At 42.4% G+C, this 248,940-nt stretch overlaps 3 protein-coding genes and 1 gene segment (V, D, J or C); 2 read left to right on the top strand and 2 right to left on the bottom strand.

The window, feature by feature from the left end:
- Positions 1–69,410: 69,410 nt before the first annotated feature.
- Positions 69,411–70,383, top strand: LOC136767283 (immunoglobulin heavy variable 5-51-like). The segment is given in 2 exon segments: positions 69,411–69,429; positions 70,064–70,383. Coding segments are annotated over 2 exon segments (339 nt in total).
- Positions 70,384–77,231: 6,848 nt separating this feature from the next.
- On the bottom strand, positions 77,232–227,597 carry LOC136767282 (zinc finger protein ZFP2-like). Its single transcript, XM_066721062.1, is given in 8 exon segments — positions 77,232–77,250; positions 77,341–77,814; positions 225,002–225,556; positions 225,641–225,740; positions 225,816–226,118; positions 226,218–226,724; positions 226,959–227,022; positions 227,514–227,597. Coding segments are annotated over 8 exon segments (2,106 nt in total).
- LOC136768035 (Fc receptor-like protein 2) lies at positions 129,303–149,163 on the top strand. The gene is made up of 11 exons (XM_066722090.1): positions 129,303–129,327; positions 129,749–129,772; positions 136,414–136,452; positions 138,952–139,239; positions 139,601–139,771; positions 141,250–141,534; positions 141,688–141,805; positions 144,143–144,336; positions 148,047–148,277; positions 148,451–148,729; positions 149,153–149,163. The coding sequence occupies exons 1-11, from the start codon at positions 129,303–129,305 to the stop codon at positions 149,161–149,163; spliced, it is 1,665 nt and encodes a 554-aa protein (XP_066578187.1).
- LOC136768034 (Fc receptor-like protein 5) lies at positions 186,800–194,586 on the bottom strand. The gene is made up of 7 exons (XM_066722089.1): positions 194,379–194,586; positions 191,693–191,989; positions 190,232–190,519; positions 189,341–189,613; positions 188,906–189,199; positions 187,217–187,495; positions 186,800–186,810 (listed from the first exon to the last, which is right to left on the bottom strand). The coding sequence occupies exons 1-7, from the start codon at positions 194,509–194,511 to the stop codon at positions 186,800–186,802; spliced, it is 1,575 nt and encodes a 524-aa protein (XP_066578186.1). The 5' UTR covers positions 194,512–194,586.
- Positions 227,598–248,940: the final 21,343 nt, after the last annotated feature.

Below are 248,940 nucleotides of genomic sequence, written 5' to 3'. Positions count from 1 at the left end.
TTAGCTTGAAACGCCTGAAAAATCATGTATCTGTGCGTATAATAATAAATGTACAAATTAAGCAATTTTACAATTTATTTTAAATACACAGCCTTGCACTGCGGTTAAACCGAAAACAAAAATGTACATACAAATCCTTGACAGCTAACATTTCTAAACATGAAGTTCATTAATATATATAATATACGATTAAACTATGCAGTTTATATATATATGACCTGCAAATGTAATAATAATTATGTGTTAATAACTTTGATTTGAATTTGGTTTGATTGCAACTGGCAGTAGGTTGTAAGCAGCGTTAATGGTGACTAACTGAATGATCAGTAGAGCTCGATGATCGATAGAAAGACACCTGGCTACCCCCCCCCCTCTCATTTGAGTCACCTGCCTGAGACCTGCCTGATAGTTTGGGCTGTTTACCGGTGTCTAGATTGATTCAATGAATGAATAGAATGAATGAGTGATTTATGTATAAAATGGTAAATGAGGTGGGAAGCTGCCTGTCTGAGACTGAGGGTTTTGGCTCCCGTGCTGTCATTGTGGCTGCTCTGCTGTTGAACGTGTTTCTCTGCTTCTTCTCCAGGAGTATACAGGGTTTTGCTGAACTCGTTATGACCAGGTCCTTCCGTGGACAGGACGAGTGACACCTCTAGAGGAAAAGTGCCAATTCAAATTGGACAGTCAGACAGGAACCCAACAAGTGTATATGGTAGACTTTTCTTTTAACCACATTTTGTTAGGTTATAAACTGCATCTTGTATTTTAGCCTGTGAATTACCAGTGTAGTATTTATTGTGAGATTCATAGCGTTTCCTAATTCTAGTGCTCTATAGCACCCCTGCCTGTAGCGGGGGGTACTGCACTGCACACTAACCTCTGTACTGCGAATGGATCATACAATTGGAAAATCTCGATGAGCTAAATGCGGTGTAATTGAGGCGCCTGTTTGCTTAAGGACTTCTAATAGTCTACAAGAAATACTCCCATTGTGATTGGTTTGATATTTGTATCCATTTTGATTTCCATTGCTCCCTTGCATCCCCCTGCATTTTAATTAAACGTCATTGCCGGTTCCTCTTGTACTATTCCAGTGCCAAATAAAGAACCTGATCTGAAGGTGGTGTTTTCAGTGGCGTAGTACTGCTACAAGAACTGAACATCTGTAAACCCCATGCCTTTGCTGCATATGTATTGTATTAATATTAATCTGCGCTTTGCATGGCTTTCGCGGCATGAGGATGTGGTGCTGAATGAACAGCTCCCAAGGTAAACTGTTTTGTTTATATGAAACGAAATGTTTTTGGTTTTTAAAAAAGTTATGTATTGAGGCATTTGAGTGTTTAACTTCTGATACTTTCAAGTGGACATCATATATTTAATGGGACCTGGGGGGGCACCGGGTTGACCGGCCACACTGCTGCCCCCAGTGCGGCACGAGTTTAAGCCAGAACAACCTGATGGTGCACCAGTGCATCCATACAGGTGAAAGACCCACCCTGCGCCAGTGCGGCAAGAGCTTCAAGCACGACTTCATACTCAGGAAGCACCAGCGGACCCACGGAAGGGAGTGGCCCTTTAAGTGGCCCTTTAAGTGCCCCCACTGTGAGAAGAGCTCAGTCCGAGACCATCAAGAGACACCAACAGATCCACATGTGAGAGAGACCCAGTGATCGGCCCGGAGAGATTCACACCGATATCTGATGGGTCCAGCTGGTGCTCAAGGGTCACAAAACATGTATATTTAAGTACCTGTGTGTATGATTAGTAAGAATATCCAAGTGCAATAACCTGTATGACACAGACAGAGGAATACCCTGAGGTTCAATTATGGTGGTTACTGTCCCACAGTACTATATGGCAATCAAGTAAGGATATCTGAAAACATTGGCGTTGGAGTTGTTCTAAGCACTATAGACAAACCCGTGGAGTGTGCTTGAATGAAGTGTCATTTATCTCTGTAACATGCAGCTTAGTACAGAAACAATTATTGAAACATTTTCTTCATATCAAATCTGTCCAATAAACATTGTATTCTAGTCTTTTGCATATTTGGCTGCGGGTTCGCTTCTGCTGTAGAAGGAAGACTCTTATGAGGTGACAGGTGACTTATGAGGTGACAGAGGCGTGGAAGCGATTATGAAAAAACCCTTTCAATTTCCATTTCAGCATGGCTCTGTTTTCTTAATTTTCTGAAATACAATAATTTACTACCACTTGTGTAAGACTGGGTGTTAGACAGTGTTCAACAGAACATGGTTCCTTTCACTGAACTCCATATTTCCAGAGTCATCATGCATACATCTGCATTATCCTGTTGTGAAGTGGGCATCTCCTGCCTTGATGATGTTTTAATGTTAATTTGTTCATGTTTAGAAGCTACCATCTACTGTAAACAAAGACATTACAAAATATAATAATAATAATAATAATAATAATAATATTTGTATCTGTTGTATCTGCCTACTGCATCTGCAATGTTATATACAATACAATAAGAAATCATCAACAAAAGATTACTAATTATCAGAATAATCTATACCTGAGAGCACACGGATTTAATGATTACTATTTTAGCTTCTATTAGAGAGTGAAAGGTGTGGGACAGAGATATATTGTCTCGACAATCATTTGAAACGGCTTCATTCAATATTATGAAATAGATGAGGGCTTTTCTTGTTATAAAAATATTTACAGTAACTTTACCTTCCCTATTTAATCTATAACTGAATAACTTTTATATAAGAATTCCATTACATTTATTTTTTACAGCAATGCTGTGATTAAAGGGGCAAGATTTACCACACTGAAAGATACTGCAGGCAACCACACATCATACATCAAACATAATAATGCACTGCATTATCCTTAGCATTAGTCTTTGCAACATAAATGGATCATATTAGAACTTATGAATGAGAAATTTCTTCATAAATCTGAGTGCTGTGGAAATCTCCTTCATGACCGAGACAGGCACGAGTCTGGGTGAAGTCAGGGCTGAATTCCTCAGCTTCTTGCGATGCCTGCAGCCTGTCTGCCCCTGTGTTGACAAGGAGAGGAAGGGAAGATAGTAGCTGAGACTGAAACCACATCAGTCAGGGACACAAAACACCTGTCATTGGGGGGCTGCAGGAGTCTTGGACTTTTGAATCATTAATTAATTACTTAGAAACTTAAAATAAAACAAACCAAATATCTGACTCCATCCCACACAGATTTTCAAATGCCCAATCAGCTGCAATGCACCAGTGGGGCATCTCAGAAATATAGTGGGCAAAGGGTAGACTTAAAATATAACCCAACACAAACGTATGTTTCTGCAGCTTAGTCTTATTTCCAGCAGTAATCAGAAAGACCAAAAACAGGGATTTGTGCTCTGGATGGGCAGAGAGGAGATTCACCATAGGAGCCCTGATGGCAGTGCCTCAAGGAAATACTGTAATAGGGAACAAGGAGCAACACACATAATTAACACTTGACAGGTGAAACCAAGAGAACAAACTATAACCGCACCACAGACTTGATTTCTCAGTTCGATGATTTCACTTGGATACTCCCTCTTTGCAGGATGACATTTTCCTTGAAAACAAAGATAAGATGATGAGATGTGGCATGAGTCAGAGGCTTTGCAACTAAAATCATAATCTTAAGAAAAAAACAATATGACTTACCTGTAATCTTAGCTCTTCTGCAGTGGAGAATCAAAATGACAGAGAGGGAGATCAGACACAGCGCTCCTCCACCAAATGTCCTGACCATTAACCAGCAAGACTCTGGGGGCAAAGCTAATAGTGTAACTCAGTTATTATTATAACTCCATCATTAGCACTTTGGAAGTATTTGATATTAATCCACACTGACCTGGCAGTGTGATGACAACACCAGTGCTGTTCTTCTGAAATCCATGGGGTGTCTCTGACGCACAGCTGTAGCTCCATGTGAGGATTTGGTTCACGGCGTCTATGGGGTAAAGTGCAGAGCCACTCCTCTCTGACAGGAGCTCTCCATCCATGAAGAAGGAGTAGAGGACCAAGGGACGGACATATCCAGATGTCTCAGCATCACAGGTCAGGTTCACAGGCTCTCCCTCCTGCACTGAGCCTCCAGGGGAGACTAGCATAGTCACACTGGAGAAGAAATCTTAGACCAGGAGAACACAGCAAGTCAAGCTCATAGCAAGCGGTCATTTGGATGGAAAGATCTCTACTACTGGAAAACACCTACTTATCAGCCTTGCTAATGAGAGACACTTTAAGACATGTAGACAATACACTATTCTGACTTTACTGATAACAAATGTGTTTCTCTTCACTGGTTCCTTCTAAGGGGCTTATTTCTTACAGATATCTGCACCTCCTCTGAGTCCAGTGAATGCTGACACCTGTACATCCCCTCTGCGTCCTTCCTGACTGGAGAAATCCTCAGTATGTTTTGGGTTGGGTCAGACTGCAGTTTTTTGTTGTCTTTATAAAATGAACTTGAAGTTGACTGATCTCGACACACCAGAGTCACATTGTCTCCTTCAGTGATGGGCAGTGGAGGGGTCTGCAGGATCACTTTGTGATCTGAAAAGATTCATTTGGAGGAAGTGATGAATTGGGCCGTCACTTCAGACGTGGTTGCTGAGAGTGTGTGCCCTTAAAGATCACTGGGCTCCCACCTCCAATGTTATCAGTATTACCATGACTTACCCACAACTCTGATGTGGACAGATGTGCTCCGTTCTTCCTATGGTTGGGCTTCACACCAGTACAGTCCATTGTGAGACTTGTCTTTAAAAGTAACTAAACAATTGTCACCATTAGTCTTCTGGCACTGCACTGGTTCAGTTGCCTTGCCCTCTGCAGCCCTGTACCAGTTATACTGTCCTGCACTGGAGTCTCCTGTCAGGCCACAGTGCAAGGTAACAGACTCCTTAGGAAACAACACTGTCCACTCCAGACTGAGAGAAAGCCTGACCCTGGGGGGTTCATCTGAGAGAAAGAGAAAGAAAGAAAGAAAGAAAGAAAGAAAGAAAGAAAGAAAGAAAGAAAGAAAGAAAGAAAGAGAGAAAGTGAAGTATAGTGAAAGCAGTTTAAAAATAATTTAAAATAGCTTTGTGACATAGAGGGAGACTTCTATTAAAACTTCTCCAATGGAAATGGTACCTTTTTTGTTTGTTTTATGTGAATATTGTTAAAGCTAATTTTGTTGAGTTTCTTTTCTTTTATAATTTTCTAGTGCAGCACTGTATTCTGTTACATTTTATGTGTTGGTTTATTTTAGGCCACCCAAGGATCTACATCAATGTATTTTATATTCAGCAATTGTGTGGATAGGAGAAACTATAACATTTAAGTGAACAATGTTTTCTAATGTTGATGGTTAGGTACTGGTAAAAGGAACAATATAATCCATCAACTATTCTCACCACTTTATGTTGAAAGCAGGATATAAAACCAGGGCTTTCAGACTACAGTGTGACAGAACAGGAACTCTGTCAATTTGAAAGTGCTGCTCATTCTGTGTGAGGAACTCAAGCAACCTCTGCTCACCTGAGATGTTTAGGAGCACAGGGTCACTGGGGTGTGTGGACTGTGGAGGCTGTCCTCTCTGGACCAGGCAACTGTACTGCCCCTGGTCAGAAAGCAGCACCGAGGAGATTCGGAATGCGTGTCTGTTAATGGTGTGGTCACTGGTGTTGGTCACTGGGCTTCCCAGGCTGTCCTTGAACTAGAGATACTCCAGTCTGGGGAAATTCGCACAAATCTGAGTCCACATCTCAGGGTCACTGGCTCCCCAAAGTACAGCCTCTTCTAGGCACGCTCCTGTGTCACTGCTGGTTTGGGACACTCTGTAGAGACAGGAAGGAAGATGGCGCCATATTTGTGAAGGTCTGTCAAGGCCGTTGAGTATTCCTTGTGGCCTCCTAGGCTGGTTTTTTCATCCCTGACCTGAATGATGGATCTCATTGACCCCTGAAGTGTGACTCACCTGTCACAGTGATCTCCACGTCATTGCTTGTGCTGTAAATCCCCTTCCCTGCAGCTTCTGCTTCACAGTGGTACTTCCCCCCGTCCCCCTGCTTCACTTTGATGGTGTATGTATCCATCCAACTGGACTGGACCACTTGTCCTTCCCTCACGTATCTGTATTGTAGTTTGTGAGCTGAGTTCTTTAACTGAGCAGCACAGTGCAGGGTGAGGGTCTCTCCTTCCCAGACTGTCTCTGATGGCTGGGCTATGATGTGGACTCCCAAGAAAAGCTTTGCAGATGTAGGAGCACAATGTGAATTGCTAAAAGACTGCTTAGATCAACGAATGGACAATGACAAAATTATTTGGCCATAGTTGTAGTTTTTTACTTTTAATTTAAACTGCTATTGTAAAGCAGAGACTGGTTCTCACCTCCCACTTTGACCTTTGTCCAGTTACTTGATCTCCTGATGCTCTTCTGCGGCACCTCCACCTCACACTGGTACTGTCCTGTGTGATTGAGCCTGATAATGGGGATCATCAGGGTTTCCTTTGATGTTACTGTTTTCCAGTCCCCCCTCTCCTCTGTGTAATGGTACTGCAGCTTCGTATCCTGGGCTTTGCTGTTTAACTGGGAATCGCAGTGCAGAGTGACTGAATCCCCCTCTGTGACTGAGTTCCCTTGCTGCACCAACAGCACTGGTTTGGTGAACAGCTCTGTATAAGACACACAGTGACAGTTACATTGCAGCCAGGATTTCAGAGGACACCTTATCCCACTGAGTCCAGAAGTCAACGGTGTACCAGGTGGGGCAACAGAAACAATGTCTATGCCCTCCGCTCTCCACAATAGCAGTGGACTCTCGCACCACTAGCAGCTAACTGAAGATTCACTGAAAAACATACACTCAGCAGTCTAGCCAGGTTCTCTCACTGGGGTAGCCTCTGCAAGAATATACAGAATAGCAATAGGAGACACTCATGTGGCTACCACACAGCACAGGAGTGGTGACCACTGCTCTACTAGCACAGCCAGGATCAAAACTGCAGTGAGCTCAACTGAGGCTGATATCAAAGGATCTATAGACATAGTGGGGTGGCAGAGATCATCTCACTCAACTTAAGTCATTAAAGAGCATACAGACTCTACTATACAATTTCTTTGTTTTTGTTTTGTAAAACAAACTGTATACACCATAAGGTGCAGGAGGCAGCTCATGGACCCTCCATGCAAAGTGGTGGCCACTTCCAGCTCCAAACTCTAACATGACTTCACAAACTAACTATATACACCGTGCGGTGCAGGAGGCAGTTCATGCACCCTCTGTGCAACACAGGAGCAGTGGCCGCTTGCTCTACAAGCACAGCTAGGAGTGAGGCAACACCAAGCTCTATGAACAAACTATATACACAGCGGGCAGCAAGAGCCAGCTTGCTAGACAGCTGGAGCATGGCCAGAGAACTATGTACACAGCGGGGAACAGACAACACACATGCACCCACACAACATAATGCAAGCAAAATATTTGCAACAGTAAGCAAACTATATAAAATGTGGCCTCATAAGGGAATGTAACTGAAGGATGTGTGATGTTCCCTGGGAACACATGGAAAATAAAGGTCAGGAGCTTGTGCCCATAGGCTACTGAGACTCACCTGAAGCCAACACCAGGTTCCCTATGGAGAGGACTTGTCAAATAACATTCAGCCTGTAGAGTTGAACAAAGGTGTATGGTGAGGCCCAGCTGGCAGCCGCACAAATGTCTACCAAGGGGACACCCACGATGTGGCAATGCCTCTAGTCGAGTGGGCCACCAGGCATTCAGGCACCATGGGGGAGGGGGGGCTCAGCATCAGGGCTCACCCTCTATCCGGACAAGACATGCAGAGATGGCCGCCAAATACACGTTGGGGACTTGTCCTGGTCCAACAGCTCTTGCAGAAATTGCAATATCATTCCAATAGGGCAGGTAAGGGGGAGTCAGTACCCAGTTTGGAACATCTACCAGGGGCAGGAATACTGTGAATTCATAGAGGGAGCTCTCGCCGACTGAATAGTGGCTACAACTGTGTCTGAAAGACCACAGGCAATCAAGCAATCCCGCTCAAGGGACAGGCCCAGAGCTGGAGCAGGCCCGGGTTGGGGTGCTAGAGTGTGCCCTGCACCTGGGACAACAAGTCTGCCTGGGCTCTCTGTCCAAGAGGGAAACTAAGTCCACGAACCAAAGTCTGTGAGGCCACCAGGGTGCTATCAACAGAACTGTCACTTCTTCTTGCCTGATTTTCTCCAGGACCACCGTGAGAAGGGGGCATGGTGGGAATGGATAGAGGAGACAGTGAGAGCATGTGTGAGCTAGTATCAATCTCCAATGGTTCCTGAGCAGTCTTGGATGGAGAACCATAGTGAGCAGTTTGTGGACTGTGCTGATGCAAAGAGATCCACATCTGCCATTGTAGGTGCCATTCTGAGACCGGGGGGCCTCCCCAAGAGAGGAGGTCCACCGCCGCATTGGACAGGCCAGGAAATTGAATGGTCTGATGGAGCGGGCCTGGGGCTGCTTCTACAGAAGCAGGCAATGCACTAGACATAGTTTTATTCATCAGTTTTTTATTTAGTCATAGTCTTAGTCAGGTTGACTGAAATGTCTATGAGATATAATTTAGGAATGTGAAATACAGATTCTATAATTTGCCTGTCACTCAACTGGTACTGTGTAATGGGCGAGAAAGGATGATTATAATTGTTATACCTTAATGTGTTCCCTATTTTTTTTTTTTTTTTAATTGGAATAAAAATCGAAATATATATGCTACATACATATACGGGCAACACTATAGGATCATGGGCGAGCCATGGGTTGGGGATCGCTGGTCGCTGATCGCTAGATGGGATAGTCAGTATGACCTGAGGCCACCCTGCCTATTAAAATAGGCAACCACCGCTGTTGGAACACTTGGAGAAAGTGTGTGGGGCTAGCGACAGGCCAAAGGGGCTTCGAAGGCGAAGCAGAGAAACTTCCTTTGCGCCAGCACAGTGGGGATGTGAAAGTAAGAATCTTTCAGATCCACCGTGGTGAACCAGTCGCCAGGCTTGATGGCCTGGGACAAGGTGCGCAGGGTGAGCATCTTGAAGTGCAAAACCTTGAGGTGGTGGTTCAGGCGTCTCGGATCCAAGATGGGGCAGAAACTGTATCTCATGTTTTGTAGGTTCCAATTTGAAGAGGCAAAGAAGAAGTTCCTGTGTGTGCATCACTTGAGTGATTGACACAGGGGACAATAGGCAGCTTTGATAGAAAGATGTTTTGATCAGGTTCCAACAGAAGTGTACTGTAACCCCTCCCCCTTGGGCAGTGCTTCTGTCTCAAAAGATAACTCATTAAACTCCAGCACTCACCAGACACTTGTATCTGAACAGCATTGCTGTACTGGGAGTGATAAACCTCATGTCCCCTCCCAGTCCTGCACCAATACAGTCCACTGTGAGACGGGGTCACCACAGAGAGGCTGAGAACTGAACCAGTCTGCCTGTTGTGCTCAGTCTGGTACCGCGGGGTTTCCTGGCTGTCCTGGTACCAGTAATAGGACCAGTCTGCTGCCCCACTCTCAGACTGGCAGAGCAGGGTCACTCTCTCCCCAGTACAAAACTGTCTCCATCTGGACCAGATGGTCAGCACAGGGCTCGGCCGACCCTCTGAAACAGATATCAAACAACAGTATTAGCATGTAGGGGACTAAACTAACAATGTTTGTACTATGCTTTGATCTGCAATTCTAGTCTGTATTGCACTTTTATAATGTTCTTATGTTTTGTATGTCGTCCTGGTCTGCTAAGAAATAAAACATATATTCAACTGTAGTATTTTATTTTTGTTCTTTTATCTCCTTATAAATTTTGTCTTCTTTTCAGCTGCTAAGTCTAGCTGTAAGACAAAGACACGTCACCAGATAACACAGTAAGAACAGCAGATATGCAGACCAGTACTGACAAAGCTCTCTCTGGGTTGAACTGGTCTAATACAGGACTATGTAAACAGCAGGCAGTAGCTCACCTGTCACTGTCAGCTGTAGTCCAGCGCTGATCTTCCTCACCCGTCCTGCTCTCACTTCACACTGATACACCCCCGAGTCTGCAGGCCTCACTGTCTGGATAGAGTGGTGCGCCAGTGACCCTGGAGGGGTTATTATCTCCTGTCCTTTCAGGAAACGGTACTGGAGAACTGTGTCTCACCTCTTTGTGTGTAACTGAGTCTGACAGGACAGAGTCACCGTCTCTCCCTCCCAGAGTGCCTGCCACAGCTGAATGGACAGGGAAGGGATCCCAAACAGCACTGTAGGAAACACACACTGAGTATTAGCAGAGAGATAAGAAAACAACATAGGAAATATAGTTTTTGAAAATAAAAAGTAATTCTAATCCCTTAAAAAAAGCCTCTTAGGATCAATGGCTACATTTAATAAGCAATTAAATGGGAACAAACCTTGCTGTGTAGTTTTATTTTCTGAATATAAAGGGGGATTACATGTTTGTTAAATAAGTATTTAATTAAAAGGTGGAACAGGTAAAACAGAAACCCACTACATTTTCTAGTTCAAAGTAAATGTATTTTACAGATAGAAGTGTATACCAGTTGTATTCCCAGAAAAGAGGGTCTTCATCAAACACACACTCCAATGTCACAGCATCTCCTTCATAAATTGTCCCATTTGAGGAGTGCAAGGTCAGCACAGGCTGTGTCTGATGGGCTGAAAGGAGACATAGGCAAATTATACTCTGTATTTTATGTTTGTTATCTTTATTTATTCTATAACGATTCAGCACAGTGGCAAGACTGCTGTACGCATCTTGTAAGAACTTCTAGTATTGATCAGCAACTATATTGGACTAATCCAAATCAATTCATTTTGGCTTATACAGGGCCTGTGTGCATCTGTCTGTGTCTTGAGAAGTCTGTAATAGACAGACACTCATTTCTCAAAACATTTGATTTCCTTGCCTTGACACTTCCAGAGAATGAGATAAACATGACTATATTGATAACAAATCTTCCTGTTGTTTCTGTTTTTCAGTTCTACACAAGTAAAGATTGTGCTATATTTTAACAAAGATTAAATAATAACAATTTAGAATATTATAAATGTTTACACATTATTAAATGTTTGTACACTAACCTGTAACACATTTTATCCAACAGGAAACACAGGTAAGAACTGTAAAATTAACAACAGATAAGTAAGTTAAACTTAAACATTTGCAGAGAGTATAGCACATGGTGAGATATAGCTGACATATGTATGTATGTATTTTTATTTAGTTTTACTTAAAGAAAAAATGGATTCCTAAAAATAATTATACACAATGCTGGTGCCATGCAGCAACCAACTATTTTCTTGGTATGGTAGCAGACCATTTAAATTTCGATTTTTGGATGTATGGTTAGTGAGCATTCATGGAATTTTGTTTGAAATCCTACATTTCAATATGGACAACATTTTTATATGAGTTTTCATTTAACGGGCTATGTTACTTTTAAATGTATAGTGAACTAATATTAATACGGGAACTAGCCATTTTAACTAAATTGAAAATAAATATTGAGTATGCATTCCACAATTATCTTCACCTTAAAAATAGTTAACTGTAAAAATATATAGTTCACAATGACATTTATACAATCATTTAGATTATACTAATGGACTGTGTTGAAAAACTGTCGAGAAAAACAAAACCAAGGAAACAAATCTTTAAGATGTTACCCCCAAAAAAGAAAACATTACTTAATTTTAAGATTCTACACTTTTCTTCGGCCCACAGAGAACATTTACCTTGTAATTGTAATATATTTCTTAAAGAAACAATAAAAAACAGTCATGACAGCCTTTCCCCATTCTCTCTGGCTTCAAGGAGACAAGACAGAAGCAGCTAGCATTGAACAGAGAAATCAGTCTGTAAATAATTGACATATCTAACCACCATAGTCATGATTCTATATGCATTTGAACTTTGAAATACATTTTATGTCAATTAATAATTTTACTCACTTTGACTTTCCAAACTATCAAACAGTTTATTGTATACAGTTACACAATTCGTATTGTACAGTTAGGACATTTAACTGTCCCACTATTTGCAAAATTGCCCGATAGCTTGAACAATATTTCCTTGTATACATGTCCTTATACATTATGATATTGATATATTATTATAATTATGAATGTCATTCAAAGTAGTGAGTGTATTCAAACTTTTCGTAAATGAAATACCACAAGAATCTACTGTAATCAATTTGACGATTTAGCCGGAGTGTAACATGGTTATTATATTTTGCTTTAATTTGTGTTATATTTTTAAGTTATTATGTTGATGTAAATGTCTTACAGATTGTGAGAGTCTTCTAGTTTTCTTGCTAAAATCAGTGTAAATAATATATATTGTAGTATTTCAGGGATCGTGGCCATGATGGGGAATCAAACCCCATTCTCTTGTGCCATAGTGCAGCGATCTTACTGCATCACTAAAAGGAACAGGCCCCTTAGCAAGGCTCAAGATCAATACATTACCCTCTGGCACGCTACAATATAATTTATAAATAAGTATGTTGTAATTAATAATACTTATTAAATTAAATTAATCACAGAATAACATGCAAAACAAACTTCATACATTATTGATACTAATTTAAAATAGTTTCTATGTACTTACTGATGGAGAGGAGGAATTGGTCACAAAGCATGTTGTCTTCAAAATGGAGAATGTCCTCAGCAGAGCTCTATATGTCTAATTACAGTTTGAACAGTTTTAGAGAAATATGCCCTAATTGCAGTGCCTGACAAAACGCTTATGATTTACAGTCCGGCTTGTGATCTGCTGTTGACCACAAATACCCCACTGATACAAGAATAACTTGTGTGTGAAAAGACGTGAAAGACTGTGCAGTAAATATACACAGTGTTTCAGAAATAACTCTTTGCAGAACAGTATTGTCCACTAACACGGTTTCTTTCTTTGACCTTTTGAATAATAAAATACATTTTCAGTTAGATAATCAAGCAGAACTGAAATGTGCTGCACATACTAGCACACACAGGTTTACAAATTCAATACAAATTCTAGGAAGTATGTCACTTAGTTGCAGTTTAGCCAGTTTTGCTAATCCTGTTTGAGTTTCTGTGGACTTCTTCATTAATTGACATTAACATTTCTAATTTAAACTGTTTCTGAAATGAAAACTAATTTTCTAAACTCCAGCTTTTATATTGTTTGTCTCAGTATAGCTTGACAATGCTTTTAATAAAACCATTTCTGTTTCATGTACTTAAGCATCTGTTGAGAAACAAAAAGTGAACAGAAGTGTTTAGAAGTTGCCAAAGTCAGACACAGGACAGGTGAGAGAGAAAGCTATTTTGTTGTGTTTCTTAGCATTCCTAATCTTGTTTTTAGTTTTGCCTTAATTGAAGTTTATCTTGTTTCTAGTTTTCCTAAATTGAAGTTAATTCAGTCCAGCTGCTGTGATGGTTATAGTCACTAGATTGAAGGGAAAGTGATCTTGTCAAGGAATTTGGAGGTGGAGTCAGCTAGGTGTCAATTGGTGGCAGGTAGCTAAACCAAAGGTACTTAAGCTGCGCTGTTTCTCAGTTTAAAGTCAAGCAGTTTAATTGGGGACAAAAACCAAGAGACAGTTTTTAGGGCACAAACTATTTAAATATAGAAGCATGTGGCCACTGCAGTGTCAGGTTTGTAGAATGATTGACTCCTGATTAACTCATCCAGGATGATTTAATCCATGAACGTTGTCAGCATGTTGAAGTCCTAGAGATCAAAGTCAGTGATTTTGAGGCTCAGCTTGCTGATCAGTGCTGTATTAGTTATATGGAAGAGCACGCCAGGTCTTAACTGCAGAAAACACATGCCTTAGAAAAGACAACCCAAAAGCTAGAAATGCCCAACAACTTCCAACTGCTGGACAGTGACAGTGATGGTGCGATCACAAAGCATGTTGTCTTCAAAATGGAGAATCTCTTCAGCAGAGCTTTACACGTCTAACTACAGTTAAAACAGTTTAGAGAAATATGCCCTAATTGCATTGCCTGTCAACACACTTACAGTTATCTTTCAGGTTTTGTTCTGGCTTGACTCTGGATTAAGGATGTGATCTGCTGTTGACCAAAAATACCCCACTGATCAAATTCAAGAATTAGTCTTGTGTTTCTTTATTTCCAGATATAGAACATGGAAGTGCAGTTACTATTCACAGTCTGTTTCAGAAATAACTCTTTGCAGCACAGTATCATCCACCTACACTCTCTTTCTTTGACCTTTTTAATAATAAAACATTATTATTTTAGATAATCATGCAGAACTGCAATGTGCTGCACATAGGAGTGCAGGCAAATTCAAAGGATTTGTAGGAAGTATGTATTTTCAATGCACTTTAGCCTATTTTGTTAATATTGCTTGAGTTTCTGTGGACTTCCTTATTAATTGACATTACACTTTTTAATTTACACTGTCTCTTGAATGAAAATGAATTTTATAACTCCAGGTTTTGTATTCTCTGTCTCAGTTTAATAACGCTTTTCATTAAAAAAGCATATACAGCATTTCTCTTTCCTATACTTAATCAGCCATCTTTTCACATTCTACCACAATTATGTAATATGAAAAACAATTAAAAGTTTCACTTGTCTCATTTTTTGATCATATCCACCTACACAGTAAGTCAGATGAAATCATTACTGCAAATGGATTTTGCCCTTCTGAACTCTCATGATTTTGAATCTAAAATGATCTGTGGGGCCAATCGAGTTTCTCGCAGGTGTTGTTTCACACATCAATGCTGTGAGAGCGGTCACAGTCTAGCTGGATTAAATAAAGAACATAGTTGCTCTCAACGCTCCTCTTGTTTTACATTGTGAACTTGTCTTTGAAGTTTAAGACTTTGAAGTTGTCTAAGGGTTTCTTGTGGTAAGCTAAAAATGTAAACAAGGCACGTTAGGCAAATATAATAGAGAACCAAGTGTTACATAGTGCTCCACCTGGGGAATAGCGTAGGGTAACAAAGTCTGATATGTCACTGAGTTTTCGATAGTAATTGCTGAAATGGAGGAGCCACCGGGCTGTTCCAGGTGCTGTGTGATTACTCCATGATTCCCAGGTCTAACACTTTTGGAGCCTGGGGTTGTGTGGATAGGATGGTGTGGTGGAAGAAAGTTTTGGAGTTGGGAGTTTTAATCAGAATTTATTACGTTCACGGGGAGAAACAACCAAACACAGTCCCCACAAATATTAAGCAAGTATAATACTGTTTCCCCAAGAGTTTTAAGGCAGAACGAAGCTTTTATATGGCTTCTGGGCATATTATGTTAAAAAAAACAGTGATCACTATAGCAGTGATTTAATTGGCGTTCTAAACTAAGCTTTCCCATCTCATCAAAATTATAATAAATACTCATGAATAGTAATCATTAACCTCTAAATTTGCCAGTTGCATTGGAAGATCATTTAGTTAATATGTTGCAAGAAAGGAATGTAAGCTGCTGATAATCAAGAGAGTAACAGCACACACAATACACAGGCAGGATAGGATTTCTATATTTTTCCCCCACAGAGGGATGTTAGATTTGTCTTTCTGGGCAGAAAGGAGAAGACATCCATGTTCTGGATGATTCGATGCCTGTTGTCAGAGAGAGAAGACAGGTCTGGAATCAGGAATCAGTTACAAATGAATAATGAAAATACTGAAATACATAGACAAATAGATAAGCAAATAAACATTTTATTTAGAAATGACCAGTATTTGTGGACAATGTGACACATGCATTGTAATTTATCAGAAACATTAGTTTGATGTTGTTTTCAATACAATATACATTCAAAGTGCAGTGATTTCCAGTGTGCCCCAGATTAGCCATTTAAGAAAAGCAGTAAAAATGCTGCCCTCTTCAGGCCAATAAATATTGTGCAGATAGTTCACAATTCAGAAACAATGAACTCAGTTTATGCAAATATTTATGTTATTATTATTTATTTGTGTTAATAGTTTATCAAGTCCCTTTTTCGTACATAGTTCACAAAGTCTACAAATAAAAGTTTACATTAATTTCAGCATTAATAAATCATTGATTTATTTGTATACAATTTAAAAGGAACTTGTATTAAGGAAACAACTTCTCATGTAAAACTATGTAAAAAGTAAAATATAAAAAGTTACTTCAATTAAATAACATCTTGGTTGGAGTAAAAACCAACAGGTAGGGGGTCCTCCATGACTAGGGTTGACTGCTCTAGTTCCTATACCGTGGCACAGAAATACATAGTTTAAAACATCTTTTCAGACTTGATTAAAGCAAAAACCTGGAAGCTGTAGCTGGCTACAAGAGTCCAGTGTACAGGATTACATTTTTGTTGAAGTACAATGTGCAATTTAGATCTGTGCTGAATGTAAGCAAAATGGAGAGAAGCAGAAATAGAAACAAATACATTTAATTATACATCTTCACACATTAACTCTCTGGCTCATACAATAGGTGCCAGCAACAACAACAACAACAACAACAGCAAAACATTTAATATCGTAACATACATACAAAAATATTGATCAAAGTTATTAGCATTTCAGAATTCTGATTGTCACAGTCTTTTAATGAAGAGGTACCCTCACAATTCAGGCCAGGAGTCATCCATCGTGACATTTTCGCCTGTGTTTTATTTTTACCAGTAGACCTCTGCAAACAAGAAACGTTGTGTGGCACGTTTCCTTTTCCATATCATGTACTTTAACCTGGCAGTAACTGTCACGGCTTCTCCCGATCCTACCTCAGTTCAACACCAGAGGTCTCTCTCTCCCGAATACTAAACCCTGTGTTTCACATTCCCCAGCACCAGGATCAATCAGCCACTTAACATTCCTTTCACCCATGTGCAGTTGTTCCATCTTTCTCCTCTTCCCATTGGTTCAGCACTCTCAGCCCAGTTATCCGCTCCCCTCCACACAGTATATATTCCCCTCTGTTCCTCAGTCAGTCACCTTGTGAAGTCTTGCATTCTCTTTAGAAGCATTTCTGAGCATTTATCCTGTTTCTGTAGCGTACCTGTGTTTTGACCATTGCCTTCTCGTTCTCGACTACCTCTCTTGGATCTCCTTGTCTAGCCTGTTTGCTCAATCGATTGACACTTGGACTGTTCCTGTTTTTGCCCTCTGGATTTCTCCTTGTCGGATTGTCTTCCATCTTATTAGTGAGCCTGCATATTGGATCCACTATCCTTGTCCCTGAGGTCGTTACAGTAACTATGGATAAGCAGTGTGGATTGGGGATGTCATATAACAATGGGACAACTAATTGAACCTTCAGCACATCTTTGATATCTTTGCAGAGTTAAAGGTATAAGCAATTCAAATTAGTGAGTATTATATTGTATTATATTTCTTTGACACAATAAAATATAACATAACTTAATTGAATAACATTATCATTTAATATTATTATTTATTTCTTAGCAGATGCCCTTGTCCAGGGCAACTTACAAAATATAAGGTGCAATACAAAGTGCAATTTACACAAGTGTATATGAGATGTACAGTAAACAATATATGAGGTCTTACATCCTAGAATAAAAAAGCTGATAAGTGCAGACAAGATGTTCAGTCAAAGTCAAAGAGCTAAGGGAGAGGGAGTGTAGGGGAAATCATTATAAAGAATACAGGTGCAAAGTAATGCAAAGGCAAGAATATAACAAAACACTGTATAAGTGCAATCTTACAGCAGAATAAATTACTAAATTTGAGTAGTTGGTGAGGAAGGGTCGGATTCAGCGTATGTTTCTCAGGAAGAATCTGCAGGTGTGTGTCAGCGTGGTGATGTGCTGGGTGTAGGAGAGCGCAGGATCGAGGGTGACTCCTGGATTTTTAGTGGAAGAAGAAGGAGAGAGTTAGGTGGATTCTAAGGGGATTGAGACGGAGAGGTCAGCAGAGGGTGAGGAAGAGTAGGGGAAAATCAGAAGATCCGATTTGGAGAGGTTGAGCTTGAGGTGGTGCGAGTGCATCCAGGTGGAAATAGCAGACAAGCAGGAAGAGATGCAAGAGGGGATGAGAGGGTCAGAAGAGGGAAGAGACAGGAAGATCTGGGGATCATCTGCGTAAAAATGGTAAGAGAAACCATGGGATGCGATGCGAGGGGGCCCAGGGAGCGAGTGTAGAGAGAGAACAGGAGGTGGCCCAGGACAGAGCCTTGGGGTACACCTGTGTAAGGACAGGGATTGCCGGGTGTGGCCCAGGTGCAGAGCACAACAGACAAGTCAGGGCAAAGCAAAACTCCATGTCAAGGGCACTAGTGGGTGGTCAAAAGATTGGGTGAACAGACCGGTCAGGAGAATCCAAGAATTGGGGATCGAAGGACAAAAGTAGGGGGGGGGGGACTGGTACATGAGAAAAACTATACAAGAGATAAGGCTCAGAAATGTGACTATGCAGACAACAAGACTGTGTTGAAGGCTGGGAACAAAGGGCTATATATACACAAGGGGATAATTAGTAAGGAACTAGGAGCAGGTGTGGTGAGAAACAAGAGACAAGGACTAATTCATCAATAATGAGGTGAGTGAAATGAAGATCATGAGAAAACACTTTGGCAAGGGCGGCCTCTGGCGGTAATCGTGGGAACTGTCAGGTAGCGGGTGAAACAGCCTGTGAGGAGAGGTTGGGAGGTGAATGAGAAACCTCACCATGTCATTTGGTAGGTCCAGTTGTTGAGGTAGGAGGAGAACCAGGTGAGAGCAGCCCCAGAGATCCCAAGGTCAGCGAGGCAGGCGAGGAGGATGGAGTGATTGACAGTGTCAAATGCTGCGGAGAGGTCAAGGAGGATGAGGACTGAGGAGAGGGAGGCTGCCCGAGCACAGCTGAGGGAGTCAGTGACTTCCAGGAGAGCCATCTCAGTGGAGTGAGCTGTGCGGAAGCCGGATTGCAGAGGATCAAGAAGTGAGTGATGGGACAGAATGGCATAGAGCTGATGGTGGACCGCCCACTCGAGGGTCTTTGAGAGGAAGGGGAGTAGGGAGACAGGGCGGTAGTTCTGAGGAGAGGTGGCATCAAGGGTTGGTTTCTTGAGGAGTGGGATGACATCAGCTTGTTTTAAAGCAGAGGGGAATCAACCAGAGAGGAGTGAAGAGTTGAGGAGGGAGGAGATGAAGGGGATAGATCAGGAGCAGTCTCCAGAGTGGGAAGAGGGTCCAGGGCACACGTTGTAGGAAGCTTGATCGGTGGGAGACTTGGGCGGGATGGGAGAGGAGGGGGGACTGTTGAAGAGCTTGCAGATGTCTGTGATCTTGGAGGAGAAGAAGGAGGCAAACTCATCAGCAGTGAAAGATGAGGGAGGAGGAGGTTTAGGTGGGCAAAGAGGGAGGAGAAGGTATAGTAGAGTTTGCGGGGGTTGTTGACTGGATTCAAAGAGTGATTAGAAGTAAGACTTCTTGGCTGAGGTGAGTGAGGAGGAGAATGTGGAAAGTAGAGAGCAAAAGAGTTCAAGGGCAGCTGGGAGTTTGGACCTCTTCCACTTCTGTTCAGTGGTGCGCAGACTGGATCGGGTTGAGCGGAGAACGGACGAGATCCAAGGCTGAGTAGGGGAGGGATGGGCAGGACGAGATGTGAGAGTACAGAGAGAGTCAAGGGAGGAGGTGAGGGAGGAGAACAAAGAGGAGGTAGCACAAAAACCGTCAATGGAAGGTAAGAGAGTGAGAGTAGTGGAAGCAAGGGTGGAGGAAGAGATGAAGCGGAGATTACGGCGGAAGGTGACAGAGGGAGTGGGTGAAGTGGGGAGGGAGGGGAGAGAAAGGGAGAAGGAAATTAAGTGGTGGTCTGAGATGTCCATGGGTGTCACGGAGAGCATTGAAGGGGAGCAGCCTCTAGAGAAGATGAGGTCTAGCTGGCGGCCTGCCCTGTGGGGGGGGGGGGGGGGAGAGAGAGAAATTAAAAGATTGGAGGAGGGGAAGAAATCCAGCAGAGTGGGAGGGGTTGAAGAGGTGAAGTCTCCCAGGAGGATAGTAGGTGAGGACAGTGTGGGGAGGGAGGAGAGAAGGAAGTCAAGTTCATCCAAAAAGGAGGCGAGTGGACCAGGAGAGCAGTAGAGAACTAGAAGGAAGAGGTGAGAGAGAGAGATGAGTTCCACTGTGTGGAATTCAAAGCTGTTAGTCATGATAGAGTAGGTCGAGGGGGGGACAGAGAAGAGGAGAGAAGGGGAGAGCAGGAGCCCTGATTCTCTTCCCCGTCCGTTAAGACGAGGGGATTGGGACAGGACAAACAGAGAGGATAGGGTGGCAGGGGTGATTGAGTTCTCAAGGGAGATCCAGGTCTCGGTGAGAGTGAGGAAATCCAGGGATTGGTGGGAGGCGAAGGCGATGATGAAGTCGGCCTTGTTGGAAGCTGAGTGGCAGGTCCACAGACCTCCAGAGAGGAATAGAGGGGAGGGAGGAGGAGGGGAGAGGCAGGGAGATGAGGGATTAGGGAAGCAATGGCATGCAGGTCCACGCCGAGAGGGAGGAGAGAGCAGAACAGGAATCGGAGCGATAGTCATGGCTGCCTGTTGTTGCTGTGTGGCATCTCCTTGCAAGTCATCTCCTCACTGGAGTCCCACAGCTAGAGTCCCTGCCATCTGGTTACAGAAAATGCGTCAATATATAGTTCGAATTGTAACTATCAGTAATTATCAACTATCACACAGTGGCTGCCCTTACAAAATAGGTGCAGTAAAAGCACAATTAAATAAAGTAAACAAAGTAAACAACCGGTACTTGGCAGAGCTTGTCGTTTTGTCCGCCTGCTGGGGAGAACAGATTCAACAACACAAGTGAAAAACAAGGAGATCAGGTGCTCAATTTAAATGCGACAATTAAAATACTGCAATTAATTAAAACATTGTCAGGGGCTGATAGGCTGGAACTGACAGGGGAATAGATGACCCAGGTGTGGGGCAGACCGAGCAAAGGGACCAGACAGGGATTTTGAGTCAGCAAACCAGGTAAAAAGTGGAATCCAAGAATCATAGTCCAAGAGGCAGAGAAAAGGGTCAATTGATCAGCGAACCAGGTACAGAAAGAAATCCAAAAGTTGGCAATGAAAGGAAGGCAAGGTGAGGTACACAGAAAATCACAGAAACATTAGAAATTGCTCAGAATTGTTGCATGGATCCAAACAAGACTTCATTTGCAGGGAAGAGCAGGACATAAATGCAGGGACTGATGAGGGGGTTAATGTGAGGCCGGTGGAACATTAATTTAATTCAAATTGAATGAAAAATTCACAAATAAAGGAACAATTTAATTATAGGGATACAGAAAAAAATAAAAAAATACATTCTGTAAAAGTAAATGACAAGTGTTCCAGCAACCTGCTATCAAATATTTTTCATTCAAACTCAAAAAATCTTTATACTAATTTAACAGTTACTATAGGCAGCTTATTCATTAAGGGCTGGAATGCAAACTGTCATCAAATCGTCATGTCAGTTAAAATAAGACTCAATTCATTTCATGATTCTTTAAACTATGTCCGCTGTATTCAACAGCATCTTGAATGGGTTCAATCTGTCACCTCCTCCAGCAGTGTGTGAGTCAGTTTTTAAGCGCTGAGCCACACTGCCCATCCCATGAGGAGGAGTCCATGCAAACTCAGAGGGCTTCCTGCTTAATTTATCTCACTGCACTGAAGGAGACACAGTGAATGTGCAGACTGCCTAGACTGAAGTCTCATTACTGCAACCTCAACCTCAAACAATGGCCAGTCTAACTGCAATTATTATAGCGGCCACATGTTTAACAGGTGAGTATTGTCAGCAGTGACTGATTCACTGTGAGAGATTGGACTGTGCTTGAGATTGTGAGTGTTGAACTTGTTTTCTTCCCACAGGTATTCAGTCCCAGATCGTGCTGACTGAGTCTGAGGCAGCAGTTAAAAAGCCTGGAGAATCCCACACACTATCCTGTACAGCCTCAGGATTCACATTCAGCAGCTACTGGATGCACTGGGTTAGACAGGCTCCTGGGAAGGGGCTGGAATGGGTTGGTATTATTAGGTATGATAGTGCAGAGATATATTATGCCCAGTCAGTTCAAGGCAGATTCACCATCTCCAGAGACAACTCCAAAAGCACACTGTATTTACAAATGAACAGACTGAAGACTGAAGACAGCGCTGTGTATTACTGTGCCAGAGAGACACAGTGAGAGAAGTGAAGGCTGAGCCCTGACAAAAACCCACAAGCACATCAAACAAAACAAGCCTCACTCACAACCTCAAGAGGATTCTGTCTCTGATAATTCACCACGTACAGAAAAATATCATCCTGTGTAATGTCACATACTCTGACACAATAAAGCAGAACAATAGCAGTTGAATTAGAAGTAACAGCACATTTTAACAGCCTCCTTGTGCCCCTTGTTTGAATCTGATTGTTAATTTTCCAGACAATGTGAAAGTTTCAGCACCACGTTCAGTCTCCAGTTAATGATTAAAAAATAATACATATCTATCTTACTGCCACCTGAAAAGTCAAAACACTTCACATTTTTTTTATTAAAATAGTACAAATACAATGATCAAATTTACTGCAGGTTTATTGAAAATAGTAATAATGAGTAAATGAAAACATACTATCAAACTGCTGTCAGCTTGTCCTCCTGTCAATGGATGCATTTTAAATCTCATAGATTTAGTGTATTCAAAAAACAATCTTAAATGTTAAATAAAAAAAAGATGCTGAAGTGATTCAATGAACCGTCTCTACAAAACTCTACAAAATTGTAAGCTGCCCTGAATCCAAATACAGCAGAAACTGTTTCAGTCAAGATGTGATTATGTGGACAGTTCACAATCCCATTAATAAATATAACCCAACCCTACAGCTATCTCTACAATATTATTATATGCATTATATGGATTTTTTTTCCTTTTTTTTACTCTTAACACAGCACTTTTACAAATAGAACAAATACAGAACAAACACAACAAGAAACAACTTTTTGTTACATAAATTCTTGTCAGAATGTTATATATGTTTTCCTCTTGCAGTCTAAGCACTTAATCTCTTGTTTCCACCAATTGCCACCAGCCTATTAGTACAGTATGTAAGTATGCAAAACAATAATAATAATAATAATAATAATAATAATAATAATAATAATAATAATAATGTACAGAGAAGTTTACAAGTCACAGCTCAATTTCATATATATATATATAGATATGGTTTATTTTAACATTTTTTTTACATTAAGGAAAATCAGTTTTGGAATAAGGGTATAGAGTTTTCAAGAATATATAGTATTTGCTCTTCTGTCACGTGAGTATTTTTTTAAGTATTATTATCACTACTACTACTAACACTAACACTACTACTACAAATCTATGTCGCTTTTTGGGAATGTAATTCTTCTTTTGTATTTTCCCCCTTTCAGGTGTCAGATCAGATATCGTGTTGACACAGTCTGGCCCAGAAGTGAAGAAGCCTGGTGAGGCCGTCACATTGTCTTATCATCTCTCAGGGTTTACCTTCAGTGCTAGTGGCTCTTACTATGTGAACTGGATTCGCCAGGCTCCTGGGAGAGGACTGGAATGGCTAGGAAATATGAGAGGAGTTTCTCATCATTTCTCATGAAATCAAGTGACTGATCACATATCTAACATTTGTGCAAACATTAAATAAAAACGCCCTCCTTGTAGGCTTTGTTTATAATAGCCTTGAGTGGTAGAACAAATTTAAACAAATGAAGACAATTGTTCTCCTTAAAGCAGTATTTCTGTGCTTGCGACACAAATCTCTTTTATGAAAATACCCAGGTGGATATTATGGATTTAGGATGGGTATTTTCAACTCTCCACACTGAGTAATGCAAGAGGAATTTGTTCAAGAAAAGTTTGAACATGTTTGAATTGTGTGAACATCCTGACCCTGTAAACTCATATCGATTCATGTAATTACATATTAAATATATATTTTTAAGATTAATAATAGGCATTTGCATGAAATTGACTTTGTTTGAGTTCCAACAATCCTGTATGTGCCTGCTGTTAATGTAGACATGACATTTTGTTACGTCTGGCACAAAACCTAAATGCACAGACAAATCCTTGGCGGCTTTTATCCATCCCCCCCAGAGCGAATATGCAAAGTACCTTGTAGCGGCTTCTTAAATTCTGACTGTGGACCACTGAGGTTTACTGGACTGTCAGTTATTGCCTATAATTGATTTTCTCAAAGTCCCTTCTTTGGCAGAGAAAATGTGTCTGGTGCATTTCTTGCTCTTATTTGTCTTGCTTCAGCGTGAGTACAGTTCATATTAAACTCAGATGTAGGAGTGAATCCTGTTTGCCGTACTGTGTGTTTAAATTGACTAAAACATCCATTTTGTCTAATTGCTTCACAGGTGTTCACTCTGATGTTGCTCTGACACAGTCTGAGGCAGTCGTGAAGAGAACAGGGGAGCCAGTCAAGCTGTCCTGTAAAATCTCTGGCTTTACAATGACTGAGCACTACATGCACTGGGTGCGTCAGGCTCCTGGGAAAGGCCTGGAGTGGATCGGGAGAGTTAACAGTGGTTCAAGCAGTGCACCGGATTACGCCGAGTCCATAAAGGGACAGATCGTCCTCACTGAAGATGTTCCCAGTGACGCACAGTATCTAGAAGTGAAAAGTCTGAAGGTGCAGGACACTGCGGTGTATTACTGTGCTCGACATCCACACTGAAGAGAGTCAGTGGAGCATCTGTACAAAAACCTGAAGCATTCAGACTGAATCGAAATAAAGCAAAAAACACTTAAATGAGAAAATGATTACATGTAACACAGCCCAGAAGCTATTGTATTATTATTATTATTATTATTATTATTATTATTATTATTATTATGTAACATCAAAAATGTTCTGCCTTTCAAGAATGGTATTTATTGACTGATTGACAGTTCATCTGATGGGTTCATTATGTATTGTTTATAACTTTAAGCAAATGTAAGAATAACATCAATAGATTAGTAGTCATTTATACCTACACATAATATTATTATTACTAGTATTATTATTATTATTATTATTATTAATAATAATAATAATAATAATAATAATAATAATAATTTAATATACACATTTATCAGTGCAGAACTAATTTGTTTTGCCATACATTTTATGAAATAAAGATTAAGATTTTATATTGTCATTTATACATAGATATAAGCTAGATTATGTGTTTGTCACAAGAAATTTGCTGTTAACTTTTATTTCCGCAGCGTATTCCCCACTTTGTGAGCCAAGAGGAATTGTCTCAGTCACTGCAGTGTGGATACACAGTACTCACCAGTCTGACAATAGTCCACTGTGTGTGTGAAAGACATCCACTCCACTTCTGTACCAATGCTCCCAGCAATACATCCATTATTATCAGTAGTAGGTAACCTCTTCTCCTACTGCAACCAACTATAATAATAATAGTAATAATAATAATAATAATAATGTAAAGAGCAGTTTCCAAGTCAAAGCTCAATTTAGTCCCTTGTGATCTGTGTTTCTGTTTGACAGCCGAACACTCGTTACACACAGAGGCTCCAGAGCCCCAGATGCTCAACTGCTTCTTTTTTTTATTATTGTTATTATTTCTTTAAATGTTTGAAACATCCTTTGAAACCACAATACAAGCTTAATATTTCCCCAAGAGAGCTTCCACACCTGACTTCACCATGTACAGAATAATAAGAACATAAGAAAGTTTACAAACGAGAGGAGGCCATTCAACCCATCATGCTTGTTTGGTGTCCATTAATAACTAAGTGATCCAAGGATCCTATCCAGTCTAAAGTGTTTCCTGTTTTATTATTATTATTATTATTATAATTTAGCTGACACTCTTATCCAGGGCAACTGACATTTGTACTACTGGGCATTATACTGGAGCAATTTAAGTGAAGTTCCTTGATCAAGGGTACAACAGCACTGCCCCACCCAGGATTAAAACCCACAACCTACCAGTCATGAGTCCACAGCCCTAATCACTACTCCACAGTGCTGCCTGTTTCCCATTTTGAATGCCTTCAAGCCCAATTTCTATTTGTGTCCCCGGGTGCGTGTGTCCCTGCTGATCTGGAAAAGCTCCTCTGGTTTGAGGTGGTCGATGCCTTTCATGATTTTGAAGACTTGGATCAAGTCCCCACGTAGTCTCCTCTGTTCCAGGGTGAAAAGGTTCAGTTCCCTCAATCTCTCAGTAGGACTTTCCCTTCAGACCTGGAATAAGTCAGGTTGCTCTCCTCTGAACTGCCTCTAGAGCAGCGATATCTTTCTTGAAGTGTGGAGCCCAGAACTGTCCACAGTATCCAGATGAGCTCTAACTAGTGCATTGTACAGTCTGAACAGCACTGCCCTTGTTCTCAATTCTACACTTTTAACAATATACCCTAACATTCTGTTTGCCTTTTTTATTGCTTCTGCACATTGATTAGATGGAGAAAGTGAGGAGTCCATGTAGACTCCTAGATCTCATACGTTACTTCATCTAGTTCTGCGGAGCCACCTATTTTAGTATTTTGCACTTATGTTGTAAGTCGCCCTGGATAAGGACGTCTGCCAAGAAATAATAATAATAATAATAATAATAATAATAATAATAATAATAATAATAATAGTATCATCTACAAATTTGACAAGATTGCTAACTATCCCAGAGTCCAGATCATTAAAATAGATTAGAAAAAGCAAAGGCCCTAGTACTGATCCCTACATCTTATAAGACAAGCTGGGTGAAAATTTGGTAATAGGAGTTATGATCATATATTAAAAAGAACAATCCTCGAACCCAAGTAAATTCCCCTCCCCCCCACTTTGCAATTCAATATCTCCTCGCAGCAACCTCACCTAATGATGAATGGTCTTGTTTGAAAGCAACTCATCTTTAGTCTCCAGGGATATATAAAACAATGTTTCTGGCTATAATTGTCACAAGGACTGCAGGGCACGGGAACAGGGAACCCAAGTGCAGTGCTCTTAGAGGAGGTGACAAAGGCAGTTAGGCAGTTAGGGATGGAGCAAGGAGCAAGGAGCCCAAGGCTTGGAGTTGCAGGCAGGGCTGACAACACTTCGCCCAGAGTGAGGGCAGAGAGGGGTTTAAGAAAGGGACAAGAAACATGGTTGGGGGGTGCAGGGCAAATGTGAACAGAGGGAGAGAACAAGAGTGCACATAGAGTAGAAGAATGTTAATTGGATGATTGGAAGATGAGAGCAGGGAGAGGAGAAAGAAAGGGCAGGGTAAAGGTGGCCTCTAGCGGGAATAAAGGGTAAGGCCAAGGGAACCCTATCAATAGTAAACCTCAACCTGCCAGCGGCTTGAAAACAATGGGGCTGAGTTTAAAGAGATATTGTTCATTCATAACCAGCAGCTGAATGCAAAGCTGCTCTAAATCTGCAGCTCAATCCATTTCAGGAACAGAAATGTGAAAATGAAATGCAAGTGAAGGTGAAATAGTACAGAAAGACAGACTCAGAAACTGAGCAGTAATAGTCTTTATCAGAAGAAGGCATTGAGAAGCATGGTCTTACACTTCCAAAGACACAGATTGGAATAGAACAACTCTAAACTATAGCATTCATCAGAACTATATATTTAATTATAGCTATAACTTTAACTAGAGCCACATCTACAAGTGTACCTTAAACTGTAATATTAATACAACATTGATCTTAATCTCCAGATTATTAAAAATAGCATTCTCAGAAGTCCTCAATATTGTCACTATTTAAAACCGCACATCTCCAACTCACCACCAGAGGTAATTTTTCAGTCCTTATGGAGCTGAAAATAAACCAAAGATATTTAACACTAACACCCCTCCTCCAGCCGTGTGTGAGTCAGTGTTTAAGCGCTGAGCCACACTGCCCATCCCATGAGGAGGAGTCCATGCAAACTCAGAGGGCTTCCTGCTTCATTTATCTCACTGCACTGAAGGAGACACAGTGAATGTGCAGACTGCCTAGACTGAAGTCTCATTACTGCAACCTCAACCTCAAACAATGGCCATTCTATTATTATTATTATTATTATTATTATTATTATTATTATTATTATTTATTTTTATTTCTTGGCAGACGCCCTTATCCAGGGCGACTTACAACATCAGTGCAAAACAAAGTGCAAAAACACAGTTAAGTAAAAGGCATCAATCATTACAAATTCAATTTACATAATACAAAGCAGTTCAAAATATAATACATTTTACAAGTTCCAATTTACACTTTACACAGGCAAGTACAATAAATGAGGTCCTACATCCTGGACGGTAAAAGCTAAGTGCTGTCAAGATGTAGGGTCACAGTCAAGGGCTACGGGAAAGGGAGCAAGGAGAAAAACAAATTGAAAACACTAGAAGCATAATAAAACTGTGTATAGGAAGGAGAGTGGAGAGGAGGCAGAGTCTTCTGGCACTGGAGGAGCGCAGTGGTCTGGAGGGGATGTATGGAGAGACGAATGACTGAAGGTAGCTTGGTGCAGTGTGGTCGAGACAGCGGTAGGTGAGGGTCAATGTCTTGAACTAAATGTGTGCCGCTATTGGGAGCCAGTGGAGGGAGCGGAGCAGTGGAGTAGCGTGTGAATCGGGGCAGAGAGAATACCAGACGAGCCGCAGAGTTCTGGATGAGCTGGAGCGGCGGGTAGTGGATGCAGGCAGGCCGGCCAGGAGGGAGTTGCAGTAGTCCAGGTGGGAGAGGACCAGTGACTGGACGAGCAGCTGAGTCGAGTAGTCTGTGAGGAAGGGACGGATCCGGCATATGTTGCTCAGGAAGAATCTACAGGTGCGTGTCAGCATGGTGATGTGCTGGGTGTAGGAGAGCGCAGGATCGAGGGTGACTACTAGATTTTTTGCAGAAGAAGAAGGAGAGAGTGTGGTGGATTCGAAGGGGATCGAGATGGGGAGGTCAGCAGAAGGTGAGGAAGAGTGGGGGAAAAACAGGAGATCCGATTTGGAGAGGTTGAGCTTGAGGTGGTATGAGTGCATATAGGCGGAAATAGCAGACAAGCAGGAAGAGATACGAGAGGGAATGAGAGGGTCAGAAGAGGGAAAAGTCAGGAAGATCTGAGCATCATCAGCGTAGAAGTGGTAGGAGAAACCATGGGAAGCGATGAGGGGGCCCAGGGAGCGAGTGTAGAGAGAGAACAGGAGCGGGCCCAGGACGGAGTCTTGGGGAACGCCTGTGAGGAGAGGTTGGGGGGTGGATGAGGAGCCTCGCCATGTCACTTGGTAGGACCGGTCACTGAGGTAGGAGGAGAACCAGGTGAGAGCAGTCCCAGAGATTCCAAGGTCAGTGAGTCAGGAGAGGAGGATGGAGTGATCAACGGAGTCAAATGCTGCGGAGAAGTCAAGGAGGATGAGGACTGAGGAGAGGGAGGCTATCTGAGCACAGCTGAGGGAGTCAGTGACAGCCAGGAGATCCGTCTCAGTGGAGTGAGCTGTGCGGAAGCCAGATTGTAGAGGATCAAGGAGTGAGTGTTGGGACAGAAAGTCCGAGAGCTGACGGTGGACCGCCTGCTCGAGAGTGTTGGAGAGGAAGAGGAGTAGGGAGACAGGGCGGTAGTTCTGAGGAGAGGTGGCATCGAGGGTTGGTTTCTTGAGCAGTGGTATGACAGCAGCTTGTTTAAATGCAGAGGGGAAACAGCCAGAGAGGAGTGAGGAGTTGAGGAGGGAGGAGATGAAGGGGAGAAGATCAGGAGCAGTTGCTTGGAAGAGACGAGAAGGGAGAGGGTCCAGGTCGCATGTTGTGGGTTTGTGAAGTAGGAGGAGAGCAGAAACTTCAGCATCTGAGAGAGGCGAGAATGAAGAAAAGGAAGCTTGGTCGGTGGGAGGTTTCGGTGTGATGGGAGATGAGGGTGAAGTATTGAAGAGCCTGCGGATGTCTGCAATCTTGGAGGAGAAGAAGGAGGCGAAATCAGTTCGAGGGCAGCTGGGAGTTTGGTCCTTTTCCACTTCTGTTCGGTGGCATGCAGACTAGTTCGAGTTGAGCGGAGAACACCAGAGAGCCAAGGCTGAGGAGGGGAGGGACGGGCAGGACGAGATGTGAGAGGACAGAGAGAGTCAAGGGAGGAGGTAAGGGAGGTGAACAAAGAGAAGGTAGCACAGTAAACAGTCAAATAAAAACCCTCAGAGCCCAAGAGAATTCTGTCATCTGTATGTTAACCTTACATTGTATGTACATTCACTTCTATATTGACAGGTCTAAAATACAATACATAAAGCATCAGAATAGTATTTAATTAAAAAAAATCACACTGATAAGTAATTTCCACTGTCTTCTTACAATCTGAATATTTATATTTCATAAGTCATAATTATATAATATGTAGTAGCATGCCTGAAACCCAGACATCCAGGGGTTGGAAGGGAATTTGTGATAAGATAGTGGATGGACATTGTGATTTAATCAGGGCCCAAAAAACGTTGATAAGGATTTTTGTGTCAGTTGTATTTGATCATATCTCTCTCTCAGGGAATTATAAGCTGTTTAATCATTCGTATCACACCATTTCAGATTCAGAGTTTTTCCATATCCCAGGAACATTTGAAAGCAGAAACTCTCTAGAATCACAATGGGAAAATATCAATCTAAAAATGTCCTGGATTCAAATAATTCCCCTGTCACACAATGGCTAGAAAATCACTATTAACATCGGAAGTCCAAAACTCATAAGGATGCTGCTCTGGGCTCCAGAAGGGGGAAGTCATTGAATTAAAGATGGCAGGAGGGCAGGAGCCCCAAGAAAAGCCACAACACAGCTGTGGAAGGAATAAGGAAGGAACTACATTAACTGTCAAACTGTAATTGCAAGAAACTGTCCCTGAGCCGCTTCTCTAGACACACATGTTGAGACTTCAGCCCAGATTAGAAAATGAAATGACAGACTATGGCGTGAAGCATTGCCTATTGGGATAGAAGTTTTAGAAAATGATAGACAAGACATAAAGTTATTGCTGCCAGAACCATTATTATACCTCAACATCAGCCAAGTCACTCTTTAAGTCTCAGACAAAAAAATATCTTGATTCTTGATCTTGAGAAGTAACTCAATTCATAACCAACACCAGGCCCTGAAGCTACATCTGCAACTCAATCTATTTCAGTCCATCCATTAAAAACACTCCCATTATATTTCTCAATGATGTTTGACCCTGAACTGAATTATGTTTAACACCAACAGGATGGTCAGAGGGCAAGCACAGATACACGACACATTTCCAAAGTATGAAGGTACCAAGAGGTTAATACAGTGAGGGAAAAAAGTATTTGATCTCCTGCTGATTTTGTACGTTTGCCCACTGACAAAGAAATGATCAGTCTATAATTTTAATGGTAGGTGTATTTTAACAGTGAGAGACAGAATAACAACAAAAAAATCCAGAAAAACGCATTTCAAAAAAGTTATACATTGATTTACATGTTAATGAGGGAAATAAGTATTTGATCCCCTATCAGTCAGCAAGATTTCTGGCTCCCAGGTGTCTTTTATACAGGTAACGAGCTGAGATTAGGAGCACTCTCTTAAAGGGAGTGCTCCTAATCTCAGCTCGTTACCTGTATAAAAGACACCTGTCCACAGAAGCAATCAATCAATCAGATTCCAAACTCTCCACCATGGCCAAGACCAAAGAGCTGTCCAAGGATGTCAGGGACAAGATTGTAGACCTACACAAGGCTGGAATGGGCTACAAGGCCATCGCCAAGCAGCTTGGTGAGAAGGTGACAACAGTTGGTGCGATTATTCGCAAATGGAAGAAACACAAAATAACTGTCAGTCTCCCTCGGTCTGGGGCTCCATGCAAGATCTCACCTCGTGGAGTTTCAATGATCAGGAGAACGGTGAGGAATCAGCCCAGAACTACACGGGAGGATCTTGTTAATGATCTCAAGGCAGCTGGGACCATAGTCACCAAGAAAACATCTACGCCATGAAGGACTGAAATCCTACAGCACCCGCAAGGTCCCCCTGCTCAAGAAAGCACATGTACAGGCCTGTCTGAAGTTTGCCAATGAACATCTGAATGATTCAGAGGAGAACTGGGTGAAAGTGTTGTGGTCAGATGAGACCAAAATCAAGCTCTTTGGCATCAACTCAACTCGCCGTGTTTGGAATAGGAGGAATGACCCCAAGAACACCATCCCCACCGTCAAACATGGAGGTGGAAACATTATGCTTTGGGGGTGTTTTTCTGCTAAGGGGACAGGACAACTGCACCGCATCAAAGGGACAATGGACGGTGCCATGTACCCTCAAATCTTGGGTGAGAACCTCCTTCCCTCAGCCAGGGCATTGAAATTGGGTCGTGGATGGTATTCCAGCATGACAATGACCCGTCAGCCTCGAAACCTTAATGACTGTCTCTCACTGCTAAAATACACCTACCATTAAAATTATAGACTGGTCATTTCTTTGTCAGTGGGCTAATGTACAAAATCAGCAGGGGATCAAATACTTTTTCCATCACTGTAACAGGACAGCCTACATCTAGAGCTCAATTCAATAGGCACTGACAGCAATTCCTGGAGACTTGTGGGCCATCCTGTAGAGCTGGCAACCATCTGCAAATATTCATCAGGGAGGCTCCATTTTAAATATGTAATGCTTTGCATTTTATGCAAATAAGAATGAACTGCTTCCTGTATATAACTGGCAGCGTCTTCACTCTCCATCAGTCAAGCTGAGGCTTCTCCAGAAGAGACAACATGAATCCCCTTGATGTTGTGCTTTTTCTTCTGCTGGGACTTGCAGGTAAAATGCCCTCAGTCCACTAACACTACTGGGATGACATTAATGTATTGTTCTGAGCTGACTGGGATGTGATTGTCTTTGTGTTCTTTCCACAGTTGTTCCAGTGCAGTCCAGCATCACACTTACCCAGCCTGATACAGCAGATATTAAGAAGCCAGGAGAGTCTCTGAAACTGTCCTGCCGGGTATCAGGGTTCACAATAGGCGACTATTACAAAGGCTGGATACGACAGGCTCCAGGAAAGGGCTTAGAATGGTTGGCCAGCTATGCTAATGAAGTCAATACTAAGTATTATGTAGATTCAATCAAAGGACGTTTTATTGCCTCCATTGACACCTCCTCCAGCACATTCTTCTTACAAATGAACGACCTGAGAGCTGAAGACACAGCTGTGTATTACTGTGCGAGAGACACAGTGAGAGGACTGAACCTCACAGCCTTACAAAAACCTCTTCTCAACTCTGAGCTTCCCACAGGAAACATCTGAGAAGCACTTCAATGACTGTGCAGTGTTGACAGGGCATCAGCACTGGCTCAGACTGAGGGTCTTCCTCCTGCACATCAGTGCCAGTCTCCCTGCTCAGGTTCATGGCTGCCGAGGGTTTACTGGGCTGATTGCTTGACCTGCGGATTTCAACAATGTGATCCAGTCAATTTACTTACTCTCCTCCTACACTGTGAAACAGACATAAAAATGGCCAACCAAAAAGTCTCACTAAAACGCTCCCTCTCCAGTTAATTACAGATTTGCCATATCTACCCAGCAGGGGTGATCTGTTTATTCTGCTTTTTTACAATCCTGTCAGATCATATATTTTTCTTGGATTAATTAATTTCCCTGCAAAATTGCACAGTCCCACCACTGACAAGTCATTTAAGAATGTGGTGTCACAAAGAAACAATTTCTGAAGCCATTGATGATGTGATTCATTGTAATGCTGTTTTTGTCTGACACTGGGGTAAAGGCTATTGCTGGTGACCCTGTTCCAGACTGTTTTTTCAGTATCTGGTCGGGGAACTCTGAGGCCCAGTTTTGAGTTCATATCTCATGAGAACAGTAAGAGGAAAATTATAATAATATGTTACAGCATTTCTTGATTAAATAATACAGTTTCTTGATATAATAATATATATCTGTGGTCTCGCTTCTCTTCATGTAGAAGTACAGAGTTGGAGAAGCAAAATGATACATTTTAACTGTATAGAATTCTCTTCATTTGTGCTGAATTTTTTAAAGAGAACCTGAATATGTAGATGCAGACTGAACTCTTACATTGAGTGCATTTAGAAATTGGAACATATATTATGTTTCTGTGATGTACCGCAGGGCACGGGAACAGGGGACCCAGTTGCAGTGCGGGGTAGAGGTGGTCAGACAGGCGTGGGTCAGATACCGGCGGAACAGGGCAAACAAGGGAAAGGCAAAGACGTGCAGGTATACTGAGTGATTGATTGATCAGGGAAGATTATTCTATTATTAGATGAGGTTTAGTCAGAAAGAGACGGTAAAATGAATGGAGCAAGAGTGGCCTCTGGGGGTGATCATGAGGAATTACTGGCAGTGAGCATCACATACATATTTTGACACAGTGCGGGGTGTCAACCGCTGACGTGCGGGTCTGGGTTGTAGGTCGCAGCAGGGAAGGAGGAGGGAGCCACTTCAGTTTCACAGATGCAAAAACACAAACAAGAAAAGGACAGACAGTCTCAGAGTCGATATAGCGAAGCAAGGGTCAAATACGGGAATCGTAGTTGTTAGCCGGTCCAAGTCGGGTTTCCTATTTGGGGTCTCACACAGGCAGTCAGAAGTCCAGTAATCAATTTGCTTCTCTCCTCATCTCTTCCATCACACACCAAACACCCTGCTTGTGTTTCCCCTCAGGTACACTGCATCTTCTGGAGGGAAGTGGGGTCCTTTTTGGAAATGGTTTTCTGACTGTGGACCGCCGAGGTTTACTGGACTGTCAGTTGGTCTCCATACTCTCTTTTCTCAAAGTCCCTTCATCGGCAGAGAAAATGTGGCTGGTGCATTTCCTGCTCTTATTCCTTCCTCTTCAGCGTCAGTACAGCATTGTTCATATTAAACTCAGATGTAGGAGTGAATCCTGTTTGCGTGTTGTGGGTTTAAATTGACCGAATCATGTATTTGTGTTGGTTTGCTTAACAGGTGTTCACTCTGATGTTGCTCTGACACAGTCTGAGGCAGTTGTGAAGAGATCAGGGGAGGCAGTCAAGCCGTCCTGTCATGTCTCTGGCTTTAAAATGACTGAGCGCAACATGCACTGGTTGCGTCAGGCTCCTGGGAAAGGCCTGCAGTGCAATAGCATATTCCGAGTCCATAAAGGGACAGATCGTCCTCACTGAAGATGTTCCCAGTAACACGCAGCATCTAGAAGTGAAAAGTCTGAAGGTGCAGGACACTGCGGTGTATTACTGTGCTCGTGCTTGGCAGGGGGAAGATGCTTTTGAATACTGGGGGAAAGGAACCCAAGTGACTGTGACAAGTGGTAAGAATTAGAACAGTATTACTTAGGGCTGGGCGATATGACTTAAAAATAATATCTCTATTTTTAGAAGTTTGGGTGATATATATCTCTATATCTTGTTTTTATCCAATCAATTTACAAAATAAGACCAAAGACATTCAAACTACAAGTATTTCATTAATCATTATGCAACACTAACAAATTCTACATGCAGGCTGTCATGATAAATATATGCAGAATGCAACACATTACAGTGTTGTGTGATTACTATTACGTGTATTATGTTGTTATGGGATATATACACTCACCTAAAGGATTATTAGGAACACCTGTTCAATTTCTCATTAATGCAATTATCTAATCAACCAATCACATGGCAGTTGCTTCAACGCATTTAGGGGTGTGGTCCTGGTCAAGACAATCTCCTGAACTCCAAACTGAATGTCTGAATGGGAAAGAAAGGTGATTTAAGCAATTTTGAGCGTGGCATGGTTGTTGGTGCCAGACGGGCCGGTCTGAGTATTTCACAATCTGCTAAGTTACTTGGATTTTCACGCACAACCATTTCTAGGGTTTACAAAGAATGGTGTGAAAAGGGAAAAACATCCAGTATGCGGCAGTCCTGTGGGCGAAAATGCCTTGTTGATGCTAGAGGTCAGAGGAGAATGGGCCGACTGATTCAAGCTGATAGAAGAGCAACTTTGACTGAAATAACCACTCGTTACAACCGAGGTATGCAGCAAAGCATTTGTGAAGCCACAGCACGTACAACCTTGAGGCGGATGGGCTACAACAACAGAAGACCCCACCGGGTACCACTCATCTCCACTACAAATAGGAAAAAGAGGCTACAATTTGCACAAGCTCACCAAAATTGGACAGTTGAAGACTGGAAAAATGTTGCCTGGTCTGATGAGTCTCGATTTCTGTTGAGACATTCAGATGGTAGAGTCAGAACTTGGCGTAAACAGAATGAGAACATGGATCCATCATGCCTTGTTACCACTGTGCAGGCTGCTGGTGGTGGTGTAATGGTGTGGGGGATGTTTTCTTTGCACACTTTAGGCCCCTTAGTGCCAACTGGGCATCGTTTAAATGCCACGGCCTACCTGAGCATTGTTTCTGACCATGTCCATCCCTTTATGACCACCATGTACCCATCCGCTGATGGCTACTTCCAGCAGGATAATGCACCATGTCACAAAGGTCGAATCATTTCAAATTGGTTTCTTGAACATGACAATGAGTTCACTGTACTAAACTGGCCCCCACAGTCACCAGATCTCAACCCAATAGAGCATCTTTGGGATGTGGTGGAACGGGAGCTTCGTGCCCTGGATGTGCATCCCACAAATCTCCATCAACTGCAAGATGCTATCCTATCAATATGGGCCAACATTTCTAAAGAATGCTTTCAGCACCTTGTTGAATCAATGCCATGTAGAATTAAGGCAGTTCTGAAGGCGAAAGGGGGTCAAACACAGTATTAGTATGGTGTTCCTAATAATCCTTTAGGTGAGTGTATACATACATATATACAGTATGATTTACTGTCACATAACAACAATGACACAAGTAATAGTGATCACGAAACACATGCGCTGTAAAATGGTACAGATTCAGGTAGATTTCCCACATCCGGGTTTATAATGGCACATTTAACATCTGCTAGACAGGGACATTTCTTCTCCCACTGTCGCGTTTCGATTCTAATTAGAACAGAATGTGTTAATACAAAATAGTTATTAATAATAATAATAATAATAATAATAATAATAATAATAATATTATTATTATTATTATTATTATTATTATTACAATAGGAACAGGGATAATGATGTTGGAACCCCTGCATAAAAGGGCAAGTGAACCCCATGCAGACAAGCCAAGTGTGTTAGTTTGGAAACAAAGTATTGAGCTGGGGGTGAGTAAATCATGGGTTACTTTTACTTTTAAAGCTCTCTTGTTTATGTCTTTTTAAATAGTGTGGGCTGATGAGTTAATTTTAATTTAGAAGGGTGAAGAGAGCTCTTCTAGACCCAGAGAGCCCAGAGAATAGGTAACGACTGCGCAGAGAGTCGGGGGAATGCTGCTTATGACTGGGGTAGGTTTTTTTTTAATTTGTTTTATGATTTTATATCTTTAAACATTTTAATATTTGTATGATTGTTTTAAGAATGTATTTTAAGATGTGGAGCAGTTTATAAATTGTTGCAATTTAGATTTGGTTGTTTCATGGTTTGTCTTTTTGTTTCCTTTTAGAATTAAGTGTCATGGTTTTCATTTACTGGCTTGTGTTTTGGTTGATTTTTGTTTAGTTTTATTTTCACTGTATTTACACCTTATATTTGTTATATATTCTGATTCACTTGAAAGTGGTTTTCTTGATTATGTTCTGGGTAATGGTTTGGTAAATGGCAACAACTGCATCCAAGCAACTGTTTACACCTTGATCTGAAAGCAAGAAAATAAATAACTGTCTCCAAATTGCTGCTTTTGTGATTTTAAATAAGATACCAAAGTGTACTGTTACTGTACCTATGCAACATCCATCTGTTTGCATTGCTTTCCAATTTATTAAAATGCAAACAAACTTTTTTATTCTTTAATTTTATACAAATTATAGGTGGGGGGTGCTTGCAGATCGAGTTTAGCCTGACGACAACAGCGGGGGTGGAACGTGTGCGCTTGCGCATGAAAGTATCTTCTTGTTATGTTGGTTATTCTGTGTCAGTTCATTCTCCTCCATGTCACTACCACAGCAGCGGTGCAGTCCAACTCAATACACGGAACAGACTCTTGGGAACAGGAATGCGCTACACTACAGGTCAGGAGCAGATCAAATTACACAAGATCTGCGGACCTGTTCTCTGTGCTGCTAGATTGTGTGCTTATTGTACTTCAGTCCCTTTATGCATCTCATATAATCTGGCACACATCACTTATCAAAACTGAGAAACTATATTTTCACCACAACAATGTAATATCCTACAGAGAGTACTTGTCATTTTAGTCCTTTTAATCCCCTTAAGATGGCACTTCACAGCATTTTATCATGCTTCTTATGTTACTAACTTATATTATTGATTGATTTCACTCTTGCCCCCTTTCCAGTAGCACTTGACTGTGACCCTACATCTTGACAGCACTTAGCTTTTACTTTCCAGGATGTATGAACTCACTTACTGTACTTACCTGTGTAAATTGGAAGTTGTAAAATGCACTATACTTTGACCTCCTTTGTATATTGTAAATTTGAATTTGTAATGTTTGATGCCTTGTACTTCCTGCACTTTGTATTGCACTTATGTTATAAGTCGCCCTGGATAAGTGCATCAGCCAAGAAATAAAAATAAAAATAATAATAAGGTCAAGTCAATGAGGCTACAATGAAAGAGAAATTAAATGCTAAATTATCCAGTACTGTCATTTTGTCATTTACTGTCATGTTTAAGCTAATTCCAGCATGCTAACCAATGGAGTCCATGAGGCCAATACAGTACTTCATTGTGAATGCTTTTCTAGTAACTTAATTGCATAATTAACTGGAAGCACTGGTTAATAAAAACAAACAATCATCAGATTTAGTATAGGGTTGCAAGGAGATGAAGATTTCAGGTCTCGAGGCATATATGCATATTCAAAACTCAGTGACTCACAGACTCCGTAGAGCTGGTTTACTCATATATTGTAAAGATATATTTAAAGATATAAAAATATCTTTCCTTTGGGTTTTGTTTGGAGTTTTGACTGTCTTTATTTTGATCATGGCACAGTGTATAATAAATCGCTACTTTGCACTGTAACCTTGCCTTTTGTGCTTCCTAAGCCCCGTCTGAGATCCCCGGTAAGGGGTTCAACCTACCACAATATATTTATATACATACATTTCCTTCTTAAACTTTTAGAATTTTTTTCCCCTCAACAATTAATTCAATTCTGTATCTGTTTTAACAAATATACGCTACCGGTCAAAAGTTTTAGAACAGCTACATTTTTCCAGTTGAACTTGAATGTGCCAGTTTTGTGGTTAAAAATATCGTTGGTTTTGCTGTGTATCTTTTACATTTTCAAAATGACATTGTGAGTGAGCTTTAAGGTCCAACGAAGAGAGGGCAGAATAAAACTTGTGCTGGACATTTTTAAGAAAGAACAAGGCAGTTTTAGGTGTCCTGGTACATAAATGGCTGGTAGCACCATGAACAAATTAAACTGCTAATCATGTTTGCGTGTCAATCAAAAAAATCAGTTTGGACGAGTGATGGTCACTGCGACTGGTAGCTCCACTTCGCACAGCTCATCACAGGAGCACAGAACTGAACAGTAACCAGTAATTTTAACTTCCCTACATATTCTGTAACTGAAGACCCCAGTAAGCCTGTTACATAAGAATTTCATTACATTTTGTTTTTACAGCAATGCAGAGATAAAAGGGGCAAGATACACCACACTGAGAGATACTTTAGGCAACCACACAAAACATCATAATGCACTGCATTTCCCTTAGCATTAGCCTTTGCAACATGAAGAGATCAGATTAGAAATTACAAATTTCTTCATAAATCTGAGTGCTGTTGGAATCTCCTTCATAACCGAGACAGGCACGAGTCTGTGTGAAGTCAGGGCTTAATTCCTTGGCTTCTTGCGATGCCTGCAGCCTGTCTGCCCCTGTGTTGACAAGGAGAGGAAGGGAAGATAGTAACTGAGACTGAAACTACATCAGTCAGGGACAAAAAACACCTGTCATTGGGGGGCTACAGGAGTCTTGGAGTTTTTCTCCATCAGTTTATGCAGCTCTTATTTCCAGCAGTAATCAGAGACAGGGATTTGTGCTCTGGCTGGGCAGAGAGGAGATTCACCATAGGAGCCCTGATGGCAGTGTCTCAGGGAAATACTGTAATAGGGAACAAGGAGCAACACACATAATTAACATTTGACAGGTGAAACCAAGAGAACAAACTATAACCGCACCACAGACTTGATTTCTCAGATGTTTTCACTTGAATAATCTCTCATTGCAGGATGACATTTTCCTTGAAATATAAGATGAGATGGGGCGTAAGTCGGAGGCTTTTGCTTCTCAAATCTTAATCTTAAGAAAAAAAACAATAATAATATGAGTTACCTGTAATCTTAGCTCTTCTGCAGTGGAGAATCAAAATGACAGAGAGGGAGATCATACACAGCGCTCCTCCGCCAAATGTCCTGACCATCAACCAGCAAGACTCTGGGGGCAAAGAGTGTAATTGAGTTGTTATTATAACTCTATCATTAGCACTTATGTCTTTGGAAGTATCTGATTTTCATCCAAACTGACCTTGCAGTGTGATGGTGACACCAGTGCTGTTCTTCTGAAATCCATGGGGTGTCTCTGCCGCACAGCTGTAGCTCCCTGTGAGGGTTTGGTTCAGGGCGTCTATGGAGTAAAGCGCAGAGCCACTCCTCTCTGACAGGAGCTCTCCGTCCCTGAAGAAGGAGTAGAGGACCAAGGGACGGACGTATCCGGACGTCTCGGCATCACAGGTCAGGTTCACAGGCTCTCCCTCCTGCACTGAGCCTCCAGGGGAGACTAGCAGAGTCACTCTGGAGAAGAGATCTTAGACCAGGAGAACACAGCAAGTCAAGCTCATAGCAAGCGGTCATTTGGATGGAAAGACCCTACCACTGGAAAACACCTACTTATCAGCCTTGCTAATGAGAGACACTTTAAGACATGTAGACAATATACCATTCTGACAATATACCATAGTTCTTTCTAAGGGGCTTACCTCTTACAGATATCTGCACCTCCTCTGAGTCCAGTGAATGCTGACACCTGTACATCCCCTCGGCGTCCTTCCTGACTGGAGAAATCCTCAGTATGTTTTGGGTTGTGTCAGACAGCAGTTTTTTGTTGTCTTTATAAAATGAACTTGAAGTTGACTTATCTCGACACACCAGAGTCACGTTGTCTCCTTCAGTGAGGGGCAGTGGAGGGGTCTGCAGGATCACCTTGTGATCTGAAAAGATTCATTTGGAGGAAGTGATGAATTGGCCGTCACTTCAGACGTGGTGGCTGAGAGTGTGTGCCCTTAAAGATCACTGGGCTCCCACCTCCAGTGCTACCAGTATTACCATGACTTACCCACTACTCTGATGTGGACAGATGCGCTCCGTTCTCCCTCTGGTTGGGCCTCACACCAGTACAGTCCATTGTGAGACTTGTCTTTAAAAGTAACTGAACAATTGTCACCATTAGTCTTCTGGCACTGCACTGGTTCAGTTGCCTTGCCCTCTGCAGCCCTGTACCAGTTATACTGTCCTGCACTGGAGTCTCCTGTCAGGCCACAGCGCAAGGTAACAGACTCCTTAGGAAACAGCACTGTCCACTCCGGACTGAGAGACAGCCAGACTCTGGGGGGTTCATCTGAGAGAGAGACAGAGGGAGGGAGGGAGAGGGAGATGTACTGTGTAGTTACATTTATATGTTCTCTTTCAAGTCGGAAGCACTGCCCAAGGGGGAGGGGTTTCTGCGCTCTGCCGTAGGAACCTGATCGAAACGTCACTCTATCAAAGCTGCCATTGGCCCCTGCGCTCATCACTCAGAACAGGTCCCTTCCACTTCCAGTTCTATAAAATGTGACGTCAGCGCAGGTTCGTCCTCTTTTGCCACTTCGCCTGGACCGAGAACGTGAGCTCTTTGTGTCTTGTCTGTGCATTAGACCTTATTATTATTGTTTTTACAATAATTATTATTACTATTCGGTTGGCTGGCTTCACGGCTGTGCTGTCACCACCGTTTATTTTCTGTGTCTATTTGTACTTTAGTTATTATTATTGATAGCTAATCTAATTCTGTTCTGGCCGTGCTCCGGGGCTCTGGTGCGCTTCGGTTTCAGTTTCGGCTACAAATAGCACACTTTAAAAATAGTAATCATGCTTATATAATGCCTTATACACCGATCAGCCATCACATTATGACCACCTGCCTAATATTTCCCAAAACAGCCCTGACCCGTCGAGGCATGGACTCCACTAGACCTCTGAAGGTGTGCTGTGGTATCTGGCACCAAGACGTTAGCAGCAGATCCTTTATGTCCTGTAAGTTGAGGTGGGGCCTCCATGGATCAGACTTGTTTGTCCAGCACATCCCACAGATGCTCGATTGGATTGAGATCTGGGAAATTTGGAGGCCAAATCAACACCTTGTACTCGTGATTCATCAGACCAAGACACCTTCTTCCATTGCTCCGTGGTCCAGTTCTGATGCTCACGTGCCCATTGTAGGCACTTTTGGCAGTGGACAGGGGTCAGCATGGGCACCCTGACTGGTCTGTGGCTACGCAGCCCCATACGCAACAAACTGCGATGCACTGTGTGTTCTGACACCTTTCTATCAGAACCAGCATTCACTTTTTCAGCAATTTGAGCTACAGTAGCTCGTCTGTTGGATCAGACCACACGGGCCAGCCTTCACTCCCCACGTGCATCAGTGAGCCTTGGCTGCCCATGACCATGTCGCAGGTTCACCGCTTTTCCTTCCTTGGACCACTTTTGATAGGTACTGACCACTGCAGACCGGGAACACCCCACAAGAGCTGCAGTTTTGGAGATGCTCTGACCTAGCCATCACAATGTGGCTCTTGTCAAAGTCGCTCAGATCCTTACTCTTGCCCATTTTTCCTGCTTGTAACACATCAATTTTGAGGACAAAATGTTCACTTGCTGCCTAATATATCCCACCCACTGACAGGTGCCATGATAACGAGATTGTCAGTGTTATTCACTTCACCTGTCAGTGGTCATAATGTTTATGGCTGATCAGTGTATATTCCGACTGCTTGCTGTGTTGGTTTTTTGTCCACAGGGCTTTTTTCTCCACTGCAGGAGCACTAGCATTGGCAGTAAAATCCTAGGCCTGGCTGCCCGGCCTCAGCCTGAGTGTGTTGTAAGAGATCTCACCCACGTGAGGTGCACTTCCGCCACGACTGCGGCTGTAGGAGATCTCGCTCTCTCAGTTCACTGAGAATGAGCACTGCTAGCCCTCCCGGTCCATGTGTGAAGGCCTCGTTTTTAGATCCCGCTACGGCTGGTGGTCTACTACCCTCGACCCCCTAGGACCCCGGACTCCACGTCACCCGGTGTCCCCGGAAACCCCGGCACACACGATGTGGTTAAGCCTACGGGCCTATATGGTGCATGTATCCAGCACCTGGTGTCCGCTTGCGTCTGTTCCAGCTTCCGCTGCTGCGCCGGCTGCTGCTACTGCCACGGTAGCTGCGTCTCTCCTGCTTGCAGTGCCCACGGTGCAAGCCGCTATGGCTGCCCGTGCCCCACTGCGTGTGCACGTGACCGACAAGGAAGAGCCCGGGCTCCCTCCCCCTCTTCAGCGTCGTCCCTCACCTCCTCCCCGCTGTGCCATCTGCAACGGTGGTTAGGCTCTGCAGACAGGGAGTGCGATGAGGCAATCCTGGCTTTGAATAGCATGATGCAACAGGTGCCGCCCCCCCACACCATGACACTCCACCATCAGTTCACACCCACACGTGCCTTCCTGCTGCTGCCTGACCTCCTTGAGTAGCTGAGGGCTACCTGGGACCATCTGGCAACAGCCCCCGCCCTAGCCAGGGGAGGCTTATGCCAGGACCCAGGGTGTGGCAGAAGCGGGCTTGGTGGAGTTCCTGTGTGTGAATTCCACAATAGCCGTGCTGTCCGCGGAGCCACACAACCTGACCTGCCCCAACAGGCAGTGTTGCGTCACGGAGACACTGCTCTGGAGGGCTTATGAGGCTGGGGCCCAAGCGGCTCGCCTCCAGAACACAGAGAGCTGTCTGGCCTTGTACTTGGCCCAGCTGGCGGAGCCCTCGGAGCAACATGGCACATCGCCAACCCCGCCCCCCTATCGGATAGCGGCAGCGGCGGACCAGCTCGTCTCCGTGATGCGCCAGGGGGCAAGGGCAACAGGGCAGCCATTGTGGCAGCGTACCGCCAGCTTTGGCTGTCCCAGGTATGGCGGGTCCCAAGACTCTTGGGTGCTCCAAATTATATCAGTTGGCTACTCCCTACAATTTCAGGCACGTCCACCTCCCTTCCAGGGCGTGGTGTGGACACGAGTGAGGGACCTGTTGCAGAGCACGGCGCTTTACGTCGAAATCGCAGCTCTCCTGGAGAAGTGAACAATCCGTGAAGTGCCCCCGCCAGAAAAAGGAAGCACTGCACAAGGGTTGCAAGGTCGTGTGGGAGTCCTGGCTCCCAGCAAAAGAGGACGCACCTGTGCTGACGTCACGTTTTATAGAACAGGAAGTGGAAGGGACCTGTTCTGAGTGACTAGCGCAGGGGCCAATGGCAGCTTTGATAGAGTGACGTTTCGATCAGGTTCCTACTGCAGTGCGCAGAAACCCTTCCCCCTTGGGCAGCGCTTCCTTTTTCAGATAACCGAGGTTGCATACGCAACCTATCGTTTTCAACAAGCACAAACTTTGTGTCATAGACTTTCAATACAACTTATCCAATGGTATCTTGTTGCTTGTTTTAATTAACTGGTTATTGTTCAACATAATTATGTTGAGTTACAATCTTTAATTATTTTCTTAGGCAATACAGCTGTGTGTGTGTGTGTGTGTGTGTGTGTGTGTGTGTGTGTGTGTGTGTGTGTGTGTATGTGTTTATTTTAGGCCACCTGAGGATTGGTATCAATGTAGTTTATTTTCATCAATTGGGTGGATAAGGGAAACGATAACCTTTAAGTGAACAATGTGATCTAATGTTGATGCTAGGTACTGGTTATGGGAACGACGTAATCCATCAACCATGCTCAGCTCACCTGAGATGTTTAAGAAGAAAGGGTTGCTGGGGTATGAGGACTGTGGAGGCTGTCCTCTCTGGACCAGGCACCTGTACTGCCCCCAGTCAGATCGGAGAACCGACGAGATTCGTAGTATGTTTCCATAAACACTGCGGTCGCTGGTGTTGGTCACTGGGCTTCCCAGTCTGTCCTTGAACCAGAGATACTCCAGTCTGGGGAAATCCGCACTGAGTCCACATCTCAGGGTCACTGGCTCCCCAAAGTACAGCCTCTCCCAGGCAGGCTCCTGTGTCACTGCTGGTTTGGGACGCTCTGCAGAGACAGGAAGGAAGATGATGCCAAGTTTGTGAGAATCAGTGTCACATCACACAGGTTCAATGTGGCTTCCAATTAAATTAATGCATTTTCGTTTCTCAGTCACGGCATGAATACCAGTTTGTGTGGAAATGTCTCGGCTGTGTGCATGAGCTTTATCCTGTTTGAAAATAAAAGCATAGAGAATTGCATTCATGCCGACTTTCAAGGGCTTTCTCGTATTAAACTCTGTCGAGGCCTATGAGCAGGGCTGGATTGGTGGGCCGGTGGGCCAACGCACTTTGGGGTCAATACAATTTTTTTTTTAAATTTTTTTGGGGGGGCTGGCCGATCATGTAGGGATGGTGGCCGATTGGTTTGTCTTCTGTGTTGACAGAGTATAAACCCAATCACAATGCGCGATAGAAGGAGCGATTACGTATCTTGCTCCGCCTTATATACATATCGCTCGGCTTCACCCCTCCCCCTTCTTCTCCATCATCTCTCAAAATGGACAGACCAAAGCACAAAGGTGGTGCTGAAAAACTCCAGGATAAGAGGGTTAAAAGTTTGGAGGCGGATGCCGCCTAATGTGCCAAGATAACATATATGTTTACTTTAGGGGCTGCTGCAGTAGCAGTGCTGAAGTGTGTGCAGCAGCAAGGAGAAGAGCAGGTGGCGAGCAATGAAGAGCAGGCTTGTCTGTCAGTGATGAGGCCAGAGGCACAGGCAGGAGGAGGAGGAGAAGAGGGTAGTTGAATCGGTAAGGAATAGCTTCATGATAACAGGGACTAGTAGGGAGGGAAGGAAGAGGGAGTAACCTGTCCTAATGTGTGCGCGAAGTGGTGGATCCTGGCACAGGCAGTCAGGGAGATGCCCAGGGCACCACGCTGAGGGGTGGCATGTAGGGGCACCGCCTGCCACGCAACTTTTACATACGACTGTCTTCTCTTCTTTATAGTTGATTTCAGGCAGTTTCTATCTATGATAGCACAGGGATTAAAGTTCTCTTTTGCTATGAAGGATTTCCATCAATTGCAGGGTTCCCGCGGGTCCTTAAAATGTCTTACATTCACTTTTCATAATTTTAAGGCCGTAAAAAGTCTTACATTTCTCAAATAGTGTAAAAAATGTCTTAATGTTTGTTTGTGGAGGTCTTAAATTTAGGAAGAGACAGGAGACGAGGTAGATTCACACTGCTGAGGGGGATCTGATCACAGTATGGAGTGGAGCGACAGCAGTTCCTCTCTCCACTCTAAGGGTTCTGTAATCACTCCACTCCAGCTCCAATCTGGGCTTTCCATTCCCGCTCACGGAGATAACCTGCTCCAAGTTCACTCCATTATACAACTCTAAAGTTATTTTAATCTTCATTTTTTATATCACTAACGTCTGAACACAAAATCTATAATACTATATATAATATACATAAAATACTTTGGGTAAAATATCATGCTTTATTGAAACAATGCAAACAAAAAAGGTTCACGTCATTAAGGAAAATATAGGACGTAAAAGAGAAGTAAGAATATATGAAAACGTATAGAGATATACTTTGACCTTAAGCTTCCTTTCTATGACAATTTTACTTTTACTTGGAGATTGGCCACCAGTGAGTACACTGGTCCACTTAAACACAGTAGGTATACACACACATACACATAAACATATAAACATACACAGTGTTTGTGTGTGCATTTGTGTGTGTGTGTGTGTGTATATTTTGAACGACAATGTATATGGTGGTGGTGTCCGACTGGACTGATTCTGGATTGTAGAGGTGGGCTGCCTGGACCAAAAATGCCAGGGCTGATTATATATCCCTGTCCAGCCCTGCCTATGAGTATTCCTTGTGGTCTCTTAGTGTGGTTTTATTCATCCCTGACCTGAATGATGGATCTCAGTGGCCCCTGTAGTGAGACTCACCTGTCACAGTGATCTCCACATCATTGCTTGTGCTGTAAATCCCCTTCCCTGCAGCTTCTGCTTCACAGTGGTATTTCCCCTCGTCCCCCTGTCTCACTTTGATGGTGTATGTATCCTCCCAACTGGACTTCACCACTCGTCCTTCCCTCACGTATCTGTATTGTAGTTTGTGAGCTGAGTTCTTTAACTGAGCAGCACAGTGCAGGGTGAGGGTCTCTCCTTCCCAGACTGTCTCTGATGGCTGGGCTGTGATGTGGACTCCCAGGAAAAGCTCTGCAGATGTAAGAGCACAATGCAAATTGCAAAAATACTTTTTTAATAAGTGAATGGATTGCAGCACATACAAAGTGTGTGTAATGGTACTGCAGCTTCATATCCTGGGCTTTGCTGTTTAACTGGGAATCGCAGTGCAGAGTGACAGAGTCCCCCTCTATGACCGAGTTCCCCGGCCGCACCCACAGCACTGGTTTGGTGAACAGCTCTGTATAAGACACACAGTGACGGTTACATTGCAGCCAGGATTTCAGAGCACAATGCAAACTGCAAAAATACTTTTATAAACGGTGAATGGACTGCAGCACATACACAGTGCCCTGTAGAGCTGGAATAATGTAAAGCAGAGACTGGTTCTCACCTCCCACTGTGACCTTTGTCCAGTTACTTGATCTCCTGATGCTCTTCTGCGGCACCTCCACCTCACACTGGTACTGTCCTGTGTGATTGAGCCTGATAATGGGGATCATCAGGGTTTCCTTTGATGTTACTGTTTTCCAGTCCCCCCTCTCCTCTGTGTAATGGTACTGCAGCTTCATATCCTGGGCTTTGTTGTTTACCTGGGAATCGCAGTGCAGAGTGACAGAGTCCCCCTCTATGACCGAGTTCCCCAGCCGCACCCACAGCACCGGTTTGGTGAACAGCTCTGTATAAGACACACAGTGACGGTTACATTGCAGCCAGGATTTCAGAGGACACCTTATCCCATTCCCTGGAATTCCTCACTGTAAAGCAAATGTTCAAGACTGAAGGCAAAGCATGGAAAAGCATCCAAGACTAATGCTGTTAATGTCACTTGGATTGATGGCAGGTAGTGTTTTTGGCCCAGTAGCACAGTCTCTCTCTCCCTCTCTCCTTCCCTCTCAGTTGAGTTTACAAACTTCATGCACACAATTACAGACATATTCAGAGGCCCGTATTCATTAGTACGCTGTGTGTTACGTACCAGACACCTGTATTCTGACAGCTCGGGTGTGATTTAAATGAAATGGTGGCTCTCCTCTCCCAGCCCGACACCAGTACCGGCCAGTGTGAGTGAGAGCAGCAGAGCTGATGGTGTAAGTGGCTCCAGACCTGCTGCTGTTGCTGCTCTGGTGCACTGTGTTGTCCAGACTGTCCTTGTACCAGTAATACAGCCAGGCAGAAGAGTGGTTTCCCATGTCCTCCACCACACAGGACAGAGTAACCCTGTCTCCCTCTAATATCTCTCCATGCAGAGGCTGCAGGGAGAGCACTGTGCTGGGCTGGTCGACTGGCAGAGAGGAAAACAATGTGGAAGAGTTTAAACAGTCTTGCTCCTGTCATTAACTGTTTTGTAATACCTTTAATGGTGAGATTGTATTCAAAGTAGGCTAGATCACAAGTCCAATCCACTACTCCATACTAAAGAAGGTGATTGCTGATTTGGGGTTCAAAGGTATTCTTTCTATTTGTTATATTCCCTGCACATCTGATCACTGTAGCCAGTACACAGGAATGGACAATCTCCTATTAAATACGAAAATACAGAGAATAAGAAGACACCAAGAATACACACCTAATACTTTGAGTCCAACTCGACTGCTTATTTTGGAGTAGGACGGATTATCTGTACTTGTACCCTGACAGGAATAATTCCCACTGTCCAATCTCTGAGCAGACTGGAGGGTGTAAATGTTCTGGCTGGACTCATGTACTGGACAGGGATTTCCATCTTTGTACCATTGGAAGCTGTGCATTGGATATTCCCCAGGGACTGTGCATCGGAGCTCTGCTGCTTCTCCAGTGTATAATGCTGTCCAGTCGTGCCCAAAGGTAAGCACTGCTTGAGGCCGTTCTGCAAATACACAGATATTTATAGTATAAAAAAGACTTGGAGTTATTCAGATAAACTATTTCCTGCAGTGCATGCTATGTTTCCACAGCAGCGCTTACACTTCCCTGTTCTATTCTGCCCATGAACAGCACAAATTAAAAGAGACTTTCTGAATAAAGGAATAAGGCTTTCAGTCTTTTTAAATACTTCCATCAACTTACCGTGTACTTCTAACACACTCGGCTGGCTGAAATTTAAAATGGGTTTCTCTCCCCGTTCAGCCCGGCACCAGTATCTCCAACTGTGGGAAGAATCTGCTGATTTGATGTTGTATTGGTTTCCAGTTACACTGCTACTGGAGATCTCATCCATTGTGTGGTTCAGACTGTCCTTGTACCAGTAAAACTGCCACCCAGTTGAGTCGTCCTCCAGCACACATTCCAGGGTCACTGTGTCTCCTTCAAAGATCATCCTGTCTGAAGGCTGCTGGGTCAGAGTCAGGATGGGCAGGTTCTCTGGAATATACATTTATAAAAATCAATTTATAACAACTTTGTATTTTCATAGTATTGGTTGCTTTTAAATGAGATGCACACTGCAGATGGAGATATACACGTATTATGAATTACTATAGACTTAATAAGCAATTCTACAAAGGATATCACTTCTTAGCAGCTGACGATTCCTAAGCAATGGTAGCAGTGAGAATTAAACTGACTTAACGTCAGCACAGAACGATGAACTTACCAGACACCCTCAAGGCCACACCGCTGCTCTGATTGGAGTAATAAGGGGGGGATGTCCGCTCTCCACGGCAGCTGTATTCTCCACTGTCAGGCACTTCAGCTGAGGCTACAGTATAGTTCGCACCATCGAGAGCACTGGAGCTCAGCTGAAACACCGGCCCGTCCTCTCCTTTCTTGTGCCACTGGTAACTCCATTCAGAATAACTGCCATGAACCCGGCAATTCAGGGTGAAGCTTTCACTGGCGTACATCTGTGTCCACCCCCGTACCAGGGTCAGCTCTGCCTGTGGCCGCTCTGTCGATACAGGACACAGTTGGGATAACATGGTTTGGGATGTGAGGAAAGTGTTACGTCCACATACATCCTCTGTAACCACTCCAGAATTCATTATTAGAGACTCACACCCTGCCTGGCCAGACAACTGGACCTCTGCTGCCCTGAATGGAAACTGAATGGAGGTCAAGTTAAGGTCTCTTTATTTTGACACTGGTTCTGATCCATCCTGCGATAACTCAGTCAAAGCTCCTTGTTCAGAGTTTGTTTAATGACAGATCCATTTAACTAAACTGTAAAACACCTCATCTGATTCCTGTTTCCTCCACTTGTCTGATTCAATCATTCCCCTGTTCTGATACTGGTCAGCTGAAGGAAAGCTCTCACCTGTCACCTGTAGAGACACAGGCTGGCTGTAGTTCAGGTGAAATGAAGCGTCCTCTCTCCCCACTCGACACCAGTACTGTCCACTGTGGGACAGGGCAGCGGAGTGGACAGTATATCTGGTTCCAGCTGTGTCTCCACCGTGCAGGGCTGGGCTCTGGGTGCTGTCTTTGTACCAGGAGTAGCGCCAGCCAGTGGAGTAATTCCCCACATCACAGATTAGGGTCACATTGTCTCCTGTAAACAGCTGGGTTCTTGGAGGAAGCAGAGTCACACGGGTCTCTGGTGGATCTGCGGACAGATTGGATATTGCAGTATATTGAGTGTGCATGTGCTGTGTGTATTTTTTGGTAACTTTCATACCTATGAAAATTCATATGGAAGAAACCTCTACAGCAGTGGTTCCCAAACCGGTCCTGGGGGACCCCCTACCCTGCTGGTTTTTGTTCCAACCGAGCTCTCAATTACATAATTGAACCCTTAATTGAACTAATAATTTCCTAAATCAGAGACTTTTCATTATTTTAAACAGTAGGGGTTTTAAGTTAAGTATAGAATTATATTAAAAAAGGTATTGAAGAAACAACTAAAATCTAAGCAGGTTGTTACTTCAATTAAGGTTCAATTAAGTAATTGAGAGCTCGGTTGGAACAAAAACCAGAAGGGTAGGGGGTCCCCCAGGACCGGTCTGGGAACCACTGTTCTACAGGGAAAGAGAAAAGTCTTTATAATTATAGACATACAGCAACAGACGCAGGGAATTTCATACCCAGAAACTGAAAAAAAACTGTGAATGAGATCAGAGGTTTAGGCCAAGTTTTGTATCTATATGAAATGAAAATGCTTAAATCTGAGCCAACGCTAGGTTGTATGCATGGATTTGAACATTTTTGGAGCAGTTTGGTCGACAAGGGGATTTATCACAGGAAGATGATACACACTAGCTTTTTAAATAATTAATGCATTCAATTATAAATCTCTTCAAAATAGTGTGCAGCAGGGATTTATATATTTCAAAGTCAGCATGAGAGGAACCTTTGTCAGCTGTATTGACTCTTCTGTATGGGTTCTTCTGAAGACAATTGCTTTGACTGCATTTCACTTTTAAAAGTCACTCTACCAGAAGAAACAATTGCAATTGACTCGGTGCTTGAATGGTTGTAAAGATGTAAAGATTACTCCAAGCCAAATTAAAATAATTAAAATAATTAAAAGTCTAAAATTATCTATTATGAGCCTGTTTCAGCTGATGCCAATGCAAGATGCTACATGAAACCACAAATATTTGCACAGAAGAGTCAATGTGACTCTTGAATAATGCATGAAACAAACTGTGAAGATGGCTTGATAACTTTTCATCTGCTCCATGAACATGTCTTGGCTCTATTTTAATCCACAATACATTTTTACTCCAAGAACCTGGTTAACCCATGTCTAACTATGTATGAAATAAATGAATAATAATAATGAAAATAATTTTTGTAAATACAAATGTCTAATTTCCATGTATCTGCTGTTTGTCTAGACCTCAGTAAGATAAAGCTTAAAAAAACAACTGAATATAACAAATGTATTCCTATTGTAACGCAATAAAACTCATTAAACTCCAGCACTCACCAGACACTTGTATTTGAATGGCATTGCTGTACTGGGAGTGATAAACCTCATGTCCCCTCCCAGTCCTGAACTTAAACTGTCCACTGTGAGACGGGGTCACCTCAGAGAGGCTGAGAACTGAACCAGTCTGCCTGTTGTGCTCAGTGTGGTACAGTGGGTTTTCCTGGCTGTCCTGGTTGCAGTAATAGGACCAGCCTGCTGCCCCACTCTCAAACGCCCAGGGGCCTCCGACCACCAGCTCCCCCCACATTGTTATAATGTATTAGTGCTGCGCCGAAGTAAATTATAATGAGAAACCCAAGCGTCCACTGTTTAGGCGCTCACTGGAATATCAACACAGTAGCCGTTATAAGAGAAAAAGCAATTCCAGCTCTGGTGTGTCTGCTAACGTTAGCAATGCGCTCATGGCAAGAATAAAAAATGAACTCAGAACACATGTGTCAGAAACACCTTAGTGCGCTTTCGTTGATTGCTGTTGAGTCTGAACTGGTCAGAGAGCTGGACTTGATGATGGATGATCTAAGGTAAGATGCACATGTATTTATTTTGACATGCTGTGCTCTCTACTGGTATTTAAATGGGTAAAGTATATCAATAGTTGATGAGATTGCTTGTGCTGCAATTTATGGTTTTACAGGCTATGCTGTGATTTAGTTGCAAGTGTGTTCTTGTGATCATCACTCTGCATCCTGGAGGTTGTTGTGTTGTTCTGGCGCATTATTGTTGCCGTGGTTGTTCAATAATAATGTAGCCTGCAATGCTGGTCATTGTCCATTGGCTGCTGTAGTCTACCAAGCAATCATTTGAATTTTGTATATCGTTTTATTTTTGTTCTTTTTTATTGAGCTCCTTATGCTTTTTGTCTTATTCTACTTCTTTTTAGATGGTAAGTTTAGTTGCCAGACAAGAGGACAAAGACACGTCACCAGATAACACAGTAAGAACAGCAGATATGGAGACCAGTACTGACAAAGCTCTCTCTGGGCTGAACTGGTCTAATACAGGACTATGTAAACAGCAGGCAGTAGCTCACCTGTCACTGTCAGCTGTAGTCCAGCGCTGATCTTCCTCACCCGTCCTACTGTCGCTTCACACTGATACACCCCCGAGTCTGCAGGCCTCACTGTATGGATAGAGTGGTGTGCCAGTGAACCTGGAGGGGTTATTATCTCCTGTCCTTTCAGGAAACGGTACTGGAGAACTGTGTCTCGCCTCTTTGTGTGTAACTGAGTCTGACAGGACAGAGTCACCGTCTCTCCCTCCCAGAGTGCCTGCCAGGGCTGAATGGACAGGGAAGGGATCCCAAACAGCACTGTAGGAAACACACACTGAGTATTAGTAGAGAGAGGAGAAAACAGTTTTACAGAATAAGAAGTTATTCCCCTCCCTTACAAAAACTCATAGAATCAAAGGGTATATTAATAAGCAATGAAACAGGAACAAACCTTGCTGTATAGTTTTATTGTCTGAATGTAAAGGGGGTTTAAAACTTTATATGGTGTAAATTTATAAATTACTGAAACCATAACATTTTTTTTTCTAGTTCAAAGCAAATGCTTTTTACAGATAGAAGTATATATTCAATGCATTGTTTCCTACCAAACTATAAACACAACAGGAAAATGTAGTAATTGGGGTTTGTTTAGTAGGTCAGCCAATAAGCTGGAGGACTCCTGTACCAATGTGTGTTCTGCCTGTTTAAAAATGTAAGTGTACTCTGGGTCACTGTTGGATCTATATTATAGTACAGGATATTTATTATGTCTTTATTTTAATTACTTACCAAACACTTGTAACTTAACAGAGTTGCTGTCAAATATATCGGATGGGTTAAGTCGTCTGGCAGCGCGACATCTGTAATCCCCACTGTGAGACACTGTAACTGGGTTGATGGTTAGGCTTGGATTGTTGTCAATTAACCAGTAAAGATGTTTGCCTCTATACCATCTGTACTGCCAGACAAGAGGGTCTCCATCAAACACACACTCCAATGTCACTGCATCTCCTTCATAAATTGTCCCATTTGAGGAGTGCAAGGTCAGCACAGGCTGTGTCTGATGGGCTGAAATGAGACATAGGCAAATTATACTGTATGTGTGTATTTTATATTTGTTATATTTCTTTATTCTATATGAATCAGCACATGGGCTAGACTGATGTGTGCACCTGCAGGCTGTTTTCTTTAATACATTAATTGTATTCACTATAATGTTAAGATGATTTTTCACAGTGACGTTAATAGCCTTGCAATATGTGTACAGATAGTTTTAATTGTAGATTGCATAGGGCAACAGTGTGTGCTAAATAGCTTTACAACAATAATGAGAAATAATGTTTCTTTCAGTAAGTATTTCTAAAGTATGTCAGTGTACAAATATTTATCATATTTATTTTCTTTGTTTTCAGTTCTACACATGTAAAAACATGACTATATTTTAACAAGGATTAAATAAGAATAAATTAGAATGTTAAACAGAAATTAAAGGCTTGTTCCCCCACCTGTGACACATTGAACCCAACAGGAAACACAGGTAAGAACTGTAAGACAGAGGAAATAGATAAACAAGTTAAACGTTTAAAGCTCATGGTTATTGGAAGAAAAACACTGACATACTGTATGTCTTATGATTATTTTATACAATGTTTTTTTATTTCTTATCTTAAACTGGATTCTTAAAAATAACCATACACAATGATGTCACGCAACAAGCAACTATTTTCTTTGGTATGGGAGCAGAGATTTGGATGTATGGTTACTGAGCATTCATGAAATTAGTTTTCATTTAACAGGCTATGTTACTTATAACTACTAATATTATAACTGGAAATGGTCATTTGAACTTAACTGAAACTCAATAAATAATGAGGATGTATTCCAGAATTATCTTCACTTTTATAAGAGTTCACTGTAATCATTCTTAGTTCACAGTGATATTTATACAATCGTTTAGATTATACTAACAGTCTGTGATGAAAAACTTTAGAGAAATGAAAACAAGAAAACATCTTTAATCAACAAACAAACATCATAATTTTAAGATTCTATACTTTTCCTCAGCCCACAGAGAACATCTACGTTGAAGAAACAAAGAAACATTTAAAAAACAGCAATGAAAATCCCTTTCCCATTGCTCTCTGGTGTCAAAGAGGGAAGACACAGGGCGGCTAGCACTAATGACCTTTACAGTAAATATACAAAGTAGTGAAATATACTCTTCAACTCTAACCACCATTGTCATGATTCTATATGCATTTGACCCCTTACATACATATTAAATATATTAATAATTTTGTTCACTATGACATTATAGCTGGTTCCACTGGTTGGACAATTGCCATACAGCTTGACGAATATTTCCTTGTATCCAGTTACATTATATTTCCTTATATATAATTATTAATATTATGATACTGATATTATATTATCATTATTATGAATGTCATTCAAAGTAGTGAGTGTATTCAACATTTTCTTGTATTCAATTTGAGTGCAACATGGTTATTATATTTTACTAGAATTTGTTATATTTTTAAGTTATTATTTTTAAATAAATATTGTAAAGATTGTGAGAGTCTTCTAGTTTTCTCTGGGTTGAATGGTGTTTTAAAAAGAAAATATATAATTAATAAATAAGTATGTTGTAATGAACAATACTTATTCAATTCAATTAATCACACAAAACAATTTAAATCAAGCTTCATAACAAATGTAATATTTTTCATTGCACTTACTGATGGAGAAGAGGAACTGGACACAAAGCATGTAGACTTGAAAGGGGATTATCTCTTCAGCAGAGCTGTACACATCTAACTACAGTTTTAGACAAATATGTCCCGATTGCATTACCTGACAACACACTTACAGTTATCTTCAACTTTTGTTCTGACTCAGTTTTATCTCTGGCTAAAGGATGTGATCTGCTATTGACCACAAATACCCCACTGACCAAATTCAAGAATAACTTGTTTGAAAACTCATTTTATTAAACTCCAACTCTTATATATTGTTTCAGTGCAGCTTGATAATGGTTTTCATAATACCATATATTTCTCTTCCCTATACTTAAAAATCTGTTCACATTCTACAATTATATGATTTGAAGGAAAAAAAATCTAAAATGATCTGTGGGGCCAAACGAGCTTCTCGCAGGTCTTGTTTCACACATCAGTGCTGTGGGAGTGGTCACTGTCTAGCTGGATTAAATAAAGAACATACTTGTGAGAAAACAACCTGCAACTGCTCTCACAGCTCTGCTTAATTTAGAGAATTTAGACTTTGAAGTTGTGTATGGGCCTCTGACGGCTATGCTAAAAATATAAACAGAGCACATTCAGCAAATCAAAAGTTACATAGGCGTAGCCACACACCCAGTGAACATAGAATGCTTACAGTAACTGCAGTAGAGGTTTACACTGGGCGTAATGGACAAAACTTATAATTCGTGCAGAGAGAAAATGAAGCCTCTTTCTTGTCATAGTCAAGAGGCTCCCGCACGACCTTGCAGACTTTGGATCGTATCCTCTTTGGGTAGCAGCCTGGCACAAGGAATCCTTTGGGGCGAGGAAAGCAGTTTCAGCTGCCTCCATCCACATTACCATGGATGGCTGTTTATTTCTGGTCATCTCAGTTGGGGGGCTATAGTGGCAAAATTGGCAATTAACTGGCGAGTATTGTGGCACAATCAAACCCCTGCCTATAGTGAATGTGTTATAGATATTTGGTCTCGTGAAACTCAGTTTGCATTTCTTTGGGTTAGTCATTAAGCCCACATCCCATAGTGAGTCTAGAACTGATTACACCTTCGGCAAATGTGTCTCCCAGTCCTGGATGACGATGTCGTCCAGGTCGGCAGCTGCATATTTCTGGTGAAGTCAGAGGACTTTGTTCATGAGCCTCTGGAACGTGGCAGGGGCACCGTGGAGACCAAAGCACAGCATTTAGTATTAATACCAAACCCCTTTAAGTGGAGAAGGCTTTTTTTTCTTGCGGTTGGGTGGAGGAGGACTTGCCAATAGCCTTTTGTCAGATCCATGGTGCTGCTCAACCAGGCTTTTCCTAACCTGTCGATTAATTCCTCAACCTGGGGCATAGGGTAGAGTATTAAAGTCTGATATGGCATTGAGTTCTCAGTAGTCATCGCAGAAATGGAGAAAGCCTCCCAGCTTGGGCACGAGCACTCAGGTTATTCCAGGTGGTTGTTGACTCCTCAATAATTCCCAGGTCCAACATTTCTGGACTTCTTGATTATTGACATTTTCGTGTTCCTCCAACACACGAAGGGCCAGGGATCCTGTGAAGAGGATGGGCAGACTGGAGAAGACATCCATTGTCTGAACATAGAGATCTCTTGCATGTTGTCATAGAGAGGAGACAGGTCTGGTCCACAGTGGATGGGTTCTCTTTCGTTTTTTATGGGGAGAAGACAGGTGAAGAGGTTCTCTGTCTTTATACACATTTTTAGGGGGTTGATGTGATACAACTGGGAGGGCTTCCTCTTATTTGGCAGCTGATTTAATGAAATAAATGTTTTCATTCAGAAATTAATCATCAGTTCAGTTTAATACCCACTAGGTGATATAGAAACTCCAATGAATCATGAAAAAGGAATAAGTCACAAATTAAAGATGAAAAACAGATGAAAAGATGAAAAGTGTTTCTGAAACACAGATAAGCAAACAAACATTCTTTTATTTACAAATGATCAGTATTTGTGGATAATGGGGCTCATTTAACACATCTTTTTCAGGAATAGATTATTTTGTTGAACAATGGTAAAGGGTTGTTTGTCCTTTGTTAATATCCCTATGGTTTGAATAGTAATTTATTATGATCAGGTACGATAAAGTCCGAGACCAAAGCAAATTGATAATAAATATGTGTTCAGTTCTGGATGGACAATTTAAATAACAAGAATGAATAAATATGAATTAATATACATTGCAAAATATAAGAGGAACATGAGCATGGTTTGAAAAAGAGAACAGTGAAACATGTATAGAATTATGAAGTTAACATCTTGCAAACTGAACCACATTACATTACCAGAAGCTTGTAATGACTTTTACAAGGAACTGAATAACGTGCTTAAGCACAATAAGTTAAAGCTTCCTTACAATGCAACACTAAATATCAGTACAGCAGATACACACCACATTTTGACGCTAATTCGGAAGTTGAAAAGTATATTTATCTCATTCCAGAACAGACAGAGTCTATGACTTCTCCTTTCCCTGAACAATCATCTATTAAACTATTCACAATGCAGATCTCTATGGCACTGATAACAGCTACAGCTTATTTTCCATGTGAGTCTTTTATTTCAGGTGGAATTAACAAATACAAAATATGTTACTTTACGATCTATATGTAATAAGATCATAATTTCTTTGTGTGACTTTAACATTAAAATTAGTGGCTTTGTGTTTTCTATTTACAGGAGTTAGGGCGGCCATCGTATTGACCGGGTCTGAACCAGCAGTTAAGAAGCCAGGAGAATCTCTCACAGTTTCTTGCAAAGCCTCAGGTTTTACATTTGGCAACTATGACATGAGCTGGGTTCCTAAGGCTCCTGTAAGGGGCTTGAATGGGTCGCTCGCATCAGCTAATGGGCAGGAACAAATATAAAACTATGCACCAGCTGTCCGGGGAAGATTCACCATCTCCAGATATAATGCCCAAAGCACACTGTATTTACAAATGAACAGCCTGAAGACTGAAGACAGTGCTGTGTATTACTGTGCCAGACACACACAGTGAGAGAAGTGAAGCCTGAGCCCTGACAGAAACCTACATGCCACAACTGGCACATGCATTGTAATTCATGAGAAAAATGTATTTGATATTGTTTTCAATGCAATATATATACAAGGTGTGGGGATTTCAAATGTGCCCCAGATTAGCCATTTGAGAAAAGCATTAATCTGCTGACCTCTTCAGGTCATTGAATATTGTCAAGCTAGTTCTTCAGAAACATAATTAACTCAGTTTATCCAAATCTCTATATGATTAATGATCACCTATTTTTCAGATAAGCTGCAAGGAACGAACAACAGGACAATTAACTGCCAAGTGCTTCCTACAGAGCTGCTCATAATGCAATCAAAAAATCACCGGGCCATTTTTCTAAATAAGAATACAATGCACGTAATTGATTAATTGATGTATTTGTTGCAATTAAACAATTTCAACCATTATGGATTTCTGTGATCCAAGGTGTTTTGCCACAGGTGTCTGACCTGATTGCTATGAGCAAAAAACATGCCCAACCCTGTTAAATGTTAAATACCTCGACAAAATCCCCTCTCCGCAAAGTCCCATATTCTGTATATGTAGGGATTTAACCCTGCTAAGTTAGCAACCCAAGAGAGTCATCCCCCTAACTGTTCTTCCAGGGGTGTTAAATATACAATTTTAACATCATCATTTAAAATAACCACATTACTTCAATTAAGTAACAGCCTGGTTGGAATAGAAAACAGCAGATATGGGTTCCTCCAGGACGAGGGTTGGCTGCTCTAGTTCTTATACTGTGACACAGAAGCCCAGGGTTTTGTTTAAAACACCTTTTCAGACACAGGCGGTCGGGTTGGGCAGGGTGTCAACACTGCGCCTCGCCGCTGCGGGGGTGTTTGCGCTGCCTTTCGAGAGGGACAGTCGGCTCTTGTCCTGGACCTGCACCTTGGGCTCCATCAGAGACGCCAGAGACCTCTGGACCTGAACGCACCTCAGGCGAAACTGCAGGCTTTTCTTTTCCACGGAAGCCACAAGCCGAGCGCGATTCAAAGCAGCCCTTTGCGGCTCGCCGGCTCCAGGGTGCTCGGCAGCGCCCAGTCTGGAGGCCACAGTGCGGCACTTGCGAGTGAAAGCGAGCAGGTCGGTCTGCGCCAGCGCGTCTCGGATTTCCATCTGCGCCTCTTTGAGCGACACGCGTTTCAACGAGGCTCTGCTGATGACCCCGCGGAGCTCGCTTTCCACCCGGCGCTGCTCCAACTCAATCACCCCGAGAACCTGTCCTTTGTAATCCTCGGCCTCACGGATAATATCGTCCAGCAGGCGCAGCGCTTTCTGCCGGAGCTCGCCACTCGACCGCTCCAGTGCGCTTTCGGCCTCTTTGCCCTCCTGCTGGATCCGCTCGCTGTCCTGCAGCTTCTTCTCCGCCTCTTTGAGCCTCTTGTCCAGGGCAGCGCTGAGCTCCGCCCGGGCGCTTAGGAAGCTCTTCACTATGGAATGCCGTTTGAGTCAATATTAAATAAACAAATGAGGCAATAAATATATAAATAAATGTATAAATGAGTCAAAATATAAATAAATAGTATTTTTTAATTATATTTTTCATAATGACACATTTCAGTATTTCATGGCACTATTTCATAATGGCACATTTCCATTTGGGATATTCAAATGAATGGGCGTGGTTTCTCACAGATTCAGACCAAAGCAGCAGCACATCGAGTCTGTATCGCTGCTGCTCTTAGCGCATCAAACTGGTAGCGTCGACAACACAGACGATATTCATTACAACATTATCTGTACCTAGAAATGAAAGGGCATCCTGCTGTAGTGCCGTGATAAATACGGGAGAGTCTAAAAGGCCTAACGCTGAAAAAAGTTTAATGTGCTTTACACATGACCATTACGTTTCTAACTGTGTATGTTTACATTTGGACACTTCCTAATGCCATCAATAAAGTATGGACATGTTTAAGTAACATTAACAATACGAGGATGACGTAACTGTACTTAAAAGCTAACCACGTGTTAATCCCTATTGTAACCAAGGTGAATTGTGCGTAATGTTAAATGTGGTGAATGTGGGAATAGCTTAACGTGGTTTACTCTACTAACCAATTGGATCCTAACTTTTCTTATGACAAGACCCACACCTGCCAGTCCTGTACAAAAGAGCAGGCGCTGAACACAATCAATATCAAACGCACGTTAAATACTATTTTATTGGATTTAGTATTTTCTTTTCATCAATAAAAACAATTCGATTTTTAATACTTATGATTAAAAACATTGACATATCAATCCTTAAAATCACTTAAAAATTTTAAAATCTTTGTGATTTTAACAAAACTAAAACAATTAACTTTAAAATAAACGTGCTCAAATCAAATAAACAAAACGTGATAAAAGCAAAAAATTGCACACCAACAAAAGAGTCAGATACATTGAAAATAACTGAAAATGCATTAGACAAAATAAAGAAACAATTAAAAAGGAAAAAATAAAAAACAAACAAAAAAAGTCTAATGCATTTTAAATTAAACCCAAAACGGTCAATGTATCTGACAACAAAATATAACAAAACTATACCAGAAACCCTAAACAATTGTGATTTAAAAACAACTAAGTCTTTAAAAACAATTAAGATTTGTTATTTAAAATCTTCTTTTAAAAACAATCATTCATAAAATCTTTAAAAGATCTTTAAAAGATCTTGGACTCGGGCTCCAGCAGGGGGAACTAACCGTCCCCGGAGGTGGGTCCCATCATGGGATCCTGAGCTCCCCCAGATCTTGTATACGCCAGTTCTTAAAGGCTTCCTCCTTGCCCCTCTGATGGACCTCCAGATTGACGTAGTCTTTTACAAACACCATGCCCCTCCGCGCGATGACGATCGGGTCCAGCTCCTGCTTATTAAACAAACAGATGTTCCGTCCCTCCCACAGTGCCTGCTTCACTGCGCAGACGACACGCCACCAGCACCTCAGGGTTGATGTTGAAATTCCCCTTGCCGGACCGTATAGGATCTGCTGGGCGGTCGCCCGCGCAGGAACGGCGAACCTGTGGAGGAACGGAGAAAACAGGAGCCAGACCCTGTGGGCGGAGGGGCACTCACTAAAAATGTGAGCCTCCGTCTCCTTCCCCAAGCAACCCTTATAGGGGCAGGTGTCATAAGGAGCTATGCCCCTTCTGTGCATGAACACTCGGGTGGGGAGACACCGACTCACAGCCATCCAGGAGACATCTTTCTGCGTGTTCGTGAGGCAAACGTGCGTAGCGTTAGCCCAGATAAACCGGCAGGTTTCGGGAGGGAAATCTTCTATCCGGCTGGTCTCCTGGGCAGATCTCATCTGGCTACAGATGGTCTTATAATCCCAGGAGGCCAGCACGACTTTATGGAGGCCTACTTCGAGCGCAAAGGCTCGGAGCGCCCTGTAGAACGGCGGGGGATCCCACGAGTGCGGCTTGGTGTTGTCCATGGCGCAGAGGCCGAATGGTCTCAGGCTGCTGGCAAAATAAAAGCGGTTCATGAAACTCACTTTCTTGCCAGCAGCCTGGATGTTCTTGACCACATAGGCCAGCCCCTGCGCCTTTATCAGCCGCACAACGTCCGGGACCCCCCTGCCTCCATCCAGGGTACCCTTCACCATCTGCACTCTTTTCAGCCTCTCCATTTTGCTCCCCCAGACAAACCGAAATATAATTCGGGTCACTAGTTTTGCGATAACCTTGTCTGGGGGGAAGATCATTCCTACGTAGAGGAGTATCGGGAAGAGGATGGCCTTTACGACCAGCACCTTACCAGCCATCGTCAAGGTCCTTGTGCTCCAGCCGTGGATCTTCCTTTGGACCTTTGCTATGGCCTCCTCCCAGCTCCGGGTGCCCGTTAAATACGCAGTACGAAGTGCGCAGGACCTCACAGCACCTCGCAAAATCTGGTTTAATTTTCAAACACATCAGCAGTTCATACCCAAGCTTTATGCCATTCACATCACCTGTGGTGTTTTTTTCCGATATCTGCAATATCAAAATCTGGTCAAACATTGATGAAAGGCATGAAAGTGGCTTTAGAAATTTCTCTCACAGTTATCTACTTATGTATGTGTGTTTATAGGTTTTTTGTATTTCAAATCATTTGAAAATTTAAATGTATTTAATTGATAAAAGTACCAAAATAAACTATAAAATGACTGGCTGCTCTCTCTCACAGCGCAGCTCTTGCCCGACTGAGGTCGTGGGGCTACACACTGGTGAGAGCGTTACTATAGGATGCTGTCCTCCAAATGTGTAGATGTATCAGTTTTTATGGAAAGAGATACCGATTTTTACAACAGGTAAAAAGAAATCAGTAGGATCATTCTCTCCGTTAAACGCAGGGTGATGAATCTTCTTGTTTAAAAAGTCTTAACCTTAAATCAGACCAAATCAGAATAACAGTAAGAAAGTAACCAAACAACTTCTCCAAAAGTCATGGACCATAATATGCATTCACTCCTTGAGCTATTCAATTTGGGTCTGTACATTGCATTTCACCCCCCATTTTCTGAGTTACAATCCTTATTTTTTTCTGGAATTGCACAAATACACCAGCCAGCAGTGAAAACTTGTATTTTCCCCTATATTTATATATTGCATATATAATGGAATAAAAATATAGCTAAACAGAATAAGTAGATATGTACAGAGCACCGCAAATTATGGTTAAAAAGCAACTTAATCCTTATACTTTTATTTGAATGCGCGTTCGCCGTCGTTCATCCCTCTTCGACTCCCAAAGCGCAGGTCGCGTTGTGTTGCCAGCAGCCGCTGCTCACGTCACACAGGGATCCCGCCCGCGCCTGCGCAGTGCCTCCACACCGTCAAGAGAATCAGCCCAAATCAAATCAAATCGCATCCCCCGCCCCACGCTAACCGGTGTTGTGAAACTACTGAAACATACATTATGAAAATAATAACTGAAGAAAACGTAATTAGATGGATGTTATCAAGAGAGTAGTATATACTATGTATCGTGGACTGATCAAGTTTATGTGTAAAGACTTTGACGTTTTAGCTACTTTAACTGTTGAAAAACTTTGCTACCCACCTGTCTCCTGTCGTATCGATTTTCTGGTGGAAAAGATACCACTTATGCTCCGTTTCTCCGATCTCTTTGTATATCCTATTGCTACACCAGATTGCATGAGTGTTTTATGTCAGTCATGTTAAATTGTGTTTACTGGCCCTCGCGTCTTAGGTGTTTACCTGTATTATACGTGTTTTTGCCACCAGAGCACTTATCCGCCCGAGTATTTTAAAAAAGCCTTCAATACGGGCCAAAATAGATTCCGCCGATAAACTCTGTTGCTCAGTTTGAAGCGCTAAGAACAGCAGGGCGTGTCGAGCCTCCGCACCGCAGCGATACAGACTCGATGTGCTGCTGCTTTGGTCTGAATCTGTGAGAAACCACGCCCATTCATTTGAATATCCCAAATGGAAATGTGCCATTATGAAATAGTGCCATGAAATACTGAAATGTGTCATTATGAAAAATATAATAACAAAAATATGATTTATTTATATATTGACACATTTATATATTTTTATATTTATTTATATATTTATAGCCTCATTTATTTATTTATTTATTTAATATAGACTCAAACGGCATTCCATAGTACTGTTCTGCACTGTTACATTGACACACAATATAGAAAGATGGTTGCAATGTTAATAGCAATTGCTGCTAATTGGTCGATTTAATTGCCACATGAGCCGCAAAACTATTCAATGTAATGTTTCCTAGGTTTTCGAATGGGAGATATGGCCAATTTCATAACATTTACGCAACAGCATAACGAAACCTGTAATAATGTAGCTTCAGTCAATCATTCATTACTAATCACAGAAAACACACACATGACGCAATTGGATTGAATGCGCACCATATCGCCATCTATACAAGAGAAAGTGGACTAGTATGACAATTAAAATTATAATGGCAGACATCGATGCCCGAAGGCGTGGAAGACGATGCCAGCCCTACACTTTCAGATCCATCGGAACTTTCTAGACCTTCCGATCACCTTTTAATAAGACGTTATCGGGTTGATAGACACATTATATCGTTACTGTGTCACCTGCTGAAGGATAAATTGAGATTTGCATGCAACCATCCACTCACTGTGGAGACAATGATGTGCTGCGTTAGCCTATAATGCTACAGACTCCTTTCAAACTACAGTAGAGGACGTTGTGGGAACGTCAAGCCACCATCAGCACCGCTATCACAGCTGGCACTGTGGAAAATCAATGATGTAGATGACATATATACAACTGACACATACACAATTATATTACATTGTCATATTACAGCGTGTACTGTAAAGAGTATTTATGTATGGATCAGTGGCGTAGCCAGAAAAATGAGGGCGAGGCATAATGAGGGATTCACGGCGGGGGTCTGGGGGTCCTCCACCAGAAAATGTAGAAAGTTAAATACCTGAAATGAGCGATTCTGAGTCATTTCGTAGTCGAACAACTTATATCAATGTGATTGGCTCCGGTGTCTTCAGTTTCAGACTCTGTGATTGGCTCCGGTGTCTCTTCAGTTTCAGACTCTGTGATTGGCTCCGCTGTCTCTCCAGTTTCAGACTCTGTGATTGGCTCTGGTGTCTCTCCAGTTTCAGACTCTGTGATTGGCTCTGGTGTCTCTTCAGTTTCAGACTCTGTGATTGGCTCCGCTGTCTCTCCAGTTTCAGACTCTGTGATTGGCTCTGGTGTCTCTTCAGTTTCAGACTCTGTGATTGGCTCGCATTTTGCGAACATTTTTGATTTAATCCTGCCCTTAGAGCCAAAACATATCACAATTCAGAGATACATCAGTAAAACTGATGTATAAATGGTACTTATAAGCTTACCTTATACGTAGAGCTATAACATATAGTTATAGTATATGTAACTAAATAGCATTATAAGATGTTTAATAGCAGCTAATAAATGGCATGGCAGATAATAATAATTGATTGATGTCGGTGTGAAAATGTCATGTTATAAGACCTTTTATTAAGTATGTTATTAAATATAACGTGTTATAGCAAAACAATTTAAATACAAATGTCTAATAATATATTTATAACATACAATAATAATCATATAACAATTAATAACATAATTAATAAAGTGTTAATAGATTGTTTATAATGGACACTTAAAATAAAGTGTTACCAACCAATCTTAATGTAGATAATCAAGCAGACCTACACGGTGCTGCACATACGAGTACACACCAGTTTACAAATTCATAGGGGGTCACTTATCTGCATTTTAGCCAATTTTGTTAATACTGTTTGAGTTTCTTTGGATTTCTTTAATTTATTCACATTTAATCTGAAATGAAAACTCATATTCTAAACTCCAACTTTTATATATTGTTTTAGTGCAGCTTGATAATGATTTCCATAATACCATATATTTCTCTTCCCTTCCCATCTTTTTACATTCTACAATTATGTAATTTGAAGAGAGTGCCCCTAATCTCAGCTCGTTACCTGTATAAAAGACACCTGGGAGCCAGAAATCTAGCTGATTGATAGGGGATCTTATTTAAATACATATTTCCCTCATTAACATGCAAATCAATGTATAACTTTTTTGAAATGCATTTTTCTGGATTTTGTTGTTGTTATTCTGTCTCTCACTGTTAAAATACACCTACCATTAAAATTATAGACTGATCATTTCTTTGTCAGTGGGCAAACGTACAAAATCAGCAGGGGATCAAATACTTTTTTCCCTCACTGTAACTTGGGGTCGAATACCAGCAGACAGGGCAATAGAGGAGATCCAGCAGTTATTGTCGAAGAAAGCAGGCAAAAGGTCAAAAACAAGGCAAACGGGGTACTGAAAGAAGTCCAGAAGTCAAGAAACAAGTGGACACACAAAGGTTTAAATCCACGATGGCAAACAATGAATAAAGGCTCAGACTGTTGCTAGGAGAGACAAAACAAGACTTGGCAAGAAGATACTGCAGCAAAGGGATATATACAGTACTGTGCAAAAGTTTTAGGCAGGTGTGAAAAAATGCTGTAAGTAAGAATTCTTTCAAAAATAGACATGTTAATAGATTATATGTATCAATTAGCTAAATGCAAGTGAGTGAACATCAAATCTATATTTTGCATTCAAAACAGCATCAATTCTAGGTACACTTGCACAGAGTCAGAGATTATAGTCAGGTGTATGATTAAACAATTGTGATAATGATCATCAATTCAATATGTAGGTTGAAACACAATCATTAACTGAAACAGAAACAGCTGTGTAGGAGGAATAAAACTGGGTGAGGAACAGCCAAACTCAGCTAACAAGGTGAGGTTGCTGAAGACAGTTAACTGTCAAAAGTCATACACCATGGCAAGACTGAGCACAGCAACAAGACACAAGGTAGTTATACTGCATCAGCAAAGTCTCTACCAGGCAGAAATTTCAAAGCAGACGGGGGTTTCCAGATGTGCTGTCCAAGCTCTTTTGAAGAAGCACAAAGAAATGGGCAACATTGAGGACCGTAGATGCACTGGTCGGCCAAGGAAACTTACCGTTGCAGATGAAAGACACATCATGCTTACTTCCCTTCCCAATTAGAAGATTTCCAGCAGTGCCATCAGCTCAGAATTGACAAAAAACAGTGGGACCCTGGTACGCCCATCTACTGTCCGGAGAAGTCTGGTCAGAAGTGGCCTTCATGGAAGCCATACCTCTGACGTTGAAACAAGGCCAAGCGACTCAACTATGCACGAAAACACAGGAACTGGGGTGCAGAAAATGGCAGCAGATGCTCTGGACTGATGAGTCAAGAAGGCAGTTTGTTCGCCAAAGGGCTGGAGAGCAGTACATGAATGAGTGTCTGCAGGCAACAGTGAAGCATGGTGGAGGTTCCTTGAAAGTTTGGGGCTGCATTTCTGCAAATGGCGTTGGGGATTTGGTCAGAATTAATGGTCTCCTCAGGCAGATACTTATCCATCATGCAATACCATCAGGGAGATATCTGATTGGCCCCACATTTATTCTGCAGCATGACAATGACCCCAAACATACAGCAAAAGACACCTATAACTATCTTCAGTGTGAAGAACAAGGAGTCCTGGAAGTGATGGTATGACCCCCACAGAGCCCTGATCTCAACATCAAGTCTGTCTGGAATTACATGGAGAGAGAATCAACTGAGGCTGCCAACTGTGGACCAACTTACCTGCTGAGTTCCTTAAAAAACTGTGTGCAAGTGTACCTAGAAGAATTGATGCTGTTTTGAAGGCAGAGGGTGGTCACACCAAATATGGATTACATTTTTCTTCAGTTCACTCACTTTGCATTTTGTTATTGATAAATATAATATATTAGCATGTCTATTTTTGAAAGCATTCTTACTTTACAGCATTTCACACCTGCCTAAAACTTTTGCAAAGTACTGTATGTATATATAGGTGGATCAGAGGAAGGCAGTGGTGAATGGATGGAAGGGCTGACCAATGAGAGACTGGGGATGCTGGAACATGTGCACATGGTGCTGAGGACTGGAGTGCTGGTCTGAATTCAGGAGATGATGACCTCAGCTGGCGAATTGGAGAAGTGTGGGGTGGATGCATGACAATACATTAGTATATGCCAATATAGTATATTAGTATACCATGCCAGGCAGGGCTGTGGGTCAGCGCTGAGAGCGCTGTACAGGAGCGGTGTTGGGCTGTGGTGTGGGAGGTTCTGGTATAAACTTCCACCTGTGCATCACACCAGTTATTTTCTTTTAATACGCTGGTCTGAATTATTTTAAATGTTTAGTCTAGATAATGTGTTTGGGTTTCATTTGGGGAAATAAAGCACAATGGGAAATTGTACCATAAATACGTCTTGAGTTTAAAATATATATATGAATTCACAAACAACAAAATACTTCTGAAGTAGTATTATAGATGATGCTACTAAAATAAACGTAGCATTATATCGTGTTGCTATATGGCATTTTAACACGATTAGCATTGCCAATGTGCAGCAGCTCTAACACGTCACTACAGGCATTCTGCTCAGGTTTGAGCCGAGGCCCAGCCTCTTCACTGACTTCACTTTCCACTTGGAAGCAGAACAATAAACTCAATCCTTAGTACCGGACTAAAGCTGGGGATCAGCTAGTCTCCAGCTCTGCTCCGCCGTTTTTATCATTGCAATGGGTACTAACTTCAGTCTGCAGCTGGGGATGATCCCGAGATAGTACCGTACTAGTACTCAACGTAGTACAGAGCTCTGCACTAAATGTAGACATTTGCACACACTGAGCTATAGACTGCTGCACCAACTGTCCACTAGAGAACATTGTGAGAGCGTGTAAGTGCTTATGCCATGGAGAAACTATTCACATGTAGGCTTTCCCCACTTCACTTACAATGTCTGTGACTAATTCTATAGATGTATGAATCGATACGCCAGAGCATTTATAGTTTCTACAGTACCACAATAATGTTATGATTATAATATTTAATTATATGTAATACTTTCTGCATTCCAAGCTATTTCCAATTACACTTTAGGTCATCATTAGATAGGAATGCATTATACAGACTATATAAATAAATACAGACATTTAAAGAAAAAGGGACCTTGAACAATGGTGATGAGAAATAGAAGCAGAACAGCAGAACCAGACTTATTTATAGTTCCCAGCTTGGTATATGTCTGCTCTGAACCATCAATTAAGTTCATGGAGCAGAGAAAAGAAAGGCAGGCTAGCTATTTGTTATGCAAATCATTCATGCAAAAAGCAATGCCACTGACTTCATAAGACAGCCAGCTGACTGAGCTGATTCACTCTAGTGGATGAAGCCACTTATATACTTTCCAGAGCAAAACCATGAGATCCCCAGCAGGATTAGTGTTTGTCTTCATCTGTCTGCAATGTAAAGCATTTCAGTTTTAAAGGCATCCTGCATTATTTAATACCATGTGAGTTCACAGACTGAACTATAATCCTGTTTGTTCTCTTTTCTCATTTCCAGACGCAAGCTGCGATGTGACGCTGACCCAGCCTGCCTCCGAGGTGAAGAAGCCAGGAGAGACTCTCAGGCTGTCCTGTGCAGTGTCTGGGTATTCCCTGAGTGACAGCAGCTATGCTACAGGCTGGATTCGGCAGCCCCCTGGGAAAGCACTGGAATGGCTGGGAACAATTTATTATGATTCAGACACATACTACAAACAGTCTGTCCAGGGACGAATCACAATCACCAAGTCTGATTCCAGCAGCACAGTGCAGCTGCAATTGAACAGCCTACAGCCTGGAGACACTGCGCTGTACTACTGTGCCCGAGAGACACAGTGAGGGAATTCATTGCACTGTTTGAATGTGTGTGGTTACTGTGAATACAACACTTGAGTAATTTTGATGTCTTGCAAAGAGTAACAGAAGAAAACTCTAACAGCATTGCCTATTTAGACACTACCAGCCTGAAGTCTGAAGACACAGCTGTGTACTATTATTATTTATTATTATTTTCTGATTTAGTCGGCACAATATCACAATGAATATCTGTAAAGAAAAGCAAGAATATTTAAGGGCTCACAGATAACCTTTTATGCCATGGCACCTCATGTCAATGCCATTTCTAACACTACAGCTCATGGGGTGAAATGTGGAAATTGACTTTTGAGGTTGTTTGCACTGCTGTCTCACACAACCGATTTAACACAATCTATTCTTGATCCAAGAAGACAGTTTTCTAACAACATTCATCACTTTACATTTTGCTGCTCTCCAATACTCACAATGTAGTTTCCCACAGTCTTCATATTTCTGTGGAATCTGCATGGTGTGTCCAGTGTAAGTATATATCGGTCATGCTTTAGATTCTCAGTGTAATTTGTATTTTCTGTTATGTGCAAGTAACACACTTGTCTTTTTTGAACACGGTCAGCATCAGACACTGGAAGCCCTAGGCAGTCACTACATTGTCCTGCAGTGTCTGGATACTCCCTGACTGACAGCAGCTTTAAACATACTGGATTCATCAACCAACTGGGAAAGCATTTGAATGGATATCAAAGTTTATTTGAGCATGCACTGTTAAGGGCTGATTTATCATCACTGTGGCAAAAGCCACAAGCACCTGGTGGACTATAAGTGGGGATGCACTGGGACAACCGGCCACTCTGCTGCCCCAGTGCATCTAGACCTTCACACATGGTGTCTCCCTCAGGAATCCCCAGCGCACCCACGGAGGGGAGCGGCGCTTTAATGCAGATATCTGACGGGAACAGCTGGTGATCAACTTGACAGAGCTTTTGCAATGAAGTACCTGAGTGTCTGATTAGTAACAATACCCAAGTGCATATAAGAAGTAAGGATATCCAAGTGAACTCTGCTACAGTAGTATATTGCAAACAAGTAAGGATATTTGGAAAACCCTGGCATGGGAATTGATTAAGATTAGACCTGCCTACTGCGTCTGGAATGCTATGTGCTATAAAATAACAAATCATCCACCAAAGATTACTGAGTGATCTATACCTGAGAACATGGATTTAATTATTATAATTTTAGCTTTCACCAGAGAGCAAATATAACCTCACCATCTCAGCCCACTGCACATTTTTCACCCTGATTACCTTAATGTAGTAATTTACAACACTGATTTGTGATTTGATGTGAGAGGCTGAAATGTAAAGAGGTTTGTCCAAACATGGGAAATAAGCCCATGTGCTGCTGCAGTGGTGGTGAGAGGGCAGGTGGTGGGATGTGAACTTTGTATTGCACTTAAGGGCATCTGCCAAGAAATAATAATAATAATAATAATAATAATAATAATAATAATGTGAAACGACGAGTGCTGGGGGTGTGTGATAAGGACAGGGTATTTATAGATTATTAGGAGGAAGTGAGAGAGCTGAATCAGTTGCCTCCTCTAGCCTGCACTGCTCGCTGGTTGTTTGTATGTGTCTGTGTCTTATTGTGATTTTATTATTAAAACTTTTAAATGGCCTATTGCTTTTAATAGCAATGATAATTAAAAAACATTAAATAAAATTGTATGAGGATTACCTGTAATCTTGGAGATTCAAAATGACCAGGAGGACACAGCGCTCCTCAGCCACATCTCCTGACCATCAACCACCAAGACTCTGGAGGCTTTCAGTCAAGGTCCAGATGCTCTTTTTGATGTGCAGAAAAATGTGGCTTTGTTTACTTGTTTACTTAAGCTGTTGCTAAGCTGTTTACTTGCAAACCTGTTAAAAGCACTTTTCATGGAGAGTTTTTGAAAAATGTTTGCTTTTCAAGGCAAAACTGAGTGAGTGCTTCTAAGAGCAAGTGAAGTTCTCAAAGCAATAGTCACGGTTAGTGTTGGCTACAGAGACAAAGCAATTTGAAGCCAGGAAGTTCTTTCATTGAGTAGACAGTAAGGAACTCAGTTTTACTGTACTAGCTTGGGGTTCTGACAAACAAGACAGCTGAGAACAGCTAGGTGCTCAAGAAAGCTTGGTATTTGCAATTACTTGTCAGCTCTCACTGATTCATTACTACATTGCAAAGAAGGTTCTACTTCAAGTCTGAGCAGAAGCCTTTTGCTTTTGCATTAGTTCTGCTCATTTAGTAAAAATACAATGTAAAACTAAATCAAATCCAGTTGTCATTCTTTGGATACTTAATCGACTCAAACTCAAACTCAATTTATTTCAAGCCTGAATAAATCCAGTGGATTATTTGGGAGACAGTTTTTTGATGACCAGCATTCTCAATTTAACAGAACCAGGCATTTCCACAAGAACAATTAAACTCAGTTAATTAAAACTAATTTAACTGGATTAGGTAACTATAATCTGGTTTTGTTTCTATGTATCTAACTTTCATGAACTGAACATAACCATATTAAGTTTGTTGACCATAAACGTAATGGGTAAACCTCAGTGAATCTGATTATTTTCCAGTTTTTCCAATTTATTGTTTTATAATGTATTTGAAAGCATTGGTCACACTTTACAATAAGGTATCATAATTCCACATGAATTAATACATGAATATCAGAGGATAAACACATGAATATGTCATGCACTTCATCTGAGTTCATGTTAATCATATGTAGAACAGCACATATCAAATTAAGCACCTTATAAGTTACTTAACACAGTTGCATGGAACAACTTGACATCAGTAAATGTGGTTAGAACAATCTGTTGCTCTAAATCTCAGGGTCGTGGATTCTAGTCACACCTCAATAATGTTTAAAGAAAGCAAATGTGGGGTCTTACTTTCTACTGAAATTAATTGACAGGAGTAATGGTCCTCTACTTCTGAAGGACTCCCACCCTGCTGGGTTTTGCTGCAATCTAGCTCTCCATTAGCCTAATTAAATTTTAAAGCTTAGGGGTTTAAAATATACAATTTCACAAGGAACGTGTATTAAGGAAACTCACTTACACAATGTAAAAAGTAAAATATAAAAATGTTACTTCAATTAAGTAACAGAGCTTTGTTGGAATATAGAACAGCAGGTAAAAGGTCCTCCAGGACTAGGGTTGACTGCTTTAGTTCCTATGCCGTGGCACAGAAATCCAGGCTTTAAAACACCTTTTCAGACTTGGTTAAAGCAAAAACCTAAGCTGTAGCTGGCTACATGAATCCAGCATACAGGATTACGTTTCTGTTGAAATACAGTGTGCAGAAACAGAAACAGATACAAAAATGTATGCATCTTCATACATAAATTCTCTGGCTCATACAATAGGTGCCAGCAACAACAACAACACATTAAATATAATATACATACAATATACATACAATATACATGATCAGATAATCCACCTGTCCCACAATCTCTAGAAAATCAATGTTCACATTATTAGTTTATAACTCTGCTGCTCTGGGCTTCAGAAGGGGGCAGTCATTGAATTAAAGAAAAGCCGCAACACAGCTGAGGAGGAATAAGGAAAGAACTTGAATAACTGTCAAACTGCCATTGCAAGTGTTAAGGTTCAACACTGCATTTGAAGCTACCCTTTGGATTCCCCAGTGAATCAGGCACCTGTCACCGTTTCAAGCAACAGTGGAGACTTTTAGCAGGAGACGAGCGCTGGGGAAGGAAAAATCACAGACACCAAAGTCCATTCATTTCTCTTCAGTTTATTGAACGTTTCACACAGACTTTTAAACATGTACAAGCAGTATTTCGGAGTTTCGGGGCCGTCCCGAACCAGGGTGATATTTTCCGGGGCAGTTCTGAGACATGGGAAGTAATAATTAGTAAGGTATTCTTTATAATTAGTTCAAGCATGGAGACGTTGATATCAAGGACACAGTACACAGCACGGGAAACAAAATTTCATAAGCTTTTCTTTGTAATTAGTTCAGACATGGAAGTGCTGGTACCAAGGACACAGTACACACTGTACTGATAAGAACATGTTATAGATCATTTTGGATCACTACTCGAGCAGAAATTGTTTCCACCTGCCGCGGAGATAAGTTTGAGCAGAGAAAACATAATTGCGAACAAGTTTTAACTAGTAACTTACTGGAACAGTTATATATTCATCATAAATAACAACCACAATTCAAATATTGTACAAATAAATGTAATGAGTTAGAATAAGGGAAAAATATAAAAACATGCATGTTCTATACATTAGACCAAGGTATATGAGCAATTTCACACACAAATAGAAACAGGTGCATGTTCTATACATTAGAGCAAATACTATGATAGTGTTAAGTGCTGCTTTGTCTTATATTAGTATTTCACACGCGTCAGGTTCTCTCAGGTCCACAAGTCCTGCTGGAGCTCTCGTCTGATTACCTTCAGCCTCCTGAGTCAGGAATTCCCTACGGTGAGCTGCTTCATTGACTAATAACTCTTGTGTGTTTGGTGACATTGGTGTTTCAAGGTGACCTATAAGATGAAGTGGACTGGGGCTGTCCAGGACCTGGTTAGAAACCCCTGCTCTACACTCATTACAGCATTCAGCATTCAGCAAGTACCATCAAGGAGTGTGTTGTACATGTATGTGTGTGTGTGTATGTGTGTATGCTAGTTGAACTAGTTGACTAGTCTGGATTGTAGCACAAAAATATATATAAAAAATGAAATGAATACCCAAACGCATTGCTGTTAAACTGTGGTCTTTAGAATTATGTAGCCTATGATGATCATTACTTATTAATTTTCATGTTACTACTTTACTTCATCATTTTTTCAAACAATACACTCATACCTTACTTTAAATAACTAATGTGCATGTGCAAAATAACTGAACAGATTAAACAATACCAGTGTCAGTTATTTGTACTTGGGTAACAAATAAAATCCTTCCACTAGAAATGCAATATTACATGTCTGGCATTGTCATGACCCACACACACACATCAATGCCGCAGTGTGCAGTTGCACTGTGTAGCACCGGGACCTGGGCGGGGCTGCAGGATGACAATGAGGGCAGGGCCCAGGCAGACTGCTTTCATGGAAATGGTTTATTGTCCTTTTTTCTTTTAATCGATTAAAACAAATATTTCAAAACGTTTTAAACACATAAAATCACAGACACAGACATACACAGAACCAGTGAGCAGTTTTTAGGAATTCTGGGATTGGGGGCTGGGGGTCATCCCCCAGAAGAGTTTGAAAATTAAGATCTGAAATGCGACATTCTAAGTCATTTGGACTCAAACATCTTTGCTTCAGAACCACATATCACTAGTGAAAAATCACACATCAACCCACATAATACATGCAAACTAAACATGGTTTCTGGTGCTTGTCAATCACAGATCTATGTCAGTGGGTCTCTGTGATTGAAACGGGTGAGGATGCACAATTTTATATTCGTGCACCTGCTAGAAATATGCGTCTTCATTGGAAATCAGCTGTTTACACCCCTGATGTAGGAGTTTCTAGGGGAATGGCACTGTGAGCCCCTCCACATCCCTGGTCATGCACTTTCATATTTTGGAGGCGAGGTTGAAATATGTCCACACGTCAAACGATCCGCAGTTTAGCTGTTTATTTATAGAAATCAGGAAAACAAAGCGAATATCTGTGTTTTTGGCGAGTACATAGTGCTGCTGTTGCCCCAGTCCAGAATGTGTCCAGAGACGCGAACAGGGAATCTGCGCGCCATCAACAGCTCACTGACGAACAGCAGCTCTACAGCACATCCGGTATGAATACGTCACATCCGATTGGGTCATAACCAGGAAGGGCTGCTACTAGGTTCCACACAATACAAGCACTGAGTGCATCAAACCTCCGCAACAATACATACAAAAATAAAATCATGATAATAAATTAATTTAAATGATTCTCGCGGTCCATTCAAAATTGTCTGGCGGTCCGGATTTGGCCCACGGTCCACCTATTGACTACCCCTGCACTAGACATTATATACACACACACTAGACATTATATACACACACATTAGACATTATAAACACACTCATTAGACATTATATACACACTCATTAGACATTATAAACACTCATTCAAGTTTCTCTTCATGCTGTTCAGCTCCAGTGTTTGTGTTGGATCTCAAACACACATCCGGGTACCTGAGCCTGCTGCCCACATCTCTCTCTCCCCGGCTCCTCGACTCTCCTCGGCGACTTGTCCGCTCCAGGGCCCGGCAGCACTCGACCCACCTCTCCGCCCTGAGCTCCCGCAGCCTCCGCCTCGGCACCTCAGCCTCTCTCTGCCTGCGGGTTATTTCCACTCGGGGCTCCACTCATCTCCTCCGCAGCCGTCCACCCCTCCCGAAGGGCGTGTTTCGTCAGGCCGCTGGGAGCCGAGGACAGCCGGGCTGGAGCCGCTCAGAAAGGCTTGACTGACCGCAGTGTCTCTGTGTCCCGCAGCTTCCACAGCAAACTGCCGCAGAGCCGAGAGGCAGAGACGGACCCGCCGCTGTGTCCCAGCCCCAGCCACGCATGCAGCTTGCAGTGCAGAGTTCCACTTGTGCAGTGCAGTCATGCCCAATTTGTGCATTTCTCACTTCCAGAGCGTTCTCTGTATCTCTCACAAGTATTAAGCATTTTGGGACTCTCAAAGTGCTTTACAGACATAAACATGATAAACGTTTCTGTGCACTATGAAACGACACTCAGTAAGTACCCAGCAGTTTCTGCAGAATGGATAAATTCTCACTGTGATGATGTCACACGTGTTATACAGTGTCTCTAGAAGACAATGCATGTTAGTGATAGTCAAACCATCTAAGAAGCCATGGATGATAAAAAATCTTTAATAATAACACCAATAACAATAACAACAATAATAATAATAACAATGTCAATAATGCCCACCCAAGACTGTGAGACTCCCGCTTCAGTGAATCTCTTCTCATACTGGACGTTATGGTCTCTGTGCTGTGTGAATGTCTGTTGAGATTAGATCCCCGAGAAAAGCACCTCCCACACAGGCCACAGAAGTATGGCTTCTCTCCAGTGTGAATGCGCTGGTGACTGACGAGACTAGCTGCCTGAGAAAAGCTCCTCCCACACTGAACACAGCAGAATGGTCTCTCTCCTGTGTAAATGCGCTGGTGTGTGTTGAGGTTAGCTGCCTGAGAGAAATTCTTCCCAAACTGGACACAGCTGAACGGTCTCTCTCCTATGAGAATGCGCTGGTGTGTGTTGAGGTTAGCTGCCTGGGAGAAACTTCTCCCACACTGGGCACAGAAGTACGGTTTCTCTCCTGTGTGAATGCGCTGGTGTGTGTTGAGGTCAGAAGTCTGAGAGAAACTCCTCCCACACTGGGCACAGCTGAATGGTCTCTCTCTGACAGTGCGGTGCTGCCTAATAACCTCTGATGCCCCTGTGAAGCTCTTCCTACTCTGGGGCTGGTGATGGGGACGCTGTTTTCCACACCGCAGTGGTGAGGAGGGGGAGCTGGAGGAGCGAGGTGGTCTAGGGAGTCTGCCACCCGTACCGCTGAGCCCTGTTCTCAAGGCAGCAGAATCTGGGTTACACTGTCCAGCTATGGGGAGCTCAGGCCACAGGTCACACTGTCCAGCTACAGAGAGCTCAGGCCACAGGTCCCAGGCGCTGTGTTTAATCTTGTCAATTGTGAGATGACTGAGTGCGACTCTGAAGGGAGTCTGTGTTCTCGGCTCCACTGTGTTAACACACTCCAGTGTGTCGTCCTCTGTTTTGATGTGATCACACAGCAGACTGGGTCCACACTGTGTTCTGGGAGACCCCGGCTCAGCACCAGCTGCACTGGGTCCACACTCAGACCCCAGAGACTTGGTCCTGCAGAGATCCGCAGTGTGGGTGGAGTCCAGCTCAGGGTGGATCTTCATGAGCTCTGGCCTCAGACTGGAGCCCCACTCCTGCTCCCAGTGCTGCTGCTCAGTGGGAGCCCTTTCCCCAGAGTCAGGGAGAGCGCTGGCCTCTACAGCTCCTGGGGGAGAGACGACACAGTGCTGTGAACGGCAGCTCTGAAAACTCACAGTTCATTCGATTCCTACACCAGTCATTATGTCACAACATCATCCACAAGTGCTAATAAAGTGTCCAGTCATCTTGGTACCGGTACCAAGCCATGAATTTTGATAATCGATACTTTTCGATACTTTTCCAAAAACGGGGAAACTCTGTCTAATGCCATTATTCTGCTTTATTTCAAACCTGGACATCGTTCAGCGCTGCTGCTGTCATCTCTAATCTCTGAACAAAAGAAAAAAACGAGTGGCTGAACAAGACGAATCCGTATTACAGTTTATATTTTATAAATTTGACTTGCCAATGAAGTTACAGCTTTATTGTGCATCATAGATTTGCATGCTATCTGTTAAAATATTAGTATTTGGACCTCAGTATTTTTAAAACCCTGCCAATGGCACAGCAACAACACAACACAACTTGCTTCTCCAACACAATGTCCGGGTCTGCATCTGCTGTGTATTTTTAATCTTGCCTGCAAACACATTATTAGCGATACTGGGCTACTGTGGAAATTCAGCGTGAACTTCAAAGATCAGCCATTCTACATCAGGTGTGTGAGCTCTGTGGTTGTGTGTGTGTGTGTGTGTGTGTGTGTGTGTGTGTGTGTGTGTTGCTCTGTGGTTGTGTGTGTGTTCGTGTGTGTGTGTTTTGCTCTGTGGTTGTGTGTGTGTGTGCGTGTGAGAGTGTTGCTCTGTGGCTGTTTGTGTGTGTGTGTGTGTGTGTGTGTGTGTGTGTGTGTGTGTGTTGCTCTGTGGTTGTGTGTGTGTGCATGTATGTGTTGTTGTGTGTGTGTGTGTGTGTGTGTGTGTGTGTGTGTGTGTGTTGCTCTGTGGTTGTGTGTGTGTGTGTGTGAGAGTGTTGCTCTGTGGCTGTTTGTGTGTGTGTGTGTGTGTGTGTGTGTGTGTGTGTGTGTGTGTGTGTGTGTGTGTGTTGCTCTGTGGTTGTGTGTGTGTGAGAGAGAGAGAGAGAGAGAGAGAGAGAGAGAGAGAGAGTTGCTCTGTGGTTCTGTAGTCACACTGCTCTCCTCTGTTTCCCTGTCTGACAGCGCCATCAGAGAGAAGTTCCCCCAACTGCTCAGGCTGGTAAGATATACATTCGCACACACTTCTCACACACTTTCTCTGACGCTCGCACACATACAACCACACGCACAGTAACTTCTCTGTCTCTCTGTCAGGATGGTCATGTCCTCCCCAGACTGATTACATTTGAGATTGAACCCCCAACCACACCCCCGGCCTGCAAGGTGAGTGACAGCCCCCCACCCCTCACAGTGCGGTGCGCAGGTCCGCTCGCTGTGGAAGCGCATCATGTCGCGACTGTGATCCTCGCAGTGCGCATCGCTGCTGTAATAACTGCGGGAAGAGAAGAGCCAGGACCCGCATCCCGCCCGAGAAAGCAAGGGAAACTCAGTGCAGCCTACATAGCTGTCCTGCAATGTGGCATCGATATTTGTCAAATGATGGTTAATAAGGGTTATATTTAATGTGTATCTAATTTAAATGAGGCAACAAATCAAGTTCAAGTCAGTTTATTGTAAATGACCTGAAACAATACAATTGTACAAAGAGGAGAGGCAGGTCCTGTCTTTTCACTGTTTGGACTAAGGGTACAAATCTGAAGAAAAAAGCAGAGCTCATAAATACAGAACATAAAACACTCCTTTCACTCAGTCTGCCCACGAAAAAGTGTACAAATCCACCAAAGAAACAAGAGAGCAAATATGATGGCATGGGTACATATTGTTATTGAAGGAAATCAGTACAAAACACAAAGTAAGCAAACCACTCTTGTTCTTTTTTAAAGATTTGAAACCAGCAAGTACAAGAACAAAATAACGAATATGTACATTGTAACCAGTTTCCTTTTGATCTTCCCTTTAGGTTCCCATCATGTCTGAACAGGCTGAGTGAGTGCATTTGTGTTACTATCTCATGTTCACAGATGTGACAGAGGCTCATTCATATAACGCATCCCTGTGTGGGTTGAATTGCTTGATGACACTCATGGTTGAGTGCAGTGCGTGTGACCGGTGTTATTATGATCAGTGCAGCTGTTATTGCTGCCCATAGTAAAGAGCCGCAGTGCTGAGAGCTCATAGGAAGCTTTATTGCGCTGCGTCTGTGTTTCAGCTCCTGCTGCGCCGCTGCCGTGTGACACACTGTGTCAGTCAAACACACAGACACCCAAGGCTGCTCCAGCAATTACAGCCGCTGTCCTGCTTTTCTTTTGCCCTGACTGGATCCCGGTCCCATCCGAGCCGCAGTGGCGCTTCCCTGAAGGGAGACCAGAGCCGAGACAGAGCCGTGTGTGCGGGGAGGACAGACCGACAGAGGAGACAGCGGGACTGCTGTCCATCCACTGGGTGTCAGAGACTGGGCTCAGGGCTTTGCTTTTCTCCTGCTGGTCTCTCTAACTGCTGGTCTGTGTTTAGTGAGGAGCTCTCTGAACACAGACACACTGCTAGTCTGTATTGCATTAGTTTAGGACACTATAGCCCTTGTTATTAGAGACGCTTGGAGAGAATACGTGCTCAACTGTTAAGGACTTTAGTGATATTCTGAGTGCCATGGAATAATAATTATGAATTGTTATAATTTATATGTTCACCTGTCCAATGTGCCAATTGGTATTTATATATACAAAGGCTTATAAAGTGCACATACAGCTACAGCACATACTACTCGACTTTTACTAGGATTCTGGACGTACAGTGAAGAGGAGTGTTGTATTGTTCCCGTCATGCAATGGCTAATTGTGTCAGTATTGGATCTTGAATATTGAATTGTACATGAAACATTACTGACAGTCGGGTTGCTGCTGAAAGTGGGAGCAGTTGACTGTGTGTGGTCGTCTTTCCTCTGGGTCCAAAAACTGCAACTCAATGTGCAGAATAATGACGAGAACAATGAACTGCTGAAGGCCAACACTTCCCTTTGATCAGCTCTACTTCATTACTTTTGATAAGATGTAGTCATAGAATAAAACAAAACAGAACAAATCCTTTCTTTCAGATGGACATGTCACGGTCTGACAGGACATTGCGTGTCATTCTCCTGCTGTGACTGTCTGTGGCCACTAGATGCCCACTGAGGACATGAGCAACAACACACCCTGAACTTTTCTAGTGGTTGAAGAAGAAATCAAATATTATAAGACCTACAACTTTCAAGTAAAGGCTGATTAAAACATCAGAAGTAACAAACACCTACTCATGTGAAGAACTACATTTCACATTTCTAGGTTTTAAAGCTGACTGTGTCTCTCCGTTACTCTCTGGTCCTGGCAAGGGCTGACACAGCCTCTCTCAACAGCACCGATTCTTCCTGTCATTTCAAATGTAGCTCTCTAAGGCTCTGCATTCTGTTGTCGCCTGCATCTTGTTGTTTAACAAAACGTGCTGTTCACATCCTTGACCAAGAGGTTATTCATTCATAAAGTCTATGTAGTAAGTCATCACAATGTCTCTTGTTAATTAGTTACAATGTGCTTGTTTGCTCCAATCAAGAAGGAAAGAACTGTCTTCTCTGTCTTGTACACAACCTATAAAATACCAAATGTAACTCAGAAATGTTGAGACTTCTCCTGTCAGGCTCCCCTGCAGCTGAATAACGAATCAACCTTGTACCACACAGCGAGTCTCGTGCTATTGTCTAACTCTTCATCATGAATCTGTATAATCAGCTGTAGTGTTCAGTGTGTTCTTGCTTCTGCAGTCCATTTCTTACATGTATCAATTGCACACAGTTTACCATGAGGGTCAGTGACAGACTGAAAAGCAAAGTATTATGCTGGTTAAAGACTCGTAGATTCTGCTGACATTCTACATTTATTGAAGTTCATGTTAGTTATTGCCGCTTTTGCCTTTCCCAATAGGCCACAGTTCACACATGAAAGTCATGTTGTGTTTCCTTCAGTAGACTACAGAAAACAACAATTCAAATTCATTTTGATCTCAGGATTTAAAATGGTGACAAGATACAGCTGAATGGGCTACTGATGTTCCTAAGTTGTTAATATCCATATGGTAGTTGTGTGCATGGCAGAGCTGTAGTACTGGAGACCGGTGTCGGTCCAGATTTGAATGGTGTTGGACTCGTATTGGACTCGCCACCTGAGGACTCGATGTCTCAGCCAAGACTGGGCTGAGACCGCAGAACAGGATCAGTCAATGTTTCACAGTTTAGTTTCCTGTACCTGCAGTAATGCAAAACTTCTCTAGCTGATATATTTAACACAATATACAACTAATAGCAAAGCAGGTTATTATTATAAAACTATAGTACAGTGAATTAAATAACACACACAATACATTCAGTGCCTCCAAGTTCCTGCTATGTAGCTAGCATAGGAATCCTGTGACCTGAAATGTGTGTAAAGTAGCCAAGATCCACCACAATGTTGTGTCCTATTTTATTGTCAGATGAATACAGACGACTCCAGCGCTGAGCTGCTGCTCTGTTTACTTGTCTTTCTGTTACAATGTAGATATAGCTTTGTACTATACAGACAATGCGATATGAAAACTCAACATCTGAGCATGAAAACAAACTGCTTTGAACTAGAAAATAAAGATAGACAGGTAACACTTGACAATAGCTCTCCCAAATTACAGTTTATTAACATATTAGGTATATTTGTCTGGTAAGGGTGTGGAGCTATACCGGGCTTCAGAGGCATAGGTTTAGAGAGGGACGAGGTAGAAACAACCCCCCAATGTTGAGGGAACCTTAAATTGTCCCCCCCAACATTGCATTCCCAGCTCCATAGGCATAGAGGACACATCCCCCTAATATTGACAGCGTCCCCCAGTTCTGAAATGAAACCTATACCCTGCCAGGCATAGCCCACTTCTTACACATTAAGAACATATTGTCGGTTCTATACGGCTAATTGTTTAAACCTCACAGACAGGCGCTGCTGGGGAGGCGGTGACATCACTGAGGGTCGAGCGATGTCTCAGGGGTGACGACTGGCACGGCTGACCCCTGCAGAGAACCCTGCAGCCCAGCCGCCATTTGGTCTACGTCCTAGTCACTCAGCCCCCCGAGGTGGAGGGCTGGGGCCAGGGGCACTGTGTGGAGGTGTACCAGCAGGACATCGGGCATTGCGTCTACAAGATGACCTTTCACCCCTCGCTGACCTTCACCCAGCTGTGCCTGATGGGCTCCGAAGCACGGTGGTCACTGCTGCTGCTGTCTGGTCAGTGAGACGCAAACTGAATTGACATTGAATTTCAGCCTCCGAAGGGTGGTGCTGTCGTCTCACTCATGTGTCTCTCTCTCTCTCTCTCCAGATGAAGGGAAGGTGTACAGTCTGCAGGTGGACGAGACGCAGCTGGAAGGGTCCCACAGCGACACGCTGTATCTGGCCGTGAGGAGGATCAGCAAACTGCTGCCCCGTCTGCCCATCCGCCTGATCCACAGCAACCGCAGCAGCGTTCTCTACATCACAGTTGACAGTGTGTCTCAGTGTGTGACTGTGTGTGACAGTGTTTCTCAGTGTGTGACAGTGTGTCAGTGTGTGACAGTGTCTCTCAGTGTGTGACAGTGTGTGTCAGTGTGTGACAGTGTTTCTCAGTGTGTGACAGTGTGTCAGTGTGTGACAGTGTCTCTCAGTGTGTGATTGTGTGTGACTGTGTGTGACAGTGTCTCTCAGTGTGTGACAGTGTGTGATAGTGTGTGTCAGTGTGTGACAGTGTCTCTCAGTGTGTGACAGTATTTCTCAGTGTGTGATTGTGTGTGACTGTGTGTGACTGTGTGACAGTGTGTTTCAGTGTGACTGTGTGTCTCAGTGTGTGACAGTGTGTCAGTGTGTGACAGTGTTTCTCAGTGTGTGTCAGTGTGTGACAGTGTTTCTCAGTGTGTGACTGTGTGTGACAGTGTCTCTCAGTGTGTGACTGTGTGTGACAGTATCTCTCAGTGTGTGACAGTGTGTGACAGTGTGTGACAGTGTGTGACAGTGTTTCTCAGTGTGTGTCAGTGTGTGACAGTGTTTCTCAGTGTGTGACTGTGTGTGACTGTGTTTCTCAGTGTGTGACAGTGTGTGACAGTGTGTGTGACAGTGTCTCTCAGTGTGTGACTGTGTGTGACTGTGTGTGACAGTATCTCTCAGTGTGTGACAGTGTGTGACAGTGTGTGACAGTGTGTCAGTGTGTGACAGTGTGTGTGACAGTGTGTGACAGTATTTCTCAGTGTGTGACTGTGTGTGACTGTGTGTGAGTGTGTTTCAGTGTGTGACTGTGTGTCCCATAGTGTGTCAGTGTGTGTCAGTGTGTGACAGTGTGTGTCAGTGTGTGACAGTGTTTCTCAGTGTGTGACTGTGTGTGAGTGTGTTTCAGTGTGTGACTGTGTGTCCCATAGTGTGACTGTGTGTCTCAGTGTGTGACTGTGTGTGTCAGTGTGTGACAGTGTGTCTCAGTGTGTGACAGTGTGTCAGTGTGTGACAGTGTTTCTCAGTGTGTGTCAGTGTGTGACAGTGTTTCTCAGTGTGTGACTGTGTGTGACTGTCTGTGACAGTGTCTCTCAGTGTGTGACTGTGTGTGACTGTGTGTGACAGTGTCTCTCAGTGTGTGACTGTGTGTGACAGTGTCTCTCAGTGTGTGACTGTGTGTGTCAGTATCTCTCAGTGTGTGACAGTGTGTGACAGTGTGTGTGACAGTGTGTGACAGTGTGTGACAGTATTTCTCAGTGTGTGACTGTGTGTGACAGTGTCTCTCAGTGTGTGACTGTGTGTGACTGTGTGTGACTGTGTGTGACAGTGTCTCTCAGTGTGTGACTGTGTGTGACAGTGTCTCTCAGTGTGTGACAGTGTGTGTGACAGTGTGTGACAGTGTGTGACAGTATTTCTCAGTGTGTGACTGTGTGTGACCATGCATTGCACACTCTAACAGCCAACCTTCCCATGTCTGTGTCTGTCTCTCTCTCTCTCTGTGTCCAGTCTCTTGCTCTCTCTGTTTCCAATTTCTCTCTCTCTCTCTCTCTCTCTCTCTGTGTGTGTCCAGTCTCTCTCTCTGTGTCCAGTCTCTCTTTTTCTCTGCGCCCAATCAGTCTCTCTGTCTGTGTTTCCAGGTGGTCAGTGTGTCTCTGGGCCAGACTCACCTCTGTCAGCTGGATGTGCTCGACCGCCTGTTCATACAGGGAAGCAACCACTATGGCCAGCTGGGCACCGGAGACAAGATCGACCGTGGAGAACCAGCACAGGTCCAATGCTGCCCACACGCTGTATACACCCCATATCGACACACTTACCCTATAGAAACACACGCTATAGACACTGCAATTATTGACCCTATAGCAGCACAGACTCACACACTGACCCTATAGACACACACCCTATATACACTGCAATTACTAACCCTATAGCAGCACAGACTCACACACTGACCCTATAGACAAACACCCTATATACACTGCAATCACTCACTGCAAAGCCTCTCTAGCTGATATATTTAACACAATATACAACTAATTGCAAAGCAGGTTATTATTATAAAACTATAGTACAGTGAATTAAATAATACACACAATACATCCAGTGCCTCCAAGTTCCTGCTACATAGCTTGTAGCTTGTATAATAAATACAGTTGAAGATGTTTTTATATTTATTCTATTTAGTCATACAAACAGATCCAAAATACACAAATTAAAGCAACGGAATTCAATAAAAGTAAGAGCATTTAAGCACTGCTACATTGATAGTATTTTTCATTATTCAATACCTTTACTCTGATCGTTACCCTCTGAGAGTCATAATTATAAAATATGATTGTGGTGACCCCATAAGGTTATTATATAATTAAGTGATCTACGCCACCCTTTGATTATACCAGGAGCAAAGCGAACTCTGAATCTAATTGCTTTACAATCCCTGTTTAGATCCCTTCCAAACTAAAAGGGAGAATAAATCAAACACGAGCGTGCATAGAAGATGTTCTGCCCTATCACAGGCAAGGGTCTTTATTATATAATACAGAATAAACAAAAAACATTTTCTGGTTATAAAAATAACAGAAATGTAATGTCTGCAAATCTGTGTTGAAATGAACTCCTCCACGATAGCACCCAGACAGCTACACAGTCAAAGGCGTCACAGCTCCTAAAGAAAATGTGCTCAAAACAAAATACAAATACATCTTTAGTTTCACACAAAATAAGTAAGGTGCAAGAACAATCTTTAACTTGATAATAAATATAATCAAAAATACTACACCAAAAACAGATGGGGCAGTGACACCAGAGAATATATTCTAACGCTTGGACTATAGGCCACATTACATTTGCATCGCAAAAGTACAAGACGTTATATGCAAACGCAGCGCAACGCAGCGCAACTGTCCGTACCCATAGTAGCAAAGAGACCAACACAAAAGGCAGTTCATTGTGTCAATGAAGGCTGCAAGGGTTGACTATATACAACACCCTTTGTTGCTTAAACAGATTAAATATATTAATTAGGCAGGGTTGGTCTCCTCTTCTACATTCAGAAGCATGCCTGAAACCCTGTGAAAACTAACAACATCCAGGGGTGTGAAAGGAACATGTAATCAGAGAGTTGGGTGGACATCTATATATATTGTTTTATATTATATTCTTTTGTGGAGGGGGACTTACATGGAGTGCGTTATTGAGGACTTGTTTTTCCTGCTACTGATCTCCTGTGCAAGAAGCAGCTGGTGAGCAGATAGACAAGAAAAGATCACTTTCGATAATGATGACAATGAGGACATGACTGAGGACAGAGACTGAAATCAAGAAAAACCAGAGATATTTAACACCAACAACAGAGTATGATTTGTCAAAAATCCAGGGTGGGGGTGATGCCGAATCGTAATCAGTCGGTGTGGGGGTTGTGGTTAAGATAGCTCTAATATAGTTTAGAGATCCTGAAACCTTGCTAAGGGGCCTGGGTCTTTCAGTGATATAGTAAGGTCACTGTACTGTGGTGTGGGAAGCCAGCGTTTGAATCTCGCATTGGCCAAGAGTTTTTTTTTTCTTTTTTTTTTAACATTTGTTTGGCCAGGTGGCAAATATACCAGCGGGAACCCATTAAATAATAATAATAATTAGTATTATTTTTATTTCTTGGCAGATGCCCTTATCCAGGGTGACTTACAACATAAGTGCAAATAAAGTGCAAAAATACAGTGAAGTACAAGGCATCAATCATTACAAATTCAATTTAGCTAAAACAGCAATTCAAAATAATACATTTTACAAATTCCAATTTACAATTTACACAAGTACAGTAAGTGACTTCCTACATATAATATACATGAATCACTGAAAAAAACACCATTTAGTCAACTAATTTTGACCTTTCATTTAGCCTTGTATCATTAACGTCCATCTAATTTAACGTCATAACTGGCTTGCATTGCCTAGGCTAATCCATGACAGGGCTCCAGACTGTGCCTAAAATGGTCACATTTGCGATCAAAAAAACTTATTTGCGACTGATATTTCTGCTCAATTTGCCACTGGCAACAATATAAATTTACACGTTATGTCCATCTAGGTCCATCTAGTTTAGGCAGGCTGCACCAAAACTTCATAACTGGATTGCTTTGCCTAGGCTACTTCATGAACAGTTCCTACTATACAATAATGAAGTAAATGAATAATGAAGCTCAGAATAAGTACAATTTCAAAAGAGAGAGAAATCATTGATCAGTTAACACTGTAATTGGCTTCATTAACAAAATAAATACAAAAATAAATAATTTGCTGTGTTTAGGCAGCATTAGGATCTCTGCATTTGAATGTGGTCTGAATTAAACATTTGTGTAAAACATACATTTAGAAATATAATCAATTTAATTATGTTTTTAATGGAAAACATGGCATGCCAACCAGGCTCAAAGTCAAGTGAAGACAGCAGTCTACTTGTGAGGCCAAGCGCATTTTCAGTAACTACTTGGCTGATCTTTAAAGGAAAATGTAATAGAAGCTAAAGCTATAGAGAGCCAGTAAAGAAATTAGGGAATGAGGACGTGATGTGATTGAGTGACAGGGGCGGGTCACAGCACAGCACCACAGCAAAAAAAAGGACAATCAGTGACAGGGACAGTTAAGAAGATCATTTATAGTTTACTGTACATCTAATGTAAGATTTGGGAAGTTACTTATTCAATTCTGAGACTGAATGTACAAAAGCAAATCAAAACTGAGGATATACCGTGTCTCCACTGGGGATAAAATATACCAACCAGAGGGGTGATACAAAAAATAGCAGAAGGGGGAAAATCCCCATCATCCCCGGTGGCAAATCATACCCAGACTAACACCCCTCCTCCAGCCGTGTGTGAGTCAGTATTTAAGCGCTGAGCCACACTGCCCATCCCATGAGGAGGAGTCCATGCAAACTCAGAGGGCTTCCTGCTTCATTTATCTCACTGCACTGAAGGAGACACAGTGAATGTGCAGACTGCCTAGACTGAAGTCTCATTACTGCAACTTCAACCTCAAACAATGGCCAGTCTAACTGCAATTGTTATAGCGGCCACATGTTTAACAGGTGAGTATTGTCAGCAGTGACTGATTCACTGTGAGAGATTGGACTGTGCTTGAGATTGTGAGTGTTGAACTTGTTTTCTTCCCACAGGTGTTCAGTCCCAGATCGTGCTGACTGAGTCTGAGGCAGCAGTTAAAAAGCCTGGAGAATCCCACACACTGTCCTGTACAGCCTCAGGATTCACTTTCAGCAGCTATTACATGCACTGGATCAGACAGACTCCTGGGAAGGGACTGGAATGGTTGTCTTATATTAGTGGTAGTGGTGGTAGCACATATTATGCCCAGTCAGTTCAAGGCAGATTCACCATCTCCAGAGACAACTCCAAAAGCACACTGTATTTACAAATGAACAGCCTGAAGACTGAAGACAGCGCTGTGTATTACTGTGCAAAGGACTCACAGTGAGAGAAGTGACGCCTGAGCCCTGACAAAAACCCACAAGCACATCAAACAAAACAAGCCTCACTCACAACCTCAAGAGGATTCTGTCTCTGATAATTCACAGAAAAAAAAAGTACAGAAAAATATCATCCTGTGTAATGTCACATACTCTGACACAATAAAGCAGAACAATAGCAGTTGAATTAGAAGTAACAGCACATTTTAAGCCCCTTGTTTGAATCTGATTGTTAATCTTCCAGACATGAATATGAAAGTTTCCCTGCCCATGTTCAGTCTCCAGTTAATGATTAATAATAATAAATATCTATCTTACTGCCACCTGAAAAGTCAACACACATCACTAAGCTACAGTTTATTAACACTGAACAAATTAAATGTAAATACAATTAATATGTACGAGGCAGTTTAGTGTTTTCTTTCTTCAAACATGTTTACAACCTTTACTCCAGCCCTCACAAATCAATTGCTGCTACTTAAATACCTCACCAGCCTGTTTTTAAATAACAGATAACCACTATCTTCAAAGACCAAATCAATAATATTCAAATAATTTCATTTCTTACAGTTTGTAACACAACATATGTTCATTTGTATATAATTATTCATATTTGTATATATTAACATTTCATGAAATAAAGAACAATTAACTGTCATTGCCATGGTGTATTTACCACTTTGTGAGCCAAGAGGTATTTAAATATCGCTCTGTTTAAAGAGCTGCATGCACAACTCACCAGCTCCTGTTTCCTATATTACCCCCAAAAAAACAACAGAGGTGGAGGGCGAGTGCTGGGTTCATTTGAGCTCATGTTCAGCATCACTGCCTACAAGAGTGCAGGTTTATACACAATTAGGCTTTTACTGAATGGATTATCAGGTACGTATTTCCAGCTTTCAATTTGGTTTTTGTTTTAAAAATTGGACATATACATATTTAAATATAGCCTCCCACACCCTCACAAACAGCCCCAATTTATTTAACTGTCTATTATCCATGTTGTTATTTTTGATTATAATTATAATTATATATCTATATATCTATATAATATATAATAATAATAATAATAATAATAATAATAATAATAATAATAATAATAATTATTATTATTATTATTATTATTATTATTATTATTATTATTATTATTATTATTATTATTATTTCTTGTCAGACTTACAACATAAGTGCAATACAAAGTGCAAAGGCATCAAACATTACAAACTCACTTTACATAAAACATAGCAATTCAAAGTATAATACATTTTACAATTTCCAATTTACACAGTTAAGTACAGTAAGTGAGGTACATCCTGGAAAGTAAAAGCTAAGTGCTGTCAAGATGTAGGGTCACAGTCAAGGGCTATGGGAAAGGGAGCAAGGAGGAAAACAATCAAAAAGGCAAGAAGCATAATAACAATCTGTGAAGTACTATCTAACAGGGATTAAAAGGACTAATATTACAAGTACATCTGAAAAGATGTGTCCATTAAAAATTATTTAATGGAAAAAATGTGGAGAAAAAAAATAATCGCATCAATATAAAGGACTTTCCCCTCATTCAGTCCCCTCAGTGTGGATACACAGTACTCACCACTCTGGCATTTGTCCACAGTTTGTTAAAGACATCCACTTCACTTTTGTACCAGTGCTCCCAGCAATACATCCAATATTTTGAGTAATAGAAATGTACGATGAATACTATGAATACTATTACTACCACCACCATTATCAAACAACAAAACAACAGCATCAACAACAACAACAACAACAATAATAATAATAATAATATTAATAATAAAATAATAATAATAATGTACAGAGCAATTTCCAAGTCACAGCTCAATTTCCTTAGTCTGTTGTGTTTCGTGTTTCTGTTTGACTGTGAAACAGTCAGTCGTTACACTCAGATGCTCCAGAGCCCCAGAGGCTCAACTGTATGTTTTTTATCATATATTGCTATGGTTTATTTTAACCTTTCAAACCCCAATGTCAGCTTAAAATTTCCCCAAGAGGACAACTGACTAAAATATATGTCTCCAAAGACATCTGAAACAGGAAATATAAAATTGTTATTTCCCATTTCCTCAACACTTGTGCAATTACAGATAATTTGTCGTTGCTGGTCTTTTGTGTTTTGCAAACCATGCCCAAGACTCACAGTGACACAGACTGATAGGGGAGCAATACAAAAAAAGCATGTCCTATGTATCTTCTAGAGTTAATACATTGCCTTGAGAGTAAGAGACTACTGAGGTAAAAATAAATGTGTTTTATAGAAATCAGTTTTCAGCAATATATTTTGATAATATTATAATAATATACAGATTTTCATTGCATTTGTGTTTTAAAGTGTTGAATTGACTGTTTACAATGGAACAAGAAAGGGAAGTAGTTTTTGTATTGCTCCTCTATCAGTCTGTGTCACTGTGAGTCTCGGGCACAGTAATACACAGCCGTGTCTTCAGCTCTCAGGCCGCTCAGCGTCAGTGTAGACTGGCTGTTAGAGGTGTCCCAGATAAGCGTCAGTCTTCCTTGGACACTCTGTGCACTGATTGTGCTGCAACGACCCAGATATTCGAGGCCCTTTCCAGGAGCCTGGCGAATCCAGCTAATACAGTAGCTGGAAAATGTGTAACCAGAGCCACGGCACACAATACTCAGAGTCTGTCCTGGCGTCTTCACTTCAGAAGATGTTGACTGAGTCAAGGTGACAGAGAGACACCCTACAAAAGAATCACGGTCATTAATAAGAGCATATTACTGTATACATATCAACACAATCACACAACCCATGACAGAGAGAAAGTAAATGTGCCCGTACCCCTGAAGCAACACAATAAAAGCCAGAAACACACAAAGACTTCCATGTCTGTGTCAGAGAGGCAGGTCTCATCCGCTGGCGTTGCTTGGGACTGAGTTTCTGCTTGTGGGGGCCGCTCCTTATACAGTGAAGGAGTCAGCCTGCTTTGCATAGAGCTGTATAAATCCCACTGGTCACAGGAGTGAGAGGATCCAGAGCGCAGTGACGTTTCTCAACATCTCTCTCTGTCTGCCTCTGAAAGACAGCTGGCCTTTACATCTGCTTCTGCACTGGTCAGCCACCTGGGACCAAGAACATGGTCATTGATTTGTAATCCTCTACTAAACATTAAATAAAACATGTTATTATTCCTAATTCCATGAGTGTGGGCATTCAGATATATATTTGTATTATTAGTATTAAAATTAACAGTGTTCTGGTGGGATGGATTGAACCCTTTCACACCCGTTCTCTGTGCTTTGTGGTTCAGGTCAGTTGATTGAAGACACTGATATTAGCCTCTTAATGAGGTTCTGAACACACACGTATTGTACAGTTGAATGCGGATCCGTGTAGGAGGTTGTACCCAAGTGCAGATAATAACAGAGGATGGGATGGGCAAGGCTATAATCATAGTAGACAGGACGAGCAAGAGGTCAGACGATCGAGTGAATGGATTTGGGCAGCAAATTCAAGAATCAAAGAGAAAGGTACTTACACATGAAAACACTAGAACAATAGGGACACAAGGCTTGCTGTTGACACTGGGGTGTAATCAATACTTAGGAAAGAAGTCTGGGAATAGAGGGGTATATATGGTGATGGAAGGGCAGAAATAACCAAGAACAGGAGCAGAAGATAATTGTATAAATCAATGGCAAGGTGATGAGGAATCCAGGATATCCAGACCAGCAGCAGTAACAGCAGTCTAATGGTCTATAAACAGCATTTTGTGCTTCTCCACAACAATCAGTGATTCTGCACTTTAATTTGAGAGCCATGTTTTCACACAGCAATTCCTCAATTCAAGCATATCGAACAATACAAGCCTCACTCACAACCCCAAATGGATGCTGTCTCTGCTAATTCCCCATGTAGAGAATAATAACATCCTGTTTACACATACTTTAGCACAATACAATTGAATACACATTTGTTGAATTACAGACACACAGCACCCTTTTCTACAATCTCTTTTTACTCTGGTTTGAATGTGATTGTTACTCCTGGAGAAACACGCACCACCCAGTGAAATAATACAGAGAATTAAACTAAACTGGTCCAAATTGGTTACTATTACTAGTGTTATTAATTTGGAAACAAGCACTCTTTATACTTTATACTAACTTAACAGTTATTATAGGCAGCTTATTCATTGCAAACTGTCATCAAATCTTCATATCAATTAAAATAAGACTCAATTCATTTTGTGATTCTTTAAACTATGTCAGCTGTATTCAACAGCATTTTGAATGGGTTCAATCTGTCACCTCCTCCAGCCGTGTGTGAGTCAGTGTTTAAGCGCTGAGCCACACTGCCCATCCCATGAGGAGGAGTCCATGCAAACTCAGAGGGCTTCCTGCTTCATTTATCTCACTGCACTGAAGGAGACACAGTGAATGTGCAGACTGCCTAGACTGAAGTCTCATTACTGCAACCTCAACCTCAAACAATGGCCAGTCTAACTGCAATTATTATAGCGGCCACATGTTTAACAGGTGAGTATTGTCAGCAGTGACTGATTCACTGTGAGAGATTGGACTGTGCTTGAGATTGTGAGTGTTGAACTTGTTTTCTTCCCACAGGTGTTCAGTCCCAGATCGTGCTGACTGAGTCTGAGGCAGCAGTTAAAAAGCCTGGAGAATCCCACACACTGTCCTGTACAGCCTCAGGATTCACTTTCAGCAGCTATTACATGGGCTGGGTTAGACAGGCTCCTGGGAAGGGGCTGGAATGGGTGGCTTCTACTGATTTTGGTGGTAGTACCAAATATTATGCCCAGTCAGTTCAAGGCAGATTCACCATCTCCAGAGACAACTCCAAAAGCACACTGTATTTACAAATTAACAGCCTGAAGACTGAAGACAGCGCTGTGTATTACTGTGCAAAGGACTCACAGTGAGAGAAGTGACGCCTGAGCCCTGACAAAAACCCACAAGCACATCAAACAAAACAAGCCTCACTCACAACCTCAAGAGGATTCTGTCTCTGATAATTCACCACGTACAGAAAAATATCATCCTGTGTAATGTCACATACTCTGACACAATAAAGCAGAACAATAGCAGTTGAATTAGAAGGAAAGGACACACAGTGAGAGAAGTGAAGCCTGAGCCCTGACAAAAACCCACAAGCATATGAAACCTCAGAGCCCAAGGGAATTCTGTCATCTGTATGTTAACCTTACATGTATGTACAATCACTTCTATCTTGACAGGTCTAAAATACAATACATAAAGTAAAAATAACACTGATAAGTTGATAGTAATTTCCATTGTCTTCTTACAATCTGAATATCTCCCGTTAAGAGTCATAATTATAAAATATGTAACAACATGCCTGAAACCCAGACATCCAGGTGTAAGAAGGGAATTTGTGATAAGATAGTGGATGGACATTGTGATTAAATCAAAAAATTGATAAGCCTTTTTGTGTCAACTGTATTCAATCACATTTCTCTGTATAATCATTGATATTAGATAATTTCAGATTCAGAGTTTTTCCTTGTGTCAGGTACATTTCAAAGCAGAAACTCTCTAGAATCACAATAGGAAAATATCAATCTAAAAACTACCTGAATGTCCACTGTTACACAATAGCTATAAAATCACCATTAACATAAACATAAACACTCCCATTATATTTTTCAATGATGTGAGATTCCTGGAAAGTGTAGCCATAACCCTAGTCAACCCCTTAGTTTGACCCTGGATTGAATTATGTTTAACACCAACAGGATGGTTAGAGGGCAGGCACAAATACACGACACGTTTCCAAAGTATGAAGGTACCAAGAGGTTAATAACAGGACAGCCTACATCTAGAGCTCAATTCAATAGACACTGACAGCAATTGCTGGAGACTCGTGGGCCATCCTGGAGAGCTGGCAACCATCTGCAAACACTCTGACCAACTGTAGCCATCAGGGAGGCTCCATTATAAATATGTCATGGTTTGCATTGTATGCAAATAGGAATGAACTGCTTCCTGTATATAACCGGCAGCGTCTTCACTCTCCATCAGTCAAGCTGAGGCTTCTCCAAAAGAGACAACATGAATCCCCTTGATGTTGTGCTTCTTCTGCTGGGACTTGCAGGTAAAATGCCCTCAGTCCACTAACACTACTGGGATGACATTAATGTATTGTTCTGAGCTGACTGGGATGTGATTGTCTTTGTGTTCTTTCCACAGTTGTTCCAGTGCAGTCCAGCATCACACTGACCCAGCCTGATACAGCAGATATTAAGAAGCCAGGAGAGTCTCTGAAACTGTCCTGCCGGGTTTCAGGGTTCACAATAGACAGCTATTGGAAAGGCTGGATACGACAGGCTCCAGGAAAGGGCTTAGAATGGTTGGCCAGCTATGCTAATGAAGTCAATACTAAGTATTATGCAGATTCAATCAAAGGACGTTTTATTGCCTCCATTGACACCTCCTCCAGCACATTCTTCTTACAAATGAACGACCTGAGAGCTGAAGACACAGCTGTGTATTACTGTGCGAGAGACACAGTGAGAGGACTGAACCACACAGCCTTACAAAAACCTCTTCTCAACTCTGAGCTTCCCACAGGAAACATCTGAGAAGCACTTCAATGACTGTGCAGTGTTGACAGGGCATCAGCACTGGCTCAGACTGAGGGTCTTCCTCCTGCACATCAGTGCCAGTCTCCCTGCTCAGGTTCATGGCTGTCTGCCGAGGGTTTAGTGGGCTGATTGCTTGACCTGGGGATTTCAACAAGGTGATCCAGTCAATTCACTTACTCTCTGCCTACACTGTGAAACAGACATAAAAATGGCCAACCAAAAACTCTCACTGCAACTCTCCCTCTCCAGTTAGTTACAGATTTGCCATATCTACCCAGCAGGGGTGATCTGTTTATTCTGCTTTTTTACAATCCTGTCAGATCATATATTTCTCTTAGATTGATTGATTTCCATGCAAAATTGCACAGTCCCACTGTAATGCTGTTTTTGTCTGACACTGGCTGACAAAGGCTGTGGCTGGAGACCCTGTTCCAGACTGTTTTTTCAGTATCTGGTCGGGGAACTCTGAGGCCCAGTTGTGGGTTAATATCTCATGAGGACAGTAAGAGGAAAATGTTGATTATTATGTTACAGCATTTCTTGATGAAATAATATAGATTCTTGATTGAAATATATATATATATATATATATATATATATATATATATATATATATATATCCCTGGTCTATCTTCTCTTCAGGTAGAATTACAGAGTTGGAGAAGCGTAATGATACATTTGAACTGTATAGAATACTCTTCATTTGTGCTGACTTTTTTCAAGAGAAGCTGAATATGAAGATACAGATTGAACCTGACAGAAACTCTTACATTGAGTGCATTTAGAAATTGGAACTTATATTATGTTACATTGTCAGGCTGGGCTGAACAGAGACAGTCAGAGTAGCTGTGGACCCAGGTGCAGTAGGTAAAAGGAGGTCAAGAAACAGGCATAGAGGTCAGGAAATTGACAACCAGTAGATCGTAGACAAGGCAAAAGGATGGTTGTGGTCACAGGCGTTAGGTCGGGCGATCCGGTGAAATCGGCAACAAAGGTAATCCAGAAGATGAGATGAGAAGGCAGGCAGGGGTCAAAAAACAAACCATCAAAAACAGAGAACTTGGTTACTATGATCAGCTTTGCAGAAGAATACCGACAAGACTTTGTGTCTTCTGTGGGGAACAAAGGGATATATATACATGGGTAGATGAATGGATAGATCACATGCACGTGTAATGAGTAATTGATTAATCAGGGAAGATTATTCTACTATTAGACGAGGTTTAGTCTGAAAGAGACAGTAAAATGAATGGAGCAAGAGTGGCCTCTGGGGGTGATCATGAGGAATGACTGGCAGTGAGCATCACATACATATTGTGACACAGTGCGAGGTGTCAAACATTGACGTGCGGGTCTGGGTTGTAGGTCGCAGCAGGGAAGGAGGAGGGAGCCACTTCAGTTTCACAGATGCAAAAATACAAACAAGAAAAGGAAGAGACAGTCTCGGAGTCAATATAGTGATGCAAGGGTCAAATACAGGAATAGTAGTTGTTAGCCAGTCCAAGTCGGGTTTCCTATTTGGGGTCTCACACAGGCAGTCAGAAGTCCAGTAATCAATTTGCTTCTCTCCTCATCTCTTCCATCACACACCAAAAACCCTGCTTGTGTTTCCCCTCAGGTACACTGCATCTTCTGGAGGGAAGTGTGTAATTCGCCCTGTGCTAAGAAAATGAATTTATTCATACATTATTAATCATGCGCAAACCAACCCGGGACACATGACCCGTAGAGGCATTGGATTCGGCGTCACACCGGACCAGTTAATGACCAGTTCATTAACAAACATTTCTGTTCAATGTATATCGTCGCATTAACTCTCCATCATCATAATAATTAATATCACTGTAACATGTCTTTCCTTTCACAAAAGGTGCGCTCAGTCGTCTCTCATTGCTGCCATTTGCCAATTCCTTTCTAGTTACTGACCTGGTGAGACATATTGTTACTGTAGTGTCTCTCTCTGTTTGCTGCTGATTTCGCAAATTTTTAATCAAAACTCTCCTCACTGCTTGCGTCTCTCTGGCATTTTAAACATGGCGGCTAAACTCCAGCAAATCACTTTTGGTGGTGACATCTTTACCTGCCCCGGCCCTGGCATCACTGGTTCTTTGGTTCCAGACCAGCAAGTTTTTGGTGCCAGAAAAAGTGGCTCCGGGCGGCTGGGAGACGGGTCTTCTGTGGTGGAAAAGCAAGGAGCGGATCCAAAATAGACACCGGCTCCGAACTGGCACTGGCTCCTTGTCGGTGGAAAAGCACTGTACAGTGAGGGAAAAAAAGTATTTGATCCCCTGCTGATTTTGTACGTTTGCCCACTGACAAAGAAATGATCAGTCTATAATTTTAATGGTAGGTGTATTTTAACAGTGAGAGACAGAATAACAACAAAAAAATCCAGAAAAACGCATTTCAAAAAAGTTATAAATTGATTTGCATGTTAATGAGGGAAATAAGTATTTGACCCCTTCAACGTAGTACTTGGTGGTAAAACCCTTGTTGGCAATCACAGAGGTCAGACGTTTCTTGTAGTTGGCCACCAGGTTTGCACACATCTCAGGAGGGATTTTGTTCCACTCCTCTTTGCAGATCCTCTCCAAGTCATTAAGGTTTCGAGGCTGACATTTGGCAACTCAAACCTTCAGCTCCCTCCACAGATTTTCTATGGAATTAAGGTCTGGAGGCTGGCTAGGCCACTCCAGGACCTTAATGTGCTTCTTCTTGAGCCACTCCTTTGTTGCCTTGGCTGTGTGTTTTGGGTCATTGTCATGCTGGAATACCCATCCACGACCCATTTTCAATGCCCTGGCTGAGGGAAGGAGGTTCTCACCCAAGATTTGACAGTACATGGCCCCGTCCATCGTCCCTTTGATAGAAAGACAACCCCAAAGCATAATGTTTCCTCCTCCATGTTTGACGGTGGGGATGGTGTTCTTGGGGTCATTCCTCCTCCTCCAAACACGGCGAGTTGAGTCGATGCCAAAGAGCTCGATTTTGGTCTCATCTGACCACAACACTTTCACCCAGTTCTCCTCTGAATCATTCAGATGTTCATTGGCAAACTTCAGACGGGCCTGTACATGTGCTCTCTTGAGCAGGGGAACCTTGTGGGCTCTGCAGGATTTCAGTCCTTCACGGCGTAGTGTGTTACTAATTGTTTTCTTGGTGACTATGGTCCCAGCTGCCTTGAGATCATTAACAAGATCCTCCCATGTAGTTCTGGGCTGATTCCTCACCATTCTCATGATCATTGAAACTCCACGAGGTGAGATCTTGCATGGAGCCCCAGACCAAGGGAGACTGACAGTTATTTTGTGTTTCTTCGATGGTCTTGTAGCCCATTCCAGCCTTGAGCGTAGAGCAGGGTATTCCAACCAGGTCCTGGACAGCCCCAGTCCACTTCATCTTATAGGTCACCTTGAAACACCAATGTCTAAATACTGGGCCACACAAGAGTTATTAGTCAATGAAGCAGCTCACTGGAGGGGATTCCTGACCCAGGAGGCTGAAGGTATTCAGACGAGAGCTCCAGTGGTTTCTATATGACTGAGTTGACCAGTCTGCTTAATTGTAAAGCACCTGCTTAATTGTTTCAAATGAAATACTTTCAGGTGTTTATAAATTGTTACACACTATCATAGTATTTGCTCTAATGTATAGAACATGCACCTGTTTCTATTTGTGTGTGAAATTGCTCATATACCTTGGTTGAATGTATAGAACATGCACGTTTTTATATGTTTCCCTTATTCTAACTCATTACATTTATTTGTACAATGTTTGATTTGTAGTTGTTATTTATGATGAATGTTAAGTTTATTACGTAAAATGTAAAAATGTAAAAATCCTGCTTTCAGTGCATATCTGACAGTTTCTCTCTGACAGGGAGAGGTTTGAGGGGTCCATGGTAGAAAATGTCTGTTACGCATGCTAACAAGAAAAGTAGTAAAATATCAGCAGGTATATATTGGTAACCGGGAAATGTAGCTTCCCAATTATGGGTATCGGACCCAAAAAACTATCGGTGGGGCTGTATTTGTTACCCCTTACTGATCACAGAGCGATTCACATTAGGATTTTTTTTCCACTTTTAATTTTCATACAACTTCATATTGGAAGCTTAATAACACACTTTTAAAGCATGAGGATGTCCAGACAGAAATTAAAAAAATGATTATGCATTTTTGGAATAAGGCACAGGGTAATATCAAAGAAAAACTTAAATACTATCTTATACTCAAATAATAAGAAAGCTCCTAAACTGTGAATTATTGCTTATGCTTTAAGATCTTTTCATAAAGATATCCCCCCTGGCCCTCTGTGGTTTTGTAATATGATATGTCTATATATATATATATATATATATATATATATATATATATATATATATATATATATATATACACATCGTGTTCTTGAAATGTTGTATTAATTCAAACCTTTTCTTAACCAGGTAAGGCCATTGAGAACAAGTTCTCATATTAAATGCCGACCTGGCCAAGAGGCAGCAGAAATACAGCAAACAACAGCACAGAGATAATGAAGAAGGTCACAGTAGTAAATGAGAATATAACAGGTTTATTAAACAAAGGACAGTTTATACACTTGATCACAGCCAGCACAGGGCACGAAGTCTGTAGCTGCCTACTGGCATTTCCAAAAGACGGCATGGATTGACATCAGGCATAAATCAAGCCCCCCTCCAATAGGAGACTGGGGGCTGAAACCGAAACCCAATCTCACAAACTCAAGAACCTGGCCTTGTGTTCTGAAGGCAGAAAAGGCAACGCACAGCAACTTTTTCTCTCTCTCTCTCTCACCCTCACACGAACCGGTAACTCGCTGCCACGACTCAAATTAGCTCTGTTGCCAGAACCAGAACCAAAAACGAACTAAGTCTTTGCCGGCAACAGAAGAGTTAAACTGGGAGAAGGAGATTGAGCCGTATGAAGAATTCTTTTAAAGGACTTTACAAACTGCGCATGCCCAAATGTACCCATCTGATCAGTGGAGTTTCACAGCTGGACAATTGACTTAAGTCGACTGTATACAAAAGTGTTCAGTCATTTAAATAGCTATTGAGTGTTAAGAAACTTGGCCCTTGGAACGAAGTTTCAAGTAACTACGGTGGAAACCCTGCTTGCCAAAAAGATTTTGTGCACAACCTTGGAGCCTTCAAACCAGTGGAAAATCTGTTTGGAAAAGACTCTACATTCGTGAAACCCCAACTTCCAGGTGCATCGACTGAGTGGAAGTTCGTGGACAAAGCCGAACCGGACTGCCTTTGTTCCAAACCACACGGACCTCGTGCCGTGTGCTGTTATCTGAGCCCGAAGACAGAGAGGCCTCTCTGCGACGAAGTTCAGATAAGTTTAACAGTTTGGAGTTTGTGATTCATGACATTTGAGAAATCAATTAGAAATGTTAATCTGTGATTCATAACTCTAGAATGTGTAATATCATTTAGTATTTTCTTAAATATAAATGTGTGTTGCATTAAACTGTTTTGTTGATAATTTTAGAAATAGAATCTGTCAACGCCGAGAAATATCTTCTCATTCCTGTTTAACTGTTTAGTCTGAAATTGACACACGTTAATAGACACTAGATTATAGGTGGCCCTGTCTATTCAGATGACGGATTAGGTGGTACCGCCTACAAATCGGGCACCTCTGTCAAAATATTTAATAACTTTTAAACGATTAAAGACAAATACATCTGGGCCTTTTACCTGCGTAGCTTACATTCCGCTGAAAACGCCCACATGCACTGTGTCGAGCTCTCGCACTTCCTGGTTTTAGAACTCCAGTACGCAGTGGCTAGAATAACTCTGGGGGTAATAGAAATTAATGTTCGCCTGGGTCAGTTTGCAAAAAAGGGGCATTATTTCAGTGTTATGTATATATTTTATTGAAAAACAATGCATATTTCAAAACCTAAGGCTTTGAAAAGCATGTTCTAACTGTCAAAACAATTCAGTTTTACAGTATGTGATATACAATCAATAATAAAAAAAAAATCACTTTTCGTTTCTGATTTGTTTTACCTTATTTCACATTTTCCACTCAATACTACATTATAAGTACATTATACAAGCATATAAGTGTAGCTGAGGTTGTCCTGAAAATATAGATATACAATTTGTGGTTTATAAGCTAATAAATATTGTTTATCAGCTAAAATGTAAAAGTGGTAAAATCGGACAAAATTGTCCCAGTCCTCTGAGAGTTAATCATTGAATAATAATAAATTAAGGGAAATTGTGGTAACAAGAAATGATAGGATCTTTCTCGGCACCCAAATGAGACTGATGTATATAACGAGAAGTTATTTGACATAAAAACTAACCTGCATTAGTTATTTGATGTCCGACTAACAAAACTAAAAAGAGACTCACCTTCATCTCACTAACCGGTATTGTAGTCAATGTGTTTGTAATTTTGTGTAACGTTTTGTGTGTCATCATATGTGATTCCATGGTCTTTGATTTGGTCATGGGAGTGATTTGTCTTTGATTTGCTGATCTTGAGTGAATTTTAATTAGTTTTTCCCTTTTTGTATAACTAGTGTGGTTCTACATTTTATCTTTGTTTTTAATACATTTGAGAATTTATATCTTTGGAATTGGTGTCTGTGTCCAATTATTGCAGAAATTGAGTTCTATAAGATTCTAGGATTCTTCATAAGGTGATACTTAAATTCACTTCTTTAACTGAAATGTATAAGTGTACCTATACTACAAGGGGCTATGGCTTAAAATATATACACACTAAAACAATGTTGTTCTCTACAGGTCTGTGCGGAGCTTCACTCGACCTCTGGAAGAGAGATGAGTTGATACATGAAAAGCTGTTGTTAAATAGCTGCCTATAGCTGCGTCCTGTAGCGCCCCCTCACCCCTCACAGGAAGCCGCTCTGTGCTGATCTCTGCTGCGCCAAGGATGACTCTCATTGAGGGCAACGATCCTTTCCCCGCTGGTGCTGCTGCGCTCCTGCTTCCCCCGGTTACAACAGGCTTTCATGCGGGCCGGGGGGCAGGTGCTCGGGATGAAGGGCACTTGCTGGGTCTTTGGGGGGAAAGGGCAGGAGCTGAAGCACCCCCTGTGGTCTATCTCAGACTGTGTCAGAGCTACATCAGAGTGAACACCTGTGAAGCAATTAGACAAAATACATGATTCAGTCAATTTAAACACACAGCATGGCAAACAAGATTTACTGAGTTTAATATGAACAATGCTGTACTCTGTACACTGAAGCGAAACGAATAATAGCAAGAAATGCACCAGACACATTTTCTCTGCCTATGAAGGGACTTTGGTAAAAGAAAATATGGGGAATAACTGACAGTCCAGTAAACCTCGGTGGTCCGCAGTCAGAATTTAAGAAGCCGCTACAAGGTACTTTGCATATTCGCTCAGGGGGGGATGGATAAAAGCTGCCAAGGATTGAATACACTAAAGGAGGTATACACTAAAACTCTAAAATTTAAAATGCATCCATTGACAGGAGGACAAGCTGAAAGCAGTTTGATAGTATGTTTTCATGTACTCATTATTACTATTTTCAATAAACCTGCAGTAAATTTGATCATTGTATTTGTACAATGTAAAGAAGTATACATAGAAGAAGCATACAAAACTGTAGCAGTAAAGTGTTTTGACTTTTCAGGTGGCAGTAAGATAGATATTTATAATTATAAATCATTAACTTGAGACTGAACATGGTGGTGAAACTTTCATATTCATGTCTGGAAGATTAGCAATCAGATTCAAACAAGGGGCACAAGGAGACTTAAAATGTGCTGTTACATCTAATTCAACTGCTATTGTTCTGCTTTATTGTGTCAGAGTATGTGACATTACACAGGATGATATTTTTCTGTACTTTTTTTTTTCTGTGAATTATCAGAGACAGAATCCTCTTGAGGTTGTGAGTGAGGCTTGTTGTGTTTCATATGCTTGTAGGTTTTTGTCAGGGCTCAGGCGTCACTTCTCTCACTGTGTGTCTCTGGCACAGTAATACACAGCGCTGTCATCAGTCTTCAGGCTGTTCATTTGTAAATACAGTTTGCTTTTGGAGTCGTCTCTGGAGATGGTGAATCTGCCTTGAACTGACTGGCCATATGATATAGTACTGGTACACATGTAAGCAACCCATTCCAGACCCTTCCCAGGAGCTTGTCTAACCCAGCTCATACAGTAGCTGCTGAAAGTGAATCCTGAGGCTGTACAGGACAGTGTGTGGGATTCTCCAGGCTTTTTAACTGCTGCCTCAGACTCAGTCAGCACGATCTGGGACTGAACACCTGTGGGAAGAAAACAAGTTCAACACTCACAATCTCAAGCACAGTCCAATCTCTCACAGTGAATCAGTCACTGCTGACAATACTCACCTGTTAAACATGTGGCCGCTATAATAATTGCAGTTAGAATGGCCATTGTTTGAGGTTGAGGTTGCAGTAATGAGACTTCAGTCTAGGCAGTCTGCACATTCACTGTGTCTCCTTCAGTGCAGTGAGATAAATGAAGCAGGAAGCCCTCTGAGTTTGCATGGACTCCTCCTCATGGGATGGGCAGTGTGGCTCAGCGCTTAAATACTGACTCACACACGGCTGGAGGAGGGGTGTTAGTCTGGGTATGATTTGCCACCGGTGATGATGGGGAATTTCCCCCTTCTGCTTTTTTTTTTTATCCCCCCCTCTGGTTGTTGTATTTTATCCCCAGTGGAGACACAGTATATCCCCACTTCTGATTTGCTTTTGTACATTCAGTCTCAGAATTTAATAAGTAACTTCCCAAATCTTACATTAGATGTACAGTAAAGTATAAATAATCTTAACTGTCCCTGTTACTGATTGTCCTTTTTTTGCTGTGGTGCTGTGCTGTGACCCGCCCCTGTCACTCAATCGCATCACGTCCTCATTCCGTTTTCTTTACTGGCTCTCTATAGCTTTAGCTTCTATACATTTTCCTTTAAAGATCAGCCAAGTAGTGTTACTGAAAATGCGCTTGGCCTCGCAAGTAGACTGCTGTCTTCACCTGACTTTGAGCCTGTTTGGCATGTCATGTTTTCCATTAAAAAAATAATTAAATTGATTATATTGCTAAATGTGTATTTTACACAAACGTTGAATACAGACCACATTCAAATGCAGAGATCCTAATGCTGCCTAAACACAGCAAATTATTTATTTTTGTATTTATTTTGTTAATGAAGCCAATTACAGTGTTAACTGATCAATGATTTCTCTCTCTTTTGAAATTGTACTTATTCTGAGCTTCATTATTGTCACGGTCTCTCAGGGGAGGACCGTAGAGCTTAGGGAGTTAGGACCCAGGTGCAGTTCACATAGAATGGGCAGACAAGACAAAGTGGCTGAGGAGAGACGAGGAGAGACGAGGAGAGACGAGGAGAGACGAGGAGAGACGAGGAGAGACGAGGAGAGACGAGGAGAGACGAGGAGAGACGAGGAGAGACGAGGAGAGACGAGGAGAGACGAGGAGACGAGGCTTGGAATCGTAGCCAATGCTGACGAGACTTCGCAGTGAGGGGTTTAAGACAGGGAGCAGGAACTGGGAAGAAAGGTGCAGAACCAATGGAAACAGAGGAAGAGTGAACAAGTGCACATGGGAGACCGGAATGTTAATAGGGTGATTGATAGGCGAGAAAAGAACAATGAGGGGAAAGGAAAGACAGGGAGACAGCGGCCTCTAGTGGAGAGAGAGGATGATGGCTTAAAACCATGACAATTATTCATTTATTTCATCATTGTATAGTAGGAACAGTTCATGGAGTAGCCTAGGCAAAGCAATCCAGTTATGAAGTTTTGGTGCAGCCTGTTTAAACTAGATGGATGTTAATGATACAAGGCTAAATAAAAGGTCAAAATTAGTTTTTTCAGTGATTCATATATATTATTTAATGGGTTCTCGCTGGTATATTTACTGCCTGGCCAAACAAATGCTAAAAAAAAAAAAAAAACTCTTGTTGCCCAATGCGAGATTCAAACCCTGGTTTCCTGCGTCACTGAAAGACCCAGGCCCCTTAGCAAGGTTTCAGGATCTCTACACTATATTAGACTCTCTCTGTCCTCTCACGTCTCATCCTGCCCGTCCCTCCTCTCCTCAGCCTTGGCTCTCTGCTGTTCTCCGCTCAACCCGAACTAGCCTGCGTGCCGCCGAACAGAAGTGGAAAATGACCAAACTCCCAGCTGCCCTTGAAGTCTACCGCTCTCTACTGTCTACATTCTCCTCCTCACTCACCTCAGCCAAGAAGTCTTACTTCCAATCACTCTTTGAATCCACTGTCAACAGCCCCTGCAAACTCTTCTCCACCTTCTCCTCCCTCCTTGCCCCCTTCCCACTCCTCCTCCCTCATCTCTCACTGCTGATGATTTCACCTCCATCTTCTCCTCCAAGATTGCATCCACAGGCTCTTCAACAGTCCCCCCTCCTCTCCCATCACACCCAAAACTCCCACCGATCAAGCTTCCTTTTCTTCATTCACACCTCTCTCAGACTCTGAAGTTTCCGCTCTCCTCCTACGTCACAAACCTACAACATGTGCCCTGGACCCTCATTACATTACATTATTTGTCATTTAGCAGACGCTCTGTCTCCCTACTCCCCTTCCTCTCAAAGACTCTCGAGCGGGCGGTCCACCGTCAGCTCTCTGACTTTCTGTCCCAACACTCACTCCTTGATAATCTACAATCCGGCTTCCGCACAGCTCACTCCACTGAGACGGCTCTCCTGGCTGTCACTGACTCCCTCAGCTGTGCTCAGACAGCCTCCCTCTCCTCAGTCCTCATCCTCCTTGATCTCTCCACAGCATTTGACACCGTTGATCACTCCATCCTCCTCTCCTGCCTCGCTGACCTTGGAATCCCTGGGACTGCTCTCACCTGGTTCTCCTCCTACCTCAGTGACTGGTCCTACCAAGTGACATGGCGAGGCTCCTCATCCACCCCCCAGCCACTCCTCACAGGTGTACCCCAAGGCTCCGTCCTGGGCCCGCTCCTGTTCTCTCTCTACACTCGCTCCCTGGGCCCCCTCATCGCATCCCATGGTTTCTCCTACCACTTATACGCTGGTGATGCCCAGATCTTCCTGTCTTTTCCCTCTTCTGACCCTCTCATCCCCTCTCGCATCTCTTCCTGCTTGTCTGCAGCAGGAGCTGAAACACAGACGCAGCGCAATAAAGCTTCCTATGAGCTCTCAGCACTGCGGCTCTTTACTATGGGCAGCAATAACAGCTGCACTGATCATAATAACACCGGCCACACGCACTGCACTCAACCATGAGTGTCATCAAGCAATTCAACCCACACAGGGATGCGTTATATGAATGAGCCTCTGTCACATCTGTGAACATGAGATAGTAACACAAATGCACTCACTCAGCCTGTTCAGACATGATGGGAACCTAAAGGGAAGATCAAAAGGAAACTGGTTAAAATGTACATATTCGTTATTTTGTTCTTGTACTTGCTGGTTTCAAATCTTTTAAAAAGAACAAGAGTGGTTTGCTTACTTTGTGTTTTGTACTGATTTCCTTCAATAACAATATGTACCCATGCCATCATATTTGCTCTCGTTTCTTTGGTGGATTTGTACACTTTTTCATGGGCAGACTGAGTGAAATAAGTGTTTTATGTTCTGTATTTATGAGCTCTGCTTTTTTCTTCAGATTTGTACCCTTAGTCCAAACAGTGAAAAGACAGGACCTGCCTCTCCTCTTTGTACAATTGTATTGTTTCAGGTCATTTACAATAAACTGACTTGAACTTGATTTGTTGCCTCATTTAAATTAAATACACATTTAATATAACCCTTATTAACCATCATTTGACAAATATCGATGCCAGATTGCAGGACAGCTATGTAGGCTGCACGGATGCGGGTCCTGGCGCTTCTCTTCCCGCAGTTATTACAGCAGCGATGCGCACTGCAAGGATCACAGTTGCGACATGATGCGCTTCCACAGCGAGCGGACCTGCGCACCGCACTGTGAGGGGCTGCGCACACCCCAAGATGGCGTTGCTCTTCAGCGCGACTGTGACGTCAGCGTGGAGCAAGTGCTCTATCTCCTGCTGTGCGGCGCAGAGTCCGGATGAGGGGCGGGGCTTGTGCCTCAGTTCAAAGCGCGGGAAACGGAGAGGAGTGTCAGCTGTGGATTCATTTCCTCAGTTCAGCCGCGGAGCTGAAGAGCCGCGCAGCCGCAGTGCGGCGTGTTCTTGCTGTGTGCGCATTGCGCTGATGTGCGCCTGTCCGGGGCTGAGCGGCCGCCTGTCCTCGGCGCTGGCCGAGCTGTTGAGAGCCGCCATTGAGGTCGGGGAGGCAGTGGGAGAGAGAAAGTAGAGTCTTTTCCAAATAGATTTTCCACTGGTTTGAAGACTCCAAGGTTGTGCACAAAATCTTCTTTGTAAGCAGGGTTTTCCACCGTAGTTACTTGAAGACAAAGTCTTTGAGGAAAGCAGGGCCCTGTTCGTTTCAGGGATTCCACTGTCACTTTGACGTAGAACAGTTAATGGGCCGATGAGCTCAGGAATTCTGGTAACTTTGGGGGAGAAATCTTCTTTATATCAGAGCTCCAGCTCAGGGCTAGAATGCTCTTATCACAATACACCCCCCCTTAACGCTACACCAGCATTTAGAATAAAAACTCTGAGAAGCTGCTGCAGGGCGCTTTAGCAGGTCAATGCCTTAACAAACAAACACATCAATTATTTTAACAGATATAATGCAAATCTGTGATGCACAATAAAGCTGTAACTTGATTGGCAAGTCAAATTTATAAAATATAAACTGTAATACGGATTTGTCTTGTTCAGCCACTCGTTTGGTTCTTTTGTTCAGAGATTAGAGATGACAGCAGCAGCGCTGAACGACATCCAGGTGTGAAATAGAGCACAATAATGGCATTAGACAGAGTTTCCCCTTTTTTAGGAAAAGTATTTTAAAGTATCGATTATTGAAATTCATGGCTTGGTACCGGTACCAAAATGACTGGACACTTTATTAGCACTTGAATGATGTTGTGATATAATGACTGGTGTAGGAATCGAATGAACTGTGAGTTTTCAGAGCTGCCGTTCACAGCACTGTGTCATCTCTCCCCCAGGAGCTGTAGAGGCCAGCGCTCTCCCTGACTCTGGGGAAAGGGCTCCCACTGAGCAGCAGCACTGGGAGCAGGAGTGGGGCTCCAGTCTGAGGCCAGAGCTCATGAAGATCCACCCTGAGCTGGACTGCACCCACACTGCGGATCTCTGCAGGACCCTGTCTCTGGGGTCTGAGTGTGGACCCAGTGCAGCTGGTGCTGAGCCGGGGTCTCCCTGAACACAGTGTGGACCCAGTCTGCTGTGTGATCACATCAAAACAGAGGACGACACACTGGAGTGTGTTAACACAGCGGAGCCGAGAACACAGACTCCCTTCAGAGACGCACTCAGTCATCTCACAATTGACAATATTACACACAGAGCCTGGGACCTGTGGCCTGAGCTCCCTGTAGCTGGACAGTGTGACCTGTGGCCTGAGCTCCCTGTAGCTGGACAGTGTGACCTGGGGTCTGAGCTCCCTGTAGCTGGACAGTGTGACCTGGGGTCTGAGCTACCTGTAGCTGGACAGTGTGACCTGGGGCCTGAGCTCCCTGTAGCTGGACAGTGTGACCTGGGGTCTGAGCTACCTGTAGCTGGACAGTGTGACCTGGGGCCTGCGCTCCCTGTAGCTGGACAGTGTGACCTGGGGCCTGCGCTCCCTGTAGCTGGACAGTGTGACCTGGGGTCTGAGCTCCCTGTAGCTGGACAGTGTGACCTGGGGCCTGAGCTCCCTGTAGCTGGACAGTGTGACCTGGGGTCTGAGCTCCCTGTAGCTGGACAGTGTGACCTGGGGCCTGAGCTCCCTGTAGCTGGACAGTGTGACCTGGGGTCTGAGCTACCTGTAGCTGGACAGTGTGACCTGGGGTCTGAGCTCCCTGTAGCTGGACAGTGTGACCTGGGGCCTGAGCTCCCTGTAGCTGGACAGTGTGACCTGGGGTCTGAGCTACCTGTAGCTGGACAGTGTGACCCAGATTCTGCTGCCTTGAGGACAGGGCTCAGTGGGGGGAGTGACAGTGCTGTGAGTGGGGAGAGGCCATCATCACAGCGCAGACAGCTGCATCCCAGACCCCCTAGACCACTCGCTCCTCCAGCTCCCCCTCCTCACCACTGTGGCGTGGAAAACAGCGTCCCCATCGCCAGCCCCAGAGTAGGAAGAGCTTCACAGGGGCATCAGAGGTTATTAGACAGCACTGCACTGTCAGAGAGAGACCGTCCAGCTGAGCTCAATGTGGGAGGAGTTTCTCTCAAACATCTGATCTCAAGACACACCAGCGCATTCACACAGGAGAGAAACCGTTCAGCTGTGTCCAGTGTGGGAAGAGTTTCTCTCAGGCAGCACACCTCAACACACACCAGCACATTCACACTGGAGAGAAGCCGTACTTCTGTGCCCAGTGTGGGAGATGCTTTTCTCCGGCATCTAACCTCATCAGACACCAGCGCACTCACACAGGACAGCAACCATAACATCCAATATGGGAAGAGCTTCACTGAAGCGGGAGTCTCACAGTTTTGTGTGGGCATTGTTGTTATTGTTATTATTATTGTTATTATTATTATTGTTATTATTGTTGTTATTAAAGTTTTTTTATCATCTATGGTTTCTTACATGTTTGACAATCACTAACATGCATTGTCTTCATTGGGGGGACACATATGTTCAAAATGTCCCCCCAATATATTGATATAAAATATAAATAAAATAAAAATGTGCTATGCTATGACAGACAACCACGCACCGCCTTCGAAATAATCATTAGCAAATGTAATCATAATAACTAAACTTAACAAATTGCCATTATTATTACTGCCGGTTCTAGTATGACGGTGTACTGCAGTTCTGCGTGTGGTTTGTCCAAGTGGTGTTGCCGAAGTCCAGCAGGGGTCGCTGCTTCACTGCTGTGAGTATAGAGGAGCAATCAATGTCAGACTCTGTACTGTCTCTGTTTCATTACTTTCAAATGTATTAAAAAGTGCAAAACTAGGCTGCGTCCCACAAAGAGTGTGCACTAGAGTGAGGAGGGTGCAGGTGAAGCTCAAAGCGCTCAATGGGACTGACTTCACACCTCAGCGTCCGCATTCAGCGCCTTTACCTTTGAACGAAAAAGTACCTGCAGTCTTTTCAAGTCATCTGTCTCTGTGTTTAATAACAATAATAATAATAATAATAATAATAATAATAATAATAATAATAATAATAATTAGGAGGTGATATTAACTAACAACTTATTTCCTAGTTTTATAGGCTACTGCTTCAGTAATTAATTAACTGATAGCTGCCAAAAGGTTTTTTGGCTGAACATTCTAATCATACATTTAAATTATGATTATATAATATTTTTATATTATCTATGTATTATAATTTCCTTGATACATAATTTATCAATATCTACTGTTATAGCTAGCATTACATTACATGTATTATATGCACTGCGCTGTTTTGTTCACTGCGCCGAAGGGACACTGAAGGACAAACAGCTGAGGGACAGACAGCGCTTATGGACACTGCGCTGCCGCCAACAAGGGAGGGACGAGGGAGCGAGTGTGCGGTTTGCGACGCAGCCCTGCAATGCAATATGAGTGTTACTGTTACATAGGCTGTGTCACTGTCGACTGTGATAGTTTTAACGCTGGAACTGTAATTGTGTAAATTAATACTATTTTGATAAAAAGTGTCAGTAATTGCATGGATTGGAAACGAACGTTTTTGGTAAAAACAGGCCGATTTGCGAGTGCTAATCAATCAACCACCACTAACGTTATCTCTCATAGCTCAGTTACCTGCACAGTTAATGAGCCACACATTCACCAGTGACCCATAATGGTGCTCACAGGCGGGTTCAACTAACTCAATGTCTTTATTACCTATATCTGTCAGAATGACCAGTGAAAGTAAAGTGTCCATCATTATATGTTGCGCTGCGTGTGTAATTGATGTAGACAGTAGTAGCTTTCACGTATTGCATATTATATAGTATACTGTATAGCTGTGCTTGCTTATAACATTATTAGTGTTTGATTAAAGTGCAACAGTTTCATTACAGTCCGCTTTCATTCACAGTGAATGTCATCGTGAGCAAGAGTAAGGTGACAGTGGCATTCCTCCGTTTTTGGGCAGCCTCAGAAAAGAAGAAAAGTAAGTTGAGAGCAGTGAGAAAATGAGTCCCAGTCAGATGATAGAAGTATACAGTAGCGCAAGAGATGTGTCAGTGTTTCTTGATATAATAATCATTGCCATTCAGATCAGAAATGGTTAGTAATCCATTCCTGAACATCATGGCAAGAAACACCACTTGTTCACTCTGGTGCGTTCAGAATAAAGAGAGAGAGAGAGAGAGAGAGAGAGAGAGAGAGAGAGAGAGAGAGAGAGAGAGAGAGAGAGAGAGCGCATAAGGATGCCCACGGGGGGGGGGGGGTCAAATCTGCTGGTGGGTCTGGGGGTCCCCCCCCCAAAAAAAAATAATTAAGTAATACATGGGATTAACTTTTTTATTAATTTTTTTACAATAATGTCTAATAGTGCAATGATGGTCCTGGAATCAACATTCATTATGATGTCGAAAACAACAACATGTCCATGTTGACTCCATGGCAACGGCCTTGTTCACAGGGATGGGCAACTCAGTGGAAATCTGGACAGCCTGACTGAGCTGCATCCTCCAGCAGACAGGAGGCAACACTCGCACTTCAATGCAATAATTGCTGGCTCAGTTAATCACTACAGTCAACCACTAGAGGGCATCGTTCATGAAGGATTTCAACTTAAGTCGCCATTACAACACCAGTCACACAGAAATATGATGAGTACACCAGAGCTGCTAGAGCCGCCATCATCACTGACTTGAAGGGCAAAATACAACGACAGCAATGTTTTTTTTTTACCAAAGCCGCAACTGTGCAAGAGTCCTCTCTAAAGCTAAAAAGTCACTCTGAGAGAGTGAAATTGTAAAAAGATGTGCAATAGAGATGGCGAAAACTTTTGGAAATGATACAATGGCGAAGGCCTTTGAATCAGTGTCTGTCTAATGGTGACATGCAGCATTTGTGACACTCAGAATCAGTTCAAGCAAAGCCAACAAGCTGAGTGACTGCAGGTGCTTTTCCCTGCACAGTGTGACGGGTCAGCCAGCTTCTCATTTACAGACAACCATTAACAGGCTGTCTTAAAGCCCTGCACGGGCCTCAAATCTAGCCCGGCCCTTGTCCGACAGCTGATCACAATCTCGGCCCGAGTCCGACTGGAGCCTGTGGGTTTTTTTTTTCCCCCATTACACAGCCTATACTACTGTTGCAGCCATTAAAATAATTCAGTGGCAAAGTAGTTATTTATTTTCGTTTCTTTAAGTTAATTTAGAAAAATATTTGGAGAATTTTTTGTTTGTTAAATTTAAGTTTTTGTTTTTTAAAGTGTCGACCAAGCAGCCAGCGGCCGACAGTGAGTTGATCACGTTTGATCAATTTAGCCTCTCAAATCAACACTTGCCTACAATAAAATCCATAGATATAAAACACTTCAAGCAAATCACACAATGCTAGTTTAAATGTTCATGATCACCACCACAGTAAAAAGGCATTTTTGACAAGCTGACCAGGCTGCTCTGCTGCTCGCAATGGCGTGCGGAAAAACAAGCGAACGGGCTGTACGATCTAATGAGCTGTCGGCTCTTGGTACTGATGGCTATGCTCATATCCACCATTGAGGACACAGAGGCCCGGACCTCTAACTCTTTGGTGCCGCAAAGATTGTACAACGCAAAGATAACCGACCTTCTCAAGTGTTCTTGCTTGAGTTGACCAATGAAATGGGCTGGGGGGCGGGCTTTGCACTCCACTGTGCTGGACTCAGAGCCATAGAGATTCTCTATATGACTATCGACTGTGTCAACACACCGGGCAGGGCAGCACCTTAAGCCGCTGAAGCGTTGTGAGGTAACTAGAGAATTGTAGTAGTAATCTGCTTGTAGTTCATTGCCATGATTCATCCCCACCCGGTCACACATCATCTGACAAATAGCTCCAGTGCGCAGTCACGCTTCGTTAAACAGCGGCCATCCATCATGAGTAAACTAGCTACCAGCTAACATTAACTCCATCCATCCAATGACGGACTGATATTAGGATGTGCGTTTCATTCATATCCATGAAAAATAATCCTTGAAACATTTATGATTTAAGGCAATTCTTATGTGATGGTGTATTGTAATCAATGAACATTCATACAGATTAGTCTCTGTGTATTTCCATACTGTTGTGTGGATCATTCATTGCAACATTACACCTGATTCTCATGTAGTACTGCTTGACAGATCATTTATGCTACTGCCCACTGACATGATTTAAAGCTATTATTATCCAACGTCAATTAGGGAAATCAATATTCTTCGTCTCCCAACCCTGCTAGCAAACTTAGTATTTGGACCTCAGTATTTTTAAAACCCTGCCAATGGCACAGCAACAACACAACACAACTTGCTTCTCCAACACAATGGTGCTGACTGTCCGGGTCTGCATCTGCTGCGTATTTTTAATCTTGCCTGCAAACACATTATTAGCAATACTGGGCTACTGTGGAAATTCAGCATGAATGTACAGTAGCCTGTGATTAATCAGACTCATTTTGTTTTCTGTAGGGAGAAGTATGACAAGTCCTTGCTGCTGACCACCCTGCGGGGCCTGTGCACCGTGCCCTTCATCCCAGTACAGGTGAGTCCTGCTTTCTCTGCCTGTGTTTATATCTGTGACCCAGGACAGCACAGCGAGTCACGTGACTGAAACTGATGTCTGCACCATGTGACAGAGGAGGAGGTGGCTTTAAAGAAATGTATACAGCTGTTCTACGATATATGTTATACGATGCAATATCACACTAGATGCGCGACTGCTCCTGACACAGGCCATCAGACAGCTGCCATTGTGCCGGGGTCGGCGGACTCTGAGAACTGACTCTGACTCTCTCTCTCTCTCTCCAGCAATGTTTGAGTAAGCGTTTTGATGCTTCCCAGCATGCTCTGGACCTCAGCAGCATTCGCACTGACCCAGGTAAGCACACGCTGTCACTGCCCACTCTCTCACTCTCTCACACTGTTTCTCTCACAGTCACCCTTCTAATCCGCCCCTGTCTCGCAGACATGGTGTCTCGGAATATCGAGGTGATCCTGAACAGGACGTGCGGCATGCAGGACATCAATGACATAATCGAGGAGAACATCCCTGAGGTAAGCCATAGCATCCAGCCTGCACTGGGGACACGGTGGTTTGTGGGGTGGGGTGGTTGTGTCCTCGAGAAGCAGGAGAGGAGAAACTGTAATCCTCAGCTGACAAGGATGGGGTCTTATTAATCTTCCTTACCTACACCCAGCTCCTCTCTCTGAACCTGCTGTCCATCCACTGCGCCCTCAGCTGGGTGTCAGAGACTGGGCTCAGGGCTTTTCTTTTCTCCTGCTGGTCTCTCTAACTGCTGGTCTGTGTTTAGTGAGGAGCTCTCTGAACACAGACACACTGCTAGTCTGTATTGCATTTGTTTAGGACACTATAGCCCTCGTTATTAGAGACGCTTGGAGAGAATATGTGCTCAACTGTTAAGGACTTTAGTGATATTCTGAGTGCCATGGAATAATAATTATGAATTGTTATAATTTATATGTTCACCTGTCCAATGTGCCAATTGGTATTTATATATACAAAGGCTTATAAAGTGCACATACAGCTACAGCACATACTACTCGACTTTTACTAGGACTCAGGACAGCCAGTGAAGAGGAGTGTTGTATTGTTCCCGTCATGCAATGGCTAATTGTTTCAGTATTGGATCTTGAATATTGAATTGTACATGAAACATTACTGACAGTCGGGTTGCTGCTGAAAGTGGGAGCAGTTGACTGTGTGTGGTCGTCTTTCCTCTGGGTCCAAAAACTGCAACTCAATGTGCAGAATAATGACGGGAACAATGAACTGCTGAAGGCCAACACTTCCCTTTGATCAGCTCTACTTCATTACTTTTGATAGGATGTAGTCATAGAATAAAACAAAACAGAACAAATCCTTTCTTTCAGATGGACATGTCACGGTCTGACAGGACATTGCGTGTCATTCTCCTGCTGTGACTGTCTGTGGCCACTAGATGCCCACTGAGGACATGAGCAACAACACACCCTGAACTTGTCTAGTGGTTGAAGAAGAAATCAAATATTATAAGAGCTACAACTTTCAAGTAAAGGCTGATTTAAAACATCAGAAGTAACAAACACCTACTCATGTGAAGAACTACATTTCACATTTCTAGGTTTTAAAGCTGACTGTGTCTCTCCGTTACTCTCTGGTCCTGGCAAGGGCTGACACAGCCTCTCTCAACAGCACCGATTCTTCCTGTCATTTCAAATGTAGCTCTCTAAGGCTCTGCATTCTGTTGTCGCCTGCATCTTGTTGTTTAACAAAACGTGCTGTTCGCATCCTTGACCAAGAGGTTATTCATTCATAAAGTCTATGTAGTAAGTCATCACAATGTCTCTTGTTAATTAGTTACAATGTGCTTGTTTGCTCCAATCAAGAAGGAAAGAACTGTCTTCTCTGTCTTGTACACAACCTATAAAATACCAAATGTAACTCAGAAATGTTGAGACTTCTCCTGTCAGGCTCCCCTGCAGCTGAATAACGAATCAACCTTGTACCACACAGCGAGTCTCGTGCTATTGTCTAACTCTTCATCATGAATCTGTATAATCAGCTGTAGTGTTCAGTGTGTTCTTGCTGCTGCAGTCCATTTCTTACGTGTATCAATTGCACACAGTTTACCATGAGGGTCAGTGACAGACTGAAAAGCACAGTATTATGCTGGTTAAAGACTCATAGATTCTGCTGACATTCTGCATTTATTGAAGTTCATGTTAGTTATTGCCGCTTTTGCCTTTCCCAATAGGCCACAGTTCACACATGAAAGTCATGTTGTGTTTCCTTCAGTAGACTACAGAAAACAGCAATTCAAATTCATTTTGATCTCAGGATTTAAAATGGTGACAAGAGACAGCTGAATGGGCTACTGATGTTCCTAAGTTGTTAATATCCATATGGTAGTTGTGTGCATGGCAGAGCTGTAGTACTGGAGACCGGTGTCAGTCCAGATTTGAATGGTGTTGGACTCGTATTGGACTCGCCACCTGAGGACTCGATGTCTCAGCCAAGACTGGGCCGAGACCGCAGAACAGGATCAGTCAATGTTTCACAGTTTAGTTTCCTGTACCTGCAGTAATGCAAAGCTTCTCTAGCTGATATATTTAACACAATATACAACTAATAGCAAAGCAGGTTATTATTATAAAACTATAGTACAGTGAATTAAATAACACACACAATACATTCAGTGCCTCCAAGTTCCTGCTATGTAGCTAGCATAGGAATCCTGTGACCTGAAATGTGTGTAAAGTAGCCAAGATCCACCACAATGTTGTGTCCTATTTTACTGTCAGATGAATACAGATGACTCCAGCGCTGAGCTGCTGCTCTGTTTACTTGTCTTTCTGTTACAATGTAGATATAGCTTTGTACTATACAGACAATGCGCTATGAAAACTCAACATCTGAGCATGAAAACAAACTGCTTTGAACTAGAAAATAAAGATAGACAGGTAACACTTGACAATAGCTCTCCCAAATTACAGTTTATTAACATATTAGGTATATTTGTCTGGTAAGGGTGTGGAGCTATACCGGGCTTCAGAGGCATAGGTTTAGAGAGGGACAGGGTAGAAACAACCCCCCAATGTGGAGAGAACCTTAAATTGTCCCCCCCAACATTGCATTCCCAGCTCCATAGGCGTAGAGGACACATCCCCCTAATATTGACAGCGTCCCCCAGTTCTGAAATGAAACCAATACCCTGCCAGGCATAGCCCACTTCTTACACATTAAGAACATATTGTCGGTTCTATACAGCTAATTGTTTAAACCTCACAGACAGGTGCTGCTGGGGAGGCGGTGACATCACTGAGGGTCGAGCGATGTCTCAGGGGTGACGACTGGCACGGCTGACCCCTGCAGCGAACCCTGCAGCCCAGCCGCCATTTGGTCTACGTCCTAGTCACTCAGCCCCCCGAGGTGGAGGGCTGGGGCCAGGGGCACTGTGTGGAGGTGTACCAGCAGGACATCGGGCATTGCGTCTACAAGATGACCTTTCACCCCTCGCTGACCTTCACCCAGCTGTGCCTGATGGGGTCCGAAGCACGGTGGTCACTGCTGCTGCTGTCTGGTCAGTGAGACGCAAACTGAATTGACATTGAATTTCAGCCCCCGAAGGCTGGCGCTGTCGTCTCACTCATGTGTCTCTCTCTCTCTCTCTCCAGATGAAGGGAAGGTGTACAGTCTGCAGGTGGACGAGACGCAGCTGGAAGGGTCCCACAGCGACACGCTGTATCTGGCCGTGAGGAGGATCAGCAAACTGCTGCCCCGTCTGCCCATCCGCCTGATCCACAGCAACCGCAGCAGCGTCCTCTACATCACAGGTGACAGTGTGTGTCAGTGTGTGACAGTGTTTCTCAGTGTGTGACAGTGTGTGTCAGTGTGTGACAGTGTTTCTCAGTGTGTGTCAGTGTGTGACAGTGTTTCTCAGTGTGTGACTGTGTGTGACTGTGTGTGATAGTGTCTCTCAGTGTGTGACTGTGTGTGTCTGTGTGTGACAGTGTCTCTCAGTGTGTGACAGTGTGTGACAGTGTGTTTCAGTGTGTGACAGTGTGTGACAGTGTGTTTCAGTGTGTGACAGTGTTTCTCAGTGTGTGTCAGTGTGTGACAGTGTTTCTCAGTGTGTGACTGTGTGTGACTGTGTGTTTCAGTGTGTGACAGTGTGTGACAGTGTGTTTCAGTGTGTGACTGTGTGTTTCAGTGTGTGACAGTGTGTTTCAGTGTGTGACAGTGTTTCTCAGTGTGTGTCAGTGTGTGACAGTGTTTCTCAGTGTGTGACTGTGTGTTTCAGTGTGTGACAGTGTGTTTTAGTGTGTGACAGTGTGTGTCAGTGTGTGTCAGTGTGTGACAGTGTTTCTCAGTGTGTGTCAGTGTGTGACAGTGTTTCTCAGTGTGTGACTGTGTGTTTCAGTGTGTGACAGTGTGTGACAGTGTGTGACAGTGTGTGTCAGTGTGTGACAGTGTGTTTCAGTGTGTGACTGTGTGTTTCAGTGTGTGACAGTGTGTTTCAGTGTGTGACAGTGTTTCTCAGTGTGTTTCAGTGTGTGACAGTGTTTCTCAGTGTGTGACTGTGTGTTTCAGTGTGTGACAGTGTGTTTTAGTGTGTGACAGTGTGTGTCAGTGTGTGTCAGTGTGTTACAGTGTTTCTCAGTGTGTGTCAGTGTGTGACAGTGTTTCTCAGTGTGTGACTGTGTGTTTCAGTGTGTGACAGTGTGTTTTAGTGTGTGACAGTGTGTGTCAGTGTGTGTCAGTGTGTGACAGTGTTTCTCAGTGTGTGTCAGTGTGTGACAGTGTTTCTCAGTGTGTGACTGTGTGTTTCAGTGTGTGACAGTGTGTTTTAGTGTGTGACAGTGTGTGTCAGTGTTTCTCAGTGTGTGACAGTGTGTTTCAGTGTGTGACAGTGTGTTTTAGTGTGTGACAGTGTGTGTCAGTGTGTGACAGTGTGTGACAGTGTGTTTCAGTGTGTGACTGTGTGTTTCAGTGTGTGACAGTGTGTCTCAGTGTGTGACTGTGTTTGTCAGTGTGTGGCAGTGTGTGACAGTGTTTCTCAGTGTGTGACAGTGTGTGACTGTGTGTGATAGTGTGTCTCAGTGTGTCTCAGTGTGTGACTGTGTTTGTCAGTGTGTGGCAGTGTGTGACAGTGTTTCTCAGTGTGTGACTGTGTGTGACAGTGTGTTTCAGTGTGTCTCAGTGTGTGACAGTGTGTCTCGGTGTGTCTCAGTGTGTCTCTCCTTTCAGAGGGGGGCTCAGTGTATCTGGAGCTGCACACATCAGAGGTCTGTAGTCAGCTATTCAGAACCGATTAGGTCTTCCACTTTAGGGACCCCCACGTCCCTCTGGGCCTGCCCCTGCCCAACAAGGTACCACCCCCCTGTGCCCACCATAGCACACACCGACCCAATCACACACACTAACAGCCAACCTTCCCATGTCTCTGTCTGTCTCTCTCTCTCTGTGTGTCCAGTCTCTTGCTCTCTCTGTGTCCAGTCTCTCTCTCTCTCTCTCTCTCTCTCTCTCTCTGTGTCCAGTCTCTCTTTTTCTTTGCGCCCAATCAGTCTCTCTGTCTGTGTGTCCAGGTGGTCAGTGTGTCTCTGGGCCAGACTCACCTCTGTCAGCTGGATGTGCTCGACCGCCTGTTCATACAGGGAAGCAACCACTATGGCCAGCTGGGCACCGGAGACAAGATCGACCGTGGAGAACCAGTGCAGGTCCAATGCTGCCCATACGCTGTATACACCCCATATTGACACACTGACCCTATAGAAACACACGCTATAGACACTGCAATTATTGACCCTATAGCAGCACAGACTCACACACTGACCCTATAGACACATACCCTATATACACTGCAATTACTGACCCTATAGCAGCACAGACTCACACACTGACCCTATAGACACACACCCTATATACACTGCAATTACTGACCCTATAGCAGCACAGACTCACACACAGACCCTATAGACAAACACCCTATAGACACTGCAATCACACACTGCAAAGCCTCTCTAGCTGATATATTTAACAAAATATACAACTAATAGCAAAGCAGGTTATTATTATAAAACTAAAGTACAGTGAATTAAATAACACACACAATACATCCAGTGCCTCCAAGTTCCTGCTACGTAGCTTGTAGCTTGTAGCTTGTATAATAAATACAGTTGAAGATGTTTTTATATTTATTCTATTTAGTCATACAAACAGATCCAAAATACACAAATTAAAGCAACGGAATTCAATAAAAGTAAGAGCATTTAAGCACTGCTACATTGATAGTAATTTTCATTATTCAATACCTTTACTCTGATCGTTACCCTCTGAGAGTCATAATTATAAAATATGATTGTGGTGACCCCATAAGGTTATTATATAATTAAGTGATCTACGCCACCCTTTGATTATACCAGGAGCAAAGCGAACTCTGAATCTAATTGCTTTACAATCCCTGTTCAGATCCCTTCCAAACTAAAAGGGAGAATAAATCAAACACGAGCGTGCATAGAAGATGTTCTGCCCTATCACAGGCAAGGGTCTTTATTATATAATACAGAATAAACAAAAAACATTTTCTGGTTATAAAAATAACAGAAATGTAATGTCTGCAAATCTGTGTTGAAATGAACTCCTCCACGATAGCACCCAGACAGCTACACAGTCAAAGGCGTCACAGCTCCTAAAGAAAATGTGCTCAAAACAAAATACAAATACATCTTTAGTTTCACACAAAATAAGTAAGGTGCAAGAACAATCTTTAACTTGATAATAAATATAATCAAAAATACTACACCAAAAACAGACGGGGCAGTGACACCAGAGAATATATTCTAACGCTTGGGCTATAGGCCACATTACATTTGCATCGCAAAAGTACAAGACGTTATATGCAAACGCAGCGCAACGCAGCGCAACTGTCCGTACCCATAGTAGCAAAGAGACCAACACAAAAGGCAGTTCATTGTGTCAATGAAGGCTGCAAGGGCTGACTATATACAACACCCATTGTTGCTTAAACAGATTAAATAAATTAATTAGGCAGGGTTGGTCTCCTCTTCTACATTCAGAAGCATGCCTGAAACCCTGTGAAAACTAACAACATCCAGGGGTGTGAAAGGAACATGTAATCAGAGAGTTGGGTTGACATCTATATATATTGTTTTATATTATATTCTTTTGTGGAGGGGGACTTACATGGAGTGCGTTATTGAGGACTTGTTTTCCGGCTACTGATCTCCTGTGCAAGAAGCAGCTGGTGAGCAGATAGACAAGAAAAGATCACTTTCGATAATGATGACAATGAGGACATGACTGAGGACAGAGACTGAAATCAAGAAAAACCAGAGATATTTAACACCAACAACAGAGTATGATTTGTCAAAAATCCAGGGTGGGGGTGATGCCGAATCATCATCAGTCGGTGTGGGGGTTGTGGTTAAGATAGCTCTAATATAGTGTAGAGATCCTGAAACCTTGCTAAGGGGCCTGGGTCTTTCAGTGATGTAGTAAGGTCACTGTACTGTGGTGTGGGAAGCCAGCGTTTGAATCTCGCATTGGCCAAGAGTTTTTTTTTCTTCTTTTTTTTTAACATTTTGTTTGGCCAGGTGGCAAATATACCAGCGGGAACCCATTAAATAATAATAATAATTATTATTATTTTATTTCTTGGCAGACGCCCTTATCCAGGGCAACTTACAACAGAAGTGCAAACAAAGTGCAAAAATACAGTGAAGTACAAGGCATCAATCATTACAAATTCAATTTAGCTAAAACAGCAATTCAAAATAATACATTTTACAGTACAGTAAGTGACTTCCTACATATAATATACATGAATCACTGAAAGAAACACCATTTAGTCAACTAATTTTGACCTTTCATTTAGTCTTGTATCATTAACGTCCATCTAGTTTAGGCAGGCTGCACCAAAACGTCATAACTGGCTGGCATTGCCTAGGCTACTCCATGACAGGGCTCCAGACTGTGCCTAAAACTGTCGCATTTGCGACCAAAAATACTTATTTGCGACTGATATTTCTGCTCAATTTGCCACTGGCAACAATATAAATTTACACGTTATGTCCATCTAGGTCCATCTAGTTTAGGCGGGCTGCACCAAAACTTCATAACTGGATTGCTTTGCCTAGGCTACTTCATGAACAGTTCCTACTATACAATAATGAAGTAAATGCATAATGAAGCTCAAAAGAAGGGCAATTTCAAAAGAGAGATAATTCATTGATCAGTTAACATTAACAAAACAATTACAAAAATAAAGAATTTGCTGTGTTTAGGAAGCATTAGGATCTCTGCATTTGAATGTGGTCTGAATTAAACATTTGTGTAAAACATACATTTAGCAATATAATCAAATTAATTATTTTTTAATGGAAAACATGGCATGCCAACCAGGCTCAAAGTCAAGTGAAGACAGCAGTCTACTTGCGAGGCCAAGCGCATTTTCAGTAACTACTTGGCTAATCTTTAAAGGAAAATGTAATAGAAGCTAAAGCTATAGAGAGCCAGTAAAGAAAACAGGGAATGAGGACGTGATGTGAGTGACAGGGGCGGGTCACAGCACAGCACCACAGCAAAAAAAGGCCAATCAGTGACAGGGACAGTTAAGAAGATCATTTATAGTTTACTGTACATCTAATGTAAGATTTGGGAAGTTACTTATTAAATTCTGAGACTGAATGTGCAAAAGCAAATAAAAAGTGGGAATATACCGTGTCTCTACCGTGGATAAAATATACCAACCAGAGGGTGGGATCAAAAAAATAGCAGAAGGGGGAAAATCCCCATCATCCCCGGTGGCAAATCATACCCAGACTAACACCCCTCCTCCAGCAGTGTGTGAGTCAGTGTTTAAGCGCTGAGCCACACTGCCCATCCCATGAGGAGGAGTCCATGCAAACTCAGAGGGCTTCCTGCTTCATTTATCTCACTGCACTGAAGGAGACACAGTGAATGTGCAGACTGCCTAGACTGAAGTCTCATTACTGCAACCTCAACCTCAAACAATGGCCAGTCTAACTGCAATTATTATAGCGGCCACATGTTTAACAGGTGAGTATTGTCAGCAGTGACTGATTCACTGTGAGAGATTGGACTGTGCTTGAGATTGTGAGTGTTGAACTTGTTTTCTTCCCACAGGTGTTCAGTCCCAGATCGTGCTGACTGAGTCTGAGGCAGCAGTTAAAAAGCCTGGAGAATCCCACACACTGTCCTGTACAGCCTCAGGATTCACTTTCAGCAGCTATCACATGGGCTGGGTTAGACAGGCTCCTGGGAAGGGACTGGAATGGGTGGCTTTAATTTACACTGATGGCAGTAGCAAGTATTATGCCCAGTCAGTTCAAGGCAGATTCACCATCTCCAGAGACAACTCCAAAAGCACAGTGTATTTACACATGAACAGCCTGAAGACTGATGACAGCGCTGTGTATTACTGTGCCAGAGACACACAGTGAGAGAAGTGAAGGCTGAGCCCTGACAAAAACCCACAAGCACATCAAACAAAACAAGCCTCACTCACAACCTCAAGAGGATTCTGTCTCTGATAATTCACCACGTACAGAAAAATATCATCCTGTGTAATGTCACATACTCTGACACAATAAAGCAGAACAATAGCAGTTGAATTAGAAGTAACAGCACATTTTAAGTCCCTTGTTTGAATCTGATTGTTAATCTTCCAGACATGAATATGAAAGTTTCACCGCCATGTTCAGTCTCCAGTTAATGATTAATAATAATAAATATCTATCTTACTGCCACCTGATCAACACATATCACTAAGCTACAGTTTATTAACACTGATCAAATGAAATGTAAATACAAGGCAGTTTAGTGTTTTCTTTCTTCAAACATGTTTACAACCTTTACTCCAGCCCTCACAAATCAATTGCTGCTACTTAAATACCTCACAGATAACCACTATCTTCAAAGACCAATCAATAATATTCAAATAATTGAATTTCTTACAGTTTGAAAGACAAAATATGTTCATTCATATTTAATTATTAATATTAGTATATATTTTTATTTCATGAAATAAAGAACAATTAACTTTCATTGCCACAGGGTATTTACCACTTTGTGAGCCAAGAGGAATTTAAATATCGCTCTGTTTAAAGAGCTGTATGCACAACTCACCAGCTCCTGTTTCCTATATTACCCCCATAAAACCAACAGAGGTGGAGGGCGAGTGCTGGGTTCATTTGAGCTCATGTTCAGCATCACTGCCTACAAGAGTGCAGGTTTATACACAACTGGGCTTTTATTGAATGGGTTATCAGGTACGTATTTCCAGCTGTCAATTTGGTTTTTGTCTTAAAAATTGGACATATACATATTTAAATATACCCTCCCCACACCCTCACAAACAGCCCCAATTTATTTAACTGTCTATTATCCAGGTTGTTATTTTTTTAAACTGAAAATAGCAGAATAAATCAACAAATTATTATTATTATTATTATTATTATTATTATTATTATTATTATTATTATTATTATTATTATTATTATTATTTCTTGGCAGACTTACAACATAAGTGCAATACAAAGTGCAAGAATATAGTTAAGTAAAGGCATCAAATATAACAAACTCAATTTACATAAAACATAGCAATTCAAAATATAATACATTTTACAATTTCCAATTTACACAGTTAAGTAAGTGAGGTACATCCTGGACAGTAAAAGCTATTTGCTGTCAAGATGTAGGGTCTCAGTCAAGGGCTATGGTGAAGGGAGCAAGGAGGAAAACAATCAAAAACGCAAGAAGCATAATAACAATCTGTTAAGTGCTATCTAACAGGGATTAAAAGGACTAATATTACAAGTACATCTGAAAAGATGTGTCCATTAAAAAATATTTAATGGAAAAAATGTGGAGAAAAAAAAAAATCACATCAATATATAGGACTTTCCCCTCATTCAGTCCCCTCAGTGTGGATACACAGTACTCACCACTCTGGCATTTGTCCACAGTTTGTTAAAGACATCCACTTCACTTTTGTACCAGTGCTCCCAGCAATACATCCAATATTATGAGTAATAGAAATGTACAATGAATACTATGAATACTATTACTACCACCACCATTATCAAACAACAAAACAACAGCATCAACAACAACAACAATAATAATAATAATAATAATAATAATAATAAAATAATAATAATAATAATGTACAAAGCAGTTTCCAAGTCAAAGCTCAATTCCCTTCAAGTCTGTTGTGTTTTGTGTTTCTGTTTGATGTGAAACAGTCAGTCGTTACACTCAGATGCTCCAGAGCCCCAGAGGCTCAACTGTATGTTTTTTTTTTTAATCATATATCACTACAGTTTATTTTAACATTTCAAACCCCAATGACAGCTTACAATTTCCCCAAGAGGACTAATGGCTAAAATGTGTAAGAGACTACTGAGGTAAAAATCAATGTGTTTTATAGAAATCAGTTTTGGAATAAAAATATAGAGTTTTCAGCAATATATTTGGATAATATAATAATAATAATAATAATAATAATAATAATAATAATAATAATATACAGATTTTCACTGCATTTGTGTTTTAAAGTGTTGAATTGACTGTTTACAATGGAACAAGAAAGGGAAGTAGTTTTTGTATTGCTCCTCTATCAGTCTGTGTCACTGTGAGTCTCGGGCACAGTAATACACAGCCATGTCTTCAGCTCTCAGGCCGCTCAGCGTCAGTGTAGACTGGCTGTTAGAGGTGTCCCAGATAAGCGTCAGTCTTCCTTGGACACTCTGTGCACTGATTGTGCTGCAACGTCCCAGAAATTCAAGGCCCTTTCCAGGAGCCTGGCGAATCCAGCTAATACAGTAGTTTGAAAATGTGTCACCAGAGCACACAATACTCAGAGTTTGTCCTGGCGTCTTCACTTCAGAAGATGTTGACTGAGTCAAGGTAACAGACAGACACCCTACAAAAGAATCATGGTCATTAATAAGAGCATATTACTGTATACATATCAACACAATCACACAACCCATGACAGAGAGAAAGTAAATGTGCCCGTACCCCTGAAGCAACACAATAAAAGCCAGAAACACACAAAGACGTCCATGTCTGTGTCAGAGAGGCAGGTCTCATCCGCTGGCGTTGCTTGGGACTGAGTGCCTGCTTGTCGGGGCCGCTCCTTATACAGTGAAGGAGTCAGCCTGCTTTGCATAGAGTTGTATAAATCCCACTGGTTACAGGAGTGAGAGGATTCAGAGCGCAGTGACGTTTCTCAACATCTCTCTCTGTCTGCCTCTGAAAGACAGCTGGCCTTTACATCTGCTTCTGCACTGGTCAGCCACCTGGGGCCGAGAACATGGTCATTGATTTGTAATCCTCTACTAAACATTAAAAATAATATGTAATTATTTCTAATCCCAAGATTGTGGGTATTCAGATATAAATTTGTATTATTAGTATTAAAATTGACAGTGTTCTGGTGGGATGGATTGAACCCTTTCACACCCGTTCTCTGTGCTTTGTGCTTCAGGTCAGTTGATTGAAGACAATGATATTAGCCTCTTAATGAGGTTCTGAGTTGTAGTATCCAGTTGTAACGCAGATCCGTGTAGGAGGTTGGACCCAAGTGCAGATAAGATAATAACAGAGAATACATGAATGTCTAGGGCTGGCAACAGGTACAGGATGGGCAAAGCTATAATTGTAGTAGACAGGACGAGTGAGAGATCAGACGATCGAGCTAACGGACTAGGGCAGCAAATCCAAGAATTAAAGCCAAAGAGACAGACAGGCAAAAGGTAGTTACACGTGAAAATACTAGAACAACAGCGACACAAGGCTTGGTGTTGACACTGGGGTGTAATCAATACTTAGGAAAGAAGTCTGGGAACAGAGGGGTATATATGGTGATGGAAGGGCAGGAATAAATAAGAACAGGAGCAGAAGATAATTGGATAAATCAATGGGAAGGTGATGAGGAATCCAGGATATCCAGACCAACAGCGACCTCTGATGGTGAGACGAGGGAATTCAGGACAGAATTGTAACGGCAGTCTAGCGGTCTATGAACAGCATTCTGTGCTTCTCCACAACAATCAGTGATTCTGCACTTTAATTTGAGAGCCATGTTTTCACACAGAAATTCCTCAATTCAAGCATATCGAACAATACAAGCCTCACTCACAACCCCAAATGGATGCTGTCTCTGCTAATTCCCCATGTAGAGAATAATAACATCCTGTTTACACATACTTTAGCACAATACATTTGAACACACATTTGTTGAATTACAGACACACAGCACCCTTTTCTACAATCTCCTTTTACTCTGGTTTGAATGTGATTGTTACTCCTGGAGATCATGATCAGAAACACGCATCGCCATTGAAGTCCCCAGTGAAATAATACAGCGAACTAAACTAAACTGGTCCAAACTGGTTACTATTACTAGTGTTATTAATTTGTAAACAAGCACTCTTTATACTTTATACTAACTTAACAGTTACTATAGGCAGCTTATTCATTAAGGGCTTTAATGCAAACTGTCATCAAATCTTCATGTCAATTAAAATAAGACTCAATTCATTTCATGATTTTTTAAACTATGTCCGCTGTATTCAACAGCATTTTGAATGGGTTCAATCTGTCACCTCCTTCAGCAGTGTGTGAGTCAGTATTTAAGCGCTGAGCCACACTGCCCATCCCATGAGGAGGAGTCCATGCAAACTCAGAGGGCTTCCTGCTTCATTTATCTCACTGCACTGAAGGAGACACAGTGAATGTGCAGACTGCCTAGACTGAAGTCTCATTACTGCAACCTCAACCTCAAACAATGGCCATTCTAACTGCAATTATTATAGCGGCCACATGTTTAACAGGTGAGTATTGTCAGCAGTGACTGATTCACTGTGAGAGATTGGACTGTGCTTGAGATTGTGAGTGTTGAACTTGTTTTCTTCCCACAGGTGTTCAGTCCCAGATCGTGCTGACTGAGTCTGAGGCAGCAGTTAAAAAGCCTGGAGAATCCCACACACTGTCCTGTACAGCCTCAGGATTCACTTTCAGCAGCTATCACATGGGCTGGTTTAGACAGGCTCCTGGGAAGGGGCTGTAATGGGTGGCTTTAATTTACACTGATGGCAGTAGCAAGTATTATGCCCAGTCAGTTCAAGGCAGATTCACCATCTCCAGAGACAACTCCAAAAGCACACTGTATTTACACATGAACAGCCTGAAGACTGATGACAGCGCTGTGTATTACTGTGCAAAGGACTCACAGTGAGAGAAGTGAAGCCTGAGCCCTGACAAAAACCCACAAGCATAAAAAACCTCAGAGCCCAAGATAATTATTTCATCTGTATGTTAACCTTACATTGCATGTACATTCACTTCTATATTGACAGGTCTAAAATACAATACATAAAGTAACAGAATACAATTTAATATAAAAAAATAACACTGATAAGTTGATAGTAAATTCCATTGTCCTCTTACAATCTGAATATCTCCCTTTAAGAGTCATAATTATATAATATGTAACAACATGCCTGAAACCCAGAAATCCAGGGGTAGGAAGGGAATTTGTGATAAGATAGTGGATGGACATTGTGATTAAATCAAAAAATTGATAAGCCTTTTTGTGTCACATCTCCCTCAAGGAATTATAAGCTGTATAATCATTGGTATCAGATAATTTCAGATTCAGAGTTTTTCCATGTCTCATGTACATTTCAAAGAAGAAACTCTCTAGAATCACAATAGGAAAATATCAATCTAAAAACGACCTGAATGTCCACTGTTACACAATAGCTAGAAAATCACTATTGACATTGGAAGTCCAGAACCCTTAAGGATGCTGCTCTGGGCTCCAGAAGGGGGCAATCATTAAATTAAAGACGGCAGGAGGGAAGGAGCCCCAAGTAAAGCCACAACACAGCTGTGGAAGGAATAAGGAAGGAACTCCATTAACTGTCAAACTGCCATTGCAAGAACTGTCCCCTGAGCCACTTCTCTAGACACACATGCTGAAACTTCAGTCCAGACTAGACAATGAAATGACAGACTACGGCCTGATGCATTACCTATTGGGTTAGAAGGTTTATAAAATGACAGACAAGACCTAAGGTTATTGCTGTCAGAACCATTTTTACCTTAACTTCCTGCCTAATTATACGCCAACATCAGCCAAGTCACGTCACTCTTAAAGTCTCAGCCACGAAAGTATCTTGATTCTTGATCTTGAGAAGTAACTCAATTCATAACCAACACCACATCTGCAATTAAATCTATTTCAGTTCATCCATTAGAAACACTCCCATTATATTTCTCAATGATGTAAGATTCCTGGAAAGTGTAGCCATAACCCTAGTCAGCCCCTAAGTTTGACCCTGGATTTAATTATGTTTAACACCAACAGGATGGTTAGAGGGCAGGCATAGATACACGACACGTTTCCAAAGTATGAAGGTACCAAGAGGTTAATAACAGGACAGCCTACATCTAGAGCTCAACACTGATAGCAATTCCTGGAGACTCGTGGGCCATCCTGGAGAGCTGGCAACCATCTGCAAACACTCTGAGCAACTGTAGCCATCAGGGAGGCTCCATTTTAAATATGTAATGGTTTGCATTATATGCAAATAGAAATTAACTGCTTCCTGTATATAACTGGCAGTGTCTTCACTCTCCATCAGTCAAGCTGAGGCTTCTCCAGAAGAGACAACATGAATCCCCTTGATGTTGTGCTTCTTCTTCTGCTGGGATTTGCAGGTAAAATGCCCTCAGTCCACTAACACTACTGGGATGTCATTAAATTATTGTTCTGAGCTGACTGGGATGTGATTGTCTTTGTGTTCTTTCCACAGTTGTTCCAGTGCAGTCCAGCATCACACTGACCCAGCCTGATACAGCAGATATTAAGAAGCCAGGAGAGTCTCTGAAACTGAGACAGCTATTGGAAAGGCTGGATCCGACAGGCTCCTGGGAAGGGGTTAGAATGGCTGGCACTCTATGATGATGAAGGCAGCTCTAAGTACTATGCAGATTCAATCAAAGGACGTTTTACTGCCTCCATTGACACCTCCTCCAGCACATTCTTCTTACAAATGAACAACCTGAGAGCTGAAGACACAGCTGTGTATTACTGTGCGAGAGACACAGTGAGAGGACTGAACCATACAGCCTTACAAAAACCTCTTCTCAACTCTGAGCTTCCCACAGGAAACATCTGAGAAGCACTTCAATGACTGGGCAGTGTTGACAGGGCATCAGCACTGGCTCAGACTGAGGGTCTTCCTCCTGCACATCAGTGCCAGTCTCCCTGCTCAGGTTCATGGCTGTCTGCCGAGGGTTTAGTGGGCTGATTGCTTGGCCTGGGGATTTCAACAATGTGATCCAGTCAATTCACTTACTCTCCTCCTACACTGTGAAACAGACATAAAAATGGCCAACCAAAAATCTCACTGCAACTCTCCCTCTCCAGTTAGTTACAGATTTGCCATATCTACCCAGCAGGGGTGATCTGTTTATTCTGCTTTTTACAATCCTGTCAGATCATATATTTCTCTTAGATTGATTGATTTCCATGCAAAACTGCACAGCCCCACCACTGACAAGTCATTCAAGAATGTGGTGTCACAAAGAAACAAATTCTGAAGCCCATTGATAATGTGATTCATTGTAATGCTGTTTTTGTCTGACACTGGGGTAAAGGCTGTGGCTGGAGATCCTGTTCCAGACTGTTTTTTCAGTATCTGGTCGGGGAACTCTGAGGCCCAGTTTTGGGCTAATATCTCATGAGATCAGTAAGAGGAAAATGTTGATTATTATGTTACAGCAATTCTTGATGAAATAATATAGATTCTTGATTGACAAATATATATATCCCTGGTCTCTCTTCTCTTCAGGTAGAATTACAGAGTTGGAGAAGCGTAATGATACATTTGAACTGTACAGAATACTCTTCATTTGTGCTGACTTTTTTCAAGAGAAGCTGAATATGAAGATACAGATTGAACCTGACAGAAACTCTTACATTGAGTGCATTTAGAAATTGGAACTTATATTATGTTACATTGTCAGGCTGGGCTGAACAGAGACAGTCAGAGTAGCTGGGGACCCAAGTGCGGTAGGTAAAAGGAGGTCAAGAAACAGGCGTAGAGGTCAGGAAATTGACAACCAGTAGATCGTAGACAAGGCAAAAGGATGGTTGTGGTCACAGGTGTTAGGTCGGGCGATCCGGTGAAATTGGCAACAAAGGTAATCCAGAAGATGAGATGAGAAGGCAGGCAGGGGTCAAAAAACAAACCATCAAAAACAGAGAACTTGGTTACTATGATCAGCATTGCAGTAGAATACTGATAAGACTTTGTGTCTTCTGTGGGGAACAAAGGGATATATACACTCACCTAAAGGATTATTAGGAACACCTGTTCAATTTCTCATTAATGCAATTATCTAACCAACAAATCACATGGCAGTTGCTTCAATGCATTTAGGGGTGTGGTCCTGGTCAAGACAATCTCCTGAACTCCAAACTGAATGTCTGAATGGGAAAGAAAGGTAATTTAAGCAATTTTGAGCGTTGCATGGTTGTTAGTGCCAGACCGGTCTGAGTATTTCACAATCTGCTCAGTTACTGGGATTTTCATGCACAACCATTTCTAGGGTTTACAAAGAATGGTGTGAAAAGGGAAAAACATCCAGTATGTGGCGGTCCTGTGGGCGAAAATGCCTTGTTGATGCTAGAGGTCAGGGGAGAATGGGCCGACTGATTCAAGCTGATAGAAGAGCAACTTTGACTGAAATAACCACTCGTTACAACCGAGGTATGCAGCAAAGCATTTGTGAAGCCACAACACGTACAACCTTGAGGCGGATGGGCTACAACAGCAGAAGACCCCACCGGGTACCACTCATCTCCACTACAAATAGGAAAAAGAGGCTACAATTTGCACAAGCTCACCAAAATTGGACAGTTGAAGACTGGAAAAATTAAGGCGAAAGGGGGTCAAACACAGTATTAGTATGGTGTTCCTAATAATCCTTTAGGTGAGTGTATACATGGGTAGATGAATGGATAGATCACATGCAGGTGTAATGAGTGATTGATTAATCAGGGAAGATTATTCTACTATTAGACGAGGTTTAGTCTGAAAGAGACGGTAAAATGAATGGAGCAAGAGTGGCCTCTGGGGGTGATCATGAGGAATGACTGGCAGTGAGCATCACATACATATTGTGTCTGGGTTGTAGGTCGCAGCAGGGAAGGAGGAGGGAGCCACTTCAGTTTCACAGATGCAAAAATACAAACAAGAAAAGGAAGAGACAGTCTCGGAGTCAATATAGTGATTCAAGGGTTATTACAGGAATCGTAGTTGTTAGCCGGTCCAAGTCAGGTTTCCTATTTGGGGTCTCACACAGGCAGTCAGAATTCCAAATATACCAAATACCAAATATTCCAAATGACACTTAGAACAGGGGATGTGCCAACTGACTGGAAGACAGCAAATGTTATACCAATCCACAAGAAAGGGGACAAAACGGAGCCAGGAAATTACAGACTAATCAGTCTCATCTGCATCACCTGTAAAATGTTGGAAAAAATGATTAGATAGAAAATAGAGGAGCATCTTAATGAAAACCATATTCTTGGTGATAGTCAACATGGGTTTAGACGAGGCAGATCATGTCTTACTAATTTATTCAAGTTTTTGAACATGCAACTGCAGCTGTAGATCGGGTGAAAGCATATGATACGATATACTTAGATTTTCAAAAAGCTTTTGATAAGGTTCCCCACCAAAGACTGATCCTCAAATTGGTGGCTGTAGGCATTTCAGGGTAATGTAAGTAGATGGATTATGAACTGGTTGATGTATAGGAAACAGAGGTGTTGATTAGAGGAGTTGCTTCTAACTGGAGTGAGGTTGTTAGTGGAGTTCCACAGGGATCAGTACTAGGGCCTTTGCTCTTTCTAATCTATATTAATATCTGGACTCTGGGATAGTTAGCAAACTTGTTAAATTTCACAAAAATAGGTGGCTCAGCAGATACAATCTCGGCAGCACAGGCTATTCAGAGGGACTTAGATAACATTCAGTTGTGGGCCGACACCTGGCAGATGAAATTTAATGTGGACAAGTGCAAGGTAATACATGCAGGTAACAAAAATGTCCACTATAATTACACTATGGGAGGAATAGAACTAGATGAAGTAACGCATGAGAAAGACCTAGGAGTCTATTAGCGCTTTTCCACCGACAAGGAGCCAGTGCTGGAGCCGGAGCCGGTGCTCAGCCTGGGAACCAACTAAACTTTTTGTGAACCGGCCCGCTTTTCCACCGGTTTTGGAACCGAACGCTGACGTCACTGGTGTGGGCGTTCCCAAGTGCGGAGTAGACGTGGAGAAACACAGCAATAATAATCAGCACGGAGGCGACTGCATCTCTGAAACCCTATTTACAAATACATAATAATAATAATAATAATAATAATAATAATAATAATTATTATTATTATTATTATTATTATTATTATTATTATTATTATTATTATGTAGCATAAGGTAAACTTATAAATTTCAATTAAAGAAGTGAATTTATAGTATCACCTTATCACGAATCCTGGAATCTTGTAGAACTCAATTTCTGTAATAATTGGACGCAGACACCAATTCCAAAGATATAAATTGTCAAATTTATTCAAAACAAAGACTAAATGTAGCAGTACACTAATTATACAAAAGGGAAAAACTAATTAAAATTCAACTCTAGATCAACAAATCAAAGACAAATCACTTCCGTGACCAAATCAAAGACCATGGGATCGCATATGATAACACAAATCGTTAAACAAAAAAGGTTATAAACACATTGACTACAATACCGGTTAGTAAGACGAAGGTGAGTCTTTCGTTAGTATTATTAGTCAGACATTAAATAACTACGCAGGTTAGTATTTATGTCAGGTAACTTCTCGTTATATATATATCAGTCTCATTTATGTTTAGGTGCCGAGAAAGATCCTATCATTACTTGTTACCACAATTTCCCTGAACTGATTATTATTCAATGATTAAGGATAGGCAGGGCCACCTATAATCTAATGTCTATTAACTTGTGTCAATTTCAGACTAAGCAGTTAAACAGGAATGAGAAGATATTTCTCGGCGTTGACATATTTTATTTCTAAAATTATCAACAAAACAGTTTAATGCAACACACATTTATATTTAAGAAAACTAAATGATATTACACATTCTAGAGTTATGAATCACAGATTAACATTTCTATTTGATTTCTCAAATGTCATGAATCACAAACTCCAAACTGTTAAACTTATCTGAACTTCGTCGCAGAGAGGCCTCTCTGCTTCGGGCTCAGATAACAGCACACGGCACGAGGTCCGTGTGGTTTGGAACAAAGGCAGTCCGGTTCGGCTTTGTCCAAGAACTTCCACTCAGTCGATGCACCTGGAAGTTGGGGTTTCGCGAAACAGTCTCTTCCAAACAGATTTTCCACTGGTTTGAAGGCTCCAAGGTTGTGCACAAAATATTCTTTGTAAGCAGGGTTCCACCATAGTTACTTGAAGACAAAGTCTTTGAGGAAAGCAGGGCCCTATTCGTTCCGAGGGTCAAGTTTCTTAAGACTCAAATAGCTATTTAAATGACTGACACTTTCGTATGCAGTCGACTTAGTCAATTGTCCAGCTGTAAAACTCCACTGATCAGGTGGGCACAGGCGGGCATGCGCAGTCTGTAAAGTTCTTTATTTAATAAAGTCCTTTAAAATAATTCTTCGTACGGCTCAATCTCCTTCTCCCAGTTTAACTCTTCTGTTGCCGGCAAAGACTTGGTTGGTTTCTGGTTCCGGTTCGGGCAACAGAGTTACAGGTTGAGCTGTGGCAGCGAGTTACTGGTTCAGGTGAGAGAGAGAGAGAGAGAGAGAGACCGTGCGCTGTTCTTTATAGTCTGTCAGATCAATAGGTGATTGGTTCCTGAGTTTTTGAGATTGGATTTCGGTTTCAGCCCCCAGTGTCCTATTGGAGGGGGGCTTGAATTATGACTGATGTCAATCCATGCCATCTTTTGGAAATGCCGGTTGGCCCGGGTTCGTAGCTCTATGTCAGGATTTCGGCTCTCATCCACTTCAAAGAGTTTTTATCACCTACAGGCCCCTTTCTCCAGACATCTCATAGCAGAATTCCAAACTATTTGGCCTCTTCTCGGTGCCATCTTCCCCAAAACTGTCACTTTGATGCAAACCAGTTCCAAGCTGATGAGCTAAGGAAATCTGATAAGACCTCTCCCCCCCCAAAGTTCTTTAGATCAGTGCTTCAGCTCAGAGCCCAAATGCTCTTATCCAAATACACCCAACATAACGCTACATACCCCCTTTCTTGAATGGGACTGAGGTCGACTAGGACGTTATCCCCTTCAATACAAAATAAGACGTTAAGCATTTATCTCAAAGTTATGTAACAGAATTCAACAGTGGACTTCACCATTCATGACCCCGAGAAATCAAAGAAAACAAACTAATAGTTCATTATTTAAGCAGAATGTATTCCAATCAAATTGACAATCCTATACTAGCACATATACAGGTTACATATTATAACACAAGTACATTAAAACAAAAAACAAAAACAATTGGTATTAGTATTACTCAGTATATTTAGTGTGGTTACTGACGGTAACCAATAGGGGGAAGTTGATTAACAGAGGGAGGTGACTGGGAATTCAAGGGTTATTCAGGCACGTGATCTTCACTATCACTTTCACCGATGCCTATAGTGTGTAGGGACCTGGGTTCGAATGGTTGGCTTACATGGTAAGCCGGTACTCCCTTGAGGTTATGCACTCTGTCATTCAAAACACGCAGACGTTTGGCTAGTATCCATATCACACTTCCTGTTATGATCCAGCCACTCAGGAGCAACGTTATGAGTACCATATCCCCAGCCCCCCAGCCGTGAGACAGCCTGTGCTATCTCTCACGTGACTCTAGGAGGGTGGTCTGCAAACCGGTTTGGTCTATTGCAAACTCTATGATTTTAGTGCCCTCCATTTTTACCTTTTCGCTAAGAATGCTGTCCAATTTACAATTGTGTCCCCGGAAGGCGTCTACAATTTCAAATTCAGTTTCATATCGCTCAGAGTCTAACTGGTACAGAGCTAAATCATCGAATTGAGTGATGCCCCCTTTAGGGACATGCACAAAAATGGTCTCATTGGGAAGTACCTTGGTGGCTGTATCATGTCTGTCATTCAACTCCACCTGCTTTGGTGGATGCACTTGAGCCCACAACTTGTTCTGTTTACAATCGATAAGCGGTGCTAACCTGTTCAAAAGAACCTGACAAATGATCAATTTCTCGGTTTCAAATTGGGAAATATAGACTGGGTGAACGAACTTCATCTTCCCAAAAGTGAATTCTAACCACACCTTTCGAGTGAATGCTGTTTACATAGTCCTGTATTAGACCAGTTCAGCCCAGAGAGAGCTTTGTCAGTACTGGTCTCCATATCTGCTGTTCTTACTATGTTATCTGGTGACGTATCTTTGTCCTCTTGTCTGGCAACTAAACTTACCATCTAAAAAGAAGTAGAATAAGACAAAAAGCATAAGGAGCTCAATAAAAAATAAAAATAAAACGATATACAAAATTCAAATGATTGCTTGGTAGACTACAGCAGCCAATGGACAATGACCAGCATTGCAGGCTACATTAGCATTGAACAACCACGGCAACAATAATGCGCCAGAACAACACAACAACCTCCAGGATGCAGAGTGATGATCACAAGAACACACTTGCAACTAAATCACAGCATAGCCTGTAAAACCATAAATTGCAGCACAAGCAATCTCATCAACTATTGATATACTTTACCCATTTAAATGAAATCACACAGTACATACCAGTAGAGAGCACAGCATGTCAAAATAAATACATGTGCATCTTACCTTAGATCATCCATCATCAAGTCCAGCTCTCTGACCAGTTCAGACTCAACAGCAATCAACGAAAGCGCACTAAGGTGTTTCTGACACATGTGTTCTGAGTTCATTTTTTATTCTTGCCATGAGCGCATTGCTAACGTTAGCAGACACACCAGAGCTGGAACTGCTTTTTCTCTTATAACGGCTACTGTGTTGATATTCCAGTGAGCGCCTAAACAGTGGACGCTTGGGTTTCTCATTATAATTTACTTCGGCGCAGCACTAATACATTATAACAATGTGGGGGGAGCTGGTGGTCGGAGGCCCCTGGGCGTTTGAGAGTGGGGCAGCAGGCTGGTCCTATTACTGCAACCAGGACAGCCAGGAAAACCCACTGTACCACACTGAGCACAACAGGCAGACTGGTTCAGTTCTCAGCCTCTCTGAGGTGACCCCGTCTCACAGTGGACAGTTTAAGTTCAGGACTGGGAGGGGACATGAGGTTTATCACTCCCAGTACAGCAATGCCATATAAATCCCTGCTGCACACTATTTTGAAGAGATTTATAATTGAATGCATTCATTATTTAAAAAGCTAGTGTGTATCATCTTCCTGTGATAAATCCCCTTGTCGACCAAACTGCTCCAAAAATGTTCAAATCCATGCATACAACCTAGCGTTGGCTCAGATTTAAGCATTTTCATTTCATATAGATACAAAACTTGGCCTAAACCTCTGATCTCATTCACAGTTTTGTTTCAGTTTCTGGGTATGAAATTCCCTGTGTCTGTTGCTGTATGTCTATAATTATAAAGACTTTTCTCTTTCCCTGTAGAACAGTGGCTCCCAAACCGGTCCTGAGGGACCCCCTACCCTTCTGGTTTTTGTTCCAACTGAGCTCTCAATTACTTAATTGAACCTTAATTGAAGTAACAATCAGCTTAGATTTTAGTTGTTTCTTCAATACCTTTTTTAATATAATTCTATACTTAACTTAAAACCCCTACTGTTTAAAATAATGAAAAGTCTCTGATTTAGGAAATTATTAGTTCAATTAAGGGTTCAATTATGTAATTGAGAGCTCGGTTGGAACAAAAACCAGCAGAGAAGGGGGTTCCCCAGGACCGGTTTGGGAACCACTGCTGTAGAGGTTTCTTCCATATGAATTTTCATAGGTATGAAAGTTACCAAAAAATACACACAGCACATGCACACTCAATATACTGCAATATCCAATCTGTCCGCAGATCCACCAGAGACCCGTGTGACTCTGCTTCCTCCAAGAACCCAGCTCTTTACAGGAGACAATGTGACCCTAATCTGTGATGTGGGGAATTACTCCACTGGCTGGCGCTACTCCTGGTACAAAGACAGCACCCAGAGCCCAGCCCTGCACGGTGGAGACACAGCTGGAACCAGATATACTGTCCACTCCGCTTCTCTGTCCCACAGTGGACAGTACTGGTGTCGAGTGGGGAGAGAGGACGCTTCATTTCACCTGAACTACAGCCAGCCTGTGTCTCTACAGGTCACAGGTGAGAGCTTTCCTTCAGCTGACCAGTATCAGAACAGGGGAATGATTGAATCAGACAAGTGGAGGAAACAGGAATCAGATGAGGTGTTTTACAGTTTAATGGATCTGTCATTAAACAAACTCTGAACAAGGAGCTTTGACTGAGTTATCGCAGGATGGATCAGAACCAGTGTCAAAATAAAGAGACCTTAACTTGACCTCCATTCAGTTTCCATTCAGGGCAGCAGAGGTCCAGTTGTCTGGCCAGGCAGGGTGTGAGTCTGTAATAATGAATTCTGGAGTGGTTACAGAGGATGTATGTGGACGTAACACTTTCCTCACATCCCAAACCATGTTATCCCAACTGTGTCCTGTATCGACAGAGCGGCCACAGGCAGAGCTGACCCTGGTACGGGGGTGGACACAGATGTACGCCAGTGAAAGCTTCACCCTGAATTGCCGGGTTCATGGCAGTTATTCTGAATGGAGTTACCAGTGGCACAAGAAAGGAGAGGACGGGCCGGTGTTTCAGCTGAGCTCCAGTGCTCTCGATGGTGCGAACTATACTGTAGCCTCAGCTGAAGTGCTGACGTTAAGTCAGTTTAATTCTCACTGCTACCATTGATTAGGAATTGTCAGCTGCTAAGAAGTGATATCCTTTGTAGAATTGCTTATTAAGTCTATAGTAATTTATAATACGTGTATATCTCCATCTGCAGTGTGCATCTCATTTAAAAGCAACCAATACTATGAAAATACAAAGTTGTTATAAATTGATTTTTATAAATGTATATTCCAGAGAACCTGCCCATCCTGACTCTGACCCAGCAGCCTTCAGACAGGATGATCTTTGAAGGAGACACAGTGACCCTGGAATGTGTGCTGGAGGACGACTCAACTGGGTGGCAGTTTTACTGGTACAAGGACAGTCTGAACCACACAATGGATGAGATCTCCAGCAGCAGCGTAACTGGAAACCAATACAACATCAAATCAGCAGATTCTTCCCACAGTTGGAGATACTGGTGCCGGGCTGAACGGGGAGAGAAACCCATTTTAAATTTCAGCCAGCCGAGTGTGTTAGAAGTACACGGTAAGTTGATGGAAGTATTTAAAAAGACTGAAAGCCTTATTCCTTTATTCAGAAAGTCTCTTTTAATTCTTGTTGTTCATGGTCAGAATAGAAGAGGGAAGTGTAAGCACTGCTGTGGAAACATAGCATGCACTGCAGGAAATAGTTGCTCTGAATAACTCCAAGTCTTTTTTATACTATAAATATCTGTGTATTTGCAGAACGGCCTCAAGCAGTGCTTACCTTTGGGCACGACTGGACAGCATTATACACTGGAGAAGCAGCAGAGCTCCGATGCACAGTCCCTGGGGAATATCCAATGCACAGCTTCCAATGGTACAAAGATGGAAATCCCTGTCCAGTACATGAGTCCAGCCAGAACATTTACACCCTCCAGTCTGCTCAGAGATTGGACAGTGGGAATTATTCCTGTCAGGGTACAAGTACAGATAATCCGTCCTACTCCAAAATAAGCAGTCGAGTTGGACTCAAAGTATTAGGTGTGTATTCTTGGTGTCTTCTTATTCTCTGTATTTTCGTATTTAATAGGAGATTGTCCATTCCTGTGTACTGGCTACAGTGATCAGATGTGCAGGGAATATAACAAATAGAAAGAATACCTTTGAACCCCAAATCAGCAATCACCTTCTTTAGTATGGAGTAGTGGATTGGACTTGTGATCTAGCCTACTTTGAATACAATCTCACCATTAAAGGTATTACAAAACAGTTAATGACAGGAGCAAGACTGTTTAAACTCTTCCACATTGTTTTCCTCTCTGCCAGTCGCCCAGCCCAGCACAGTGCTCTCCCTGCAGCCTCTGCATGGGTCTTGGATGCTTTTCCATGTTTTGCCTTCAGTCTTGAACATTTGCTTTACAGTGAGGAATTCCAGGGAATGGGATAAGGTGTCCTCTGAAATCCTGGCTGCAATGTAACCGTCACTGTGTGTCTTATACAGAGCTGTTCACCAAACCGGTGCTGTGGGTGCGGCCGGGGAACTCGGTCATAGAGGGGGACTCGGTCACTCTGCACTGTGATTCCCAGTTAAACAGCAAAGCCCAGGATATGAAGCTGCAGTACCATTACACAGAGGAGAGGGGGGACTGGAAAACAGTAACATCAAAGGAAACCCTGATGATCCCCATTATCAGGCTCAATCACATAGGACAGTACCAGTGTGAGGTGGAGGTGCCGCAGAAGAGCATCAGGAGATCAAGTAACTGGACAAAGGTCACAGTGGGAGGTGAGAACCAGTCTCTGCTTTACATTATTCCAGCTCTACAGGGCACTGTGTATGTGCTGCAGTCCATTCACTGTTTATAAAAGTATTTTTGCAGTTTGCATTGTGCTCTGAAATCCTGGCTGCAATGTAACCGTCACTGTGTGTCTTATACAGAGCTGTTCACCAAACCGGTGCTGTGGGTGCGGCCGGGGAACTCGGTCATAGAGGGGGACTCTGTCACTCTGCACTGCGATTCCCAGTTAAACAGCAAAGCCCAGGATATGAAGCTGCAGTACCATTACACACACTTTGTATGTGCTGCAATCCATTCACTTATTAAAAAAGTATTTTTGCAATTTGCATTGTGCTCTTACATCTGCAGAGCTTTTCCTGGGAGTCCACATCACAGCCCAGCCATCAGAGACAGTCTGGGAAGGAGAGACCCTCACCCTGCACTGTGCTGCTCAGTTAAAGAACTCAGCTCACAAACTACAATACAGATACGTGAGGGAAGGACGAGTGGTGAAGTCCAGTTGGGAGGATACATACACCATCAAAGTGAGACAGGGGGACGGGGGGAAATACCACTGTGAAGCAGAAGCTGCAGGGAAGGGGATTTACAGCACAAGCAATGATGTGGAGATCACTGTGACAGGTGAGTCGCACTACAGGGGCCACTGAGATCCATCATTCAGGTCAGGGATGAATAAAACCACACTAAGAGACCACAAGGAATACTCATAGGCAGGGCTGGACAGGGATATATAATCAGCCCTGGCATTTTTGGTCCAGGCAGCCCACCTCTACAATCCAGAATCAGTCCAGTCGGACACCACCACCATATACATTGTCGTTCAAAATATACACACACACACACACACAAATGCACACACAAACACTGTGTATGTTTATATGTTTATGTGTATGTGTGTGTATACCTACTGTGTTTAAGTGGACCAGTGTACTCACTGATGGCCAATCTCCATGCTCAAGTAAAATTGTCATAGAAAGGAAGCTTAAGGTCAAAGTATATCTCTATACGTTTTCATATATTCTTACTTCTCTTTTATGTCCTATATTTTCCTTAATGACGTGAACCTTTTTTGTTTGCATTGTTTCAATAAAGCATGATATTTTACCCAAAGTATTTTATGTATATTATATATAGTATTATAGATTTTGTGTTCAGACGTTAGTGATATAAAAAATGAAGATTAAAATAACTTTAGAGTTGTATAATGGAGTGAACATGGAGCAGGTTATCTCCGTGAGCGGGAATGGAAAGCCCAGATTGGAGCTGGAGTGGAGTGATTACAGAACCCTTAGAGTGGAGAGAGGAACTGCTGTCGCTCCACTCCATACTGTGATCAGATCCCCCTCAGCAGTGTGAATCTACCTCGTCTCCTGTCTGTTCCTAAATTTAAGACCTCCACAAACAAACATTAAGACATTTTTTACACTATTTGAGAAATGTAAGACTTTTTACGGCCTTAAAATTATGAAAAGTGAATGTAAGACATTTTAAGGACCCGCGGGAACCCTGCAATTGATGGAAATCCTTCATAGCAAAAGATAACTTTAATCCCTGTACTATCATAGATAGAAACTGCCTGAAATCAACTATAAAGAAGAGAAGACAGTCGTATGTAAAAGTTGCGTGGCAGGCGGTGCCCCTACATGCCACCCCTCAGCGTGGTGCCCTGGGCGTCTCCCTGACTGCCTGTGCCAGGGTCCACCACTTCGCGCACACATTAGGACAGGTTACTCCCTCTTCCTTCCCTCCCTACTAGTCCCTGTTATCATGAAGCTATTCCTTACCGATTCAACTACCCTCTTTTCCTCCTCCTCCTGCCTGTGCCTCTGGCCTCATCACTGACAGACAAGCCTGCTCTTCATTGCTCGCCACCTGCTCTTCTCCTTGCTGCTGCACACACTTCAGCACTGCTACTGCAGCAGCCCCTAAAGTAAACATATATGTTATCTTGGCACATTAGGCGGCATCCGCCTCCAAACTTTTAACCCTCTTATCCTGGAGTTTTTCAGCACCACCTTTGTGCTTTGGTCTGTCCATTTTGAGAGATGATGGAGAAGAAGGGGGAGGGGTGAAGCCGAGCGATATTTATATAAGGCGGAGCAAGATACGTAATCGCTCCATCTATCGCGCATTGTGATTGGGTTTATACTCTGTCAACACAGAAGACAAACCAATCGGCCACCATCCCTACATGATCGGCCAGCCCCCCCCCAAAAAAAAAAAAAAAAATTGTATTGACCCCAAAGTGCATTGGCCCACCGGCCCACCAATCCAGCCCTGCTCATAGGCCTCGACAGAGTTTAATACGAGAAAACCCTTGAAAGTCGGCATGAATGCAAGTCTCTAAGCTTTTATTTTCAAACAGGATAAAGCTCATGCACACAGCCTGACTGACAAACGAAAATGCATTAATTTAATTGGAAGCCACATTGAACCTGTGTGATGTGACACTGATTCTCACAAACTTGGCATCATCTTCCTTCCTGTCTCTGCAGAGCGTCCCAAACCAGCAGTGACACAGGAGCCTTCCTGGGAGAGGCTGTACTTTGGGGAGCCAGTGACCCTGAGATGTGGACTCAGTGCGGATTTCCCCAGACTGGAGTATCTCTGGTTCAAGGACAGACTGGGAAGCCCAGTGACCAACACCAGCGACCACAGTGTTGATGGAAACATACTACAAATCTCGTCGGTTCTCCGCTCTGACTGGGGGCAGTACAAGTGCCTGGTCCAGAGAGGACAGCCTCCACAGTCCTCATACCCCAGCAACCCTTTCTTCTTAAACATCTCATGTGAGCTGAGCATGGTTGATGGATTACGTCGTTCCCATAACCAGTACCTAGAATCAACATTAGAACACATTGTTCACTTAAAGGTTATCGTTTCCCTTATCCACCCAATTGATGAAAATAAACTACATTGATACCAATCCTCAGGTGGCCTAAAATAAACACATACACACACACACACACACACACACACACACACACACACACACACACACACACACACACACAGCTGTATTGCCTAAGAAAATAATTAAAGATTGTAACTCAACATAATTATGTTGAACAATAACCAGTTAATTAAAACAAGCAACAAGATACCATTGGATAAGTTGTATTGAAAGTCTATGACACAAAGTTTGTGCTTGTTGAAAACGATAGGTTGCGTATGCAACCTCGGTTATCTGAAAAAGGAAGCGCTGCCCAAGGGGGAAGGGTTTCTGCGCACTGCAGTAGGAACCTGATCGAAACGTCACTCTATCAAAGCTGCCATTGGCCCCTGCGCTAGTCACTCAGAACAGGTCCCTTCCACTTCCTGTTCTATAAAACGTGACGTCAGCACAGGTGCGTCCTCTTTTGCTGGGAGCCAGGACTCCCACACGACCTTGCAACCCTTGGGCAGTGCTTCCTTTTTCTGGCGGGGGCACTTCACGGATTGTTCGCTTCTCCAGGAGAGCTGCGATTTCAACGCAAAGCGCCGTGCTCTGCAACAGGTCCCTCATTCGCGTCCACACCACGCCCTGGAAGGGAGGTGGACGTGCCTGAAATTGTAGGGAGTAGCCAACTGATATAATTTGGAGCACCCAAGAGTCTTGGGACCCGCCATACCTGGGACAGCCAAAGCTGGCGGTACGCTGCCACAATGGCTGCCCTGTTGCCCTTGCCCCCTGGCGCATCACGGAGACAAGCTGGTCCGCCGCTGCCGCTATCTCAGAGATAGGGGGCGGGGTTGGCGATGTGCCATGTTGCTCAGAGGGCTCCGCCAGCTGGGCCAAGTACAAGGCCAGACAGCTCTCTGTGTTCTGGAGGCGAGCCGCTTGGGCTCCAGCCTCATAAGCCCTCCGGAGCAGTGTCTCCGTGACGCAACACTGCCTGTTGGGGCAGGTCAGGTCGTGTGGCTCCGCGGACAGTGGAGGTAGGGAGACCAGCATGGCTATTGTGGAATTCACACACAGGAACTCCACCAAGCCCGCTTCTGCTGCACCCTGGGTCCTGGCATAAGCCTCCCCTGGCTAGGGCGGGGGCTGTTGCCAGATGGTCCCAGGTAGCCCTCAGCTACTCAAGGAGGTCAGGCAGCAGTAGGAAGGCACGTGTGGGTGTGAACTGACGGTGGAGTGTCATGGTGTGGGGGGGGCGGCACCTGTTGCCCTGCCTGCACTGCCTGCGTGGCCAGGAGAGCGCAGATCTGGTCCATCATGCTATTCAAAACCAGGATTGCCCCATCGCACTCCCTGTCCGCAGAGCCTAACCTCCGTTGCAGATGGCACAGCGGGGAGGAGGTGAGGGACAACGCTGAAGAGGGGGAGGGAGCCCGGGCTCTTCCTTGTCGGTCACGTGCACACGCAGTGGGGCACGGGCAGCCATAGCGTCTTGCACCGTGGGCACTGCAGGCAGGAGAGACACAGCTACCGTGGCAGTAGCAGCAGCCGGCGCAGCAGCCGGCGCAGCAGCGGAAGCTGGAAGAGACGCAAGCGGACACCAGGTGCTGGATACAAGCACCATATAGGCCCGTAGGCTTAACCACATTGTGTGTGCCGGGGTTTCCGGGGACACCGGGTGACGTGGAGTCCGGGGTCCTAGGGGGCCGAGGGTAGTAGACCACCAGCCATAAGGGGATCTAAAAACGAGGCCTTCACACATGGACCGGGAGGGCTAGCAGTGCTCGTTCTCAGTGAACTGAGAGAGCGAGATCTCCTACAGCCGCAGTCATGGTAAAAGTGCACCTCATGTGGGTGAGATCTCTTACAACACACTGAGGCTGAGGCCGGGCAGCCAGGCCTAGGATTTTACTGCCAATGCTAGTGCTCCTGCAGTGGAGAAAAAAGCCCTGTGGACAAAAAACCAACACAGCAAGCAGTCGGAATATACACTGATCATTCATAAACATTATGACCACTGACAGGTGAAGTGAATAACACTGACAATCTCGTTATCATGGCACCTGTCAGTGGGTGGGATATATTAGGCAGCAAGTGAACATTTTGTCCTCAAAATTGATGTGTTACAAGCAGGAAAAATGGACAAGTGTAAGGATCTGAGCGACTTTGACAAGGGCCAAATTGTGATGGCTAGACGACTGGGTCAGAGCATCTCCAAAACTGCAGCTCTTGTGGGGTGTTCCCGGTCTGCAGTGGACAGTACCTATCAAAAGTGGTCCAAGGAAGGAAAAGTGGTGAACCTGCGACATGGTCATGAGCAGCCAAGGCTCACTGATGCACGTGGGGAGTGAAGGCTGGCCCGTGTGGTCTGATCCAACAGATGAGCTACTGTAGCTCAAATTGCTGAAAAAGTGAATGCTTGTTCTGATAGAAAGGTGTCAGAACACACAGTGCATCGCAGTTTGTTGAGTATGGGGCTGCGTAGCCACAGACCAGTCAGGGTGCCCATGCTGACCCCTGTCCACTGCCGAAAGCGCCTACAATGGGCACGTGAGCATCAGAACTGGACCACAGAGCAATGGAAGAAGGTGTCCTGGTCTGATGAATCACGAGTTCAAGGTGTTGACTTGGCCTCCAAATTCCCCAGATTTCAATCCAATCGAGCATCTGTGGGATGTGCTGGACCGATCCATGGAGGCCCCACCTCGCAACTTACAGGACTTAAAGGATCTGCTGCTAACGTCTTGGTGCCAGATACCACAGCACACCTTCAGAGGTCTAGTGGAGTCCATGCCTCGACGGGTCAGGGCTGTTTTGGGACATATTAGGCAAGTGGTCATAATGTTATGGCTGATCGGTGTATAAGTCATTATATAAGCATGATTACTATTTTTAAAGTGTGCTATTTGTAGTCGAAACTGAAACCGAAGTGCACCAGAGCCCCGGAGCACGGCCAGAACAGAGTTAGATTAGCTATCAATAATAATAACTAAAGTACAAATAGACACAGAAAATAAACGGTGGTGACAGCACAGCCGTGAAGCCAGCCAACCGAATAGTAATAATAATTATTGTAAAAACAATAATAATAAGGTCTAATGCACAGACAAGACACAAAGAGCTCACGTTCTCGGTCCAGGCGAAGTGGCAAAAGAGGACGAACCTGCGCTGACGTCACATTTTATAGAACAGGAAGTGGAAGGGACCTGTTCTGAGTGATGAGCGCAGGGGCCAATGGCAGCTTTGATAGAGTGACGTTTCGATCAGGTTCCTACAGCAGAGCGCAGAAACCCCTCCCCCTTGGGCAGTGCTTCCGACTTGAAAGAGAACATATAAATGTAACTACACAGTGCAACTGAACCAGTGCAGTGCCAGAAGACTAATGGTGACAATTGTTCAGTTACTTTTAAAGACAAGTCTCACAATGGACTGTACTGGTGTGAGGCCCAACCAGAGGGAGAACGGAGCGCATCTGTCCACATCAGAGTAGTGGGTAAGTCATGGTAATACTGGTAGCACTGGAGGTGGGAGCCCAGTGATCTTTAAGGGCACACACTCTCAGCCACCACGTCTGAAGTGACGGCCAATTCATCACTTCCTCCAAATGAATCTTTTCAGATCACAAGGTGATCCTGCAGACCCCTCCACTGCCCCTCACTGAAGGAGACAACGTGACTCTAGTGTGTCGAGATAAGTCAACTTCAAGTTCATTTTATAAAGACAACAAAAAACTGCTGTCTGACACAACCCAAAACATACTGAGGATTTCTCCAGTAAGGAAGGATGCTGAGGGGATCTACAGGTGTCAGCATTCACAGGACTCAGAGGAGGTGCAGATATCTGTAAGAGGTAAGCCCCTTAGAAAGAACTATGGTATATTGTCAGAATGGTATATTGTCTACATGTCTTAAAGTGTCTCTCATTAGCAAGACTGATAAGTAGGTGTTTTCCAGTGGTAGAGACCTTTCCATCCAAATGACCGCTTGCTATGAGCTTGACTTGCTGTGTTCTCCTGGTCTAAGATCTCTTCTCTAGAGTGACTCTGCTAGTCTCCCCTGGAGGCTCAGTGCAGGAGGGAGAGCCTGTGAACCTGACCCGTGATGCCGAGACGTCCGGATATGTCCGTCCCTTGGTCCTCTACTCCTTCTTCAGGGACGGAGAGCTCCTGTCAGAGAGGAGTGGCTCTGCGCTTTACTCCATAGACGCCCTGAACCAAACCCTCACAGGGAGCTACAGCTGTGCGGCAGAGACACCCCATGGATTTCAGAAGAACAGCACTGGTGTCACCATCACACTGCAAGGTCAGTGTGGATGAAAATCAGATACTTCCAAAGACATAAGTGCTAATGATAGAGTTATAATAACAACTCAATTACACTCTTTGCCCCCAGAGTCTTGCTGGTTGATGGTCAGGACATTTGGCGGAGGAGCGCTGTGTATGATCTCCCTCTCTGTCATTTTGATTCTCCACTGCAGAAGAGCTAAGATTACAGGTAACTCATATTGTTATTGTTTTTTTTCTTAAGATTAAGATTTGAGTAGCAAAAGCCTCCGACTTACGCCCCATCTCATCTTATATTTCAAGGAAAATGTCATCCTGCAATGAGAGATTATTCAAGTGAAAACATCTGAGAAATCAAGTCTGTGGTGCGGTTATAGTTTGTTCTCTTGGTTTCACCTGTCAAATGTTAATTATGTGTGTTGCTCCTTGTTCCCTGTTACAGTATTTCCCTGAGGCACTGCCATCAGGGCTCCTATGGTGAATCTCCTCTCTGCCCAGCCAGAGCACAAATCCCTGTCTCTGATTACTGCTGGAAATAAGAGCTGCATAAACTGATGGAGAAAAACTCCAAGACTCCTGCAGCCCCCCAATGACAGGTGTTTTGTATCCCAGTTACTATCTTCCCTTCCTCTCCTTGTCAACACAGGGGCAGACAGGCTGCAGGCATCGCAAGAAGCCGAGGAATTAAGCCCTGACTTCACACAGACTCGTGTCTCGGTTATGAAGGAGATTCCAACAGCACTCAGATTTATGAAGAAATTTGTAATTTCTAATCTGATCTCTTCATGTTGCAAAGGCTAATGCTAAGGGAAATGCAGTGCATTATGATGTTTTGTGTGGTTGCCTAAAGTATCTCTCAGTGTGGTGTATCTTGCCCCTTTTATCTCTGCATTGCTGTAAAAACAAAATGTAATGAAATTCTTATGTAACAGGCTTACTGGGGTCTTCAGTTACAGAATATGTAGGGAAGTTAAAATTACTGGTTACTGTTCAGTTCTGTGCTCCTGTGATGAGCTGTGCGAAGTGGAGCTTCCAGTCGCAGTGACCATCACTCGTCCAAACTGATTTTTTTGGTTGACACGCAAACATGATTAGCAGTTTAATTTGTTCATGGTGCTACCAGCCATTTATGTACCAGGACACCTAAAACTGCCTTGTTCTTTCTTAAAAATGTCCAGCACAAGTTTTATTCTGCCCTCTCTTCGTTGGACCTTAAAGCTCACTCACAATGTCATTTTGAAAATGTAAAAGATACACAGCAAAACCAACGATATTTTTAACCACAAAACTGGCACATTCAAGTTCAACTGGAAAAATGTAGCTGTTCTAAAACTTTTGACCGGTAGCGTATATTTGTTAAAACAGATACAGAATTGAATTAATTGTTGAGGGGAAAAAAATTCTAAAAGTTTAAGAAGGAAATGTATGTATATAAATATATTGTGGTAGGTTGAACCCCTTACCGGGGATCTCAGACGGGGCTTAGGAAGCACAAAAGGCAAGGTTACAGTGCAAAGTAGCGATTTATTATACACTGTGCCATGATCAAAATAAAGACAGTCAAAACTCCAAACAAAACCCAAAGGAAAGATATTTTTATATCTTTAAATATATCTTTACAATATATGAGTAAACCAGCTCTACGGAGTCTGTGAGTCACTGAGTTTTGAATATGCATATATGCCTCGAGACCTGAAATCTTCATCTCCTTGCAACCCTATACTAAATCTGATGATTGTTTGTTTTTATTAACCAGTGCTTCCAGTTAATTATGCAATTAACTTACTAGAAAAGCATTCACAATGAAGTACTGTATTGGCCTCATGGACTCCATTGGTTAGCATGCTGGAATTAGCTTAAACATGACAGTAAATGACAAAATGACAGTACTGGATAATTTAGCATTTAATTTCTCTTTCATTGTAGCCTCATTGACTTGACCTTATTATTATTTTTATTTTTATTTCTTGGCTGATGCACTTATCCAGGGCGACTTACAACATAAGTGCAATACAAAGTGCAGGAAGTATAAGGCATCAAACATTACAAATTCAAATTTACAATATACAAAGGAGTTCAAAGTATAGTGCATTTTACAACTTCCAATTTACACAGGTAAGTACAGTAAGTGAGTTCATACATCCTGGAAAGTAAAAGCTAAGTGCTGTCAAGATGTAGGGTCACAGTCAAGTGCTACTGGAAAGGGGGCAAGAGTGAAATCAATCAATAATACAAGTTAGTAACATAAGAAGCATGATAAAATGCTGTGAAGTGCCATCTTAAGGGGATTAAAAGGACTAAAATGACAAGTACTCTCTGTAGGATATTACATTGTTGTGGTGAAAATATAGTTTCTCAGTTTTGATAAGTGATGTGTGCCAGATTATATGAGATGCATAAAGGGACTGAAGTACAATAAGCACACAATCTAGCAGCACAGAGAACAGGTCCGCAGATCTTGTGTAATTTGATCTGCTCCTGACCTGTAGTGTAGCGCATTCCTGTTCCCAAGAGTCTGTTCCGTGTATTGAGTTGGACTGCACCGCTGCTGTGGTAGTGACATGGAGGAGAATGAACTGACACAGAATAACCAACATAACAAGAAGATACTTTCATGCGCAAGCGCACACGTTCCACCCCCGCTGTTGTCGTCAGGCTAAACTCGATCTGAAAGCACCCCCCACCTATAATTTGTATAAAATTAAAGAATAAAAAAGTTTGTTTGCATTTTAATAAATTGGAAAGCAATGCAAACAGATGGATGTTGCATAGGTACAGTAACAGTACACTTTGGTATCTTATTTAAAATCACAAAAGTAGCAATTTGGAGACAGTTATTTAATTTCTTGCTTTCAGATCAAGGTGTAAACAGTTGCTTGGATGCAGTTGTTGCCATTTACCAAACCATTACCCAGAACATAATCAAGAAAACCACTTTCAAGTGAATCAGAATATATAACAAATATAAGGTGTAAATACAGTGAAAATAAAACTAAACAAAAATCAACCAAAACACAAGCCAGTAAATGAAAACCATGACACTTAATTCTAAAAGGAAACAAAAAGACAAACCATGAAACAACCAAATCTAAATTGCAACAATTTATAAACTGCTCCACATCTTAAAATACATTCTTAAAACAATCATACAAATATTAAAATGTTTAAAGATATAAAATCATAAAACAAATAAAAAAAAACCTACCCCAGTCATAAGCAGCATTCCCCCGACTCTCTGCGCAGTCGTTACCTATTCTCTGGGCTCTCGGGGTCTAGAAGAGCTCTCTTCACCCTTCTAAATTAAAATGAACTCATCAGCCCACACTATTTAAAAAGACATAAACGAGAGAGCTTTAAAAGTAAAAGTAACCCATGATTTACTCACCCCCAGCTCGATACTTTGTTTCCAAACTAACACACCACAGGCTTGTCGGAATGGGGTTCACTTGCCCTTTTATGCAGGGGCTCCAACATCATTATCCCTGTTCCTATTATTATTATTATTATTATTATTATTATTATTATTATTATTATTATTATAAGAATTTTGTAACACGTGCTGTTCTAAGTAGAATTGAAACGCGACAGTGGGAGAAGAAATGTCCCTGTCTAGCAGATGTTAAATGTGCCATTATAAACCCGGATGTGGGAAATCTACCTGAATCTGTACCATTTTACAGCGCATGTGTTTCGTGATCACTATTACTTGTGTTATTGTTGTTATGTGACAGTAAATCATACTGTGTATATGTATGTATATATATCCCATAACAACATAATACACATAATAGTAATCACACAACACTGTAATGTGTTGCATTCTGCATATATTTATCATGACAGCCTGCATGTAGTATTTGTTAGTTTTGCTTACTGGAGGATTATTGAAATACTTGTAGTTTGAATGTCTTTGGTCTTATTTTGTAAATTGATTGGATAAAAACAAGAAATAGAGATATATATCACCCAAACTTCTAAAAATAGAGATATTATTTTTAAGTCATATCGCCCAGTCCTAAGTAATACTGTTCTAATTCTTACCACTTGTCACAGTCACTTGGGTTCCTTTCCCCCAGTATTCAAAAGCATCTTCCCCCTGCCAAGCACGAGCACAGTAATACACCGCAGTGTCCTGCACCTTCAGACTTTCCACTTCTAGATGCTGCGTGTTACTGGGAACATCTTCAGTGAGGACGATCTGTCCCTTTATGGACTCGGCATAATCAGGTTGCTTGCCTGAACCACTGTTAACTCTCCCGATCCACTCCAGGCCTTTCCCAGGAGGCTGACGCAACCAGTGCATGTTGCGCTCAGTCATTTTAAAGCCAGAGACATGACAGGACGGCTTGACTGGCTCCCCTGGTCTCTTCACGACTGCCTCAGACTGTGTTAGAGCAACATCAGAGTGAACACCTGTGAAGTAATTAGACAAAATGGATGTTTTAGTCAATTTAAACACAAAACACGCAAACAGGATTCACTCCTACATCTGAGTTTAATATGAACAATGCTGTACTGATGCTGAAGAGGAAGGAATAAGAGCAGGAAATGCACCAGCCACATTTTCTCTGCCGATGAAGGGACTTTGAGAAAAGAGAGTATGGAGACCAACTGACAGTCCAGTAAACCTTGGCGGTCCGCAGTCAGAAAGCCACTTAAAAAAAGGACCACACTTCCCTCCAGAAGATGCAGTGTACCTGAGGGGAAACACAAGCAGGGTGTTTGGTGTGTGATGGAAGAGATGAGGAGAGAAGCAAATTGATTACTGGACTTCTGACTGCCTGTGTGAGACCCCAAATAGGAAACCCGACTTGGACCGGCTAACAACTACGATTCCCGTATTTGACCCTTGCTTCGCTATATCGACTCTGAGACTGTCTGTCCTTTTCTTGTTTGTATTTTTGCATCTGTGAAACTGAAAAGTGGCTCCCTCCTCCTTCCCTGCTGCGACCTACAACCCAGACCCGCACGTCAATGTTTGACACCTCGCACTGTGTCAAAATATGTATGTGATGCTCACTGCCAGTCATTCCTCATGATCACCCCCAGAGGCCACTCTTGCTCCATTCATTTTACCGTTTCTTTCAGACTAAACCTCGTCTAATAGTAGAATAATCTTCCCTGATTAATCAATCACTCAGTACACCTGCACGTCTTTGCCTTTCCCTTGTTTACCCTGTTCTGCCGGTATCTGACCCACACCTGTCTGACCACCTCTACCCCGCACTGCAACTGGGTCCCCTGTTCCCGTGTCCTGCGGTACATCACAGAAACATAATATATGTTCCAATTTCTAAATGTACTCAATGTACGAGTTTGTCAGGTTCAATCTGCATCTACATATTCAGGTTCTCTTGAAAAAAGTCAGCACAAATGAAGACTATCCTATACAGTTAAAATGTATAATTTTCACTCTGTAATTCTACATGAAGAGAAGCGAGACCACAGATATATATTATTATATCAAGAAACTGTATTATTTAATCAAGAAATGCTGTAACATATTATTATAATTTTCCTCTTACTGTTCTCATGAGATATGAACTCAAAACTGGGCCTCAGAGTTCCCCGAACAGATACTGAAAAAACAGTCTGGAACAGGGTCTCCAGCCACAGCCTTTACCCCAGTGTCAGACAAAAACAGCATTACAATGAATCACAGCATCAATGGCTTCAGAAATTGTTTCATTTTGAAATATCATTCTTAAATGACTTGTCAGTGGTGGGGCTGTGCAATTTTGCAGGGAAATTAATCAATCCAAGAAAAATATATGATCTGACAGGATTGTAAAAAAGCAGGATAAACAGATCACCCCTGCTGGGTAGATATGGCAAATCTGTAACTAACTGGAGAGGGAGAGTTGCAGTGAGACTTTTTGGTTGGCCGTTTTTATGTCTGTTTCACAGTGTAGGAGGAGAGTAAGTGAATTGACTGGATCACATTGTTGAAATCTCCAGGCCAAGCAATCAACCCACTAAACCCTCGGCAGACAGCCATGAACCTGAGCAGGGAGACTGGCACTGATGTGCAGGAGGAAGACCCTCAGTCTGAGCCAGTGCTGATGCCCTGTCAACACTGCACAGTCATTGAAGCGCTTCTCAGATGTTTCCTGTGGGATGCTCAGAGTTGAGAAGAGGTTTTTGTAAGGCTGTGAGGTTCAGTCCTCTCACTGTGTCTCTCGCACAGTAATACACAGCTGTGTCTTCAGCTCTCAGGTCGTTCATTTGTAAGAAGAATGTGCTGGAGGAGGTGTCAATGGAGGCAGTAAAACGTCCTTTGATTGAATCTGCATAATACTTAGTGTTGCCTTCATTAGCATAGCTGGCCAACCATTCTAAGCCCTTTCCTGGAGCCTGTCAGATCCAGCCTTTCCAATAGCTGTCTATTGTGAACCCTGAAACCCGGCAGGACAGTTTCAGAGACTCTCCTGGCTTCTTAATATCTGCTGTATCAGGCTGGGTCAGTGTGATGCTGGACTGCACTGGAACAACTGTGGAAAGAACACAAAGACAATCACATCCCAGTCAGCTCAGAACAATAATTTAATGACATCCCAGTAGTGTTAGTGGACTGAGGGCATTTTACCTGCAAGTCCCAGCAGAAGAAGAAGCACAACATCAAGGGGATTCATGTTGTCTCTTCTGGAGAAGCCTCAGCTTGACTGATGGAGAGTGAAGACACTGCCAGTTATATACAGGAAGCAGTTCATTTCTATTTGCATATAATGCAAACCATTACATATTTAAAATGGAGCCTCCCTGATGGCTACAGTTGCTCAGAGTGTTTGCAGATGGTTGCCAGCTCTCCAGGATGGCCCACGAGTCTCCAGGAATTGCTATCAGTGTCTATTGAATTGAGCTCTAGATGTAGGCTGTCCTGTTACAGTGAGGGAAAAAGTATTTGATCCCCTGCTGATTTTGTACATTTGCCCACTGACAAAGAAATGATCAGTCTATAATTTTAATGGTAGGTGTATTTTAACAGTGAGAGACAGAATAACTACAAAAAAATCCAGAAAAACGCATTTAAAAAAAGTTATAGATTGATTTGCATGTTAATGAGGAACAAAAGTATTTGACCCCTTCGACTTAGTACTTGGTAGCAAAACCCTTGTTGGCAATCACAGAGGTCAGATGTTTCTTGTAGTAGGCCACCAGGTTTGCACACATCTCAATAGGGATTTTGTCCCACTCCTCTTTGCAGATCCTCTCCAAGTCATTATGGTTTCGAGGCTGACGTTTGGCAACTCGAACCTTCAACTCCCTCCACAGATTTTCTATGGGATTAAGGTCTGGAGACTAGCTAGGCCACTCCAGGACCTTAATGTGCTTCTTCTTGAGCCACTCCTTTGTTGCCTTGGCTGTGTGTTTTGGGTCATTGTCATGCTGGAATACTCATCCACGACCCATTTTCAATGCCCTGGCTGAGGGAAGGAGGTTCTCACCCAAGATTTGACGGTACATGGCCCCGTCCATCGTCCATTTGATGCGGTGCAGTTGTCCTGTCCCCTTAGCAGAAAAACACCCTCAAAGCATAATGTTTCCACCTCCATGTTTGACGGTGGGGATGGTGTTCTTGGGGTCATTCCTCCTCCTCCAAACACGGCGAGTTGAGTTGATGCAAAAGAGCTTGATTTTGGTCTCATCTGACCACAACACTTTCACCCAGTTTTCCTCTGAATCATTCAGATGTTGGCAAACTTCAGACAGGCCTGTACATGTACTTTCTTGAGCAGGGGGACCTTGCGGGCGCTGCAGGATTTCAGTCCTTCACAGCGTAGTGTGTTACCAATTGTTTTCTTGGTGACTATGGTCCCAGCTGCCTTTCGATCATTAACAAGATCCTCCAGTGTAGTTCTGGGCTGATTCCTCACCATTCTCATGATCATTGAAACTCCACGAGTTGAGATCTTGCATGGAGCCCCAGACTGAGGGAGACTGACAGTTATTTTGTGTTTCTTCCATTTGCGAATAATCGCATCAACTGTTGTCACCTTCTCACCAAGCTGCTTGGCGATGGCCTTGTAGCCCATTCCAGCCTTGTGTAGGTCTACAATCTTGTCCCTGACATCCTTGGACAGCTCTTTGGTCTTGGCCATGGTGGAGAGTTTGGAATCTGATTGATTGATTGCTTCTGTGGACAGGTGTCTTTTATACAGGTAACGAGATGAGATTAGGAGCACTCCCTTTAAGAGAGTGCTCCTAATCTCAGCTTGTTACCTGTATAAAAGACACCTGGGAGCCAGAAATCTTGCTACAATTTGCACAAGCTCACCAAAATTGGACAGTTGAAGACTGGAAAAATGTTGCCTGGTCTGATGAGTCAGAATTTGGCATAAACAGAATGAGAACATGGATCCATCATGCCTTGTTACCACTGTGCAGGCTGGTGGTGGTGGTGTAATGGTGTGGGGGATGTTTTCTTGGCACACTTTAGGCCCCTTAGTGCCAATTGGGCATTGTTTAAATGCCACGGCCTACCTGAGCATTGTTTCTGACCATGTCCATCCCTTTATGACCACCATGTACCCATCCTCTGATGGCTACTTCCAGCAGGATAATGCACCATGTCACAAAGGTCGAATCATTTCAAATTGGTTTCTTGAACATGACAATGAGTTCACTGTACTAAACTGGCCCCCACAGTCACCAGATCTCAACCCAATAGAGCATCTTTGGGATGTGGTGGAACGGGAGCTTCGTGCCCTGGATGTGCATCCCACAAATCTCCATCAACTGCAAGATGCTATCCTATCAATATGGGCCAACATTTCTAAAGAATGCTTTAAGCACCTTGTTGAATCAATGCCACGTAGAATTAAGGCAGTTCTGAAGGCGAAAGGGGGTCAAACACAGTATTAGTATGGTGTTCCTAATAATCCTTTAGGTGAGTGTATAATGGGATTGTTTCTAATGGATTGACTGAAATAGATTGAGTTGCAGCTTCAGGGCCTAGTGTTGGTTATGAATTGAGTTACTTCTCAAGATCAAGAATCAAGATATTTTTTTGTCTGAGACTTAAAGAGTGACTTGGCTGATGTTGAGGTAAAATAATGGTTCTGGCAGCAATAACTTTAGGTCTTGTCTGTCATTTTCTAAACCTTCTATCCCAATAGACAATGCATCAGGCCGTAGTCTGTCATTTCATTTTCTAATCTGGGCTGAAGTCTCAACATGTGTGTCTAGAGAAGCGGCTCAGGAACAGTTTCTTGCAATTACAGTTTGACAGTTAATGTAGTTCCTTCCTTATTCCTTCCACAGCTGTGTTGTGTCTTTACCTGGGGCTCCTGCCCTCCTGCCATCTTTAATTCAATGACGGCCCCCTTCTGCAGCCCAGAGCAGCATCCTTATGAGTTTTGGACTTCCGATGTTAATAGTGATTTTCTAGCCATTGTGTGACAGGGGAATTATTTGAATTCAGGACATTTTTAGATTGATATTTTCCCATTGTGATTCTAGAGAGTTTTTGCTTTGAAATGTAACTTGGATATGGAAAAACTCTGAATCTGAAATGGTGTGATACCAATGATTAAACAGCTTATAATTCCCTGAGAGAGAGAGATATGATCAAATACAACTGACACAAAAATCCTTATCAACGTTTTTTGGGCCCTGATTAAATCACAATGTCTATCCACTATCTTATCACAAACCCCTGGATGTCTGGGTTTCAGGCATGCTACTACATATTATATAATTATGACTTATGAAATATAAATATTCAGATTGTAAGAAGACAGTGGAAATTACTATCAATTTATCAGTGTGATTTTTTAAAATTAAATTCTATTCTGTTGCTTTATGTATTGTATTTTAGACCTGTCAATATAGAAGTGAATGTACATACAATGTAAGGTTAACATACAGATGACATCATTCTCTTGGGCTCTGAGGGTTTTTATTCGACTGTTGACTGTGCTACCTCCTCTTTGTTCTCCTCCCTCACCTCCTCCCTTGACTCTCTCTGTCCTCTCACGTCTCGTCCTGCCCGTCCCTCCCCTCCTCAGCCTTGGCTCTCTGCTGTTCTCCGCTCAACCCGAACTAGTCTGCATGCCGCCGAACAGAAGTGGAAAAGGACCAAACTCCCAGCTGCCCTCGAACTGATTTCGCTTCCTTCTTCTCCTCCAAGATTGCAGACATCCACAGGCTCTTCAATACTCCACCCTCCTCTCCCATCACACCCAAACCTCCCACCGATCAAGCATCCTTTTCTTCATTCTCACCTCTCTCAGAAGCTGAAGTTTCTGCTCTCCTCCTACGTCACAAACCCACAATGTGTGACCTGGACCCTCTCCCTTCTCGCCTCTTCCAAGAAACCGCTCCTGATCTCCCTTCATCTCCTCCCTCCTCAACTCCTCACTCCACTCTGGCTGTTTCCCCTCTGCATTTAAACAAGCTGCTGTCATCCCACTGCTCAAGAAACCAACCCTCGATGCCACCTCTCCTCAGAACTACCGCCCTGTCTCCCTACTCCCTTTCCTCTCAAAGACTCTCGAGTGTGTGGTCCACCGTCAGCTCTCTGACTTTCTGTCCCAACACTCACTCCTTGATCCTCTGCATTCGGCTTCTGCACAGCTCACTCCACTGAGACGGCTCTCCTGGCTGTCACTGACTCCCTCAGCTGTGCTAAGGCAGCTTCCCTCTCTTCAGTCCTCATCCTCCTTGATCTCTCCGCAGCATTCGAAACCGTTGTTCACTCCATCCTCCTGTCCTGACTCACTGACCTTGGAATCTCTGGGACTGCTCTCACCTGGTTCTCCTCCTACCTCAGTGACCGCTCCGACCAAGTGACATGGCGAGGCTCCTCATCCACCCCCCAACCTCTCCTCACAGGCGTTCCCCAAGGCTCCGTCCTGGGCCCGCTCCTGTTCTTTCTCTACACTCGCTCCCTGGGCCCCCTCATCGCATCCCATGGTTTCTCCTACCACTTCTACGTTGATGATGCCCAGATCTTCCTGTCTTTTCCCTCTTCCGACCCTCTCATCCCCTCTCGTATCTCTTCCTGCTTGTCTGCTATTTCGGCCTGGATGCACTCACACCACCTCAAGCTCAACCTCTCCAATTCTGATCTCCTGTTTTTCCCCCACTCTTCCTCAACTTCTGCTGACCTCCCCATCTCGATGCCCTTGGAATCCACCACGATCTCTCCTTCTTCTTTTGCTAAAAATCTAGGAGTCACCCTCAATCAAGCGCTCTCCTACACCCAGCACATCACCACGCTGACACGCACCTGTAGATTCTTCCTGAGCAACATACGCCGGATCCGTCCCTTCCTCACAGACTACTCGACTCAGCTGCTTGTCAAGTCACTGGTCCTCTCACGCCTGGATACTGCAACTCCCTCCTGGCCGGCCTGCCTGCAACTACTACCCGCCACACCAGCTCATCCAGAACTCTGCGGCTCGTCTGGTGTTTCTCTGCCCCGATTCGCACACGCTACTCCACGGCTCCGCTCCTTCCACCAGCTCCCGATACCGGTACGCATTCAGTTCAAGACACTGACCCTCACCTACCACTGTCTCAACCACACTGCACCGAGTTACCTTCAGTCACTCGTCTTTCCATACATCCCCTCCAGACACTGCGCTCCTCCAGTGCCAGAAGACTAACTCTGCCTCCTCTCCACTCTCCTTCCTCCAGAGCCGCTCCTTCTCATCCCTGAACCCTAAATGGTGGAACGACCTGCCCATCGAAGTCAAAACAGCCCTTGACAGTCCTTGACCTCATTCCGGTGCTTACTCAAGATGCATCTTTTCAGACAGCACTTGTAATATTAGTCCTTTTATCCCCTCTAGATAGCACTTCACAGTTTTATTATGCATCTTGTGTTTTCAATTTGTTTTCCTCCTTGCTCCCTTTCCTGTAGCCCTTGACTGTGACCCTATGAAGACTCTGTATAGGAAGTTGAAGAAAGTGTTTTGTGATAATTATATAATGTTTTATATTAATACTAGCATTAGAAGTAGTTTATATACAGACTGAGCAGATTAGATTTAGCAGGACAAGTAAAGGGTCAACAAGGTTGATTTGTTAGAAACTCCTGTCAGTAAGATCACACAGTGCCGAAATAGCCTACAGATGTCTGCTGTGAATTTGTTTATGACTTAATCATTTCTCCAGATAGGCAGGAATTGTTTCTGTTTAATGAACGATTGACACTAGGTAAATGACCACTGTGGGATCGCATCTTCCTAGTGCACATCAAAGACGGACATCTGCTTTTTGTATCCATCACCTCTTCACGGGAGGACAGATCGTAAACGGACCCGGACCTGTATCTTCTGATTGGATGAACGGCCATAAGATGTTAAATCATTTTCCTATAAAGCTGCACTCATGTTTGTAAACATTAAGTCCTCACTGAAGGAATTATTCCTGACGTGGGGCTTCCGAGCTGCTTGATTAAAGTTCTATTTGCTTTATCTCCACGACTTATTTCCAGTGTAAAGTGTAAATTAGAACTTGTAAAATGTATTATATTTTGAATTGCTTTGTTTTATGTAAATTTAATTTGTAATGATTGATGCCTTTTACTTAAATGTATTTTTGCACTTTGTTTTGCACTGATGTTGTAAGTCGGCCTGGATAAGGGCGTCTGCCAAGAAATAATAAAAAAAAATAATAATAATAATAATAAAAAAATAATAATAATAATAGAATGGCCATTGTTTGAGGTTGAGGTTGCAGTAATGAGACTTCAGTCTAGGCAGTCTGCACATTCACTGTGTCTCCTTCAGTGCAGTGAGATAAATGAAGCAGGAAGCCCTCTGAGTTTGCATGGACTCCTCCTCATGGGATGGGCAGTGTGGCTCAGCGCTTAAAAACTGACTCACACACGGCTGGAGGAGGTGACAGATTGAACCCATTCAAAATGCTGTTGAATACAGCGGACATAGTTTATAGAATAAATAGATTTTTGTTTTAATTGACATGAAGATTTAATGACAGTTTGCAATTCCACCCCTTAATGATTAAGCTGCCTAGAAATTGTTAAATTAGTATAAGGAATTTTTGAGTTTGAATGAAAAATATTTGATAGCAGGTTGCTGGAACACTTTTCATTTACTTTTACAGATTTTTTTTTTTCTGTATCCCTATAATTAAATTGTTCCTTTATTTGTGAATTTTTCATTCAATTTGAATTTAATTAATGTACCCCCGGCCTCACATTAACCCCCTCATCAGTCCCTGCATTTATTTCCTGCTCTTCCCTGCAAACGAAGTCTTGTTTGCATCCATGCGACAATTCTGAGCCATTTCTAATGTTTCTGTGATTTTCTGTGTACCTGACCTTGCCTTCCTTTCATTGCCAACTTTTGGATTTCTTTCTGTACCTGGTTTGCTGATCAATTGACCCTTTTGTCTGCCTCTTGGATTCCACTTTTTACCTGGTTTGCCGACTCAAAATCCGTCTGGTCCCTTTGCTAGGTCTGTTCTGCACCTGGGTCATCTACTCCCCTGTCAGTTCCAGCCTATCAGCCCCTGACAATATGTTTTAATTAATTGCAATGTTTTAATTGTTGCGTTTAAATTGAGCGCCTGATCTCTTTGTTTTGCTGTGGGACTCCAGTGAGAAGACTTGTGAGGAGACGCCACTCAGCAACAACAGGCAGCCATGACTATCGCTCCGATTCCTGTTCTGCTCTCTCCTCCCTGTCAGTGTGCACCTGCACACCATTGCTTCACTAAACCCTCTAACCTTATCTCCCTACCTCTCCCCTCCTCCTCCCTCCCCTCTATTCCTCTCTGGAGGTCTGTGGAACTGCCTCTCAGCTTCCAACAAGGCCGACTTCATCATCGCCTTCGCCTCCCACCACTCCCTGGATTTCCTCACTCTCACCGAGACATGGATCTCCCCTGAGAACTCAATCACCCCTGCTGCCCTATCCTCTCTGTTTGTCCTGTCCCATTCCCCTCGTCTTAACGGGCAGAGAGGAGAAACAGGGCTCCTGCTCTCCCCTTCTCTCCTCTTCTCTGTCCCCCCTTTCTCTACTGTATCATGACTAACAGCTTTGAATTCCACACAGTGGAACTTCTCTCTCCCTCTCACCTCTTCCTTCTAGTTCTCTACTGCTCTCCTGGTCCACTCGCCTCCTTTTTGGATGAACTTGACTTCCTTCTCTCCTCCCTCCCCAACACAGTCCTCACTTACCATCTTCCTGTAAGACTTCAACATCCACCTCTCCAACCCCTCCCACTCTGCTGGATTTCTTCCCCTCCTCCAATCTTTTAATTTCTCTCTCTCCCCGTTTCCCCCCCCACTCACAAGGCAGGCCGCCAGCTAGACCTCATCTTCTCTAGAGGCTGCACCCCTTCAATGCTCTCCGTGACACCCATGGACATCTCAGACCACCACTTAATCTCCTTCTTCCTTTCTCTCCCCTCCCTCCCTCCCTCCCTACCCCACCCACTCCCTGTCACCTTCCGCCATAATCTCCGCTTCGTCTCCCCCTCCACCCTTGCTTCCACTGCTCTCACGCTCTTACCTTCCATTGAGTTTTTTTGTGCTACCTCTTCTTTGTTCTCCTCCCTTGACTCTCTCTGTCCTCTCACGTCTCGTCTTGTCCGTTCCTCCCCTCCTCAGCCTTGGATCTCTTCCGTTCTCCGCTCAACCCGATCCAGTCTGCGCACCGCAGAACAGAAGTGGAAAAGGACCAACCTCCCAGCTGCCCTTGAACTCTACCGCTCTCTACTTTCCACATTCACCTCCTCACTCACCTCAGCCAAGAAGTCTTACTTCTAATCACTCTTTGAATCCACTTTTAACAACCCCCGCAAACTTTACTATACCTTCTCCTCCCTCTTTGCCCCCCCTCCCCCTCATCCTCCCTTATCTCTCACTGCTGATGATTTTGCCTCCTTCTTCTCCTCCAAGATCACAGACATCTGCAAGCTCTTCAACAGTCCCCCCTCCTTTCCCATCCTGCCCAAGTCTCCCACTGATCAAGCTTCCTACAACGTGTGCCCTGGACCCTCTTCCCACTCTGGAGACTGCTCCTGATCTTCTCCCCTTCATCTCCTCCCTCCTCAACTCCTCACTCCTCTCTGGCTGTTTCGCCTCTGCTTTAAAACAAGCTGCTGTCATCCCACTCCTCAAGAAACCTACCTTGGACGCCACCTCTCCTCAGAACTACTGCCCTGTCTCCCTACTCCCCTTCCTCTTAAAGACTCTCGAGCGGGCGGTCCACCGTCAGCTCTATGCCTTTCTGTCCCATCACTCACTTCTTGATTCTCTGCAATCCGGCTTCCACACAGCTCACTCCACTGAGACGGCTCTCCTGGCTGTCACTGACTCCCTCAGCTGTGCTCAGACAGCCTCCCTCTCCTCAGTCCTCATCCTCCTTGACCTCTCCGCAGGATCTGACACCGTTGATCACTCCATCCTCCTCTCCTGCCTCGCTGATTTTGGAATCTCTGGGACTGCTCTCACCTGGTTCTCCTCCTACCTCAACAACTGGACCTACCAAGTGACATGGTGAGGTTCCTCATCCACCCCCCAACCTCTCCTCACAGGCTGTTACACCCGCTACTTGACAGTTCTCAGGATCACCGCCAGAGGCTGCCCTTTTATCTCATATGGACTTGTGTAAACTGTAAAATGTATTATGCCTTGAATTGCACTGTATTATTGCACTTTGTATTGCGCTTATATTTTGTAAGTTGCCCTGGACAAGGGTCTGCTAAGAAATAAATAATATTAAATGATAATGTTATTCAATTAAGTTATGTTCTATTTTATTGTGTCAAAGAAATATAACTCACTAATTTTAATTGCTTATACCTTTAACTCTCCAAAGATGTCAAAGATGTGCTGAAGGTTCAATTATTTGTCCCATTCATTATATGACACCCCTAATCCGCACTGCTTATCCATAGTTACTGTAACAACCTCAGGGACAAGGATAGTGGATCCAATTGTAGGCTCACTAATAAGATGGAAGACAGGCAAACAATCCAACAAGGCGAAATCCAGAAGGCAAAAAGAGGAACAGTCCAAGGGTCAATCAATTGAGCAAACAAGCTAGGTGACTGAGGAACAGAGGGGAATATATACCGTCTGTAGGGGAGCGGATAACTGGGCTGAGAGTGCTGAACCAATGGGAAAAGGAGAAAGATGGAACAACTGCACATGGGTGAAAGGAATGTTAAGTGGCTGATTGATCCTGGTGCTAGGGAATGTGAAACACATGGTTTAGTATTCGGGAGAGAGAGACCTCTGGTGGTGAACTGAGGTAGGATCGACAGTTACTGCCAGGTTAAAGTACATGATATTAAAAAAATCCAAATTTCTGGAAAACTGACCGTTTTCCAAAAACCTGCAAATGTACCAGATATTTCACCAATGATTGTTCAAAATGTCTATTGTCAAACATATCCACAATACAATGAGTTGTCCAGAAAAATTTCGAGCAATAACATCCTGTAAATATGTTTTATTACAAATAAAGACAACTATTAAATGCTTGAAATAAGGTTTGAAGTTGAAGATCCATGTCTGTATTATTTGCCTCAAAACATATTTTTAAATCAACTAGCCCCTACTAGCTGCAGCAATAGCTTGAATTTTTAATCCTATTTATCTTGGTTAAAAAATGTATGTTGGGAAGACAGAGCTATTTTAATGTTTTATTTTATTTTTAAATACTGCATATATCCAGATTGTGAGAACAAGATTTAATTGTATAACATCATTTATTTTGGAAAACTCTCTCCCAAACATATAATATGGATTATGGGATCAGTTCTTCTAGTACCTTTATAATCACATTTTAGACATAACCAGCCAAATAATGGCTTATTTTCAAGACTGAGAAGCTTAACATACAGTGTATATTACAACGGCATTACTTGCTACACAAACATTATAGAGTGTCTGTCCAATAAAGGTTTCAGGGTAAAACAAGAGGGAAACACTGACTCAATATTACTTAGGCTGCATATGCCATCTCACGCAGCGTTCTGTACAACTAAAGCAGAAAGCAGGACTACTTTTCAAGCTGTAAATCTTTGGAAACCTGTAAGTCCTCACTGTGACTGACAGTTAATCTGTACATCTTGCTGCTCCGGTGCTTCTAGGGTCCAGAGACTGCAGGGCCAGCGCTGGATGTATGCTTTCTTCACTATCTGTTTTCATACATTTGCTGTCCTTTATCCATTAAGTGTCTCTCATTGCACCTGAGACTATATACACAGGTATATGATTTTACATTTTATTTTAAAATGTTTTCAAAGACACTTCCTAATGTTCAATTTGAATTAATGAAAATGACATCACATTCTTATTGGCTTAAAGTCCACCACTGTGTTACAGAATGATCCTTTGCTAATCTAATGGGGATTCAGACCATAATACAAATCTGCAAACAATGAGACCATATTATAATTAAACAAAATATAATTAATTTCCACAGGGCAGGCTGCATGTGACATTGTCAATTCCTCTTTCAATTTGAATTCCTCCTCTGGCTGGATATAAAAAATAACCACATCAGTCAAAGTAAATCAGATGAATTATTGTAGAAGGATTCTGTATGGATCTCTGTTCGAGATTTGTATTTGCATTTGTAAGAGAGTCCAGCTGACGAATGACAGTTATTGAAACATCGGCTATGTGTTTTTGCATGGCTGCTGCACTGTACTCTATCTCCGTGACCCTCGGGCACAGTAATACACAGCTGTGTCTTCCTCTTTCAGGCTCTTGATTTGTAAGAACACAGTGCTGGTTGAGTCAGTTTTGGTAATGGTCATCTGGCCTTCAAAAGAAGGGTCTAAGTTTGCACCCAAACTATGGTGTATTCCACCCAGCAGTTCAAAAGTCTTCCCAGGAGCCTGACGAATCCAGAGTGCAGCATAGCTGGTGTCAGTCAGTGAATACCCAGACACTGTACAGGAGATTGTCAACGACTGTCCTGGCTTTCCAACCATTGGGTCCGACTGGGACAGTTCAACATTACAGTACACATCTGAAAATCAGATAAATATGTTAGTATATAGAGAGATAAATGTATATTTATTAATAATAGTAGTAATAATAGTATTAATAATATCAGTTTTATGAAATACGTACACAGCAAGCCTGAGAGCAGCAGAAGCAGATCTGTGAGGATCTGTGAGAATCTCATTGTCGGTACAGGAGACAATCTGTGTGGTGTCTCTTTAGGTTCCTTCTCCACTGACTGACACACTGGGGGACGTTGGGCTTTTAACCCCAGATGGGAGTGTCACACACTTTGCATGAATGAGCCTCCAATCAGAGCGCCCTGCCTAATGCATGGCAGTCTTGCCCCAGATGTCACTGCTGTTTAGTTCAGTTCATGCAAATCTACGTGTTGCTCCTCTTATATAACCCCCTCTCTCAGCACAGAGTGACAGTGAGACAGTGACCATCGATCTCCTTCTTCTTGGCCACTAAAGAAGCCAGGAGAGTCTGTCACACTGTCCTGTTGAGGTTCAAGTCAGGATCAGTATGGAAAAGACTTTACTGATTCTTACAAGAGCTGGATTCGACAAGCTCCTGGGAAAGGACTGGAATGGCTGGGCGATATCAGTAATGATGGTGGTGATACAAGCTATCTTGATTCTGAGACAAATCCCAAAGCATATTGTATCTACAAATGAACAGCCTGCAGACTAGAGACACCACTGACCCCTGTGCCATACCATCCTGCAGCTCAACAACTCCACTGAAGCTGAGCAGTTCTGGGCCTGGTCAGTATTTGGATAGGAGATCTCCTTGGAAAGCTAAGGTTGCTGCTGGAAGAGATGTCAGTGAGACCAGTAGGGGGTGCTCACCCTGTGGTCTATGTGCATCCTAATGCTCCAGTACAGTGATGGCGACATTATAAATGCCATCCTTTGGATAAGACATAAAACTGGGCTCTTGACTCTTGTGATCACTGTATTTCTTGAAATAAGGATGAAGTATTACTGTGGTGTTCTAGCCATATTTCTCACTAAGGCTACTAAAAATTGGCATTAATCTCTCTGCCCACCTCCCTGCTGGTATATGGTTACACTATGGCTGCCATTATCTAGATGAAGTACTATATATGTGTATGGATTATTATTATGATCACAAATCGAAGAATGGGCCAGGTGCAGATTACAATACTGCCTGTGTACTTGCACTTTTTTTATGCTGCTTTCACAATGGAAAAGGAAACGTGCCACACAACGTTTCGTGTTTGCAGAGGTCTACTGGTAAAAATAAAACACAGGTGAAAATGTCACGATGGATGACTTTGAGTTAAGTAAAGCCTCGTTGGAGACGCAGATTCTCACAATCCTGGCCTGAATTGTGAGGGTACCTCTTCATTAAAAGACTGTGGCAATCAGAATTCTGAAATGCTAATAACTTTGATCAATATTTTTGTATGTATATTATGATATTTAATGTTTTGTTGTTGTTGTTGTTGCTGGCACCTATTGTATGAGACAGAGAGTTAATGTGTGAAGATGTATAATTAAATGTATTTGTTTCTATTTCTGCTTCTCTCCATTTTGCTTACATTCAGCACAGATCTAAATTGCACATTGTACTTCAACAGAAATGAAATCCTGTACGCTGGACTCTTGTAGCCAGCTACAGCTTCCAGGTTTTTGCTTTAATCAAGTCCGAAAAGATGTTTTAAACTATGTATTTCTGTGCCACAGTATGGGACCTAGAGCAGTCAACCCTAGTCCTGGAGAACCCCCTACCTGCTGGTTTTTACTCCAACCAAGCTGTTATTTAATTTAAGTAACTTTTTATATTTTACTTTTTACATGGTTTTACATGAGAAGTTGTTTCCTTAATACAAGTTCCTTTTAAATTGTATACAAATAAATCAATGATTTATTAATGGTGAAATTAATGTAAACTTTTAATTGTAGACTTTGTGAACTATGTAAGAAAATGGGTAAGGGACTTGATAAACTATTAACACAATACATAAATAATAATAACATAAATATTTGCATAAACTGAGTTCATTATGTTTCTGAATTGTGAACTATCTGCACAATATTTATTGGCCTAAGAGGGCAGCAGAGTACTCTGCATTTTTACTGCCTTTCTTAAACGGCTAATCTGGGGCACATTGGAAATCACTGCACTTTGAATGTATATTGTATTGTAATTCTACAATTACTATCGAAAACTCAGTGACATATCAGACTTTGTTACCCTACGCTATTCCCCAGGTGGAGCACTATGTAACACTTGGTTCTCTATTATATTTTCCTAACGTGCCTTGTTTACATTTTTAGCTTACCACAAGAAACCCTTAGACAACTTCAAAGTCTTAAACTTCAAAGACAAGTTCACAATGTAAAACAAGAGGAGCGTTGAGAGCAACTATGTTCTTTATTTAATCCAGCTAGACTGTGACCGCTCTCACAGCATTGATGTGTGAAACAACACCTGCGAGAAACTCGATTGGCCCCACAGATCATTTTAGATTCAAAATCATGAGAGTTCAGAAGGGCTTTTTGAATATTGAGCTCTCTTATGGAAGTTGCAGTGGCCACCTGCAATTTCCTGGAGATTTACAGTGCATCAAAAATTATGTTATATCCTGCATTTTATCAGTTTACATATACTTCTGCTGCATCTTAAGTTATAAACATTGCACATTCTATACATCTCTCCCTTAGTCAATCTAAAGAGAAGGGAAATGGACTATTCTGTTAATTTGAACAATTAATTAATTAATCTCCACCAAAAACACATTATAAATGAAACTATCAATACAATAATTAATGCTACTGCAGATGCCACCATAGTTGTTTTCATAATGTATTGTTGATTCCTATAATCTGGGAAACATTCAGTTATAATATTTGAACTTATTTCTCCACTGAGTCAACCATCACTTCGGCGTTGTGGACATCAACATCGGTCTGTTCAAGATGCCGTGAGGCTGTCTTTAAAGCTGCGCCCTCTGTCTACTGTGTCTCAACGAGAACACCAGCGTCTTCTCCATATGCACCTCTGCCACCACGGGTCAAACATCGGTTCCTTCAGGACACGATTCATAATGTGCATATCTGCCATGTGGAATAGATCGTCATCTGAAGACACAATGTGTAAGAGATCCTCCATATAAAAGGCATCTCTATAACCCCATTCACACTGAAACAATTTGCCTGCATATTTTTGCCGGCAAGGTCTGTGTGAATGGGTCATTGCCGGCAACACGACAAGGTTAAGCCACCTTTGAACAAGAACTTGTGACGCACCGGGTTGTTAGAAATGGTGGAGGTTGAAAATAATATAATCTAGAGTGTTATTGATGAACGTATTGGCGTATGTAATGCTATTGTCACACATGTCAGAAGTTATGTACCAATAAATCATACGAAATATATTATCTCTATACAGGCAGACGTGTTACCCCCTCACACTGGGCTCGTTGCTGTGACACAATGTATCCGTCACTGTGCTGCTGCTCAGTGTCTTGTGTACAAACTGCTCAGCTCGTAACTCTGGTTCATTTTCGTGATTCACTCTGTGTTTTCTCAGGACTCAGATCATATTGGAATAATCAAGTGAGCTCGGTTCGTTTTGTATTAATAAAACACCAGATATTTACATTTTACATGATTAATGCATACCAGAAATGGCAGCATAACTCGTACAATAACAAATACATATGACTACATTGTATCATTTACTGTATATTTCCTATACACGTGTGTAAATTTGAATTTGTAAATTCCAATATGCTTTGAACTGTACTATAGTTTTGCACTTTGTATTGCTCTTATTTGTAAGTCGCCCTGGATAAGGATGTCTGCCAATAAATAAATAATAATAATAATGACGGCAATACTTAATGTATTCTAACACATTTGACTACTTCTGATACAACCAAATAATGCATGGGTGCGTTCACTTTGTGCACAGATTTGACCAGCAAAGCAATTCATTTTTATAATTGTCTGAACAGTGACGCATCCAGCTGTCTATTTAAACACACTGTATTCAGTTATACAGACCACAACAATAGGCTGCTATACTTGTGAATATTATAATCAGCGTTGCGCTGACGAATGGTGATTGTTTTGCCGATATAAAAATATACAATAACACAGTAGTGTGACTCTCCTAAATATCCATCTCGGAGTATTTTTCCTGCTACTGCCATGAATTTAAATGTGGAGATGATCGCACTTGTACAGACCCATCCAGAGTGTTGGTCCGGGTCTGCTCTCCGGATCCACAGGCTTCTGTAGCGTCTCGTCCACAGGGCCACAGCGCTCTTGCCCGCAGTCTCTGTTTCTGTGTGAATGGGTCCTTGCTGGTAATTTTCCAGCATTGAAACCCAGTGTGAATGGGGGGCAATGGGAAACATTTTTTTGCTGGCATTTCAGTGTGAATGGGGCTTATCACATCTACAGTAGTTGACATTCACACAATCTATAAGGTTTCCAGTATAGGGACAATTAAAAATAATAATAATTTATTTAATTTATCATAACCACAGATTATTTCAGTATAGCACCCAGCTGTCATCAGCAGCATCATATCTCCTGTGTTTACTTCCTAGTGTAAATACTCTGTTTTTGTGTGGAGCTGTCAAACTTTCCTCTTTCCTCTTTTTTATCCAACTTAAATATCTGAGACCATTTTAATATTACAATAATAGTAGAATGGGGGGATCCATGGGCGTTACCAGATATTTTATGTCATGTGACGCCACTTGTTTATTATTCCTACGTCATATCCGGACAGAAGTGTACACCCATATCGCCCTAATCCTCCACGATGACCCCCCCCCTCTCCTTCTCTCCTTCTCTCACCCCTAGCCCCCCTCCCTCCACAAACGCAGCTTAGTTCTGCATGCCTTTGTTCTTGTCCGAGAGTGTGAATGTTTCAGGTACTGTGTGCTGTGACCCCCCCCAAAATAAAAAATACATAGTTTTAAGTTAGAATAGCTACATTGTTTCAGTAATTGTTATCTCTCGCTCTCTCTCTCTGTCTATCTTGTAATTAGTTCATTCTTTTTTTAGTTAAATACCTTCTAGTAAAGGCCTCCTAACTCTCTTAAAAGTTCATAAGATTTAAACTCTCCTTCCTCCAGAGCCGCTCCTTCTCATCCCTGGCCCCTAAATGGTGGAACGACCTGCCCACCAAAGTCAAAACCTCATTCCGGCGCTTACTCAAGATGCATCTTTTCAGACAGTACTTGTAATATTAGTCCTCTGTCCCTGCTAGATAGCAATTCAGTTTTATTATGCTCCTCGCATTCTTTATTGTTTTCCTCCTTGCTCCCTTTCCCGTAGCCCTTGTCTGTAACCCTACATCTTGACAGCACTTAGCTTTCACCGTCCAGGATGTAGGACCTCACTTACTGTACTTGTGTAAATGTAAATTGGAATTTGTAAAATGTATTTTGAATTGCTGTTTTAGCTAAATTGAATTTGTAATGATTGATGCCTTGTACTTCTCTGTATTTTTGCACTTTGTTTGCACTTATGTTGTAAGTCGCCCTGGATAAGGGCGTCTGCCAAGAAATAAAAATAAATAAATAAATAAATAAATAAATAAATAATAATAATAATAATAATAATAATAATAATAATAATAATAATAACATAAGATATTGTTCAATTTCTTAGCAATCCCTTATCCTGGCTTACAAATGTTACAATATACCACATTATTTCTTACATTCTTAATATTTAGACCTCATTAAATTACTCTAGCAATCTAAGTAAAGTCCTTAGGGTGAAAGTTTTTTTTTAATTTATTTCAGCTCTATCGCTCTCCCTCTCTCTCTCTCTCTCTCTCACACACACAAAACGCATAACGTGAAGTCTGAGTTTAAAATGAATGCTTGGGGGTTAAGGTCTGTGTGATCTCCCTCAATGTGACGTGGCTCACAACGAGGGGGGGTGTATGGGTGTGAGTGGGGTGGGGGTTTTATGCTAATAGCCCCCTAGAGACAGATAGGGGTCTGACCACTTGGTGAAATCAAAATAGTCTAATCCTTTTAACAGATATAATTTATCAAACGTGTATCAAAACTCCAAATAACTATTTTGTTTGATCTAAACGCTTTCTGATTAGTGGCTACACATTTTGATACCAAACACGCCTGTGTCCCATCAATAACCTGGGCTGGACCAGGAATTTATTTTAAAACATCCCGAGGCTTAGATAAAGCCGTTGTTGAAATAATGATTTTAAAATGCTAAACATCCTAGGCTCTGTCTTTAGACTTAAAAGCTAAAACAGATTCCCTAAAACAGTGAACAGAAATAAAACTGTTAGCTAGAAGTCTGGGGTATATAGTTTTATAGTCCTTTTCTTTGAGCTAGGGATAATTGCTAGCTTGAATAAACTGTTGAAATAGTCTTAGATCGAGCTTCTATAGGTCTAGCTGTTTTATTTAATTAATTTTAAAAGTTTTTTACTTAGCCGCTGACATAAAACATTTTTTTTTTTTTAACCAAAAGGTTTTTACTAATGGCCGCTACCGGGCACCGAGCCAGGGAGAATTTGAATTATGCCCCGGAGAGAGCTGATTGTGGGGTGTTTTTAACAAGGCGACTGGGGGTGTCCCAGAAAAATGACCCCCATTGCAGATTCATTCATTCCCGAGTGAAGTGAAGTGAAGACCTCTGCTACTGAAGAGCTACAATGGCCGGAAACAGCATCACGAACTTTGACTTGAACTAATTTTTCGGTAAGTCTTCAGATTCATTTCATTGTTGCGGCATGCATTATACTCATGTTTTGTAAATAAGGCTATAACATCTGTTTTAAGAACTGTAACCTTGTTTTACAGACAGTCAACAATCTTTAATACCCAACGCGGAGGCAATCATTTGGAATGGCTCTGTGATTAATGAAGGTATGCTTTAACTGTTTGTATAGGCGCGTGTGTGTTGCTGTGCGTTGCTGTGCATTGGTGTGTGTTGCTGTGTTTGTGCTTTAAGGTAGCTGTTATATATATGTGTGTGTTAATGTTTTATGATTTAATTACACAGAGGCTGCCAAAAGGTTCGCTGTTATCGAGGAACCGAGAGAAGCTTACCATGCCTATACGAGAGATCTGCAGACTACGTAAGAACTAAATTATCTTGCATCACATTATCGGTACTTATTTGTCCCCATTTATAAAGCGGGGTCTTTCATTGGTGCAATCTATGTGGAGTACATTACTCGAGGGTCCAACTGTAATTTTTAAAACTTATTATTTTTTAACAGCTGTAAGAAACATGGTCCTAGACAATGAGAGACCGTCCACTTCCAGAACGTGTTTTGTTTTACTGTCAAGAGCAAGTGACTTTCAAGAGGCTGAAAAACATAAGAAAAGACTATTCGCTGAGGGTAAGTAATGTCTTTCAAACTTTAAGTCTTAAAAGGGGTTTGTTTATTTGTACCGCTGAGGGTTGATGGGTATTTTTTGGGGGGCGTGGGAGGGTGTGTGAGTCTGTTTCGTGGAATGCTATATGCAATACTTTTTTCTTCTCCCATCCCAAGACTCGTGGGACAGTCATTCCGTCTGATCTTTTACGGGCGATTACTCCGTTTAACTGGGATCAAACCCCAACGCCGACTAGATCACTGAGAGGAACCCCATCGATATACCTGGAGACACCTCCCCACCAGCATGGATCACCGCTAGCTGAGGCTGATTCACCCCTCAACGCCAGGCTGGTTTCAACCGCGTTCAGTCCGCCCCGTTACCGAACGCTGAGAGGTACCCCACGGCCGGTCCTGGAGACTCCTCAACACCCGCTTGGACTGCCGCTAGTCGAGCTACTTCACCCCTCAACGCCAGTCCAATTTCAACGTCACTCTACCCCCCCGCGATCCTGTATCCAAGATATGGGAGCAGTATGCCAGATTACCACCAAGTTCTTTTGGGTCTCTGCTCCCGAGTCTACGTTCGACCCCTTCAAACCCCAGACGGTATGCGGCGATCGGGGGAGATCTACTGAACCACCAACCCTATAGACCCTTGCCGGTAGAAGACCTCCCGGAGATAATCCCACAAGTGGCGTGTGAGTTGCTATTGGGTGTACTAGAAAATCAAAGAATTGTGATACATGCACAAAACCTGGCTATAGAGGGTCAAAACATTATTATTAATACTGTTAATAATGCAATAGATCGTATTTAATGTTTTATTAGCTGCAAAACGACTCAAAAGTGTGGGATGTTGTGTAAAATAAATAAATGAATGAATAAACAAAAATGTCTGGACATGGTAAAAGAGCTCACGACCAGAATGATTATGACCGAGCTCAGTCCCCAAAAAGACCATACAGAGAGAATGGAACCGTTCATGTCGAGAACTCGGCGAGCAATCCATTAAACCCGGAACTATTGCAAATGGTAAATGATTTAAATAACAGACCCTTACCCCCGATAGTTAAACACCCTGACCCGTCCTGATTTGGTCGAATTGCCGCTGAATCCCGACCTTTTGCAATTTGTTAATGATATAAATAACCTACCCCCGCCAATGTCTCCTATAAAGCCCCGGCCCCCAATACACCCTGATTTACTTGAAATGGTTGATGCTTTGAATGCGATACCCTGTCCAAATTCTGTCCCTGTTACAAATGATTTGTGCCAATTAAGCAGCCGATGCTATAGAGCAGGATCTTGACATTAACCGGTTTGATATCTTTGAAGGTCTTTTAGAGGCTTTAAATGAGACTCGTCAAAAGGGTGGCTTTGCGGGTTGTGGGGGTGATGTGGAGGGTTGTGTTACTGATAAGATTGTAGAGGGCAGGCTCGGTGAGAACACGGGTAGTGAGGGTTTTAGGCAAAATGTTGACAATCCTAAGAGGTTCGTTGATCCAGTGATTATAGATAGACCGGCCTATAACAATTTTGAAATTATGCAGCGTTTTAATTTTGCAGAACTTTTCAATTGTGATAATTATGTTGAAATATTTGTCAACATGATTCCTTACAAAGCATGATAGAGCGGGTGGCTGAAAGGGTTAGACCTCGAGATGTTGTCCTGTTAGAACTGAGGGGTGATGATTTGTTTAACAACCTGTCTGTAATTCTCAGGGGCTCCAACTTAGATGTTGAGGAATTTTTTATTAAAATTGAAGCCTTGGTCCTAGACAACGAGTCTCCATACAGTGTTTGGAATACCTGACCGCCTGGGATAACCTCATGATCAGTCACGCTTTAAACCGCGGGGAGCTCAAAATGGGTCCCTACCACTTTTAGCGAGGTGGCCAGGGTGCGTACCGCTTACGAATTTCCCAGTTGTATTTTCCATGGGTGCCCGCAATGTTTCGATCCAAACACATTTAATCCTGTAACTCAAATACTCTGTGGTGATATGTACTATGATTTTCAGGAACTAATTGAAACTTTAAAAAACACCTATGGTTTGAACATGGTGGTGATTTGGGAACACGAGTGGACAGCCCTGAATCAGCAGGATGAGGGGGTGCGGGGCTTCATGGAAACCTTTGACTTTCCAGAATGTCTCGAACCCCGGGAGGCATTATTTGGGGGCCGGACCAACGCCATCTGTTTACATTATGAGGTAAAGTCAGGGGAGAGAGTAGATTACTATGACTTCACTAGCTTGTACCTGTTTGTCAACAAGACCAAAATGTATCCCTTGGGACATCCAAACATTATTTATCATGACTTTCTCAACATCAGTCATTACTTTGGTTTGATCAAATTGAACGTATACCTGCCCAGAGGTCTCTTCTTGCCTGTGTTGCCTTACAGGTGCTCGGGAAAATTGATGTTCCCTCTGTGTAGAATGTGTGTGAAAACTGAATATCAGACGATCTCTTGTCCGTACAGCGATGAAGAGAGGGCGCTGACAGGGGTCTGGTGTAGCGCTGAGCTTGACAAAGCGGTGGAAAAATGTTACAGAGTCGGTAAGGTGTATGAGGTTTGGCATTATTCTGAAAAATCTGATACTCTTTTTGCCGATTACATTATGACCCACCTGAAAGGGAAGCAGGAGGCCTCCGGCTACCCCTCTTGGTGTGCTGACGACACGGACAAAGAGCGTTACGTTCAGCAATATTTTGAAAAGGAAGGGATTCGGCTGGATCCGGGTAGCATAACGGTAAACCCGGCTAAAAGACAGATGTCCAAACTAATATTAAGCAGTCTGTGGGGTAAGTTTGGGGAGAGAAATTACCGTCTAAATACCACCTTGATTAAAAGCCCTGAACAGTTTATAGAATCCATGTTTTCCAAAGAACACGATGTAGCCCACTTTCAATTCATAAATGACCGAGTGTTTGTTTCAGGGGGACCAAATACTTACGCGTACAGAACAGCTGTTGGTAAGACATGTATGAAAGTTAAGGGGATCACTCTGAACCATTGTAACAACAAAATCATTAACATTAAGTCTCTGATGACCCTGGTCCAAAGTTTTGTAACCGAAAAAGATGCGCCTCCTCGTGAGATTATTACTTCCGGAAACCGAATCTAACGGAATAAAAAGGGTTACAGGTTGGAAAATAGATCACTAAACAAATGGTTCAGGGTGGTGTAGAATAAAGGAGTGTTGATGCCCGACTATAACACTCTACCTTATGGATATTAGCGTTGGTTTTGATAACAGACTTCAGCATCCTTTTTCATGTATTATAGCTGGTCCTTCCAACTCGGGTAAGAGCTATCTTATAAAGAACGTCATAGAAAATGCGGAAGCGACCGTGTCCCAAAATCTCGACAACATAGTGTGGTGCTACTCTTGCTGGCAGCCGCTCTACGATGCTTTGGCAGCGAAAATAAAAAATCTGAAATTTGTACAGGGAGTCCCCGGAGTACCCCCCAAGTCAAACTAATCTAGTGGTCCTTGACGACCTGATGGAACTGGCCAGTGACAATAGCGAGGTGGAAAAAGCCTTCACAAAGTACACTCATCAAAATGAGTTCAAAATTTATTTTTTCAAGGTAAAAAAAGCCACACTTAATTTAAACGCTAATTATATAAATATTTTTAAAAATCCCAGAGATAAACAACAGGTTACCGTCTTGGCTCATCAAATGTACCCCAAACAGACAAAGTTCTTTTTGGAGGCTTTTGAGGACGCTACCAAAAAACCCTACGGGTACTTGCTCACCGACTTAAAAGCACAAACCCTGGAAGACAGAACAGGTTTACCTCCTTGTATCGTTTAACTCTGAAATGAAAGCTATATTAGCCAGGGTTGATTTAAATCAGCATTCCAAAGCCCAATTGTATAGTGCCACGTTACAACGATATCTCCGCCTGGTTCGGCAGGGGGAAAAAGATTACAACACTTTAACTTTAAACATGGCCTCTCAAGAAAACGGGGTTGCGGATGAGGGGACTGTGGCTGATAAGGGTTTTGATGCTCAGCCCACTGTATTTCGGATACCGAGCCTGTTGAGGGTTTTTACTCTGCGCCAGAGGTCGATGTTGTAACCGATGTTTTGAGAAACATGCCTTCCAGAAGCAAAAGAAATGCTGAGTATATCCTGCACAAAATGGTTCAGAAACCGCGGGTAACGGCTTGGAATGAACAGGGTGAATTTGTTTTTAAAGGACAATTGATCAAAGGATCACATATGTTTGTTGAAGAGTGTCACTAGCACTAATAAGATCCCGGCTAGCCGCAGACCTGTAGGATGGAATTCTTTCCTACATGCGATGGCCTGTCTGAACATCCCACAATCAACAGAGCCTAACCAGGAGACACGCCAAAAAATACACATGTGTAAAGAGGGGGAGGCTGGATGGGGAGCTAAAACCCCAACTGCTCATTACTTACCCAGTGCTAAGCGAAGGATCTCAGGATCTAGCACACGTTGGTTTGTTTATTAATAGCCTGTTATTATTATTTGTAAAACAGTGAATGAAGACGAATGTTGTACAAATGTGTTCTTTATAACATGCACCGTGTCTTGTATAATAAGTGTGTTAAATAAATGATTTGCTTCAAAGACTGATTCCTATTTTTCTCCTTAACATGCGTGACATCTTTTAAAATCCTCACAAGAGCAGCCAGTCTGTATACAAGGGTTGTTAGATCCATAAGTAACAGGTATATAATGGGCAGGATACATTGTCCTGACAAACTTTTTTTATCATTCAGTTCTAAATCATCGCTGTACAGAGTCATAATGTCTGGGTATGTTCGGCCTTTAGCTCTATGATATAAAAAACACACAATGTTGGCCACAAATGGTGGTCTGCAGACTCTGTACTTGATGCCCGTTGTAAAGGGTTTCTTGATAGTTGTTGAGCAAAAAGTTATGGATCCTCCGGGGGAAAGGTCTGAAATCTGGGGGGTGACCATAGGAATCAAAACATTCACCACGTTGCATCTCCCTTAGATAAATAGCCAACCAGTGTTCTCCAGGCATATTTTTAGGGTGAGTATTGATTATGTACATTGCGGGTAAATTCTTGATCTTAAATTTAGGCAGCTGGTCAGAAGCATAGATGCCTTGAAACAGTTTGCGGGTACATGCTGTAGCCGTCATGAGGTTGTATACGTCCCAGGGCACCGCTGGTTTGAATACTAAGGCCAGGTTTTGACACAATGTACACTCGGTTTTTAATAGGATTGTAATATAACTTGAGGGAGGGGGTCCTGTCTGAGAACTGCTTATTCACATCTCATCTAATATTTTATCCACGCTGTCGTAATAACCTCCTTATATCGTGAATGACCATTGACTCTTTTTAACATGATCAAAAACTGAGAAGTTGGCATCCTTATCTTGTAAAATAGACCAAGTGTAAGGATACTGTATTTCCGCCAAACCCACTTCCCACGAACCCCTTAGATCTATAGATTTTCCAAATTGCACTGTGTAACTGGAAATTTCATTTTTAGGATATATATCGAGAGAGGAGTTACTGGGTAGAGTCACGTAGAAGCCGCCTGATTCCATCCTGAGAAACGAAAGTAATGCCCCCCACCATGTCTCTTCAACAGATTCTGAAATTCTCTGTTGAGAATCTCTTTTCCTTTATCAGTCTGCAGTTTTTTAGGACACCGACCCTGGGCCAATATATCCTCAAAGACCCTTGTCACCACACTACCTGTTTAATTGAGCAGAATGCGGATCCATGCGTATTTCGATAACACAACGATGCACATCAACATACGTTTATGACCATTGTTATGTTTTGATAAATTTGACATATCAACTAGATCCATCTGCCATTGTGAGTCTATGTCAGTCACATAGACACGATTTATTTTAAAGTAAATTCTGAGCAGTTTATGTAGAGTATAGGCGTCTTGTTCCCTTAGCCATTCTGAAACAACCTCATCCTTAGCCTTAACCCCGGCCTCAGCGAGTCCTCTGTGAAAACCTTTCTTACCAGCCAAACCACCAGCCTTGGCCGGGTTGTAGTACAGATCCTTCATCTGCGGAGCTTGCAGAGTCATTCTGTCAGATCACACGACACAATGAGCAAAGTTTATATACATGGTTTTTTTATTCAATTTCAGGTGAACAAACACCTCTTTTTAGACAATTGAGAAAAGTATAACATACACAACAATTTTATCTATGGTCCAAACAAAAAGAAATCAGATGATTGGTTACTTGTTCTATATCGACAACAATATGTTTTTTTATCTTGTAGGCACACACATCGGTTGCATACACAAATAAAACAACAATATGGGCTATTTTAAAAGTAAACAAAGGTTTGTTAAACATGATCAGTAAAAGTTCATACAGATGATGATGAAAAGGACTAACATCCTTCTGGGCGCCCTCGACCATCTCACTCCAGTTTTCGTACCCCCCAGTATCTGTTATGGCGGCCATTAACTTTTCCAGGTTTGAAAGCTGGTCCTCATCTACGGTTAAATCTGTAGAGAAAAGGCTCGCGTTGGCTACTTTTTTGTCAAGCACATGGTGTAATAGAGCTCTCAGGCTATCCACCGAGCGTTGATGGCAGATCCAGTTGCAGAAGCAGTCCAGAACATTTCCCATCTTCCAGGTCCCTCAGTTCAGGTTAGAGTCTGAATCGGTAGCATGGAGATCAAATTATTTGCAGGTCTCAGCTTTAACTTCTTTACGGAAGAAATACTCTTTTAGCTTTCTGGCGTTTTTTCTACTCGGCTCATCCAGGTCATTGAATAGCTGATCAAGTTTCTCTTTTATATACGGTTCATTTTTCAGCTCCAGCAAAATCTCATCTATGATTTTCTGGACTTGCCCGGGGGTGGCCCGCAGATGGGAGTAAGATAGTGCCTTGATTAGCGCCGGCTTCAGCCACAGTTTGTTCAGTCTTCTGTAAAACACATCGAAATAGAATTGGAAATAATAGGCATCTGGTTCAAACAGACAGCTGTGCCTCAGCTGGCTGGGGTGATTCACTTCACAACCCTGACAGACTGATTTCAGGGTTCGGTCGATGAGAGCCTGCAGAATATACACCAGGGCACTTTTAACAACTCTGCTTACATCGACCCGCACGCCGGGCATAAATCCTTCGTCTTCATCACGCCCCTGGGACGGTTCACTGCTTATTGGGTCACTCGGCGGGCTGTAGGTTGTTTCTACAACCGCTGGACCCCCCCCATTCTGAGACGAGTCAGAAATAGACAGTGCAGCAAAAGCAGAACCGTTCAGGATCTCCTGAGCCTGTGCATCCCAGAGACTAGCTTCGACATCCATCGCAAAGCATCCTGTTTCATCTTGCAGAATCGGGGGTTGAGGTCCTGGAGGGCGGCCGCAGTCAGAGGTTTCAGGCATGTATACAAAATCGGGTGAATAGAACCAAGGTAGATCCATTCTCTTTAAGCCTTGATCGGAGTGTTGCACTTTTTATATGGTCTCTTCACTACGTCACAATAGCCCGCCTTCTTAGAAGAGAGTGGCCCCTGCGGCTCCGGCCCCACAACCAAACCCCCACAAGTCATCTGTTTCAGCGTCATCACCGTCCTTCAAGGGGGAAATATAATCCATAATCCAACATAGTCTAATTTTAATAGAGTCCATTTCAACACATTTGATCAAGGTATCAAAACCTTCATTTATATCGGTTATGACATCTTTCAAGAACGGCCAGCCAGTACCATCAAAAACTATTTCAGTAACCTGTTTTTCTTGCTCCAATGCAACATCATCAATAGGGTTTGTAATAACGGTCCACCTAAACAACAACTTGCGGTCATCAGTCATAGTTAGACTCTTAACAACTCTTCCGGAACACAGAAAGCTTTCCCATTCACAACTTTCAAAGCCCTGTCTCGTAGGCATCGTTTCTCTAGACCACTCATGCAATGCTTCTAGCGCCTTATCCACATGTCCAACATCTCTCCAGACGGTTACCTTCAGCCAGTCCTCATAAGAGTATTCAATTGCTTTCTCAAAAGGTTCCGATATAACATCCTTCTCACCCAAAGCGAAAAGCTCCACAACGACACAACCCAGATCCCTTTTAAAGCGGTAACCTTGTTGCTCACCACCAGTCAGTAGCCAAGACCGCTCTATCTTCAAATTGGTGAGCAAAGGAACCCTAGCACGGGTTTTTTTTATCACAGGGTTTCACGTTGACATTGTTGGACATTTTGAAAAGGTTGGATTGTTTCAAGCGATGAGAAATAAAGTCGTGTTTTGTAGTGCTGAATCTTAAATAGAGAGGAGATTTTCTGGGGAGGGATCATGGGGGGATTACACTTCCGGGCTAGAAGGAGGGGGGTGAGTCGATAGATGAAGTGGGGTCATCGTTATTATTATTATTATTTTATTTTTTTATTTCTTGGCAGACGCCCTTATCCAGGGCGACTTACAACAAAAGTGCAAACAAAGTGCAAAAATACAGTGAAGTACAAGGCATCAATCATTACAAATTCAATTTAGCTAAAACAGCAATTCAAAATAATACATTTTGCAATCGTGGGGGATTAGGGTGATATGGGTGCACACTTCAGTCCGGATATGACGTAGGAATAATAAACAAGTGACGTCACATGCCATAAAATATCTGGCAATGCCTAATAATTATTACAGCAGCTCCTACAACCACATTAGTTAAGTTGTTAGGTTAATGATGGCAGTTATTAATCTTCTTTACTTAATTCATGTTTTACCAATAAACCATCATAACCATATATTTGTAATTATTTTAATAGAATCATTAGGAACAATTCCTATGGTCATTATTATTATTATTATTATTATTATTATTATTATTATTATTATTATTATTATTATTATTATTATTTCTCTAATAATTCCATCCAACATTGCCATTGTCCTTATTTGTATTTTACTCATTAAGGGTAAATAAACCTTCATCGTTAATTATAGATTACAGAATTAAATCCTTATTTTACAAAAGCTAAGCCTGTACAAATATCTTTTTATGAACATTATTAACAATTTCCCAACAGTTAGAACCAAAGTGGCACTGTGCTAAAGCCAAATCACCAAATAGACTTATTATGCTATAAACCTTTTTAACTAGAGCAAATATGTATTATTTGTTCATTACAAAGAATTGGCTTTGTTACCACATAAGAGTGTAGAACTAGGTTTTTCACACTATTCCCATATACAATAATACAATACACCCTAATAATATTATTAAATGCACTTTGCTGTGGCATAAAACAAGACAATAACAGAAAATCTAAGAACAATTATAAGTAATAGAATAAAAATGAGTCTCAGACTTAAAAGACTCAATACTATCATATGATCTAATATGAATTGGCAGACTATTCCAAAGGCGAGGGGCTGCAACAGAAAAGGCATGATCCCCTTTAGGGACACTTAAAAGCAAACTTTGTAAAGATCTTAAAAGTCTAGCGGTTTGATGTTGATGTAAGAGATCTAAAATATACTCTGGTGCCAGTCCATGTAAACCCTTAAAAACCATTAAAAGTACCTTAAATTGAACCCTGTATTTAACTGGAAGCCAATGCAAAGAGGCTAAAATATGAGAAATACTTGTGTGCTTCCTGTAAAAAGTCTAGCCCCTGCATTTTGCACTAACTGTAAGCGTGATAATAAAGTATTTGATATCCCCAAATACAAAGAATTACAATTATCTAGTCATGCATGAATAACAATCTCCAGATTTCTGAATGAAAGAAGATGTTTAATTTTAACAATGGCCCTAAGCTGAAGTTGTAGTAGAACACTTGCATTTACTTATAAGGTAGCTCACTTAGTTCAGTCCCTTACACTGTTTTATTTATTTATTTCCTGTGAGAGGGCTGTCTGAGGTGAGCACAGGAAACATAGGCCACAGACAATTTCACACCCCCACACCTCCCCTTTCCTGGTCCTTCCTCTCTCTGACTGAGTATTTCAGTTTGTGAAAATACTATATTCATAAAGTTTCACTTAACTTGACATGACTATGTCTCATTCAGTTATTCATATATTTCACATTGTTATACCATAAGGAAATTCCTTTTTGTCCCTCATATTCTATTCAGTCACCATCAGAAACTCTTGTGGTGAATGTGGCAGCACAATCCTTTCATACATACCAAACTTCCCTTTCTTAGCTTTTTAAGCCTTTTCAATTCTCAAACCCTGCATGGTTAACATCACTCTGTCATCCCAACAGCTGTTCTTTCTCCTATCTCTAATGTCTTATGAGAAATGTAGTTTCTCCTAATGTATATGTATTATTACTATTTATACATATATTTCACTCCACTATTTTAGCTTATGAATTAAAATATTCACTTCACATTTTTTTTAGGAAAGTAAGCCTTATTATTGATCTCAATAATGATTCCCATATTTCTAGGAAACCTTCTCCGAATTATTGCAGTTTCCTCAGATTCCTAATGTTTCTATTTTGTCGAAACTCAATTTTTCATTTTTTTTCTTACTTGTCTCCTTTAAATTATTTAATATCATTTGAGCTCACTTATTGTAAACTTGTAATCTAATGCTTCTACGGCACCCTTAAAATTGTTACCCTCTACCCTCTCAAAATCAGGGCCTAATCTAGCCTTTCATTTCCATTAATTTGACTTTACAGAATTTGTCCATAACATGATGTTTAACAAAAAATCTTACTGTGGGGACACCATGACTATTTATCTATTATTATTATTATTATTATTATTATTATTATTATTATTATTATTATTATTATTATTATTGATATGTGAATTCAATGTTTATTTCGTATTACTTTAACATTTTTTTTTTAAATAGAATCATATTCTATCTTTCTTATTTCTGATGCCTTAGGCACTCTGTATACAGTTAAATGTTTAGATGCTCTTGAATCTGATGTTAGTCTTAATCTGTGCTATGGACAATATTAAAAATACGATACATCCAAAACAGACACAAAGTACATACACATTGATATCCAAAGATAATTCAGATATCAGATTTCTTGCATATTTATTGACCCTGCAGTGTCTCAAACAGCCCTTATCATGTTCTATTTATGTATTATTTTATTTATTTATGAAGCTTCATATTATTTAGAATAAAATCTAATCTCTCAAGCCATTGATCCATGGTGATCTTCTCTTCATTCTTATTATTCTGACAAAGACTTATGGAAACTTTGTCAGTTTTATCTTGTGTTTCCTTGATTTCACTGCTCTCTATGAGTCTCCATCCCGAGTGCAACTGCACATCAGGCACCCACTCCCTTTACCTTTCCACTCCACTTTTCCGGTCCTACATTAAGCCTTGAGCTTCTCAACCTCGACACGCAACTCGCACAATTGCATATGTTGTTCGTCTTTCAACACTTAACTTCTATCCTTCAGACTTTCATTCACATTCACATTATTATGATTCCTTTATCTGTTTTATCAAATTTCTCCTTATTCCAACAATTTCTATGAGTCTGTGGAAGCCATGTGTGTTCAAATTGTTCCTTTCACTGAATACCATATTTCTAGAGTCATCATGCACTATCCTACTGAGATGGGTACAGCTGTTGCCTTGATGATGTTTAATATGTGAGGGCTTTCCTTGTTATACAAATATTTACATATTCATGAATAGTTTGGCTGCAGTAACCAGTAACTTTAACTTCCCTATTTAATCTTTAACTAAAGAGCCCAGTAAACCTGTTATACAAGAATTCCATTACATTTATTTTGTACAGCAATACAGAGATAAAAGGGGCAAGATACACCACACAAGATACTTCAGGCAACCACACAAAACATCATAATGCACTGCATTACCATTAGCATTAGTCTTTGCCACATAAACAGATCAGATTAGAAATTAGAAATTAGAAATTTCTTCATAAATCTGATTGCTGTGGAAATCTCCTTCATGACCGAGACAGGCACGAGTCTGGGTGAAGTCAGGGCTGAATTCCTCGGCTTCTTGCGATTCCTGCAGCCTGTCTGCCCCTTTGTTGACAAGGAGAGGAAGGGAAGATAATAGCTGAGACTGAAACCACATCAGTCAGGGACACAAAACACCTGGCATCAGGGGGCTACAGGAGTCTTGGAGTTTTTCACCATCAGTTTTGTATCATTAATTACTTAGAAGCTTAAAATTAACAAATCCCCAACCACTCTGTTAATGGCAGGGGTCTCTGGTGAAGGAAATCAAATATCTGACTCCATCCAACACAGATTTTCAAATGCCCAATCAGTTGCACCGCACCAGTGGGGCATCTCGGAACTATAGGATTTTACTAACTTGTAATATTAGTCCTTTTTAATCCCAGTTAGATAGCACTTCATAGCATTTTATCATGCTTTGTGCATTATTGATTGTTTTCCTCCTTGCTCCCTTTCCCGTAACCCTTGACTGTGACCTTACATCTGGACGGCACTTAGCTTTACTTTCCAGGATGTATGTCCGCACTTACTGTACTTAACTGTATTAATTGGCAGTTGTAAAATGTATTGTATCTTGAATTGCTTTGTTTAAATGTAAATTTGAATTTGTAATGTTGATGCCTTGTACTTAACTGTATACTTGCACTTTGTATTGCACTTAAGTTGTAAGTCACCCTGGATAAGGGCATCTGCCAAGAAATAGAAATAATAATAATAAAAAAAATTAATATAGTGGGCAAAGGGCAGACTTAAAATATAACCCAACACACATGATTGTTTCTGCAAAGACCAAAGACAGGGATTTGTCCTCTGGCTGGGCAGAGAGGAGATTCACCATAGGAGCCCTGATGGCAGTGCCTCAAGGAAAAACTGTAATAGGGAACAAGGAGCAACACACATAATTAACATTTGACAGGTGAAACCAAGAGAACAAACTATAACCGCACCACAGACTTGATTTCTGAGTTCTCCTTTAAAACAAACAACGATAAGATGATGAGATGTGACAGAAATCTGAGGTTTAGTTTCTAAAATCTGATTTAAAAAATAAATAAAAATGTTAAATTTATGAAGAATACCTGAATTTTTGGCACTTCTACAATGGAGATTCAAATTGACCAAAAGGGAGATCAGACACAGCGCTCCTCCACCAAATGTCCTGACCACCAACCAGCAAGACTCTGGGGGTAAAGCTAAAAGTGTGATGCAGTTATTATTATAACTCCATCATTAGCACTTATGTCTTTGGAACGATTTCATATTAATCCACACTGACCTGCCAGTGTGATGGTGACACCAGTGCTGTTCTTCTGAAATCCATGGGGTGTCTCTGCTGCACAGCTGTAGCTCCCTGTGAGGGTTTGGTTCAGAGTGTCTATGGGGTAAAGCGCAGAGCCACTCCTCTCTGACAGGAGCTCTCCATCCCTGAAGAAGGAGTAGAGGACCAAGGGATGGACGTATTCGGACGTCTCGGCATCACAGGTCAGGTTCACAGGCTCTCCCTCCTGCACTGAGCCTCCAGGGGAGACTAGCAGAGTCACTCTGGAGAAGAGATCTTAGACCAGGAGAGCAAGTCAAGCTCATAGCAAGCGGTAATTTGGATGGAAAGATCTCTACCACTGGAAAACACCTACTTATCAGCCTTGCTAATGAGAGACACTTTAAGACATGTAGACAATATACCATTCTGACAATATACCATAGTTCTTTCTAAGGGGCTTACCTCTTACAGATATCTGCACCTCCTCTGAGTCCAGTGAATGCTGACACCTGTAGATCCCCTCAGCGTCCTTCCTGACTGGAGAAATCCTCAGTATGTTTTGGGTTGTGTCAGACAGCAGTTTTTTGTTGTCTTTATAAAATGAACTTGAAGTTGACTTATCTCGACACACCAGAGTCACGTTGTCTCCTTCAGTGAGGGGCAGTGGAGGGGTCTGCAGGATCACCTTGTGATCTGAAAAGATTCATTTGGAGGAAGTGATGAATTGGCCGTCACTTCAGACATGGTGGCTGAGAGTGTGTGCCCTTAAAGATCACTGGGCTCCCACCTCCAGTGCTACCAGTATTACCATGACTTACCCACTACTCTGATGTGGACAGATGCGCTCCGTTCTCCCTCTGGTTGGGCCTCACACCAGTACAGTCCATTGTGAGACTTGTCTTTAAAAGTAACTAAACAATTGTCACCATTTGTCTTCTGGCACTGCACTGGTTCAGTTGCCTTGCCCTCTGCAGCCCTGTACCAGTTATACTGTCCTGCACTGGAGTCTCCTGTCAGGCCACAGCGCAAGGTAACAGACTCCTTAGGAAACAGCACTGTCCACTCCGGACTGAGAGACAGCCTGACCCTGGGGGGTTCATCTGAGAGAGAGAGAAAGAAAGGAGAGAGAAAGTGAAGTGTAGTGAAAGCAGTTTAAAAAATATTTTAAAATAGCTTGGTGACATAAAGGGAGACTTCTATTAAAACTTCTCCAATGGAAATGGTACCTTTTTTGTTTGTTTTATGTGAATATTGTTCAAGCTAATTTTGTTGAGTTTCAATCTTTTATAATTTTCTAATGAAATACAGCACTGTATTCTGTTACATTTTATGTGATGGTTTATTTTAGGCGACCCGAGGATCTACATCAATGTATTTTATATTCAGCAATTGTGTGGATAGGAGAAATGATCATATTTAAGTGAACAACATTTTCTAATGTTGATGGTTAGGTACAGGTAATAGGAACAGTATAATCCATCAACCATTCTCACCACATCATGTTATGAGGTTTGCAGAGATGACCTTTGAGTGGTTGATATATGTGTGTGTGTGTGTGTGTGTGTGTGCGTGTGGGAATCTGAACCACAGAAAAAAGGATGGAATACCAGGGCTTTCAGAAGAGAAACTCTGTCAATCTGAAAGAGCTGCTCTTTCTGTGCGAGTATGACAGGCAAGTTTCTCACAAACCACAGCTCAGCTCACCTGAGACATTTAAGAGGAAAGGGTCGCTGGGGTGTGTGGACTGTGCAGGCTGTCCTCTCTGGACCAGGCACCTGTACTGCCCCCGGTCAGAGCGGAGAACCGACGAGATTCGTAATATGTTTCCATCAACACTGCGGTCGCTGGTGTTGGTCACTGGGCTTCCCAGTCTGTCCTTGAACCAGAGATACTCCAGTCTGGGGAAATCCACACTGAGTCCACATCTCAGTGTCACTGGCTCCCCAAAGTACAGCCTCTCCCAGGCAGGCTCCTGTGTCACTGCTGGTTTGGGACGCTCTGCAGAGACAGGAAGGAAGATGATGCCAAGTTTCTGAAGCTCTGTCGAGGCCTATGAGTATTCCTTGTGGTCTCCTAGTGTGGTTTTATTCATCCCTAACCTGAACTATGGATATCAGTGGCTCCTGTAGTGCGACTCACCTGTCACAGTGATCTCCACGTCATTGCTTGTGCTGTAAATCCCCTTCCCTGCAGCTTCAGCCTCACAGTGGTATTTCCCCTCGTCCCCCTGTCTCACTTTGATGGTGTATGTATCCTCCCAACTGGACTTCACCACTCGTCCTTCCCTCACGTATCTGTATTGTAGTTTGTGTGCTGAGTTCTTTAACTGAGCAGCACAGTGCAGGGTGAGGGTCTCTCCTTCCCAGACTGTCTCTGATGGCTGAGCTGTGATGTGGACTCCCAGGAAAAGCTCTGCAGATGTAAGAGCACAACATGAAGTGTTAAAAGACTGCTTAGAACAATTAGTGGACGAAGACACAATTTGGCAGTAGCTGTAGCTTTATGAGTGTATTACTGGATTTAATTATTTGCATATAACTGGCATTGTTCAGCTGTACTGCCAAGTGAATGTTCAGGTTTTGCTGCAGGAACAGTTCATTTTTATGGTTATTTAATATTTGTTTAATTTTTTTAGTGAATTGAAGGGGAAAGACAAAGCTACCATCTGTTTATTGCGGCACAGTTGGGATACATTTGTTTGGGATGTGAGGACAGTATTACATCCACATACATCCTCTGTAACCACTCCAGAATTCATTATTACAGACTCACACCCTGCCTGGCCAGACAACTGGACCTCTGCTGCCCTGAATGGAAACTGAATGGAGGTCAAGTTAAGGTCTCTTTATTTTGACACTGGTTCTGATCCATCCTGCGATAACTCAGTCAAAGCTCCTTGTTCAGAGTTTGTTTAATGACAGATCCATTTTACTCAACCGTAAAACACCTCATCTGATTCCTGTTTCCTCCCCTTGTCTGACTCAATCATTCCCCTGTTCTGATACTGGTCAGCTGAAGGAAAGCTCTCACCTGTCACCTGTAGAGACACAGGCTGGCTGTAGTTCAGGTGAAATGAAGCGTCCTCTCTCCCCACTCGACACCAGTACTGTCCACTGTGGGACAGGGCAGCGGAGTGGACAGTATATCTGGTTCCAGCTGTGTCTCCACCGTGCAGGGCTGGGCTCTGGGTGCTGTCTTTGTACCAGGAGTAGCGCCAGCCAGTGGAGTAATTCCCCACATCACAGATTAGGGTCACATTGTCTCCTGTAAACAGCTGTCTTCTTGGAGGAAGCAGAGTCACACGGGTCTCTGGTGGATCTGTGGACAGAGTGGATATTGCAGTATATTGAGTGTGAACTTGGGAACTTTTATACCTATTGAAGCTTGTATGGAAGAAACCTCTACAGGGAAGGAGAAAAATCTGTATAATTATATTCATACAGCAACAGCCGCAGGGAATTTCATACACAGAAACTGAAACAAAACTGTGAATGAAATCAGAGGTTAAGGCCGCGTTTTGTATTAGTATGAAATTAAAATGCTTAAATCTGAGAGTCAATGCTAGGTGGTATAGATTTTAACATATTTGCATATTTGGTCAATAAGAGGATGTTTCATGTTTTTTGTTCAGAGGAAGTTGATACATAATAGCTTTTTAATTAATGAATACATTAATTTATTGATAACTCTTCAAAATTGTGTGCAGCACGGATTTATATATCATTTCAAAGTCAGACTGTTCAACTCGGTCAGTAATATTGACATTATTTATTGCGGTTTATTTTTGCATCACCTCTAACAGGAGCACTTATTGAAATGTACATGCTGTAACTTCTGAATTTCCCCTCGGGAATTAATAAAGTTCATAATAAAAAACACGCTACCTGAAGAAACAATTGCAGTTGACTTGGTTCTGTGCTGTGAAGATGCTGAAAGCCATCCATCTAAAATTATGTATCGTGAGCGTGTTTCAGCTGATGCCTATGTGAGGTGCTACATGAAACCACAAATATCTGCATAGAAGATTCAGTGTGCCTTTTGTAAAATGCATAAAATAAACTGTGAAGATGGCTTGGTAACTTTTCATCCACTCAGTCAACATGTCTTGGTTCTAATGAATTAATCCAAAATACATTTTTACACTCAGAATTTTTTACCCAGGACATGGCTGACTATGAAATAAATTAATAATAATCATGAAAAATAAATGAAGTGGACTAGCATAAGATAAAGTGTAAGAAACAACAACTGAATAACAAATGTATTCCTATTGTAATGTAATAAAATGATAGGTTGCGAATTCAACCCCGGTTACCTGAGAAAGGAAGCACTGCCCAAGGGGGAGGGGTTACAGTGCACTTCTGTGTGAACCTGATTGAAGATCTTTCTATCAAATGTTTCGATCAGGTTCCAACAGAAGTACACTGTAACCCCTCCCCCTTGGGCAGTGCTTCTGACTCAAAAGATAACTCATTAAACTCCAGCACTCACCAGACACTTGTAGCTGAATGGCATTGCTGTACTGGGAGTGATAAACCTCATTTCCCCTCCCAGTCCTGCACCAATACAGTCCACTGTGAGACGGGGTCACCACAGAGAGGCTGAGAACTGAACCAGTCTGCCTGTTGTGCTCAGTCTGGTACCGCTGGGTTTCCTGGCTGTCCTGGTACCAGTAATAGGACCAGTCTGCTGCCCCACTCTCAAACTGGCAGAGCAGGGTCACTCTCTCCCCAGTACAAAACTGTCTCCATCTGGACTGGACAGTCAGCACAGGGCTCGGCCGACCCTCTGAAACAGATATCAAACAACAGTATTACCATGTAGGGGACTAAACTAACAATGTTTGTACTATGCTTTGATCTGCAATTCTAGTCTGTATTGCACTTTTATAATGTTCTTATGTTTTGTATGTCGTCCTGGTCTGCTAAGAAATAAAACATATATTCAACTGTAGTATTTTATTTTTGTTCTTTCATCTCCTTATAAATTTTGTCTTCTTTTCAGCTGCTAAGTCTAGCTGTAAGACAAAGACACGTCACCAGATAACACAGTAAGAACAGCAGATATGCAGACCAGTACTGACAAAGCTCTCTCTGGGCTGAACTGGTCTAATACAGGACTATGTAAACAGCAGGCAGTAGCTCACCTGTCACTGTCAGCTGTAGTCCAGCGCTGATCTTCCTCACCCGTCCTGCTCTCACTTCACACTGATACACCCCCGAGTCTGCAGGCCTCACTGTCTGGATAGAGTGGTGCGCCAGTGACCCTGGAGGGGTTATTATCTCCTGTCCTTTCAGGAAACGGTACTGGAGAACTGTGTCTCGCCTCTTTGTGTGTAACTGAGTCTGACAGGACAGAGTCACCGTCTCTCCCTCCCAGAGTGCCTGCCAGGGCTGAATGGACAGGGAAGGGATCCCAAACAGCACTGTAGGAGACACACACTGAGTATTAGCAGAGAGAGGAGAAAACAACATAGGACATACAGTTTTTGAAAATGTAATTAAAATAAAAAGGATCTCTAATTCCTTAACAAAACCTCTTAGAATCAATGGCTACATGTAATAAGCGACGAAACAGGAGCAAACCTTGCTGCATAGTTTTATTTTCTGAATACTTATGCACAAAACCTTTGATAAGGGGAGAAGGGGAGTTTGAATGGGACGCAGCGGGAAAGAATCGGGGCATGGGAGAGAATGCGTTTGGGTTGAACTTTGTTGTGTATTAATACAGCAAGACTATCCGGAGGAGAAGGAAAATGACCTGTTGCCGATATCCTGTGAGGGGTTGAGTTTCGGGATCCGGGGCTGTTTCGGGGACTTAAGCAAAGGCTAGAGGCACCAGAGCGAGTTGACACTGAAGAGACAGAGACCGAGGAAGACTGCGATCGGGTTTGGGAGTTTATTTGGTTCTTTTTTGTTCCTTTTCGAATAACTTGGGATTGTTTAGCGCTTTGGCAATGGAGTTTTTTGTTCTTCGATAATTAGTGACTGGAAGCTTGCTTATATAGCTATTAGGACTTGCTAGGAGGAGTTTGGGTTTATCTATGTATTGTTTCTTTTTTCTATATGGGACAATTTTTAACGTGAAAGATCTGCTGCGGGACTAATTCGTGTTTTTAAGCATTTATTTTTCTACACTAATAAGAGCAACTACTGCCTCTTATTATGCCACAGAAACTGAAAATGCACATTGGATGAAAGCAAAGGGCTTCATGATTGGGCTGCTAATGAGCTTTGTATTTTGAAGCAATAAGTCTTGTGTTTGGGAGTATGTAATTTAAGCAGATTGAAATGAAATTGTTCATGTCCTGTGTTCCTTCACTTGCTCCTGCTGCTACTAACCTTTCTCTTGTATTTGTTTGTCTGCCGGCTTGTTCTCTTACTGTTTGTGGGTTTTTGTTTTGCTCCCCAGTTTAGTTTTTTTTTATGTATTGCTGTGCAGGGCGAAGCACTTATGCACTTTACATAATGCATTTGCACTTTTACCGGATGGTACAATAGTCCATTTCTGAAAGGTGATGTATACTGAAAAGGTATTTTATGTATTTATGTGACTGTGTATATTATATTAACTTATTACCGTCTGTGTGATGATTAGTGATTCAGTGTAATGTTTATGGATTTTAGATGGACGGAAAATGGTTGTGATTATCAATGTAAACTGATATGGGGAAGCGGGTGTATGAGAGTAGTAATTGTGAAACTGCTATATGTCGAAAAGAAGAAACTAATAACGAAAAACTGGTGGGGAAGTAATTAAAATGGTAAATGTTTGTATTTCTATTGCTGTTTTCCTCTCTATAATCCTATTTATTTATCTGGTGTTGGGGTTCAGTGGGTAAAGATCTAGGTTTGCTGCTGAGTCCTAAATGAAAACTTATATTGATAAGGGTTAATCCTTGCCTGGCACCCCAGCATTTACGTACAAATACCGTTACAAGGGGGTTTACTTGTTTGATAAATAAGTATTTAAAAACCTTGAAATGTCAACTCTCACAACAGGAAAATGTACTAATAGGGGTTTGTTTAGGAGGTCAGACAATTCCTGTACCAACTTGAGTTCTGCCTGTTTAAAAATGTAAGTGTACGTGTTTATCAAGAAAACCGATACTCTGGGTCACTGTTGTATCTAAATTACAGGAGAGCATATTTATCATGTCTTTATTTTAGTTACTTACTTAACACTCGTAACTTTACAGAGTTGCTGTAAAATTCTTCCTCTAGGTTAAGTCTTCTGGCAGTGCGACATTTGTAATCCCCACTGTGAGACACTGTAACTGGGTTAATGGTGAGGATTGGATTGTTGCCCATAGACTGGTTAAGACGTTTGTCTTTATACCAGCTGTATTCCCAGACAAGAGGGTCTCCATCAAACACACACTCCAATGTCACAGCATCTCCTTCATAATTTGTCCCATTTGAGGAGTGCAAGGTCAGCACAGGCTGTGTCTGATGGGCTGAAAGGAGACATAGGCAAATTATACTCTGTATTTTATGTTTGTTATCTTTATTTATTTTATAACGATTCAGCACAGTGGCAAGACTGCTGTACGCATCTTGTAAGAACTTCTAGTATTGATCAGCAACTATATTGGACTAATCCAAATCAATTTATTTTGGCTTATACAGGGCCTGTGTGCATCTGTCTGTGTCTTGAGAAGTCTGTAATAGACAGACACTAATTTCTCAAAACATTTGATTCCCTTGCCTTGACACTTCCAGAGAATGAGATAAACATGACTATATTGATAACAAATCTTCCTATTGTTTCTGTTTTTCAGTTCTACACAAGTAAAGATTGTACTATATTTTAACAAAGATTAAATAAGAACAATTTAGAATATTATACATTAATTAAATGTTTGTACACCAACCTGTAACACATTTTATCCAACAGGAAACACAGGTAAGAACTGTAAAATGAACAACAGATAAATAAGTTAAACTTAAACATTTGCAGAGAGTATAGCACATGGTGAGATATAGCTGATGCACTGTATGTATTTTTATTTAGTTTTATTTAAAAAAAAAATGGATTCCTAAAAATAATTATACACAATGCTGGTGCCATGCAGCAACCAACTATTTTCTTTGGTATGCTAGCAGACCATTTAAATTTCGATTTTTGGATGTATGGTTAGTGTGCATTCATTTCAATATGGACAACATTTTTATATGAGTTTTCATTTAACGGGCTATGTTACTTTTAAATTAATAATGAACTAATATTAATACGGGAACTGGCCATTTTAACTAAATTGAAAATAAATATTGAGTATGCATTCCACAATTATCTTCACCTTAAAAATAGTTAACTGTAAAAATATATAGTTCACAATGACATTTATACAATCATTTAGATTATACTAATAGACTGTGTTGAAAAACTGTCGAGAAAAACAAAACCAAGGAAACAAATCTTTAAGATGTTACCCCCAAAAAAACACTTTTCTTCGGCCCACAGAGAACATTTACCTTGTAATATATTTCTTAAAGAAACAATAAAAAACAGCCATGACAATTCCTTTCCCCGTTCTTTCTGGCTTCAAAGAGAAAAGACAGGGCAGCTAGCACTGAACAGAGAAATCAGTCTGTAAATAATTGACACGTCTACATCTCTAACCACCATAGTCATGATTCTATATCCATTTGACCTTTGAAATACATATTACGTCAATTAATAATTTTACTCACTTTGACTTTCCAAACTATCAAACAGTGTATTGTATACAGTTACACAATTCGTATTGTACAGTTAGGACATTTAACTGTCCCAATGTTTGCAAAATTGCCCGATAACTTGAACAATATTTCCTTGTATACATTTCCTTATACATTATGATATTGATATATTATTATAATTATGAATGTCATTCAAAGTAGTGAGTGTATTCAAACTTTTCTTGAATTAAATAACACAAGAATCTACTGTATTCAATTTGACGATTTAGCCGGAATGTAACATGGTTATTATATTTAGCTTTAAATTTGTGTTATATTTGTAAGTTATTATTTTGATGTAAATGTCTTACAGATTGTGAGAGTCTTCTAGTTTTCTTGCTAAAATCAGTGTAAATAATATATATATATATATTGTAGTATTTCAGGTATCGCGGCCATGATGGGGAATCAAACCCCATTCTCTTGTGCCATAGTGCAGCGATCTTACTGCATCACTAAAAGGAACAGGCCCCTTAGCAAGGCTCAAGATCAATACATTACCCTCTGGCACGCTACAATATAATTTATAAATAAGTATGTTGTAATTAATAATGCTTATTAAATTCAATTAATCACAGAATAACATGCAAAACAAACTTAATAAATTCTTGATACTAATTTAATATAGTTTCTATGTACTTACTGATGGAGAGGAGGAATTGGTCACAAAGCATGTTGTCTTCAAAATGGAGAATGTCCTCAGCAGAGCTCTATATGTCTAATTACAGTTTGAACAGTTTTAGAGAAATATGCCCTAATTGCATTGCCTGACAAGACAATGATCTGCTGTTGACCAAAAATACCCCACTGATCAAATACAAGAATAACTTGTGTGTTTCTTTATTTCCGGAACAGAACGTGAAAGACTGTGCAGTAAATATACACAGTGTTTCAGAAATAACTTTGCAGAACAGTATTGTCCACCAACACGGTTTCTTTCTTTCACCTTTTGAATAATAAAATACATTTTCATTTAGATAATCAAGCAGAACTGCAATGTGCTGCACATACTAGCACACACAGGTTTACAAATTCAATACAAATTCTAGGAAGTATGTCACTTAGTTGCAGTTTACTAATTTTACTAATACTGTTTGAGTTTCTGAAATGAAAACTATTTTTCTAAACTCCAGCTTTTATATTCTTTGTCTCAGTATAGCTTGACAATGCTTTTAATACAACTATTTCTGTTTCAAGTACTTAAGCATCTGTTGAGAAACAAAAAGTGAACAGAAGTGTTTAGAAGTTGCCAAAGTCAGACACAGGACAGGTGAGAGAGAAAGCTATTTTGTTGTGTTTCTTAGCATTCCTAATCTTGTTTTTAGTTTTGCCTTCATTTAAGTTAATCTTGTTTCTAGTTTTCCTAAATTGTAGTTAATTCAGTCCAGCTGCTGTGATGGCAATATTCATTGCATTTGACCACTAATATTTTGCAGTACTTTCATATGTGGATATTTATTACAAAAGAAACAAAAAGAAAATGTTAATATTTTGGTAGACTTTATACTACTGAGACTCTTTAAAACATGTCATTTATGCACTGCAGGCGCCACAGAAGATTTTTTCTTGTTCTTTTCAGCAAACTCAGTTGCAGCTTTCTGAAGCGAGTACAGGAAGAGCCCAACCACACGGAGACTGACATTTTCATCAAAGCTTAAGCATAGAAAACGTTCACAAACCCACATTATTATTATTTTAGATGTATGTGATGAAGCCCTGTGAAAAGTGAATTTATGGTCAATATAACACTTTTTTAGTACCCCGGGCAGACTTTTGACACTGAACAGTGAAACTTCAAAGTCTTATGAACTTCTGCAGTACTAAGTACTAAAATCTGACCTCCAGAACAGAAATTACAGCCATTTATATTAGACTACCAACAGCCAGAATAACTATATACAAGTAAAAAAGAATACTAAACAGAAACAGAATTTCAAACATCTGGCTTTTGAATATTGTCACTTTAGGCATTATATAGACAAATGCTATTCTTTACTGTTGATGCAGTAACTCATCTCATTCCAGCCACAAAGCTGCCATGGCGGTTTATTCTTGCACAGAGCACCCTGTCAGTGCCTTTCATAGTGCTGTAAACAGACTCAGTATCTATGAATTGTTTTTGAAGGGTAAGGTGTTTTATTTTCTGTCAGATTCCATCCGTCTAAGAATTGTGTCTATTCTGTATGAGCCCTGCTTCTGTGAGCTCTCACACAAAAACACAGCCCAGGGCAGCCTAGCTGCTCGGATATGGGCGTGTTTGGTATCATTGGAAGCTACAGCCCTGCCCTGTAAGAAAATGACAGATCCGCTGGCCAATGAGGGACAGGATTAGGGTAATAGGGCATGGAATGCGGCCCACCTCTGTCCTCTGTTTTCGGTTTTCGGGAGTGGCAGCCTTGAGCACCTATGGGAGACAGGATTAGAGTAATATGACGTAGAACGCTAGGACGTAGGACCCCAAAGAGATAACGAACACTGCCATCATACACACTTTGCTGCCCCCTGTCAGTAATTGATTGTACCAGCGCTGGAGGGAAAGTGGCTTCTTGTATTTTCTTTTATCTTTGACTTCCAATACATTGATAACGGATTTTTCTGGAATTTAATCAAAATGGAAAAAAACAACAACAATTCTGCATTTCACCAATACACATGTAAGATATTAAAGTTGGAATGTTTCCAGTTTCTAAACGTAATAAACACTACTTGCAGGAGTGGGCTGATGACAGTGATGCCACACTGGCTAGAAAATGTGAAAGCTTCATGGTTTCATGTCAACCAGTCTACAGGGGAGTATTATAACTTTTGAATAGTTTGGTAACAGAAAGCTGATGCAACTTTGTCACCTTGTGCTCAAGAGTGAAAATAGCATTGTGAATGTCTTTATATAATCTCGATGGAAAGCAGCTTATCAACACACAGATGCACACAACAATAGGTTGTGACTGCAACCCCGGTTATCTGAAAAAGGAAGCACTGCCCAAGGGGGAAGCACTTCTGCACACTTCTGTAGGAACACGATCAAAAGTCATGCTGCATGCTCTGCGCTGCACAGGAAAATCACGTTCACTGAACGGTACAGAGCATCCAGCTCCACTGTGCTGTCATAATAACTAAACACATCACGGGGTACAGGAAGCAAATCATGCAACACCATGTAACACGGGAGCAGCTGACACCTATTAGCACAGCTAATGCAGGACAACTGCAGGCTCTACCATGACCATCAAACCATAACATTGCGGTGTGCAGGAAACCATTCATGCACTCTTCGCATAACATGGGAGCATTGGCCGCTTGCTCCACTAGCCCAGCTAGGAGCGAGGCCACACCAGCTCTACAATGTTGTACAAATTAACAACAATATATATTGCGTGGCAGCAGGAACATTCATGCTGCCTGCGCACAGCACAGGAGCATCCGACTCAATCCCACTGGTCTCTGGATTTCCTCGCTCTCACCGAGACATGGATCTCCCCAGACAACTCTACCACCCCTGCTGTCTTATCCTCTCTCTTTGTCCTGTCCCACTCCTGTCCGTCTTACTGGGCGGGGAGGAGGAACAGGGCTCCTGCTCTCCCCTTCTCTCCTCTTCTCTGTCCCCCCCTCTCTCTCCTCTATCTCGACCCACAGGTTTGAATTCCATGCAGTGGAAATTACCTCTCCCTCTCACCTCTTCCTTCTAGTTCTCTACCGTCCACCTGGTCCACTCATCTCCTTCCTGGATGAACTCCACTTTCTCCTCTCCTCTCTCCCCTCGCGGTCCTCACCTACCATCCTCCTGGGAGACTTCAACATCCACCTCTCCAACCCTTCCCACTGTGCCGGATTTCTTCCTCTCCTTCACTCCTTTAACTTCTCTCTCTCCCCATCTCCCCCCACTCACAGGGCTGGCCGCCAGCTAGACCTCATCTTCTCAAGAGGCTGCTCCCCTTCGACACTCTCCGTGACACCCATGGACATCACGGACCACTACTTCATTTCCTTCTCCCTTTCCCTTCCCTCCCTCCCCTCTCCACCCACTCCCTCTGTCACCTTCTGCCGAAATCTCCTCTCTGTCTCCCCCTCCACCCTTGCCTCCACTGCCCTCACTCTCTTGCCTTCCATTGATTGTTTTTCAAATCTATCTGTCAACTGTGCTACCTCCTCTTTGTTCTCCTCCCTCACCTCCTCCCTTGACTCTCTCTGTCCTCTCACGTCTCGTCCTGCCCGTCCCTCCCCTCCTCAGCCTTGGCTCTCTGCTGTTCTCCGTGCAACCCGAACTAGTCTGTGTGCCACCGAACAGAAGTGGAAAAGGACCAAACTCCCAGCCGCCCTCGAACTCTACCGCTCCCTACTGTCCACATTCTCGTCCTCTCTCACCTCAGCCAAGAAGTCTTACTTCCAATCTCTCTTCGAATCCACTATCAACAACCCTCGCAAACTCTTCTCCACCTTCTCCTCCCTCCTTGCCCCCCCTCCCTCCTCACTCCTTGATCCGCTGCAATCTGGCTTCCGCACAGTTCACTCCACTGAGATGGCTCTCCTGGCTGTCACTGACTACCTCAGACGTGCTCGGTGGCCTCCCTCTCCTCAGTCCTCATCCTCTTTGACCTCTCGGCAGCATTTGACACCATTGATCACTCCATCCTCCTCTCCTGCCTCACTGACCTTGGGATCTCTGGGACTGCTCTCACCTGGTTCTCCTCCTACCTCAGCGACTGGTCCTACCAAGTGACATGGCGAGGCTCCTCATCCACCCCCCAACCTCTCCTCACAGGTGTTCCCCAAGGCTCCGTCCTGGGCCCACTCCTGTTCTCTCTCTACACTCGCTCCCTCGGCCCCCTCATCGCTTCCCATGGCTTCTCCTACCACTTCTATGCTGATGATGCCCAGATCTTCCTGTCTTTTCCCTCTTCTGACCCTCTCATCCCCTCACGCATCTCTTCCTGCTTGTCTGCCATTTCCGCCTGGATGCACTCGCACCACCTCAAGCTCAACCTCTCCAAATCAGATCTCCTCCTCTTTTTCCCCCACTCTTCCTCACCTTCTGCTGACCTCCCCATCTCGATCCCCTTGGAATCCACCACACTCTCTCCTTCTTCTTCCGCTAAAAATCTAGGAGTCACCCTCGATCCTGCGCTCTCCTTCTCCCAGCACATCACCACACTGATGCGCACCTGCAGATTCTTCCTGAGCAACATATGCCGGATCCGTCCCTTCCTCACCGACTACTCAACTCAGCTGCTCGTCCAGTCACTGGTCCTCTCCCGCCTGGACTACTGCAACTCCCTCCTGGGCGGCCTGCCTGCATCCACTACCCGCCGCTCCAGCTGATCCAGAACTCTGCGGCTCGTCTGGTGTCTCTCTGCCACGATTCGCACACGCTACTCCACTGCTCTGCTCCCTCCACTGGCTCCCGATAGCGGCACGCATTCAGTTCAAGACTTTGACCCTCACCTACCGCTGTCTTGATCACACTGCACCAAGCTACCTTCAGTCACTCGTCTCTCCATACATCCCCTCCAGTCCACTCCAGTGCCAGAAGACTAACTCTGCCTCCTCTCCACTCTCCTTCCTCCAGAGCCGCTCCTTCTCATCCCTGACCCCTAAATGGTGGAACGACCTGCCCACCGAAATCAAAACAGCAGAGTCCTTGACCTCATTCCTTCGCTTACTCAAGACACATCTCTTCCAATAGCACTTGTAATATTAGTCCTCTATCCCTGCTAGATAGCACTTCAGCTTATTATGCTCCTCGCATTCTTGATTGTTTTCCTCCTTGCTCCCTTTCCCGTAGCCCTTGTCTGTGACCCTACATCTTGACAGCACTTAGCTTTCACCGTCCAGGATGTAGGAAGTCTCTTACTGTACTTGTGTAAATTGTAATTGGAATTTGTAAAATGTATTATTTTGAATTGCTATGTTTTAGCTAAGTTGAATTTGTAATGATTGATGCCTTGTACTTCTCTGTATTTTTGCACTTTGTTTGCACTTATGTTGTAAGTCGCCCTGGATAAGGGCGTCTGCCAAGAAATAAAAATAATAATAATAATAATAATAATAATAATAATAATAATAATAATAACTGAATAGTACAGAGTGGAAGAGGTCCACTGTGCTGACACTTGTTTTCGTACAACAAACTATATACACCACGGGGAGCGGGAGCCTGCTCATGCGCCACATGTGGGACATCAGAGCGGTGGTCGCTTGCAATACTAGTACAGCTAGAAGCAAGGCCACACCAGCTTGACCATGTTGTGACAAACTAACTACATCACAGGGCACAGGAGTCTGCTCTTACTGTGTGAATAAATGAACTATGTACACAGCGGGGCACTGGAAAAACTCAAGTGCCCTCCGCTGGAGGACAACAGCAGCGGTCCCTTTGCTTCATTGCGTACACAGCCAGAGCAGACCACATACCTGCTGACCAAGGAACTGTATACAGAGTGAGGCAGTGAAACTCGAACACCATTAGCTGGGAACAGTGGCAGTGAGCTCCATGCTGCACAGGTCAGATGGACCCACAGTCCTGCTGCTTAACGCATATTTTATATATATATATATATATATATATATATATATATATATACACTCACCTAAAGGATTATTAGGAACACCATACTAATACTGTGTTTGACCCCCTTTCGCCTTCAGAACTGCCTTAATTCTACGTGGCATTGATTCAACAAGGTGCTGAAAGCATTCTTTAGAAATGTTGGCCCATATTGATAGGATAGCATCTTGCAGTTGATGGAGATTTGTGGGATGCACATCCAGGGCACGAAGCTCCCGTTCCACCACATCCCAAAGATGTTCTATTGGGTTGAGATCTGGTGAATGTGGGGGCCAGTTTAATACAGTGAATTCATTGTCATGTTCAAGAAACCAATTTGAAATGATTCGACCTTTGTGACATGGTGCATTATCCTGCTGGAAGTAGCCATTAGAGGATGGGTACATGGTGGTCATAAAGGGATGGACATGGTCAGAAACAATGCTCAGGTAGGCCGTGGCATTTAAACGATTCCCAATTGGCACTAAGGGGCCTAAAGTGTGCCAAGAAAACATCCCCCACACCATTACACCACCACCAGCAGCCTGCACAGTGGTAACAAGGCATGATGGATCCATGTTCTCATTCTGTTTACGCCAAATTCTGACTCTACCATCTGAATGTCTCAACAGAAATCGAGACTCATCAGACCAGGCAAAATTTTTCCAGTCTTCAACTGTCCAATTTTGGTGAGCTTGTGCAAATTGTAGCCTCTTTTTCCTATTTGTAGTGGAGATGAGTGGTACCCGGTGGGGTCTTCTGCTGTTGTAGCCCATCCGCCTCAAGGTTGTACGTGTTGTGGCTTCACAAATGCTTTGCTGCATACCTCGGTTGTAATGAGTGGTTATTTCAGTCAAAGTTGCTCTTCTATCAGCTTGAATCAGTCGGCCCATTCTCCTCTGACCTCTAGCATCAACAAGGCATTTTCGCCCACAGGACTGCCGCATACTGGATGTTTTTCCCTTTTCATACCATTCTTTGTAAACCCTAGAAATGGTTGTGACTGAAAATCCCAGTAACTGAGCAGATTGTGAAATACTCAGACCGGCCCGTCTGGCACCAACAACCATGCCACGCTCAAAATTGCTTAAATCACCTTTCTTTCCCATTCAGACATTCAGTTTGGAGTTCAGGAGATTGTCTTGACCAGGACCACACCCCTAAATGCATTGAAGCAACTGCCATGTGATTGGTTGGTTAGATAATTGCATTAATGAGAAATTGAACAGGTGTTCCTAATAATCCTTTAGGTGAGTGTATATATATATATATATATATATATATATATGTAGAGCGGGGTACAGGCCAGACGCATGCACCACCGCGACACAATGCATAATGAACAAACTATATACAGGGCGGCCTCATAAGACAACGTGCCTGTAGGCTGCATGACATACCCTGGGAACACATCGACAGGGCTGTCTGTAAATCCAGGGGCAGCTCGCGTGGGTGCTTGACTGGAAGGCATAGTCCGATGGAAGGGAAAAACACAGTTCACTAGCTCCCTCAGGATGCACTTAACAGGGGCAGACTGGGAGAGGAAAAAGGCAGGAGCCACGGCCCGTAGGCTGCTGGGGCTCGACTGCAGCCAAAACCGGGTTCCCAATGGGAGGGACCGGTCCTGTCATGTCCAACCTGTAGAACTCGGCAAATGTAAGCGGCGAGGCCCAAGCTGCGGCCGCACAAATGTCTGCCAAGGGGGGCGCCTTGAAAAAGGGCCCAAGATGTGGTAACGCCTCCAGTGTGCACTGCTGAGTGTACCTGCATTTCACTGACACATAACTATCACTGAGTATTAGAATATAATAATACAATATTCGAGCATCACTATAAAACTACACCCACCCCCCTTTAAGATTAATTGCACACGTACTTTGCTCAAAGATACGGGTTTAAAAACTGCTCTCAGGTTATTCATTTCAGTAGGCGTTGTCACATTTATTTAATGCATTTTGAAGAAAATTTGCCAACTACAGTGGAACTTGTTTGCTCTTATTTGCAGCACTGTATTAACATGGTGAACATGAAGAGCTCTAAAGTCTAAAACAAAATCCGAAACAAGTAACGCAGAACATGCAGTCTGCAAGGTAAAGTGTACTGTATGGAATTTATTGCTGTATACATGTATTAAATATGTTATTGGTTTGGGGTTGGTTTGTTTCTATACAGTAATTCATTAATTACAATGCCGTTTTTAATGATTATTTTGCAGTACGAGTGCAGTGCATTGTATTGCTAAGTGCTTGCTCGCAACTGTTCTGTAAGTTTTGAAAATGAAATTACGAAACATCCAGTAAAGCGGCTGTAGTTTTATGCAAATATACTGTGATGTGTAAATTAACAATAGGCTACGTACTATTCAGTACAGGGGAGTTACATTTTCATTCACAGTACTGTACATTATGTTTTATTTATTTAACAGACCATATTTAATGCTGTACATATAAAATACGGTTTTGTGTGGCACTATAACATGAAGTCATTGTTTCTAATGCCATAAACATTAGCTGGCTGTTATATTCTCATAAAATCCACATGAACAACAGCCTAATAATACTTGGATTACATTATATAAATGAAAGCTTTTATTTTATTTTTGGTAATATTATATGGAAATTGGGCTTCAAGGCATTCAAGACAGAAAACAGGAGACACTTCTTCACACAGAGAGGCCTCACAATCTGAATAAACTCCCCAGCGATGTGGCTGAAGATACAATTTGGGAACATTTAAAAACAGACTGGATAGGATCCTTGGATCACTTAGTTATTAATGGACACCAAACAAGCATGATGGGGGCGAATGGCCTCCTTTGATTGGACACTTTCTTATGCTCTTATGATAGTAGAAATCGTATAAGCAATCGCTTTTTTGCATTTGCATATGAAAAAACAAAACAAGGTTTTCCAACTTGGCGCAGGACACAGAGGTTGAAAAGCACCCGATCAGGTTGCTACTCTGCTCCCCCATCCCTATGAGATTAAGTATGAATCTGTATAGTCTGGAAAAGCTCATATTATTTGCTTACATGTTCTTAATAATTTCTCAAATGCAGTATATATTTTTCTTATTACAAATCTTATCATCTGTGTTTGTATATTCAGAATTTATATAGCGACATAAAAGAGTGAAGTGGTGTCATATAGATTTGGGAATATCATTTAGTGAGGTACAGACTGGGGCGGCACAGTGGCACCCCTGCCTCACAGCTCCAGGGTCCTGGCTTCGAGTCTCGGCTTGGGTGTCTGTCTTTGTGGAGTTCGCTGCTCTCCCCTTGTCTGCGTTGGTTTCCTCCGGGTGCTCTGGTTCCTCCCACCGTCCAAACACATGCAGGTTAGGTTAATTGGCTGCTAAATTGCCCTGTGTGTGTGCCCAGCGATGGACTGGCGTCCCATCCTGGGTTTATTCCTGCGTTGCGCCCTATGCCTGGCTTCCCGGCCCACATGGATAAGCGGTTTTGAAAATAGATGGATGGAGGTACAAACTGGCAGGGCTTAATTTGTTTGTTAATTAATTTGTTTTGAGGGATCCCCAGTTGTTTAATTTGTGGCGGATCCTGCCGGATCTCGGGTTTTGAATGTCTGTGTTCCGGTACGTATTTACGCCGATCATGTCGCAACCCCCCCCCCAGCTCTCACGTTTTATTTTCTGTCGCACCGCCACCTCCCAGGTTTATTTTTTTACCGTCGCCGTCGCCGCCGCCACCCCCCCACCCCCCCAATTTATAGGCAAAATTATAATTGTGTATTTTGAAATGTAGATTGAATTTACACAGTGATATGTTTAAAGCAAAAAACGATACACTTTCAAAAACACTGACAAATTAAAAAGATAGAGATTTATCTTAAGTGCCATAGCAGGTTCGTATGAGTAGATAGTAGGGTCCTTTGGGCGCGGCCTATTTTGTTATGACGTATGCCCTAACCTTATTAATATTCCTACGTCATAATTGCGGGGCGTGATTTTAGGTAGAGTTATTTCCTTAATTATTCCTACGTCATATCCGTCAGAAAGTGTACACCCATAAAACCCTGAACAACAAGGCCACCCATAACCTGTTGTTCTGTGTGTGAATGGGTCAGATCCTCCTGTAGTGGTTGGGGGTCTCTTTTATAATATACATGTAATGGTTTAGGAAATCTAAACCGTTATAAGATCAACAAGTTCTGTTGTCTGTAATGGTCCCAGGTCTTAACAATGCCAGTTTTGAATAGGGCATTAATCATATTCACACTGTCTCTGTCTCTGTCTGTCTCTCTCTCTCTCGCCCAATCATTTTATAAAATCAACAAGTTCTGTTGTCTGTAATGGTCCCAGGTCCTAACAATGCCTGTTTTGCATAGGGTACTTATGTTATCCACACTGTATCTGTCTTTGTCTCTCTCTCTCTCGCCCAATCATTTTATAAGATCAACAAGTTATGTTGTCTGTAATGCCACCAGGTCCTAACAATACTTGTTTTGCATAGGGTACTTATGTTATCCACACTGTCTCTGTCTCTGTCTCTCCCCTCAAATTTAATTAAAAATAAAATTTAAACAGCGTGTGTGTGTGTGTGTGTGTGTATAGGTTAATTGTTTTTGTAAAAAAAAAAAAGCTGCGGTTATATTTTATTTTATATTAGCTCTCTCACATAATGTGTTCATTCGTTTTACTTAAATGCATTCTAGGGTCTTAAAGCTCGCAAGAGTTAGACTTAAGATAAGGATATGCTTTTAAGGTATTTTAGCTGTCTCAATACCTGATGATAAGGAATCGTTTAAAAAATAAAAACAACTGATCACTCAATGCTAAATAGATCACATCACTCAAGGCTAAATCACTCACACCGCGGGGGAATGGGGTGGGCTCAGACAACAGTAGGTATGGCGTGTGGTATCAAAACATTCAGAATACTTTTAACCTATATAATTTATAAGCTTTGTAAAATAAACCCAAATATCTCTTTTGCGGGGATAAACGCTGTTCTGAGTAGTTTGTGACTTGTTTAAAACCAAACAAAGCATAGCTATTTAAAAAAAAAAAAATCAATGTAAAAACTATTAGAGCGATGGTTATTTTAGATCTTTATAGTTATTTTCTTGGTTCAGGTTGTTTTTTAGCGCTTATAAAGGCCTGAAATATTCTTAGTGGTTGACTATAGGTCTAGATGATTTTAAAAAAAAAATTGAGAGACAAAAAGGTTCTAATAAAAGTTTAGAGTTGAGAGGAGAGAGATCGGCTCCATCTTGGTTTCTATTTGAAATTTGATGCAGTGCCATTTTATTGGTTGGTTTTGATATGTTAATTGGTAACAGGGCGGCACAAAGGCCAGACCAGAACAATGCCTTACAAGCAGCTCCGGCATATGGCCATCTGTATAAGTATGAAGGTCAGGTCTTCAGCTCGACAGACTCATACTGACCTTTCGATTTAGGATTAAAGATCAACAATGTCCGGAAACAACATCAGCGACTTCGATTTAAACGAGTTTTTAGGTAAGTCTTCAGATTATTTTCATTGACTCAGAGCGTGTTGTGTACATGTATTGTAAATAAGGCTATAGCATCTGTTTTAAGTTCTGTAAAATTATTTTTCAGCCAGTCAACAGGATTTAATTCCCAACGCTGAGGAGATCATCTGGAACAACGCCGGTAAGCTTTTTGTGTTTGCACTCACGGGTTCTTATGTAAGGATGTGTGTGTGTGTGGGGGGGGGGGTGAAGCGGCTCATTAGAGTTTTGAAAACGTTTTAATATATATTAATGCCGGTCTCTTTAATTACACAGAAACTATTGAAAGGCCTGTGGTTAATGTCTCAGAGGATCGACCAAGAGAAGTGGTTGTCCCTAGACGGGCTGTCTGTCGATCGGGTAAGAACTAAACACCCGGTAGTTTGTATAACGTTTCTGTAAGATGTTTGAGTTCAGTTTTGTTAATTTTAAAAAATTATCCTTTCTAACAGTATTAAGAAACGTGGTTCGAGACAACGAAAGGCCTTCCACATCGAGGGCTTGTTTCGTTTTACCTTCGAGAACCATAACCTTTCAAGAATCTGATAGGCCGTCAGCCCCGGTATCTAATAGCTGTGAGTATATATCTGCAGTCTGTAAATAAGAGGTTCAAGCTTTTTATAAAGCGGTGTGGTTAAAGGCTAAACATGTCTCTTACCTTCACAGTAGTGCAAAAAGCTAAACCATCCGAAAAACATAAGAAACGATTATTCTGTGGAGGTAAGTAAGATCTTTCAAACTTTAATGTTTTTAAAAGGGATTTGTTTGCCCATTGAGGGCTAATATTTAAGCGATGTGTGCCTGTTTCCGATAGGGTGGGGGGTTCTGGGAAAGATCTGTAGAAGTCCGGACAGGTCTAGGCTTGTTTCTGGGAAACGTGTTTAGAAATGACTGATTGCCGTACCGTCTGGTTAGGAAGTTAAGCCGGCCGAAAGGGTTTAATAAGTTGTTTGGCATATCTCCCGCTCTTATACTTCTGTTTTAAAGTTGTTGTTGGAAAAGGCTTGATTGTGTTCATTGTATTTAATATTTAAACAGATCGAGAAAACGCTTGTGAAACAGGAAGTCCCGGGATCAGGAAGCGTTTACACTTGGAAGATTCGTTTCAAAATGAAATGTTGTTGTGTGAGTGTGTGTGTGTGTATAAATGTGTTTTATTAACAATATTACAGTTTTTAAAGAAACATTTAAGAAACAGCTTATTTACAGCAGCTTCTCTGTTTTACATTTATTATAAGGTTTTAGATTTTATTAAGTCCTAATAAATATAGTGTCTGTAAATAATAAGGCGGTGTAGTGAATGTCTAAGGCTATTTTCAAAGGTCTAAAAATGCTAAAGGTTTTGAACATGTTGTTTTAAAATCGAAGCGTTGTTGCAAAGTAACGCGGCCATCTTAGCTGATGAAAGTCTGTCTCTGGTAATGAATGTGGTTCGTAACCCTGAGGTTGGGGCGCTTAGAAGACTGTCGAAATGCTTGAAGAACGACATAATTAGGAACAAGCTCAGGCAATTAGTGGTGAGTTCCAGTGGGGACAATAAGCTCTGTTTTGCTTACAGTTTAATAAAACTACTCACCCCTGACATGCCTGAACCCCAAGCTCTGCAAGAGGCTTTAATGCTTTATCAGAGTGCCGGCTTAAACTCTCAACAGATGGTTGCCTTTTCAGACATTACCAAGTTTGAGGAGTTGTTGTCTTTAAAAATTGTTGTGTGGTACCGTTGTGAGGTAAAGGAAGTATTTGTGAAATTTCAGACACATCCTGAAACCCATACACAGACTCTGTTTCTCTTCCTAAGTGATAGTCATTACTTTGGAATAAAGAGTTTGACGGCTTTTTTGGGTTGTTCGTACGTTTGTCCTTGGTGTTATAAGGCCTTCAATGATAAGCTTAAGCACCGCTGTGATGGTTACTGTAACGTCTGTTTCAATCCACAATGTCGTAAGGGTTTGGCACCCACCATCCGATGTAAAGATTGCTTAAGGGTTTGTCTCTCGGCGTTCTGTTTTTCCGAGCATAAGGTACAGAGGGCAGCTGCTGAGGGGGTTAAAAAATGGAGTTATTGTGATCAAACTAAATATTGCCCACAGTGTTGCCTCCAGTACCGTTTTCATGAGGTTAAACCACACAAATGTCTGGAGCCGAGATGCAGGATCTGTAATGCTGATTTAACCCCGGGGTCCGAGCACCAGTGCTTTATTCAGCCGGTTAAAAAGGAGCCGCCGCACAACCGGTATGTCTTTTTTGATTTTGAATGTCGGCAAGAAAACGGGGTCCACATTGCTTATTATATACACTGTATTGATATGTTGGGTCGTGAGTGGTCAGCTAGCGGTGAGAGTTGTGTCAGGGATTTCTTTACACGGTATATAATACCTCAATTACACATTTATTGCACACAATGCTAAGGGTTATGATTCTTACATTTTGATGAAGTATCTGGTGGAAAATGGGGTGACCCCAAAAATAATAGCTCAGGGTAGCAAGATCATGTGTTTCACCGACTAAGCTTTCAACCAACGTTACATAGACTCGTTAAATTTCCTCCCCATGAAATTGAGCGCTTTGCCTAAAGCTCTGGGTTTTGAGGCTCAGAAGAAAGGTTGGTTCTGCCATTTTTTTAATACTAAGGACACTCAAAATTATCGAGGGTCCTACCCACCCGCCTCTTATTACGGGGTTGATACTATGATGTCTCATGAGAGGGCGGAATTCTTTAAATGGTACAATACGGTTAAGGGAGGTGTTTTTGATTTCAGAAAAGAGATGGCCGCTTATTGTAAAAATGATGTGGTGATCCTTAAAGAAGCCTGTGTGCGTTTCCGCGCTGAGGTTATCAACACCTCAGGTCTCGACCCTTTGCAAAGTGTGACCATAGCGTCTCTCTGCATGAAAATGTATCGGGCCATTTTCTTGCAGAGAAACATTCTAGCAGTCACCACTTCTGACAACTATCGTGCTAGACAAAAGATCTTTTCGACTGTCTCCATACAGTGGTTGGAATACCTGAGTGTCAGGGATAACATCTTCATCAGACATGCTTTAAATCAAGGGGAAGTCAAAATGGGGCCTTACTACTTAAACGGTTTTAGCGACGTGTCCGGGCGGCGTACCGCAAAAACACAAAAACACGAGTGGACGGCCCTGAAGCAGCAGGATGTGGGGATACTACGGTTTATGGAAACCTTGGACTTTCCTGAACGTCTAGAGCCCCGGGATGCGTTATTTGGGGGTCGTACCAACGCCATCTGTTTACATTATGAGGTAAAGGAGGGTGAGAGAGTAGATTACTATGATTTCACCAGTCTGTACCCTTATGTCAACAAGACCAAAATGTACCCGGTGGGGCATCCAACCATCGTTTATCGTGACTTTCTCGAACTCGGTCATTACTTTGGTTTGATCAAGGTCACCATGTACCCTCCTCGCGAGCTGTTCTTACCCGTGTTGCCTTACAGGTGTTCGGGAAAATTGATGTTCCCTCTGTGTAGAACGTGTGTGGAAACTGAAAATCAGACTACCTCTTGTCTGCACAGTGATGAAGAGAGAGCACTGACGGGTGTCTGGTGTAGCATTGAGCTTGACAAGGCAGTGGAGAAAGGTTACAGAGTCGGTAAGGTGTATGAGGTTTGGCATTTTACTGAAAAATCTGATACTCTTTTTGCTGATTACATTATGACCCATCTGAAAGGGAAACAGGAGGCATCGGGCTATCCCTCATGGTGTGTTGACGCCGCGGCCAAAGAGCGATACGTTCAGCAATATTTTGAAAAGGAAGGGATCCGTCTAGAGCCGGGGAACATAACTGTAAACCCTGTCAAGAGACAAATGTCCAAACTGATTTTAAACAGTCTGTGGGGTAGATTGGGGAAAGAAATAACCGTCTAAACACAACCTTGATTAAAACCCCTGAACAGTTTATAGAATTTATGTTTTCCAAACAACATGCTGTATCACACTTTCAATTCTTAAATGTCCGCGTGGCACAGGTCCAGTGGAGGGCCCCTAAAGATTTCCCCACCAAACAGGGCAACGTTAATGTTTTCATAGCGGTTTTTACCACGGCTTACGCCCGGCTTGAACTGTACAACTTAATGGATCAGCTGCAGGAACGCACGCTCTATCATGATACTGACTCTGTAATCTTTGTCACCAGACCAGGGGATTGGGTCGCTCCCCTCGGGGACTACCTTGGGGAGTTAACGAGCAAACTAGATCCTCAGGACCACATAGTGGAGTTTGTTTCAGGGGGTCCTAAGACTTACGCATACAGAACGGCGGTGGGTAAGACATGTATGAAAGTTAAGGGTTTCACTCTGAACCATTGTAACAACAAGCTCATTAACATCAAGTCTCTGACGACCCTGGTACAAAGTTTTGTAACCGAGAAAGACGCGCCTCCTCGTGAGATTATTACTGCCGGAAATCAGATCTATCGCAATAAAAAGGGGTACACGTTGGAAAATAGATCACTAAACAAACGGTTCAGGGTGGTGTACAATAAAAGAGTGTTGAAGACTGATTATAACACTCTGCCTTATAAATGTGTAATTGAGGTATTTTGGACAGCGATACCATGTAAAGAAATCCCTGACACAACTCTCACCGCTAGCTGACCACTCACGACCCAACATATCAATACAGTGTATATAATTAGCAATGTGGACCCCGTTTTCTTGCCGACATTCAAAATCAAAAAAGACATACCGGTTGTGCGGCGGCTCCTTTTTAACCGGCTGAATAAAGCACTGGTGCTCGGACCCCGGGGTTAAATCAGCATTACAGATCCTGCATCTCGGCTCCAGACATTTGTGTGGTTTAACCTCATGAAAACGGTACTGGAGGCAACACTGTGGGCAATATTTAGTTTGATCACAATAACTCCGTTTTTTAACCCCCTCAGCAGCTGCCCTCTGTACCTTATGCTCGAAAAAACAGAACGCCGAGAGACAAACCCTTAAGCAATCTTTACATCGGATGGTGGGTGCCAAACCCTTACGACATTGTGGATTGAAACAGACGTTACAGTAACCATCACAGCGGTGCTTAAGCTTATCATTGAAGGCCTTATAACACCAAGGACAAACGTACGAACAACCCAAAAAAGCCGTCAAACTCTTTATTCCAAAGTAATGACTATCACTTAGGAAGAGAAACAGAGTCTGTGTATGGGTTTCAGGATGTGTCTGAAATTTCACAAATACTTCCTTTACCTCACAACGGTACCACACAACAATTTTTAAAGACAACAACTCCTCAAACTTGGTAATGTCTGAAAAGGCAACCATCTGTTGAGAGTTTAAGCCGGCACTCTGATAAAGCATTAAAGCCTCTTGCAGAGCTTGGGGTTCAGGCATGTCAGGGGTGAGTAGTTTTATTAAACTGTAAGCAAAACAGAGCTTATTGTCCCCACTGGAACTCACCACTAATTGCCTGAGCTTGGTCCTAATTATGTCATTCTTCAAGCATTTCGACAGTCATCTAAGCGCCCCACCCTCAGGGTTACGAACCACATTCATTACCAGAGACAGACTTTCATCAGCTAAGATGGCCGCGTTACTTTGCAACAACACTTCGATTTTAGCCAGAAATTCATCAACATCTAAATTATCACCACTCAGCATTACAGATAGGTTGCTAAACAAATCATCCCCTCTGAGTTCTAACTGTACAACATCTCGAGGTCTGACCCTTTCAGCAACCTGTTCAAGCATGTTTTGCAAGGCCTCGTGTATGTTGATAAATATTTCCGCATAATTGTCACAATTGAAAAGTTCTGCAAAATTAAAACGCTGAATCATTTCAAAATTGTTATAGGCCGGTCTATCTATAATCACAGGATCACTGGAACTCTTGGACACATCATCATTTTGAACAAAGCCTTCACCCCCTACATTCTCACAGAGCATGTCCTCCACAGTCTTATCTGTCTCAGAACCCTCCACATCCCGAACACCACCACCGCTGCCATCTACAAAACCAACCTTTTGAGGAGTCTCATTTAAAGCCTGTAAAAGCCCTTCAAAGATATCCAACCGGTTAATGTCAAGATCCTCCTCTATAGAGACGGCGGCTTCTGCCGCCATCCTGTGTTCTAATTGACTCAAATCATTTATAATAGGGGCAGAATTTGGCCGGGGTAGCTCCTCCAAAGCCTCCACCATTTCAAACAAATCGGGGTGAACTAGGGGGAGAACCTCTATAGGCGCTACCGGTGGGAGGTGGTTATTTAGATCATTGACCATCTGACCGTCTGACTTAGACGGTGTAATTGTCCTCAATAGCTCATCCACCGAATGACTATCCCAAGAGTCTTGGGAAGAATAAGAAATATACATTACATTTATATCTCTAAACGGTGACAGAAATCAAACTTAAAACAACATGTGCAGGACATTCAAAACCTTTAGCTTTTTTTTGAAAGTTTGAAAGTTTGAAAGATCTTACTTACCTCCACAGAATAATCGTTTCTTATGTTTTTCGGATGGTTTAGCTTTTTGCACCACTGTGAAGGTAAGAGACATGTTTAGCCTTTAACCACACCGCTTTATAAAAAGCTTGAACCTCTTATTTACAGACTGCAGATATATACTCACAGCTATTAGATACCGGGGCTGACGGCCTTTCAGATTCTTGAAAGGTTACGGTTCTCGAAGGTAAAACGAAACAAGCCCTCGATGTGGAAGGCCTTTCGTTGTCTCGAACCACGTTTCTTAATACTGTTAGAAAGGATAATTTTTTAAAATTAACAAAACTGAACTCAAACATCTTACAGAAACGTTATACAAACTACCGGGTGTTTAGTTCTTACCCGATCGACAGACAGCCCGTCTAGGGACAACCACTTCTCTTGGTCGATCCTCTGAGACATTAACCACAGGCCTTTCAATAGTTTCTGTGTAATTAAAGAGACCGGCATTAATATATATTAAAACGTTTTCAAAACTCTAATGAGCCGCTTCACCCCCCCCCCCCACACACACACACATCCTTACATAAGAACCCGTGAGCGCAAACACAACAAGCTTACCGGCGTTGTTCCAGATGATCTCCTCAGCGTTGGGAATTAAATCCTGTTGACTGGCTGAAAAATAATTTTACAGAACTTAAAACAGATGCTATAGCCTTATTTACAATACATGTACACAACACGCTCTGAGTCAATGAAAATAATCTGAAGACTTACCTAAAAACTCGTTTAAATCGAAGTTGCTGATGTTGTTTCCGGCCATTGTTGATCTTTAGTCTTAAATCGAAAGGTCAGTATGAGTCTTTGTGCCGCCCTGTTACCAATTAACATATCAAAACCAACCAATAAAATGGCACTGCATCAAATTTCAAATAGAAACCAAGATGGAGCCGATCTCTCTCCTCTCAACTCTAAACTTTTATTAGAACCTTTTTGTCTCTCAAAAAAACATTTTTAAATCATCTAGACCTATAGTCAACCACTAAGAATATTTATAAGCTTTATAAGCGCTAAAAAACAACCTGAACCAAGAAAATAACTATAAAGATCTAAAATAACCATCGCTCTAATAGTTTTTACATTGATTTTTTTTTTTTTTAAATAGCTATGCTTTGTTTGGTTTTAAACAAGTCACAAACTACTCAGAACAGCGTTTATCCCCGCAAAAGAGATATTTGGGTTTATTTTACAAAGCTTATAAATTATATAGGTTAAAAGTATTCTGAATGTTTTGATACCACACGCCATACCTACTGTTGTCTGAGCCCACCCCATTCCCCCGCGGTGTGAGTGATTTAGCCTTGAGTGATGTGATCTATTTAGCATTGAGTGATCAGTTGTTTTTATTTTTTAAACGATTCCTAATCATCAGGTATTGAGACTGCTAAAATACCTTAAAAGCATATCCTTATCTTAAGTCTAACTCTTACGAGCTTTAAGACCCTAGAATGCATTTAAGTAAAACGAATGAACACATTATGTGAGAGAGCTAATATAAAATAAAATATAACCGCAGCTTTTTTTTTTTTTTTTTTTTTTTTACAAAAACAATTAACCTATACACACACACACACACACACACGCTGTTTAAATTTTATTTTTAATTAAATTTGAGGGGAGAGACAGAGACAGAGACAGTGTGAATAACATAAGTACCCTATGCAAAACAAGTATTGTTAGGACCTGGTGGCATTACAGACAACATAACTTGTTGATCTTATAAAATGATTGGGCGAGAGAGAGACAGACAAAGACAGATACAGTGTGGATAACATAAGTGCCCTATGCAAAACAGGCATTGTTAGGACCTGGGACCATTACAGACAACAGAACTTGTGGATTTTATAAAATGATTGGGCGAGAGAGAGAGAGACAGACAGAGACAGAGACAGTGTGAATATGATTAATGCCCTATTCAAAACTGGCATTGTTAAGACCTGGGACCATTACAGACAACAGAACTTGTTGATCTTATAACGGTTTAGATTTCCTAAACCATTACATGTATATTATAAAAGAGACCCCCAACCACTACAGGAGGATCTGACCCATTCACACTCTACAGTTGACCAACAAGAACAACAAGAACAACAGGTTATGGGAGGCCTTGTTGTTCAGGGTTTTATGGGTGTACACTTTCTGACGGATATGACGTAGGAATAATTAAGGAAATAACTCTACCTAAAATCACGCCCCCCAATTATGACATGGGAATATTAATAAGGTTAGGGCATACGTCATAACAAAATAGGCCGCGCCCAAAGGACCCTACTATCTACTCGTGTGGCGATGATACTTTCAATTTGATTAATGTAGCGTAAGGTACACTTATACATTTCAATTAATTAAGTGAATTTATAGTATCACCTTATCACGAATCCTGGAATCTTGTAGAACTCAATTTCTGTAATAATTGGACACAGACACCAATTCCAAAGATATAAATTGTCAAATTTATTCAAAAACAAAGACTAAATGTAGCACTACACTAATTATACAAAAGGGAAAAACTAATTAAAATTCAACTCTAGATCAACAAATCAAAGACAAATCACTTCCGTGACCAAATCAAAGACCATGGGATCGCATATGATAACACAAATCGTTAAACAAAAAAGGTTATAAACACATTGACTACAATACCGGTTAGTAAGACGAAGGTGAGTCTCTCATTAGTATTGTTAGTCAGACATTAAATAACTACGCAGGTTAGTATTTATGTCAGGTAACTTCTCGTTATATATATATATCAGTCTCATTTACGTTTAGGTGCCGAGAAAGATCCTATCATTACTTGTTACCACAATTTCCCTGAACTGATTATTATTCAATGATTAGGGATAGGCAGGGCCACCTATAATCTAATGTCTATTAACTTGTGTCAATTTCAGACTAAACAGTTAAACAGGAATGAGAAGATATTTCTCGGCGTTGACAGATTTTATTTCTAAAATTATCAACAAAACAGTTTAATGCAACACACATTTATTTAAGAAAACTAAATGATATTACACATTCTAGAGTTATGAATCACAGATTAACATTTCTAATTGATTTCTCAAATGTCATGAATCACAAACTCCAAACTGTTAAACTTATCTGAACTTCGTCGCAGAGAGGCCTCTCTGTCTTCGGGCTCAGATAACAGCACACGGCACGAGGTCCGTGTGGTTTGGAACAAAGGCAGTCCGGTTCGGCTTTGTCCAAGAACTTCCACTCAGTCGATGCACCTGGAAGTTGGGGTTTCGCGAAAGTAGAGTCTTTTCCAAACAGATTTTCCACTGGTTTGAAGGCTCCAAGGTTGTGCACAAAATCTTCTTTGCAAGCAGGGGTTCCACCGTAGTTACTTGAAGACAAAGTCTTTGAGGAAAGCAGGGCCCTGTTCGTTCCAAGGGTCAAGTTTCTTAAGACTCAATAGCTATTTAAAGTCCTTTAAAAGAATTCTTCGTACGGCTCAATCTCCTTCTCCCAGTTTAACTCTTCTGTTGCCGGCAAAGACTTGGTTGGTTTCTGGTTCCGGTTTGGGCAACAGAGCTACAGGTTGAGCTGTGGCAGCGAGTTTCTGGTTCAGGTGAGAGAGAGAGAGAGAGAGAGAGGGAGAGAAAGAGACTGTGCGCTGTTCCTTATAGTCTGTCAGATCAATAGGTGATTGGTTCCTGAGTTCTTGAGATTGGATTTCGGTTTCAGCCCCCAGTGTCCTATTGGAGGGGGGCTTGAATTATGACTGATGTCAATCCATGCCATCTTTTGGAAATGCCGGTTGGCCCGGGATCGTAGCTCTATGTCGGGTTTTCGGCTCTCGTCCACTTCAAAGAGTTTTTATCACCTACAGGCCCCTTTCTCCAGACATCTCATAGCAGGATTCCAAACTATTTGGCCTCTTCTCGGTGCCATCCTCCCCAAAACTGTCACTTTGATGCAAACCAGTTCCAAGCTAATGAGCTAAGGAAATCTGATAACTTTGGGGGGGAGAGGTCTTCTTTAGATCAGTGCTTCAGCTCAGAGCCCAAATGCTCTTATCCAAATACACCCAACATAACGCTACATTAATAATAATAATAATAATATGCACAAAACATAATAAACCTTTGATGATGTATTGTATACATCAGTATTTTGTTGCAATACTAACAACACTATGAATCCATTTTAAAGTCATATGACATTTGCATTGTCTCACACTTACAAATGTGTGGTCCTGATAAGATGCGCAAACAGCGCAGCTGTGGCTTGGCGCTGTCAGTGTGTGAATGGCGGCTCGGCGCTGTCAGCGTGTCCGCTCTGCTGTGACATTCCACTCTGAACATTCGCAGCGGCTGCGCAGAGCTGCGTTTCGGTGCCGTTTTAAATTTAAATTTTAAAACACGTATGACATCCCTACCCCGGGTGGGGCAGAGCTGTTGTACCCTTGAGCAGGTGCTTCACTTAGATTGCTCCAGTAAAATGCCCAGCTGTATAAATGGGTACAAATGTAAGTCGCCCTGGATAAGAGCATCAGCTAAATGACAAATTATGTAATGTGATCTGTAATGTGATCAGGCACTGGGGTCCCAGTAGACTTGTAGGCCATGGTAATGGTGTCCACAATCCAATGAGAGAGGTGCTGCTTTGAAAGCGCCTGGCCTTGTGTCAGCACTCCATAAGAAACAAACAGTGGGTCTGAGTGCCGAATGTCCTTAGAGCGTTCCAAATAGCACCTGAGGGCCCGCACAGGGCAGAGCAGGTGAAGCCAACTCTCTTGCTCTGAAGCGAAGGGAGGAGGATGAAAAGCCATGAACTCAATAGACCTGTTGACATGGAATGGAGACAGCACTTTCGGGAGGAACGCAGGGTTAGGCCGTAACGTGACCCTGGAGCCATCTCCCGCCAAACGGACACACGATGGGTGTATGGACAGGGTGTGTAACTCGCTCATGCGTTTTGCAGAGGTGATTGCCAGCAAAAATGCAGTCTTAAGTGACACCAGCTTCAGCTCAGCTGAGTTCAGTGGCTCAAATGGAGCTTGGGAAAGTGTGTCCAGCACTACATCAAGATGCCGTGTGGGCAGTGAAGGGGTGCAACTCCAGATACACAGAGTCCCCCTCTGACAGGAGAGACACACTGTCACACACAGTCACACAATGTCACACACAGTCACACACTGAGACACACTGTCACACACTGAGAGACACTGTCACACACTGAGACACACTGTCAGACACACACACTGAGACACACTGAGACACACTGTCACACACTGAGAGACACTGTCACACACTGAGACACACTGTCAGACACTCACACACTGAGACACACTGAGACACACTGTCACACACTGAGAGACACTGTCACACACTGAGACACACTGAGACACACTGTCACACACTGAGAGACACTGTCACACACTGAGAGACACTGTCACACACACACACTGTCACACACTGAGAGACACTGTCACACATGGTCACACACTGTCACACACTGAGACACACAGTCACACACTGAGACACACTGTCACACATGGTTACACACTGAGACACACTGTCACAGACTGAGAGACACTGTCACACATGGTCACACACTGAGACACACTGTCACAGACTGAGAGACACTGTCACACATGGTCACACACTGAGACACACTGTCACACACTGTGACACACTGAGACACACTGAGACACACTGTCACACACTGAAACACACTGAGACACACTGTCACACACTGTCACACACTGAGACACACTGAGACACACAGTCACACACTGAGACACACAGTCACACACTGAGAGACACTGTCACACACTGAGAGACACTGTCACACACTGAGACACACTGAGACATACTGTCACACACTGAGAGACACTGTCACACACTGAGACACACTGTCAGACACTGTCACACACTGAGACACACTGTCACACACTGTGACACACTGAGACACACTGAGACACACTGTCACACACTGAAACACACTGAGACACACTGAGACACACTGTCACACACTGTCACACACTGAGACACACAGTCACACACTGAGACACACTGTCACACACTGAGACACACTGTCAGACAAACACACTGAGACACACTGTCACACACTGAGACACACTGTCACACACTGAGATACACTGTCACCTGTGAGGTAGAGCGTGCTGCTGCAGTTGCTGTGGACCTGGCGGATGGGCAGACGGGGCAGCAGTTCGCTGATCCTCCTCATTGTCAGATCCAGCATGTAGATCCAGATACGTCGCTGCAGGGGTCAGCCATGCCAGTCGTCACCCTTGAGACATTGCTCGCCCTCTGTGATGTCACCGCCTCCCCAGCAGCGCACGTGTTCCAGAGCTGTGATGTCATCTGCACAGTTTGTTCGTTTTTTTTTTTATCCCAACCCACCCACAAGACTTTATTTGTTAATGTTGTTTTTTAAATTATTGTTTATGATATTATCAGTGGTGGTAAAATGTGCCATTTATTCTTCTTTTTCTCTGAGACCATTCAAATCTGGACTGACACTGGTCTCCAGTACTACAGCTCTGCCATGCACACAACTACCATATGGATATTAACAACTTAGGAACATCAGTAGGCCATTCAGTCTCTTGTCACCATGTTAAATCCTGAGATCAAAATTAGTTTGAATTCTTGTTGTTTTCTGTAGTCTACTGAAGGAAACACAACATGACTTTCATGTGTGAACTGTGGCCTATTGGGAAAGGCAAATTAACTGACATGAACTTCAATAAATGCACAGCAGAATCTACGAGCAGAATCTACGAGTCTGCAGTCGACAACAGAATGCAGAGCCTTAGAGATAAGAGAGCTACATTTGAAATGACAGGAAGAATCGGTGCTGTTGAGAGAGGCTGTGTCAGCCCTTGCCGGGACCAGAGAGTAACAGAGAGACACAGTCAGCTTTAAAACCTAGAAATGTGAAATGTAGTTCTTCAGATGAGTAGGTGTTTGTTACTTCTGATGTGTTGTTGCTCATGTCCTCAGTGGGCATCTAGTGGACACAGACAGTCACAGCAGGAGAATGACACACAATGTCCTGTCAGACCGTGACATGTCCATCTGAACTAATGGATTTTTCTGTTTTGTTTTATTCTATAACTACATCTTATCAAAAGTAATGATCAAAGGGAAGTGTTGGCCTTCAGCAGTTCAGTGTCCCCATCATTATTCTGTACATTGAATTGCGGTTTTTGGACCCAGAGGAAAGACGGCCACAATTGTTTAGTCAAGTATTATAAAAAATAAACTTGACCTGTGCGGCAGGTTGAATATCTCATTAGGAATTCCGGATGGACAAGTTGACATTCTCGAAGGTCTAGTTCTGTACTGGTTGCAGAGCAGCTTGTATTCATTTAAATCATTTTGAAGGATGTTAACAAAAGCAAAATGTAATGATTCATATTAACTGAAATGATCTGGTCTTAACATTAGTATTAAAATACTGGCAAAGTAGATTAGGTCAGCAAAATTGTTTGTGTTTTTTCTGTTTCTAAGTTGAGGTGTGGACACACTCTTAGAACAAATGTGTTAAAAACAACATATGATGTGTTGTTTTTCAACACATTACTGAGTGTGATTAAGGACAACACATGTTGTGTTAAAGTTAACAGGTTGTGTGTAGGAATATTAGCACCAATAATGTATTTCATTAACAAATTTATGGGTTAGTTTTACTCAGAAGATATGTTGGTTTTGTGTAGGACTATTAGCACAAATAATTTGTTATTTCATGAACACTAATATGTTAGTTGTACTCAACACGTTGGCTTATTAAAGCTAAACAAAATATTAATTTAACAAAATAAACTGTGGTAGTTGTTTCATGTAAACAGAGAAACCTTAATATAAATTATTACTATTGCAAACATGTAGCAGATGTCTTTGTATTATTAAGTAATTTATTCAGTACAAAACAAAATTACAATCAAACACTTTATGTACAGTGAGCGAAAAAAGTATTTGATCCCCTGCTGATTTTGTACGTTTGCCCACTGACAAAGAAATGATCAGTCTATAATTTTAATGGTAGGTGTATTTTAACAGTGAGAGACTGAATAACAACAAAAAAATCCAGAAAAACGCATTTCAAAAAAGTTATAAATTGATTTGCATGTTAATGAGGGAAATAAGTATTTGATCCCCTATCAATCAATTTCACTCTCTGAGAGTGACTTTTTAGCTTTAGAGAGGACTCTTGCACAGTTGCGGCTTTGGTAAAAAAAAAAACATTGCTGTCGTTGTATTTTGCCCTTCAAGTCAGTGATGATGGCGGCTCTAGCAGCTCTGGTGTACTCATCATATTTCTGTGTGACTGGTGTTGTAATGGCGACTTAAGTTGAAATCCTTCATGAACGATGCCCTCTAGTGGTTAACTGTAGTGATTAACTGTCTGCTGGAGGATGAAGCACAACTGCAGCTCAGTCAGGCTGTCCAGATTTCCACTGAGTTGCCCATCCCTGTGAACAAGGCCGTAGCCATGGAGTCAACATGGACGTGTTGTTGTTTTCGACATCATAATGAATGTTGCTCCAGGACCATCATTGCACTATTAGACATTATTGTAAAAAAATAAATAAAAAAGTTAATCCCATGTATTACTTAATTATTTTTTTTTGGGGGGGGGACCCCCAGACCCACCAGCAGATTTGACCCCCCCCCCCATGGGCATCCTTATGCGCTCTCTCTCTCTCTCTCTCTCTCTCTCTCTCTCTCTCTCTCTCTCTCTCTCTCTCTCTCTCTTTACTCTGAACGCACCAGAGTGAACAAGTGGTGTTTCTTGCCATGATGTTCAGGAATGGATTACTAACCATTTCTGATCTGAATGGCAATGATTATTATATCAAGAAACACTGACACATCTCTTGCGCTACTGTATACTTCTATCATCTGACTGGGACTCATTTTCTCACTGCTCTCAACTTACTTTTCTTCTTTTCTGAGGCTGCCCAAAAACGGAGGAATGCCACTGTCACCTTACTCTTGCTCACGATGACATTCACTGTGAATGAAAGCGGACTGTAATGAAACTGTTGCACTTTAATCAAACACTAATAATGTTATAAGCAAGCACAGCTATACAGTATACTATATAATATGCAATACGTGAAAGCTACTACTGTCTACATCAATTACACACGCAGCGCAACATATAATGATGGACACTTTACTTTCACTGGTCATTCTGACAGATATAAGTAATAAAGACATTGAGTTAGTTGAACCCGCCTGTGAGCACCATTATGGGTCACTGGTGAATGTGTGGCTCATTAACTGTGCAGGTAACTGAGCTATGAGAGATAACGTTAGTGGTGGTTGATTGATTAGCACTCGCAAATCGGCCTGTTTTTACCAAAAACGTTCGTTTCCAATCCATGCAATTACTGACACTTTTTATCAAAATAGTATTAATTTACACAATTACAGTTCCAGCGTTAAAACTATCACAGTCGACAGTGACACAGCCTATGTAACAGTAACACTCATATTGCATTGCAGGGCTGCGTCGCAAACCGCACACTCGCTCCCTCGTCCCTCCCTTGTTGGCGGCAGCGCAGTGTCCATAAGCGCTGTCTGTCCCTCAGCTGTTTGTCCTTCAGTGTCCCTTCGGCGCAGTGAACAAAACAGCGCAGTGCATATAATACATGTAATGTAATGCTAGCTATAACAGTAGATATTGATAAATTATGTATCAAGGAAATTATAATACATAGATAATATAAAAATATTATATAATCATAATTTAAATGTATGATTAGATTGTTCAGCCAAAAAACCTTTTGGCAGCTATCAGTTAATTAATTACTGAAGCAGTAGCCTATAAAACTAGGAAATAAGTTGTTAGTTAATATCACCTCCTAATTATTATTATTATTATTATTATTATTATTATTATTATTATTATTATTATTGTTATTAAACACAGAGACAGATGACTTGAAAAGACTGCAGGTACTTTTTCGTTCAAAGGTAAAGGCGCTGAATGCGGACGCTGAGGTGTGAAGTCAGTCCCATTGAGCGCTTTGAGCTTCACCTGCACCCTCCTCACTCTAGTGCACACTCTTTGTGGGACGCAGCCTAGTTTTGCACTTTTTAATACATTTGAAAGTAATGAAACAGAGACAGTACAGAGTCTGACATTGATTGCTCCTCTATACTCACAGCAGTGAAGCAGCGACCCCTGCTGGACTACGGCAACACCACTTGGACAAACCACACGCAGAACTGCAGTACACCGTCATACTAGAACCGGCAGTAATAATAATGGCAATTTGTTAAGTTTAGTTATTATGATTACATTTGCTTATGATTATTTCGAAGGCGGTGCGTGGTTGTCTGTCATAGCATAGCACATTTTTATTTTATTTATATTTTATATCAATATATTGGGGGGACATTTTGAACATATGTGTCCCCCCAATGAAGACAATGCATGTTAGTGATTGTCAAACATGTAAGAAACCATAGATGATAAAAAACTTTAATAACAACAATAATAACAATAATAATAACAATAACAACAATGCCCACACAAAACTGTGAGACTCCCGCTTCAGTGAAGCTCTTCCCATATTGGATGTTATGGTTGCTGTCCTGTGTGAGTGCGCTGGTGTCTGATGAGGTTAGATGCCGGAGAAAAGCATCTCCCACACTGGGCACAGAAGTACGGCTTCTCTCCAGTGTGAATGCGCTGGTGTGTGTTGAGGTGTGCTGCCTGAGAGAAACTCTTCCCACACTGGACACAGCTGAACGGTTTCTCTCCTGTGTGAATGCGCTGGTGTGTGTTGAGGTGTGCTGCCTGAAAGAAACTCCTCCCACACTGGGCACAGCAGAACGGCCTCTATCCTGTGTGAATGCGCTGGTGTGTGTTGAGGTGTGCTGCCTGAGAGAAACTCTTCCCACACTGGACACAGCTGAACGGTTTCTCTCCTGTGTGAATGCGCTGGTGTGTCTTGAGATCAGATGTTTGAGAGAAACTCCTCCCACACTGGGCACAGCAGAATGGCCTCTCTCCAGTGTGAATGTGCTGGTGTGTGTTGAGGGTAAATGCACGAGAGAAGCTCCTCCCACACTGGGTACAGAAGTATGGCTTCTCTCCAGTGTGAATGCACTGGTGTGTGTTGAGGTGTGCTGCCTGAAAGAAACTCCTCCCACACTGGGCACAGCAGAACGGCCTCTATCCTGTGTGAATGCGCTGGTGTGTGTTGAGGGTAAATGCACGAGAGAACCTCCGCCCACACTGGGTACAGCTGAACGGTTTCTCTCCAGTGTGAATGAGCTGGTGTGTCTTGAGATCAGATGTTTGAGAGAAACTCCTCCCACATTGAGCTCAGCTGGACGGTCTCTCTCTGACAGTGCAGTGCTGTCTAATAACCTCTGATGCCCCTGTGAAGCTCTTCCTACTCTGGGGCTGGCGATGGGGACGCTGTTTTCCACACCGCAGTGGTGAGGAGGGGGAGCTGGAGGAGCGAGGTGGTCTAGGGGGTCTGGGACGCAGCTGTCTGCGCTGTGATGATGGCCTCTCCCCACTCACAGCACTGTCACTCCCCCCACTGAGCCCTGTCCTCAAGGCAGCAGAATCTGGGTCACACTGTCCAGCTACAGGGAGCGCAGGCCCCAGGTCACACTGTCCAGCTACAGGTAGCTCAGACCCCAGGTCACACTGTCCAGCTACAGGGAGCTCAGGCCCCAGGTCACACTGTCCAGCTACAGGGAGCTCAGACCCCAGGTCACACTGTCCAGCTACAGGGAGCTCAGGCCCCAGGTCACACTGTCCAGCTACAGGGAGCTCAGACCCCAGGTCACACTGTCCAGCTACAGGGAGCTCAGGCCCCAGGTCACACTGTCCAGCTACAGGTAGCTCAGACCCCAGGTCACACTGTCCAGCTACAGGGAGCTCAGGCCCCAGGTCACACTGTCCAGCTACAGGGAGCTCAGGCCACAGGTCCCAGGCTCTGTGTGTAATCTTGTCAATTGTGAGATGACTGAGTGCGTCTCTGAAGGGAGTCTGTGTTCTCGGCTCCGCTGTGTTAACACACTCCAGTGTGTCGTCCTCTGTTTTGATGTGATCACACAGCAGACTGGGTCCACACTGTGTTCTGGGAGAGCCCGGCTCAGCACCAGCTGCACTGGGTCCACACTCAGACCCCAGAGACTCGGTCCTGCAGAGATCCGCAGTGTGGGTGCAGTCCAGCTCAGGGTGGAACTTCAAGAGCTCTATCCTCAGACTGGAGCCCCACTCCTGCTCCCAGTGCTGCTGCTCAGTGGGAGCCCTTTCCCCAGAGTCAGGGAGAGCGCTGGCCTCTACAGCTCCTGGGGGAGAGACGACACAGGAGAGCAGTGCTGAGAACGGCAGCTCTGAAAACTCACAGTTCATGCGATTCCTACACCAGTCATTATATCACAACATCATTCAAGTGCTAATAAAGTGTCCATTCATTTTGGTACCGGTACCAAGCCATGAATTTCAATAATCGATACTTTAAAATACTTTTCCTAAAAAAGGGGAAACTCTGTCTAATGCCATTATTGTGCTCTATTTCACACCTGGATGTCGTTCAGCGCTGCTGCTGTCATCTCTAATCTCTGAACAAAAGAACCAAACGAGTGGCTGAACAAGACAAATCCGTATTACAGTTTATATTTTATAAATTTGACTTGCCAATCAAGTTACAGCTTTATTGTGCATCACAGATTTGCATTATATCTGTTAAAATAATTGATGTGTTTGTTTGTTAAGGCATTGACCTGCTAAAGCGCCCTGCAGCAGCTTCTCAGAGCTTTTATTCTAAATGCTGGTGTAGCGTTAAGGGGGGGTGTATTGTGATAAGAGCATTCTAGCCCTGAGCTGGAGCTCTGATATAAAGAAGATTTCTCCCCCAAAGTTACCAGAATTCCTGAGCTCATCGGCCCATTAACTGTTCTACGTCAAAGTGACAGTGGAATCCCTGAAACGAACAGGGCCCTGCTTTCCTCAAAGACTTTGTCTTCAAGTAACTACGGTGGAAAACCCTGCTTGCAAAGAAGATTTTGTGCTCAACCTTGGAGCCTTCAAACCAGTGGAAAATCTATTTGGAAAAGACTCTACTTTCTCTCTCCCACCGCCTCCCCGACCTCAATGGCGGCTCTCAACAGCTCGGCCAGCGCCGAGGCCAGGCGGCCGCTCAGCCCCGGACAGGCGCACATCAGCGCAATGCCCACACAGCAAGAACACGCCGCACTGCGGCTGCGCGGCTCTTCAGCTCCGCGGCTGAACTGAGGAAATGAATCCACAGCTGACGCTCCTCTCCGTTTCCCGCGCTTTGAACTGAGGCGCTTTGAACTGAGGCACAAGATAGAGCACTTGCTCCACGCTGACGTCACAGTCGCGCTGAAGAGCAACGCCATCTTGGGGTGTGCGCAGCCCCTCACAGTGCGGTGCGCAGGTCCGCTCGCTGTGGAAGCGCATCATGTCGCGACTGTGATCCTCGCAGTGCGCATCGCTGCTGTAATAACTGCGGGAAGAGAAGCGCCAGGACCCGCATCCCGCCCGAGAAAGCAAGGGAAACTCCGTGCAGCCTACATAGCTGTCCTGCAATGTGGCATCGATATTTGTCAAATGATGGTTAATAAGGGTTATATTAAATGTGTATTTAATTTAAATGAGGCAACAAATCAAGTTCAAGTCAGTTTATTGTAAATGACCTGAAACAATACAATTGTACAAAGAGGAGAGGCAGGTCCTGTCTTTTCACTGTTTGGACTAAGGGTACAAATCTGAAGAAAAAAGCAGAGCTCATAAATACAGAACATAAAACACTCCTTTCACTCAGTCTGCCCACGAAAAAGTGTACAAATCCACCAAAGAAACAAGAGAGCAAATATGATGGCATGGGTACATATTGTTATTGAAGGAAATCAGTACAAAACACAAAGTAAGCAAACCACTCTTGTTCTTTTTAAAAGATTTGAAACCAGCAAGTACAAGAACAAAATAACGAATATGTACATTGTAACCAGTTTCCTTTTGATCTTCCCTTTAGGTTCCCATCATGTCTGAACAGGCTGAGTGAGTGCATTTGTGTTACTATCTCATGTTCACAGATGTGACAGAGGCTCATTCATATAACGCATCCCTGTGTGGGTTGAATTGCTTGATGACACTCATGGTTGTGTGCAGTGCGTGTGGCCGGTGTTATTATGATCAGTGCAGCTGTTATTGCTGGCCATAGTAAAGAGCCGCAGTGCTGAGAGCTCATAGGAAGCTTTATTGCGCTGCGTCTGTGTTTCAGCTCCTGCTGCGCCGCTGCCGAGTCACACTGTGTCAGTCAAACACACAGACACCCAAGGCTGCTCCAGCAATTACAGCCGCTGTCCTGCTTTTCTTTTGCCCTGACTGGATCCCGGTCCCATCCGAGCCGCAGTGGCGCTTCCCTGAAGGGAGACCAGAGCCGAGACAGAGCCGTGTGTGCGGGGAGGACAGACCGACAGAGGAGACAGCGGGACTGCTGTCCATCCACTGGGTGTCAGAGACTGGGCTCAGGGCTTTGCTTTTCTCCTGCTGGTCTCTCTAACTGCTGGTCTGTGTTTAGTGAGGAGCTCTCTGAACACAGACACACTGCTAGTCTGTATTGACTATGACACATGCTGTGTTGTTTTCTACACAATGTGTGCAGGGTACGGTCTTTCTTCTAACACAGTCGAAGTGTGTTATTTATTTCTAACCACAATCCTCTGCGAAATGTGTCTCAACCAACCGCCTCCACACGCCCTTCACTGAGGACAGGCTGAGTTTGTGAACTGTCTGCACAACCTGCTCTGTGGCCATGACATTACGAGAGGAGTAACATTCATTTATTTGAATCCTTAGTTTGTGTTCTGTTTGAGATAATTTTACAGTTAACAAAAGTAATTGATTATCATATTAGTGCAGAAGAGCCCTGGGGCATGTGAAACAAACCCTGCGAAATTCCACTCGAAATGTAAATCGTAATCTCTCAAGTTGGGGTTTAACGGGATGAAGTCTTGTTTTGTGTTTTCTTGAGCATTATATTACATTAGATATAATGAGTAGACAATATTTTTACATCTTTTAAGGGTTCTAGTGTTACGTTGGCGATTCGATTTTTCTAGAGGCACAGCTTACAGTAGTAGTATAGTAATAGTTATATAGCCACTATTAAAAACAATATTAACGTACAATATGCCAGTATTGTGATATTTTAGCGAGTCCTCAGCGGCGCCGGCCGGTCACCCCCAGTGCCTTACATTGTGTTTCTGTATTGTCTTAATTTAATTTGTATAGTGAGGTGTAAATGATACTTCATTGTTTAATGAAACATAGAAACGGATACATGATCATGTCACTTCACTTTCCACCTGTCCAGGCCTGCTGTGCACTAGACTAGACTGTGCCTCATCTGAGCAGCGCAGCCCAGCAGCACCATCAGCAACTTTTTATTTGTGAAATAGCATTTACTCACATTTTCATTTAATTAATTTTCATTTACCTACTTATTACCACGTTGCCAGCATTGCTCAGGGATGCGAAGCATGCTTATGTTCACTGCGCATGCTCGATGTGCATCTCTCCAGCAGGAAACTGCGCTCCTCCGCGTCCCGCTGCACTGATGGTGCAGAACTGCACAGCTGTGGCTCAACCAGCGAGCGCAGGCGGCAGCAAGCGCTCTCACTCAGAGATGACAGACATGCAACACTTTTTTAAACGGCCATTAACTACTGCGACTTCATTGTCTTCACCTCCCCCAAATAAACACAGGCTCTTAGATAAAGAGGTATCAAATGCTAAATTAAATACTATAGTTTCTGATATTTCAGTTAGTTGGCTAGCCACCTACAGTAGTTAGCTTAATGCAGTAGCTCTGTTTTAGTAGTTACTGTACTAGCAGGGATGGGCAAAGATACATCAAAATTTATTTTAAAATAAGATAACAAATACCTTAATTTTAAGTGTATCAAAATAAACTACAAAATACAGCAGCCACACCATGTATCAAAACAAACTACTGTATTTTTGTATTTTAAAAGGGAGCATGAAATCACTTTGCAAGCCTTCCTTCTATCGGCCTATTTGATCGATCCCTTCACTGGTAAACTGACTCAGCTGATTAAGTAGACAATGTTTGATAGCAACAGCTTTCCTCTGCCTAACAAGTTGTGCAATAAATCTGACATATGCAACCAGTTAACAGATCAAAGGGATTAAAATGTACAAGAAATCTAATATAAATCAGACGCACTGAATGGCTGCTCGGCTCTGTGCTGTGAGTCTCCGGCTTGTGCAGAATCTCTGCACTAGAATCAGTGCAAACAGACTGACTAAGAACTAAAACATGTACAGGTGTGGCTCTTATTTTCATACTTATAGCAAACATTGACACTAATTCAAAGTTTAATACACTGTGGTTTTATTCAAAACACACATATGTTCAATACAATAATAATCAAAACATATTAATATCTGAGAAGAAACAACGCAAATGAATTCAGATTAAACCAAAATATTGATTGAAATCTTCAGGGTTAAAATCTTCTAGTCCTACAGGTATTCAGTCTTTTTTCCCTTTGAGAACCTCAAAATATAAATGTGTAGACGTGTACCTTGCTACATGTTAAATAGGCTGCCATAATAATTTAATGGGTTTGTATATTTCTGTCCCTTAGTTGGTTGATGTGCATTTAATTATTTTAAATGTATTTCTAAATCAAACCACTTTGAATTGAACCGGATTGTATTGAATTGAATCATGTTGTATCACATTGAACCGACTCAAAGCTGAATCGAATAATATCGAATCGTACATTGTTCTAAACGTATATTTCCTATATTGTATCGGTGACAGTGTATCTAGATGCATATCGAATTGTCAGAGAGGGAAAGATACACACCCCTAATTTAATCTCTAAATACTCTAGGCCTCCATATAATCAGAAATGACGCGGTGAGTTTCAGAGATGCGATCCATTCGCAAACTATTCATATTAGCAGCATGTGAATTTTTTGTATTTAATCGGGCCGTAAATCAATAGATTGTGATTGCAATCCCAGTTATGTGAGAGTTTGCATTTCTTTGGTTTAGCCATCAAGCCCTCATTCCATAGTGAGTCTAGGACTGCTTGCACCTTCGGCAGATGTGTCTCCCAGTCTTGGATGATGATGTCATCCAGGTCGGCAGCTGCATATTCCTGGTGAAGTCAGAGGACTTTGTTCATGAACCTCTGGAACATGGCAGGGGCACCGTGGAGACGAAAGAGCAGCATTCGATTTTAATACTAGCACCTCTTAGTGGAGAAGACCTTAGGTAGAGGGGGACTTGCCAATAACCCTGTGTCAGGTCCAGGGTGCTGATGAACAGGTTTCTCTCTTCCAGGTTTCTCCTCCACCTGGGGCATAGGGAACAGCAGTTTGATGGATGGGTGGGGTTGAGGGCAGCCCCGGGTCCCAACTAAAATCTTAGAAACGGAGAGAATTACCTCATTAGAGGAGGCCGAATGCGGCGACTGGGCTGACTAGGAGATCATAGGAGACTGGTTATCTGCAGCTCAGAGTCCCTGCAAAGGAAGGAATTCTAAGTGAGCTCTACAGAAAAAGGGTCTGTGCAGGGGGTGGGGAGGGGAAGTCACTCGGGGCTGTGGGGCGGTTGGGTGAGGAACAGGAGGGAGAGCGACAGAACAGAGAGCAAGAGGTTGGGAAGCAGGCAGGTCGGTGGGCAGTGCTTGGGTCCAGGTTGGAGCAGGGGGAGGAGGGAGGGTGACGTCATCCAAAAGGGCTGGTTGCCATTGAGATAGCCGGATGCAGGCTGTTTGTCATGGAGGGTACCTGTATAGAGAGAAAGAAAAGCGAAGACATATACAGATTCTAGAATGCTTAATGCCATGTTGCTGTAAAACCTGATGCAGGCAAGAGACGGTCTGATCCTTGATGTTGGGAGCCGATGATTTGGAAGTCAGTGTAGCAGGAAGCAGGCGTCTAGATGAAAGAGGAAGGCATAGACACGGAAGGAGGGCGGAGGTCTATCACAGGTTGGCAGATCGATGATCGTTGCAGATGTGGGAGCGTAGTGCTCGAATGATGTGAAACAACGAATCGTGAAAAAACTAACACTGGGGGGGTTGTAATAAGGACAGGTTATTTAAACTTTATAGGATGGAAGTGAGAGAACTGAATCAGAGTTGTCTACTCATGAAATTGTATTATGAAGTGCATTGGGTGATTACAATATTGGCTGGGTTCCTCAGGCTCCTGGACAGGGTTTGGACTGGGTCCCTCACATCAGCTACTGGGCAGGAACAACTAAAAGGTATGCACAAGCTGTCCTGGGAAGATTTACTATCTTCAGAGATAATGCCAAAAGTATGCTGTATTCACAAATGAACAGTCTGAAGACTGAATACAGCACTACATATAACTGTGCCAGAAACTAACAGTGACTGATGCCAAGCCTGAACAGAATAAGAACCCAAGAGAATCGTGTCCTCTGTGTGTTGGCCTTTCACTGCATGTCAATTCCCTACATACACCATACAAACAGATCCAAAATACGCAAATTAAAGCAACGGAATTCAATCCAAATAAAACCATTCTACATTGATAGTAATTTTCATTATTCAATACCTTTAAGCTGATTGTTACCCTCTGAGAGTCAATTATGAAATATGATCGTGGCGACCCCACAAGGTTATCATAATTAAGTGATCTACGCCCCATTATACCAGGGTATTCCGAATCCAATCGCTTTACAATCCCTGTTCAGATCCCTTCCAAACTAAATGGAAGAATAAATTAAATACGAGCGTGCATTGAGGATGTTCTGCCCTATCACAGGCAAGGGTCTTTATTATATAATACAGATAAAACACATAAAAAACATTTTCTGGTTACAAAAAGAACAGAAATGTAACGTCTGCCAATCGCTGTGGAAATGAACTCATCCCCGATAGCACCCAAACAGCTACACAGTCAAAGGCATCACAGCTCCTAAATAAAATGTGCTAAAAAGAAAAACTAAATACAAATACATCTATAGTTTCACACAAAATAGGTAAGGTGCAAGAACAATCTTTAACTTGATAATAAATATAATAAAAAATACTACACCAAAAACAGATGGGGCAGTGACACCAGAGAATATATTCTAACACTTGGGCTATAGGCCACATTACATTTGCATCGCAAAAGTGCAAGACTTCATATGCAAATGCAACGCAACGCAACGCAACATAACGCAACATAACGTAACGCAATGCAATGCAACTTGTCATCAACCGGTGTGGGGTTGTGGTTAAGATAGCTCTAATATAGTGTAGAGATCCTGAAACCTTGCTAAGGGGCCTGGGTCTTTCAGTGATGTGGTAAGGTCACTGTACTGTGGCGAGGGAAACCAGGGTTTGAATCTTGCATTGGCTGCCAAGGTTTTTTTTTTTTTTTTTTTAACATTTGTTTGGCCAGGTTGCAAATATACCAGCGGGAACCCATTATAATAATAATAATAATAATAATAATAATAATAATAATAATAATAATAATAATAATAATAATAATAATAATTATTATTATTATTATTATTATTATTATTATTATTATTATTATTATTATTATTATTTGTATTTCTTGGCAGACGCCCTTATCCAGGGCGACTTACAACAGAAGTGCAAACAAAGTGCAAAAATCCAGTGAAGTACAAGGCATCAATCATTACAAATTCAATTTAGCTAAAACAACAATTCAAAATAATACATTTTACAAATTCCAATTTACAATTTACACAAGTACAGTAAGTGACTTCCTACATATAATATACATGAATCACTGAAAAAAGCACCATTTAGTCACCAAAACCATGAACAGTTCCTACTATACAATAATGAAGTAAATTAATAATGAAGCTCAAAAGAAGTGCAATTTAAAAAGAGAGAGAAATCATTGATCAGTTAACACTGTAATTGGCCTCATTAACATTAACAAAAAAAAATACAAAAATAAATAATTTGCTGTGTTTAGTCAGCATTAGGATCTCTGCATTTGAATGTGGTCTGAATTAAACGTTTGTGTAAAACATACATTTAGCAATATAATCAATTTTATTATTTTATTATTATATTTAATTATTTTTTTAATGGAAAACATGGCATGCCAACCAGGCTCAAAGTCAGGTTAAGACAGCAGTCTACTTGCGAGGCCAAGCGCATTTTCAGTAACTCTACTTGGCTGATCTTTAAAGGAAAATGTAATAGAAGCTAAAGCTATAGAGAGCCAGTAAAGAAAACAGGGAATGAGGACGTGATGCGATTGAGTGACAGGGGCGGGTCACAGCACAGCACCACAGCAAAAAAAAGGACAATCAGTGACAGGGACAGTTAAGAAGATCATTTATAGTTTACTGTACATCTAATGTAAGATTTGGGAAGTTACTTATTAAATTCTGAGACTGAATGTACAAAAGCAAATCAGAAGTGGGGATATACCGTGTCTCTACCGTGGATAAAATATACCAACCAGAGGGTGGGATCAAAAAAATAGCAGAAGGGGGAAAATCCCCATCATCCCCGGTGGCAAATCATACCCAGACTAACACCCCTCCTCCAGCCGTGTGTGAGTCAGTATTTAAGCGCTGAGCCACACTGCCCATCCCATGAGGAGGAGTCCATGCAAACTCAGAGGGCTTCCTGCTTCATTTATCTCACTGCACTGAAGGAGACACAGTGAATGTGCAGACTGCCTAGACTGAAGTCTCATTACTGCCATTTCAACCTCAAACAATGGCCATTCTAACTGCAATTATTATAGCGGCCACATGTTTAACAGGTGAGTATTGTCAGCAGTGACTGATTCACTGTGAGAGATTGGACTGTGCTTGAGATTGTGAGTGTTGAACTTGTTTTCTTCCCACAGGTGTTCAGTCCCAGATCGTGCTGACTGAGTCTGAGGCAGCAGTTAAAAAGCCTGGAGAATCCCACACACTGTCCTGTACAGCCTCAGGATTCACTTTCAGCAGCTATAACATGCACTGGGTTAGACAGGCTCCTGGGAAGGGACTGGAATGGGTTGCTAGGATTAGCTGGAGTGGTAGCACATATTATGCCCAGTCAGTTCAAGGCAGATTCACCATCTCCAGAGACGACTCCAAAAGCACAGTGTATTTACAAATGAACAGCCTGAAGACTGAAGACAGCGCTGTGTATTACTGTGCCAGAGACTCACAGTGAGAGAAGTGAAGCCTGAGCCCTGACAAAAACCCACAAGCATATGAAACACAACAAGCTTCACTCACAACCTCAATTCACCACGTACAGAAAAATATCATCCTGTGTAATGTCACATACTCTGACACAATAAAGCAGAACAATAGCAGTTGAATTAGAAGTAACAGCACATTTTAAGTCTTCATGTGCCCCTTGTTTGAATCTGATTGTTAATCTTCCATTGTACAAATACAGTGATCAAGTTTACTGCAGGTTTATTGAAAGTAGTAATAATGAGTAAATGAAAACATACTATCAAACTGCTATCAGCTTTTCTTCCTGTAAATGGATGCATTTAAATCTCATAGATTTAGTATATTCAAAGAAATGATCTTAAATGTTAAATTTAAAAAAATGATGAAGTGATTCAATGAACCGTCTGTACAAAACTCAGAAGCATTCAGACATTCCCATTGTAAGCTGCCCTGGATCCAAATACAGCAGAAACTATTTCAGTCAAGAAGTGATTATGTGGACAGTTCACAACTCCATTACTAAAATATAACCCAACCCTACAGCTATCTCTACATTATTATTATATGCATTATATGGATTTTTTCCTTTTCTTTATCCTTAACACAGCACTTTTACAAATAGAAACAAATACAAAACAAACAACAACAACGAACAACACCTTTTTTGGGGGCTCCCTGCAGATATACTACAATTCTTGTCAGAAATCCCAAATGTTATATATGTTTTCCTTTTGCAATCTTTTGCACTTTATCTTTGGTTTCCACCAATTGCCACTAACCTATTAATATGTAAGAGGCAGTTTAGTGTTTTCTTTCTTCACACATTTTTACAACCTTTACTCCAGCCCTCATAAACCAATTGCTGCTACTTAAATACCTCACCAGACTGTTTTTAAATAGTAGATAAAAGCTGTCTTCAAATACCAAAGAAATACATTTTCAAATAATTGAATTTCTTACAGTTTGAAAGACAAAATATGTTCATTCATATTTAATTATTAATATTAGTATATATTTTTATTTCATAAAATAAAGAACAATTAACTTTCATTGCCACAGGGTATTTACCACTTTGTGAGCCAAGAGGAATTTAAATATCGCTCTGTTTAAAGAGCTGCATGCACAACTTACCAGCTCCTGTTTCCTATATTACCCCCATAAAACCAACAGAGGTGGAGGGCGAGTGCTGGGTTCATTTGAGCTCATATTCAGCATCACTGCCTACAAGAGTGCAGGTTTATACACAACTGGGCTTTTATTGAATGGGTTATCAGGTACGTATTTCCAGCTGTCAATTTGGTTTTTGTTTTAAAAATTGGACATATACATATTTAAATATACCCTCCCCACACCCTCACAAACAGCCCCAATTTAACTGTCTATTATCAAGGTTGTTATTTTTTTTAACTGAAAACAGCAGAATAATAAACAAATTACAATTATTATTATTATTTTATTATTTTTATTTCTTGGCAGACGCCCTTATCCAGGCCAACTTACAACATACACTCACCTAAAGGATTATTAGGAACACCATACTAATACTGTGTTTGACCCCCTTTCGCCTTCAGAACTGCCTTAATTCTACGTGGCATTGATTCAACAAGGTGCTGAAAGCATTCTTTAGAAATGTTGGCCCATATTGATAGGATAGCATCTTGCAGTTGATGGAGATGTGTGGGATGCACATCCAGGGCACGAAGCTCCCGTTCCACTACATCCCAAAGATGCTCTATTGGGTTGAGATCTGGTGACTGTGGGGGACAGTTTAGTACAGAGAACTCATTGTCATGTTCAAGAAACCAATTTGAAATGATTCGACCTTTGTGACATGGTGCATTATCCTGCTGGAAGTAGCCATCAGAGGATGGGTACATGGTGGTCATAAAAGGATGGACATGGTCAGAAACAATGCTCAGGTAGGCCGTGGCATTTAAACGATGCCCAATTGGCACTAAGGGGCCTAAAGTGTGCCAAGAAAACATCCCCCACACCATTACACCACCACCACCAGCCTGCACAGTGGTAACAAGGCATGATGGATCCATGTTCTCATTCTGTTTACACCAAATTCTGACTCTACCATCTGAATGTCTCAACAGAAATCCAGACTCATCAGACCAGGCAACATTTTTCCAGTCTTCAACTGTCCAATTTTGGTGAGCTTGTGCAAATTGTAGCCTCTTTTTCCTATTTGTAGTGGAGATGAGTGGTACCCGGTGGGGTCTTCTGCTGTTGTAGCCTCAAGGTTGTACGTGTTGTAGCTTCACAAATGCTTTGCTGAATACCTCGGTTGTAACGAGTGGTTATTTCAGTCAAAGTTGCTCTTCTATCAGCTTGAATCAGTCGGCTCATTCTCCTCTGACCTCTAGCATCAACAAGGCATTTTCGCCCACAGGACTGCCGCATACTGGATGTTTTTCCCTTTTCACACCATTCTTTGTAAACCCTAGAAATGGTTGTGCGTGAAAATCCCAGTAACTGAGCAGATTGTGAAATACTCAGACCGGCCCGTCTGGCACCAACAACCATGCCACGCTCAAAATTGCTTAAATCACCTTTCTTTCCCATTCAGACATTCAGTTTGGAGTTCAGGAGATTGTCTTGACCAGGACCACACCCCTAAATGCATTGAAGCAACTGCCATGTGATTGGTTGATTAGATAATTGCATTAATGAGAAATTGAACAGGTGTTCCTAATAATCCTTTAGGTGAGTGTATATATATGTTTTTTTTTAAATGGCTGTGTCTTTCCAATATACATTTTGTTCAAGATATACACGTTTACAAATTCAAGCTATTGCTGCAGATAGAAGGGCCTATTTGATGTCTTGAAGCAAATAATACAAACATGGATCTTCAGCTTAAAACCTTATTTTAAGCATTTAATAGTAGGCTTTCTTGTAATAAATTAAGAAGTTCATAACAGGACAGCCAACATCAAGAGCTCTGTTCAGGAGACAATGCCAGTAGTTCCTGGAGACTCATCAATTATCCTATAGAGTTAGCAAACCTCTGCTATACTCTGACCACCTGGAACCATCAGTTAGGGTTCATAGTAAATGTGTCTTAGTTTGCATTGTATGTAAATAGGAATGAAATGCTTCCTGTATATAACTGAGAGCGACTTCACTCTCCATCAGTAAAGCTGAGGCCTCGCAACATGAAGTGTGACAACATGAATCATCTTGATGTTGTGCTTCTTCTTCTGCTGGGACTTGCAGGTAAAATGCCCTCAGTCCACTGTAACACAACTGAAACGCTCATTTCATAGCTAAGGTACCGTTCTGAGTGTTTGTCTATTATCTTCTTTCCACAGTTGTTCCAGTGCAGTCCAGCATCACCTCACAGCCTGAACCTTACAGCCTTACAAAAACCTCTTCTCAACTCTGAGCCCATCTCTCACATGACAGGATGCATCTGGTCTTAACACTGGAAACGTGCTATTGGGGCTGAAGTGCAGTCTGAATTACAATGAAAAAGCTCCAGATTACATGAATGTAAACTAACAAACAAATCATCTCAAGTCCCTATAAGCTGCTGTAGGATACAAGATGTCATGCAAAGCAACAGCCATTCTCTAGCCTTAACACATCATGTCAATTAAGTGTACATTATATTTTGGTAAATATTCATTTTGCAGTAACAAAGGGAAATTGCGCTACACCAATAAGATATCAATCCCATTATTTGTCCCAACAACCAGAACCAAAAGCCAAGCCAATTGTACAATTAGAAATTGTGCCCAATCTGGCCCCGAAAATGTGTTAGTTAATGCAGATGAAACAGAACTTTAACCCCAATGGAGGTCTAACTTCACTGGGACAGCTAATCCTAACCCTAACTCTATCCTCTAGCTCTTATATGAACACTAATCTTAATTTGGAAACACTTTTTATTATGCGTCACTAATACATGATTGGTAAATAGTTTATAAAACAGTTAAACAATTCAATTTATAAATGATCAATACACTTGTATAAGATATGACATCATTTATAATACATCTTGGAGACAAAATAGTGTTTAGGCACCTCCTAACCATGTTTAAATTCTTTATTATTAACCAGCAACAGTTCAGATCAAGGGCTGCAATGAGGGATCATGTACAAAGCAGGTTGAGCACTCCTTATTCAGGGATGTTGAAGCAAAGTGAATAGGCCTCCTATGTTTCCAGTCAAGATACGAATGCACAGACGAGCAGGGAAGGGATGGAGAAGGGAGTGAGACGGTTTCGGGAAATGTATCTGCTGAATTGCAAAGTGTCAGTAAAAGTGTCCTTCGGCTTGAGCTGTACATTTCAGTTCTCAGTGGTGAGAAATGTCTTTTGAATTGGGCTTTGGTCAGTTACTGAAGTGCTGGGTCCTGCCGAGTGCAGAGAGATCTTGAACTGTCAGGGGAAGGTCTGTCAGACCGCCTTTGGATTTCTCTCCCTGCAATCGTGTGTCATAATAAAGGTGATCTCCCCTTTCCATGTCAGCAGGCCCTCCACATTTGCTGTTTCCATGGCAGTTGAGTGTGGCCCTTGGTCCTGGCTCCTGTGCTGGGTTGGCTCTTGGTAGAGCACGACCATGTCTTTGCTGCTGGTCTTATTATGGGTGGTGTGCTGATCTGTGTATTATGCTTCCTGTCCCTTTTCTTCTCATTATTGTAAATTATGAAAACACTCCCCCTCCCCTCTGCGATAGGGAATCAACGATAGAGCTGGGTTTTCAATATGAAATTGTCTAGTTTTAATACAGGGATGCAGTATTTCACAGTGACATTTGATCCACCACTGCAGCTATGCATAGTAGTGTATTTGATACAGGAAATACAAGCAGTAATAATACTGTGCACAGTGCACACCCCTCTTAAGAAGGAGCCAGAAGACTGAAGACTGCTCGTAATTTCTCTGGACAACTAATTTTTTTTGGATATGTTTGAAAATAGACATTTTGAACAATCATTGGTGAAATATCTGGTAAATTTGCAAGTTTTGGGAAAACTGTTAGTTTTCCAGAAGTGTGGAGTTTAAAAAAATAATGTACTTTAACCTGGCAGTAACTATGGATAAGCTGTGTGGATTGGGGTTGTCATGTAATAAATGGGATAGAAAATTGAACCTTCAGCACATCATTGATATCTTTGCAGAGTTAAAGTTAATGAATTCATATTCATTTGTGTAGTCTGTTAGAAATTTCAAGGTCCCTTTTTCTTTAAATTCAGTAACATTCCTGAAACCCTGTGAAAACTCAAAGCATCCAGGGATGGCCAGGTCATTTGTCGTCAAAGAGTGCATGGATGTCATGATGCAGTCTGGGTCCAATCAACATCCATATTCTTTTGTTCTAGTTGTATTGTATCACATGTGTCTTTCAGTGTATTATACGCAGTTTCATAATTGGTATCTGATCACTTCAGGTTGAGTTTCCCTGTTTCTCAAGATTGTTTAAAAAACAGAATCTCTTGAATCACAAAAGGAAAATATAAAGATGAAATACTATGATCAGATTATCCACATGTCACACAATCACTAGAAAATCAATGTTCACATTATTAGTTTATAACTCTGCTGCTCTGGGCTTCAGAAGGGGGCAGTCATTGAATTAAAGAAAAGCCGCAACACAGTTGAGGAGGAATAAGGAAGGAACTTGAATAACTGTCAAACTGCCATTGCAAGAAACTGTCTCTGAGTCACGATCACTGGCCACATGTGCTGAGGGCCTCAGCAAATACTAGAACATTAAATGACAGACCAGAGCTTGATGCATTACCTACTGGATAAGAAGGTGACACAAATGACAGACAGATCCTTGAAGCCCAGTCCTTCAAATATTTCTTTACACTCCCCCTCCACTTTTGCCTGGTTTGAACTTCTTAGACACGCATGTGTTTAATATGAACATTGTAAGGAATACAGGTATGTGACACCTATCAAATAAAAATAGACAAATTGTACTATAATATTCTGCATAGTTTATCATGATTAGACAAACTATATTACAGTACTACCAAGTTTGTTTCATTTTATTTTTTTTGAAATTTTGACATTGTTCACCTTTTCCTCCAATAAAGTCTATGGGAAATTTGAGATGAAAATTATATGTTGAAATTCCACTTCAACTGGAAGTTGCTGGGTTTTTCCTCCTGTCAATGGATGCATTTTAAATCTAATACATTTAGTGTATTAAAACAAAAATATCTTAAATGTTTAAAATATAACAACGTGAGCACTGGTGGAGCCAGAGACATCCGATTGGCCACCCCGGGTGCCACCCCAAAATTTCATTCACTACTGGCAGTTTGATGCTGATTGACATCTCAGTTCAACTCTTGCTGAAAGAAGCATTTATTTTGACGTTCAGCTGTGCATTTTTCAAATCGAGGAAAAGTCTCACATTAAAATGTTGGATGTTTTAATTTTTATTGTGATTATACACGAATGGTTCTTGTGTTATTTTAATTTAATAGATGTATCAAGGGATGACACAGTCTAGTGAAGTAACCTTTTGGACCACACTACCTGCCAAATTGAAGAACTCCAGGTTAAGTGAATTATCACTTCTACCTCTAATCAGCAATCATAGGATTCATTCATGCTCCTTAGATGCCAGATTGGGGTTACACACTAATTTTCTGTCACTGTCTACGGACCCTCTGAAGTCACCTTGGCCACCCCCTGGCCACACCATGTATAAAGACTCTAGTTCCACCACTGAACGTGAGTCAATGATCCATCTGTACAAAACTCAGAAGCATCCAGACATTCCCATTGTAAGCTGTCCTGAATCCAAATACAGCAGAAACTATTTCAGTCAAGATGTGATTATGTGGACAGTTCACAACTCCATTACTAAAATATAACCCAACCCTACAGGTATCTCTACATTATTATTATAATTATTATGTGGATTTTTTCCCTTTTCTTTACCCTTAACACAGCACTTTTACAAATAGAAACAAATACAAAACAACATAAGAACATAATATCATAAGAAAGTTTACAAACGAGAAGAGGCCATTCGATCCATTGTGCTCGTTTGGTGTCCATTAATAACTAAGTGATCCAAGGATCCTATCCATTCTATTCTTAAATGTTCCAAATTGTCAGCATCTACCACATCGCTGGGGAGTTTGTTCCAGATTGTGACGACTCTCTGTGTAAAGAATTGTCTCCTGTTTTCTGTGTTGAATGCCTTGAAGCCCAATTTTCATTTGTGTCCCTTGGTACGTGTGTCCCTGCTGATCTGGAAAAGCTCCTCTAGTTAGCAGTCCTGCGTTGGAGGGAGGGCCATCCTGACCAGCCTTATGTCATTCAACGCAACACAGGTGTGCACTGTCCTAATTAGTTACAGGTGAAGTATTTAACAGCCCCCCAACCTCTCCCTCTTACCTCTTCCTTTTAGTTCTCTACCGTCCACCTGGTCCACTCACCTCCTTCCTGGATGAACTCAACTTTCTTCTCTCCTCTCTCCCCTCGCTGTCCTCACCTACCATCCTCCTGGGAGACTTCAACATCCACCTCTCCAACCCTTCCCACTGTACCGGATTTCTTCCTCTCCTTCACTCCTTTAACTTCTCTGTCTCCCCATCTCCCCCCACTTACAGGGCTGGCCGCCAGCTAGACCTCATCTTCTCAAGAGGCTGCTCCCCTTCGACACTCTCTGTGACACCCATGGACATCTCGGACCACCACTTCATTTCCTTCTCCCTTTCCCTCCCCTCCCTCCCCTCTCCACCCACTCCCTCTGTCACCTTCCGCCGTAATCTCCGCTCTGTCTCCCCCTCCACCCTTGCCTCCACTGCCCTCACACTCTTGCCTTCCATTGACTGTTTTTCAAATTTATCTGTCAACTGTGCTACCTCCTCTTTGTTCTCCTCCCTCACCTCTCTCTGTCCTCTCACATCTCGTCCTGCCTGTCCCTCCCCTCCTCAGCCTTGGCTCTCTGCTGTTCTCCGCACAACCCGAACTAGTCTGCGTGCTGCCGAACAGAAGTGGAAAAGGACCAAACTCCCAGCTGCCCTCGAACTCTACCGCTCCCTACTGTCCACATTCTTGTCCTCTCTCACCTCAACCAAGAAGTCTTACTTCCAATCTCTCTTCAAATCCACTATCAACAACCCTCGCAAACTCTTCTCCACCTTCTCCTCCCTCCTTGCCCCCCCTTCCCCTCCTCCTCCCTCATCTCACTGCTGATGATTTCGACTCCTTCTTCTCCTCCAAGATTGCAGACATCTGCAGGCTCTTCAATACTCCACCCTCATCTCCCATCACACCGAAACCTCCCACCAACAAAGCTTCCTTTTCTTCATTCTCACCTCTCTCAGATGCTGAAGTTTCTGCTCTCCTCCTACGTCACAAACCCACAACATGCGACCTGGACCCTCTCCCTTCTCATCTCTTCCAAGCAACCGCTCCTGATCTTCTCCCCTTCATCTCCTCCCTCCTCAACTCCTCACTCCTCTCTGGCTGTTTCCCCTCTGCATTTAAACTTGCTGCTGTCATCCCACTGCTCAAGAAACCAACCCTTGGTGCCACCTCTCCTCATAACTACCACCCTGTCTCCCTTCCTCTCCAAGACTCTTGAGCGGGCGGTCCACCGTCAGCTATCAGAGTTTCTGTCCCTACACTCACTCCTTGATCCTCTGCAATCCGGCTTCCACACAGCTCACTCCACTGAGATGGCTCTCCTGGCTGTCACTGACTCCCTCAGCTGTGCTCGGGTGGCCTCCCTCTCCTCAGTCCTCATCCTCCTTGACCTCTCTGCAGCATTTGACACCGTTGATCACTCCATCCTCCTCTCCTGCCTTGCTGACATTGGGATCTCTGGGACTGCTCTCACCTGGTTCTCCTCCTACCTCAGTGACCGGTCCTACCAAGTGACATGGCGAGGCTCCTCATCCACCCCCAAACCTCTCCTCACAGGCGTTCCCCAAGGCTCTGTCCTGGGCCCACTACTGTTCTCTCTCTACTCTCGCTCCCTGGGCCCCCTCATCCCTTCCCATGGTTTTTCCTACCACTTCTACGCTGATGATGCCCAGATCTTCCTGTCTTTTCCCTCTTCTGACCCTCTCATCCCCTCACGCATCTCTTCCTGCTTGTCTGCCATTTCCGCCTGGATGCACTCGCACCACCTCAAGTTCAACCTCTCCAAATCAGATCTCCTCTTTTTCCCCCACTCTTCCTCACCTTCTGCTGACCTCTCCACCACACTCTCTCCTTCTTCTTCCGCTAATAATCTCAGAGTCACCCTCGATCCTGCGCTCTCCTACTCCCAGCACATCACCACGCTGACGCGCACCTGCAGATTCTTCCTGAGCAACATACGCCGGATCCGTCCCTTTCTCACCGACTACTCAACTCAGCTACTCGTCCAGTCACTGGTCCTCTCCCGCCAGGACTATTGCAACTCCCTCCTGGCCGGCCTGGCTGCATCTACTACCCACATCCAGTTCAAGACTTTGACCCTCACCTACCGCTGTCTTGACCACACTGCACCAAGCTACCTTCAGACACTTGTCTCTCCATACATCCCCTCCAGACCACTGCGCTCCTCCAGTGCCAGAAGACTAACTCTGCCTCCTCTCCACTCTCCTTCCTCCAGAACTGCTCCTTCTCATCCCTGGCCCCTAAATGGTGGAACGACCTGCCCACCGAAGTCAAAACTGCAGAGTCCTTGACTTCATTCCGGCGCTTACTCAAGACGCATCTCTTCCGACAGCAATATTAGTCCTCTATCCCTGCTAGATAGCACTTCAGTTTCAGTTTTATTATGCTTCTCTCGTTCTTTATTGTTTTCCTCCTTGCTCCCTTTCCCGTAGCCCTTGTCTGTAACCCTACATCTTGACAGCACTTAGCTTTCACCGTCCAGGATGTAGGAAGTCTCTTACTGTACTTGTGTAAATTGTAAATTGGAATTTGTAAAATGTATTTTGAATTGCTGTTTTAGCCAAATTAAATTTGTAATTGATGTCTTGTACTTCTCTGTATTTTTGCACTTTGTTTGCACTTACAGTGAGGGAAAAAAGTATTTGATCCCCTGCTGATTTTGTACGTTTGCCCACTGACAAAGAAATGATCAGTCTATAATTTTAATGGTAGGTATATTTTAACAGTGAGAGACAGAAAAACAACAAAATAATCCAGAAAAACGCATTTCAAAAAAGTTATAAATTGATTTGCATGTTAATGAGGGAAATAAGTATTTGACCCCTTCGACTTAGTACTTGGTGGCAAAACCCTTGTTGGCAATCACAGAGGTCAGACGTTTCTTGTAGTTGGCCACCAGGTTTGCACATATCTCAGGAGGGATTTTGTCCCACTCCTCTTTGCAGATCCTCTCCAAGTCATTAAGGTTTCGAGGCTGACGTTTGGCAACTCGAACCTTAAGCTCCCTCCACAGATTTTCTATGGGATTAAGGTCTGGAGACTGGCTAGGCCACTCCAGGACCTTAATGTGCTTCTTCTTGAGCTACTCCTTTGTTGCCTTGGCTGTGTGTTTTGGGTCATTGTCATGCTGGAATACCCATCCACGACCCATTTTCAATGCCCTGGCTGAGGGAAGGAGGTTCTCACCCAAGATTTGATGGTACATGGCCCCGTCCATCGTCCCTTTGATGCGGTGCAGTTGTCCTGTCCCCTTAGCAGAAAAACACCCCCAAAGCATAATGTTTCCACCTCCATGTTTGACGGTGGGGATGGTGTTCTTGGGGTCATTCCTCCTCCTCCAAACACGGCGAGTTGAGTTGATGCCAAAGAGCTCGATTTTGGTCTCATCTGACAACAACACTTTCACCCAGTTCTCCTCTGAATCATTCAGATGTTCATTGGCAAACTTCAGACGGGCCTGTACATGTGCTTTCTTGAGACAGGGGGACCTTGCTTCAGTCCTTCACGGCGTAGTGTGTTACCAATTGTTTTCTTGGTGACTATGGTCCCAGCTGCCTTGAGATCATTAACAAGATCCTCCCATGTAGTTCTGGGCTGATTCCTCACTGTTCTCATGATCATTGAAACTCCACGAGGTGAGATCTTGCATGGACCCCCAGACCGAGGGAGACTGACAGTTATTTTGTGTTTCTTCCATTTGCGAATAATCGCACCAACTGTTGTCACCTTCTCACCAAGCTGCTTGGCGATGGTCTTGTAGCCCATTCCAGCCTTGTGTAGGTCTACAATCTTGTCCCTGACATCCTTGGACAGCTCTTTGGTCTTGGCCATGGTGGAGAGTTTGGAATCTGATTGATTGATTGCTTCTGTGGGTAACGAGCTGAGATTAGGAGCACTCCCTTTAAGAGAGTGCTCCTAATCTCAGCTCGTTACCTGTATAAAAGACACCTGGGAGCCAGAAATCTTGCTGATTGATAGGGGATCAAATACTTATTTCCCTCATTAACATGCACATCAATTTATAACTTTTTTGAAATGCGGTTTTCTGGATTTTTTTGTTGTTATTCTGTCTCTCACTGTTAAAATACACCTACCATTAAAATTATAGACTGATCATTTCTTTGTCAGTGGGCAAACGTACAAAATCAGCAGGGGATCAAATTCTTTTTTCCCTCACTGTATATGTAAATATGTGTATCAGTATGTGTGTTTCTGTTATTATTTTTCCACGGTAGAGACCCTTATCCAGGGCAACGTACATGATACAAAAACAATACAAAAGTGCAAAAATACAGTAAACAATTACAAATTAATCAAAATACAATTACAGAAGTGCAGGTAAATATACAGTTCATATAAATACCAGTCCTTTTAAGAGCTAACACATGAAGACAAGAAGCTCTGAATATGTGCTAGTATGTGTTTGTATCAGTATGTGTGTGTGTGTGTGTGTGTGTGTGTGTGTGTTTGTCTGTATATCAGTTATATCTGCTCTCCACACTTCCCCAGTTCACTTCCAGAGGTCATCATCTCCAGAATACTAACCCTGTCTCCAGCGGCGGACTGGTACCAAATAACGGCCCTGGACTCATGGGGGGCGGCTGTTGGTGAAGTGTGGTCCGGGGGAAGGGGGGGATGCCGGCGAATTGTGGTCCAGAAATCCACACGGAATGACCGGTCCACATGGGAGTAAAGTGGCCCACCAAACAAAAAAATGGTCCGGCCCTTCTGGCATTTGCCAGAATTGCCCGATGGCCAGTCCGCCAATGCTACTCACATTCCCCAGCACCAAGTGCATCATCCACTCTGAACACAAGAGCCCGCTAAAGTGCTTTATGCTGAGGGAAGCAGCAGCGGTCTCTTGCTCTATGGCACACAGGCAGAGTGGGCCACAGACCTGCTGACCAAGGAACTATGTACAGAGCAAGGCAGCGAGAACAGATCAAGCACTATCAGCTGGGAATAGCAGCAGTGAGCTCCAGTCTACACATGCTGGAACAGAGCCACAGTCCTGCTCTTTACACATGTTATATACACATAGCGGGGTACAGGCCAGATGCATGCACCATTGCAACACAATGCATAATGAATTAACTATATACAGGGGGGCCTCGTAAGGCAACGTACCTGGAGGCCGTGGGACAGACCCTGGGAACACATCGACAGGGCTGTCAGCAAGTCCAGGAGCAGCTCACGTGGGTGCTCGACTGGAAGGCATAGTCCTGTGGAAGGGAAAGACATGGTTCAAATAGCTCCATCAGGATTGAAAAAGGGCCCAAGATGTGGCAACGCATCGAGTAGAGTGGGCCACCAGGTGTTCAGGCACAGGGCAGTGCAGGTGAAGCCGACTCTCTTGCTCTGAAGCGAAGGGAGGAGGATGAAAAGCCATCAACCCAATAGGCCTGTTGACATGAAATGGAGACAGCACTTTCGGGAGGAACGCAGGGTTAGGCCATAGCATGATCCTGGAGCCATTCCCCGCAAAACGGACATACGATGGGTGTACAGACAGGCCGTGTAACTCACTCACGCGTTTTGCAGAGGTGATTGCCAGTAAAAATGCAGTCTTAAGTGACACCAACTTCAGCTCAACTGAGTTCAGTGGCTCAAATGGGGCTTTAGACAGTACGTCCAGAACTACATCAAGACGCCATGTGGGCAGTAAAGGGGGTGCAAGGAGGCCGCAGCCGTTGAGCTCCCTTTAAAAACTGCACAGCCAGGAAATGAGACCCAGGGGCTCGCCATGACATGCAGAGATGGCCGCCAGATACACTTTACCCTGGTCCAACAGCTCTTGTAAAAATTTACCCCAATGGGACAATTAATTGGGTCTTGACCGCCGGCTTGGCACCAGGTGCTAAATGTCTGCCAGCGGTAGGAATACTGCCACCTCATAGAGGGAGCTCTCACCGACTGAATAGTGGCTAATACTGCGTCTGA

Source organism: Amia ocellicauda, chromosome 14 (genome assembly GCF_036373705.1).
Source record: "Amia ocellicauda isolate fAmiCal2 chromosome 14, fAmiCal2.hap1, whole genome shotgun sequence".
Classification (NCBI taxonomy): Eukaryota; Metazoa; Chordata; class Actinopteri; order Amiiformes; family Amiidae; genus Amia; species Amia ocellicauda.
The sequence above is the reverse complement of the archived record's forward strand: the minus strand, read 5'-3'. Positions and strand labels throughout refer to the sequence as shown.

Excerpts from the sequence above, each read along its gene's own strand:
- LOC136768034 (XM_066722089.1), bottom strand. The coding sequence starts at position 194,511 with ATGGGCAACAATCCAATCCTCACCATTAACCCAGTTACAGTGTCTCAC. Across the intron at positions 189,200-189,340 it reads CGTGGAGATCACTGTGACAG|AGCGTCCCAAACCAGCAGTG; the intron begins GTGAGTCGCACT and ends CTGTCTCTGCAG. Across the intron at positions 187,496-188,905 it reads TTTCCTCTTAAATGTCTCAG|ATCTCTTCTCCAGAGTGACT; the intron begins GTGAGCTGAGCT and ends TCCTGGTCTAAG.
- LOC136768035 (XM_066722090.1), top strand. The coding sequence starts at position 129,303 with ATGCCTGAAACCCAGAAATCCAGGG. Across the intron at positions 129,773-136,413 it reads GTCCCCTGAGCCACTTCTCT|TATTAGTATTACTCAGTATA; the intron begins AGACACACATGC and ends AAAAACAATTGG. Across the intron at positions 139,772-141,249 it reads GAGCTCCAGTGCTCTCGATG|AGCTGTTCACCAAACCGGTG; the intron begins GTGCGAACTATA and ends TGTCTTATACAG.